This window comes from Neoarius graeffei, chromosome 6 (assembly GCF_027579695.1).
Source record: "Neoarius graeffei isolate fNeoGra1 chromosome 6, fNeoGra1.pri, whole genome shotgun sequence".
In the NCBI taxonomy this organism is placed as follows: domain Eukaryota; kingdom Metazoa; phylum Chordata; class Actinopteri; order Siluriformes; family Ariidae; genus Neoarius; species Neoarius graeffei.
The window spans coordinates 51,703,613-51,990,915 of record NC_083574.1 but is presented as its reverse complement, the minus strand read 5'-3'; the positions used below and the strand labels follow the sequence as shown (position 1 = coordinate 51,990,915).

General features: G+C 42.5%; 9 protein-coding genes across 10 annotated transcripts; 6 read left to right on the top strand and 3 right to left on the bottom strand.

Moving 5' to 3' along the window:
- Positions 1 to 30,096: 30,096 nt before the first annotated feature.
- On the bottom strand, positions 30,097 to 30,893 carry LOC132888295 (glutamic acid-rich protein-like). Its single transcript, XM_060924366.1, has 2 exons — positions 30,575 to 30,893; positions 30,097 to 30,298 (listed from the first exon to the last, which is right to left on the bottom strand). The coding sequence occupies exons 1-2, from the start codon at positions 30,823 to 30,825 to the stop codon at positions 30,097 to 30,099; spliced, it is 453 nt and encodes a 150-aa protein (XP_060780349.1). The 5' UTR covers positions 30,826 to 30,893.
- A 35,420-nt stretch (positions 30,894 to 66,313) lies between these two features.
- bbs2 (Bardet-Biedl syndrome 2) lies at positions 66,314 to 110,020 on the bottom strand. Its single transcript, XM_060923813.1, has 18 exons — positions 109,935 to 110,020; positions 104,202 to 104,346; positions 103,897 to 104,124; positions 103,623 to 103,748; positions 103,456 to 103,518; positions 100,021 to 100,098; positions 99,747 to 99,851; positions 99,541 to 99,627; positions 99,310 to 99,445; positions 92,588 to 92,727; positions 85,363 to 85,501; positions 85,003 to 85,174; positions 82,590 to 82,719; positions 69,409 to 69,528; positions 69,145 to 69,282; positions 67,942 to 68,054; positions 67,234 to 67,382; positions 66,314 to 66,769 (listed from the first exon to the last, which is right to left on the bottom strand). Exons 2-18 carry the CDS (start codon positions 104,316 to 104,318, stop codon positions 66,663 to 66,665), a joined length of 2,148 nt encoding a protein of 715 aa, XP_060779796.1. The 5' UTR covers positions 104,319 to 104,346; positions 109,935 to 110,020; the 3' UTR covers positions 66,314 to 66,662.
- Positions 110,021 to 113,584: 3,564 nt separating this feature from the next.
- Positions 113,585 to 119,597, top strand: LOC132887969 (sterile alpha motif domain-containing protein 3-like). The gene is made up of 12 exons (XM_060923812.1): positions 113,585 to 113,606; positions 114,362 to 114,448; positions 117,052 to 117,181; positions 117,275 to 117,322; positions 117,437 to 117,604; positions 117,717 to 117,804; positions 117,896 to 118,048; positions 118,149 to 118,214; positions 118,321 to 118,530; positions 118,642 to 118,795; positions 118,914 to 118,993; positions 119,095 to 119,597. The coding sequence occupies exons 2-12, from the start codon at positions 114,367 to 114,369 to the stop codon at positions 119,377 to 119,379; spliced, it is 1,464 nt and encodes a 487-aa protein (XP_060779795.1). The 5' UTR covers positions 113,585 to 113,606; positions 114,362 to 114,366; the 3' UTR covers positions 119,380 to 119,597.
- A 392-nt stretch (positions 119,598 to 119,989) lies between these two features.
- LOC132887968 (uncharacterized) lies at positions 119,990 to 124,734 on the top strand. The gene is made up of 2 exons (XM_060923811.1): positions 119,990 to 120,159; positions 122,331 to 124,734. Exon 2 carries the CDS (start codon positions 122,400 to 122,402, stop codon positions 124,563 to 124,565), a length of 2,166 nt encoding a protein of 721 aa, XP_060779794.1. The 5' UTR covers positions 119,990 to 120,159; positions 122,331 to 122,399; the 3' UTR covers positions 124,566 to 124,734.
- Positions 121,343 to 129,595, top strand: LOC132888294 (actin-binding protein WASF2-like). Its single transcript, XM_060924365.1, has 12 exons — positions 121,343 to 122,355; positions 124,728 to 124,919; positions 125,035 to 125,125; positions 125,672 to 125,781; positions 126,035 to 126,145; positions 126,307 to 126,363; positions 126,457 to 126,525; positions 126,782 to 126,943; positions 127,866 to 127,922; positions 128,334 to 128,557; positions 129,180 to 129,339; positions 129,450 to 129,595. Exons 2-12 carry the CDS (start codon positions 124,730 to 124,732, stop codon positions 129,593 to 129,595), a joined length of 1,377 nt encoding a protein of 458 aa, XP_060780348.1. The 5' UTR covers positions 121,343 to 122,355; positions 124,728 to 124,729.
- Positions 129,596 to 130,708: 1,113 nt separating this feature from the next.
- Positions 130,709 to 132,085, top strand: mt2 (metallothionein 2). The gene is made up of 3 exons (XM_060922952.1): positions 130,709 to 130,819; positions 130,903 to 131,040; positions 131,791 to 132,085. Exons 1-3 carry the CDS (start codon positions 130,795 to 130,797, stop codon positions 131,862 to 131,864), a joined length of 237 nt encoding a protein of 78 aa, XP_060778935.1. The 5' UTR covers positions 130,709 to 130,794; the 3' UTR covers positions 131,865 to 132,085.
- A 4,630-nt stretch (positions 132,086 to 136,715) lies between these two features.
- Positions 136,716 to 227,335, top strand: nup93 (nucleoporin 93). Of its 2 annotated transcripts, XM_060923809.1 has the most exons (22): positions 136,716 to 136,855; positions 161,171 to 161,359; positions 167,480 to 167,597; positions 200,637 to 200,699; positions 202,251 to 202,379; positions 207,021 to 207,095; positions 208,180 to 208,272; positions 208,451 to 208,590; positions 211,607 to 211,739; positions 211,935 to 212,092; positions 212,191 to 212,356; positions 214,999 to 215,092; positions 217,107 to 217,298; positions 218,497 to 218,623; positions 218,966 to 219,038; positions 219,141 to 219,185; positions 219,494 to 219,610; positions 219,703 to 219,821; positions 222,146 to 222,263; positions 222,349 to 222,432; positions 222,522 to 222,650; positions 227,062 to 227,335. In XM_060923809.1, exons 2-22 carry the CDS (start codon positions 161,181 to 161,183, stop codon positions 227,170 to 227,172), a joined length of 2,463 nt encoding a protein of 820 aa, XP_060779792.1. In that variant the 5' UTR covers positions 136,716 to 136,855; positions 161,171 to 161,180; the 3' UTR covers positions 227,173 to 227,335. The 2 variants fall into 2 exon arrangements, with proteins under 2 accessions (XP_060779792.1, XP_060779793.1); XM_060923810.1 differs by lacking the exons at positions 136,716 to 136,855; positions 161,171 to 161,359; positions 167,480 to 167,597 and adding an exon at positions 197,722 to 197,934.
- Positions 227,336 to 242,819: 15,484 nt separating this feature from the next.
- Positions 242,820 to 266,525, top strand: LOC132888293 (solute carrier family 12 member 3-like). Its single transcript, XM_060924364.1, is given in 18 exon segments — positions 242,820 to 242,824; positions 254,699 to 254,990; positions 255,091 to 255,175; positions 255,178 to 255,197; positions 255,518 to 255,593; positions 256,339 to 256,434; positions 256,537 to 256,676; positions 257,138 to 257,239; positions 257,323 to 257,434; positions 260,294 to 260,428; positions 260,689 to 260,751; positions 261,233 to 261,279; positions 261,281 to 261,385; positions 263,847 to 263,976; positions 265,502 to 265,550; positions 265,552 to 265,595; positions 266,157 to 266,294; positions 266,515 to 266,525. Coding segments are annotated over 18 exon segments (1,650 nt in total).
- A 189-nt stretch (positions 266,526 to 266,714) lies between these two features.
- LOC132888292 (Bardet-Biedl syndrome 2 protein homolog) lies at positions 266,715 to 271,821 on the bottom strand. Its single transcript, XM_060924363.1, has 5 exons — positions 271,618 to 271,821; positions 267,527 to 267,604; positions 267,253 to 267,357; positions 267,047 to 267,133; positions 266,715 to 266,951 (listed from the first exon to the last, which is right to left on the bottom strand). Exons 1-5 carry the CDS (start codon positions 271,819 to 271,821, stop codon positions 266,715 to 266,717), a joined length of 711 nt encoding a protein of 236 aa, XP_060780346.1.
- Between the last annotated feature and the right edge of the window lie 15,482 nt (positions 271,822 to 287,303).

The window sequence follows — 287,303 nt, the reverse complement described above, 5'->3', positions numbered from 1 at the left end:
CAAGGCAGCTACATTGAAACAGAAAAGGGCTTTGAAGGAGCAGGAGCTACAGCTCAAAGCTGAAAAGGAAGAGTTGGAGTTACAAGCAGAGCTCACTGCGGCAGATGCAAAATTAGCTGTGTTAAGAAAATATGAAGGCTCAGATGTGTCAAGCGGCTCTAAAGGCAGTAGAGTGGATTCACTGACGGCTACTCAGAGACAACATGTCAGCCACAATAGGAGCAGTGGGGCTAGTAATGTATCTCAGCATAGCCATAGTGGTGGAATACCTGCCAATGCAGCGCCTGTTGCATGACAAGTGCCTGTTACTTCAAAGGGCAATTCTGCAAACACAGATAACCTGGCTTCTGTCATGCAACGCCAAAATGAGATAACTGAGAGTCTAATAAAGCAACAAAAGATATCTACATTGCCATTGCCGAATATTCCAGTTTTTAAAGGAGATCCAATGGAATACCATCTATTCATGAGAGCTTTCAAGCATCGCATAGAAAGCAAGACTGAAAACAGCAAAGATCGGCTTTATTATTTGGAACAGCACACAAGTGGTCAGCCTAATAGCTTAGTGCGCAGCTGTTTTCATATGGACCCTGAACGGGGCTACCCTGAAGCCAAGAAATTATTAAAGGAGCGCTTCGGTGACAAATATAAGATCTTGATGGCATACCTGGACAAGGCTTTAAATTGGCCTACTATCAAGTCAGACGACGCTAAGGCACTTGAAGCATATGCTCTGTTTCTGATCAACTGTAACAATGCAATGTCGGATCTAGAGTACTTGGATGAGATGGAGAATGCCGCGAACATGCGCACAGTTATCTCCCAGCTCCCATACAGGCTGAGGGAGAAATTCAGGAGTGTCGCCATTGACATTCAGAAGAAAGATCGGCGAACAAAGTTCCAAGCCGTGGTGTCATTTGTAACCAAACAGGCTGAAATGGCAGCACACCCTGTGTTTGGTGAAATCTCAGGTCAAACAAAGCGCCAACCTGAAAAATCAGCTGGCAAGAAAACCATCATAACGCTAGCCACTGAAGCTAAAGAGCAGAAAGTAGTGAAAGATGTTGCTGGTGCCGAGAACAAGAAAGCTAAAGAGAAGAAACCAAACATGAACATGGCTTTCGTGAAACCGTGCATCTTCTGTCAGGGAGAGCATACCATGGAACAGTGCAAGAAACTTCAAAAAAAGCTGCACAAAGAAAAATTGGAATTCCTTAAAAGTAAAGGACTCTGCTTCAGCTGTCTTATAGGAGGACACATGAGCAGTGCCTGTGAAGAAAAGAAGAGCTGTGAGATGTGTTCAGCTAAACACCCTACACTGTTACACATAAAGCAGACCCCTAAAGACATACCAAAAGAAGACACTTCAAGGGAGGAACCAAAAGAGGAGTCTTTACAGGAAGAACAAACTGTGGTCAGTGGATTCGTGGATGCAGGGAAAACTTGCTCTTAGATGGGGGCCGGGGGTGCAGGAACCGTCCTCGCCATCGTTCCGGTGAGAGTGAAGGCAAAGAAAGGCAACAAGGTGCTGACTTGTTATGTGTTCCTGGATCCAGGGAGCAACGCCTCCTTTTGCACTAACAAGCTAGCCAACAACCTTAACCTGCAAGGAAAAATGTGAACGTCCTACTTACTACTATGGGAGACCAAAAGACCGTCTCGTGCAAGGTGTTGCCAGACCTAGAAATCAGCAGTCTGGAGGGGGATGACTTTGTCGGGCTCACTGGTGTGTTTACGCAAAGGGCCATACCTGCTAGTCAGGAGAATATCCCAACCCAAGAGGATGTGGATAGGTGGCCACACTTACGAGGTGTACGAATTCCATTGATCAAGGCGGATATCGATCTTCTAATTGGGACTGATGTCGCAAAAGCTTTAGAGCCAGAAGAGGTAATCCGCAGCGTGAAAGATGGACCGTATGCAGTACGTACAGTCTTGGGATGGACAGTGAACGGGCAGCTGCATGAGAACATCGGAAGCTGGTCAAAGGACGGATACCCACAGATTCAAATGAATCGGATATCGGTGGCTCGACTTGAAGAATTGTGGACCCAGCAATTCAAGTATGATTTTCCCAAGAATGCTCAAGGAGAGCAGCTTGAGATGGCAAAAGAAGATCAACTGTTTATGGACAGAGTCACCACATCCACAAAACTGGTCGACGGTCACTACTCTATCGGACTGCCATTGAGGAACAAAGATGTGAAAATGCCTAACAATAGAGCAATGACGGAGCAACGAGCACTCAACATGAAAGAAGCTTCAGAGAAACCAGACGTTCCGAGAGGAATACGTCAGCTTCATGAACCAGGTCATAACCAAGGGATACGCCATCAAGGTCCCAGACGAAGAGCTTAACAGGAGTGATGGAAAGGTGTGGTTTATTCCACATCATGCTGTCTACCACCCCAAGAAGCATAAACTTCGAGTGGTATTCGACTGCGGCGCTTCATATCAGGGAACCACACTCAATGAGCAACTACTGCAAGGGCCTGACATGACAAGCAGTCTGGTTGGAGTCTTAACACGATTTCATCAGGAGCCAATCACAGTTATGGCAGATGTGGAGGCCATGTTCCACCAGGTCAAGGTCCCATCTGAAGACACAGACCTTCTCAGGTTTTTATGGTGGCCTGACGGGGATATCTCAAAGGAGCTGCAGGAGTACAGAATGGAGGTACACTTGTTCGGAGCCACCTCTTCACCCAGCTGTGCGAACTATGCGCTGAGAAGATGTACCGAGGACAACAGGAGTACTTTTGATGCAGCAGCTGTGGAGACAGTGTTGAACAATTTTTACGTCGACGATTGTCTAAAGTCAGTTAACTCAGAACAGGAAGCGATCAAGCTACTCCACGACTTGACGGCCATCTGTCAAACAGGAGGCTTTACACTGACAACATGGACGACCAACAGTCGAAACGTGTTGTTAACCATTCTGCTTGAGGACCGAGCAACAGAAGTCAAAGATCTTGATCTCAACCAGGACTCACTCGCCATCAAGAGAGCCTTGGGAGTACAATGGTGCATCCGGTCAGATCATTTCAAGTTTCAGGTGAACATCGAGCAGAAGCCTTTTACCAGGAGAGGAATCCTGTCTACAATGAGCTCTGTCTATGACCCACTAGGAATGTTGTCACCAGTCATACTACCTGCTAGAAACATCTTGCAAGAATTGTGTAGACTAAGAACAGCCTGGGATGACACTGTGCCAGAACACCTCGCACAACAATGGACCAAGTGGACTGAAGAACTCCAACAGCTCACTGACTTTCGAGTAACACGATGCTTTAAGCCACCTGAATTTGGCAAAACTGTGCAAGCTCAACTGCATCACTTTTGCGACGCATGTGAAATAGGCTATGGTACTGTCACGTACTTAGTCCAGAAGAATAGCAGCAACCAAGTACACTGTTCATTTGTCTTGGGGAAGGCGAGGGTCGCCCCTCTGAAACCAACTAACATCCCGCGGTTGGAGCTGACAGCGGCTGCCTTAGCTGTGAAGGTGGATGTCATGCTGAAGAAAGAGCTTCAGTTGCCGCTATCAGATTCCAAGTTTTGGACAGACAGTACTGCCGTACTCAAGTACATAGCCAATGAGAACATCAGATTTAAAACATTTGTGGCAAACAGGATTGCCATAATTCTGCAAGCATCAAAAGTGCATCAATGGAACTATGTCAACACTCAGTTGAATCCTGCCGATTATGCCTCGAGGGGTCAAAGGGTGAACGCCTTCATGAGGAATGACGTCTGGATTGCTGGTCCCAGCTTCCTCAGTAAACCAGAAAGGGAGTGGCCAGACAAACCCAATCACCTAGAAGAGCTCACGGCTGAGGACCCTGAGGTGAAGAAAGGTGTGCTGGTTATCGCTACCACAGTAGAAAGCACTGATGCAATGCAGCAGCTAATCCAATACTACTCTTCATGGATACGTCTCAAGAAGGCTGTGGCGTGGTTCACGTGACTCAAGCAAACCCTGGTGAACCTGTCTAGGAAGAGAAAAGAGTTGAAAGGATTGTGCAGGGATGAACAACAGCTGAACAAAGAGATGTTGAGCTACAAAAAGGGTCTCAAACATACTTACCTGACTGTGGATGACCTGCAAAAAGCAGAGATCGCTATTATTAGCCATTGTCAAAATGATAACTTCCAAGAGGAGATATCTGCTCTTCGGAGAAAGGACTCCATTAAGAAGAGTAGTCGAATCTTCAGACTCAATCCGCAACTTGAAGAGGGAATCCTTCACGTTGGAGGGAGGCTCAGTCGAGCATCCATGCCAGCCGAAGCCAAGCATCCGATGATCATCCCTAAGAACCATCACGTGGCGGACTTGATTCTCCAGGATGCACACGAGTGTTTAGGACACAGTGGACGTAATCATGTCTTGTCTCACACACACCAAAGGTACTGGATCATTGACGCTCCCTCATCAATCAGAAGAATGCTGTCTCGGTGTATTACTTGTCGAAAACAACATGGTGCATCAGGCACACAAATGATGGCAGACCTACCAAGAAACAGAGTTCTACCAAATGAACCACCCTTTACCAGAACTGGTGTGGATCTATTCGGGCCATTCAGCGTCAAGTGGGGAAGAGTGTCTGTAAAAAGATATGGGGTGATATTCACCTGCCTTGCATGTCGTGCGGTCCACATAGAAATGGCAATATCATTGGAGACCGACTCCTTTATTCAAGCTCTGCGGCGCTTCATTGCGAGAAGGGGTCAAGTGAAGGAAATGAGATCCGACAAAGGGACCAACTTCGTTGGAGCCGACCACGAGCTGAGAAAGGCAATAAAGGCGTGGAATACTTCACAAATCGAGAACAGCTTGCTCCAACGTGACATCACTTGGTTATTCAATCCACCATCTGGATCCCACCACGGAGGGGTGTGGGAAAGAATCATCCGCTCCATCAGGAAGATCATGGATGCCACTTTGAGAGAACAAAGCTTGGACGAGGAAGGTCTTCAAACGTTCTTCTGTGAATGTGAAGCCATCTTGAATAGTAGGCCTATCACTACGCCTTCTAATGACATTAATGACTTGGAAGCCCTTACCCCACAGTACTTACTCTTGCTCAAGACTAACCCCAACCTACCACCGGGTGTCTTTGATAAGGATGATACGCACGCACGCAAGAGATGGAGGCAAGTCCAATACATGAGTGATCTGTTCTGGAAACGCTGGACCAAAGAATATCTGCCTCAACTCCAGAAAAGACAGAAATGAAACAATCCAACGCGCAACTTCATCCCGGGAGATATAGTCTTGATCGTCGACAAATCAGCCCCTAGAGGATCATGGCTAATGGGAAGAATCGTGAAGACTGTGGAGGACGAACATGTAGTCGTCCGCAAGGTTCGAGTCAAGACGAAGATGAATGAACTTGAGCGGCCGATCACCAAACTCTGCCTGCTTCAAGAAGCAGAATGAAAAGGACTGTTAAGTACATTCAATGTTGTAATTGTTTCTAGGATAGAAAGCAATTAGGGGCCGGGTATGTAGCGGCCAAAGTAGAATTCATATAGATGTGAATTACAATTTATGTTAAAAAGGTATAAATAATTTCATTTGAGTGTGTAATTTCATATAAGTAGTTTATTTCATGATTAAGATGATGAATAATATGTGGCAAGGTTAGAAGAATTAGAATTCATATGTTAAGAATTAGAACTCTCACGCTTCTTAAGAATTAGAATTAGAATTCATTCAGCTATATAAGAACGGTCTCACGCTTCCCAGTGGAGATCTCGAGAAGCCGTGGAAGCGAACAGTTTTTCTTACCTGACTCTCTGACTCACCAACTCTCTGTATCTTAGAACCTTTGTAATTGTTAAACGAGGATTAAAGTTCAACTTTCAAGACGTTTCAAGTGGATTTATTGCAAGGCACACGGACACTGAGAGTGGAAACAGTTACTTTGGGACAGAGACTTCGTCAGCGTAAGCTATAGCACTTTTCTCAAGGTCTCACTACGAACGAGCCTCTACACTAGGTGATCACTTCATACCTGCAGAAAGATTAAGACCAGATTAAAGTGTATAACTGCTACAACAACAGTAAGCCTGCACAGCCCATGTTCTGTTCTGTGCATGTATTGCCCTGCGCTCATCTCACACTGTTGTGGATTTGTGCTTTATGTCGTCCGTATCAGGGTTTTTCCTAGAAAAATTTAGTATGAGGGCGCTCACCATGGCGAGGGAGCGAAGCGACCGGGGGGGGTCCATCCCCCCCTCCGCTGTGCGAAGCCTTTGAAAAATTGAGGCTACAATGGGACATTCTAAGGCTATCTGAGAGGGAAATTGTAACAAATTGTTTGTCAACATTGAATAAGAAAGAAGTAATCTTCTTCTGCCCCAGACAGTCTTTGGCTTTCTTCCATTTCGTGCCGCAGGATGACATCTTTAAATGCCCAAGTGTCAACAAAAACAACTCGCGAACTACTTCTGTCAAAAGCTCCGGTGCCAGTGGGTGAAAGGTCATTCAGTCTCGAGAAATCTCGCTCTACAAGTCAGCTGACCTTGTATGTAACCCATGTCAAATCTCGCGAGAGCAGCCGCGACAAGTAAACAACATGGCGCCTCAGTCTGGAAAACGCCAATTCAGATTGTTTTTGCACCGTCTGGCGGTGTATCTACTATGATTGGAATATTTTTGGAGTAATTATAACGTATTTGATGATCAGACACATTGTCACGTGGTGTTGCTGGGGTGTCTTCATGGAGAAAAGATCGTTTTGAGAAAGATTGCATGTTGTGCAGTAGCATATAAGTGCATGGCCTAAGTGTGACTTGGGGTTCAATCGGCATTTCGGTAAGAGGGCGCAGCACCCCTGTGCCCCGGTTTAGACGAAAGCCTGTGTATGTACTGGTCCGTGTTACACTATGGTCCTGAAGAAATGAAATTTCGCTCCACTGTATGCAAGTTACATAGAGGAATGTCAATAAAAACCCACCACGTGGGGCGGCACAGTGGTGTAGTGGTTAGCGCTGTCGCCTCACAGCAAGAAGGTCCTGGGTTCGAGCCCAGTGGCCAAAGGAGGCCTTTCTGTGTGGAGTTTGCATGTTCTCCCCGTGTCTGCGTGGGTTTCGTCTGGGTGCTCCAGTTTCCCCCACAGTCCAAAGACATGCGGTTAGGTTAATATGGGACAGACTTGGGCTAAGGTGCCCTTCCAACTGCTCCCTGGGCGCTGTTAGCATGGCTGCCCACTGCTCTGGGTATGTGTGTGTGTTCACTGCTTCAGATGGGTTAAATGCAGAGAGGAATTTCACAAGTGTGTGATGAATAAAGTTGTGCTTTCTTTATTTATTTATTTTTGAACTGGATGCAGTTCAGGAAAATTTAACCAGCTCCAAAAAGATTACATTTAGTACAAAAAGATATTACAAGTTATTTCAAGAGATTTTACACATTTCAAAGCAGCTTGAGGAATTAGCGATCGTATGGCTTTGGAAGTAACATCGCCATGCAGATTTTCTGCACTCAGTGCTGATCTAAGAAGAAGAAGCCTTTATTTGTCACATGCACACTCAAGCAGAGTGAAATTCATCCTCTGCATTTAACCCATCTGAAGCAGTGAACACACGTGCGCACACACACCCAGAGCAGTGGGCAGCCACACTACAGCGCCCGGGGAGCAGTCAGGGGTTCGGTACCTTGCTCAAGGGCACTTCAACCCATGGCTACCCCATGTTAACCTAACCGCATGTCTTTGGACTGTGGGGGAAACCGGAGCACCTGGAGGAAACCCACGCAGACACGGGGAGAACATGCAAACTCCGCACAGAAAGGCCCTCGCCAGCCACGGGGCTCGAACCCAGGACCTTCTTGCTGTGAGGCGACAGCGCTAACCACGACACCACTGTCTACATGATGACTGCATACATCTTATAAACAGAATGTGGACCTGGTTTGTTGAAATTTGAAAATTTTGGAGCCAAATCTTCCTGAGTGACAAACCCTTATAGGCAAATGGACAAAATAAAAAAAAAACCTAATCACTGTCATGTGATATTGAAATAAGGTGAATAAAACCCTGAACTCACGCTTTGACATCGGCCATGTCCTGCGAGATCCGTGTGAGGGTGCGAGAGCGCAGTCTCTCTGCAGCCTGCTGGATCTCCTGAAGATTGCGTTCGACGTGTGGCAGCTCGGACACGGCCTCGGTCTCCGCTGCTCAGCCTGCTGCAGCAGTTCCCCGAAGCCCTCGGTATCCATGTCCAAGCACCTGAGACAGACAAAAGGTTCCAGAGCTTATAAGCATGCGTGTAGCTGTTTACATCTTCACAGTCTGTCTTTCCACATTCCGTGAGTGACAATAACTAGTATAAATGCAGAGAGCGAGCACGTGGAGTACTACTTTAGTACAATTTAGTGGGAGTGGCAGTATTATTAAGTCTGAATCTGGATGATGATTTACTGTATATAGTGCAATAAGAACATTTATTGAACAGGATATGAATAAATTTGTTCTTCTCTACAGGGTTTGATGTGTAAACTCTCATTTGCAGGACCATTTTACCTAAAATATATACAGGGTGTTTCAAAAAATTTGATATTTCACAACCTAATAACTTTGCCAACTCTCATTCAATTGACCTCAAATTTTAAAAGGGACCCGAAGGCAAATTTTTTCTTTATTATCAAAATTCTATTTCTCGTTTTATAAAAATGTAAGAATGCATTTCTGACAGCTATTTTGTCGCTGCTATCGCAAGTTATGAGTGTTTGAAATATGCTGTGTGATATAGCAGTCCATACGTAAATGAGATTCGCTGAGACCTGTGCAAGACATCGTAGGATGGAAGTAAAACGTACAGTGGAAATCAAAGTGACCAACATCTGCCAACGTTGTCAAAAGACGTGCGCGCCCTCCTTTAAATGCTGACGTAATCAAGCCGGAAGTTTTCCCTGTGTCCGAAATCGCCCCCTACTCACTATATAGTGTGGACACCATTTTGTAGCGCTGTCCGAAACCTTAGCAAGGGTTATGTGGGAAATGCGCTCAGTATAATATGTATTTATCACAAAAATATACGCATGTATTTATTATTTTGAAAACCCACCAGCTGCCGGATCTGGCACGTTTTAATTGCGCAACAGTAATGACGTTAATCCCAGCGTGACGGACTAGTCCTGATCCTGTCGTCTTTCCAACTCTTCTCTACTCCACGTTGGTTCGAAGTCGTATGGAATAATCTCCATCACTGATGAAGCGGGCAAATCTCGAAATTAACCTAAATTGGAATGATATGGCGATCTGGCTGCTGTGTAAAAAGCTTTCAAAATGGCGGCGCTGACACTTCACGTTTGAAGTCTTGCACAAGTCTCGTGAGGATCGCACGGATAAGCGACACCTGCCGTGGACCAAACGAACTACATTCAACGTGGCTACAAACCGAAAAGGCCGATAAGTGTAATGCAATATGCCAATATGAGTCACGATACAAGGTTAATAAAACCGAAAATGTAATTGAATAACACGTGAATTAAGAAATAAAGCAAGTTTAAAAATGACTTCAGTTCCCCAAAGTCATTTTTATGACTTCCACATGTGGAAACAGGTCAAAATTTTATGCTTAATGGTTTTTGTTTTTATCTTTTTAGGTATAGAAATGCCATTCACTGGAAAAGAAAAGGCGTGTGTGTTAAAGTAAGCTCGAACACAGTTTAACAAGACGGTGCAGCGTGCATTTATGAGAGAATTCTCTAAAAATGCACCAACTGCAATGCAGATTTGGACACAGCATGAAAAGTTTAAAGAGGAAGGCTGTCTGTGTCTCAGGCGGCACGAATATTGAAAATTTGTTAAATCGTTCATAGAATCCACATACCTTTGAATTTCTCGTTCAGATTTTGAGGAATAAATATTATATTACTCAATATTAAGCCTGTTCAGTTTCATTTGCCTAGACTATATAGTTTCTGGGATATTTACATCTCATCTCATCTCATTATCTGTAGCCGCTTTATCCTGTTCTACAGGGTCGCAGGCAAGCTGGAGCCTATCCCAGCTGACTACGGGCGAAAGGCAGGGTACATCCTGGACAAGTCGCCAGGTCATCACAGGGCTGACACATAGACAACCATTCACACTCACATTCACACCTACGGTCAATTTAGAGTCACCAGTTAACCTAACCTGCATGTCTTTGGACTGTGGGGGAAACCGGAGCACCCGGAGGAAACCCACGCGGACACGGGGAGAACATGCAAACTCCGCACAGAAAGGCCCTCGCCGGCCACGGGGCTCGAACCCGGACCTTCTTGCTGTGAGGCGACAGCGCTAACCACTATACCACCGTGCCGCCTATTTACACCTCAAATAATATCAATTTTTTTTAAACACCCTGTATATTGTATTCAGGAAAATCCGGTTATTTCAGGACAAAAAAGTTCATATCCTTTGAATTTGTGTAAACGTACATCTCAGGAAACAAAGTAATGTGACCCCTGATTGATTGCCAATGATACGATTCGAAGCCAATGAGTTACTGCAACTTTAGACATGGATTATGCGGTGAAGATTCAAGAGCTCATTTCAAACGTATGCACAAATGTCATGAAAATGCTGTGAAATTAGGATGGATGACTTAATTAGGATGGGTGATTTAATTATGATGGATGGATGGACGGATGATTTAATTATGACAAAAGAAATGCCGCCATACGAGTTGTCTCAGTTTGTGCCTGTAGTAGCCGACATGCTGCAATAGCTGAGCTACTTTACTGGAAATTTTAGTACATGCTATGCTTAGGAAGTGCTCTTTCACCATTTAGTCATCATTTAGACATTTTAAGATCTGTGTGACATTTCCTTTTTTGGAGTTTTGTGGGGTGTCAAATGCATGTGAACACAAAAAATATATATCTGCGTTACAGAAATGTGTAAATCTGACAGGAATATTTATGAAAACATGAAAAAGACTAAGAAAGAATTAGGGTTGGCCAACACAGGACTAAGAGAGAGAGAGAGAGAGAGAGAGAGATTGCTTCAGAGTGTCTTAATATCAGAAACTGAGCTGGTGAGATAAAATGTGCAAGATAACTTGTGTAGCGATAATAAACAGGATTTTTTTTCTTCTAAATTTCTCCAGTCCCAAAGCAGAACAGATCATGTCAGAGCTCATTGATACTACGGGATTTAATAATTTACCACCAAGGCCTGTTTAATACCAGGTTTTGGTACCCATCCCAACCATCATCAGTATATAATAGACAGAGGAGAGAGCAGGGAGACGAGGGACAAGTTTTCAGATTTTGTAGATTGTGTGAAATTCCTCGCAGGCAGCGTCACATTCATACTCTCATTAGAGAGTGTTTACTATACCCTCTTACCCAGCCCTCTCAATATATTTCTGAGAAAGGGGCAAGTAAGAAAGAGTACACAGAGGTTAAGCGTAAGCTGAGCGGAGGCTGCGTTAGCCGCCGCCGTGATGTATAAAAAAAGAGGGGGGTCCAGGGGTCCTCCCCCGGAAATTTTTTTTTTTTTAAGATTTTTTTTGGGCTTTTTTCACCTTTATTGGATAGGACAGTGTAGAGACAGGAAATGAGCAGGAGAGAGAGACGGGGTGGGATCAGGAAATGACCTCAGATCGGAATCAAACCCGGTGTCACGGTCTGAATTTACCACCAGTCTGAATTTACCAGGTAAATTGTAGCAGCCACGGTCTAACCTTACCACAGTATAAATTTATCAACTTGGTTTAATTGGGCCTAGTCTGAATTTACCAGCCTAATATGAGATTTATGTTCATGTTCATACTTGAATTATTTACACTTTATCTTGATGAATATTGATTTGTTTAAGTAAGACTCCTCATGATTATAATAATTTAGTTACTCTCTCAAATTTACCAACTTGGTATAAGTAGACTGCTGTCATTGGGCCTAGTCAGAATTTACCAGCCCAATATGATCGGAGATTTATGATCATACTTGATCCACAAATAAATTATTTTCACTTTATATTGATGAATATTGATTTGTTTGAGTGAGACTCATCATGATTATAATATAGTTATTCTGTCAAATTTACCAACCTGGTATAATTAGACTGCTGTCATTGGACCTAGTCAGAATTCACCAGCCCAGTATGATATGGGATTTACGTCACTGGAGTGCTTTCCAGTTTGTAGGAAGAAGGTAAGTTGGGTCATCCTTCTTTTGAAAATGGCGAATCGCTGGTCTCGTGCCTCTTTGGACTGTGTGTTTTGCTGATCTTCATTTTGTGACTGGGAAACGACTGTTTCCTCATCCATATTCAACAGCTTGTCTACTGATAATCAAATCTCACAATTGTAATCACAATTCGTGTTCTATTAGTCCACAAATGTGTTGAAATGCGCGGTACAAAATAGCAGCAAGAAATGGTAAATTTAGACTTCCCGGAAGTTGACCGGGGAAAAAAAAAAGAAAGAAAAAAATATATATACATTATATATATATATATATATATATATATATATATATATATATATATATACACACACCTCGGTCTGCGCATGCACATGGTAAATTTATACCAGCGCACGATCAGACCATGACACCGGGTCCCCGGATTTATGGTATGACGCCTTATCCACCTGAGCCACGACGCCCCAACATACCTGTCAACCCTCCCGTTTTTCCCGGGAAATCCCTTATTTTGACTTATTTCCCGCTGTCTTCCCGTTTTTTTATTTTCCCGAAAATATCCCGTATTTTCACATTATATAAAAGTCCCGTATTTTCACAATATAAAAAAGTTGGTAGGTCCAGAATTCATGACGCGCCTCTGACAGGAGTTTACAGCAGGAAGTCGGGCCATGAATTCACGTCCACGCCCTCTCCAGTACAGCAGGTGGCAGTCTAGTAATTATACATTGATTTTAATTGCATGTCTGTGAAGAAGACTGTCAGAACCATAGTGCTAGTCTGACCCATAGATTTACATAGAAGACTAGATTCCTCACCGCGTATTCCAGAACGTCCGCACAGGGCGGCCATCTTACCACAGACAAAGGGTATGAAGACTTGGGGCCAATTTATGCTGACAACCCAGTCCTCGCAGACGGCATCGCAGATGGCATCTGCGAAGCCCCCCCCTTCGCAGACGCTCTGCGCGCACCTCCCAAAATTTGTGACCACCGCAGACAGCCTCACAGACAGCGTCGCAGACAAGAGGGCTCTGATTGGTCCACTCTACATCCGCTGTACACGCACTTCCGCTTCCCTACTTCCCCGGTTTGGTTTGGCTTCACGACCGCCATTTTTAAAAACACGAGCGAAGATGAAGCAGCACGAAGAGCGGTTGATCGAGGAAGTGAGGAAGTACGTACATCTATACGACTCCAGTTCTAGTCATTATAAGGACAGCGCATTATAAGGACAGCGGTGTTGAATGACCTGTTGCTCAGTAACCGGAAGATAACCACTCCACTAACCACACCCACCAACTACTCCTAGCGATTTCGCGACTTCGCGCCCCCTTGCGTTGTGGCGGTGAATAACATCGCGCATGCCTATACACGCCTATACTCCCCGCTCAACGATAAATTACAACTGTCTGCGAAAAGCTATCTGCGAAAGCCTTGTTGCAAGAGCATGCAGAGGCCTTTACGCAATCACAGCCCAGCACTCACACTATGATTTACAGGAAATCAAAGTACTGACTTTGATGACAAGATGATGTGTGTGTCTGTGTGTGTTTTAATTGTAGATGTTTATATCAGTATGTTTAGTTTTATTTTAACTGCACATTGGAGCCTAGTCAAATGAAATTTCAATCTTCTGTGCTAACATATATTGACTTTGACATGATAATCAGCTTTGAATGTTCTTTTTGTAAATGTAAAGATATCTTTTTATCCTTGGAAGTATAACCACATGTGATTAATTAAATGCTTTTTTTGTCACAAACTACCATGAGTCGCTGTCACTGTTTTATACTATTACTTACTCGGGCAGTGCATTTGTTATTATGCTATGATGCGACTTTACATTTGTTATTATGCTATGATGCGAGTGCATTAGGTTTTTGAGGTGGATGAAGTATTTCTGAAGTTTCAGAAGTGAGTAAGCTGTTTATTTAACTTTAGCTTCCCCGACGGCCCTATCACATGTAAAAATATCTCATCTCATCTCATTATCTCTAGCCGCTTTATCCTGTTCTACAGGGTCGCAGGCAAGCTGGAGCCTATCCCAGCTGACTACGGGCGAAAGGCGGGGTACACCCTGGACAAGTCGCCAGGTCATCACAGGGCTGACACATAGACACAGACAACCATTCACACTCACATTCACACCTACGGTCAATTTAGAGCCACCAGTTAACCTAACCTGCATGTCTTTGGACTGTGGGGGAAACCGGAGCACCCCGAGGAAACCCACGTGGACACAGGGAGAACATGCAAACTCCGCACAGAAAGGCCCTCGCCGGCCACGGGGCTCGAACCCGGACCTTCTTGCTGTGAGGCGACAGCACTAACCACTACACCACCGTGCCGCCCTATGTAAAAATATTTTCACTAAAAATTGGAAATAAATTGTATGGTTATTTGTCCTAAGGCCGCAGTTATCCATAAGTATGCAGTGTTAGGCTTCTCACAGCATAGGAATTTCAGCATGCATCCTGTCTTACAGTCTGTAGTATACTGAAATATTTTCGCCAAGCTATGCGTATTTTTTTAAAACATAAAATGATTATTCATCATAAATACATACTTCCGTTTGTTTGTTTTTTATATAACAAACCAAACCGTTTGAATATCGATTGAAATTTGAGGAAGTTACGGTCATCTGAAAAGTACATATCGCTACCAACACAATGTAATGGGTAAGCCAGCTGTCTGAGGTAAGATGGCCGCCATGTGCGGACGTTCGACTTCGTTGATGGGCAACGGGGACGAGGCATCTAGGCTTCTATGTAAATCTATGGTCTGACCAAGGTCACTGCTCGGAAGTCGGAACTTCTCACAAAACTAAAAGATGGTCGTAATTGTTTCCTCAGGGAGCGAGTTTCAGTAGACGGCGAGACTAGAGACATGAATAAAGAAAGGAGCGAGGCAAAACCAAAAAAGGTGTATTGCCGCTACTTGCCCAAATGGCAGGACGAATTTAATTTTGTGAAGAAAAGTCAGTTCGATTACCGACTTTCCGAAATTTTCCCTTATTTTGAGTTAAAAATCTGGGAAATATCCCTTTTTTTTCAAACCTCAAAGTTGACAGGTATGCGCCCCAACCAAGGAAATTTTTGAAAATGTAGATGTTAAATGGTGAATTCTGAGTGATCCTAAATGCAAAATGTTATTTTTATGAAGTATAAATTATGAAGTAAAAACTTATGAATTTCAATTCTTTGAAAAACCACTGTGAGTAGCCGGCAATGGAGCGTTTGTAGGCGGCAAAATCGGCGGTTGCCGGCAGTTATTGAGAAGACTGAGATAAGCCGCTTCTATTGACCATCGAGTACCCGGTATTATATTCTATCTGGTTTGGCTGCCGAAGAATCAAGTCCGACCTTGGACGACACATAGCCCATTTTCTGAGTGGGTTCCCAGTCTGGATTGTTTCTATCGTATAATTTTGCTGGCGCTCCTAGAAGCGAAATGGTAATACACGTGTTAAAATTATAACAACGACCGAGTGAACCACGACAAGAGAACGCTCATTTTATAACAATTCTAGCAACACGAAATAAAATTCTTCCATGATATTATTGAGAAAGCTTTTGAAATCTCACCTGAGATAAAATGATTACTGCCAAGGCCGGATTAACTATATGGGCCTGCGGCACAGTGCCCAGGGGCACCAACCACTCACAGCCAGTGGGGGGGGCACCACATGACAGAAACTTTAAAAATATTTTTCGTGAATGTTTGTACACTTATAATGGTTATACACTTGACATTGTTAAATAGTCATATATAATTCATTATGAACACTAATTTCATAAGAACAACAACAATAATCATAATTCTGAGCAAGAGTGGCCTATGTGACCATTAACCCCCCTTTCCTCAACCTGTCAGTTGAGCCAGTCCACCTACGGTGAAACGGATCAATTTTTTAAAAACCGCGGTAGAAATGAAAAATGGACAGACATCAATTGAGTGGTTGTGCGAAGAGAAAATTAAAAAAAAGAGAGAGACTCCAGGCGTGTAGCTGCAATTAAAAATGTTCCAGTGTTGGATCGTTTTTTTATAAAAACATCAACAACTGCTGTCACTACCAGCGCTGAAGCCGAAGCTAGTGAAATCAGCGATGCTAGTGAGGGAGATGGCCCTGCTAGCACTAGCCGGGGAGATGCTACAACCACAGCCAGTGTTAGCTGAGGGGTCGGCGACGACGAGGATCCCCTTGAGACATACAAATATATGCTGCTCATTTTTGAATAAGACATTTCAATATGCCTACATGCATATCGTTGGTTGTTTTCAGTGAATTTGATGGGCTGATGTAGCCTACTTAATAAATTTTCAATGAGGAAGAATGACCTTGTTTATGTGTACTATTGTTTATGTATATGCTACTATTTTTGACAGCAAAGGGCAAGGTTTATGAGTGTGTGCAGGAGGTTACTGAACGCGTGCGCGCAGGGTGTGTGTGTGGGGGGGGCACTTGAGGTATAGTGCCCAGGGGCACCGCATTGGCTTAATACGGCACTGATTACTGCAAACACGAGCTGTTTTGGTTTTAGCCTCTGTTAGATCAGCCCTGCCAGTGTTGTTCAGCTGTGCTCGTATCCTCTCCGTACTAAGCTTCAGAGTTTCCTCACCCTCTTTCCGAATCACGGACGCAATTCTAAAAAATCGGAACGTGCCACGGTCACGAGTACTGCTGTGACCACAACCATATACAGCACAAAGATATGGCATAGTAGTCTGGCTAATGCGACTTCAAAGCTCTACGAGCTATTGGTCTGGCCAAGACATGCACGTGCACACATAGGGCTTTAGGGGTGCTTGAGCCCCTGCTCTTTTTGCCTCGAATTAAATGTCGCCCTTTTAAAATAATAATAATAATAATAATAATAATAAACTAGACCGGACAATTCCCCCGGGGAAATTGTGAGAGGATGCAGTGCGCGAAGCAATTCGGTCACGCGTGTTCGCTGGCCGTGAATGTGTGACTTGCTATGAAGCTACAATGCCGCACTGTCCCTTTTAAAAATAAAATAAATTCTAAGAAGAGTGTTTGTAGTTTGTATGTACGAACAGAAGTGTTCCTAATAAAGTGGGCGGCTAAAGTGAAGTGTCATGCCGACCGAGGCTGTTTTTTTTTCACAAAAAAAAGAAATTTACAAAATTCTTTCACAGTGAGCACTAGAAGGGTCTCTTGAATAAACTGATGTAATTTTTTGTCTGTAGTGTTAAAAATGAGGACACTAGAGCGAGTTAAAAATGAGTGACTTTTCCGTCACGTTTATAATGGGTGTCAATGAGGCCTCTCAGCTGCCCTGTCCTCAGTTTGAGGCTTGTCATTCAAAAACTGTAAATCCTATCGTTTAGGTAGACACATTGTGTGAATCAGGACAAGTTTTACTACTACTTTTGAGAAAATCATGTCTGTAGAGTGAAATTTGTGGCTGAAAACAGTTCAAGCGAGAAAGTTTGAGCTTTTTTTTCAGCCTCTCTCCACTCTAAGCTAACGAGCTTCACTGGTGTGTAACGCAATAGACACCCATTCAAAAGCCGGATTTTCTCCCGGAACCCACATGGCGTTTGAGCCGGGACTGATCCGAAAGTGTAGAACCTAGCAGAAAAGGTGAATGCCAGATCCACAGAGGAGAAGTTTTCCTACGTTTTAGAGTTTGAATCACGTCTCTAGGCGAAAGCATGCCAGAGCAGCGGATGTTTGAAAAAGTGCTTTTTTTCAGTTAATTCCATAGAAATGAATGGGGTGTTTTTGGGACAAGTGTGACTACTACTTTTGAGAAAATTGTCTGTAGTGTGAAATTTGTGGCTGAAAACACAGTTTAAGTTTGAAATTTTGAGCATGATTTGTGTGTGTGTGCTTGAGACAGTAGCCCCAGTCGGCATGGCGACAGGCCTGAACAGGAAAGTTAAGACACACACACAAGATTTTGTCAGGTGTCTGCTGTTTTTTGCGAAGGAGAAGGCCTCGAACAATGACAAATAACTTGACAACGAAAGCAGCTATTCACAAAATTCTTTCACAGTGAGTGCTAGAAGGGTCTCCTGAATAAACTGATGTAATTTTTTGTCTGTAGTGTTAAAAATGAGGACAGTAGAGCGAGTTAAAAATGAGTGACTTTTCTCTCACGTTTATAATGGGTGTCAATGAGCTAAGACACACAAGGTCTTGAGTTTTCTGCTGTGTTTTACTAAGGACCAGGCCTCGAACAATGACAAATAACTTGACCACGAAAGCAGCTATTCGCAAAATTCTTTCACAGTGAGCGCTAGAAGGGTCTCCTGAATAAACTGATGTAATTTTTTGTCTGTAGTGTTAAAAATGAGGACACTAGAGCGAGTTAAAAATGAGTGACTTTTCTGTCCGGTTTATAATGGGTGTCAATGAGGCCTTTCGGCTGCCCTCTTCTCAGTTTGAGGCTTCTCATTCAAAAACTGTAAATCCTATCGTTTAGGTAGACACATTGTGTGAATCAGGACAAGTTTTACTACTACTTTTGAGAAAATCATGTCTGTAGAGTGAAATTTGTGGCTGAAAGCACAGTTTAAGCGAGAAAGTTTGAGCTTTTTTTTCAAGCTGTCTACACTCTAAGTTAACGAGCTTCACTGGTGTGTAACGCAATAGACACCCATTCAAAAGCCGGATTTTCTCCCGGAACCCACATGGCGTTTGAGCCGGGACTGATCCGAAAGTGTAGAACCTAGCAGAAAAGGTGAATGCCAGATCCACAGAGGAGAAGTTTTCCTACGTTTTAGAGTTTGAATCACGTCTCTAGGCGAAAGCATGCCAGAGCAGCGGATGTTTGAAAAAGTGCTTTTTTTCAGTTAATTCCATAGAAATGAATGGGGTGTTTTTGGGACAAGTGTGACTACTACTTTTGAGAAAATTGTCTGTAGTGTGAAATTTGTGGCTGAAAACACAGTTTAAGTTTGAAATTTTGAGCATGATTTGTGTGTGTGTGCTTGAGACAGTAGCCCCAGTCGGCATGGCGACAGGCCTGAACAGGAAAGTTAAGACACACACACAAGATTTTGTCAGGTGTCTGCTGTTTTTTGCGAAGGAGAAGGCCTCGAACAATGACAAATAACTTGACAACGAAAGCAGCTATTCACAAAATTCTTTCACAGTGAGCGCTAGAAGGGTCTCCTGAATAAACTGATGTAATTTTTTGTCTGTAGTGTTAAAAATGAGGACAGTAGAGCGAGTTAAAAATGAGTGACTTTTCTCTCACGTTTATAATGGGTGTCAATGAGCTAAGACACACAAGGTCTTGAGTTTTCTGCTGTGTTTTACTAAGGACCAGGCCTCGAACAATGACAAATAACTCGACCACGAAAGCAGCTATTCGCAAAATTCTTTCACAGTGAGCGCTAGAAGGGTCTCCTGAATAAACTGATGTAATTTTTTGTCTGTAGTGTTAAAAATGAGGACACTAGAGCGAGTTAAAAATGAGTGACTTTTCTGTCCGGTTTATAATGGGTGTCAATGAGGCCTTTCGGCTGCCCTCTTCTCAGTTTGAGGCTTCTCATTCAAAAACTGTAAATCCTATCATTTAGGTAGACACATTGTGTGAATCAGGACAAGTTTTACTACTACTTTTGAGAAAATCATGTCTGTAGAGTGAAATTTGTGGCTGAAAGCACAGTTTAAGCGAGAAAGTTTGAGCTTTTTTTTCAAGCTGTCTACACTCTAAGTTAACGAGCTTCACTGGTGTGTAACGCAATAGACACCCATTCAAAAGCCGGATTTTCTCCCGGAACCCACATGGCGTTTGAGCCGGGACTGATCCGAAAGTGTAGAACCTAGCAGAAAAGTTGAATGCCAGATCCACAGAGGAGAAGTTTTCCTACGTTTTAGAGTTTGAATCACGTCTCTAGGTGAAAGCATGCCAGAGCAGCGGATGTTTGAAAAAGTGCCTTTTTTTCAATTAATTCCATAGAAATGAATGGGGGTTTTTTGGGCGATTTTTTCGCGACGTAGTCGCGAAAAAATCTTATTCTGTAGAGAAAAGTAATAGCATAGCGAGTCCGATCGAGCCGCACGTTTTGATATATTGTTTGTCTGTGTGCGACGTACGGTTATTGAGTTATTCGAAATCGAAATTTGCGTAGGAATAATAAATATAAGAAGAAGAAGAAGAAACATGTAGAAGAACTGCATCCTAATAATACAGTCCTGTTAGAAGTTTAAAACAACAGCGGTACAAAAACTCCACGGCAATCTACCAGTGTTCCTGTAATCAGGGCTGGCTGCGCACGCTGACCTGCTGCTTCTCTGTCCATTGCTGCTGCGCTCGCGTGCGGCCAGAGAGGGGGCGCGCGCGGCCGGAGACGGGGCGCGCGCGGCCGGAGAGAGGGGGCGCAGTGTACATGCAAGTATCATATATCGCCGGGAAGCTTACATTCTCCTCTTGTATAGTCGTCGACCTCTTCCACAACGTGCTCAAATCTTATTTGTTCAAAGTTCAGGTTTCACTGTTCAATGTTAAATCTTTAACAATAAAAAAGCCTAATAATGCACCAGTGTTTTATTGCTTTGCATGTCTTCCAAGCCTATGATAATGTGAGTGACAATTTTGCTGACACAAAAGAAATGGCAATTGCATATCACTTTCACCAACACAGGACACATAGCTAAGTACTTACCTTCCTATTAGTACGTTAATTTTAATTCTACATTTCCATATTTTGGAAAGGACCGGGAAAAAAAAATCATGCACTTGCTGCCCTTTTTCTGACTTTCAGCCCCTGCCCCTCTATAATCCTGTGCACGTCCCTGTCCAAGAGTAAGTAGTTTTAGCTGGGGTTTGGGTTTTTTCTTCCTTTAGTTGTGTCTTGGGTTAGTCAATGACCTCTCTTTCTGTGTTTTAGCTGGGTCGTGCAGCTGTGGTGACTCGTGCAGCTGTGGTGGATCATGCAGCTCTGGTGGATCATGCAGCTGCGGTGAGTCATGCAGCTGTGATAAGTCATGCAGCTGTGGTGATTCCTGTAAATGCACCAATTCCCAGTGTGCATCCAAAAAGAAAGGTAAGTTCTTCTTAAACTCTTCAATGAAACTACATGGTGCTGTAGTGTAGCCTTTCTCAACTGGGATGCCGGCTTCATTAGGGGTGCTGTCAAATTATATATTCTAACATTGAAATAAAATGAAAGTTACACTAATGCAGATCATCGCTGTCTCATGCATCATCAAAGTTTGTCTCATGGCCCCCTTTCCCATGTTACAATGTCACTGCCGGGGTCAGTGTGACTGCATATATTTTATATGGGGGTGCCTTGAGAATTTTGCATACTTCTGAAGGGTGCCGTGACTGAAAAAAGGTTGAGAAACACTGGTGTAGTGGTTAGCATGGTCACCTTACAGCAAGAAGGTCCTGGGTTCGAACCCAGCAGCTGGCGAGGGCCTTTCTGTGTGGGTTTCCCCTACAGTCCAAAGACATGCTGTTAGGTTAATGTGGGGTGGCCTTGGGCTGAAGTGCCCTTGAGCAAGGTACTTAACCCCTGGGCGCTCTAGTGTGGCTGCCCACTGCTGTGTGTGTTCACTGCTTCAGATGGGTTAAATGCAGAAGATGAATTTCACTGTGCTTGAAATGTGCATGTGACAAACGTTTCTTCTTTGAAAGGATAACTTGCTTTAATCCTCATGGAACCCAGCTTCCATGACTGTTTTCTCGCAATGGCTTTATTTCCTAATAATGAAATCCTACCTCAATGACCTTCTCAAGTTTATATTGTTATTGACCAGAAATCCTATCTGACCAGCTCTCCTTTCTTTCTCTCTCCTCTCAGGCTGCTGTGCTACTGGCTGCAGTAAATGCACATCTGGATGTGCGTGTCCAAAGGCACATGGGGACCACAAGTAGTCACTGAAAACAACACTCTTCCTACTGTGTAAACTTGTCTCTGTATTCTTTGGAATTTCAGTAAATTGAATCCGTGCCATCTGTTCATGATAGTGATCCTCTGTCAAATTTTTTTTTTTTTTTGCTTTGATTTTTTTACTAATGATTTCATCTCCTTTTCTCTGTAGAAGACCCCCTTTTTTTTCTTTTTTTCCCTTCTTACTCAAATGTGTTGAGTGGAATCTTGTCATTGTTTTGACACATGTAGATTACATATTTAATTATGAAAGTTAATAAATCATAAATTAAATCACTTGTACAGAGTTGTGTTTTTTTTTTAAGATTTTATCCTACCTTTTGACATTAAACTTGAGACCCAGTACAAGGCAGAAAAGAATTTCACTCAGTGAACCCATGAATACTTGGTGGGTGGTTTGTGTGATGTTTTTTTTTTTTTTGTGTGTGTGTGTGTGTGTGTGTGTGTGTGTGTGTGTGTGTGTGTGTGTGTGTGTGTGTGTGCAAAAGTAATGTTCTAAGCAACTTGCAACAATGAGCTTCTTTTTAAAGCTGCATTCACATCTCATGAGCGTGTTCCGGCCAGCCCACAGCTTGGTACAGGACCAGGTTGTTTGGGCTGTATTTGGGCATGGGGAGACCCCCACAAAGCATTCAAGTATTCATCTTTGCTGCAAAGAGGAAATTTGTAGGAAAATGTACCTCAAAATGACTATCACACACAAACATGTTCCTAAACTTGTATCACTGGGCTCTTTAGGTTATTGTGAGCTTCCAGTTTTGTCTAATTTGATGCACTGATGTGTCATTAGGTGACTGGAATCTGGACAAGTTTTTTTTTTTTTTTTTCAAATCTCCTAGTAAAACATATTTTTTGCATGTTATTCTACTTAAATGTCTCCACTTGGCTGTGGACGCCTGCCCATCGCCCTGCTATCTGCCTTACAAAGTTGGAAGTGTGCACACAATTGCTTTCTCACCAGATATCACTACCTAACCTCCACTAATGCTTCTGTGGTTAAATAGGCAAATCTCTAGAGCTACACTCTAAAATCTAGTGGAAAGCCTTCTCAGATATATCGAGGCTCGTATAACAGCAAAGCAGGTACTAGATCTGGAATGGAATATTCAAGTACATATGAACCTTTAGTCATATTGTGTACATCAGTTCCAGATTGCCAAATTAAAGGGAAAAACCGTGTGGCTTTGTTTTGCTGGGGACAGCTCGTTAGTTTATTTAGCCTGGAAGAGGTTTGGGTCACAGCAGTGTTCCAGTTCATTCCAAAGGTGGGGTTGAAGTCAGGACTCTGTACAGGCTATTAGATTTCCTCCACTACAATCCTGGTAAACCATATCTTCATGGTTCTGGCTTTGTACACAGGGCCATTGTCATGTTGGAACATGTTTGGGGCCCAGAATTTAGTGAAGGGAAATTGTGATGCTCTAAAACATACAAGGACATTCTGAACAATTGTGAGCTTCCAGCTTTGGGGCCACAGTTTGGTGAAGGTTAGTGTTTGTTAATATTTAATAATCTTTCTGCAATGTGATATTGTTTGTTAGTTCAATGTTACTATTAATTAAAAGATTTCTGTCCTAACACAGATGGTGTCTGTACAAAAGTTCTTTGAGTTTTATTGGTGCATTACCGCCACCAACTGGCATGGAGTTTGGGTCTCATCTCGTCTCGTTATCTCATCTCATCTCATTATCTCTAGCCGCTTTATCCTTCTACAGGGTCGCAGGCAAGCTGGAGCCTATCCCAGCTAACTACGGGCGAAAGGCGGGGTACACCCTGGACAAGTCGCCAGGTCATCACAGGGCTGACACATAGACACAGACAACCATTCACACTCACACTCACACCTACGGTCAATTTAGAGTCACCAGTTAACCTAACCTGCATGTCTTTGGACTGTGGGGGAAACCAGAGCACCCGGAGGAAACCCACGCGGACAACATGCAAACTCCACACAGAAAGGCCCTCGCCGGCCACGGGGCTCGAACCCGGACCTTCTTGCTGTGAGGCAACAGTGCTAACCACTACACCGCTGTGCCACCCCAAGTCTGAGTCTTGATGTTATTATCTCCTCTCTCCTATTCCTTGTCACGTTACTACTTTCTCCCACTTTCCTTTGAATTTTATAAAACCATCTGCCCTTCCTCTCTTCCTCCCATTGTTCCTGCCATGTCTCCCTCATTGTTTGATGATACTCTTGATTTCTGTTTTGCTTATATTTCTTAAAAAATCAATACTGTTTTTATTTGTGGCTTCTTTCGTAACTTTGTCAGACACTTTATTCCTTGTGTTCCCTACATGTGATCATTCCCATAAGAATGTTACTGTTAACCCCATCATCTGAATTCTGTATCGTGTTTGCTGTATCTCTGTCATGATATATGCTCTGCTGTCTGAATGGCTGAGCTGTAAACTAGATAATACTGAACTTGAATGGTTGTTTTGCAAGCCCGGAAATGGGAGGGTTGCGACAGGAAGGGCATCCAGTATAAAACTATGCTCCAATTAATATATATGGATCAGTAGGGGGGCGGCGCGGTGGTGTAGTGGTTAGTACGGTCGCCTCACAGCAAGAAGGTCCTGGGTTCGAGCCCAGAGGCCGGCGAGGGCCTTTCTGTGTGGAGTTTGCATGTTGTCTGCGTGGGTTTCCTCCGGTTTCCCCCCACAGTCCAAAGACATGCAGGTTAAGCTACTTGGTGACTCTAAATTGACCATGAGTGTGAATGGTTGTTTGTCTCTGTGTTAGCCCTGTGATAACCTGGCGACTTGTCTACAAGCAGCTACAGGGCAGCACGGTGGTGTAGTGGTTAGTGCTGTCGCCTCACAGCAAGAAGGTCCGGGTTCGAGCCCCGTGGCCGGCGAGGGCCTTTCTGTGCGGAGTTTGCATGTTCTCCCCGTGTCCGCGTGGGTTTCCTCTGGGTGCTCTGGTTTCCCCCACAGTCCAAAGACATGCAGGTTAGGTTAACTGGTGACTCTAAATTGACCGTAGGTGTGAATGTGAGTGTGAATGGTTGTCTGTGTCTATGTGTCAGCCCTGTGATGACCTGGCGACTTGTCCAGAGTGTACCCCACCTTTTGCCCGTAGTCAGCTGGGAAAGGCTCCAGCTTGCCTGCGACCCTGTAGAACAGGATAAAGCGGCTACAGATAATGAGATGAGATTATGGTTTTAAATAAAGTTATTTTGAAAGCGAGGCGCGTCAGAGCGATCGGTGTGAATGAGCCAATCAGCGGCGGCGGTGTACAGAACCCGGGAGTGAAACTGGAGGAATGTTAATGTACAACCCCGATTCCAAAAAAGTTGGGACAAAGTACAAATTGTAAATAAAAACGGAATGCAATGATGTGGAAGTTTCAAAATTCCATATTTTATTCGGAATAGAACATAGATGACATATCAAATGTTTAAACTGAGAAAATGTATCATTTAAAGAGAAAAATTAGGTGATTTTTAAATTTCATGACAACAACACATCTCAAAAAAGTTGGGACAAGGCCATGTTTACCACTGTGAGACATCCCCTTTTCTCTTTACAACAGTCTGTAAACATCTGGGGACTGAGGAGACAAGTTGCTCAAGTTTAGGGATAGGAATGTTAACCCATTCTTGTCTAATGTAGGATTCTAGTTGCTCAACTGTCTTAGGTCTTTTTTGTCATATCTTCCATTTTATGATGCGCCAAATGTTTTCTATGGGTGAAAGATCTGGACTGCAGGCTGGCCAGTTCAGTACCCGGACCCTTCTTCTACGCAGCCATGATGCTGTAATTGATGCAGGATGTGGTTTGGCATTGTCATGTTGGAAAATGCAAGGTCTTCCCTGAAAGAGACGTTGTCTGGATGGGAGCATATGTTGCTCTAGAACCTGGATATACCTTTCAGCATTGATGGTGTCTTTCCAGATGTGTAAGCTGCCCATGCCGCACGCACTAATGCAACCCCATACCATCAGAGATGCAGGCTTCTGAACTGAGCGCTGATAACAACTTGGGTCGTCCTTCTCCTCTTTAGTCCGAATGACACGGCGTCCCTGATTTCCATAAAGAACTTCAAATTTTGATTCGTCTGACCACAGAACAGTTTTCCACTTTGCCACAGTCCATTTTTAAATGAGTCTTGGCCCAGAGAAGACGTCTGCACTTCTGGATCATGGTTAGATACGGCTTCTTCTTTGAACTGTAGAGTTTTAGCTGGCAACAGCGGATGGCACGGTGAATTGTGTTCACAGATAATGTTCTCTGGAAATATTCCTGAGCCCATTTTGTGATTTCCAATACAGAAGCATGCCTGTATGTGATGCAGTGCCGTCTAAGGGCCCGAAGATCACGGGCACCCAGTATGGTTTTCCGGCCTTGACCCTTACGCACAGAGATTCTTCCAGATTCTCTATGGGTGGTAAAAGAGAGCAACTGGACTTGCTTGAAGATTCTTGAAGACGTTTCACCTCTCATCCGAAAGGCTTCTTCAGTTCTGTCTGACTGGTAGGGAGTATCAGGTATTTATCCTCTCATGGATGAAAAGCTCATCTAAGGTGTCGTTGAGTCATCCTGTTGGTGTGGGTCACTGGGGGCTGAATGTGAATGGCCTCGAGAGTCGTTAGGGTGATCAATGGATTGACGGTTAAGGTGATCAATGGAATGCTGATTCTCTCTGTCCTCCTGTGAGCCACTGAAAACAGCTGGGTTTTGGAGTGCATTCAGTTGTCTGGGAAGTGTGCCAAGGACTGCATTGTAGGTGGCTGATAAATTATGTCTTAGACCCCCACCTCTGTTCAGTGATGGCCGTTCCAGGTTGACAAAAATGGCTTCTTTAACCCCTCACTCATACCAACGATCCTCTCTGGCTAAAATGCGTACGTTGGAATCCTGAAATGAGTGTCCTTTGTTGTTAAGATGAAGGTAGACAGCAGAGTCCTGGCCTGAGGAACTGGCTCTCCACACACACGGACCAGTACCTACTCTTCGATTCTCACCACCCACTGGAACACAAATTGGGGGTCATTAGGACCTTGCAACACAGGGCTCAGAACATCCCTACAACGGTAGAGGGAAAAGAGAAGGAGCAGAATCACATCAGGAAAGCACTTCAGAACTGTGGGTATCCCAACTGGTCTTTCTTCAAGAGCAGGAAAAGGAACATAATGGACAAGGAGGATAACAGGAACAAACGCAAGAACATTGTCATTCCCTACATTTCTGGTCTATCAGAGAAACTCAGGAGGATCTTCTACAAACACAACATTCCGGTAAGTTTCAGACCCAGTAACACCCTGAAGCAGAAATTGGTCCACCCTAAGGACAGAATACCCAGACACAAACAAGACAATGTGGTGTATGCAATTCAGTGCAGTGAGCAATGCACAGACTCGTATATTGGTGAAACCAAGCAACCGCTTCACAGGCGTATGGCTCAACACAGGAGAGCCAGTTCCTCAGGCCAGGACTCTGCTGTCTACCTTCATCTTAACAACAAAGGACACTCATTTCAGGATTCCAACGTACGCATTTTAGCCAGAGAGGATCGTTGGTATGAGCGAGGAGTTAAAGAAGCCATTTTTGTCAACCTGGAACGGCCATCACTGAACAGAGGTGGGGGTCTAAGACATAATTTATCAGCCACCTACAATGCAGTCCTTGGCACACTTCCCAGACAACTGAATGCACACCAAAACCCAGCTGTTTTCAGTCACTACGTTTACATGCACATAGAGAGAATCGAATTTCTGCCGTTGCTCGACTGAAATCGAAGTTCAAAATGCCATGTATACACCTTAATTCGGCTGAAATTGAACCGAACTTGATTTCTCGGAATCGAGCTACACGACCTAGTTTATGCGATTTCTGCCAAGCTATTTTGCGCATGTATACCCTATCGAGCTAGTTGTCGAGCTACTTCCGGAAGTGACGAGTGACGAGACCACAAGCGGGAAACACAACAGTCTCGGTCGGCATGACAACGAATCATGACAACGGCATGAATCTTTTCTTTTTGTGGCATTGTTTGCACTGTTAAAATTTAGCTCACTTACTGTATCACCAAATACATCTGTACAGCTGTTGCATAGCTGTGAATTGTGTACATAAACAAGTCATTGTATTTGTGTGTGTGTGTGTGTGTGTGTGTATATATGTCCAACATCTGAAGAATGTCAATAAAAACAAAACAATTGAACTTTTTGTGTGTTTATTAAGACATAAGTTAAATTGTAAGCAAAAAATATATATATTTTTTTGTAAGCAAAAAATGGACTTTAGAAAAATATTATTGTGCAAAATAAGTTGTCTTACAAAACAGTGGTCTGCGCCGGACAGTTTGTAGCCATACAGTCTGTTAGAGCAAGCCTAACAACTTGAACACGGAACCTAGTTTTGCCAGATTGGGGGTTTTAAGTGCATTTTAGTGGATTTGAACATGTTTTGGGCTGGAAAACATCAGCAGTATCTGGCAACACTATAGCTCTTCTTCATGACGACAACCGGAAGTGTACCAACACGATGGGGCGTGTAGCGCCACGTGTGGCTCGGGTGCACAATGCACCTTGCACAATAGCCCGATTTCACTTGTGCATGTAGGATTGGATTTCTCTGGCACCCCTGCTGGGACCCTTTGCTCGATTACCAACAGCAGCTCAATTTGGACGTGCATGTAAACATAGTCAGTGACTCACAGGAGGACAGAGAGAATCAGCATTCCATTGATCACCTTAACGGTCAATCCATTGATCACCCTAACGACTCTCGAGGCCATTCACATTCAGCCCCCAGTGACCCACACCAACAGGATGATTCAACGACACCTTAGATGAGCTTTTCATCCATGAGAGGATAAATACCTGATACTCCCTACCAGTCAGACAGAACTGAAGAAGCCTTTCGGATGAGAGGTGAAACGTCTTCAAGAATCTTCAAGCAAGTCCAGTTGCTCTCTTTTACCACCCATAGTTACTATGACCTGGATGACTGAGAATATTCACAGACATGTTTCCAGATTCTCTGAATCTTTTGATATTATGCACTGTAGATGATGATATGTTCAAACTCTTTGCAATTTTACACTGTCGAACTCCTTTCTGATATTGCTCCACTATTTGTCAGTGCAGAATTAGGGGGATTGGTGATCCTCTTCCCATCTTTACTTCTGAGAGCCGCTGCCACTCCAAGATGCTCTTTTTATACTCAGTCATGTTAATGACCTATTGCCAGTTGACCTAATGAGTTGCAATTTGGTCCTCCAGCTGTTCCTTTTTTGTACCTTTAACGGGTGATTCTCTTTTTGCGGCAACATTTCAGGTTTGTAAAGTTGGGGAAAAAAATACTAGTGGAATATATTTTTTCATATTGTTTTTCAATATTGACATGTTTAACTATAAGAAATGCATAAAGGTCAAGCTCAGGGATGAATATAGTAATAATTACAGGTAGTTTTATTAAATGTTGTTGCTGAAAGTGTTCCACCCTGTTAGGGACATTGACCTATAAATTGCATATAGTTCAATATAGTAATATTGATGAATAAGAACATTTTCATAGTAATAATTTGTCCTTTTTGATCCCATAATAGGATTTAGTTTTAATCTATAAAAAGTTATTTGATAATAAAACAGTATATGGGTGTATCCTATATGAAATGACTTTTTTGAACATCCCTTTTACTGATATCACTGAACAAACTGTCATCTCTTCAAACCTACATATATAGGTGCATTTAATATTCCTAACCTTCCAATGTAGCACAAACATATTAACAAGATTTAGTGATTATGTCAAAATATTTAAAAAAAAAACATTTAACTTAACAGGGTGGAATGGAACATAACACGGTGGAATGGAACATAACAGGGTGGAAGCAGTGTTTCAGTATTTAAAATCATACAACAACACCTATTTCACACAATACTTATTTTTTATTTAGTTATGTAATCCTTAAAAGATGTAAATAAAAGTTTGAGGAACAAACATTTAAAAGTTATCAATGAAAAACACAAATCATCACATATTTCATTTCATCTGCGGTATGGCATACGTTTCAATTTAGCCATTATAACAATAATAAAAACAACAACATTTAGCTATTATAGCTATTTAGCTATTATAGCTATTATAGCTATTATGATTCAGTTTTGCCAGAGGGGACTGATGTGGTTTGGACTGGCTTCGTTGCCATCTCTTTCGGTATTTCTCCTTTTTTGACTTTTCTTTTTTTAGGAGGGCTTTAAGCTTTTCAATTTCTCTTTCCAGCCTTTTTTTATTGCGGCTTCTCTGCCAGTTCCCCAACTTTCTTTGCCTATAACAGAAAAATAAAAGACACAATTAATATGCAATTGTATGTCAAGAAAGAGGAGAAGTTCCCTTGACTTTTAGCAAAGAAATATACTATACTAAACTATTCCTTGGAAGGCTGTAATAACCGTAATACTTAAGTATTAAATTAGTATACTCTCTAGTACAGTGCATGGTCTGAAGTATACTTGATATAGGCTACTTAAGTGTACTTAATACTTAGGCCTAAGTATACTACTATTTGCTAAGGGGAACAATATCCTTATACAAAAATTCAAACCTGGAATGTTCAGGTGAAGCATGAGTATTAGTTGGGGGTGAGGTGTCTGTTGCAGTATCAGGAGTAGGATCACCGGTGGTATCGGGTGGTATTGCTGCTCTGGCTTTCTCCCTGGCTTTTGCCTCTCTCTTTCTCTCCCTCCACTTTTTTCTCTGAGCCCGCTTCTCTCTCTCTGTCATATCTGATATTCCTTTCTTTCTTCCTGATGCCTTGTCTTGCTTCCACTTCTCTCTTTCTTTCTGCAGGTACATTGCTCTTCTCTCTGGGTCAGCATCTTGCTTGGCCCTGTATCACCATTGCATCTCAGCTGCACTCAGTGGTGGTGCCATTTCCTAACCAATACATGAATTTCAATTTTCTATTGTATTAGTCTGTATGAAACCATATTAAATATAAACACTATTTTAGCACAGGAACAGGCCTGCAGGCATACACACAGAGGTATACTATGGCACAAAAATAATGTTGGCCATCTTGAAAGCACTGGCTTCCAAAATGGAATCAGTTTATGCCTAAATAAGAGTGTTCGCAAACAAAACCTTAAAGGTGCACTGTGTAATATTTTTAGTAGATTATTTCTGAAATTCATGCTGCCCCATTCACAAATGTTACATTTTTCATGAATAGTTACAACCACCATCAAATTGTAAATTCATTATGACTGGGTACTCTGGCCACAATGTTACACAGTGCATCTTTAATTTAAAATAATACTATAATAATAACATTATTTAATATACGTAATATGTAATATGCATATAATATACTTATACTTTAATATAATATATTACATTTTACAACAGATGTAATTATAAAAAAATAACAATAAAAGTTATAAATATATAAAAACAAAACAACAATAAAAACAACAATATAATACTAATAATAATAATAATAATAATAATAATAATAAGTATTATTATTATTATTATTATTATTATTAACAACAACAATAGAATCAATGTCGATAACAATAATAACAATAACAATAGTAATAATGACAATAATAATAATAATAATAATAATAATAATAATAATATAATTTAAATATTTCCACCCTGGAAGATTCCCATTCCCCCCTGTTAGGCTCATAGTTCTAACGGGGGAACCCGACAGGGTGGAAAATTTTTCGCTAATCTCATGCTAGCTCCTTAATAGATGAAAAATTAGCTATCTGACCTTCAGTAGATTAACACTACTTTAATAACTAAATTGAATATTAAAAAAAAAAAAAAAACTGAATTAACATTCCACTTAAGTTAGCTTAACAGGGGGGAACTTTAAGCTTGACCCATAAGGGAGTAACATGTTTAAGATAAAAAATAGTGAGGAGAGAGTCTTAGTAGAAGCTTACCTCAGTTTCCACAGTTTGAAAATGCCTCCAAAATGATGTCACTTCCTGTAAATGGCTTGTATGGAATTGTAGTTTTTTATTACATCGCAATGACACTCATTCTAACAGGGGGGAAAATTACTACTGAGACATGTAAAGTAGGATTAAAATAGTATATAAGAAATAGAACTTTACCATATTAAATTACATGATTTAATAAAACTTAGTTTGGTCTATTCAACTGTGAAAGAGTTTTTTATATAAATATATTTTTTTATGTCATTCTACTAGATGATGTTGATTACCTGGCACTGTGGGACACAGTAAAATTAAGTGCGTGTGATACCAAAAAGGTGTGTAAAATATGAAATAATATTTTAAATGCATTTGAATTGCATATAATGTTTGGCAAACACTTGACACATCATTGATTTACCTTATTTTTTAATATTTGGCACAGTTTGGGCAAAAATCAGGGCAAGTAAAACATGCGGACATGAAATGTTGCCCCAAAAAGAGAATCACCCTAACTTTTCCAGCCTCTTATTGCCCCTGTCCCAACTTTTTTGAAATGTGTTGCTGTCATGAAATTTCAAATGAGCCAATATTTGGCATGAAATTTCAAAATGTCTCACTTTCGACATTTGATATGTTGTCTATGTTCTATTGTGAATACAATATCAGTTTTTGAGATTTGTAAATTATTGCATTCCGTTTTTATTTACAATTTGTACTTTGTCCCAACTTTTTTGGAATCAGGGTTGTAGTGTTTCTTGTTATAAACTGTCAAAACGACTCCTTTGAGTGTTCTATCAGTACTGTACAGCTTCAGGACATACAGCGGTGAGTGAAACCATTCACTATGAGTTTCTGCTGACACTCGGAGTGAGCGATTTGTTCCCGGACACTTTTATTCCTGGTTGTGAGCTGAAACGTGCTACTGGCTAACTGCTCTGCTAACCTGTGTGTGTGTGTGTAGTTAGCTAAAGAGCCCGGCTCTTCATTCATACATTGTTAGTGTTTACAGTATTCACCCTGGTTTTAGTTCATATTTTGACAATATTATAAATAAATCCGTTTCCATAAAATCCACATTAGCCACATAAGGCAGCCCTGTAGCGAGCTAACAGTGTTTAGCTGTAGATGCATCGTGAGGAATCAGGTCAGTGAGACTGAAGTGCTTCTCAAGTTTCAAGTCAAGTTTATTTCTATAGCGCTTTTAACAATAAACATTGTCGCAAAGCAGCTTTACAGAATTTGAACGACTTAAAACACGAGCTAATTTTATCCCGAATCTATCCCCAATGAGCAGCCTGTGGCGACGGTGGCAAGGAAAAACTCCCTCAGACATACTTGCCAACTTTTCAAAATTCTCATGGGGGAGAAGGACTGTCAGTTGGCCGAGGGTCTGATGTGCGGTTGAAATGATAAAACCAGTGGATCCCAGTTAATCGCAAACCATTTGAAATGTATACAGTTAAAGAGGTTTTGAATTGTTGATCTTGTTCTATCAGTTACTCTAGGTTATGGGAGTCATGTATCAGGCATGAGAGAGCTCAGAGTGAAACATCTGAAATAATCTCATCTCATTATCTCTAGCCGCTTTATCCTGTTCTACAGGGTCGCAGGCAAGCTGGAGCCTATCCCAGCTGACTACGGGCGAAAGGCGGGGTACACCCTGGACAAGTCGCCAGGTCATCACAGGGCTGACACATAGACACAGACAACCATTCACACTCACATTCACACCTACGGTCAATTTAGAGTCACCAGTTAACCTAACCTGCATGTCTTTGGACTGTGGGGGAAACCGGAGCACCCGGAGGAAACCCACGCGGACACGGGGAGAACATGCAAACTCCGCACAGAAAGGCCCTCGCCGGCCACGGGGCTCGAACCCGGACCGTCTTGTTGTGAGGCGACAGTGCTAACCACTACAAAATAGTAACAACTCAGTTAAATAAATACTGCACTGTCTTAGTACTACTAAAATGCATCTCTCTCTCTAAACACTTTCCAACGGAATTTTTAAAAAGCACGAGAAATCCTATCCAAATCCTATCGGAATGCATCAAAGGAATTCGCTCATTTGCAAACTTTGATTGAAAGTTTTCAAACAAAATGTAAAAATGGCACTATAGATACTACCATACTATCGAAATATACTCCACAAAGAAATTCACTCGAATGCAAAATTTTAGTCCTACCATAATACACTCACTAGTAATCTTTCACTTAAAACCTCAAAACTCTATCAAAATCAATCACTTTCCAGATAATTCACTTGTAAACTTTCAAACATAAATTAAAAATAGCACTAAGACACTACCACACTATTCAAATACACTCACCAAACAAATTCGATAGTTACAGCCACCCGACCCAGCGTTAAAAATTTTCCAACTGAAATAAATTCGCGAGACCCAGATGTAAACATACAGACTTCTAAACGTTGACCTGTGCGGTCAGTGAATAGCTTACCTTGCAAAATGCGTTGGTCTGGCTGGTCGAACATTTGCTCATCCATGGAAATTCATTCCCCCATGCAACCTGGTATTTGCATTCATATTTTTGCTGTTTGGTATTGGGTTTAGTGGCCATGATGAATGACTGCTTGTAAAAAATGTCAGACAGCCTGGGTGAATCCTACATTACGGAAGTGACTGTCGTTCTGTTCGTTGATTGGTTAAAAATCAATTGACATCAGCAGTGTTTCTCATACGATTCTGATTGGACATAATCGGGAGTATTTTTAACTTGGCGGTAGGGATTTCCCCAAACCGGGAGATTATCCAGTTTTTAACAAATACGATCGGGAGACGGAGGCTAAAATCAGGAGCCTCCTGCCGAAATCGGGAGGGTTGGCAAGTATGCTCAGACGACATGAGGAAGAAACCTCAAGAGGAACCAGACTCAAAAGGGAACCCATCTGTTAGGGTTTTGCTGGGATTCGAACCTGGTTCGTTGGTGTGATAATCCAGCAAACCCCCACTAGGCCACCAGGGGGATGACTCAAATGCAGAGGCGTGAGGCGGAAGTAGAAAAAGAATCAAAAGGTTTATTTAAACTATATACACTATATACAGGGCAAAACAAAAGACAAAAAAAAAACCAAAGAGTATAATCCAAAAGAAAAGCAAAGTGCAAAAATACAAAAGCTAAGAAGATCAAAAAACACAGTACAAAGGAAACTGGAGATAAACATAACAGCACAAAGACTCCGTGACAAGAGGACTGAACTCAGGGGTATAAATAGACAAACTAATTAAGGACACAGGTGAAGATAATTAGGCAATTAACACAAACTCAAAACACAGGAACAGTGGCGGCCTCTAGAGGCCAAAATGAACACGACATGAAAAGGAAATAACAGCGGCCTCTAGAGGCCAAAACAGTCCTAGTCCTAACAGGACCCCCCCCTCTAGGAGCGTCTCCTGACGTTCCCAGGGCGATCCGGATGGGCCGAATGGAAGTCCCGACATAGTTCTTTATCAAGGACATCCCGAGCAGGAACCCAGCAGCGCTCCTCAGGACCATAGCCCTCCCAGTCCACCAGATATTGCAACCCGCCGCGGACCCGGCGGGAGTCAAGCAGGCGATTCACAGTGAACACAGTCTGCCCCTGGAAGATGCGGGGGGGTGGGGGGTTCCTAGGGGCAGGGGCATACGTAGACGTCAGTACGGGCCGTAACAGGGAAACATGGAAAGTGGGGTTGATCCTCAGAGTCCGGGGCAACTGGAGCCGGTAGGAGACAGGGTTCACCCTGCGCACCACCTTGAAGGGGCCAATGTAGTGAGGAGCAAGCTTGCGGTTCTCCACCCGCAGTGGAAGGTCCTTAGTGGACAGCCAAACACGCTGCCCAGGGCGGAAAGCGTGTGCAGGTCTTCTATGGCGGTTGGCCTGAGTCTGGTTGGTTCTGGAGGTCTGTATGAGGGTCTTCCTGACCTTGCTCCAGGTCTTGCGACACCGTCTCACATATTGGTTGACCGAGGGCACCCCCGCGTCCTCCTCCTGGTCCGGGAACAGAGGTGGCTGGAACCCGAATTGGCACTGGAATGGCGACAGCTTGGTGGCCGATGACTGCAGGGTGTTGTGGGCGTACTCCGCCCATGGCAGCCAGGTGCTCCACGATGTCGGGTTATCCATAGCCAGGCCTCGCAGGGTGGTTTCCAGGTCCTGGTTGAGCCTCTCCGTCTGACCATTGGACTGTGGGTGAAACCCAGAGGAGAGGCTGGCAGTGGCTCCGATGACCTTGCAGAACCCGTGCCACACTCGGGAGGAGAACTGGGGCCCTCGGTCTGAGACGATGTCCTGTGGAAGACCAAAGACTCGGAAGACATGATTAAACAAAAGTTTCGCAGTTTCAAGAGCAGAGGGGAGTTTGCACAGTGGTATGAAGCGGCAGGCCTTGGAGAATCTGTCAACTAAGACCAAAATGACCGTGTTACCTTGTGACTCAGGGAGACCCGTGATAAAGTCGACTGCCACGTGGGACCAGGGACGCCGGGGAATGGTCAGAGGATGCAGGAGACCCTGGGGACGCTGTCGTGGGTTCTTGGTTCTGGTGCAAACCTCACAGGACAGGACAAATGACCTTACTTCCTTTTCCATGTTAGGCCACCAGAAGCGTCTTTTCAGGAAGTCCAGGGTCCTCCGAGCTCCCGGGTGGGCGGTGAGAGGGGAAGAGTGACCCCACTGGAGAACCTTGGCCCGGGCTTGATGTGGGACGTACAAGAGGCCTGGTGGCCCCGTCCCAGGACCGGGGTCCTGGCGTTGGGCTCGTCGGACAGCCTCCTCAATACCCCAGCGGACAGGGGCCACAATCCGGGACACAGGGATAATAGGCCCGACTTCATTCTCCCTGTTAGTGGCAGAGAACAGTCTGGACAGTGCGTCAGGTTTGGTGTTCTTGGAGCCGGGGCGGTATGAGAGGGTGAAGTCAAACCGACTGAAAAACAGGGCCCACCTAGCCTGTCGAGGGTTCAGTCTCTTGGCTTGCTGGAGGTACTCCAGGTTCTTGTGGTCAGTCCAAACCAGGAATGGATGTTGTGCTCCCTCCAGCCAGTGCCTCCACTCCTCAAGGGCCAGTTTGACCGCTAGCAGTTCTCGATCCCCCACATCGTACCGGGACTCAGCAGGACTCAGGCGGTGGGAGAAGTAAGCGCAGGGGTGCAGCTTTCCTTCCGAACGTTGAGAGAGCACCGCGCCGACACCACTGTCCGAGGCGTCCACCTCCACGATGAATGGTTGGGAGGTGTCCGGGAGAACCAGAATGGGTGCCGTGCAGAAGCGGTCCTTGAGGTCTTTGAACGCCTTTTCTGCCTGAGGAGACCAGCCATAAGATCCACCTGTCCCTTTGGTGAGGTCTGACATGGGTGCTGCCACAGAACTGAAGTTCCTGATGAACTTGCGGTAGAAGTTAGCGAATCCTAAGAACCGCTGAACCTCCTTAACGGACTTGGGAGTAGGCCAATCCCGGACGGCCAGGGTCTTGGCAGGGTCCATTTGGAGTTGGCCTGTCCGTACAATAAATCCCAGAAAGGAGACCTCGGGAACATGAAATTCGCATTTCTGGGCCTTGGCGAACAGATTGTTCTGTAGCAGCCTCTGGAGAACCTGGCGGACATGGTGGCGGTGCTCCTGCACGGTCTTGGAAAAGATAAGGATGTCGTCGAGGTAGACAAAAACGTATAGGTTAATCATGTCCCTTAAGACGTCGTTGATTAGGGCCTGAAAAACAGCTGGTGCGTTGGTGAGTCCGAAGGGCATCACCTGGTATTCGTAGTGCCCAGACGGGGTGTTAAAGGCAGTCTTCCACTCGTCTCCCTGTCGGATACGGATGAGGTGGTATGCGTTCCGTAGGTCCAACTTGGTGAAGACGGTGGCGCCTTGGAGCAGGTCGAAAGCTGTGGACATCAGCGGAAGGGGATATCGGTTGCGCACAGTGATCTTATTCAGGCCCCTGTAATCAATACATGGTCGGAGCCCCCCATCCTTCTTGCCGACAAAGAAGAAGCCGGCTCCAGCAGGTGAAGTGGAGGGTCGAATAAACCCAGAGACCAGGGAATCTTTGAGGTATTCCTCCATGGCCTTGCGTTCTGGCTGAGAGAGTGAAAACAGTCTGCCACGAGGAGGGGTAGTCCCAGGGAGCAAGTCGATGGCACAGTCGTAGGCCCGGTGCGGAGGAAGAACAGCGGCCCTGCTCTTGCTGAATACCTCCTTGAGATCCCAGTACTCTGTGGGAACTTGAGATAACTCGGTGAGATCAGGGGGCTCGGCAGGAGACACAGGAGAGCTAGAGAGCAGACAAGAGGCATGGCATGCAGGGCCCCATTCCACAACCTGGCTTGTTACCCAGTCTATGCGAGGGTTGTGGCGAGTAAGCCAAGGAAGGCCTAGAATAACTGGGAACTCAGGTGAAGGAATCAGGTGCAGGGATATTTCTTCCTTGTGACCTTGAGACTGGAGGAAAACTGGAGAAGTAACTTGGGTGACTCTTCCATCACCTAACGCTTGGCCATCGAGGGCAGACACAGACAGTGGGACTTCAAGAGGTGCAGTCGGAATATTGATGCTTTGGGCGAAGTGAATATCCATAAAGTTCCCAGCCGCCCCTGAGTCTATCAAAGCTTGACAAGAGTGGACAGACTCACCCCAGGAGATGGAGACCGGGATGTAGATTCCTTGGCCAGGGAGTCCGGGAGAGAGGGTAGGCCCCGTCACAACCCTCCCTCGGCTGGACGGGGCGGTCCTTTTCCCAAGAGTTCGGGACATGATGCTCGGAAGTGACCAGGCTTGCCACAGTAGATGCAGCACTTGTCCCTCCTTCTGCGCTCCCTCTCAGATGCGGAGAGGCGAGTACGACCCACTTGCATGGGTTCTGGACAGTCACTGAAGGAGGTAGATGGTCTCCAGGTAGAGGTAGGGAGGCTGGGGGGGCTCAAGGCTTGGTGGCGTTCTCTCATCCTGTTGTCCAGACGAATAGCATGTGAGATGAGGGTTTCGAGGTCACTTGGGCATCCAATAGAGGCCAGACCGTCCTTGATGGGGTCAGACAGACCATGGTGGAAGGCTGACACCAGGGCAGTCTCGTTCCATCCACTTACTGCTGCGAGTGTTCGGAACGAGATGGCGTAATCTGCGACGCTTCCTCCTTGCCAGATGGACATGAGCTTTCGGGCTGCGTCGGTACTGATGTCTGCCTGATCGAAGACCCGAAGCATCTCTTCAGAAAACAGCTGGAAATCAAAGCACTCAGGTCCCTGTCTTTGCCAGATAGCAGTAGCCCAGGCTCGCGCCTTACCAGCTAATAAGGTGATCACAAAGGCAATCTTGCGGCGATCCGTAGTGTAGGTGGTAGGCTGAAGCTCAAAGGTGAGTTGACACTGGGTAAGGAACTCTCGGCACTCACTGTGCTTGCCGTCATACCTCTGTGGTGCAGGAAGGCTGGGTTCGCGAGGTGAAGAAGGCAGCATTGCAGGAGGCACTGGAGCAGGAGTGGGAGCTGGAGCAGGAGTGGGAGCTGGATCAGGAGCAGGAACTGGATCAGGAGCAGGAACTGGATCAGGAGCAGGAACTGGATCAGGAGCAGGAGATGCAGGCAGAGATGTCAGCTGTGCCAGGGTTTTCCCAATTTGCTGAAGCAGTTCCTCGTGGCGAGCGAGGGCCTCACGTTGGCTGGTGAGCGTACGTCCATGAGCGTCCATGGTCGCTCCGAAGCATGTCAAAGCTGCCATAATTCCCTGAAGGTTGGCCGGGTAGACAGTTGAAGCAGCCTCTGCTGAGTCGGTCATGACGGAGTCTTTCTGTTAGGGTTTTGCTGGGATTCGAACCTGGTTCGTTGGTGTGATAATCCAGCAAACCCCCACTAGGCCACCAGGGGGATGACTCAAATGCAGAGGCGTGAGGCGGAAGTAGAAAAAGAATCAAAAGGTTTATTTAAACTATATACACTATATACAGGGCAAAACAAAAGACAAAAAAAAAACCAAAGAGTATAATCCAAAAGAAAAGCAAAGTGCAAAAATACAAAAGCTAAGAAGATCAAAAAACACAGTACAAAGGAAACTGGAGATAAACATAACAGCACAAAGACTCCGTGACAAGAGGACTGAACTCAGGGGTATAAATAGACAAACTAATTAAGGACACAGGTGAAGATAATTAGGCAATTAACACAAACTCAAAACACAGGAACAGTGGCGGCCTCTAGAGGCCAAAATGAACACGACATGAAAAGGAAATAACAGCGGCCTCTAGAGGCCAAAACAGTCCTAGTCCTAACACCATCCTCATTTGGGCAACAACAGACAGCATGACTGTAACATTAACAGTTTTAACATGAAGTCAGTTTCGTTGATGTTATAAACTCTTCATTGATGGTAACTTGAGTGCAAAACTGTTCATGGCAACTGCAGTCCTAAAGTTAGCAAGTCAACTGTAGTCCTCAGCCATAAAAGCATTACTGTAAGTGTCCAGAGCGTCTTCCAAGTGTGACTTTCAACTGTCCGTATGGGGCCGTCCTCTACAGGTTCTCTGTTTAAACTCAACTTTTACTGTAATGTGTGTACAATATGGTCATGAGCAGGGACACGGTGGAGTTCCTGCGCCACAGCTGATTATCTTCTAATTCTTTTGGCTGCTCCCGATTAGGGGTCTCCACAGCGGATCTTTCGTCTCCATTGCTCCCTGTCTTCCACATCCTTCTTTCATGTCCTCTCTCACCACATCCATGTATCTCATTTTTCAAGGTCAAGGGTTTTTTTTATTTGCCATTTGTGCATAAACCAACAGTTCAGACACATTGGAATTTTTATGCAGGGCTCTCTGTCAACAGATTAGAAGATAAAAACACTATAATAAAAATAGAAAATATAGAAACACTACAATACGTGGGGGGGGTGGGGAGGAAAAAATTTATATGCTCAAAATTTTAAATACAAGTATTAAACAGAAGAAGAGGGCAAATGTTAAATAACATTAATAAAATAAAAGGCTAGTCCTGAGTGCTGTTCCTGGATTATTAAAAGAGGGGAACGTTATATGGAAATATTGCACATTTTGGGAGGGGAATAAAAGTTATGTGGGGATATTGCACATTTATCAAAGCGTATATGTCACATAATCCTGTTTCACAGATAATAGTGTATCACATATTGCATATGACAAGTGAAGTGAGGTAGTAATGGTTATTGTTGCGCTTATTCAATAATTTTGTTTTGCCATCAGTCTGACTGTGGCAGGGAAGAAGCTGTTGAAGAACCGTGTTCTATGAGTGATGATGCTGTCCGATCTGCTGTGTCTCAGGTTGTACGTGCAGTGTTTGTGTCTGAGCAGAGAGTGAGCTGGGTGGAGTGAGTCTGTGATGATTCCCTCTGCTCTTTTCCGACAGCGCTGCAAATATGGTACATAGAGTCCATGGAGGGAAGTTCTGCCCCTATGATCCTCTCTGCAGTCTTTATGACTCTTTGCAGAGCCTTCCTCTCTGCCTGTGTGGTGTTACCGTACCAGACAGTGATGCCTGCGGTGAGGATGCTCTCTATCAGTCCTCTGTAGGCCAGAGAGTGCCTGGCAGCTCCATGTGCCTGGCAACTCCATCCTCAACATTCTCCTTCCAACATGCTCTGCATCTCTTCTCAGGATGTGCCCATACCATCTCAGTCCCATCTCTCTTAGCTTAATTCCCAAGCTCTCCACATGTGCTGTCCCTCTGATGTGCTCGTTCTTTATCCTGTCCAACCTCGTCACTCTCATCGCAAACCTTAACATCCTCAACTCCACCACCTCCAACTTTGCCTCCTGTCTCTTCGTTAAGGGTACGGTCTCCAATCCATACATCACAGCTGGCCTCACTACTGTCTTATACATCTTACCTTTCACTTTTGCTGGGACTTTCCTATCACAAATGACTCCCGAAATCCTTCTCCAACTGCTCCACCCTGCCTGCGCTCTCTTTCTCGCCTCACTATCGCAGCCCCTGTTTTCCTGCACAGTTGACCCCAGGTACTTGAATTCACCAAAATTCTTTACATCTACCCCTTGCATCTTTACGACACTCTCATCCCCATTCTCATTGGTGCACATGTATTCTGTTTTGCTCCTGATCACCTTCATTCCTCTTCGTTCCAATGCATCCCTCCATCTCTCCAAACCCAGCTCAACCTCCTTTCTACTTTCATCACATCACGACATCATCCGCAAACATCATGTTCCATGGTGACGCTTGCCCTGCTTCGTCCGTCAAGCTATCCATCACTATGGCAAACAAGAAAGGACTCATAGCAGATCCTTGATGGAGTCCCACCTTCACCTTGAACCATTCAGTCGTTCCAACTGCACACCTCACTGCTGTTTCATTGTTTAAAGCAGAACATTGTTTAAAAAAAAAAAAGTTACTTATTTGTTTCCTGGGGTGGGCAATATGATGAGAATCCCGTCTCATGACACTTGAAAGCATTTCTGTCATCCACAATATGTATTATGATTTGTTGGTTTGTTAACAAACAACATTGAAAAAAAGTAATCTAGTGCTGCTTTTAAGAAACAAAACACTAGGATTTTTAAAACAATTTTATTTAACATCTGTGGAAACACATTTAACACAAATTAATGGAATCAATTAAAATGTGTAAAAGGAAAAAGAACATTTTTACAAATTTTAAAGGTTGGAATAAAACATCTAATCAGCTGCTTTCAGTCAGAGTTTGTAACTCTGTTTGTACAAATACTGATGATATCTGTAGAGCGGAGAGCAGGGAGACTTGGGACAGTTAGTATTCCCATAAATTAATTTAAATCAGTCAGGTTTTAGATGACATCAGAAGTTAGCTGTTGCCCCTTAGAGGAACCTACTTCCTTTGGAGACACGAAGCTGGACACTGCAGTAAGGTCTGTGTAGTTCAATATTTTTATTAACCAAAATTTGTATTTTCTACTTCAGTCCACTTCCATCCTGTGGTGTAATGTATGTTGGTGAATTTACGATTTGTTAGGAATTAGTGTGTAGCCTAGAGTTCCCAAATATCCTCGACTTGCAAGTGACGTCAAAGCAAAATAGAAACCCGGATGTCGGCCATGTTGGTGGAGATACAAATGCGGGGTCAAGTGACGAATCCATACAAAACATAGTCACGCATGCGCAACACTCTTTGTTTTTCCACTGCTTTAAGCGTTCTTTTAGCTATGCCATTAGCCTGGGCCCGCCCATCCTAAGCGTGACGCAACACGAGGGCCTGTTGCGAGCTTAGTCTGGCCAGGCAAGCTATCTACAGCTCTTCCAAGCTCCGGAAAAATCGGGAACCAATCAACTTTGAGCATCTCCAACGGCCCTGGGTAGAGGCGTGTTCAACATAGACATCCTATTACGTAGACGGAGCATCCAATGTAAATTCTAAAAGCGCTGACGAGACGCGGGGCCGCCATCTTGGAGTGGTGATACGCTGCACTCAGTGTAATGCGCTGGCAGTGCTGGCTCGCATTTTTTTGTCATACACAGCAGCACACACACACACATCATTAACCTTATCATTTTAATGGCTAAATATCACATACACAGAGGTAAATTCCTGGGCAGCAAGCCATCATTCTGTGCCTTTCAGAATGAAATGAGCCAATATGTGTATTCTATACTGTGTTCCCCCAATTTGAAAGCTAATAGGACTATCAATGCTTGCGCTGAACTCTATATATTTTTAACTTGCCTGTAAATCTGTAACCCCCTGATAGCAATTACAATTTTATTAATGTGCTTATTTATAATTACTAGTAATGACATTGATCTTTTTTGTTACTGTGTAATGTACTGCCAATTCTCATCTCATTATCTCTAGCCGCTTTATCCTGTTCTACAGGGTCGCAGGCAAGCTGGAGCCTATCCCAGCTGACTACGGGCGAAAGGCGGGGTACACCCTGGACAAGTCGCCAGGTCATCACAGGGCTGACACATAGACACAGACAACCATTCACACTCACATTCACACCTACGGTCAATTTAGAGTCACCAGTTAACCTAACCTGCATGTCTTTGGACTGTGGGGGAAACCGGAGCACCCGGAGGAAACCCACGCGGACACGGGGAGAACATGCAAACTCCACACAGAAAGGCCCTCGCCGGCCACAGGGCTCGAACCCAGATCTTCTTGCTGTGAGGCGACAGCGCTAACCACTACACCACCGTGCCGCCCTGTACTGCCAAATGATTTTTCTTTAATAAAAAAAAAAAAATTGTCATACATGTAGCTATGATAAAGGATAGCGGCGGGGTTATTATTCATAGTTGGCTTCACGTTAATAGAATATCCTGATATTAAGTGAACAGACGTCGGAGATTGTTGAAGTTGAGGAAACGGTGATTAATATCCTACAAAAAATGTGTGAATACTAAATACATTAGATATAAACAGCTTAACGTTTTTCTATCGGCTACAACCACCAATCTGTTGCAATGGATAGGGTAAATTCAGGTAAAGTGGGACACTTTTTTAAATAAAATGCAGTTTTAACAATCTAAATCCATTATAATGATTCAAATGTGTGTATGTTTTCTTTAAATAGATTGTTAAGAACATATCAAAGGGGAAATTAATCTAGTCAGTGAATTTATAAGAGCCTTTTACATCCTTCAACACAATCTGACCCCCCTTCAGCAAAACTGATGTATTCAGGTTGAGTGGGGCACTTTGTTTGGTATGTAGGACAATGTGTGATGACCATATATTGACCAGAAACATTTTTTTTTTGTTTTAAAGCATATCAAAACATTTATTTATAACAAATTAATGTAAAACATAAAAAATATAACAATGTAGTAAATGAATAAACTAGTAAATAAATAAAAAAGGTAGTATATGAATAAACATTTAATAACAATATATATAATATTAGCATACAACATTAAAACAGGGCGGCATGGTGGTGTAGTGGTTAGCGCTGTCGCCTCACAGCAAGAAGGTCCTGGGTTCGAGCCCCGGGGCCGGCGAGGGCCTTTCTGTGTGGAGTTTGCATGTTCTCCCCGTGTCCGCGTGGGTTTCCTCCGGGTGCTCCGGTTTCCCCCACAGTCCAAAGACATGCAGGTTAGGTTAACTGGTGACTCTAAATTGACCGTAGGTGTGAATGTGAGTGTGAATGGTTGTCTGTGTCTATGTGTCAGCCCTGTGATGACCTGGCGACTTGTCCAGGGTGTACCCCGCCTTTCGCCCATAGTCAGCTGGGATAGGCTCCAGCTTGCCTGCGACCCTGTAGAAGGATAAAGCGGCTAGAGATAATGAGATGAGAATGAGAACATTAAAACATGACTCGTGAAACCACTTATCACACTTACAGCAGGCCACCCATTCCTCCATTGCCTTTCGGTCACTTGCATCCCCCATACACCCCCTTGCAGACAGTATAATAATAATAGGATGACTATGATCTCGCACTTATCTCACCACTCCAAGATGGCGACCGTATTTCTCGCGTCAGAACAGCCAATGCTCCGTCTACGTAATGATACAGGGATGTGATTTTTCCGCGAATTCGCGGAATTCCGCTTTTTCACCTCAAAACTTGAAAAAAAAATGTTTCCAATTTTTCCCTCAAATCCACATTCGTATCCTATTCGTTCCGACTTTGAAAGATGGCAGCCTCGGATTTGCATCTTTACGCCTCGATCACGGAGGCTGCCATCTTTCAACTCTTTGTTTGAAGCGAGCGCATTCATTGGTTGTTACAGAGCGATGGGCCAATCATGTACCTCGTTTCATCTCATTGACGTAATTACGTCATTTACGCAATTACGTCATTGAGATGAAACAAGGTACGTGATTGGCCCATCGCTCTGTAACAACCAATGAACGCGCTTGTTAGATAGCTGTACGTAAGCTCGCTTCAAACAGAGTTGAAAGATGGCAGCCTCCGTGATCGAGCGTAAAGATGCAAATCGAGTTGAAGAAATCGACAGAATAGTGAAAAACAAGTTCCGCTGGGAATGGTTGGAGAAAGAGGTTGCTACAGACGTTGGACATGAGACTGTGAGACATTTGTTCAGCGATTTTGTTCTTTGGGGAGAGGGCAGAGGTCTCTGGCTGTCAAGTTTGGGGACACTGGGACCTCCCCTGCCCGAGCTACGAGCGTCCAAAGTCGGGCTGGAGCTCGGGATAGAAACGAAACCTAAGCGGAGCGCCGCGGCTCGCCTCAGGGCGAATTACGTCCCAAGGCGCGGGGCTAGCGAGCCCTGCCGCGCTGGTTCTTTGGGGTGTGTGTGTGAGTGAGAGAGAGTGAGAGTGTGTGCGTGTGTGAGTGAGTGAGTGTGTGAGAGTGAGAGAGAGAGTGTGTGTGTGAGAGTGCACGCGAGCAAGTGAAAGAGTGCGCGCGCGAGAGAGAGAGCGCACGAGAGAGAGAGAGCGCGCGCGCGCGCGAGCGAGAGTGTGTGTGTCAGAGTTGCATGTTGACCATTAAATTGGCTTGAATTTGTTAATCATGACAAGTTTTTTCTTGTGTGTTTGCTTGCCATTTTAGTACAATTTTTAAGTCAGAAAACCCCAAAACCCAGGAGCTTTGGGGGGCTTCCCCCCTTGTCCCCCCACCAGGGTGCTGCCCTGGACCAGCTGGGGGCCTGCGGCCCCCAGACCCCCGGCTAAAATTTTCAGATAATTTCACCAGCCCCAAATCACATCCCTGAATAATAGGATGTCTATGGGCGCGACGACCCGTCCCCCCCGCTGTTTCCTGTCACACCCCTTCCCGTTTACCTGTGGCCGGTAAGCACGCTTGTTTTGAACTCTCTGTTACTCTGGCTAACTTTTGTTTGTTTTAATTGTAACCGACTCTGGTTGCTTTTCAGTGCATCCACTGTTTGGCTTTCCTCTGGTCTTGTCCAGCTGTGCATTTTGTGTGCAGTGATTTCCGAATGTTCTCTTGGCGTCTGTATTAAGTGCAGATGACCCATGGAATTCTGTGAGCCTCGCTGGGACTAGGCGAGAAGTTTTGGATCGTGTGGTATGTGCCCCTCTCCTTGAATTCCTACTACTCTGAGTTTATTAAACGTGGTGTTAATTGAGTATTTTGCGTGCTCTTTAGGTGTTGCCGGTTTTGGTCCGGGTTTGCTGCTGTTCTTGCCAACGCGTTTCTATCGAGTGCTGCTTTTTCTGATTGGTGCAGCTGCCCGCATGAGGAGGGCTGCGAAACCACCAACCACTACAGCACTTTAACATTAGTTTTAATCTTTGTAGTGTGTCTGCTTGTGTGTCTGACCATCATTCATCTATAATCAGTGTGCGTGTATGTGTGCTTGGAGTGTGGTGTGAGGGATATTTTCTTTTCTGTTAAATAGACCCCTTCGCAGTAAACGTCATTCATACGTAAGAGGAAATTGCGCGCGCAGCCTGGACCCAAAAAAGACTCAGCGACGGTAGAGACGAGAAGAAATATTTGGAAGAAATGCCTACACTGGCGTAACGCAAGTACTTGGGGCCCCCCTGGAGCTACTAAAAGTGTGCCCCCCCCCCAAGGCCACCCTGCCATGGCCTCCTCTCTCTCTCTCTCTCTCTCTCTCTCTCTCTGTATATCTCTCTTTTGATTGCTGAAAAGTGTGAAAAAAGTGCCAGGTATTGAGGTATTTCACCTGACGTCACAGGGTCACGTGACGCCCCGGTGTCCGCCATTTTGAACGTCAAGCTACATACTAACGCTGCAGACAGAGAGGGAGAACCAGCTTGAAAAAAAACGTGTTACAGACACCTAGAATAGATTAATTTGTCAGTAAGCACTCTATAAATAACCATGGCGTTTGCTTGTTGTACTGTGGGCTGCCACAACAGACAGGGACAGCGTGCAGGACGCTCCTTTTACCGGTTTCTAGTGATGGGAATTTCGGCTCTTTTTCGGGAGCCGGTTCTTTTGGCTCTTCTTACTATAAGGAGCCGGCTCTTTCGGCTCCCAAACGGCTCCTGAGATTTTATTTTTGATTTAATTGCTGCAATTAACTAGTTAATTAATTACATTATTATTTATATTTTATCAATAGGATGTTTTCCATTTTATTTTTTAGTTTTTGTAGCCATTGTAAAGCTTTGTAAAGTATAGCAGTGTAACAATGTTCTAGCTATAGAAATAAAACTTACTTACCAATTAATAAATTATTTTCTCACAAACATAATGCAAAACTGTGTTATATTACCAATATAAAATACACAGCTGATTTTCCCCTCCTCAGGTGCCTCACAGACTCCTCTCCCCTGCGCTCCACAGCTTTAAGCATTACACCAATTTTCGTATTTTCGCAGCTGTGAATGACATCAACCCTCCCAACCAAAAAAAGTAGGCGTACACCATGCTACTTTTTTTCCTTTGAATGGTAATAGACAACACAAAGACGCAATCGGACAGCAACTTTTTTTGTGAAAGTCTCTCTCTCTCTCTGAGGCACCTAAGGACAAAAAACTAATTCGGCTCCCCAACTCGGCTCCCACCGAAGAGCCGGCTCCCGTCGTTCACTTCAAAGAGCCGGCTCTTTGAACCGGGTCGTTCGCGACCGACACATCACTACCGGTTTCCTACTGACCCAGACAAGAGGGCCAAATGGATTGCAGCTGTGAAGAGACAGGATTGGGAGCCAACAGAGTACTCCAGACTTTGCAGTGATCATTTCATTTCAGGTTAGTTTATCAGTTAACGCAATTTTGATAAAATATATAGCAAAAAGTAAATGGGTCAGTGTTTGTTAACCCATCTGAGCAGTGAAGCAAGGCAGTGTTAATTTGTCTAGGGTTGCATGTAGCAGACATCAGACATAAAATGCAATAACAGAGGCTAGAAAGAAACGGGACACAGAAATAAATAAACAGGGCTCCATACCAAGGCTGGGTACAGTGTTTGTGATAAAAGACAGATCCAATTTAACACAAATCACAGCTTACTTTCTTGTTAAAATGTGCAAAGGTCTCCACCATCTCATACCGCCTTGCACTGAAGGACTTAAGCGTGCCGTCCAAAATGGCTGCGTCACGTGACTTGGTCACGTGGGTGAAATACCTCAATAGGACTGCCTAACCCATAGGCCTAGATGTTTTGTTAATTCATTCATATTCAGTACACCAGCAGAGTAGGCTATCCATTTATTACAAATAAATCCAACAATAAAAATGGTGTATGACGTGACAAAGCTCACAGTTCATACAGCTCAGTAAGCAGTAACGATAACAGTAACATTAATAATGATAATTACATAAGGTTCAATAAGGTTTAGGAAAATAAAAATGAAACTGTTTTAAAAGCCAGAGTATGGTTAAATAAAATACATCATAAGTTTAAGTAAAAGTTTGCATAAAGAATAAATCTGTCAAACACAGGGGTGCAAGCAACTAACATTTACTCACGTTACTGTTATGAGAAGTTTTATGAGTAATATAAAAATGAGTAATTTTAATTTTACTCAAGTAAATTTTGACCTAGGTATCTTATTCAATTACAATGGAACCAGGCCTGAAAAGGCCTACTGAGTAAAAATGAAATGCAGCACAATAATAAGACAATCTGGCGGAAATTAAAGAAAATTACGCTACCTTGTGTGCAGGGTTTTTTTTACTATTTTACATAACCAACCTATCTTGGATCAATGTGTTGGATGATGGCTGGTGGTCATGGAGAACAATTTTCAAGAAAAAGAAACATTGAATTATTGAGAAGAAAGATAATAAAAAGTAACTTTTATTCAAATCCCATTTTAAATCAGGTACTTTTTCACTCATTAGCCTCGTTTTAACTGCACTAGTCCCCCCATGGCCCTACCTGTTAGCGCATCATGAACTGGAGGATAAGGCCTAACTCTCCCAAAAACGGATGAAATTTTGGGCAGTGTGGATGTAAATTCTTCTTTTTTCTTTTTGATTTGCCGCTTTTGAGCACCACTTTTTTCTCTGGTACGCTTCATTGTTGTGTTTATTATTTTCATGTTTCATCGGACTTTTTCGTGCATTGAATCACATCGGGCGACGGGCCCCCCCTAGCGGTCGGCCCCCCCACCTGGCGGGGGCTGCGGGGGTATACTTTACGCCAGTGAATGCCTAGTTGTTGTGTTGTCGGGTGTCAGAATCGTAGCAGTGATGGGGTTAAAATGTACAGAATTCCAGCAGGATCTCACCCATTCCAAAAAAATCGCCGACAAGCCATCAAACGTGTAGACTGGGATGAAAGCACCATCAAAAATGTGCGGGTTTGCAGCGCCCACTTCATCACAGGTAAGATCAGGCTATTTATTAAATCTTTTTTTTATTCTTTCTAGTCTTTGTTTATTGATGTAGCAAAATACTTTGGTAACGTTTGTCTGATTAGCTGGGTCATAGTTACACAATGTAATGAATATTGTTAGCATGTTAACTTAGCTTTGCATGCAGTTTTGTTTGTAGGAGAGGTCTCGCTTGACTCAAGCAGTCCAGATTTTGTGCCATCATTATTTGTGTATGCCGAAAATCACAATTTTAAAGCAAGGATGGAAAGGTAAAATTGTGTGCCCTCACTCTAAATGCCAACTTACGTTGACTGCTCTAACCTAGCTCCCGCCCCGTTCAGTTTCATTTCTGCTCTCTGCCTCTCGCTTTTTACGCAGCTCTGATTTCTCTTAGCTGCACTCTTTACACTATCATTCCTTTCATGCCATTACCTCCTGCAAATTGCTGTTTAGTGTTGGGATTTGCTGTTGTAGCTAAAGCCACATTGCCATCACATCACTGGCATAATTTGATTAAAACAAAATGAATATGAATGTCCCATTGTTAATCAAGTTGTAGTCTCACTGTAACCAGAATGTTGATGGCAGGCTACTTTTGTAAATAGTTTTTTTTTTTTTTTGAGTTTGACATTTTTTGTAAATAGTATGACTGCCTTCAGGTATCAGAGGAAAATGAGGAGGGAACTTACTAACATCGTCCGTCCACTCTTTAATTAAATACGGATCCGGTAGGCGATGTCCACTTGTTAGAGTTAACTTATTTATGTAGCATTCTCAATCTTGTAACGACAATTGTTTTGCATAATCTAACAGCTCATAATGCCGGTCTATGGGCAGCGCCATTGTTTCTGAGTCCAGGCTGCGCGCGCATCCTGGCAACGGTCGGTTTGTTTACAAACATGTGAAGGGGTCTATTGGGTATTTTTGTTTATTTGCTTTAGTCCTGCTCAGGTTCCACCTGCTGGCAGGAGGCTCTTTTTCTATAGCTGCGGCTAGCCAGTGGGCTATCTTATTGGGCCTGATTTTGTTAATGCCTTTATTTTTTTATTTGTTTATTTGGTTTAATGCTCGCGAGAGCTTACTTTATGTGAATTTGTGTGTGGCTAGTAACCACGTCTGCCAACCTTTTCTGCCGTGGCAAGCAGCCTTTTGTTGCCAGCTGTATGCCAGTACTGGTGGGAGGCCATTGCAAGCTGTGGATCATCAGTGGTCCACGTAGTTCCCCTCCATGGTAGCCACGGGGTCTTAAAAGTCTTAGTCTTAAATTTAATATTCCAAAATTAAGGGCTTAAAAAGTCTTAAATTGCTTTGCCCAAGTCTTAATTTTTTAAAAAAAGGTCTTAAATTTACTCATACTATTCTACAATGTGAAAACGTGGGTTTTGCGTAACATCAGTGAATTTCTTGGAGTATGCGCAAAGAAAGAAACAATATTGATACATTTTCGCGCCGGCGCAATCATTGGAGTCCGTGGTGGAGAGGAGACTCCGCGAATCGCAGCATGGGGAAGTGTCATTTTAATCAGCAGTGGCTTTCAGATGAAAGATATCGTGATTGGGTGAGGGAGGTTCCTGGAAGCGACGTTGAAGCAAGATGCTGTGTTTGTTGAAAGACCTTCAAGTTGTCCACTATAGGTCATTTCACTTTAGAGTCTCACATGAAGAGCTCAAAGCGCATTGCATCTGCCTTCCACCGCCACCAGCCCATTGCTCAGTTCTGCACGGTTCAATCTCCGAATGCACCTGGAGTTGGCACTAGCACCACTGTCGAACGTCAGCAGCATCAGCCAAGCCAGACATCATCGGCAAGGCTAGCAACAACACAAGGGCCGAACAGTGGCATGATGGGTGTCGGTGGAACCCCAACACTTTGGGCAGAGGTGCTCCGGATTTTAAAAACAATTATGGAACACCACTCGTACAGCTCGAATGAGGGCATAAGCGAACTCTTTAAGGCTATGTTCCCAGATAGAGGTCTGAGCGGGTCGGATTTTTCAGTCCCGCTCCCGCCCGCATTGTGCAGTCCCACTCCCGCCCGCGCCCGCAAAGAATTATGATTTTCAGTCCCGCTCCCGCCCGCATCCACAAAAAAACTATGATTTTCAGTCCTGCTCCCGCCCGCACCTGCCATATTTTGTCCCGCTCCTGCCCGCAAATCCCGCATGACACAGACGTTTGCATTATTTCTCAGGAAAGTTCTTGTCTTGACACAGCATGATGGTGCCCCGCCCCCTACTTTGAGTGGATTTGAGCATAATATCTACAGCTCACGTTCGTTATTATTTACCTTGTTTCTGAAATCAGCATGTAGTGTCTCTAATAATAATAATAAGTGCTGTCAAGCAATTAAAATATTTAATCGCGAATTGCACATTTTTATCACATGAGAAACCACTGTAATTCTCTGATCAGCATAAAAAGTGAATGGGTTTGCTTTGTACCAATGGTGTTTTTTTTTTTTATTGCAAAGCAGAGCTAGCAAGAAGAGTGAAGTGATTTACTGCTTGAGTTAGTCTACAACTCTAATCAGAGAGACAGGTTACACAGTGATGGTAGGCTTGACTCAATGCTATCCCAGAAATCCTTCCTGTAATATGCAAATTTGGCCGCCTCTGATTGGACAGCCAAATTTGCATATTACAGGAAGGATTTCTGGGATAGCATTGAGTCAAGCCTACCGTCACTGTGTAACCTGTCTCTCTGATTAGAGCTGTAGACTAACGCAAGCAGTAAATCACTTCACTCATGGTTGTCTTGCTAGCTGGGTGTGAACTGCGAGTCATTAGAGTGATCAAAGGATTTCCCGTTAGGGTGATCAATGGCAAATTTAAGATGCCATTCCTCACGCATTCTGACTCTCTTTGCAAATTTAGGCATCTTAAAATGTTTTTATTAATGCCAAATAAAATATCCAGCACAAATTATATATGATAGACATAAATTAATAATTTATAAATTTTATTTCAAACACGTTTTTAGTTAGCGGGACTGCAGCTTATCACCGCTCCTGCCCGCGCCACATATGTGCACTCCCGCTCCCGCCCGCGTGCGCATATGTGCACTTCCGGTCCCGCCTGCGCCCGCAATGAGCTTTCAAAATTTGTCCTGCGCCGCACTGCTTTGCGGCGGGTCCCGCGGGACTCCCGCGGGAGTGCGGGGCTCTATTCCCAGACTCGGAAGTCTCTACAACATTCTTCTGTGGAAAAAAACAAAACGTCTTACATAACAAAATTCGGTCTTGCTTGTCTTGAATGTGAAGATTTGACAAGCAATGCACATAATGACTTAAGTATATAACTTTTATAATAAAAGCAGGGCTTTGAACCAGAATTTTTTTCCTATCGGTTCGTTCCGAACAGAAACAGAATTTTAACGTTTCCGGTTTTGGGTTCCACCATTAAATAGACGTTCCCGAACCGGTTAGAACAAAAAAATTTCGTTCCCGGAACGGTTAATTATGTTCCCTGTCAGCTGTTTAACAAATGGCTATAAAATTATGTCTCTGTCTCATCCAGCTTAAGCCAAATGTAGGCTAATTCTATTACAACCTTCATTAAATAAGACAAGAAATAATTCAAAACAATTATTATTATTTCAAATGTTGGCGATTTGGATTCTCAGTATGTCTTCCCATCTACACAAACAGAAAAAGTGCCAAAAATGAAAGATAATTCGTTTAGTGTGTTACCAAAGGCTAGTCAGGCCCTATAGAGGGCTACCGCATGACGTCACCGCGCCGTGAGATTTTGTTAGGCGCCATATTGGAAGACCAAGTACACATCTATGCAAGTACATACATACATAAAACAAACTACACCTGAAATGTAGCCAGGGCCGGTTCTGCCCTAATCTGGACCCGGGTGCAACATCGCACAAACCCCCCCCGCAAAAAAAAACAGTCTAAATCAGGACAACCATCACATAACTATAAACATTTTATATCAACTATTTTAACTAAATGGGCTATAATAAATAAGCCTGCAGGCAGCCACGGCGGGCTGCCTCAGAAAAGTAACCATTCAATGACACAACTGAAAGCCTGCAGCCACGGCGGGCTGCCTTAAAAAGTAACCATTTGTCCTACCTTAAAACTCGTTTTGCATTTTCTGCCACCTTTTTTGTATTTTCGACCCTCTGTTTATTTTCTTTCCTTTTCTGAAAACCCGATTTGTGTCCAGACATTTTGTTCTGCTACCAACGAACTAACTCGTCAGGTCTCGGTTCTCGAGCCCGCGATGATTCCCGTGGGAAGGGCAACAACTGATACATTTTTACAAACAGCCAATAGGGAGGTTGCATAGTTCAGGCTCTTCTTTGCTCAGACACTCAGTAATGCACTTACTCATTTATTATCACGTGGAGACATGATAGTAGTCCACCTTCCCACTCTCTCCATTCAATCAGTGAACGTCACACAGGAAGTGAACCCCAGTGGGTCATAGAAACTTGCGCAGGAGAAGAATGACTATTTGTAGGCTACAGAAACTTTGAGGAACGAAATAAAAACCGGTATTAACTGGTTACCATTATTTTTAATAAGCGTTTCTGTTCCGGAACATAAAAAATAATAAAGTTTCTGGTTTCGTTTCTGTTCCATGTGAAATAGAAAAAGTTCCTGGTTTTCGTTTTCGTTCCTTGAACTGGTTCAAAGCCCTGAATAAAAGTATTTTTACTTGAAACATTTGTCATTATTGGGAATTTGATCTGGTGTTCTACGACTGCATAATGGGTGCGATGTAGGTCTTAATTCTCATTTAAGTGGTCTTAAAAAGGTCTTAAATTTATGGTGGCCAAACCTGGGGAAACCCTGCCCTCCCTTAGTTTACATAGTGTGGTTGTGCATTTTAATTGGTTAGTTTGTTGTGATCAAGCTGTATGTTATTTCTTTGTTTGATTTTCTTTCTTCATACCTCCTTTCTGTTTATTTACTTTGCAGGTGCCAAGTGCCCAAGGCGGGGTGGCAGCTGATCCCTTAGGTGGTGGTGTTTTTCCTATTGTCCGTGTGTGTTCACGTGTGCCTGTGTGGAATTCTCCTTTTGCCATGTTTGATTTATTTCGATTTGGTTTGTAGTGAGTGTGACACGTGGGCTTGCATGGTGTGCCTCCTTGGATCCCTTCTCCATCTCTTGGTATCTTGCCCCCTGCTGGTAGGCCTCAGACCCGTTAACATTGATTTTTCCCTTATCCTTGCCCCACATACATGTCAGTCAAACCTTTGGATTGTGAGTGTGAATGAAAGTGATTGTTTGTGAAGTAAAGGAAAGAACTTTTATTTTTGTAAACATTGTAATAAAATAAAATGGCTTTTTTGTATTTTCATAACTTTGGTCTCTGGTGTCTTTAGTCAAACGAACCTTGCGTGTCAACATTGTGAAGTGTTTTCTTGTTAATATTCCTGGGGTGAAAGTCCCCTGGTGGCGTAGTTGGTAATTGCTCTTCTGCTTAAGGTCAAATTTAGTCAACACTTGCTTTTCTGCCCAAGGCCACACAAGGTTGATGGAAGTGTATGGTTCGCCAACCATAGTCCGTCAAAAGTTTGCAGAATGATTTGCAAGTCGAGACCAAATAAATGGTTTCTACCATTTAAGTGTTAACATAATTTTGATTAACCCTGTATGTGCTGGAGTTTCTTTTACCTTATTTTACAGGGACACATCAGTCATACCTACAGCAATAATGTCTCTTAAGGTCTTATATGTTTGGAAGAAGAAGAAACCTTTGTCACATGCACAGTGAAATTCATCCTCTGCATTTAACCCATCTGAAGCAGTGAAAACACACACACACACACACACACACACACACACAGCAGTGGGCAGCCATACTACAGGGCCCGGGGAGCAGTCAGGGGTTCGGTACCTTGCTCAAGGGCACTTCAGCCCAAGGCCACCCCATGTTAACCTAACTGCATGTCTTTGAAGAGTCAAATGCATGCTCAGTTTTGACCTTGTGGTCATTTCATTTAACTCTACTTTAGTTATTACACTGATTTTACTGGTTAATTTCAGAACTGCTTTTTTTTTTTAGCACTAACTAGGTTTTACTTTGTATACTTTCATTCACAAAAGATAAATATTCAAGTGGAAGTTTTTTTTGTAAACTAAAGTGCCTCCGACAGTATCCTTTGCCCATCAAAAATGTCCTCTCTGGAAAACATCCACCATATGATGAGGTTGTAAATGATTTTTAAGAAACTATTTGTCTCTTTTGAAGCAGAAGATTCTGTTGTTGCACAGTAAAAAAAAAACAGGACTTGGAACAGATGCGAGACACATTTGCAGCAGAGCTTCACGCGTGGTTGAAATGTGTGTCCCTAAAAGTGCCCTCTCTGGAAAACCACAAGGATTGTCACCTCTTCAGTTGTTATTACAGTTACCACCATGAACAAACACTGCTGCACAGTACTTGAAAATTTGTACTTAAAATCACATGTATTTCAACAGTTTTTCACTTTGTATCCCTTACTCTTCTGGACTGTAAGAAAGTGGGTCAATTTTAGAAATGCACGACTGTATATGCCGTCTTCTCACCACAATAACATGCACAGTATATGACCTGTAGCTCTGAAATTCTGCACAGTTAATTTCCATCTCAAAAGGTTTTTGGCAGCAGAGAAACACACACAAAAAGTTAAGGTTTCATTTATGGACTATTGTGGACCCGAAAAGTGCACCCTGATTGTGAAACAGCCCCTGAAAACTGTGGTTATCACTCATAGGACCAAATGTCGGAAGAGTAACAATTAAGTAATGATACAACATATCGTATCATTTTATTTGATATGACTCTCTCAATTCAACACATCTGCATATTAAACAGTACATTCAACAGACTGCATGGTGAAATAGGCTACTCATTGTAAAATAGCTCTTAAGTAATATAGGTGTAATAAACTCATCTCATCTCTAGCCGCTTTATCCTGTTCTACAGGGTCGCAGGCAAGCTGGAGCCTATTCCAGCTGACTACGGGAGAAAGGCAGGGTACACCCTGGACAAGTCGCCAGGTCGGTGTAATAAACTTTTAAGCTTAATTCCACTGAAATAAGGGTGACTATGGGAGTTTAAAAAATACGCTTCTCCTAATCACGCTATTTTTGGGTGTCTGGGGTAATATTTATATTAGTGCTGTCAAGCGATTAAAATATTTAATCGCGATTAATGTCGCGACTGTCATAGTTAACTCGCGATTAATCGCAATTTAATCGCACGTTTTTGTCACATGAAAAACCATTGTAATTCTCTTATCAGCATAAAAAAGTGAATGGGCTTGCTCACCGTTCGAACTACGGGGGTACACGGGGGATCCGAGATCCCTTGAAAACATGATTTGGGAAATGTTGGGGGGGTCTCTAAAATATTGGCAAAATGATGTTTATTGACAGAGCAATCATGTGCAATGGGAAGCATTTGCATATCCGAAGTGAGCACGCGATGGAGATCCGCGCTCTGAGACAAGCGCAAGCACCCCCCCAAGGGAAAAAAGGGACCCCCCGAAAATATCGGCATAGTTCGAACACTGGTTGTACCAATGTTTTTTTTTTATTGCAGAGCATAACACGTCTTGTCACAGCCACTGCAAAGTGGGGCTGGAGCCGCCGATGGGAAAACGAAACCTAAGCCAAGCACCGTGGCTCTTCGGGGGAGGGCAGAGGACTCTGGCTGTGCGGGGCGTGGCATCATGTCACAGAGCGTTAATCTCGCGATAAAAAAATTATCGCCGTTAAAATTGAGTCAAGTTAACGCATTAATAACGCGACATTTTTTACAGCACTAATTTATATATATAGCTCCTCTGCAGACAATGCATCACTTTACAAATTTTGGATGAACACAAATTAGACTGAGACGGCACAGTGGTGTAGTGGTTAGCACTGTCGCCTCACAGTAAGAAGGTTCTGGGTTCGAGTCCAGCAGCCAACGGGGGCCTTTCTGTATGGAGTTTGTATGTTCTGTCTGTGTGGGTTTCCCCTACAGTCCAAAGACATGCAGGTTAGGTTGATTGGTGGCTCTAAATTGACTGAGTGTGAATGGTTGGTTGTCTCTATGTGTCAGCCTAGAAACAAACTTGTCCAGGGTGTACCCTGCCTCTCGCCCATAGTCAGCTGGGATAGGTGACCCTGCACAGGATAAGCGGTTATGGATAACAGATGGATGGACAAATTAGACCAGGAATGCTCATTGCTGAGTCCCTTGTGCAGCACAACTGTACATGCAACTCACTGGGTGGCCCAACGTGAATCATTTTATATGTCCATAACCAAAGGTGTCTCCTGACTACTGTTTGGAAAGACACTAAAGACCTGTAAGAAATTTTAACTGCAATAGGAGTGGTGGTGCACCATTCTTCTCTGTATTGTTGCTTGCACAAACATGATTTGCATGGGAGAGTCATCAGAAGAAAACTTTATCTGTGACCCTTTCACAAAAATGAATATCTAATGTATGCAAAACAATATCTAAATATGTCAGAGACATTCTTGAACTGAAGTGCTGTGAGCTAAGGAAGTAAAAATGAAACTCTTTGGAAGCACTTACCAAAAAAAATGAGCATCATTTGATAAGAACCCTTTGCCAACTATTAAAGTGCATATTCTGGACCAATTTTGTTTTGTTTTTTTTAATATATGAAAGTATGTACATTTACACACTCATCCAGAAGGATAATTTTGCACAAGGCCATCTGTCTACAGCAGAAAAAAATAAAATAAAACGCGTCTGGAAAAATCCCAAGGGAGTCTGGAGCCAGGTTTGTGACGTCACCTGCGGAAGCCCCAGCAGGCTGTGAGAGCTTACACAGTTTCAGGCCAAGTTTACATTAGACCGTATCTGTCTCGTTTTCTTCGCGGATGCACTGTCCATTTACATTAAAACGCCTGGAAACGCCGGGAAACGGGAATCCGCCAGGGTCCACGTATTCAATCCAGATCGTGTCTGGTCCGGTGCTGTGTAAACATTGAGAATACGCGGATACGCTGTGCTGACCTCTAGCTGGCGTCGTCATTGGACAACGTCACTGTGACATCCACCTTCCTGATTCGCTGGCGTTGGTCATGTGACGTGACTGCTGAAAAACGGCGCGGACTTCCGCCTTGTATCACCTTTCATTAAAGAGTATAAAAGTATGAAAATACTGCAAATACTGATGCAAATACTGCCCATTGTGTAGTTATGATTGTCTTTAGGCTTGCCATCCTTCCACTTGCAGGTGGTAAGTGATATGCACTGAGATCACACACACAGCGGCTCAGTCCCGAATCACTGCTCGTGCACTATACTCGCGCGCTCTGTGAGCTGCGCAGGGCCAGAGTGCGCACCCTCCAGAGGGCACTCGCTGTTCAGGGCGGAGTGATTTGGAGCGCAGGATGCCTGCGGAGCCGAGCGTATCCGTGTATTGGTGTTGCTGTGTGCACGCAAATCGTGTATTGGTGTTGCTGTGTGCACGCTAATCGTTTTAAAAACATTAATCTGATGATCCGCTGATACGGTCTAATGTAAACCCCACCTCAGTGCACAGCCTGTGTAGACCAAGTTTAGCAGCTAGCGATTTTGCATTGAAATATGGAATTGTCACCTGAGCGCAATGTTACTTCACCTTTGGATGAAGAATATAATGAGATGTCAGAATTATTTCTTACCCTGGCAACAGTCAACTTGTGAATTGCCGATTTTCTTGGTCTTTTTCTCGGCTCTGCTTGGTCCTCGGCTTCGAGGGCCTCAGTGGATGCGGCGCTTCGCCTTCTGTCAGGGGAGACGAGCACTGCTGGCTCCTTTGGTGACGCTGACACAGACGGAGATGGTGTTGCTTTGGGCATTCTAACAGATGGAACTGCATCTTTTTTCAGATCAAGTTGCCTCACGAAGCCCAGGGCTTAATTTGAGCCGGAACATGACGGAACAAGATCCAGAACCTCCGTCGTCGGATCCGGCAGCTATTTTCATTTCATTCGGTGTTCCGGCAGCTATTTAAATGGATCAGATCACCTCCGTGACCATCACAAAGGGAAAAAAAAAATCAAACAATAAATTAAATAAATAAGTAAATAAAAATTTGTTTAGTGTTCGGTTTTGATTTTGATATCTGTTGTTGATTTCTCTCCTATGACATCCACAAAATCTATGCGAAAGGGGAAGAGGGAGGGAGGGAGGGGGGGGACATGGGGTGTATACTTCCGCTCAATAGAACACCGGGTTTTTTGTAGCCGTTAGCCGTTAATTATTCTCTTTTTTGGGCTTTTTCCACCTTTATTGGATAGGACAGTGTCGAGACAGGAAATGAGCAGGAGAAAAACAGGGAGGGCTCGGAAAATGACTGCAGGTCAGAATTGAACCCCGGATTTATGGTATGGCGCCTTATCCACCTGAGCCACGAAGTCCCACTGGCACTGCTTTTAAATACCTTATTTAATCCTTAAAATGAGTCATGTCACGCATGTCTTGTGTGATCTGATCTCCAATGGTGAAATAAACCAGTTGTGATATGAGTACAGTCTGTTATTTTAGAAGATAAATTTAATATATAATTTAATATATAGCCTAATAAAAAATATTTTAACATATAATATCACGACATATTACTGTCTGTAACTGTTCATCACGAAAGCGTTTTCTAAGATCATAATGTCCCCGCCTTTTTTTTTTTTTGAGTCGCCGGAACCACCCACCTCCTGCGTTCCGGAACCTCCCACTTCACAAATTAAGCACTGACGAAGCCCATTTCCCACTGCAAATAGTTTTCAAAGTCGTCGGGTCTTGTGAAGTGAGCACCGCAAATAATGCTGTAGTCTGTAGCATGTAGCCAATTTTTCCAGGTGCCTCGCATGAAGCGCTCCCATTTCTCTCTCATTGTCCGGTCTTTTGGAAAACGATGAGTACTAATCCCATCAAGATTGGTGTTGCTACACCCTCCTACGATACATCTGTTAACCATTTTAATAATTACGCAATAACGAAGAAATTTGCAGAAAACCACCAGGTCGTTTTCTCATAAACAAACCAGCGCTGACGTAGGATTCAGAGGGAGGCATCCCGCAGATGACGTCATGAAAATCAGTGTTTGCCGGGAAATCCAAATGCCAAGTTTTTTCAGAGGCGGACCAATTCGCCTCAAATGGCTTGATTTCAACTGAATTTTTCTGGTATTGCGCAAGGTAAAAAAAATTGCACAAAATGCAAAATGTGACAGATATTCGACCAAAGTTTAATATAAAATAAGAGAATTACATTGATCTTGCTCCTGAATTTACCCGTGATATGCACTTTAAGCATTGGGGGTGGATCTATTGTGTAGCAGCCAGGAACAATTGCACAGGTAGATAGAAGAATATATTTCAGTAAACACCAGCTAATTATGGAAGCAAATGCATCATAGTGAAAAACTGAAGCTGAAAAGAGTCTGACTTCTCTGACAGGATAATAATCCAAAAAACATGCTTCAAAATTCCTCATGAACTACTTCAAGAAATGCAAGCTTCAGTGGCACTCACAGTCCCCTGACATGAAAATATATGAAAAGCTGGCTATGAAATGCATTTGTAAGCGAAATGCATTTACTATGTTCCCATTCTGTGATTGTCTAACATCATTAACCTTAAACAACATTAAAATTAAAAGCAAAAACAAGAAGTTGTGCTATTTCTTCGGTTGTATCACAACAGACATCTGACTAGACATGGATTTGAGTGTACTAAAGTGGGATCATGATCATGAGCAGTATAGCTATGATGAGTGGGCCATTTGTTGTAGCAGCTCACTGTATTTCATTTTTACAGAGTGATAAAACCGTAATGTCTTAAAGGTAGACTGCCTTTCAGATTTTTCAAGTGTAGGTCATAAAAATACTTTTCCCTGACACCCAGTTATTTTTGTTTAGTGGACTGAAAGCTACTGAATTCGAATCACAGACTTCCAATTTTATTATTATTATTATTATTATTATTATTATTATTATTTTAAATAGAACAATTTGGGCCACATGGCCCAAAATTCTCTGCTATTTTTTCCTGCTTCACCATGACCCAATTCAAGATACTATGTCACACATCATGTGGTGGGCTTTCCCTGTTCACACAAGGCATTGTGGGAGACAAATTTGAAACAGGAGTGAAAAACGGTGGATGCGAGGGTGCGAATGAAACGTGAAAGACCGACTACAGTAACAGAAAGCGAGAAGAAAAGACGTTATGTTGCGAAGGAAAGGAAACGCAGGACCAAACTAATAAATATCGGCGGTCAACGAGCACCTCGGTGTGATCAGCTGTTCGTTTAGCGACAGAATGATGGAACTGTCAGTGCACGGTCAAGGTAAACCTGTAGATGGCAGTAATGCAATACTGTGGATACCAGCTGCTGTAAAACCCAAAAGAAGAAGAAGAAGGTAAACCTGAGCATGTGCACATGGACTTCCTCTGTCTGCTTGACTGCACAAAGCGAGCAATTTCATGCACATTATCTGCTACGGAATCCCCTCAAATTAAATAACCTCCCAGCCACAGAATGGCCTGGTTTTTTTTTTTAGATATTACAGAAATAAACATATCACAATGACCAAATTTCAAAGGGAACTAAATTTCACTGATTTTATGAAATCGAAAGGCTGTCTAGTTTTAAAGGTCTCCTCTTTGATGGTTTTTCCATAAAAATAAAAAAAAAGTCACTACATTTAATAACATGGGCGGCACGGTGGTGTAGTGGTTAGCACGGTCGCCTCACAGCAAGAAGGTCCAGGTTCGAGCCCCGTGGCCGGCGAGGGCCTTTCTGTGCGGAGTTTGCATGTTCTCCCCGTGTCCGCGTGGGTTTCCTCCGGGTGCTCCGGTTTCCCCCACAGTCCAAAGACATGCAGGTTAGGTTAACTGGTGACTCTAAATTGACCGTAGGTGTGAATGTGAGTGTGAATGGTTGTCTGTGTCTATGTGTCAGTCCTGTGATGACCTGGCGACGTCACTACATTTAATAACATGTGCGGCACGGTGGTGTAGTGGTTAGCACGGTCGCCTCACAGCAAGAAGGTCCGGGTTCAAGCCCAGCGGCCAGCGAGGGCCTTTCTGTATGGAGTTTGCATGTTCTCCCCGTGTCTGCGTGGGTTTCCGCCGGGTGCTCCGGTTTCCCCCACAGTCCAAAGACATGCAGTTAGATTAACGTGGGGCAGCCTTGGGCTGAGGTGCCCTTGAGCGAGGTACCTGACCCCTGACTGCTCCCCGGGCGCTCTGGTGTGGCTGCGCGTGTTCACTGCTTCAGATGGGTTAAATGCAGAGGATGAATTTCACTGTGCTTGAAGTGTGCATGTGACGAATAAAGGTTTCTTCTATCACACCCCATGCTGTCAGATGTGGTGGTGGTGCCCCCACTTTGGCCTTGAAAGTCTTCCTCATTATGAGATCAACACTCAGTGCGTTTACATGCACATAGAGAGAATCGAATTTCTGCCGTTGCTCAACTGAAATCGAAGTTCAAAATGCCATGTATCTTAATTCGGCTGAAATTGAACCAAACTTGATTTCTCGGAATCGAGCTACACAACCTAGATTATGCGATTTCTGCCGAGCTACTTAGTGCATGTAAACCCTATCGAGCTACGTAGTCGAGCTACTTACTTCAGCACTGCCCCTTCCGGAAGTGACAAGACCACAAGCGGGAAACACAACAGCCTCGGTCGGCATGACAACGGCATGAATCTTTTCTTTTTGTGGCGTTGTTTGCACTGTTAAAATTTAGCTCACTTACTGTATCACCAAATACATCTGTACAGCTGTTGCATAGCTGTGAATTGTGTACATAAACAAGTCACTGTATTTGTGTGTGCAGATGTCCAACATCTGAAGAATGTCAATAAAAACAAAACAATTGAACTTTTTGTGTGTTTATTAAGACATAAGTTAAATTGTAAGCAAAAAATGGACTTTAGAAAAATATTTTTTGTAAGCAAAAAATGGACTTTAGAAAAATATACAATTGTGCAAAATAAGTTGTCTTACAAAACAGTGTTCTGCGCAGGACAGTTTGTAGCCAGACAGTCTGTTAGAGCAAGCCTAACAGCTTGAGCACGGAGCTTGTGAACACAGAACTGCCAGTGTTGCCAGATTCGGCGGTTTTAAGTGCATTTTGGCGGATTTGAACATGTTTTGGGCTGGAAAACATCAGCAGTATCTGGCAACACTGCTGATAACTTTGTTTATACTCTTGAATAGCTCTTCTTCATGACGACAACCGGAAGTGTACCAACACGATGGGGCATGTAGCGCCACCTGTGGCTCGGGTGCACAATGTACCTCACACAATAGCTCGATTAACTTGTGTGCATGTAGGATTGGATTTCTCTGGCACCCCTGCTGGGACCCTTTGCTCGATTACCGACAGTAGCTCGATTTGGATGTGCATGTAAACGCATTGACTATGTGACACACTGGTACATTTACAGTCATTAATATAACTGTAATAGCATTTTTCCCCTGGACAGCATGGCACAACATGGCTGGACCCTGGATATTGAGGGTTAACTAATGGTAGTGAGCACGATCAATGAAATTCTACTTGAAATGCTAAGTTTGATTTTCTCTAATATGAAAGTAAAAAAGAACTGACATATGGCTTCTTGTTTTCACACACATTAAAAAAATAGACTTTGAAAATATAGTGTGTGTCGCTGCCAGGTGCTACCCTCACAGCTTTTGTCCATCGACATCCAGAGCCCACAACTGTCATGTTCATAAGGACTGAAACATGGGCTATCAGGTACTATTAATCAAAAACACAACAACAAAAAAAAGACTTGTTCCCACATCTTATATCATGTTTACCCACAGGGAGGTTGCCATATTTCCTCCCACACAACCACTGGTTTTACTGACATTGTCTCACTGAGAAGCGAGATATACTGTATTCACAAACCTTTAATAATCTTTCATCATTAGTTTATTGTTTATGCAAGATATTTTTAATTTATATATTTTAAAAATAATCACATCAGCTGAAAGGTGGGGTCAAATGGAATGACCTTTGCCTTTTTCCTCATTGTCTTTTTTTTCTCTTTCTGGGCCAAACATTTACTAGCAAAAAGATTTAAGGTAACACAAGTTGTCTCAGTTTAACTGTTTAAGTGTTTTCATTCAGAATTTTTTAACTTTTTTTTTTTAATGCATTTTAACACGTCTGGTAAAATAAGGGCCTCAAGAAATATTTCTCTCTGTGCATCAGTAGGCCTAGTTGGTGTAATGTGAATGAAATCTGATAAAAAAAAAAAAGTAGATCAGTATGGTCTTTTTATAATTAGTATTGATTTCTGATTGTGGCGGCACGGTGGTGTAGTGGTTAGCGCTGTCGCCTCACAGCAAGAAGGTCCGGGTTCGAGCCCAACGGCCGGCGAGGGCCTTTCTGTGTGGAGTTTGCATGTTCTCCCCGTGTCCGCGTGGGTTTCCTCCGGGTGCTCCGGTTTCCCCCACAGTCCAAAGACATGCAGGTTAGGTTAACTGGTGACTCTAAATTGACCGTAGGTGTGAATGTGAGTGTGAATGGTTGTCTGTGTCTATGTGTCAGCCCTGTGATGACCTGGCGACTTGTCCAGGGTGTACCCCACCTTTCACCCGTAGTCAGCTGGGATAGGCTCCAGCTTGACCCTGTACAGGATAAGCGGCTACGGATAATGGATGGATTTTTGATTGATTGATTTCCCACTGTATTCAAAGTAAAGAATAAAAATGCTTAATACGTGGTGCTATTAAAATATCTAAAAAAAATTTTTTTTAAACTCGATCGATAAACTGTTAAAATATGACATGCACTTACATTTCCATTTTAGTTTTTCAGCTATAGGGATTTCAGTTATAGGTTCCTATTTCGTGCTGCTGTTTGCGATTACACCCTAGATTTGTCCTAAATGGATGCAAACATCTGCACTCGATTGTATGTTGAATGCATCGAACACCGAAACAAGTTCAGTGATTTACAGCACCTCTGGGTTCCTCCCACAGTACGAAGACTGGCTACTCTAAATTGTCCATAGGTGTGAATGTGAGTGTAAATGGTTATTCGTCTCTGTGTTAGTCCGGCGATAGATTGGTATCCTGCCCAGGATGTACCCAACCTGAAGACAGCTGGGACTGGCTCTAGCTTCCCCTGCAACCCTAACGGATAGCGGTATAGATAACGGATGGATGACCTACAGCATGACAGCAGTAATAACACTTAGACAGAGCTGTGTGACAAGGGATGTTTTCAATAATTTAATCAAATTCATTTTTACTTATACACAATAAGAAGTGCCTATACACATCTATAAAAAATGTTTTCTTCATACTTCACTGTTCTTCGAACACAAAAACTCTTTCAGCTGCCACTTTCACAAGACCAAACTACTCCTCTACATACAACTGCTGCCACAATGAGGAAGCAGGCCTGGAGTAGATATTCTCACCTGCATGATTTTCTATGACCTTAACAGTAAGAGCTGAGGTTTCAGGACTCTCTCTATCCAGCACTGTTTCTGTCTCTCCCAAGGGCTGGGTCTTTAGCAAGAGCCCCATCCTGTACGTAATACGGGTGACCACCAAAGCGCTTCTTCATGAGGAAGCAGTCCCTGCACGCATGATCTTAAAAAGGGCATTTATGTTGTTGTTTTTGATGGCCTCCCTGCAGGCAGCGATGACCTGGTTCTTTGGTTTTCCCACTAAAAAAAAAAAAAAGCGCGAGATAAAAAGAAATGCTATATTTAAACATATCCTCATTTCAAATGAATATTTGTCATGTTACTGGGGAATCCTTCCATAAATGCTAAATAAGCAGAAACATCAGAAACCGAAAGCTTCAACATGTCAACAATTAGGTTTTCCTCTGTTAAATAACATGGTTTTTTAAAAACCTGTTTATTACGAGCCTCAGAATATACAGAACATCTAACAGTCCATGTGAATGAGGTGTTACTATGGAAACGACAGAAGTCATACATTAGTATAAATATATCATTTGAATTACAGCTGGAAATAGCTACTCTCAGACCTGCTATTAAAGAAAAACATCTTCTGACTAAGCAGATTTGAGAATTCAACAGCACTGTGGTATAATATATAATCAGCCTGCTGCTGTGTTTATAGAAGGAGTTCCACCATAAACCATTTTGAGTTCTGTACCTACCTCTCAGCCTGCTGGCTCTCTGAATGGCTTGGTTCACAGTGGTAAGGCGGCTCAACAGAGCATTGTGATTGTTGGAGCGGATTTTATATTCATTGATCAGATCTCGGTTGAGGTCGTATAGCTCGACGTAACGCTTCTTCATGGTCTTTCTGAAAGAGAAAGAGGCAGGGTGTATTTATGTGAAAAACAGGGAGACAGAATGAGACATGACAGCAGATATATTCTATATAACAAGCGGCAAAGTTTGTTTGTTTGATCGTCTTGAGCCAACATCGCCATTTCTTGACGGATTTTCACCGAATTTGGCAAGTAGGTCTGGGGATGACCTGGAATTTTGCAGATATAAATAAAATTCATGTACAGGCCCCAGGGAGGTCCCTGTGGGGCACCAACATCCACCCACCCCCTCCCTCAATGCCTTTCACGTTACATTTATCAACACAAACTCTTGACAGATCTTCACTAAACTTGGCACGTAGGTACAGGAGATAGCCACAATTTGGCAGAACTCAGAAATTCCATATTTGGGCCCCAGAGGGTCCCTGGTGGGCCCCTGGGTGGTGAATGTTTGGATTTTTGTTTGTCTTGGGTTAACGTATTGTATATCACATGCTAAAAAAATTATGTCCAAGCTTCACCCCCCCCCAACCCAGGCAACCTGCTAGTTTATAATATTATAAAGGTGAATGAGTGAGTGAAGCCACTTACAAGTCCCCCATGAGCCTGGCGTCTTCCGCCTGCACCAGCATGTTTCTGATGTGGCTGGAGTGATCCGCCATGGCTGCTGTCAACCTCTGATACACCGAGTGGAACTCGTCCACCTACCATCACAGTAATGCATATTAACATGGCTGTTCAGTATAAACTACTGTATAAACCCCAGTGCAGTGACTGCGGTGGTCCCTTCTATTTCACAAGACCGTCCTAATAGACTCCTTACAAAAAGATGCTTTAGGATCCCATCCAAGTGTTAAACTAGCTAGCTATCTTGATCATGTAGTTCATGCTATGTATGTTCATCCATCCATCCATCCATTATCTGTAACCACTTATCCTGTGCAGGGTCACGGACAAACTGGAGCCTATCCCAGTTGACTATGATGGAGAGGTGGGGTACATCCTGGACAAGTCACCAGGTCATCACAGGGCTGACACATAGAGGCAAACAACCATTCACACTCACATTTACACCTACGGTCAATTTAGAGCCACCAATTAGCCTAACCTGCATGTCTTTGGACTGTGGGGGAAACTGGAGCACCCGGAGGAAACCCACGCGGACACGGGGAGAACATGCAAACTCCACACAGAAAGGCCTTCATCGGCCACGGGGCTCGAACCCGGACCTTCTTGCTGTGAGGCGACAGCGCTAACCACTACACCACCGTGCCGCCTAGCTACATTTATTTAAAAATTAAATCATATAGCATGACAGCATTATTTAGCTATGTTTTTTAATCTCCCCACAATAAGGCAACCGTGTCACTCGGGAGCCCAGCAACCAGCGATATTTAACATCCTGGATATTCCATAACAATAAAAGTAACTATGAACAAAAAGTACAGCGTCATTCTTTCATAAATAAGACTGTTAGCACTGGCAAATTGCTGTGGTATATGACATGCTATAAATAATCTTTAAGGTGGTTAAAACCTCGCTGCATCACACCAACTCTATCGATAATTTTCCTTCAACAACACAGCCCATTGTATTATTCCTTATCAATCGATGCAGGTCATTTTAACCCATCAAAAGTATATACTGTATGTACCAGTGGAAGAACGAGTGTGGTAGCAGCACCACAGGAAATTCATACACAATTTATACTAAAAGGATGCAAGCATGAATATTATTCAGTGATTAAAAAAAATAAACTTGTCAAAATCAGTGGTAAAATACACTATTACTGACCTCTGTGAGAGTAACTCGAAGCTCCTCAAAGTAGGCAGGAAAATCAGCCTCTGCCTGCAAATCTTCAATGGCCAGAAAAGTAGCCAGTGATTGGACCAGATCTCCTGCCAAGTCTATGTCATCTGTATTTAATGTTATCTGAAAGAGCAATAGAGGTCCATTTGGAGGGGGAAAAAAAAGTGTTAGTTCTCAAGTTTTCTGTCTTGTAGCGCAATGGTCTACATTTAAGCTGTTGATAACACACATATTTGGTAACATACACACCTCACCACTGGCACTCATGCTAATAGACAGCAGTCCTTCTCCACGCAGTGCTGTGAATGTCATGTTTGGACTGTTAATGCCTTCAGGTAGTAGAAAGTTCTGGTTCAGCCACATGACAACCTGAATATAGATACAGAGACTGCTTTACCAATGGCAGGCAAGCACCGTTCAATCAAAAGGGAAGCCAGAACCAAAGAAGCTAGTGTTTGAATTCCATAAATACACCCAAGGGTACCACCAGAGGGCGTTATTGTACCAAATTACACTATACGAGATACTACACGTCTCTGTGTCGGCCCTGTGATGACCTGGCGACTTGTCCAGGGTGTACCCCGCCTTTCGCCCGTAGTCAGCTGGGATAGGCTCCAGCTTGCCTGCAACCCTGTAGAAGGATAAAGCGGCTAGAGATAATGAGATGAGATGAGACACTACACGTCTCTGTGTCGGCCCTGTGATGACCTGGCGATTTGTCCAGGGTGTACCCCGCCTTTTGGGATAGGCTCCAGCTTGCCTGCGACCCTGTAGAACAGGATAAAGCGGCTACAGATAACGAGATGAGATGAGACACTACACCTAATTAATGCTATGTATCAAATTACAGTAACTGTAATTAGCATGGCTGCACTAGACCCACAATCTTTCAATGTATACGCATCGTGACTTCTCAGACTTGACACCCAGGTAGTGGAATGAACTCCTCCTGGCTGTACGGGCATCTGAGAACTTGGCTATCTTCAAAGAAGAAAAAAAGCCTAAAAGACCCAATTATTCACGAAGTATTTCACTGAACATTGGCATATTCTGATTTGGTTGCTTTAGTAACTTCTTGTTATACTAACTCCTCTCTTTTAAAATTTTTTGGGGGGGGCTTTTTTCACCTTTATTGGATAGGACAGTGTAGAGACAGGAAATGAGCGGGAGAGAGACGGGGAGGGATCGGGAAATGACCTCGGGTCGGAATCGAACCCGGGTCCCCGGATTTTTATGGTATGGCGCCTGCTATACCGTTGTCTTAGAAATTCATCAGATATTCCAGCTAGATCAGATATTCCTTTTCTGCTGTGTTCCTCTTCTAATATTAAGACATCTTGTGACAATGTTCTTTGAGAGTCCTTAGAAAACATCAGCCCAAGTCATATTCATATGTTATATAAGGCAGGGGTTCTCAACCTTTTCTGCTGTAAGGCCCACCTATTCATACTTGTAACAAGTCGGGGCCCATTAAAAAGATCCCCGGTTATTTTGGCTCATCTGTTCTATTAGAATTTAATAATCTACTGTAAAGTGTATTAATGGAATGCAGCATCACTCCCTGTTACAGATGGAAGCCCAGGAATTAAATAAATGCAATAAAAAGTGTTTTTAATTGTAGGTATTGTATTTAAAACTGTATGGATGTGCCAGAAGCCAACATAAAACCCTACATGCAGGGAGTTCTCAGTCAAAAGGGATTAATGATCCAAAAGTGGAGTCTGGTCCAGTAACACAAGAACTTATTGCCATGTTTGTGTTCAGCAATCAAGCAAGTTATTAAAACCAAGAAGTACACTCAAAAGAAGTGGATATAGAAACCACTCAGTGGGATTAGATCCTTACACGGCAACAAAGGAAGATTTTTCCTATGAGTTGAAAAATTATCCATCCGTTGCGTTCCCAGACATCTCAGACTACCTGGTGCTGCAGACATCGTTCTACACGGACAAACAGATGAAAACCTGGAAGAGCATGGAGGTGTACAGCTTTTTATATGTGGCTGGGTTAAAGATCTGATGATCAAGATATTACGAGATAGACGGCAGTAGACGTCTCTAAGTGCAGGAAGAGTGTTTATTAGCAGGCATGATGTTTAAGTCAAGTTTATTTTTATAGCGCTTTTAACAATAGACATTGTCGCAAAGCAGCTTTCCAGAAAATTAAGGACTTTAAACAGGAGCTAATTTTATCCCCAAGTTATCCCCAGTGAGCAAGGAAAAACTCCTTCAGATGACATGAAGAAGAAACCTCGAAAGGAACCAGACTCAAAAGGGAACCCATCCTCATTTGGGTGATGACAGATAGTGTGATTATAAATAACTCGCTTCTATAACTGTGTCCTATATAGTCACATAGTATAACCATGTAACCAGGAAAATCATTATAGTTTTATCATGAAGTCTGTTTTGTCGAAGTTATAAACTGTTCATGACAACTGCAGTCCTAAAGTTAGCAAGTTGACCGTAGTCTTCAGACATACAGTGCCTTGAAAGAGTATTCATACCCCTTGAACTTTTTCACATTTTTCCACCTTACAACCACGAACTTAAAAGTTTTTTATTGAGATTTTATGTGATAGACCAACACAGAGTAGCACATAATTGTGAAGTGAAACAAAAATGATAAATGGTCTTCAAAATTTTAAACAAATAAAAATCTGAAAAATGTGGTGTGCATTAGTATTCAGCCCCCTGTACTCTGATACCTCTAAATACAATCCAGTGCAATCAATTGCCTTCAGAAGTCATCTAATTAGCTAATAGAGTCCTACTGTGTGTAATTTACTCTCAGCATAAATACACTTGTTCTGTGAAGGCCTCAGTGGTTTGTTAGAGAACACTGAAGAACAAACAGCATCAGGAAGACCAAAGAACTCACCAGACAGGTCAGGGATAAAGTTCTGGAGAAGTTTAAAGCAGGGTTAGGTTATAAAAAAATATCCCAAGCTCTGAACATCTCAGGAAGCACTGTTCAATCCATCATTCAAAAATGGAAAAAGTATGGCACAACTGCAAACCTACCAAGACATGGCCGTCCACCTAAACTGACAGAGCGAGCAAGGAGAGCACTGGCCAGAGAAGCAGCCAAGAGGCCCAAGATCACTCTGGAGGAGCTGCAGAAATCCACAGCTCAGGTGGGAGAATCTGTGCACAGGACAACTATAAGTCGTACACTCCACAAATCTGGCCTTTTTGGAAGAGTGGCAAGAAGAAAGCCATTGTTGAAAGACAGGCATAAGAAGTCCCGTTTGCAGTTTGCCAGAAGCCACGTAGGGGACACAGCAAACATGTGGAAGAAGGTGCTTTGGTCAGATGAGACCAAAGTTGAACTTTTTGGCCTAAATGCAAAGCACCATGTGTGGCGGAAAACTAACACTGCTCATCACCCTGTGTAACAGGGTTGAATGTGTTCCCTGAATTTCCCCATCTATGTTTGATTTCGCGTCCATTTTCCTTTAATTATTAACCCCGCCAACAGTAGTCGGAGGGGTTATTATTTTCACCTGCGTCAGTCTGTGTGTGTGTATCTGTCTGTCTGTCTGTGTGTCTGCAAGATATCTCAAGAACCAATGGATCGATTTGGACCAAATTTTGTACATGTGTTGCCAATCACCCAGGAAGGAAACCATTAAATTTTGGAGGTCAAAGGTCAAAGGTCAAGGTCATGGCAGAACTTCGAAATTTTCGCCCAATGTATTTTAATAGGGAAAAGGCGGGGTTTGCACTCGTTAGAGTGTCCCTGTCTAGTTCCTGTTGTAGTCTGTGGGGGGGGGGTTTCCCCATGCCGGGATCTTTTAAATTTGCTAGTGCCGTCAACTCTCCCTCTTTTACGACTGGCTTCAGGCAGAGGTATGTGGTATTTATGTGCACTGTTTTTTTAAATTTTGTTGTTTTCTTATTTGCTAGTTTGAGTTTTGTATATCTGTAACGTAGTAGCAATGTTAGTGCATTGTTTGCTGTATGCACGAGTGTAAGAATATAATCCTGAATACTCCTAAACCTACTCTTGTAAATGCGCGGCCCAAGGGTGACTGTCGTTTAGTGTAGCAGTTTAGGGTTTACTTTAGGCCAGCTACAATACAGTACGTGCTGCTCTGTACATTTTGCATTTCCACATGTTCTGTTCCCGTTTCATATCTTGATTTTGTCTATGTTTTTGTGTGAAACATTCTGTTGAACTGTGCATAACTCTTGTGTGACCTTGATACTGAGTGTGCAAAGCACATTCCGTAACTTTCCACTGCTGATACTCCCTACGCAGAGTATATAAAGCCCCGACGCGCAGCTGCGCATTAGGGCACGACTGAGAATAAACCAGATTGATTTAACTCGTGTGGTTTGCTCTCTTTTTGTCCTCGGAGTACTCCTTGTAACGCATCTGAACAGCACGCAGCACAATCCTAACAATTTGGTGACCCCGACGTGATACTCTCAATCAGGTAAGACATGTTTGATTGACTACCTGATTGGAAGTAGTTCCGTAGTGCCCTAAGGAGGGCTTTGTTTTCCCTGGTTCGAGTCCAGGAAGAGCGTGCTATAGAAATTTGTGTAGCGCCCTAAGGAGGGCTTGGTTTTCCCTGGTTCGAGTCCAGGAAGAGCGCGCTATAGAAATTTAGATAAATATCTGCTGTTTGTTTCTGTTCAGATCCGTTTGCTTTACTGTATGATGGGGGGCTCGTATCCTAAACCTGAGGTCACAGACACCCCGGCGGAATGGATGAATAAGTGTGGTTTAGGCTATTACGTTACGCCGTGGCTGGACAATTTGGCTGGGTGGACGGAGGCAAATCCTCAGATTCCATAGTATTCCCGTGATGGGACGTTTAATCCAGGCTTCCTTGCTTCAGCGCACCGTATGATTTACGAAAGAAATGGTTTGACATGAAGAAGGTATGGGATAAATCAAAGGGTGTTTACACCCCGAGACCTGTTTTAAAGGCTATTCCAAAACCAAAACTTTCTCAGTCAACCTCCCATGTAAAAGCGAGGGAGGAATAGTTACGTCCCACTCATTCCTCATCTCATATACATGTCCAGTAAATTTGTTAGCACATGATTTAATGTGCAAATTAGAAGTAAATCTCACATCCACTCCAGATGGACTAACTATTGAAGTAAGTGAAATGTGCGGTGTGCAGTATGGGTTTGGAAGCCCGCTGTATGTGTATGTCTGGCAGCTCTGTTCAGATCAGCTCGTACACTTGAACACCTCATCAGTTGACACAGATTATATGATGAGGAGCGTTTGCTCGAAATAGTCGATGTGTTGCAACCTAGAAATGACGTCGCTGTGAATATAAAGGAAGAAATAGCTCCGGCTCAGGAAGGTGGCCGTCCGCGTCAGCGCACCGTGTCGACATTTTTTTTTGGAGGGACACACCGAATGCTTTGCAGCTCCTGCGTGAGCAGTTAACTAGGTATTTCTCCGCCTGATGTTTTTGCTCTATCCAGTTCTGTGCTGCCACATAACATTCTGAACGCTGCTTGTACGTCCCAAGCTCCTCCCCCTGTTCTCTCTGCTCTTCCTAACACCCTGTGGGCGGATCATAAGGACGATGTGGGCTCTGTGAGCTGCTCTCCGTATGAAGCTGTTATTAAACACTCTACACCTGTTTATGTTAAACAATACCCTCTGTCTCCTAGTAAGCTCAATGGTATTGACAATATTCTAAAATCTCTTTTGCAGCAAGGTGTCGTGGTTCCTTGTGTCAGCCCGTATAACACCCCAGTGAACCCGGTCCCAAAACCGGATGGCACATGGCGCCTCACTCAAGACCTACGTAAAATAAATGAACTCATCGTTCCCGTGGCTCCAGTGGTCCCTGACGTTCCTTCTCTTATGTCTTCTATTCCGTGTGACCATGCTTATTTCTCTGTGATTGATTTGTGCTCTGCCTTTTTCAGTGTTCCTGTGGGCCATGAGACTCAGCCCCTGTTTGCTTTCACACACAGGGGAAGACAATACACGTGGACGCGGTTGCCACAGGGTTTCATTGACTCACCGGCGGTCTTCACTGCCGTATTGCGGGACGCGCTGGCTGATCTCTGTCTTCCCCGGGGCTCCACGGTGCTCCAGTACGCGGATGATCTCCTGGTAACGGCGGAGGATCAAGACGCTTGTGCTGCCGCCACATTGTCTCTCCTCACACTCCTGGCGCAGAAGGGTTTCAAGGTCTCCCGCACGAGGTTGCAGTTTTGCCTCACAACTGTTCGCTACTTGGGACATGACCTCTCTCAGGGTTCCAGGAGGCTTAGCCCGGAACGCGTTCAAGTCATTATGGACACTCAGGTACCTGCAACCAAGCACGCTCTCATGGCATTTCTGGGCCTCATCAATTACTGTCGTCAATGGATCCCTGACTGTTCAATCTATGACAAGTGTTTGCGTTCAGCTATAAGTCACTCAGATCCTTTGACTCAGCCCCTGGTCTGGACTGAAGACAGGCTAACAGCCTTCAAGGCTCTGAAGCAAGCTTTGTGCTCCGCCCCTGCTCTCGGGCTGCCGAACTATCGTTTGCCGTTTCACCTGTATGTGTGCAATCAGAGGGGGACCGCCTCTGGGGTGCTGGCTCAGGAGCACGGGGGGGGGGGCATGCGACCTTGCGCGTTTCTGTCTAAAACTCTTGACGCTGTGGCACAAGGGCTTCCTGGCTGTCTTAGGGCTGTTGCTGCGTGTGCTCTCATGGTCACGGACGCTGAAAAACTTGTTTTGTCGCATCCGCTCATTTTACACACTTCACATGACGTCGTGTACATTCTGCGGAATCTTAGCACTCAGCATTTGTCTGCTCAGCGTCGCTCTGGCTATGAGTTTATTCTTTTGGCCACAGAGCATCTCACTGTTAAGCCCTCCTCGTCGTTTGATTCTGTCGCCCACGCTCTTCAGCGTCTTCTTAACTCACAGGATGACGATGTTGCGTTTGACTCACATGACTGTCTTTCTAATATCGTTTTTGAGACTAGCATCCGCCCAGACTTACACTCCACCCCTCTTTCCACAGGCGATTCTCTTTTTGTAGATGGTTCCTGTTCCCGCCCTGCGGATGGTGTGTTCCTGTGTGGTTACTCTGTTTGTCGCCTCCCTGATGAAATTGTTGAAGCTCATTCTTTACCTTTTTCTTCTGCTCAGGCTGCGGAGCTCTATGCTTTGACTCGCGCGTGTATTTTGGCTCAAGACACAGACGTTACTATTTACACCGACTCACGCTACGCTTTCGGCGTGGCGCACGACTTCGGCCGCATTTGGGCGTCTCGGGGGTTTACGACAGTCGACGGTAAGCCCATTTCTCATTCTTCACCTGTTACTGATTTAATCACCGCCTGTCTCCTTCCGTGCACGTTGGCCATTGTTAAGACACGCGCGCACACAAGAGGGGACTCATTTGAAGTAAAGGGCAATTCATTCGCTGATCGACTCGCTAAAGCTGCAGCCGCATCCGGTGTCCTGCCTCCAGGCTTTAATTGCGCTTTAGTTTCTACTGATCGCATGGTTAGCGCTGTCTTACCTGACATAGATCTCATTTCTATCCAGGCCTCGGCCTCTGTGGCAGATACGCAGTTCTGGGACGCCCAGGGCGCGACAGAGAAGAGTGGCGTTTTGCTTGACGCACAGGGCCGTCTTTGTTTACCTCGTCACTGTACTCCCTTTCTCGTCCGCGAGTTCCATGGTCCCACTCATCGCGGCCGAAGAGGGGTAGTGGAAGATATGAACAGAACATTCTGCATCAATAATTTGCACACAGACGCACACAACATTCTGGACAAGTGTTTAACGTGCGCCCAGAATAATCTATCTAAACCAGGCGCGGTACATCAGCACCTTCCCATACCCGACACGCCTTTCCAAGAATGGCAGATCGACTTCACTCACATGCCAAAGCAGGGCCCGTTCAAATACCTTTTGGTCATGATTGACAAATTTTCACGGTGGATTGAGGCTTTCCCGTGTAGCAAAGAGAACGCCCGAACAGCAGTGAACAAACTTACACAGGAAATTATCCCACGTTACGGTCTTCCAGTAGGAATTGACTCTGATAAGGGAACGCCGTTCACCTCTAAGGTAACGCAGGAGCTATGTAAAGACCTCAAGATCAATTGGCGTTTTCATATCCCATACCATCCACAGTCCTCTGGCATTGTGGAGCGCGCGAATAGAACGATTAAGGGTAAGTTGCGTAAGGGTAAGTTGCGTAAGGCTATGCAAGACGCAGGCACGAAAAATTGGGTCCAAGTTTTACTGTTGGTCCTCGCTGATATGCGCATGACTGCTCAGGTCGCTCTCGACAATTTATCTCCGTACGAGCTCGTCATGGGACGCCCCTTTCCTGTCCCTTGGCGTAGAGGCATGCAGGTTATAGGAACGGGTGATCTTGAAGTACATCTCAGCGAGTACGCGGTAGGTCTCATGCGGGTGCTGGATGAGTATTGGGCGAGAGTAAATTCCAAAAAGCCTCCCATTCCAGAGGCACACACTCACCCCTTTGAGGTAGGGGACAGAGTTTTAGTAAAGAGATTCGCTAAACTAAACGCTCCCATGGAGGAGTCACCCTACAGTGGGCCCACCGATGTACTCGCTGTAACTCGCACGGCTGTGCTAACGGACCTTTTTCCACAGTGGATCCATGCCAGCAGAATAAAGAAGGCTCCAATGTAATAGAAATCTATATTGTTGATGCTTAACAGACTTTTGTGTTTCAGAAAGTTGCTGTGACAATAGCTGACGGCCTTTTCAGGGATCCCCTTCCAGCATCTGGAGCAATCCAGTTTCGGCTGATCTACAAAGAGGGGATGGTTGGTGAGTCTTGCAAAGTTCTGGGCTGAAGAGTCTGAAAAGCACGGGAGCCTGTGACATTTTTCGCCGTCTGCACCCTGTGAGCATTAGAGAACAAAGTCAGTGACCAGTATGACTTTCTTCATCATCGTGCTGATCTCAACGCTTGGGGCAGGGTTACCCGCACAAGCAATACACCGGGACCCAAGGGATAATGAGTTTTAGAAATATGTAAACTTCACTGTAAAAACATCAATGAATATGAGTAAACCCTGTTATGTGTGTTCTTTGTTACCCCATGACAGCAGCGATCCTTTTCCGGTCCGAATAGCCCCGTCTAACTACTCTGAGGTTAATATGATGATCTCGCACACAGGTTATGTCCCTGTGTCGGCCAAGACTGGGGTGTGAATAATACTCTGGGCTTGCGTCAGAGTATTAAAGAGGGGATTGTAAGAATATAATCCTGAATACTCCTAAACCTACTCTTGTAAATGCGCGGCCCAAGGGTGACTGTCGTTTAGTGTAGCAGTTTAGGGTTTACTTTAGGCCAGCTACAATACAGTACGTGCTGCTCTGTACATTTTGCATTTCCACATGTTCTGTTCCCGTTTCATATCTTGATTTTGTCTATGTTTTTGTGTGAAACATTCTGTTGAACTGTGCATAACTCTTGTGTGACCTTGATACTGAGTGTGCAAAGCACATTCCGTAACTTTCCACTGCTGATACTCCCTACGCAGAGTATATAAAGCCCCGACGCGCAGCTGCGCATTAGGGCACGACTGAGAATAAACCAGATTGATTTAACTCGTGTGGTTTGCTCTCTTTTTGTCCTCGGAGTACTCCTTGTAACGCATCTGAACAGCACGCAGCACAATCCTAACAACGAGTTTTGCTGTTTTATTTCTATGTGCATTAAATCAGTTTAGCACACTTGCTCACGTTGCAGTCAGCTAGCGAGGCTGGAGTGTAGCTCAATTGCTTCAGCTAGCAGTGTTATGAGTGTGGTACTGTCCACTGTATTTAATGTGGTTTACCTGGTTTGTTTGGCAGGAGTGTTACGCGTCTGGCTTGCTTCGGTGCCTGATTGTTTTATTTCTTTTCATATATCTCAGGTATGCCACTGGTTATGCATTTTTATTTATGCTTGTACAATGTATTATGCACTCTGCTCTTTTGCGACTGGCTTCAGGCGGAGGAGTGTTACGCGTCTGGCTTGCTTCGGTGCCTGATTGTTTTATTTCTTTTCATATATCTCAGAACAATAAAAACTCTAAAATCAGGTCGGGTGTGACGTTCTTCCTTCAAAATACACAACGCAGAGAGAACGTGGGGGAGGGGAGACGACCTCCGTTACACCTGCACACACCATCCCCACTGTGAAACATGGTGGTGGCAGCATCATGCTATGGGGATGCTTTTCTTCAGCAGGGACAGGGAAGCTGGTCAGAGTTGATGGGAAGAGGGATGGAGCTAAATACAGGGCAATCCTGGAAGAAAACCTGTTGGAGGCTGCAAAAGACTTGAGACTGGGAAGGAGATTCACCTTCCAGCAAGACAATGACCCTAAACATACAGCCAGAGCTACAATGGAATGGTTTAGATCAAAGAATATTCATGTGTTAGAATGGCCCAGTCAAAGTCCAGACCTAAATCCCATTGAGCATCTGTGGCAAGACTTGAAAATTGCTGTTCACAGACGCTCTCCATCCGATCTGGCTGAGCTTGAGCTATTTTGCAAAGAAGAATGGGCAAAAATTTCAGTGTCTAGATGTGCAAAGCTGGTAGAGACATACCACAAAAGACTTGCAGCTGTAATTGCAGCAAAAGGTGGCTCTACAAAGTATTGACGCAGGGGGGCTGAATACTGAATGCATTACTGTAAGTGTCCAGAGCTATCGTCCAAATGTTTTTTTTTTTACAAAAGCAAAACAGAAAGCAGAGTATTTAAACGGCGTTATAAACATGGCTAGAAACATATGTGACAATGATGATGCTTCGCAAAGTCTCTGTGAAAACAACTTCCGTATCTGTGTGTGCTGACTGTGCTCAAAACAGCGTCAGGTGTTTCCCATAACGACTGGGTCCCAAGCATGTGCACAATGCACTACGTGAGCACGCGCGGCCACTTGAGCTGCGCCGGACTTAAGCATGCAAAGGCGTGACAGTCAAGGGTTTACCTGCTGTGTGACCACAACTTTTAGCTCACGTGTATATCGCCATCAAAATGCCTCATTTTCATTGATAACCCATTGCAAAGCATCGCAAGCTGTAGTGTGACCGTAGCTTAATGAGGCGGATGTGTCGGATGCAACCCAGCAATTGTACCCTACAACGAGTAAAAAATTAGCTTCAACTTGGGGGAGAAAAAAAAAAATTTCACAGCCCACTAGATGGCGCTTCGCAACCTATTCCAGTGGTTGAGAAACACTGATATAAGGCATATGTTGTTGTAAAGTGAGTATTTGAAAGTTTCCTTATTGATCAGTTTCATCTGTGGTCTATCAGTACAATCAAAGTATATGTAGAGAGCAGGAAGCCATTTGGGATTCAACCTTTGGGAGTCCCTGGGCAGACAATCACTGTTACTCTAGAAACAGCTGTAAGTAAAGCGTGCATGAACATGCATGTCATGCTTGATATGGAGAAAAATGCTTGCATAGTCACAGCATGAAAAATTATGCTTTGGTGTTATTGGAGCAAAAGACCCTTAATTTCCTACACCACATCTGCTAGCTTTTAACAGTGATTTGAAATCTGTGTTTAAAAGGTCATTTTATCAATCCATTTTGGGCTGGCGGCTCTTTCCCCATTCAAACAGATAAGACCTTGGAATAATATGACTGGAAACAACTACCTGGGAACATTTCCAAGATGGCTGCCAAGTGAACAGACTTTACATTATAACGACTTTGCTTCAGGGCAGTGGCATAAAACACTAAACCAAGATTGGGGTTCAAGTCTGAACCTACAGTGGTGCTTGAAAGTTTGTGAACCCTTTAGAATTTTCTATATTTCTGCATAAATATGACCTAAAACAGCATCAGGTTTTCACACAAGTCCTAAAAGTAGATAACGAGAACCCAGTTGAACAAATGAGACAAAAATATTATACTTGGTCATTTATTTATTGAGGAAAATGATCCAATATTACATATCTGTGAGTGGCAAAAGTATGTGAACCTCTAGGATTAGCAGTTAATTTGAAAGTGAAATTAGAGTCAGGTGTTTTCAATCAATGGGATGACAATCAGGTGTGAGTGGGCACCCTGTTTTATTTAAAGAACAGGGATCTATCAAAGCCTGATCTTCACAACACATGTTTGTGGAAGTGTATCATGGCACAAACAAAGGAGATTTCTGAGGACCTCACAAAAAGCGTTGTTGATGCTCATCAGGCTGGAAAAGGTTACAAAACCATCTCTAAAGAGTTTGGACTCCACCAATCCACAGTCAGACAGATTGTGTACAAATGGAGGAAATTCAAGACCATTGTTACCCTCCCCAGGAGTGGTCGACCAACAAAGATCACTCCAAGAGCAAGGCATGTAATAGTCAGTGAGGTCACAAAGGACCCCAGGGTAACTTCTAAGCAACTGAAGGCCTCCCTCACATTGGCTAATGTTCATGAGTCCACCATCAGGAGAACACTGAACAACAATGGTGTGCATGGCAGGGTTGCAAGCAGGAAGCCACTGCTCTCCAAAAAGAACATTGCTGCTCGTCTGCAGTTTGCTAAAGATCACATGGACAAGCCAGAAGGCTATTGGAAAAATATTTTGTGGACGGATGAGACCAAAATAGAACTTTTTGATTTAAATGAGAAGCGTTATGTTTGGAGAAAGGAAAACACTGTATTCCAGCATAAGAACCTTATCCCATCTGTGAAACATGGTGGTGGTAGTATCATGGTTTGGGCCTGTTTTGCTGCATCTGGGCCAGGACGGCTTGCCATCATTGATGGAACAATGAATTCTGAATTATACCAGCGAACTCTAAAGGAAAATGTCAGGACATCTGTCCATGAACTGAATCTCAAGAGAAGGTGGGTCATGCAGCAAGACAACGACCTGAAGCACAAGTCGTTCTACCAAAGAATGGTTAAAGAAGAATAAAGTTAATGTTTTGAAATGGCCAAGTCAAAGTCCTGACCTTAATCCAATCGAAACGTTGTGGAAGGACCTGAAGCGTGCAGTTCATGTGACGAAACCTACCAACATCCCAGAGTTGAAGCTGTTCTGTACGGAGGAATGGGCTAAAATTCCTCCAAGCCGGTGTGCAGGACTGATCAACAGTTACCGGAAACGTTTAGTTGCAGTTATTGCTGCACAAGGGGGTCACACCCGATACTGAAAGCAAAGGTTCACATACTTTTGCCACTCACAGACATGTAATATTGGATTATTTTCCTCAATAAATAAATGACCAAGTCTAATATTTTTGTCTCATTTGTTTAATTGGGTTCTCTTTATCTACGTTTAGGACTTGTGCTGAAAATCCGATGATGTTTTAGGCCATATTTATGCAGAAATATAGAAAATTCTAAAGGGTTCACAAACTTTCAAGCACCACTGTATGAGCATTATAAAGACATCATAAGAAAAGAGCTCATTGATGGTCTTTTGTGTTTGCATCAATGTATATTTGTATGTTACCCTCTGTGGCCGGTCGTTGATACTGAATGCAACTCTGCCCTTGGGCTGGGGGGTTGAAGGATCAACATGAAGGTCGTACATGGAGAAGCGAGGCAGCTGACGAGTTATCTCAAACACGTGAAACTGCGTACTAAAAGGAGGGGACATAAGAAGCAAATTCTGTAACATTTCCTCTTCCAAATTCAGCACAAACTTATTAAATTGGGAATCTTTGTTACCAGTGAACAATATTTTTCTTCTATGAAGCTCAATACATAGACCAAGCTCTCCCAAATTACTCTGAATCAACATCATATCTTGTGTGCGTTAATTCAGCGCATCAATTTATAACCTCTGTGCTGCATCCATTGTTAATAATTAAATGAAAATGGTCTGTTAAATGTGCAGTGCTCTACAAAATACTGCAAGTTGCATTTGGTTTGGGCTCAATCCTCCTTGCAAACAGAATAAACAGATTAATATGAGAATAACATACTTAATTTTTTTCGCGGTCCGGTTTCCATCAAATTCCACGCTCTGATTGGCTGGCGAGCGGGTCCGTATCCTACGATACGGACCCCAGTTACGGACCTCTGGCGACTCGCTCGTTCACAACAACAAACATAGTAGCAATTTTTGTCAACATTTATTTTCGCATTTCTCAGGAGAATAGCATTAATTTTACAGCATGGATAGCGATAACGACAGTCTTCACAGTGAAAGCGAGTTTTACTACCCTGAGGAAGAAGAAATAAAAGAAAACATTTCAGGAGAAAGCTAAAAACCTCTAACTTGCTAACGCCGAGCAAAAACATGGCTGAATCCTGAATGACTCCTATTTGTATAAATAGGGGACTACATAGGCAGCAAAATTTAGGTTTTTTTCCTGCCATGGAAGTGCACTTGTATACCGAGGAGAAAGCAATTTGCATTACAGCCGTGAATGAGGATTCAAAATGGCGCCTCGGCTCGGTTTTCCCTTTCGGGCGCTCTCGTTTTCTGTTAGAATTTGGTAAAGAAAAAATAAATATATTATTTACCAGCTTAAGGTCGGTCCGTATGGTGAAATACCGTGACCTCGGCCTTGAATACTGACCTCGGCCCAGAGGGCCTCGCTCAGTACTTTCAAGACCTCAGTCATGGTATTTCACCATACGGACCGACCTTAAGCTGGTAAACAACATATATATGAACCTATAAGTGGGTTAATGGTGTCTGATGCATACCAGTTAGACGATTTTCTTGAAAGTATGTGGAATGGTAGACTCTTATCATTTCCTTTGTTTGGTTTATCCAGAGGATAATTCCTTGGCAGGTTTGTTAAATGTGATGGCAATTCAGTGAGTAGAGTATGGTATGATCCTTTTCTACAATGATGTATGACCCTCTCTGTTGTCAAAGCAAAGAAAGTGCATTACGGTCCTTTGTTTAAGAAACGTCATTAATAACTTATCAGTGAATGTTACCGCAATGTTGATCCTATTTGAAGAAAATTCCCAGGGTCCCCCCCCCTTTTTTTTCCCTCAAAAGCAGCAACATTCTAATGCACTTTTGACAGTGACTGTATTCTTATCAAAAGTACAAACACAACTGTCGAGTCAAACAGCTTCAAGCACCTGCCATTGAACTACATTATGCCTACAAACAAACAAGTCAAAAGTCTGGACATACCCTCTCATTCAATGTTTTTTCTTTATTTTTATTAATTAAAAGACACCATGTCTTAAAGTAATGATGGATGTCGTTTCTCTTTACTTATCTGAGCGGTTCTTGACATAATATGGATTACTACAGTTGTGGAATAGGGCTATTTACTGTATGTTTATTATTTACTATTTGATCTCAAACACATTAAGGAGGCAAGAAATTGCACTAATTAACTTTTGACGAGGCAGAGCTGTTAATTGAAAAGCATTCCAGGTGACTACCTCATGAAGCTGGTTAAGATAATGCCAATAGTGTGTAAAGCGTCATCAAGGTAAATGGTGGCTATGCTGAAGAATCTAAAATATGAAACATAATTTTGTTTACCACATTATTCCATACGTTATTTCATAGTTGTGATGTCTTCAGTATTGTTCTGCAATGTAGAAAATAGTCAAAATAGAGAAAAACCTATGAATGAGTAGGGGTGTACAAACTTTTGACTGGTACTGTACATATATATTGAAGGGATTATATTTATAGGTGTCCGTTTTGCCCTTACCAGTTTAGGAGCATTTTGTTTTGAAGTACAAGAATGGAAATATTAAAATTAAACAAATATAATTTTGATTCCACTTTGATCTATGCTGCTTTTCAATGTTGTCCATTTGGAAAAACCTAGTTGGTTTAGTTTAATGATTTACCATTTAGCCTTTTCTTTGCAATTTTACAATTTAGGTCCACAGACTGACTACATACTGATAGGGTTATCAACAGGAGAAAAATGTACCTTGTCCTTCCCCCCACAAAGGCCTTAATGTGCAGATCTACTGGAATGTCTTTAGGAGGAATTATGGGAACACAGATGCAGCCAGACAGGTTCTGAGCACTAGGGTGCACCACATGACTCTCCCCCTCAAAAATGCCCTCAGCAAAAATCAGCACAGCACGAATAACGGTCTCTAAAGGAAAAGAGAACGCAAGAACACAGGAAAAAAGAAAAACATGTGGGACCTAGGGAAATTATAAGGTAGAAGGAGTCAATGCAGGAAGTGAGAGTTGTGAATTATAAATGGATTGTCTAAATTTAGTCTGCTATGCAGTTACAGGCTTTTTTGAGGGTTTTGATGTGACTGGTAGTTGATCCTACCATTTGGTGTAGATATGCTGAGCTCTATGTGGGCTCTCTGGCTCTCAGTGGTTGCTCGCACACTCAAGGCTGTCTGGAGCTGAGTGTTGGCAGGAATGATACCCATCTGAGTATCCCCTTCGAAGGCACCAGGAACAGCCTACAGTGAGGAGAAATAAGTATTCGTTCAGGCACTTTTGTTTTTGTTATTTAATATACTTCATCCACTTCAAAATACGAACAAAAAGATGTGTATATTTTTTTCGCGGTCCGGTTTCCATCAAATCCAGCGCTCTGATTGGCTGGCGAGCGGGTCCGTATCCTATGGTACGGGCCCCAGTTACGGACCTCTGGTGACTCGCTCCTTCACAACAACAACAAACATAGTAGCAATTTTTGTCAACATTTATTTTCGCATTTCTCAGGAGAATAGCATTAATTTTACAGCATGGATAGCGATAACGACAGTCTTCACAGTGAAAGCGAGTTTTACTACCCTGAGGAAGAAGAAATAAAAGAAAACATTGCAGGAGAAAGCTAGAAACCTGTAACTTGCTGACGCCGAGCAAAAACATGGCTGAATCCTGAATGACTCAATTTTGTATAAATAGGGGACTACATAGGTGGCAAAATGTAGTTTATTTCCTGCCATGGAAATGCACTTGTATACCGAGGAGGAAGCCATTTGCATTACAGCCATGAATGAGGATTCAAAATAGCATTAATTTTACAGCATGTATAGTGATAACAACAGTCTTCACAGCAAAAGCGAATTTTACTACCCTGAGGAAGACAAAATAAAAGAAAATATTTCAGGAGAAAGCTAAAAACCTGTAACTTGCTAACGTCGAGCAAAAACATGGCTGAATCCTGAATGACTCAATTTTGTATAAATAGGGGAGTATAAAGGCGGCAAAATGTAGTTTTTTCCTGCCATGGAAGTGCACTTGTACACTGAGGAGGAAGCCATTTGTATTACAGCTGTGAATGAGGATTCAAAATGGCGGCTCGGCTCGGTTTTCCCTTTTGGGTGCTCTCGTTTTCTGTTAGAATTTGGTAAAGAAAAAAAATATTATTTACCAGCTTAAGGTCGGTCCGTCTGGTGAAATACTGTGACCTCGGCCTTGAATACTGACCTCAGCCCAGAGGGCCTCGGTCTGTACTTTCAAGACCTCGGTCACAGTGTTTCACGATACAGACCTTCCAGCTGGTAAATAACATATATGTATTCATGAGCACTAAAAGATGTGTTAACAAAAATTGATATGAAAAAAAACTATTTGGACACTATATTAAAATCTACATACATAAAGGCTACATGAAAATAAATCAGGTTCTAGATACACTGTCCGGCCAAGAAAAAAAAAAAGTATGCATACTAATGTTTTATTGGGCCACCTTTAGCTTTGATTACAGTGCTCATTTACTGGTGTCACTGTTTTGTTTTGTTTTTTTAAGATTTTTTTGGGGGGCTTTTTCCACCTTTATTGGATAGGACAGTGTAGAGACAGGAAATGAGCGGGAGAGAGAGATGGGGAGGGATCGGGAAATGACCTCGGGTCGGAATCGAACCCGGGTCCCCGGATTTATGGTATGGCGCCTTATCCACCTGGGCCATGATGCCCCCAAGCCACGACGCCCCCCGGTGTCACTGTTTTAACAAACTGATGCAACATCACAACATTTATTTCCATAAAGAGTTATATTAATTCTTTGCCGAGTTCTTGTATTGATGATGGGAGAGTCGAACCACTGCGTAAAGTCCTAAAAACTTTCAATGGGGTTAAGGTCAAGACTCTGTGGTGGCCAATTCATGTGTGAAAATGATTCCTCATGCTTCCTGAACCACTCTTTCACAATTTGAGCCTGAATTTTAAGCCCATGCCATCAGGAAGAAAAAAAAAAATCCATTGACTGGGTAACCTGGTCATTCAGTACATTCAGGTTGCCAGCTGACTTCATTTTATTGTTACAGAACACTGCTGAGCCTCGAACTGACCAACTGAAACAACTCCAGACCATAACACTGCCTCCAGAGGCTTGTACAGTGGTCACTATGCATGATGGATGCATCACTTCATGTGCCTCCCTTCTCACCCTGATGCGCCCATCGTTCTGGAATAGGGTAAATCTGGACTTATCACAGCACATAACCTTTCTCCATTGCTCCAGAGTCCAATATTTATGCTCCCTAGCAAATTGAAGCATAGGTCATAGTCTCAGAACAGGCCTAGTTAATTTCTGACAATCCAGAGCCAAGGCCAGAGAGCAGACAAACAGGCTAAACCGACTGTCTGCTAGCTGCAGAGTCGTCACTCAGGGTCCACTACAGAGAGTGTGTCTGTTCCCCAAGCTCAACAAAAAAATAGAAATACTCAGAGTTTGTTCCAGTAACCTAATCAATATAAAATTAGATCATACTGACTGTACAGCCGCTGCCAGCACCTTTGATCTAAAGGTGGGGCTATTAAATATGAGATCTCTTACATCTAAAGCGCTAATGGTTAATGAACTCATTACTGATCAGGAGTTTAATGTACTGTGTTTAACAGAAACATGGATTAAACCAAATGAATATATAGCATTAAATGAAGCGAGTCCTCCTGGATACAGTTACATACATCAGCCTCGTCTAACTGGCAGAGGAGGAGGCGTTGCGGTTATTTATAATGATTATCTAGGTGTAACACACAAACCTGGTTATAAATTTAATACATCTGAAGTTCTTCATACTCATATAACGTATGTAGCCTCGAAAAATAAGTCTACCCAGTTAATTCCGTAGCTTGTTTTTTACAGGCCCCCGGGGCCATATTCTGAGTTTCTTTCTGAATTTGCAGATTTTATCTCAGATCTGGTTATTTCCTTAGACAAAGCTTTAGTTGTCGGAGATTTTAATATTCACTTTCATAACCCAGAAGACCCTTTAAAAACAGCATTTGTGTCTATTTTAGATTCAATAGGAGTTAATCAGAATGTCATAGGACCGACCCATAATGGTGGTCACACCCTCGATCTAATACTAACATTCGGGTTAAACGTAGAAAATAGTCACACTTCCACAGTCTGAAGTTCTCTCAGATCATTATCTGATCTCATTAAAAATATGTCTGAGTAATAATATATGCACCTCACCACGCTACTGTATTAAACGTACATTCACGTCAACTACTGCACAGAGCTTTATAAATGATCTCCCAGAGTTATCAACTTTGATCGGGCCACTGTCAGCCCCTGCAGAACTTGATCAGGCAACTGGATGCTTAGAGTCAACGTTCCGCTATACTTTAGATAATATAGCTCCTCTTAAAAGGAAAATAATCAGAGACAAAAAATTAGCACCCTGGTATAATGATGACACTCGCACTTTAAAACAGACCACTCGAAAATTGGAATGTAAATGGTGTCAAACAAAATTGGTAGCGTTCAAATTAGTGTGGAAGGAGAGCTTCCTGATGTACAGAAAAGCTCTTAGTGCTGCTAGATCAACATATCTCTCCTCCCTAACAGAAGATAACACAAATAATCCTAGATTCCTATTTAATACTGTAGCAAAATTAACCAGGAATAAGTCCACTATAGACACATGCACACCTGCAGTATGTAATAGCAACGACTTCATGAATTTTTTTATGACAAAATTGATAATATCCGACAAAAAATTAAAACTACTAATTTAAGGTCAGACAATGTAAGAGACCCTGTAATTAACAATATAACTGTATCACATCAGCAATTAGAATGTTTTACTCCCCTTAGAGAAATTGAATTACTTTCATTAATCTCCGCATCAAAAGCCTCAACTTGTGGACTGGATCCCTTACCTACATGTCTATTCAAACAGATAATACCTGAAGTAATTGAACCACTTCTAAAAATAATAAATTCTTCTCTTAGGATCAGCTATGTACCCAAATCCTTTAAACTCGCAGTTATCAAACCCCTGATTAAAAAACCTGACCTTGATCCCTGTCAGCTGTCCAATTATTGGCCAATATCAAACCTCCCCTTTATCTCCAAGATCCTTGAAAAAGCAGTAGTTATGCTTATATTTATATAGGAATAACATCCATGAAATGTATCAGTCAGGATTTAGACCTCATCATAGCACAGAGACAGCTCTGGTTAAAGTAGTAAACAACCTACTGTTGGCGTCTGATCAGGGCTGTGTCTCGGTGCTTGTGTTGCTTGACCTTAGTGCAGCATTTGATACCATTGATCATTCCATTCTTCTGGATAGACTAGAAAATGTTATGGGAGTTAAGGGAACGGCCCTCTTTTGGCTCAGCTCTTATTTAACTGATCGCTATCAGTATGTTGATGTAAATGGTGATTTTTCAAGACATACTGAGGTAAAGTTTGGTGTTCCACAAGGTTCTGTCTTGGGTCCACTGCTTTTTTCTTTATGTTACCTCTGGGTGATATTATTTGTAAACATTGTATTAGTTTCCACTGTTATGCTGATGACACACAGTTGTATGTTTCTGCAAAACCTGGTGAGAGACACCAGCTTAACAGAATTGAGGAATGTGTGAAGGACATTAGACACTGGATGCTTATTAACTTCCTTCTGCTTAACTCTGACAAGACTGAAGTACTTGTACTCGGACCACATGCGGCTAGAAGTAAGTGTTCTGATTACACAGTAACTCTGGATGGCCTTTCTGTTTCTTCATGTGCAGCAGTAAAAGACCTCGGGGTGATTATTGACCCCAGTCTTTCATTCAAAACTCACATTGATAACATCACCCGGATAGCTTTCTTTCATCTCAGAAATATTGCTAAGATAAGAAATTTAATGTCACTACACGACGCAGAAAAACTAGTTCATGCCTTTGTTACCTCCAGGTTGGACTACTGTAATGCCTTACTGTCTGGATGTTCCAATAAGTGCATAAACAGGCTCCAGTTAGTTCAAAATGCAGCAGCAAGAGTCCTTACTAGAACTAGAAAATATGATCACATCACCCAGTCTTATCCACACTGCATTGGCTCCCAATCAAATTTCGTATTGTTTATAAAATACTACTACTGATCTTCAAAGCACTGAATGGTCTCGCACCACAGTACCTGAGCGAACTTCTGGTCCTTTATGACCCGCCACGCCTACTTAGATCAAAAGGTGCAGGCTATCTGCTGGTACCTCGTATAGTGAAGGCTACATCAGGGGGCAGAGCCTTCAGTTATGGAACAGCCCCCCAAGTAGTGTTCGAGAATCAGACACAGTCTCAGCTTTTAAGTCTAGGCTGAAAACATATCTGTTTAGTCAAGTCTTTTGTTAATGGTGTCTATCAGGTAAAGGAGAAGATCTGGAGGGTCCTCAGACATGGAGTGTTTTGGTAAACTGGGATGTATGGATGCTGTCAGTCCCCCACTCACTTGCTCACTTGAGTTTGTTGATGGTGTAGTGGCTGCTGCTTTATGTCCCGGGGCTCCCTCATGCCTGTATTACCTTCTGGCTCTCCCCTTTTAGTTATGCTGTCATAGTTAGTTTTGCCGGAGTCCCTGCTTGTACTCAGTGCAAAATGTATACTGTTCCTACTTATTCAGGTGACATTGGGCACACCGAACAACCTGTGGTTTCTCTCTCTCTCACCCCCCAATCTGTCCCTGAGTTACATGTCGGTCCTGGGATCGAGATGCTGACCTCTTCTGCTCCTTGGACCTGCCTGATCCATCCTGATGCCCTATGCCTGGTTGGAGTCTCATCACATCACTCCTGTGGAGGACGGCCCCATATGGACAGTTGAAAGTCACACTTGGAAGATGCTCTGGACACTTACAGTAATGCTTTTATGGCTGAGGACTACAGTTGACTTGCTAACTTTAGGACTGCAGTTGTCATGAACAGTTTTGCACTCAAGTTTCCATCAATGAAGAGTTTATAACATCAACGAAACTGACTTCATGTTAAAACTGTTAATATTATAGTCAGGCTGTCTGTTGTTGCCCAAATGAGGATGGGTTCCCTTTTGAGTCTGGTTCCTCTCGAGGTTTCTTCCTCATGTCGTCTGAGGGAGTTTTTCCTTGCCACTGTCGCCACAGGCTTGCTCATTGGGGATAGATTAGGGATAAAATTAGCTCATGTTTTAAGTCATTCAAATTCTGTAAAGCTGCTTTGCAACAATGTTTATTGTTAAAAGCGCTATACAAATAAACTTGACTTGGCTTTTTCTCCTGATTAGTTGCACAAACAAGTAGTTTTCTTATGGCCACACGGCTGTTTAATCCCAATCCTGTGAGTTCTCATCACATTGTGTGTGTGGAAACGCTCTTACTTTCACTATTAAACATAGCCGTAAGTTTGACTGTCAATTTTTTACGATTTGACTCCACCAAGCATTTAAGTGATCTCTGATCATGGTCAGTCAAGAGACCACATTTCTTCCGTGAAGTCAATGGTTCACCACTATCCTTCCTGGTTTTAATAATGAGACAGTTCTTAACCCAATTCCCATAATTTCAGCAATCTCCTTGTATTCTTTGCTTGACACAATAACAACATCTTTAGCACAACCAAGAGATACATCTTCTGACATGGTTGTTAAAGAAATGAGAAGCTACTCACTGCAGTAATTATGCAGTCAAAGGCTCTTAAGTGTTTGCTTATTTAAATTCAAATGGTGACTTTTTTGGCCATGCAGTGTATATTTATTTGCACATGTATGTTTGTATGTATGTATGTACACTATATTGCCAAAAGTATTCGCTCACCTGCCTTGACTCACATATGAGCTTAAGTGACATCCTATTCCTAATCCATAGGGTTCAATATGATGTCGGTCCACCTTTTGCAGCTAGAACAGCTTCAACTCTTCTGGAAAGGCTGTCCACAAGGTTTAGGAGTGCGTTTATGGGAATTTTTGACCATTCTTCCAGAAGCGCATTTGTGAGGTCACACACTGATGTTGGACGAGAAGGCCTGGCTCTCAGTCTCTGCTCTAATTCATCCCAAAGGTGTTCTATCGGGTTGAGGTCAGGACTCTGTGCAGGCCAGTCAAGTTCATCCACACCAGACTCTGTCATCCATGTCTTTATGGACCTTGCTTTGTGCACTGGTGCACAGTCATGTTGGAAGAGGAAGGGGCAGCTCCAAACTGTAAAAACAGTCTGCATGCCTAGGTGCTTGATTGTATACACCTGTGGCCATGGAAGTGATTGGAACACCTGATTCCGATAATTTGGATGGGTGAGCAAATACTTTTGGCAATATAGTGTATGCATGTATGTATGGATGTATGTGGACCTTGTTATTTTCTTCATAGTTCCGCAGCTCCAGTAACAGGTTCTGTTTGCGCTGGCTCAACTCTCTAACAAGGTCTTGTTCCACGCTTGCATCCATAAGATTCCCCTTCATCTCCTTGCTGGCTGGAAGGTAGCCTCGCACTACAAGACAACAGGCAAGTGAATATAAGCAGATGATGAAACACCATAGTCTGCATCATTCAGATACCACTACTTCAAACTCTATCAGGTAATTCCAGTATTAGGGATGTGATGTTTGAACTCTTACAGACTAACACAAGCTTAGCATCAATGAGTCAGGATATCTGACCCACGTGACCCCTCAGGGAGAGTAATCGTTAAAAGTAAGATTTTCACAGTCATTATACATGTACACCGATTTCTTCAACATACAACCTGGAGTGCTACAAGGAGACACCCTAGCTCCTTTCCTCTTCATCATCACCTTAGACTATGTACTAAGAACATTCGTAGACAAACACAGTAGCTAGGTTTCACACTCGCCAGAAGACAATCATGCAGATTTCCAGCAAAAACACTTCCTGACACAGATTACGCTGACAATTTAGCCCTCTCAGCAGATAACATCACCAATGCTACCACGCTCTTACACCAACTAGAAACCGCCGCCCAAGATGTTGGTCTATATGTCAATTCCTCAAAAATGAAATACATGTGTTTCAAACAACAAGGCTCAATGCAAACCCTAACAGGTGAATCCACTGAACATGTCAAATCGTTCTATTACTTTGGCAGTGAAATGGCGTACAGTAAAAAAAAAAAGACCTCAGCATTCGTACTGCTAAAGCTTGGACTGCCCTCAACAAAATGAATACTGTGTGGAAATCCAATCTTCCCAACCACCTAAAACGTAGCTTCTTCAGAGCAACCATTGAATCTGTATTGATGTACAGTGCCACAACCTGGACTCTAACAAAATCACTTGAGTCAAAGCTTGATGGGACATACACGCACATGCTACGAGCCAGGGGCGTGTTTAGCCTATTTTGGGGGGTGCTCAAGCACCCCCAAAAACGAGCTCAGCACCCCCTAGCTCAGCACCCTCAAAAACACTGCTTTTGGACATAATTTTCAGAAATAAGTGCCCTTGCGCACTGCGCAATGAATGTGTGCGCGGGCGTGTGCGTGTTCTTGAATTCACCTGTTACGTGATAGTTCTATGACCAGTAAAATACCTCTCCTCCTTGCGTCCCCTCTGACTGGGTTGCCTGTCTGCGCGAGTGCTTGCTACGACATGGTGGTTTTTTTAACTGGATTCCACGCCGATGAGGAACTCGAAGTAGCACCTGAGTATTACTGGCATAGCGAGATGTGAAGGTACGGACTGGAGTTAAGTAATTAACAATTACCACTGTTCAAAATGAATAGCTCCAACATTACAAATGCAGTAGTAGGTCTTGTTTAGTTAAAAATATAACGTAAATATTGTAAATGTGTAGATATCATAGTTTATTGGGTCAGCTTCTGTTAAAACATTGCATAAGTCTAGTCTTGTCTAGTCTTCTTGTCTAGTTAAGTCTAGTCTAAATGCAGAATAAACGTGGAAACACTGTCGTTCAAGCCAGGTGCCTCTGTCAGCTCTGGGGGCTAAGCACCCCCAAAGATCAGATGCTAGAATCGCCCCTGCTACGAGCCATATTAAACATCTCATGGCGTGACCACCCCACCAAAGCGCAGCTACAGTTGTGGTCAGAAGTTTAAATACAGTGACATGAATGTCCTCTTGGATATGAATGTCATGGCAATATTTGGGCTTTTAGTAATTTCTTTGAACTGTTCTTTTTCTGTGGCAGAATGTATAGCATACATCTTTAAAAATAAAACACTAGAATTTGGTGCACAAGTTTTAATTTTCTTTGGGTTTTCTGCAATCAACACAGGGTCAAAATTATACATACAAGGTCACAAATATACATACAGCACAGCTAATATTTGGGTAAAATATCTCTTCGCAAGATTCGCCTTGACCAAACATTTTTGTTTACCATGAACAAGCTTCTGGCAGAATTCTGGTTGGATATTTCATGACACTTCATGGTAGAATTGGTAGAGTTCAATTCAATTTTTTTCTTAGCATGCACTCAACTTATAAGCATGGTCCATATATTTTCAATAGGGTTGAAGTCAGGACTTGTTTTAAGCTTAATATTAGCCTGCTTTATCCTCCACAACCAGCTCTGATGCATGTTTGGGTTCATTGCCCTGTTGTAACTCCCAAGTAGTGTTCATGTTTCTGATGGTTTATGCTGAAGAATTCTGAGGTCATCCTCCTTCTTCATTATTCCATCCACTTTGTGCAATGAACCAGTTCCACTGGCAGCAAAACCACCCCAGAGCATGATGATCCTACCACCATCACCAGCTGGTACAGTGTTCCTCTGTACATAATGGTCTTTGTGGCCAAACAACTCAATCTTTGTCTTATCTGACCATACAGCTATCCTCCAGAAGGCTTTTTCTTTGTCCGTGTGGTCAGCTTCAAACTTGAAGGTGTCAATTTTGGAGCAGGTGCTATTTGTTGGATAGCAGCCTCTTAGTCCATGGTGATCTGAACTATAGACAGTGATCCATCAGCTTCCAGTTCATGGCAGGACTGTGCCATGGTGGTTCCCAGGTTGTTCCTGACCATCTGAACCAATTTCCTTTCAGCTGAGGGTGATGGTTTGGGTTTTCTTGAAGCAAAGTGGCTTGGCAAAGTGACTACACCTCACAATAACTTGGATATAATTATTTGAACTGATCTTGGAATTTGCAGTTGTTTAGAAATGGCTCCAAGAGACATTCCGGAGTTGTGCATATCTGCGATTCTCTTTCTCAGATCTGCACTGAGCTCCTTGGACTCTCTCATTTTACTGTGTGTTGGTCAATCCAATGAGTGCTGTAAACAAACCCTTTTTATGAAGGCACAGAGAAGCTACCAGCTGTAGTCAATGATCACGATCACTAACAGGAAGTTAAGAGACCTCGGCCTTGGCAAGATAAGAGACATTTTGGAAGCTTCAGCACCTCTGAATTAGTAATCTAAGTGAGCATATGCAAATTTTTAACCATGTATGTATAATTTTAACCCTGTGTTGATTTCAGAAAACCCAAAGAAAATTAAAACTTGTGCACCAAATTTTAGTCGTTTTTTTTAAATGAAAGACGTATACTGTACAATCATTCTGCCATTGTTATGACATTCATATCCAAGATGACATTCATGTCACTGTATGTAAACTTCTGACCACAACTGTACATGGAGATTTACCCCCTATATCAGAGATTCAGAGAGCGCAGATTGTGTTTCGCTGGGCACTGCTTAAGAGCTAAACAAGAACTTGCGAATGAATTGCTTCTTTGGACCCTCTGACGTGGCCATCTTCGTGTGGGTCGTCCCACGACAACATATATTGATCAACTCTGTTCAGACACTGGGTGCCAACCAACCAATCTCCCAGCAATGATGATGGATCGTGATGGATGGCGTTGGACGGGTCAAGTTTATCCGAGCTCGCTCGACCAATGATGATGATGATGATTATACAAGTTACAGCTATACAGCAGGTTTTTAATGTCATAAGACATCACATGAACAGGGTGTTTAAGGGATGACATTTTAAACTGTGGCAAGTCATGTAAATGCTGTGAATGTTAAAGTTCCTTGTACACTGTTCACAAAATGAGCTACAAATATTTTTTTGTTATATACAGCAATGAATCATGTATAATCTAAAAGAATGCTGCAAAAGATGGCAGCTTAGCAAGTGAAAATATCTTGAATCTAGTCAAATTTATCTACTATTTTCTATTATAAAATTACAATAAACCAAATATAAGATTACAGCTATTTATATAATGTTTAAAATTTTTAAGCTTTCAATGTTCTTGTTCTATTGGTAGATAATTGTGCTTCTTTCTAGAAATGAATGCTTAAAATTAGCAAAATAATCTTTTAAAAGAACATGGAAAATTAAAGCTTAAAAACTAAAATATTCTAATCTAGTAGTAGGTTTAATAATCTTACATCTAGTTTACTGTAATCTTTTAATTGGAAATGCTAGATCATTTTACCTATATTGAAAATATTTTTACTTGCCAAGATGTCATTGTTTGCAGTGAATTATATAAAACATTCCCTCCAACAGACTAAAACGAAATACTGCCTTCTTACTGATCCAAGGCGGTCTGGGCTCCCTCTTTAAACCAGCGCTAACTGAAACATGCTGTTTTGAGTCAAAGAGTATTTAATATTTGACAGCTGAATTATATGGGAGTGAAGAAATAAAGATTCGTTTATATGGACGGCAATGCTTCCTGGAAAATTATGCTTTCAGGCCCTTCTCTGATTACAACCACACCCCACGTATGGCTCAGGGCTGTGATTGCATTTCAGTGTTTCACTACTGCAACGCACTGACGAAAGTGATGTCAGCATTTAATCCTTAAAAGGAAATTCTCTGCCGACTGTTTTTGCCCACATCAGGTGCCATAAGGGCAATGCAGTGAAGGTTTTGCTTTTTAGTGCGGTATGTTTTCCGCATGTCCTTAATGAAAAGTAAGACCGTGTGTGCATTCTATTTCACTCTAGCGCCTTCTCCATAGATTTTCCTCATGCTAACAACTTTCCATGGTTTGGATATGCTATTGCTCTTTTACTGTGAATGTATGCATACAGGAATAGTTTAAGGATAACTACTCAGTCCAGTTTAAAAGGTACACATTAAATTATAGGCATTCAGCAGATGCTCTTTTCTAGAGCAATGTACAACAAGTACAAAACTCAGGTATAAAAAGTGCTAGACTTCTGGACAAGAAAGCTCTAGTGCCAGATTAACAGAATACACCTAGTGACAGAATAACACTAAGTGTAATATTCTGCTGAAGGAACAATAATCAGCAAACAGCCAAGGAAAACAAGCCAAGCCCTGTAGTGTCAAGCAGTACAAAACTTTAATTTGTGTAATGTTAAAATCTTCTTCTTCTTCTTCTTTCAGCTGCTCCCGTTAGCAGTCGCCACAGTGGATCTGTTCCGCATATTCGATTTGGCTAAGGTTTTTACACCGGATGCCCTTCCTGACACAACCCTCCCCGGTCTATCCGGTCTTGGGACTGGCACCAAGTATGTACCCAATTTGCATGTCTTTGGACTGTGGGGGAAACCGGAGCACACAGAGGAAACCCACACAGACACAGAGAGAACGTGCAAACTCCACACAGAAAGGCCCCTGTTGGCTGTGAGGTTCAAACCGGAAACCTTCTTACTGTAAGGCAACAGTGCTAACCACTGCACCACTTTTGTGTTATGTTAAAATATTTTAATATCGATTTCACTCTCGTCATATTTACTGGGTCAAAAATACACATTTTAGGTTAAATTGCATATATTAAGCATCAAAATAACCAGTGGGTCTCCAGAAGCGAACTTTGAACTCATGAGCTAAGCGACTTTGTGAATATTTTTTCAGTTTTGAGAGCTTGTTTGAAATGTTTATAAAGCGCTTTCTGCTTACTCTGCGAATATGGATGGAGAAAAGGGACAAATTAAATATTTCCTCATACCAGAAATATGGAAGGGAAAAGGGGCAAACTAGCATAGGGTTAAATGCAACAATAGGCATGCAATAGATTATAAATGTAGAACTGACACGTTTGCCTGTGTTTGTGATGCTGACGAGTTGCCATCACATTGTACAATATATTTAATATATATTTGGCGGCATGGTGGTGTAGTGGTTAGCGCTGTCGCCTCACAGCAAGAAGGTCCGGGTTCGAGCCCCGTGGCCGGCGAGGGCCTTTCTGTGCGGAGTTTGCATGTTCTCCCCGTGTCCGCGTGGGTTTCCTCCGGGTGCTCCGGTTTCCCCCACAGTCCAAAGACATGCAGGTTAGGTTAACTGGTGACTCTAAATTGACCGTAGGTGTGAATGTGAGTGTGAATGGTTGTCTGTGTCTATGTGTCAGCCCTGTGATGACCTGGCGACTTGTCCAGGGTGTACCCCGCCTTTCGCCCGTAGTCAGCTGGGATAGGCTCCAGCTTGCCTGCGACCCTGTAGAACAGGATAAAGCGGCTACAGATAATGAGAATGAATGAATGAGATATTTAACAGTTATTCCACGAAATTGAGTCGTACACGAGCTGATAGCTGACAAGGCGTGTAATGCTGAGTTGGCTATAAGCCATGTACGAGGAGATTGAATGGAATAACTTTTATTCTATCCACATTCACTGGATTTTGAGAAACCGAGCATTTTTATTTTTTGCAAATTTGATAAATAAAAGCTTTATACAAAACATCCGACAAAATAATTTCCACTTAGAATGTAAACAAACCGGCAAAATGACTCGCAATTTGTGAAAAATACTATAAATACTACTACTACTACTACTAAAAATAATAATAATAATAATAATAATAATAATATTGAAATTTTTATTTTTAAAAATGTTCTTACCATCAAATACTTTCATTTCATATTTTGTTGCATTTTTGTATTTCTGGGGTTTTGTTTTTGAGTAGAGTTTTTTTTCCATCTTCAGTTGGTTCAGCAACACGCTCTGGCATATTGTTTTTCTCTACTTACGGTATATGAGCTGATAGCCTAGTAGTAGAGTAGCCAATCAGAGTGCACAATTTGGATATGTGCTGCCATCTTGATTCTCATATCCAGTGAATGTGGATAGAATAATATTGGATATAATAGTCTTTGTAGTTGCTGTATCACCTTCTCCCTCCACAGAGGTGCAAATAAGCTGGACCTGTCCATCCATGCGATAGTCTCCTTCTACCACACCAGCCACTGATGAAGAAAAGTTGTCCTTGAAGATCACTTCACCAGTTCGGTCACTACGAGCATCAATCTAGACAATCATCAGAAAGAATATCTCGTAAAGAGGCAAAGAGTGACGAAGTAATGAAGTCAGATGCAAGTGTCTGGTCATAAAACAGTCCTCACCTTCCCATTAGACCAGCCAGTTATGAGTTCTACAACTCCATCACCATTGAGGTCAAAAGCATGGATGCTCATTGCATGATTTTTTGACTAGGAAAAGGGAAGAACACAAGCTAGTAGCATTATTTACCATTTTTTAAAAGACTCTTATAACTGTAACAAGTTGAATAGTGGATTTTAAAAATTTAACTCCATTACAAAAACAGTACTTTGATTCTCCAGTAGCGGGCGGTGCGGTCATATACTCCCACTGTTCCATTGGCCAAAGCATAGCCAAACCTGCTGCCATGCATGTGACACAGTGACGTTATAGTCTGAGAGGAACAGAACAAAAAGTCCCCAATAAACAAAGAGTTAGGATTTTTACACAATTCTCATCTCATTATCTCTAGCCACTTTATCCTGTTCTACAGGGTCGCAGGCAAGCTGGAGCCTATCAAAACATTATAATCAGCAATCAAATATTTATTTGTACGCAGTTACCTCATTCTCTGCCATCTCAAACACCAGCTCATCTTCTCTAAATACCCTGATATCAAAATCTTCCGATCCCACAAGAAGCTGCAAATAAGACATGCAGTTTTTGGGACACATAGAAACATATACCACACATGCATCATTGAATATGTTGGTAATGCTAAATAAATATCAACTATCAAGCACATGTGAAGACAAATATTTTTGCTTGTGTCATTTTGCTTCATTTTCTGTGACTGTATATTCCTAAGACAGACTTAGTTTAAGTAAATTATAAATCAATGTATAGGCTATAGTATAGTATAATTAGCAAATACCTCAGGGGTGGATAAATCAGTAGCCCGGGAGCCTGGGACAAGCAGATTTCATTTCTGGGCTATTAGGTTTAATTCACTGCTGTCTAGAGGACAAGTGGCTTCAACAACCAGAAAAAAAAAGAAAGAAAAAAAAAACGTTCTTCTTTCACAAAGATGCTCCCCCAAAAAGTTTTGATTTGGAATGTATGTTTCTCTAATGCACTTCACAGTGGTGCAACAAATAATCTCAAAGCTGTAACAAGAGTGCAAGCTACTTATTCCAAATCTTGCTGCTTGCTGAACTACACATAGAAACCGAGGCATGATATGACTGACAGATTAACTATTTTTAACTAGGTGGATTAATTAGCATGCATGATATTCTTTTCAGCATCAGGAATATGGAGATATGTGTAAACACTGACAAAATGTTTGCTCTTAACTATCTAACCTGACTGGTAGATGTTATTACGTTATACAACCCCGATTCCAAAAAAGTTGGGACAAAAGTACAAACTGGAAATAAAAACGTAATGCAATAATTTACAAATCTCAAAAACTGATATTGTATTCACAATAGAACACAGACAACATATCAAATGTCGAAAGTGAGACATTTTGAAATTTCATTCCAAATATTGGCTCATTTGAAATTTCCTGACAGCAACACATCTCAGAAAAGTTGGGACAGGGGCAATAAAAGGCTGGAAAAGTTAAAGGTACAAAAAAGGAACAGCTGGAGGACCAAATTGCAACTCATTAGGTCAATTGGCAAAAAATCATTAACATGACTGGGTATAAAAAGAGCATCTTGGAGTGTCAGCTGCTCTCAGAAGTAAAGATGGGAAGAGGATCACCAATCCCCCTAATTCTGCGCCGACAAATAGTGGAGCAATATCAGAAAGGAGTTCGACAGTGTAAAATTGCAAAGAGTTTGAACATATCATCATCATTTACAGTGCATAATATCATCAAAAGATTCAGAGAATCTGGAAGAATCTCTGTGCGTAAGGGTCAAGGCCGGAAAACCATACTGGGTGCCCGTGATCTTCGGGCCCTTAGACGGCACTGCATCACATACAGGCATGCTTCTGTATTGGAAATCACAAAATGGGCTCAGGAATATTTCCAGAGAACATTATCTGTGAACACAATTCACCGTGCCGTCCGCTGTTGCCAGCTAAAACTCTATAGTTCAAAGAAGAAGCCGTATCTAAACATGATCCAGAAGCGCAGATGTCTTCTCTGGGCCAAGGCTCATTTAAAATGGACTGTGGCAAAGTGGAAAACTGTTCTGTTGTCAGACGAATCAAAATTTGAAGTTCTTTATGGAAATCAGGGACACCGTGTCATTCAGACTAAAGAGGAGAAGGACGACCCAAGTTGTTATCAGCGCTCAGTTCAGAAGCCTGCATCTCTGATGGTATGGGGTTGCATTAGTGCGTGCGGCATGGGCAGCTTACACATCTGGAAAGACACCATCAATGCTGAAAGGTATATCCAGGTTCTAGAGCAACATGTGCTCCCATCCAGACGACGTCTCTTTCAGGGAAGACCTTGCATTTTCCAACATGACAATGCCAAACCACATACTGCATCAATTACAGCATCACGGCTGCGTAGAAGAAGGGTCCGGGTACTGAACTGGCCAGCCTGCAGTCCAGATCTTTCACCCATAGAAAACATTTGGCGCATCATAAAACGGAAGATATGACAAAAAAGACCTAAGACAGTTGAGCAACTAGAATCCTACATTAGACAAGAATGGGTTAACATTCCTATCCCTAAACTTGAGCAACTTGTCTCCTCAGTCCCCAGACGTTTACAGACTGTTGTAAAGAGAAAAGGGGATGTCTCACAGTGGGAAACATGGCCTTGTCCCAACTTTTTTGAGATGTGTTGTTGTCATGAAATTTAAAAATCACCTAATTTTTCTCTATAAATGATACATTTTCTCAGTTTAAACATTTGATATGTCATCTATGTTCTATTCTGAATAAAATATGGAATTTTGAAACTTCCACATCATTGCATTCCGTTTTTATTTACAATTTGTACTTTGTCCCAACTTTTTTGGAATCGGGGTTGTATTACACCCTATATAGTGGACGCATAGTATCCCACAATGCACCATGAAAAGTAGTGTACAACTGATGGTCACTAACCAAGCAATATCATGCATTGCGGTCGCTCTTAAAGAAAAAAAAGTGTGTTTGGGTGAATGGACGGACGAAGAAACACATTATAAACAGACATTCAAGTACAATTAAAATTAGTAAGAGAATAGAAAAAAGCTCAAATAGAATAAGACAGATAAAATACAAGAATAAAAGTTACAGTGCAGAGCGAGGAATTACTCAAAAGCGTCAAATTTGATTTAATAAAAGGCGGCGGCAAAGAAGAAAGTATTCAGCCTCAATTTAAAAGAACTGAAAGAAGTAGCAGACACAAAGTACTTTGTATTTATTAATGTGGGAAATACGCTCAGGGCGGCACGGTGGTGTAGTGGTTAGCACTGTTGCCTCACAGCAAGAAGGTCCGGGTTCGAGCCCCGTGGCCGGCGAGGGCCTTTCTGTCCGGAGTTTGCATGTTCTCCCCGTTGTCCGCGTGGGTTTCCTCCGGGTGCTCCGGTTTCCCCCACAGTCCAAAGACATGCAGCTTAGGTTAACTGGTGACTCTAAATTGACCGTAGGTGTGAATGCGAGTGTGAATGGTTGTCTGTGTCTATGTGTCAGCCCTGTGATGACCTGGCGACTTGTCCAGGGTGTACCCCGCCTCTCACCCATAGTCAGCTGGGATAGGCTCCAGCTTGCCTGCGACCCTGTAGAACAGGATAAGTGGCTACAGATAATGGATGGATGGATGGAAATACACTCAGTATAATATGTATCTATCACAAAATTACATGCATGTCTTTATTATTTTGAAAACCCACCTGACTGATCTGGCACGTTTTCATTGTGCGACAGTAATGACGTAAATAATGGCACGGCAGAGTAGTGTCCAGAAGTGTTTTCTCCATCTTACCAATGAGCTCACTATATAGTCCTCTATATAGTAATTCCCTAAATAGTGAGTCGGGAGTAGTGAATGATTGAGTGATTTCGGACACAGCCATTGTCTAAAGAGTCTGGCTAAACCTTACCTCATTCTTCCCATCACCAGTGAAATCACAGAGCACCATTGACCTCACATTATCGCCAGTCACCTTACAGACACAAACACATACAGCACTTTAAAAATCTTAATTCCTTTTCAGACATTTTTGAAAACAGCGAAAGAAAAAAAAAACTGCTCCACAAACTGTCTTACTGTCCAGAAGAGATCATTTCCCTCATAGTTGAAACCTTGAAGAGCACAGTTTCCTCCAACAACGGCAAGGGGAGACTGGATGTTCCCTAACTTTCCCAGAACAATGGCATTGGCCCCATCTGGCACCTGTAACACAAGTGACACCAGAGAGAGCTTATGGAATTGTTTATAAAGCGCTATTTTTAATATTATACTTCAATAATGCATTCAAGACTAAAAAAGGCATCGGTACTATTTAATCTCATTCAGCAATCAAAAATGGAAGACTGCTCACCTCCCTGTAGAATATGTCAGTATTATCATGTACATCATAAGCTAGCAGGTTGGTCTGGGAGCCCACCAGGAGTGTGTCCCCTGTCGTTCTAGGATCCAAAGTACCAGCTGCCAAACAGCTTACTGCCTGGTTAATATTAAGCAAGGTGATGTCGGAGTCTTGGGCACTCTGACTCAGTCGATGAGCTGCTTGCCTTTTCCCTCGAGTGTGAGGGTTATGGATGAATACCTAGCCAGATTGACAGGGATTTAGACGCTGGGTTTCAATATGAGAATTCTTTTCAGAAAAATTCATAGCAGCCTTACCTTGCCTGCTTGCGTTGCTGCGGTCAAACATGGATGAACACCATCAAATTTGCCCACAGTAACCATCCGTGGGTTAATCTTATGGTTCAGCTTTAGGGTGAAGATTGGGACCAACATGATGGCACAGTTTTGTGCTGGCTAGAGTCTAATACAGGTCAAATGTGATTAGAATTATTTGGTAATTTGGAGCAAATAGATCTCAATGTATAATCATTTGGAGTAAAAGTCATGTTTAAGCACGATAACAATCGGTTTATAAATCCTCCTGTCTTTCTAATTAAATAAACAGCTTAATGGGCATCTGTGGTTGCTGCCAAAACCCGTGACAGGGAATGGTACAGTATGTGACAGGGAATGGCATGAGACACATTATCGCTCGGGCAGTGACCTCCCTGCAATACGGACAAAAAGGCAAGGTCCGTCCCGTATGCCAGAGGATAGTGAGCTTCTTTTAGTGACGCTCCCACTCGAAGTGATTTGGCGTCCTACAACCCCAATTCCAAAAAAGTTGGGACAAAGTACAAATTGTAAATAAAAACGGAATGCAATAATTTACAAATCTCAAAAACTGATATTGTATTCACAATAGAACATAGACAACATATCAAATGTCGAAAGTGAGACATTTTGAAATTTCATGCCAAATATTGGCTCATTTGAAATTTCATGACAGCAACACATCTCAGAAAAGTTGGGACAGGGGCAATAAGAGGCTGGAAAAGTTAAAGGTACAAAAAAGGAACAGCTGGAGGACCAAATTGCAACTTATTAGGTCAATTGGCAATAGGTCATTAACATGACTGGGTATAAAAAGAGCATCTTGGAGTGGCAGCGGCTCTCAGAAGTAAAGATGGGAAGAGGATCACCAATCCCCCTAATTCTGCGCCGACAAATAGTGGAGCAATATCAGAAAGGAGTTCGACAGTGTAAAATTGCAAAGAGTTTGAACATATCATCATCTACAGTGCATAATATCATCAAAAGATTCAGAGAATCTGGAAGAATCTCTGTGCGTAAGGGTCAAGGCTGGAAAACCATACTGGGTGCCCGTGATCTTCGGGCCCTTAGACGGCACTGCATCACATACAGGCATGCTTCTGTATTGGAAATCACAAAATGGGCTCAGGAATATTTCCAGAGAACATTATCTGTGAACACAATTCACCGTGCCATCCGCCGTTGCCAGCTAAAACTCTATAGTTCAAAGAAGAAGCCGTATCTAAACATGATCCAGAAGCGCAGACGTCTTCTCTGGGCCAAGGCTCATTTAAAATGGACTGTGGCAAAGTGGAAAACTGTTCTGTGGTCAGACGAATCAAAATTTGAAGTTCTTTATGGAAATCAGGGACGCCGTGTCACTTGGACTAAAGAGGAGAAGGACGACCCAAGTTGTTATCAGCGCTCAGTTCAGAAGCCTGCATCTCTGATGGTATGGGGTTGCATTAGTGCGTGTGGCATGGGCAGCTTACGCATCTGGAAAGACACCATCAATGCTGAAAGGTATATCCAGGTTCTAGAGCAACACATGCTCCCAGCCAGACGACGTCTCTTTCAGGGAAGACCTTGCATTTTCCAACATGACAATGCCAAACCACATCCTGCATCAATTACAGCATCATGGCTGTGTAGAAGAAGGGTCCAGGTACTGAACTGGCCAGCCTGCAGTCCAGATCTTTCACCCATAGAAAACATTTGGCGCATCATAAAACGGAAGATACGACAAAAAAGACCCAAGACAGTTGAGCAACTAGAATCCTACATTAGACAAGAATGGGTTAGCATTTCTATCCCTAAACTTGGGCAACTTGTCTCCTCAGTCCCCAGATGTTTACAGACTGTTGTAAAGAGAAAAGGGGATGTCTCACAGTGGTAAACATGGCCTTGTCCCAACTTTTTTGAGATGTGGTGTTGTCATGAAATTTAAAATCACCTAATTTTTCTCTTTAAATGATACATTTTCTCAGTTTAAACATTTGATATGTCATCTATGTTCTATTCTGAATAAAATATGGAATTTTGAAACTTCCACATCATTGCATTCCGTTTTTATTTACAATTTGTACTTTGGCCCAACTTTTTTGGAATCGGGGTTGTATAAGGATTGGAATTACTAGTTCTCATATTGGGCCCAAGCACACGCAGTTCCCAAAATTACATTTTTATTTATTTTTCAATACTAAACTTATGTCATCATAAAATTATTTATGTAAAAGTAATTTTATTATATTAATTTCTCATTTTTTGAATAATTTTATCATGAAAGTTTGTATATTTGATACAATCTAGAAGCAGGTGTTTGACATTTTCTTTTATACCACAAGTTGTACATTGATTGGTGGTTATTTTTTTAAAGAAATTGTGTATCAATAAGTAGACATTTTCCAAATCTAAGTCTTGTAATTCTCCTTTGTTTGTTTCTTTTTTTGTCAGAATATGTGGTATGTATTGTAATATTTGGTTCAAGTTGGTAGAAGAATCTACCAGTTTGAGAATTATCCCATCTGTCTTGCCATATTGTAAAAATAACATCTTTGATATGTTTTGTCATATCAGAAGTGGTAAAAGGGTAATGAAATGTCATAATAGGTTTTATTTACTGATCTTTTGGCCAATCAGCCATTTCATTTCCTATAATAAATAACCACATGAGCTGGAATCCAACAAAAAACAACCTTACCACCCGTAAGATTAAACTGGTACATAAGATATCGGAAATCTAATAATTCTGTCATTATCTTCCTTTTGAAATTTTTTTGTAAGACAGACAAGGAATCAGAAAATATCACACTTTGAGAGAGTTGTTCATCAATAAGAAGTTCCAAAGCCTTTGTAATTGCTAGTAACTCAGCTCTAAAAACAGTACCACTTGAGATTTTATAATCTTTTTGAATGTTTAGGCTTGGAATTACAATGCCAGATGCACAATCGAGATCTTTTTTTGAACCATCAGTAGATATAGCATGGTTTTCCCCAAAGTGTTTTAGCATATCGGGCCCGATACGCTTGCTCTGCCTGCCGATACGCTTAGTCGCTTTAGTTAAAATCCGATACGCTTAGATTTATACCGATACGTGAAACTTCCTACCCACAAGTAACTAGATACACAGGAAAGCAAATAACAGATCCATTTACATATTGATTGATATTTGTGTTAAACAAGCGGTCTTTTTTTTCCAATGTTTGTGTTGATTCTGTCAAAGTAATATGTCCGCGTGGTATGATGTAAACAAACTAATCTGTTGGTTACGTCAAGATCACGTGTTCAAACCTTCCAATAAAAATACTGAAAGAAAACGTCAGACATCCTGGAATTTTCCGATTCATTATAAGCGATCTCATTGGCTGCCAATGTTGTCCCCCACCAGACAGAAAAAGCCGACTGATTTTAATCACAAAAGTTTGACCTCGTCTATTATCATTATGGCTTCGATCAAAGATTGGTTGACTAAACGTCAACAAACCCACGTGAGTGATGGCGCACAAAACCAGACAACTGTCACGACAACGAAAACGTCGTCAATTTTGATCACAGCGACTGGCTCAAAAAGCACTTGCTGGACAATTTGATCCACATCAGCATGGATGACAGTGAGATGGACTATGAGAGGGTTGCCCAACATTGGGCCAAGCAAAAGCCAAGGAGAATTAATCTGCTTTAAAGGAGCAGAAAACTTAATTCATTAGTTTGGGTTTGCAGAAGTATTATGTACTTATAAACACTCTCACAAAGTGAAGTTGTCCAAATGTGTCGAATATAGCATCATTTCAAATAATAATCATAAGCATTTTTGGCAGTGTGACGTCACTGGGATCCATTTAACAAAAGAAGGCTCCGGATTATTCTTTTGTTAAAGGCTCACAGTAACATCACGCTGCCAAATATGCTTATCGTTATTATTCAAAATTATGCTACATTTGACACTTATTAACAAAATCTCTTCATGAATGTGTTTATAAGTACATAATCTTTCTGCAAACTTGTATGTATGAATTAAGTTTTCTTTTCCTTTAAATATGTTTTAATCTTAATCTAGTCCATTTAATAAAGTGCCAAAATTTAAACTTTATAATATGCAGTTGCCTTACTTTTCTTTTCAGTGTACCTTAGTTATACATATATTATGGTAATTGCATCAGAAACATTCTAAATCATTACAGTTATAGTCATACAGCAACTTATTTTAAAGTGCATATGACGGGTAAATTCAGGAGCAAGATCAATGTAATTCTCCTATTTTATATTAAACTTTGGTCAAATATCTGTCACATTTTGCGCAATTTTTTTACCTTGCGCAATACCAGAAAAATTCAGTTGAAATCGAGCCATTTGAGGCGAATTGGTCCGCCTCTGAAAAAACTTGGCATTTGGATTTCCCGGCAAACATTGATTTTTGTGACGTCACGTGCGGGACGCCTCCCTCTGAATCCTATGTCAGCGCTGGTTTGTTTATGAGAAAACGACCTGGTGGTTTTCTGCAAATTTCTTCAACGTTATCACGTAATTATTAAAATGGTTAACAGATGTATCATAGGAGGGTGTAGCAACACCAATCTTGGTGGGATTAGTACTCATCGTTTCCCAAAAGACCGGACAATGAGAGAGAAATGGGAGCGCTTGGTCTACACAGGCTGTGCACTGAAACCGTGCAAAGCTCGCGCAGCCTGCTGGCGCTTCCGCAGGTGACGTCACGAATCTGGCTCCAGACTCCCTTGGGATTTTTCCAGACGCGTTTTGTTATTTTATTTTTTTCTGCTGTAGACAGATAGCCTTGTGCAAAATTACCCTTCTGGATGAGTGTGTAAAGGGACATACTTTCATATTAAAAAAAAATTAAAAAAATACGAAATTGGTCCAAAATATGCACTTTAAGGTGGCAGTTCTGAGGTTCAGATCCCTTTGTGATCAACAGGAGGTCATGAAGATCGATTCTCTTCATTGGATTGCATAAGATGGAGCAAACCGCTGTTCATATTTTCATGCACATTTTTGTTTCAACACTACTTGATCAGAGATAATTAAAGGATCCCTGCAGATTTTCAATCTATCATATACCTCAGTAATCTATAAAAAAAAAAAAAAAACAGTTTACTTGCATGTTGAACTTTAAGGTGAAATTTCAAATGTGTATACCTGTACATTAATCCTATTTAGGTCAGAAATCATTGAAACACTGGTAATTGATTGTATTTGAGTTGAATGTGTTCTAATGCCGACTGTAAACATGTAGCAACTACTATCCTCTTGTTTAGAGATTTTAGGGACTAAATCTAAGTCAACTTTTGGAGATTGTGATTCCCAGAATGGAAAAGGATCAACCAAAGGATTACAAGCCGGAACCAGAGGATAGTGAATTGTCCCGAGTTTCAGTAATCTTCGCCTGCTAACCTGCGGTTGCCTAGCAACACCGCACACTTGAGAACGCTTTTAACCTACTTCTGCTAGCATGCTAGATAACTAATTTTAGATATTTACGCTCGTTAAAAAACAACAACAACCACTGACATGCCTTGGTACATTGCTTCAAAATATATTGGAAAATACACTGCTGAGGCGAGTTATAACTAAATATCTGTTCTTAACTTGGCTAGCTATCTAGCCAGCACCTCAGGCTGCTAACTACAGATGGCTAACCAGTTGGAATAATCATAATATAATTAATTATTTTTATACTCTTGTATAAAAATAATTACATTCTTTGCTAAATTTTACAGAAAAGCGTCTAAACATCTTACCCAAATCCTTTATTTGCTGATAAAAAATAATTCGGGCTTAGTTATGCCTCTGACTAGCATGCTAAGTAGAGCAGCCTCCTAGTTCTTCTACGCATGCGCAAGATTTCTGACCCAGGAAAATCCAGTTGGAAAACAGTGTGGAGTGTCTTCACTATCCCTCATATCGATTACAAAACTAAATATTACACATAAATATGAACGCAGATATTATTCTGATATGTTACGGCTTGTGTGGGATATACTGTATCGAAATTAAACATCTCGCATCCAGGTTTTTACAACAGAGGCTGGTAAAGGAGTACATCACCTCCAGGCTCCCTCCCATATTCGACCCCTTCCAGTTTGCCTACTGGCCAAACCGCTCCACTGCTCTTCACCTGAGCCTTGCACAAGAAGAACACTCATGTGCGGATGCTGTTCCTGGACTTCAGTTCAGCATTTAATGCCATCATTCCACAGCAAACTGGGTCCCCTGGGCTTCAGTACCCCCATGTGCAACTGGCTGCTGCGAATTTCCTCACTGAAAGACTACGGTCAGTGCGGGTCAGACAGAACACCTCCAGTGTCCTCACCCTCAACACAGGCTCCCCTCAGGGCTGTGTCCTGAGCCCTCTGCTGTTCACTCTGAACAGTAACCACATTGTGAAGTTTGCCGACGACACAACAGTGGTGGGCCTCATCAGGGCTGACACACAGACACAGACAACCATTCACACTCACATTCACACCTACGGTCAATTTAGAGTCACCAGTTAACCTAACCTGCATGTCTTTGGACTGTGGGGGAAACCGGAGCACCCGGAGGAAACCCACACGGACACAGGGAGAACATGCAAACTCCACACAGAAAGGCCCTCGCTGGCCATGGGGCTCGAACCCAGAACCTTCTTTCTGTGAGGCGACAGCGCTAACCACTACACCAATTTTTGCTGCTGCATAATTTAATTTAATACACCATATTTAATTCTGTGCTGAGCCAAATTGCAACGAAATTTTGTTCGGTGTACACTTGTTACATACTGAATGACAATAAATGCTCCTAAAGTTAAATAGAATTTCTGGTGGGGGAAAAACTAAAAACAGATCTTTCAGTTGGTTTTAGCACTCCTAAACCCTAGAGTTTACCCCTTGAGTAAATTCTCATGGTAAAACATAATTTTATTCTAGTATTTTATTATGGAATGGTAATATCAAATAATATCAATATCGGGTGGCACAGTGGTTAGCGCTGTTGCCTCACAGCAAGAAGGTCCTGGGTTCGAGCCCCGTGGCCGGCGAGGGCCTTTCTGTGTGGAGTTTGCATGTTCTCCCCGTGTCCGCGTGGGTTTCCTCCGGGTGCTCTGGTTTCCCCCACAGTCCAAAGACATGCAGGTTAGGTTAACTGGTGACTCTAAATTGACCGTAGGTGTGAGTGTGAATGGTTGTCTGTGTCTATGTGTCAGCCCTGTGATGACCTGGCGACTTGTCCAGGGTGTACCCCGCCTTTCGCCCGTAGTCAGCTGGGATAGGCTCCAGCTTGCCTGCGACCCTGTAGAACAGGATAAAGCGGCTAGAGATAATGAGATGAGATGTTTCCCATCAGATGTCAAAGGTGCTAGGAGTAAATCTCAGTTCAAATTTCTAGTCAAAAAGTTTTTATTTGAAAGTCTTAACAGACAAGAATCTAGTTATTTTGTATTCTATTAATGTAAATTTTCTACTTTTAATGTATCTTTCTATTTACCTATTGTTAACTTTTTTTATTGATGCTATTGAACTAAGTCACGTGTATTTTTTAATATAATGGACCACAATGGAAATAAGTACATGCACTTTCTTGTCTATATATTATGTTTATTTGCACAAACATTTTAATATTGAATAAACAAATCAAATCACTCAGTTCTACTGTGGGGGCGAACAGTGGTCTCACTTGAGGAGACACTGCACTCAGTACACCATCGTCATGCTAGTTTTCCGAAAGCTGCATAAGGGACTCCCTCTCCTCTCCTCTTCACTGAGTGCACAACTCGCACTTTATTTGTTGTGTCTGCGCGCGGGGACGTGGCTGCGTGCACACACAGCGCGCGCGCGGCAGTTAGCGGAAGTGCCGTGTGCAGAGGGAGCACGTGGGAAAGCACTGACTGTCATTCTTCCAATTCATGATGACGAATTCTTTCAGAATTAAATTTATAATATTAGTTAAATGTATGTTTTGTCTGTGAATTAACTTAGCAAAGAAATATTTTGATCCGTTTACGTTTACATTTAAAAATAACACAACCTTCTTTAAATATTCCTAAAAAGAAAGATAAATAACCTAATAAATGTTATATATATATATATATATATATATATATATATATATATATATATATATATATATTTTATAGCCCATAAACTTTGATAATTTTGAAGAATAAGATCAAATTATATAAAGACATTAATATTTATTTATTTATTTATTTATTTATTGATTGATTGATTGATTTATAGGAGAAGTTTATCAATTGGGACGAAAGTCCTGTAGCTTCCACCTGTCACAAGTTTTAGTTTTAGAAATTTTATATAAATATTTAATATATATATTGAGTGATCAAAGCAAAACGGTAGTTACAAAGAAATTAAAATGAACCTCTTTTACAAAAACAATTAAACTTATTTAAATACATAACCTATTTGAATGAAGTTTATCTGAGTGTATATATATATATATATATATATATATATATATATATATATATATATATATATACTCTTTCTCAAAAGGCGTGTCTTTTCTCATTCTAATTTCTTGGAGATTAAATGAGATTAAGTAGAATGAGATTTTAAAAAAAATCTGGGATAGATAGGCTAGATCAATAAATAATCAATCAATGAATGAATCAATTGCTTTTAAAGTGTTTGTAGTTTATTCATGAATGAATGAAGAAGGGTTCAGTGAGTGATCAAAGCAAAACGGTAGTTACAAAGAAATTAAAATGAACCTCTTTTACAAAAACAATTAAACTTATTTAAATACATAACCTACTTGAATGAAGTTTATCTGATTATATTCTATCCATTTATGTTTTATCCGTTTATTTTTACGTCATTAAAAACGGACTTGTTTAAATATTGAACTTCCTAAACTATCGCAATTTAAGAAACATGTAATTAACTACTATCATAATCAACTGTCACCGTACAAACCTCATTAACTCTTTACTTGACTATCGAACCCTATTTTATAGCCCATAAACTTTGATAATTTTGAAGAATAAGATCAAATTATATAAAGACATTAATATTTATTTATTTATTTATTTATTTATTTATAGGAGAAGTTTATCAATTGGGACGAAAGTCCTGTAGCTTCCACCTGTCACAAGTTTTAGTTTTAGAAATTTTATCATTACCTGCTTATTGTTTTATTTTATTGTAACTGTATTTATATATATTAGCATGTATATAGTGGACCACTGGTGGCTTTTGGACGGCAAGCCGTCGGTGGTATGCCAGCCGTGGTCCGAAGTCGGGCCGCTGCCACTCTTAGAAAAAAAGGTTCTTGGGGGTGCTATATAGAACCCTGTGAGTTCAATTCAGGGAAAATGGAACCTTTTCCAGCGAAAGGTGCTATTTTAGGCACGTGAAGATTTATTTGATTTCCAAAGAACCTTTCCAACGGCAACCATTCACTTCAAGCGTTCATTGGTAAGTGACTACGATTTTTGTCCTTCCGTGTATTTTCTTTATAACACCAATGAAAAATACCTTAAGTGGTGCTTTCCCTTTAATAACGTGGTGTGTTTGTTTGAGCGTCAAGGGGTGTGTCGTGTGTGTAAATGTTGTACTCATTGGTTTTGAACGTCAAGGGGCGTTAACTTTGTCAACGTCAGCTCCGCAGATGTTAGCTTGTTAGCTAGCGGATATATAACTTTTGTTCACTGGCATTAAAAAGGCTACAGATGTCAACATTACTGGATACAACAGGGAGTATCATACATATTGTGTTTTATTTGTTTTCGTTGTGTGTATGAGCGTTTGTGAGGGCCAAGATGCCACATATATTTAAATCCATGTAATTTCCATAGTGTAATGGAATGTACAGATACACTTTATTGTTCTGCCACTGCCTGATGTCTAAAGTGCTGCTATATGAGACCTGCTCCATCAGTCAGTGAAAGTGAATGTAGCCTTTGAAAGTGAATGTACAAAAGTACCAAGAGAATTGTGTGTAATTGGCAATGTCAGGATGTCAGTTCGAAAACAGGTGGTGACAAAACAACAAAATGCTGTCTATAAATACTGCACCTTGAATTTATTTATTTATTTATTTATTTATTTATTTAACACCTACATTGCAATGATTTAAAGTGAGTACTTTTTTGACACCCTGTAGTGCTGTGAAGTACATTCAGAATTTTGAGCACTTTCACAATTTTGTGGTGTGTGTGTATTCTTTCTAGGAAACATGGTTGATGCGTGGTCCACCCATGAGGTCTGTCTGTGGCTGGAGCAGAATTCTTTAAGCGAGGCTAAACAGATCTTCTTTGGTAACACACCCAATTTTTTATGATAATGGAGCGTTTTTTTCGATGTGGATTTTGTAGTGTTGTGAAGTTCACTATCCCAAAATATCTCAGCCACTTGCAGCTCACGCACCAATACCAACCTGATTTCCAAGCACAATGTGTTGTTGAGGCATGCAGAAAAACGTACAAAAGTGTTGGAGCCTTGAGGATACACTTATACAGACACCACAGGAACTATGTGCAAACAAAAACTGTGCCTCATGAAGAAATCAATTCGGAACCTGAATCGGACTCTGATCTAGACCAAAATGTAGAAGACCAATCTACTATTGAAAATGACAGCGAGCAGGTGGATTTAAATACCTTGCTCTCAGGTCTTCAGAAGCATGTGGCACTTTTTATATTAAATCTTCAAGAGAAGCACCTCCTCCCCAAAATTACTCAAGACACAATTGTTGAAAATCTTCAATTTGTACTGCAATTTTTTCAGCAACATTACAATGATCTCATTAAGTTCCACTTGGATCAGTCGGGTTTCAGATTAAAAGACCATGAGGAATTGGACAATCTACTGTCAAATGAAACTGTTTTTGACCGTGCATTTGAGCATGTTAAATCTGAGTACAGATTAATACAGTTTAGTAGGGAGAATCTGGATTTTGTGGAGCCAATTCGCTATGTCCTTGATGTTAATAGCAGGGGAAAGGAAGACAGTTTCCAATATGTGCCACTGAATGATGTTTTAAAGGTTTTTTTGGAGAAAGAGGACATTTTTTATTCTTTTCAAAGAGGATGTGAGAAGGTTTCAAATGATTTTTTGGAAGATTTCACGGACGGTAGTTTTTTCCAAACTCCACCATTTTGTGGTGATCCAAGTATTCTGCGTATTCACCTATACACCGATGAATTTGAAGTTGTTAATCCATTAGGTGCTAAAAAAGCAATACATAAAGTAACGGCCTTTTACTTTACTATTGGAAATCTTGAACAAAAATACAAGTCCCAATTACGGCACATACATCTGTGTCTTTTGATTCGACATCAGCTCTTTCAGAAGTATCCTCATAAGGACATTTTACGTCCTCTCCTACTTGATCTGAAGGAGTTATTTACAAAGGGAATTGACATTTGTGTGGATGACAGACACCATGTTTTGAAGGGGGCTCTAGCAACTATTTCTGCTGACAATTTGTCTGCCCACTACTTAGCAGGATTCACATGCTGTTTTAACAGTGGCCGTGTGTGCAGATTTTGCATGACCGCATATAGCGACTTGAAGACCCATGTTAATGAAGAAGGAGTTCAAATTAGGTCTTCAGATGTCCACAAGTACCACCTAACTGCCCTTGAAGAAAACAGTCAGTTAACAAAACAGACCTATGGTGTAGTGAAGGAGTGTCCGTTCACTGAGCTGAACTACTTTGATGTCACACGACAATTTCCACCAGATTTAATGCATGATTTTTTAGAGGGTGTCATACCAATTGTTGTTTGTAAAGTCATCACTGCACTTCATCAGTTGAAAATTGTGACACTGAATGACATTAACTCAGAGCTGGAAGCATTCAAGATTGGGAAAAATGATAGAGGTAACATTCCACAGACACTACCGCAGAGTGTACTGAAACAGAAGTTAACTGGATCAGCAGCACAAAACCTGTGTTTATTCCGGATTCTACCACTCCTTATTGGCCATTATATTCCAGAAGGTGACACACACTGGGATATTTATCTCAAGTGCAGAGAAATAGGTGACATAATCCTCGCTCCCTGCGTCAGGAAAAGCACTATTCCTTTCCTCACTCTTCAAATTGGTGAATTTCTCTCCTCTTTCAAGACTGTTTTCCCAGAGACCTTCACCCCTAAATTGCACTATCTTATTCACTATCCTCGTCTGATGTTGGAATTTGGTCCACTGAAACAGCTGTGGTGCATGCGCTTTGAGGGTAAACATCAGTATTTTAAGAGGTTATCCCACAACACCAGCAACTTCAAAAATCTTTGTCACACCCTAGCTAAAAGACACCAGCTGCGCCAGTGTTGGGAATTGACATCCTTGGACATTCTCCGCCAGAGCTCATACACTGAAGGTGAACGTCAAGTCCCATTCGCTTCTCTTCCATTGGACATTCAGGAAGGTATTGCATTAAAGAGTGGTGTTGAAGACATACCAGCACATGAGAGAGTAGGAGTTGTTAGCACTCTACTGACCAACAACTGTACGTACAAAGAAGGTGACAACATCGTAATTGATGTGGTAGAGGAGGACATTCCCATCTTCATGAGATTAGCGAAGCTTAGTCAGTTCAGAAGTCTTTGGCTTATCTTTGGAAAATTACGTACCCCCAAGAATTTCAGTTGTCACTACCATGCCTTCTCTTTGGAGGAACAAAAGGAATGGGTTGTTGTTCATCCAGGGGATGAAAAAGATTATCATTCTCTGGATAGCTATATCATTGATGATAACATGTTCCTTCCACTTCATCATTGCGTGCAGAGGTAAAATCCTGCCTAAAAGTGGATTTACAATTTAAAAATCGATTTGTTAAAAATTATATAGGTAGGCCTACTGTATGACTATCCCCTTATTGGAAATGCATTGTTTGTAATTCTTATATCAACAGAACAACAGATTGATGGGGAAACACTACTGGGACTAACAGAGCGGATGGTAGAAAAACTGTTTCCCATCATGAAACACCAGGTCTTGTTTTTGAAAGAGTTGGAGAAGTTGCGCAGCACATCATCAGCACAGTAATTACCAAATTACATTACTTGTCAGCATTAAATGGATAATTTCTTGCCATGAATGCTGTTACACCAAATTGTTGTCTTTCCTGTCTATAGAAAATCCAATCCAACATGTGACACACTACCTGTAGAGTCAAATACTCAGTAAGTCTACAGCACTTCAGTGTTATCTTACTTAAATGCCTCCGCCCTTCTGAGAAAATGTTTTATGACAAAAGGAAAAAGACTAATGGTATCTGTCTCTATTTATGTTTGTAGTCAACAAGCTCATGTGTCATGGCCAGCACTGTATACCCTGCCTGTTATGCCACCAGAGCTACAGGAAGCTCTACACAGAAAAGATCCATCTTTCAAAAAAAAGGATAAATCACACTTGAGAGCATTGTTAATACAAGTTCTATTTGACCACATAACAACGTACACATGGTATTGTTAGCCTTGATCTATACTCACGTTCTCATTATTTGGTTTTAGTAGGAATGTTGGAATAGTCAGAATGGGTTTAATTTAAGAACACTTTTATTCTGTGAATTTTCAGGTACCCTAACCATAAAAAATACACCGATGTTCTCGGATGTCTGATCACCAGATTTCCCTTTTTGAGAGACCACAGCAGCACTGGATATGTAAGTTCTTTCTTACCCTTTTTTAAAACTTTCTTTATGTCAAACACAGCATATCTAGTTCAGTTACTTAACTATATGTCAACATGTACAGGATACCTTGCTGGAGTGCTTAAGGAACAAGTTTAAAAAGGAAAGGTCTCCCTTGGTGAACTTCCCAAAAGTTATGGAGATGAAGAGGAAGTTTGGGACAAAGAAACAGCGAAGTGTAGACCATGAGTCTCTGGAGGACTCACCTGCATATCAGGTACTAACATCAGGGTCTGCTTTTCAGCTTGCTGGTCAGTGTGGTCATTGTTTACCAGTGCAGTTCAGAAATTTGACCATTATCTAAACACTAATTTCAGAGGGCAAAGAGACGCAGGACAGAAGCAATCCAGGCATGTTGGGGGAGCTTGGATCCAACACAAGAGGTGCACAAAATATGAGTGATTTAAACACTGCTCATTGCTCACATGATTCCTGTACATTGCATGAGTCCTGTATATTGCACATTACTCACTTGTGGATGTTTTTTAGATTGTAGTGGAACTTGAGAGTGTTGGGGAGGATGACCTGAGTTTTCAGGAACATCTAAATGCGATTAATAATGAGCTACGCCGGCGACAGCCAGATCTAACACAAATCATGGATAGGATGAAGCGCACTCTTTATAAAAGGGTTGAAGTCACGGCCAAGCCAACAGGCGAAGTCATGCAGATGTTCCCCTTTTTTCAGATTCCCGAACTGGTGAGAAGCGAATTTTAAATACTGTAAAAGACAGTCTGGTCAAACTGACAACCTTAAACAACCTCACTCTCTCTCAAAATGCGTGTGTGTGTTTGTTGCTTTGTTCTCTAGTTGCATTATGAAATGAGGCTGCGGTTCGGTCAGGACATGGAGCTAAATCTCCAGAATGCCCTCACAACAATCACGGCAAACATCATCAGGGCGGCTCAGCAGGGGAACCACAAGGAACAACTGACCACCTGGCTGACAGAGGCCACCACAGATGGTATGGCACCAGCTGATTTTTTTTTTTTTTTTTTTTTTTCCTTCTTCCCCACTCACACCTTCAATTACCTCTATAAAACTATGGTTTTATGAAAACAAGGTTTCTTTTGACATTTTAGATCATCTGAAGAGTGCTGCCATCCTCATCCTGCCAGAGCTCTTCAAAGAAAGATCAAAGTTTTTCTACTGCTTGGATGAGGTATGTAGTCTTTCTGTAATTAATTTGCCCCTCTTGCTTTTGTCACGACATCCAAAATTCTATCAGGACATTACATACACTTTTTGTTTTCATTCATACAGGAGCCATGCAGCCCGTTTCCAGTCATGGTCATCGACAATGCTGTGAATCCCCTCCTATGCTCCAACAATGTCTCGATCAAGATGGATGGAGTCACTGTCACAAGTGGGGAGATGGACATCCCTCATGCACTCCAATGTCTTTTGGAAATTTATTTTATTTTTGGTGTGGAGTACCCAAAGCAAATCCGACACACCTTGAGTTTTGTGGAACATTATTTTTTTAAAATTCAAAATACCCCAGTTTCTATTCCTGTCCTCAAACTCTATAACCAAATTTGTTCATGATTATTTTTAGTTTGCATGATTTTACGTCTTCACAATAAACATGAAGACCTTAACAATAATACCTAATAAATTAAAACCTTGAATGTTTCGGAGGTGTGTATTTGAATATGTATGTGTATGAGCGCTGTTTTCTTTAGTTTAGTAGTGAGTTTGTATTTGTTCCTTTCTCTATTTTAACTTTAAAATGTTTGAACTTTGGAGTGTATTTCACTTTTTTTAACAATACAGTTGGTCTTAAAAACCACCTCTCTGTTCCTTTCTTTAATATGATTTTACAGCTTAAAGATTTGCCTTCTAATTGGATATTTTATGTAAAATAATAGCTGCAGTGTTATACATTTTACATTTATAATGTGATGATAAAATATTAAATGTAGTTGCAATACAATAACAATATGAATAATCATCACAATCATTATCATAATAAGCAGCCTTTTAAGGGTGCCTTTTTAGCACCCTTTTTTTAAATAACAAAGAACCATTTAGGGTTCTTTTTATTGAACCCTCTTAAATGGTTCTATATAGACCCTTTTGAGGGTGTCATATATGTACCAAGCTATAGAACCCTTAAAGGTTCCATTTGGAACCTTTTGTTTTAATAGTGTAGCACAAATCACAGCTCGGGGCGTGAGTGGCTTTTGGTTGGCGCCCCGCGATGGTGCGCGAGGATTCGAATCCACTGCGCAAGACAGTGGCGGCTCGCCATCCTTGGACCGCTGAAGGACCGCTACCCATAGACGACAACGGACGGAAGAACCAGCCACAACTTAATAGGACTAGGTAAGTACACCATCTTCTTATCTCTTCTAAAATTATCATATACAAAAACTATAGTAAACGTAATGCTAGCCTACACTTCAAAACTTCGTGAACTGTTGTGGTATGACGTTTCTGACAGCAAGACAGAGACAAACTCATTCATTAGGACTCGTTCAGAAAACGGACGTGATGGCTTACCATAGTTTGACATAATTAGCCAACGAAGGATAAATAAAGTAGCCTACATATCACCCTCGTATATGCACCTGGGGTGAAGTGTTTTTATTCACATATGAGAAAGGGGGGAAATTACTTTGGCTATCCGAAAGTGTACTCGCCTGTATTAAGACACCCTCTGCCCCTTGGCTGTGCCTAGAAATTCTATCCACGAAACTTTACTTAATTACACTAAACTTCACCTCAATAATGGTAACCTCTACCTCAGTAACTCTCCTTTACCTCAGTAAGGCTAAACTTTACCTCATTATTGCTAACCTTTATGAAATAACACTTTTTTTGCCTCAGTAACACTAACATTTACCTCAGTAATGCTGTGTTATCTTAATGCTAACTTTTATTTAATAACACTAATTTTTACCTCAGTAACACTAACCTTTACTCAATAACACCATTTACCTCAGTAATGCTAAGTGTTATCTTAATGCTAACCTTTATTTAATAACACTAATTTTTACCTCAGTAACACTAACCTTTACTCAATAACACCAACATTTACCTCAGTAATGCTAAGTGTTATCTTAATAATGCTAACCTTTATTTAATAACACTAACTTTTACCTCAGTAACACTAACCTTTACTCAATAACACCAACATTTACCTCAGTAATGCTAAGTGTTATCTTAATAATGCTAACCTTTATTTAATAACACTAACTTTTACCTCAGTAACACTAACCTTTACTCAATAACACCAACATTTACCTCAGTAATGCTAAGTGTTATCTTAATAATGCTAACCTTTATTTAATAACACTAATTTTTACCTCAGTAACACTAACCTTTACTCAATAACACCAACATTTACCTCAGTAATGCTAAGTGTTATCTTAATAATGCTAACCTTTATTTAATAACACTAATTTTTACCTCAGTAACACTAACCTTTACTCAATAACACCAACATTTACCTCAGTAATGCTAAGTGTTATCTTAATAATGCTAACCTTTATTTAATAACACTAATTTTTACCTCAGTAACACTAACCTTTACTCAATAACACCAACATTTACCTCAGTAACGCTAATCTCTAATTTATTAACACTAAACTTACTAATTCTTCATTACCCTAACTGACAATCAGTTTTGCATGTAGATTGATGTAGCCTTTGCTAGGCAAACCTGTCCGACTTTTTAAAAATGAAGGCAACTTTATTGGTTAATAGATGACAGATGGGGTTTAACATTTGTCCTGTGACAAAAAAAAAAGTTTCAGGTCAGCACAGCAACTTTCCTCGCCTTGGCTGTCCATGGTTGTTAGCCTAGCTATCATAGCTATCGCCCCGATATTGTTTTGTTTCTGGAGTTCATGTCTGCATCCGCTGGTGTTTTGAGGCAGCTACTGCAACTGATGTGTAGACAACATCGGGGTTCCCGCGGGGTCTTAAAAACCCTTAAAACATTGAATTGAAGCGTTTGGAAATGATACAAATGCCAGCCAGTGTCAGTGTATTGCCAGCAGTGATTTGTTCTACAGGCTACTAGACGTGAACGAGTATAAAATTATAAAGAAGGAAGAACAGGACTAGGCATGTAAACCTGTTCACTTTACCACAGAAATTTTAAGGAATAATAGGGCTGTGACTTTACTCACTCCTTACACCAACTCTTCTTCAATGTCGTGCACCGAAATATCACAGTATCACAGTATCAATATTTCAGGTAGGCCTTCTTCTACCGGCAGTTATGCAGTAAGCTGTAACCAAAACACGACATATGTATTTGACAGAATTTAAAATATACGCCACTCAACATGATCCCAAATGCTGATTCACATATTTAATGTTTATGAACATAGTAAAAAGAAACGTATAAAAAACATTTTGTGAACCTAGGTGATGAGAGAGAGAGAGAGTGTGTGTGAGAGAGAGAGAGAGAGAGAGAGAGAGAGAGAATGTTGATGCAGCTTTGTAATAAGACAGATGGTGATATGTTGTCTCTTTTCCCTTTACAGGTCACCAAGAGTACAAGTCTGTAAGGTAATTTGGGGTAATTTAAGGTAATAGGCAACACTTGTGGCGCAATGTCTAGTTACTGGAGTAAGAGAAGAAGGATTGCTAAAGGCGTTGAATCAGACTTACTGAGTATAGGCCTAACTTCTTCAGCAGAGTGTGGGGGGGAAGGGGTGTCATATGAAGTGACTGAGGTCCAATTTACTCATGGGGGCAGTGGGGTAGAACCCCTACCAGGACATAGTGCCCATTCAGGACAGAGCAGTGGTGGAGTTAGTGAGCAGGTCCATTCAGGACAGAGCAGTGGTGGAGTGAGTGAGCAGGTCCATTCAGGACAGAGCAGTGGTGGAGTGAGTGAGCAGGTCCATTCAGGACAGAGCAGTGGTGGAGTGAGTGAGCAGGTCCATTCAGGACAGAGCAGTGGTGGAGTGAGTGAGGATGAACAGTCCAGTGAACATGCACATGACAGTGATGGCAGTGAGGAAATCTGTTCTTCAGGCGAAGACACACGAAGTCACCTTGCTCAATGGGCAGTTAGGAGAAGGATAAGCCATGCTGCTTTGGCAGATTTATTATCTTTTCTCTCTGGAAAATTGCATGGCTTGCCAAAAAATCCTAGAACGTTACTAAAAACAAAAACCACGTATCATGTTAAAAATATTTCAGGCGGTAGCTACTATCATTTTGGCTTCGATCATGGCATTTCCTCTCATCTTGCTAACAAAAAAACTCCTTTGACTTGCCCGTCTTTAACAATCCAAGTGAACATAGATGGCCTGCCCCTCTATAAAAGCTCAAATGCACAGTTCTGGCCTATTTTAGGGCTCATTGAGTGTTTTGAGAATCGGGTACAGACAAACAGGGAGCCATTTGTTATCGGGATCTACTTTGGAAATCAGAAACCTACAACACTAGAGTTTCTAGATGAGTTTGTCAGTGACGCACGTGTTCTTGAGAGAGATGGCTTTTTTTACCAGGGTGCTTCTATCGCTATAGCATTGTCAGCAGTGGTCTGTGACGCGCCTGCACGGGCATTTATCCGAAGGTCAAAGGGACACACTGGGTTCTACAGTTGTCACAAATGCCATCAAAAGGGAGTGACATACCAAGGAAGAATGACCTTTCCACAATCAGATGCACCACCTAGACTGGACAGCGAAACATTTGATGAGTTTAGTGATGAGCAGCATTTCACAGGATTTAGTCCATTCAATCTTTTGTCAGTTGGAATAGTCACACAGTTTCCTCATGACTATATGCATGTGGTGTGCTTAGGGGTAGTGCGGAAACTGTTATACTTCTGGATGAGGAAGCCATTGCACACTCGAGTAGGTACAGCTGTCGTGCAGGAGGTGTCAACTACGCTTTTGGGTTATCGCTCATATTTCCCCATTGAATTCAACCGGAAGCCCCGAACTCTTACTGATTTTGAGAGGTGGAAAGCTACTGAGCTTCGCTCATTCCTGCTATACACTGGGCCAGCTTGCTTAAAGGGCAGAGTACCAGCAGCAATTTACAACAACTTCATGTTGCTGTCTGTGGCCATGACTATTTTACTTAGTGTATCTTTAGTGGGAGATTATGCTGACTATGCACACAGTCTACTCTTGGCATTTGTGAAACACTGCAACCAACTGTATGGTAGGGAGTACATTGGGTACAATATGCATGCCTTACTCCACCTCAGTGAGGAAACAAAGACATATGGAGCGTTAGACAACATATCCTGCTTCCCTTTCAAAAATTTCCTCGGCCAGCTAAAAACAACGATCCGGAAACCCAACAAGCCCCTAGAGCAGGTCATTCGTCGCTTGTCTGAAAAAAGGTTTAAGTCCAGTGAGTGTCTAAGTATCGAGTCAGGCCTAACAATGGAACATTACAGTGGCCCTGTACCACCGCATCTTACTGCCATAAAACAATTTAAAAGAATGCATGTTCAGAGGGTCATCATTCAGGTCTCAACAAGTGACAGTTGTGTGGAGTTAGCGGGGGGAAGGATAGTGGTCATCGAAAACATCATAGTTGACAACAAGGCAGAAGTGCACATAGTGTTTAGGTCCTTCTCAAAGCTCTGCAACCTCTTTGACTACCCACTCGAGTCATCTGAAGTTGGCATCTACCATCTGTCTGCCCTGACACCTCAACTGCATCACACTCTAGCTGCACACATAGAGAGAAAATATGTCCTCCTTCCAGTTAAGGATGGCTTTGCTGGGCTACCAATGTTGCATCAGTAGGATTGCTGTTTTTTATGTTGGTGTAAGTGTTCAAATCACAATTTTGTTCAGGTGATATATTCAGGTTTCCCATCTCATTTAGGAAATGCTGTAGCTGTAGGAATTGATTATTAAGATGCCTTGGCAAGCCCACTTAAGTGTAACTATTTCTTCTTTCCACAGAAATGTATGTAGCCGTTTCCTTCCCCGCGGAGGGCTTGTTTTTTGTGGTGCCTGTTTCATGGCTCATAGAAGATAAATGTTACTGGCCTCCCTTTAAAACGCTGGACAAGGTAAAAAAGGCTGCCCTACAAAATGAAACCCCTGACCCCAACTGTTGGACACTTCATCCAGTTGAGGTGCTTAAAGTTAAAGGTAGGCTCGGTTGTATATTTAAATATCATAATGCAGCATTTTGATTTGGGAGAAAAGGAGACAATTCAAGTATTTGAATTTTGCTTGTTTGCTATTGTTGTTTTTTTTTATGTAGACACATACGAAAAGGCCCACGGCCACTACCTTAAAGCAAAAAGAGGAGAGAAGCTGGAGACAGATGAGGAGACCATGAAAAGAAAAAGAAAGTAAGATAATATTTGCATCATACTAGTCACTAATATATAAACGGAGGTAGATTGACTGAATTACATAGGCAGCATGTGATCTAGACAGGTTTGACACAATCTACCAAATAACTACTGAATTACTCACAAATATATCAAAATATGCATAAATACTAAGTCAACTCAATCAATACAACAATATTTAATTACTTTGGTCATTTATGCAAAGAAATACTGAATTCGCTTAGATGAGGTAACAAACTTCTCAAAGTGAGGTGAAGCTGAATCATGGCATCTGAGTAAGTAACCAACATGCAGGAGCCTCCTGTTCGATGTTCTACATCGACCTACATTGCTTGGCAGACATGAGGTCATATCCTGAAACTAGAAATATCAACATAAGGGTTCTTCAAGGTGAACTAAGGAAGTGGACTATATAAACCAGACTACTTGTCTGGTTTATATAGCCTTTTCTATATTTTTAACTAACCATAAATATTATTTGTACCAATGATATTGCCCTCAATGTCACATTCTTTAACATTTTGTAACTTGTGTAATCTCTAGGCCAAACATGAAATTCATCCAATCCAGTGATGAAGACGATGACCGTCCCTATTTCCCTCCGGCTCCAAAAATTCGGCGACTGCCAGAGAAAATTTCTGTACCAAATTCAGGTTAGTGATATCTCTGAAAAGAAATTCATTTTTCTTTTTTCATGGTCTCTGTTACTTTTCATTTTGTGTTGCCTTACATTTCATGCACCCACATTTGACACAGGCCTTCTGCATATCTTCCTTTGTTTATTTTTTATGTTGCATTTGGACAAAAGTGTCAGTTAAGTATAATGTCATACCATTGCATTAAGTGTAATCATAGCATTGTATCATCTCACTAAACACGCCTTTTCATTTCCAATCTATTCAACAGAGTTTACCAGTCAGGCACCACAGGTCCCAACCACCACCACCCTGCCTCTACCACCACCACCACAACTCCCACCTCTACCACCACTACCGCAGCGCCCACCCAGCCATGAAGGTAAATGGGTCAATGTCATTGTCAATGTCATTTATTGTGCTCTGATATCAGGTGGTACAACCACTGCTAATGCTCATAAATTAATTAGTAATTGGTAATTAATGTACTGCAATGAATATGCTTCTTAGATAACCATTTAAGTCTTAATCTCTTTCAAACAGTGTACAGTCAATCACACAGAACCCCTTCAGTCACCAGGACCAGTACTTACCCTGCAGGTAATATTGGCCACTGTGTACTTAGTACCATGATTTGGTCTTCTAATTACCATGAATACTTGTATATCATGTGTCTTTTCACTCTGTTTGCAGTGTTGTCCAACCAAGCAGCCAGTCCCCCGTTGGAAACCTCACATCTTTTTCTGACATCCAGCCATGGAGGTATACACATAATACATTGGCTATTGAAAGTCTACACCCCTGTTCAAATGCCAGGTGTTCATGATGTAAAAAAAAATGACAAAAAGAAACTATTTAACGTCATGACAACCTGGCACTTGAACAGGGGTATGTAAACTCATATGTGTACTTTATAAGTTGCTTTGGGTTTGGACAAAAGTTGCAGTAATAATCAATAATAATCATTGCCGTAATAATCTCACTAAACACGCCTTTTCATTTCCAATCTGTTCAACAGAGTTTACCAGTCAGGCACCACAGCTCCCCACCACCACCACCCTGCCTCTACCACCACCATCACCTCTACCACCACTACCACAGCTTCCAACGATTTCACCTCTGCCAGCACCACCACAGCTTCCATCGAAGTCACCTCTTTTTCGAACATCCAGCCATGGAGGTAAATACATAATACAGTGCCTATTGAAAATGTACACACCCCTGTTCAAATGCCAGGTGTTCATGATGTAAAAAAATGACAAAAAAGACAAACTATTTTATGTCATGAACCTGGCATTTGAACAGGGGTATGTAAACTTATCATACCCACTGTACACTGCGTTCCAAATTATTATGCAAATGACATTTTTCACTGGTTTTCCTAAATAAATAACTAGATGACAAGTCATCATAATTTTCAAGTCATCAACCGTTAGAGTACAAAGCAAATATTTTTGAACGAACCTTCCAATGATAACGGTATTTTTTTAAAAATTGAAAAACTGAAAATGCACTGTTCCAAATTATTATGCAAAGCAGAGTTTCAAAAGATGTTGTTCTTGTAAAGAACTGAAAATGGCCATTTATGAAATTTGAAGCATTAGCAGGTGATAATTACTGGAATCAAAACCTAGTTCAATCAAAAAATCTTACAGTTCAAGTTGCATTACTGGATGTGTAGCTGATTCAGAGCGCACACAGGTTTGTGCAGATAAAGGCACATTAAGAAAGGTTCTTCCAGATAAATACATCAGAACAAGAGAGTAAATGATAAAATACTATTACAAAGCAACAAACAAGTCACTTTTGAAGCTGCGAGTTGGAAGGTTCGTTCAAAAACATTTGCTTTGTACTCTAACGGTTGATGACTTGGAAAATTATGATGACTTGTCATTTAGTTATTTATTTTGGAAAACCAGTGAAAAATGTCATTTGCATAATAATTTGGAACGCAGTGTATGTTACTTTGTTCATTTTCTATTTTATAAGTTGCTTTGGACAAAAGTATCAGTTAAGTATAATGCCATAACATTGCATTCAGTGTAATCATAGCATTGCACCATCTCACTATTTACTAACCACATTTCCAATCTGTTCAACAGAGTTTACCAGTCAGGCACAGCATCATCCATCAAATCAGCAAATCAGCATCCAGCAAGGTAGAACTGAATTATCATTCATCTGGCACCAATATTAAAGGAGAAGCAGACTAACCCCTTAAGATACAGCCCCTGTTATAAATTAGCTGAATAGCTGTTACCAGAATGGCAATGACCAAGTCGTAATGTATTACTAAAGGCCCTATGCACTGTCATAGTGGTACTATGGCAGTAAAGTTTTTCTCAGTGGCCATTACAGCGTCCTTTTGGTGGAATGGCGTGTGTTAAGGGGCTATGAAAGTTTTGGTTTGTTTTTGTTTTGAGAAGGACACCATACATTCATCCTTGATTATGTCAATTTCAGTAACACAGGTGTTGATGTTGTTTGAAAGCTGTGTAAATGGAAACTAAGTATCTGAATTACTACATCTATACTTATACCATTTCTAATCTGTTGTCTTTGATTCATAGATTTTTGCAGACTTGTTCTGCAGCACCTCCGGACGATTGAGGAGGAGGTTAAGGAGGTTAAGCAGCAGGTGGCTGCAAATACGGCCATTCTGCAGAAGCTAGGGGGTGCTGGTGTGGCAGACCTTTGCCTCGTCCAGGAAACCAACATGCCCCTCAGTAACCTGGAGGAACTGGAGGAGCTGGAGAGGCAGCTTGGGTCTGACATTGACCTGAAAAACCAACTGGTAAGTCTGGATTTTAAAATGTTGCAATATGAATTTGAAGGCATACAAGTCTTAACCTGGCTCTCGTGATGAATGTTGCTCTGAGTTGCTCCACAAACATTTATCTGTAACTATGGCCGTAGTGCGCTTAGCCAAAGTTCCTGTCTTAAAATACCGTCTCTGGCTTAGCTCTCCAAATGTTTTATTAAAAATCCTTGCACATGATTGGAAAAAACACTTGTCTGACAATTAAAGCACTACTGTAACATTTCTGGAAATGAGTTCATTTTACACCTCTCCCTGAATTAAGTGATTTGTCGACAATGTTACATCTATGAAAGCCCTGCGAGCCGGATTGGTCAGGCTGCCTGGGTAAATCTGAAAATCCACCCAGATCCACGAGTAGCTCATAAAGCTGTGCGGAAACACACAGATCTGGCGAGAGCCAGGTGATCCCACTGATTGAGCATTGCTAAAATTGATCCCATTCCCAAGGGGAGCGATGTGTGCACAATAAATCATATATATGTTTCCAATTTTCAACATCATACCCACTGTATTTGAAGGTTACAGATGAACTATCAAACAGCTAAGATGTTTGACTGAATGTTATGCCATTGTAATTTTGGTCTTTGTATTCCAGGTGAACATACTTGCTGTTTTAGGGGGGAAAACCACCAAAGACGCGGTGAAGAGGATGTTGGGCCGTATTTTGAGGAAGTCCCTGGCGCTTCAAATAAATTGGACTGGTGCTGGAGGAAAGGTGGCGTTCAAGTCTTTACACCTGAAGAATGTGTTGCACAGTAAGCTAAAAAAAAAAACTTTTTTTTTTACATTTTGAATCATTATTGTGAAGTATTTACAACCCCTGGCAAAAGCATTTTTTTCTTACTTACTCCTTGTTTTACAACAGGAGCTGTTAGGAGAGTGGTGCACACAGCAACAGAAGAGGACCTGCAAAAAGAAGTTGCAAAGTACCTAAAGGGGGCGGCTGACCAAGAGGGAGGGAGAAAAGACAGGCAGAAAAAAGTGGGCAATGGGGAGATGGGGAATATTTGAACTAGTCATTTTATATTTATGTATTATATATTTATTATAAATTGTTCATATTTATTTATTTACTTACTTCAAACTGTAAAAACATAAAAAAAATATTGAACCTGGCTGATCTTTAAATGTGACGTTGTTAATTGTTATTTATTTGTTTGTTTATTTATTTATTTAAAACCGTAGACACATTGAAAAAACAAAAATGTATTGAACCTGGCTGGTCTTTAAATGTGATATTATAAATTATTAATTGTTATTTAGTTATTTATTTATTCATATAAAAACCGTTAACACATTAAAAATAAACAAAATGTATTGAACCTTATGTGTGGTCAGTCTGTGGGATAATATGTTTACATGTATACATTTATATTAATTTAGATCATAAATTGAATTCCATTTATATTCATTTTAATGCCTTGTTTGAATTATATGGCCATAATAAGGCTATTAAAAAAATGGTGGGTAACAATCGGTAAAAAGGCGGCCCTTTATCTGAAACCGCTTTTGAGCCGCCGGCGGACCGCCAAAGAACCGATGAGCAAAACGCCAGTGGGCCACTGGTGGGAGCCGCCGTTGGACCGACAACTCTGCCACTGGTGGGCCGCCAGTGGGCCACTGACCTATTGCTATCTGTGATTGCTAGGAGTTTAATTTATTGTAAATTGAATGTGAAATATATTTTAAAAATATTTTAAAAAATAATAAATCTGGGAGATCTGATTCGAAAAGGTTTGTGGTTTATTACTCGTGCATTTAGGAAGTGCCGTGTGCACTGAGTGACTTCAGCAAAAACACGAGCTTCTTCAAATATTGGATTTCCCACCTGCACGGATAAAATAGTTGTAAAGCAACTGAATCAAAAGGTTTTCACACTCACACACGACACAGTACAGCACTCTTATAACCCCTCACCAGGATAACAGGCTCAAGTGAGGTTTATTTCAGGAAACCCGAGTGAGATGTGCAGAAAGCGCAGTGTTTGCGCTCAGGCTGGATGGTGACGTCACTGTGGCGCTCAATGAGTGTGAGTCGGCTCGTGTGCACTGTGTTTGTGGGCGGAGCCGCTGCTTTTGCACGCGTCTTCGCAGCACGAGCGGGTTATAAATTCACCACCTGCACCTTCACCAGCACACTCAGCACTCACCTTCAGGAAGCGCGACATCTGTGAGGGTCAAAGCCTCTGAAAGAGCTCTCTGAAGACTATAATGGATCCCTGCGAGTGCTCCAAGAGTAAGTAGTTTTAGCTGGGTTTTTTTTCCCCTTCCTTTAGTTGTGTCTTGGGTTAGTCAATGACCTCTCTTTCTGTGTTTTAGCTGGGTCGTGCAGCTGTGGTGACTCGTGCAGCTGTGGTGGACAATGCAGCTGTGGTGAGTCATGCAGCTGTGATAAGTCATGCAGCTGTGGTGATTCCTGTAAATGCACCAACTCCCAGTGTGCATCCAAAAAGAAAGGTAAGTTCTTAAACTCTTCAATGAAACTACATGGTGCTGTAGTGTAGCCTTTCTCAACTGTCTGGCTTCATTAGGGGTGCTGTCAAATTATACATTCTAACATTGAAATAAATCAGTTACACTAATGCAGATCATCGCTGTCTCCTGCATCATCGAAGTTTGTCTCATGGCCCCCTTTCCCATGTCACAATGTCAGTGCCTGGGTCAGTGTGACTGCGTATATTTTATATGGGGGTGCCTTGAGAATTTTGCATACTTCTGAAGGGTGCCGTGACTGAAAAAAGGTTGAGAAACACTGGTGTAGTGGTTAGCACAGTCACCTTACAGCAAGAAGGTCCTGGGTTTGAACCCAGCAGCCGGTGAGGGCCTTTCTGTGGGTTTCCCCTGCAGTCCATAGACATGCAGTTAGGTTAACGTGGGGTGGCCTTGGGCTGAAGTGCCCTTGAGCAAGGTACTTAACCCCTGGGCGCTCTAGTGTGGCTGCCCACTGCTGTGTGTGTTCACTGCTTCAGCTGGGTTAAATGCAGAAGATGAATTTCACTGTGCTTGAAATGTGCATGTGACAAACGTTTCTTCTTTGAAAGGATAACTTGCTTTAATCCTCATGGAACCCAGCTTCCATGACTGTTTTCTCGCAATGGCTTTATTTCCTAATAATGAAATCCTACCTCAATGACCTTCTCAAGTTTATATTGTTATTGACCAGAAATCCTATCTGACCAGCTCTCCTTTCTTTCTCTCTCCTCTCAGGCTGCTGTGCTACTGGCTGCAGAAAATGCACATCTGGATGTGCGTGTCCAAAGGCACATGGGGACCACAAGTAGTCATTGAAACCAACACTTCCTGCTGTGTAAACTTGTCTCTGTATTCATTGAAATTTCAGTAAATTGAATCCGTGCCATCTGTTCATGGTAGTGATCCTCTGTCAAGTTTTTTTTTTTTTTTTTCCTTCTTACTCAAATGTGTTGAGTGGAACCTCTTTGTCATTGTTTTGACACATGTAGATTATATATTTATGAAAGTTAATAAATCACAAATTAAATCACTTGTACAGAGTTGTGTGGTTTTTTATATATATATATATATATATATATATATATATATATATATATATATATATATATATATATATATAAGATTTTATTCTACCTTTTGACATTTAAACTTGAGACCCAGTACAAGGCAGGAAAGAATTTCACTCAGTGAACCCATGAATACTTGGTGGGTGGTTTGTGTGATTATTTTTTTTTTGTGTGTGTGTGCAAAAGTAATGTTCTAAGCAACTTGCAACAATGAGTGTCTTTTTAAAGCTGCATTCACATCTCATGAGCGTGTTCCGGCCAGCCCACAGCTTGGTACAGGACCAGGTTGTTTGGGCTGTATTTGGGCATGGGGAGACCCCCACAAAGCATTCAAGTATTCATCTTTGCTGCAAAGAGGAAATTTGTGGGAAAATGTACCTCAAAATGACTGTCACACACAAACATGTTCCTAAACTTTTATCACTGGGGTCTTTAAGTTATTGTGAGCTTCTAGTTTTGTCTAATTTGATGCACTGATGTGTCATTAGGTGACTGGAATCTGGACAAGTGTTTTTTGTTTTGTTTTTTCAAGTCTCCTAGTAAACCTTTTTTTTTTTTTTGCATGTTATTCTCCTTAAATGTCTCCACTTGGCTGTGGACACCTGCCCATCGCACTGCTATCTGCCTTACAAAGTTGGAAGTGTGCACACAATTGCTTTCTCACCAGATATCACTACCTAACCTCCACTAATGCTTCTGTGGTTAAATGGGCAAATCTCTAGAGCTACACTCTAAAATCTAGTGGAAAGCCTTCTCAGATATATCGAGGTTCGTATAACAGCAAAGCAGGTACTAGATCTGGAATGGAATATTCAAGTACATATGAACCTTTAGTCATATTGTGTACATCAGTTCCAGATTGCCAAATTAAAGGGAAAACCGTGTGGCTTTGTTTTGCTGGGGACAGCTCGTTAGTTTATTTAGCCTGGAAGAGGTTTGGGTCACAGCAGTGTTCCAGTTCATTCCAAAGGTGGGGTTGAAGTCAGGACTCTGTACAGGCTATTAAATTTCCTCGACTACAATCCTGGCAAACCATATCTTCATGGTTCTGGCTTTGTACACAGGGCCATTGTCATGCTGGAACATGTTTGGGGCCCAGAATTTCAGTGAAGGGAAATTGTAATGCTCTAAAACATAAGGACATTCTGAACAATTGTGAGCTTCCAGCTTTGGGGCCACAGTTTGGTGAAAGTGTTTGTTAATATTTAATCTTTCTGCAATGTGATAGTTTGTTAGTTCAATGTTACTATTAAAAGATTTGTCCTAACGGTGTCTGTACAAAAGTTCTTTTATTGGTGCATTACTGCCACCAACTGGCATGGAGTGTGGGTCTCATCTCATTATCTCTAGCCGCTTCATCCTGTTCTACAGGGTCGCAGGCAAGCTGGAGCCTATCCCAGCTGACTACGGGCGAAAGGCGGGGTACACCCTGGACAAGTCGCCAGGTCATCACAGGGCTGACACATAGACACAGACACAACCATTCACACACACATTCACACCTACGGTCAATTTAGAGTCACCAGTTAACCTAACCTGCATGTCTTTGGACTGTGGGGGAAACCGGAGCACCCGGAGGAAACCCACGCGGACACGGGGAGAACATGCAAACTCCACACAGAAAGACCCTCGCCGGCCCCAGGGCTCGAACCCAGGACCTTCTTGCTGTGAGGCAACAGCGCTAACCACTACACCACCGCGCCGCCCCCAATGTAGACTATTAAAAATAAAAAAAAACCTCCCAACTCATATCCTCTCAAATTTGTTTTTCTTAAGAATTGAAAGAGAATGCTGAAGTATTCTTCTCTCACATTTCTTTGCAGGATATTTATTATATTAACATGCATTTTATTTTCCCTAAGTTTTATGTCTAAGTGCCTTCTTTCTGAGTCATAGTGTAATATAACATGCTCAGCAGTCTCTTCTTGTCCAGAGTACTCACAGTTGCCAGTATTATGTTTACCTGTTCTGTATAACGTATTGTTTAGTCCTGTATGTCCAAATCTGAGTCCATCCATCCATTCAGACAGCAGAGCATATATCATCCATCCATCCAGCTGTCCTACAGGGTCGCAGGCAAGCTGGAGCCTATCCCAGCTGACTATGGGCGAGAGGCGGGGTACACCCTGGACAAGTCGCCAGGTCATCGCAGGGCTGACACAGAGGCAAACAACCATTCACACTCATATTCACACCTACGGTCAATTTAGAGTCACCAGTTAACCTAACCTGCATGTCTTTGGACTGTGGGGGAAACCGGAGCACCCGGAGGAAACCTACACAGACATGGGGAGAACATGCAAACTCCACACAGAAAGGCCCTCGCCAGCCACTGGGCTCAAACCCAAGACCTTCTTTCTTGCTGTGAGGCGACAGTGCTAACCACTACACCACTGTGCTGCCCCAAGTCTGAGTCTTGATGGTATTATCTCCTCTCTCCTATTCCTTATTACGTTACTACTTTCTCCCACTTTCCTTTGAATTTTATAAAACCATCTGCCGTTCCTCTCTTCCTCCCATTGTTCCTGCAATGTCTCCCTCATTCTTTGTTTGATGATACTCTTGATTTCTGTTTTGCTTATATTTCTTAAAAAATCAATACTGTTTTTATTTGTGGCTTCTTTAGTAGCTTTGTCAGACATTTTATTCCTTGTGTTCCCTACATGTGATTATTCCCATAAGAATGTTACTCTTAACCCCATCATCTGAATTCTGTATCGTGTTTGCTGTATCTCTATCATGATATATGCTCTGCTGTCTGAATGGCTGAGCTGTAAACTAGATAATACTGAACTTGAATCTGAACAGATTACTACTCTCAGTGGTCTTGTGTCCTTTCTGGGTGGCACAGTGGTTAGCATTGTCACCTCACAGCAAGAAGGTTCTGGGTTCGAGCCCAGCGGCTGATGGGGGCCTTTCGGTGTAGAGTTTGCATGTTCTCCCTGTGTCTGTGTGGATTTGGTTTTCCCCACGGTCCAAAGGCATGCAGGTTAGGTTAAATGGCTACTCTAAATTGTCCATAAGTGTGTGTGTGTGTGTGTAAGAATGGTTGTTTCGCAAGCCCGGAAATGGGATGGTTGCGACAGGAAGGGCATCCAGCGTAAAACTATGCTCCAATTAATATATGTGGATCAGTAGGGGGGCGGCACGGTGGTGTAGTGGTTAGCGCTGTCGCCTCACAGCAAGAAGGTCCTGGGTTTGAGCCCAGCGGCCTGTGAGGGCCTTTCTGTGTGGAGTTTGCATGTTCTCTCCGTGTCTGCGTGGATTTCCTCCGGTTTCCCCCACAGTCCAAAGACATGCATGTTAGGCTACTTGGTGGCTCTAAATTGACCGTGAGTGTGAATGGTTGTTTGTCTCTGTGTCAGCCCTGTGATAACCTGGCGACTTGTCTACAAGCAGCTACAGGGCGGCACGGTGGTGTAGTGTGGTTAGCGCTGTCGCCTTGCAGCAAGAAGGTCCGGGTTCGAGCCCCGTGGCCGGCGAGGGCCTTTCTGTGCGGAGTTTGCATGTTCTCCCCGTGTCCGTGTGGGTTTCCTCCGGGTGCTCCGGTTTCCCCCACAGTCCAAAGACATGCAGTTAGGTTAACGTGGGGCGGCCTTAGTAGGCCTTGGCAAGGTACTTAACCCCTGACTGCTCCCCGGGTGCTCTAGTGTGCCTGCCCATTGCTCTGGGTGTGTGTGTGTGTTCACTGCTTCAGATGAGTTAAATGCAGAGGATGAATTTCATTGTGCTTGAAGTGTGCATGTGAGAAATAAAGGTTTCTTCTTTCTTAAGATAATGGATGGATAGTTCAGTCTGGTGGCATGGTGATGTAGTGGTTAGCACTGTTGCCTCACAGCAAGAAGGTTCTGGGTTCGATCCCAGTGGCCAATGGAGGCCTTTCTGCGTGGAGTTTGCATGTTCTCCCCATGTCTGCGTGGGTTTCGTCCGGTTTCCCCCACAGTACAAAGACATGCAGGTTCGGTTAATTGGTGGCTCTAAATTGACTGTAGATGTGAATGTGAGTGTGAATGGTTGTTTGTCTCTGTGTCAGCCCTGCGATGACCTGGCGACTTGTCTACAAGCAGCTACAGGGTGGCACAGTGGTGTAGTGGTTAGCGCTGCCGCCTCACAGCAAGAAGGTTCTGGGTTCGAGCCCCGTGGCCGGCGAGGGCCTTTCTGTGTGGAGTTTGCATGTTCTCCCCGTGTCCGCGTGGGTTTCCTCCGGGTGCTCCGGTTTCCCCCACAGTCCAAAGACATGCAGGTTAGGTTAACTGGCGACTCTAAATTGAGCGTAGGTGTGAATGTGAGTGTGAATGGTTGTCTGTGTCTATGTGTCAGCCCTGTGATGACCTGGCGACTTGTCCAGGGTGTACCCCGCCTTTCGCCCGTAGTCAGCTGGGATAGGCTCCAGCTTGCCTGCGACCCTGTAGAACAGGATAAAACGGCTAGAGATAATGGATGGATGGATCAGTAGGGTAGGGTAGGGTAGGGTAGGGGTCCCCCCCACACACACACACGAGTGAGTGGCCGTTTATCGTCTAATAAGTGTCTTTATTATGGTTTTAAATAAAGTTATTTTGAAAGCGAGGCGCGTCAGAGCGATCGGTGTGAATGAGCCAATCAGCGGCGGCGGTGTACAGAACCCGGGAGTGAAACTGCAGTAATGCTAATATAGTGTTTCTTGTTATAAACTGTCAAAACGACTCCTTTGAGTGTTCTATCAGTGCTGTACAGCTTCAGGACATACAGCGGTGAGTGAAACCATCCACTATGAGTTTCTGCTGACACTCGGAGTGAGCGATTTGTTCCCGGACACTTTTATTCCTGGTTGTGAGCTGAAACGTGCTACTGGCTAACTGCTCTGCTAACCTGTGTGTGTGTGTGTAGTTAGCTAAAGAGCCCGGCTCTTCATTCATACATTGTTAGTGTTTACAGTATTCACCCTGGTTTTAGTTCATATTTTGACAATATTATAAATAAATCCGTTTCCATAAAATCCACATTAGCCACATAAGGCAGCCCTGTAGCGAGCTAACAGTGTTTAGCTGTAGATGCATCGTGAGGAATCAGGTCAGTGAGACTGAAGTGCTTCTCAAGTTTCAAGTCAAGTTTATTTCTATAGCGCTTTTAACAATAAACATTGTCGCAAAGCAGCTTTACAGAATTTGAACGACTTAAAACACGAGCTGATTTTATCCCGAATCTATCCCCAATGAGCAGCCTGTGGCGACGGTGGCAAGGAAAAACTCCCTCAGACATACTTGCCAACTTTTCAAAATTCTCATGGGGGAGAAGGACTGTCAGTTGGCCGAGGGTCTGATGTGCGGTTGAAATGATAAAACCAGTGGATCCCAGTTAATCGCAAACCATTTGAAATGTATACAGTTAAAGAGGTTTTGAATTGTTGATCTTGTTCTATCAGTTACTCTAGGTTATGGGAGTCATGTATCAGGCATGAGAGAGCTCAGAGTGAAACATCTGAAATAATCTCATCTCATCATCTCTAGCCGCTTTATCCTGTTCTACAGGGTCGCAGGCAAGCTGGAGCCTATCCCAGCTGACTACGGGCGAAAGGCGGGGTACACCCTGGACAAGTCGCCAGGTCATCACAGGGCTGACACATAGACACAGACAACCATTCACACTCACATTCACACCTACGGTCAATTTAGAGTCACCAGTTAACCTAACCTGCATGTCTTTGGACTGTGGGGGAAACCGGAGCACCCGGAGGAAACCCACGCGGACACGGGGAGAACATGCAAACTCCGCACAGAAAGGCCCTCGCCGGCCACGGGGCTCGAACCCGGACCTTCTTGCTGTGAGGCGACAGTGCTAACCACTACAAAATAGTAACAACTCAGTTAAATAAATACTGCACTGTCTTAGTACTACTAAAACGCATCTCTCTCTCTAAACACTTTCCAACAGAATTTTTAAAAAGCACGAGAAATCCTATCGAAATCCTATCAGAATGCATCAAAGGAATTTGCTCATTTGCAAACTTTGACTGAAAGTTTTCAAACAAAATGTAAAAATGGCACTATAGATACTACCATACTATCAAAATATACTCCGCAAAGAAATTCACTCGAATGCAATATTTTAGTCCTACCATAATACACTCACTAGTAATCTTTCACTTAAAACCTCAAAACTCTATCAAAGTCAATCACTTTCCAGATAATTCACTTGTAAACTTTCAAACATAAATTCAAAATAGCACTAAGACACTACCACACTATTCAAATACACTCACCAAACAAATTCGATAGTTACAGCCACCCGACCCAGCGTTAAAAATTTTCCAACTGAAATAAATTTGCGAGACCCAGATGTAAACATACAGACTTCTAAACGTTGACCTGTGCGGTCAGTGAATCGCTTACCTTGCAGAATGCGTTGGTCTGGCTGGTTGAACATTTGCTCATCCATGGAAATTCATTCCCCCATGCAACCTGGTATTTGCATTCATATTTTTGCTGTTTGGTATTGGGTTTAGTGGCCACGATGAATGACTGCTTGTAAAAAAAAATGTCAGACAGCCTGGGCGAATCCTACATTACGGAAGTGACTGTCATTCTGTTCGTTGATTGGTTAAAAATCAGTTGACGTCAGCAGTGTTTCTCATACGATTCTGATTGGACATAATCGGGAGTATTTTTAACTTGGCGGTAGGGATTTCCCCAAACCGGGAGATTATCCAGTTTTTAACAAATACGATCGGGAGATGGAGGCTAAAATTGGGAGCCTCCCGCCGAAATCGGGAGGGTTGGCAAGTATGCTCAGACGACATGAGGAAAAAACCTCGAGAGGAACCAGACTCAAAAGGGAACCCATCCTCATTTGGGCAACAACAGACAGCATGACTGTAACATTAACAGTTTTAACATGAAGTCAGTTTCGTTGATGTTATAAACTCTTCATTGATGATAACTTGAGTGCAAAACTGTTCATGGCAACTGCAGTCCTAAAGTTAGCAAGTCAACTGTAGTCCTCAGCCATAAAAGCATTACTGTAATGCCGCTTTTCCACTACAAACGCGGCTGAGCCGTGCCGTGCTGAGTCGAGCTGAGCGGGGCTATTGAAGTTGCATTTCGACTACAACCGCGCTGAACCGTGCTGGCTGGAAGTGGGTGGACACATTGGGTGGAGTTAGCGAAAGTGGGTGGACGTCACGTGATGTCGTTAAGCAGCGCAAACAGTGACATCAGTGACAGTGGCGGAACAAGTCAGAGCCGGGCCGGGGGCGGGGCAAATGACCGGGCCCTTTATTAAAGCTTATCATAACATCATTTTAGGCTACAAAATGTCCGCAACTGCGGTGTTTACCAATTTCAACACTACCGGGTGCAACTATGTTATTTAGTACATCAAGTCCTTCAAACGAACATGTAACTCAGAAACAAAAAACATTAGGATACTGTACATGGCTCATAATAAAACATCAATAGCCTATACTGCGCACATTATTTGAAGGGCATACGAATGAGCGCTCAGAGGTTGCAACGGTGACAGGAAGAGTCAGAAATAAAAGGAGGGCGGTGCAAACCTCACTGAATGCACTGTGTTTACCAATTTCAACACTCCGGGGTGCAACTATGTTATTTTGTACATTAAGTCCTTCAAACGAACATGTAACTCAAACAAAAAAAACATTCGGCGACATACTGTACATGGCTCATAATAAAACATCAATAGCCTACTGCGCGCATTATTTGAAAGGCATACGACGAGCCTTGCGCTCCGCGAACTCGTCCACGATGCTCTGTATGTCACTGATTCAGTGATCTTTTCAGCGGTATCTCACGACCCGGATAGTAAACAATAAACATGGAGGACATGGAGTCGTTAGTGTTGCTGGTCTTGGTGCTGTGGCTTGTTGTCACCGACAACGCCAACAGATACTGGCAAGAGCGTATAGATGAGGCGAGGCGCATAAGGCTTCAGAAATTCTCGTAATTCATAATTATTCTTCTTCCGGGTTTGCGGTGTTTACAGATCCCAGCGTGCTCGCGGGGTGTGTGTGGGCATGTGAGGACACTCCTCCTCACCAATCAGTGCACAGGGGAGTGTCTGCTCACGCCCCCAACCTCACTCGGCACGGCTTGGCTCGCTTTAGCCCTACTCCAAAACAGTGCGAGTTTTAGGGGCTAAGCAGGGCTGAAGCGAGCTGAGTCGTGCTGGTTTTTGGTAGTCGAAACGCGAGCCGTGTCGGGCTGAAGTGAGCTGAAGCGAGCTGAAGTGAGCTGAAAAAGGGTAGTGGAAAAGGGCCATAAGTGTCCAGAGCATCTTCCAAGTGTGACTTTCAACTGTCCGTATGGGGCCGTCCTCTACAGGTTCTCTGTTTAAACTCAACTTTTACTGTAATGTGTGTACAATATGGTCGTGAGCAGGGACACGGTGGAGTTCCTGCGCCACAGCTGATTATCTTCTAATTCTTTTGGCTGCTCCCGATTAGGGGTCTCCACAGCGGATCTTTCGTCTCCATTGCTCCCTGTCTTCCACATCCTTCTCTACTACACCTGCCACTTTCATGTCCTCTCTCACCACATCCATGTATCTCATTTTTCAAGGTCAAGGGTTTTTTTATTTGCCATTTGTGCATAAACCAACAGTTCAGACACATTGGAATTTTTATGCAGGGCTCTCTGTCAACAGATTAGAAGATAAAAACACTATAATAAAAATAGAAAATATAGAAACACTATACAATATGTGGGGGGGTGGGGAGGAAAAAAGTTATATGCTCAAAATTTTAAATACAAGTATTAAACAGAAGGAGAGGGCAAATGTTAAATAACATTAATAAAATAAAAGGCTAGTCCTGAGTGCTGTTCCTGGATTATTAAAAGAGGGGAACGTTATATGGAAATATTGCACATTTTGGGAGGGGAATGAAAGTTATGTGGGGATATTGCACATTTATCAAAGCGTACATGTCACATAATCCTGTTTCACAGATAATAGTGTATCACATATTGCATATGACAAGTGAAGTGAGGTAGTAATGGTTATTGTTGCGCTTATTCAATAATTTTGTTTTGCCATCAGTCTGACTGTGGCAGGGAAGAAGCTGTTGAAGAACCGTGTTCTATGAGTGATGATGCTGTCCGATCTGCTGTGTCTCAGGTTGTACGTGCAGTGTTTGTGTCTGAGCAGAGAGTGAGCTGGGTGGAGTGAGTCTCTGATGATTCCCTCTGCTCTTTTCCGACAGCGCTGCACATATGGTACATAGAGTCCATGGAGGGAAGTTCTGCCCCTATGATCCTCTCTGCAGTCTTTATGACTCTTTGCAGAGCCTTCCTCTCTGCCTGTGTGGTGTTACCGTACCAGACAGTGATGCCTGTGGTGAGGATGCTCTCTATCAGTCCTCTGTAGGCCAGAGAGTGCCTGGCAGCTCCATGTGCCTGGCAGCTCCATCCTCAACATTCTCCTTCCAACATGCTCTGCATCTTTTCTCAGGATGTGCCCATACCATCTCAGTCTCATCTCTCTTAGCTTAATTCCCAAGCTCTCCACATGTGCTGTCCCTCTGATGTGCTCGTTCTTTATCCTGTCCAACCTCCCATCGCAAACCTTAACATCCTCAACTCCGCCACCTCCAACTTTGCCTCCTGTCTCTTCGTTAAGGGTACGGTCTCCAATCCATACATCACAGCTGGTCTCACTACTGTCTTATACATCTTACCTTTCACTTTTGCTGGGACTTTCCTATCACAAATGACTCCCGAAATCCTTCTCCAACTGCTCCACCCTGCCTGCGCTCTCTTTCTCGCCTCACTATCGCAGCCCCTGTTTTCCTGCACAGTTGACCCCAGGTACTTGAATTCACCAACTTTCTTTACATCTACCCCTTGCATCTTTACGACACTCTCATCCTCATTCTCATTGATGCACATGTATTGTTTTGCTACTGCTCACCTTCATTCCTCTTCGTTCCAATGCATCCCTCCATCTCTCCAAACCCAACTCAACCTCCTTTCTACTTTCACCACATATCACAATATCATCTGCAAACATCATGTTCCATGGTGACGCTTGCCCCGCTTCATCCGTCAAGCTATCCATCACTATCGCAAACAAGAAAGGACTCATAGCAGATCCTTGATGGAGTCCCACCTTCACCTTGAACCATTCAGTCATTCCAACTGCACACCTCACTGCTGTTTCATTGTTTAAAGCAGACCATTGTTTAAAAAAAAAAAAAGTTACTTATTTGTTTCCTCGGGTGGGCGATATGATGAGAATCCCGTCTCATGACACTTGAAAGCATTTCTGTCATCCACAATATGTATTATGATCGTGGCCGACGAGGGCCTTTCTGTGTGGAGTTTGCATGTTCTCCCCGTGTCCGCGTGGGTTTCCTCCGGGTGCTCCGGTTTCCCCCACAGTCCAAAGACATGCAGGTTAGGTTAACTGGTGACTCTAAATTGACCGTAGGTGTGAATGTGAGTGTGAATGGTTGTCTGTGTCTATGTGTCAGCCCTGTGATGACCTGGCGACTTGTCCAGGACGTGTACCCCGCCTTTCGCCCATAGTCAGCTGGGATACCGTAGGCTCCAGCTTGCCTGCGACCCTGTAGAACAGGATAAAGCGGCTAGAGATGATGAGATGAGATGTATTATGATTTGTTGGTTTGTTAACAAACAACATTGAAAAAAAAGTAATCTAGTGCTGCTTTTAAGAAACAAAACACTAGGATTTTTAAAACAATTTTATTTAACATCTGTGGAAACACATTTAACACAAATTAATGTAATCAATTTTAATAAAATGTGTAAAAGGAAAAAGAACATTTTTACAAATTTTAAAGGTTGGAATAAAACATCTAATCAGCTGCTTTCAGTCAGAGTTTGTAACTCTGTTTGTACAAATACTGATGATATCTGTAGAGCAGGGAGACTTGGGACAGTTTGTATTCCCATAAATTAAATCAGTCAGGTTTTAGATGACATCAGAAGTTAGCTGTTGCCCCTTAAGCTAGCCGCACACTACGCCGATTTTCAGTGTACCGAGCCAACTGAAGTCGCGAGTCAGGCGTAAAGACTAGTTTTCGATGGTACCGACTCATCTCACAGCCGATTCAAAAAACTAATCGGGAGCCAGACTGATCGGCGAGAGTCGCTAGCAATAGCCAATCATATCTTTCGCATATAACACGTGACATCATTAAACACAATTTCTAGCGCGAGAAATGCGTGTTGGTAGCACCTAATGCAGGTATATACTGTAATTCCATAGACTGAAGCTTTATCCATAGACACAGTGGGCTGGAAAGCCACTCTGCTCAAGTTGTGTGGCTGAATTCCAAATCGCTTTAACTCCCCTATATAAGTGCACTATTTAAGGTTGGAAATAATAGCTCATGCAGCCTAGATAGTGCGCTACATATTCCATGTTGTGTCATTTGTAATTCAGCCTGTAGCATCTTCAAGTGTAACAGTAACTATATCCAATAGCAAATCACAAAGCTATTAAGTTGTCACGTGATATTTAGCGGAATGTTTATGATGCTAGTCGGGGATATGTGCGTCGGCTCTGAAATGGGTCGGTTCGGTTCCGCGTGGATCGGCGTAGTGTGCGGCTAGCTTTAGAGGAACCTACTTCCTTTGGAGACACGAAGCTGGACACTGCAGTAAGGTCTGTGCAGTTCAATATTTTTATTAACCAAAATTTGTATTTTCTACTTCAGTCCACTTCCATCCTGTGGTGTAATGTATGTTGGTGAATTTGCGATTTGTTAGGAATTAGTGTGTAGCCTAGAGTTCCCAAATATCCTCGACTTGCAAGTGACGTCAAAGCAAAATAGAAACCCGGATGTCGGCCATGTTGGTGGAGATACAAATTTGGGGTCAAGTGATGAATCCATACAAAACATAGTCACGCATGCGCAACTCTCTTTGTTTTTCCACTGCTTTAAGCGTTCTTTTAGCTATGCCATAGCTTTGTGCTGTATACGGTTGTGGTCTATTGGTGGGACATGGCGATTCATTTCCGCCAGTTCGTTCATGTCGGTCAGTTCAGCAAAGAAATTCGTTCGTTCAGTTCGTTCACTCGTTCATTTTGATGACGTCACACCAAAGCGGCACAACAATGGCTGTCGTCCGAAGTTTAGTTCATCTTGAGTGAACGAGAGGCGGCAGAGGTGCCATCCACAATAGATTTTCATACATTACAATGTGCTTGAGAAAAAGGTGGAAGAAAAACATTATCCTAGCATTTAGATATGTGACCAAAAATTTCAAAACACTCATATGGCTGTTTTGAGGAAATAGTAAGATAGAGCTGGAAAAGACCTTCAAAATGACACCTAGCTCATAGGAATAGGTTCAATATTAAGGAAGTTATGGAAATTTAAAGATTCCTAAGTGGCATCCCTTTTGTTTCTATCAATTAACAGTAAAACAATAGAGCAAGCGTGTCCCAAATAGACGATTTCTGACTATGTTTCTATGCCATTAAAGGAAAAAGAAAATTTAAGTTAGTATTATGATAATTAACCCCTAATTAGAATCAGTAATTAGGGTAATTAGTCGGTTCATCTGAAATAAACACCGTGGGAAAAATCCTTCTTCGAGTCTGTGAAAACTTGGGTCTCCAAAATGCAATAAAAACAGATATTAGAGTACTAAAACACTGAAAATTGAAGGAAAATGCAATCAATATTATTATTAATTAGTAATCAATAATTAAAGCTATTAACCAATTACCTGTACATGTTCATGTAGTCTCACCTCTGCATCGTTCATGACAGTCCTTTTTCATCGATAATTATATTCCCGATAATTATAATTATATTGCAAAGAATGTCCTCTACATTTCTGTATCCTAATCCATGAATTATCATTATGTAACATTGTAAGCACTAGGCTTACATTGTGAGATCATCCATAATAAAGTCAGCTGCCAGAGAAGAAAAACTCATTTCATAGTCCACCTCATCATCGTCCACTGTTGTCCCAGAGACAGAGTATCCAACCTCGTACACTTTCCTCTTACCTCTTCCAACAACTTTCTTAATCCTCCCCTTGTACAAAACCAGCTCTCCCTCTTCATACCACAAATGTCCAATATCCCTCCCTATGGCCTTCCCACTTAGCAAATCAATCAAGTTCTCTTGCTTGTCCTCACTGAGCTGTGGAAACTCTTCTGGAATTAGACTGATGTCCATGGATTTTAGTCTCTTTTCCAATTTCTTTCTGGCTGCACTATCCCGTTCTTGGCCTTTGTCAGCCTGCCGCTTTGAAAGTTCAACCATCAGATCTTTCATCCTTTTTCTTCTTCTGATTCTCTGCTTCTTGCCAAAGCTTACAGCCATTTTCAATAGTCTACAACGCTTTCCCTCATCAAGAGAATCAAGATATTCAACAGTTCCATTCTTCTGAGCTCTAAGTTTGGATGAAATGTAGCAAAGTGTTGCTGCTGGTGCCTTTTTTTGTGCAGCACTAAACATGCCCATCATTTGCTCGCTATCTATATTATGTGAACGTGCTGACTTGGTCTCCTTCTGTAATTGTTCCGTAATGTCAATTTCTAAGTATTTCTTATATTGTTTTTGTAGAACATCAATGATAGCTTGGAGGCAATTCCTCATCATGTCGTCAAATACATCTTTATCCTTGGGAGACTCCCTCAACTGGAGAAGAGTTCCATCAGCCATGGACAAGTCATTTCCAAAAAAAATCCGTACATCGTGTCAAGGTGCCTCGAGGTTCGCGCTCCTGGTCTTTCAGTTCCGAAATGACAATCTTCACACAAGAAATACCATCAATGTGGTTAATTTCGGTAGCAGCTGATGTGTAGAATCGAGCCATCCAAGGCCCAGTCAACAACTTTCCTATTAAGCCAACAACCTGCATCTCGACATGAGCAGTTTCCAGTGAGAAGTCTGCTGCAATACTTGACCGTAGTCCACCACAAGAGGTCCCCTTCTGGAACAGTTCTGCAAAAAGTGAATGGTACTGCACTAGGGTGCCACAAATATGGAAAAATATATGGAGGCGATTGCCACGGTAACGGGGCAGCAGACCACGGGGTAAACCATTCGCTTCCAAAAAGATCACAAATCCCTTTGGATCGCCCTTACTGTTTTTATAACGCAGTTTGTTGATTTGTACGACCAGGTCACCAGCAAGACAATCTGACCCCAGAATCTTCTTTGGAATATTACCATTTCTTTCATACGTTTTCAATGAAGCCCGGACTTTTGTGGCCACTGAGTCTAGTGGATGCAGGTGGCAGTTAAGTTCTGTCAAGGTTTTATTCCATGCTGCATTCACTATCCTTATTGCTGCATGATTTGCCGCACAGCGATCTGTTAACGTATTGGTGACATTCTGAATTAGTTTACTTCTTGTTCCCTGAAAATCCTGTGATTCAAAATAGGAGTAAACATTAGCCAAATTATCAATAGAATCAGTGACATGAGTAGCATAGTCCTCAGCCGTTCCTCCGGGAAGTTCATCAATTGCAATGGAGTAACAACTTTCTTCGGTAGTGAAGTGAATCTCGTTAACATGAATGTGTTCTTGCGTTGTGGCATCAAAGCCTAAAGTGGAATCCTCACTGGAAAGCAAAGCCTCTGCTGCTTGGTATTCACTGATCACACCAAGTTCTCTCGCCATAGATTCTACTGTAGATCTATGCGGTATTGCTTCAAGTTTCACCTTGCAACGGCGAGCGAAGTTCTCTATTAACTTTGGGACACAATTTGTAGGCACTTGATTCACCAATGCATCAAATACCATCATCCTCATGTCTGCAGAGTAAGATTTCTGGTCAGACTTGGTTTCAAGAACACCCTCCATCAAATCATCAACTTTTTCCTCAAGAATACATTTTTCATTTTCCAAGTCATGAAGCTTTCCCACTAGATCTAGAATCATGCCTTCATCACTCTCTCCAGTTGGACTTGGCGATGAAAAGTCAAGTGCTTTTCTCCTGGCTTCCTTGTGGTACTTCTTCATTTTTTTGTTCTTTTTCTTCAGTGTACTAACACTTCCCCGGGCAGATCTAAGCTCATCGGCAAGATCACTACTATTAAGTTTTTCTTTGACCCGAACTAATTGAGCCTCTTTTCTTTTCAGTGTTTGGTTAAGTCTTTTAATTGATACTTTCTTATACTTCTTAGCACATGAAATCAAAGATGTATCACACCGAATGGTTTTCTGCATGTGCTCCATTTTCCCACGAAGGATAACCATATCCTTGCGAATTGATTTACACCTCGTGCATTTGGATAGCTGTCTGGTTTTTATTGGAGATGGAGCAGGTAGTTGCACAATCACACTTGGATTCACTGGCACCAGTAATTCCCTCCCATCAGACTGATCTGCACCTGATGATTGAGTCTCTGGAAGTACTGGTTGATATTGATTATCTGACTGAGGGGTTAAACAAAACAACTGCTGGCATATGGAACTAAATTTCCTGAACTGCTCTGCATTGGAGAGGCACTTGAATTTGCCCAATGTTTTATCAACGAGTTTCTTTATCTCAACCTTCAAGTGTGATGATAATCGACTGCGTTGCGTGGCGTCCATTGATGACTGATCAATTAATTCGTAAAGTTTTCTTTCTGTCATGGCCCGACTGCTCTTACATTCTAAGACAAACAAGAAGAGAACATGTCCATTTAAGAAGGAGGTACTCTGCGCAGGCAACTGAGCAAACACATCCAGGAGATGCTGCTTTGCAATCCCAGGTTTTTCCTCCGGACTACGAAACCATGTCTTTTTCTTTTTGGGAGGCATGCTGAATCAGAAAAAAATTAATTATAATAATTTATTTCACTTTGCATTAATGAAGTCTCATGACCAATTTGACATTTCAATGAATATACCGATTTTAACTACCAAAACCATTTCAATCAACAATGACATATGAGAAACGTGCAGTTTGTTTACAAAACAAACGAGATCAGCCAATGAGCGACTGGGAAAGTGATCACGTGACCTGAACTCGCATATTCAGCACCAGTGGACAGCTTGCAGAACATGTTCTAAATCTCTAATCATCGGGTCCCCTAGACCATGATCATTCAAAATATGCGAATTTATAATGTCTTTAGGTATTGATGAAGGATACTGGCCCAGTTTATTTGCAGTTTATCATATTTTAATTAGAGAAAATGCCGATGGAACATGGACAAATTTCCAACGATTTCAATATGGCAGACGGGGATGAGCATGAGGGGTATGCATTTTGAGGCTGACAGAAAACCAAGTTTTAACGAACCAATCACCATCAAACTTACTGACAAGAAAGATTAAACATAATACTAAGAGACCATCTACCTTTCAAATGTGTCCAAAATCGATAAATGGTAGTTTCACTTTGTTGAAATCGGACAAAATTTTCAATGCCTGATAAAGTGGAGAAATCTTCAATGGAAGCGAACAAGACTGCCTCTGGTCATCAACCGGGTACTAAACTACGTCATTAAATGGGAATCCCCGGATTTCCGTGCTTTTGACCAATCCGAAACGCGATTTCTTAGGGGATACCCATCGGCGCTCCTCAGAACGCGGTCACACTGGGAATGGAACAAAATGGCGGCCGCTAGATCGGAGATGTGCACGTACCTATAGCATTATCTGAAAAAGACTACATAAACAAAGCTCTGAAAGTTAATTAAATGTAGATGAGAATAAAGCTGTTTTTATGTTTATTATATTTATTTTAGTAGAGCCATGGTCTGCTGGCTATGCAGTTGTTCTCTCAAACCCATTAAGCAAAAAAAAAAAATTGCTTATTTAACAGCAACACTCATTTCAGAGAATAACATGCACCCCCCCCCCCCCCCCCCCCGCACCCAAGTTCATGTTAAAGACCAACGGAATATTCAACTCTCGTCCCAGCCGGGGCGAAGGGGGGGGAGACTTATTGTGATGGTAAAAGTTGTGATAAATCAAGTCACTGTAAAGTTAATCTGAAAAGGTAAATAAAGTTCTTGTAATTTTTATATGTATTCGTACTGCCTACATTGTTTGCATTGTTTCTTCTTGAACTGGTCTCAATTTTAAAACTCACAATTTACAATGACCAGTCAATTGTGTACTGTATCTGGCGCTAGCTCCGTCCAGTACTACTCTGTCAACAACGAGAGAGGTGGTGGTGTTGCTGAAAAAATGAATACAAATGCTAGTTCTGAATAAATAAGTAGTGGCAGCCCGCTGTATTTTATTCTCTCTCTTTTTAAGTAATTATGAAATTGTAATAGACATGCATGCCCCCCGCCCCCATAGTGGTGCGAACTTTCTGATAATGGTATCTCCCAGTAGGCAAGGGAAATAAAGTAAAGCCAACTACGATAGATGCAGACTGTTTCATGCAGTTGTTCAAACCCATTAAGTAACACCCATTTTGCTCATATTCAACAGCAACGCTCATTACAAAGAACAAACCACTTTATTACAAATTGCATTAACATTAAAAAAATGAACACAGTATGCCGCGATCTCCAGAGCCACGTTCTTCATTGTTTATCACAGTCATGGAAACCATTGCTATGCGCCCAGCCCAGTATGGCAGCAGGCAGGCTGGCTGCTGGCTGTTCGTTCGTTCGCGAACTGCTGAGCTCGTTCGCTGTGAACTGAAATGTATTGCTGAGTGAGAGCTCTAAATTGTAAACTAAAGACCTGGCATGTGTCAACGCTCTGATAATAGGGCTCAGATAGCCCTTAAAGAAGTAAAGTGGCGCTGCTCTGCACAGATCAAAATGCAAGTTGGACACCCTTCTGCTACTGAACAGATCCTGCTGATTCGCCAACGACCGAGATTCAGCGACCGCCCTGCTGCCAGCGAGCAGAGACTGCTGATTCGCGAACGACCGAGAACGAGAGGCAGCGCGAACTAGTTCTAGTCGTTCACTTCGAAGACTCGTTCAAAAAGAACGGTTCGTTCATGAACGACACACCACTATTGTGGTCACAGCAGTACTCGTGACCGTGGCACGTTCCGATTTGTTTTAGAATTGCGTCCGTGATTCGGAAAGAGGGTGAGGAAACTCGGGCTTAGTGCGGAGAGGAGACGAGCACGGCTGAACAACACTGGCAGGGCTGATCTAACAGAGGCTAAAACCAAACCAGCTCGTGTTTGCAGTAATCATTTTATCTCAGGTGAGATTCAAAAGCTTTCTCGATAATATCATGGAAGAATTTTATTTCGTGTTGCTAGAATTGTTATAAAATGAGCGTTCTCTTGTCGTGGTTCACTCGGTCGTTGTTATAATTTTAACACATGTATTACCATTTCGCTTCTAGGAGCGCCAGCAAAATTATACGATAGAAACAATCCAGACTGGGAACCCACTCAGAAAATGGGCTGTGTGCCGTCCAAGGTCGGACTTGATTCTTCGGCAGCCAAACCAGATAGAATATAATACCGGGTACTCGATGGTCAATTGAGGTATTTCACCTGATGTCACAGGGTCACGTGATGCCCCGGTGTCCGCCATTTTGGACGGCAAGCTACATACTAACGCTGCAGACAGAGAGGGAGAACCAGCTAGAAAAAAACGTGTTCCAGACACCTAGAATCGATTAATTTGTCAGTAAGCGGTCTATAAATAACTAGTGCCGCTTTTCCACTACCAACGCGGCTGAGCCGTGCCGTGCTGAGTCGGGCTGAGCGGGGCTGTTGGAATTGCATTTCGACTACAACCGCGCTGAACCGTGCTGGCTGGAAGTGGGTGGACACATTGGGTGGAGGTAGCGAAAGTGGGTGGACGTCAGGTGATGTCGTTAAGCGGCGCAAACAGTGACATCAGTGAGCTTTTAAGCGGTAGTCTCATAACCCGGATAGTAAACAATAAACATGGAGAACATGGAGTCGTTAGTGTTGCTGGTCTTGGTGCTGTGGCTTGTTGTCACCGACAACGCCAACAGATACTGGCAAGAGCGTAAAGATGAGGCGAGGCGCATAAGGCTTCATAATTCTCGTAATTCGTAATTCTCTTTCTTCCGGGTTTACGGTGTTTACAGATCCCAGCGTGCTCGCGGGGCGTGTGTGGGCATGTGAGGACACTCCTCCTCACCAATCAGTGCACAGGGGAATGTCTGCTCACGCCCCTAGCCTCACTCAGCTCGGTTTGGCTCGCTTCAGCCCCACTCCAAAACCGTGCGAGTTTTGGGTGCTAAGCAGGGCTGAAGCGAGCTGAGTCGTGCTGTTTTTAGATAGTCGAAACGCGAGCCGTGTCGGGCTGAAGCGAGCTGAAAAAGGGTGGTGGAAAAGGGCCATATGGTGTTTGCTTGTTGTGCTGTGGGCTGCCACAACAGACAGGGACAGTGTGCAGGACTCTCCTTTTACCGGTTTCCTACTGACCCAGACAAGAGGGCCAAATGGATTGCAGCTATGAAGAGACAGGATTGGGAGCCAACTTGCGCTTGTCTCAGAGCGCGGATCTTTTTTTTTTTTTTGTTTATATTGAAAGTATCAAGTCATTACAAAACAAGTAGATAAAGTGACATCAGACATAAAACGCAATAACAGAGGCTAGAAAGAAACGGGACAGAAATAAACAGGGAAATTACGTAAAAAGAAAGGGAGAAAAATAAAGAGTGCGGATCTCCAAACACATGAGAAGCCTATCTTACGCACATATCACGCGGACTCCACACCTCCACACACGCATCGCGTCTGAAGTCATAACTTATCAGGGGAAATAGTGTCTGCATTGGCATGTTAAAAAAACAACCTCGCGTCAACAATGATACCACACGCAAGAAAAAAGTCAGGCTACTCAACAACCAACCTGGCAGCAGCAGTCGTTGTCAAGTAAACATAACACTTCAGATATGCAAATGCTTCCCGTTACGCACGATTGCTATGTCAATAAACATCATTTTGCCAATATTTTAGAGACACCCCCACCCCCCCCCAACATTTCCCAAATCATGTTTTCAAGGGATCTCATGTCTGTTTCAGGGGATCTCGGATCCCCCGAGTAACAAGACAGTGTTGTGAACATAGCCTACCTTGTACCGTTTCAAACTGCTGGGGTCATCCTTCATCAAATTGTTGACTTCTGTCGACAACCTTGGCTCCATACCAAGGCTGGGTAGTGTTTATGATAAAAGACAGATCCAATTTAACACGAATTGCAGCTTACTTTCTTGTTAAAACGCACAAAGGTCTCCACCATCTCATACCGCCTTGCAGTGAAGGACTTAAGCGTGCCGTCCAAAATGGCGGTCTTGGTCACGTGAGTGAAATACCTCAATAGAAGCGGCTTATCTCAGTCTTCTCAATAACTGCCGGCAACCGGCGATTTTGCCGCCTACAAATGCTCCATTGCCGGCTACTCACAGTGGTTTTTCAAAGAATTGAAATTCATAAGTTTTTACTTCATAATTTATACTTCATAAAAATAAAATTTTGCATTCAGGATCACTCAATTCACCATTTAACATCTACATTTTCAAAATTTTCCTTGGAGGCCATTATTAAAAAATGTTCTGTTTCCGGTCCACCGGCCGGGTGAGTGCCGTTTGTGCGGGTGAAATTTTTTTTTAAACGCCGGTTTTTCGACATTTTTTTCGGGTTCGTAAATCTAAAATCGAACTTGACATTTCCGCATTCCCAGGGCTTTCCACTAAGGCTCATACTAGCCAGCCATGACAAATAAGTAGCCAGCCGGGGGGAGTAAACACAAAATAAACTCTTGTGCACGCAGTTCCCAGGGTTAAGTGTATTTTCCACAGACCATTTATTTATTCACTTTACTCAAATACAAAGTAAAATGGCAGTAAATCTTCTTTCTTTTCTTGCGTATTGCATCATGAGGCGTTCCTGGCTTGTAAATCTCTTATTTTCGGTGCATGACACATTCACGCAACTGAGCATGCGCCGAGTGCGCGCGCACACCGCATGTCAGGGCGCGGATGAGTTACTCTCCCTTGATCAACGGTTCAGTTTGACATTATTGTCAGTCCATTAGATAAACATTTAATTTTATTAAAATAGAAAATTAATATTTAGAGCCTGTGGGCTACGAAAATAGTCATTAAAGTAGCCGGCTGGACTTAATTGTGTAGCCGCAGCCGGTGCTTGTGGAAAGCCCTGTCGAATCAGCTCTGCGCACGCGCCGTGCGGCACAAAAAAAATGGCAGCCACCATGAAGGAAGGCGATCCGGAGTTTTCAAACATTTGCTTAAGTGTGAAATCGCAAAATGGTATTCTAGCGAACAACAACATAGTAAAGATTCAGAAAAACAAATCATTCAGTGATCATTTTAATAGTGTAATTTCATCCGAACTAGGCCTAACGCTCGATTTAGAACTACAAAAAGTCCGTGTGTCGGACATTTTAAGTACCTTTGTAAAAGTTTTGCAAATGTTGCAGTCAGCATTTAAAATGCTAACTTAAAGTTTTTGTACAAGTTTCAGTTGATTTAACTGTCATATTTTATTAAATGGGGGCGGCACGGTGGTGTAGTGGTTGGCGCTGTCGCCTCACAGCAAGAAGGTCCTGGGTTCGAGCCCCGGGGCCGGCGAGGGCCTTTCTGTGTGGAGTTTGCATGTTCTCCCCGTGTCCGCGTGGGTTTCCTCCGGGTGCTCCGGTTTCCCCCACAGTCCAAAGACATGCAGGTTAGGTTAACTGGTGACTCTAAATTGACCGTAGGTGTGAATGTGAGTGTGAATGGTTGTCTGTGTCTATGTGTCAGCCCTGTGATGACCTGGCGACTTGTCCAGGGTGTACCCCGCCTTTCACCCGTAGTCAGCTGGGATAGGCTCCAGCTTGCCTGCGACCCTGTAGAAGGATAAAGCGGCTAGAGATAATGAGATGAGATGAGATTTTATTAAATGTGTCTGCTTTTGTAATAAAAAAAGTACTGAAAGAAAAAGCAAACACAGCATTGCGATTTCTTATCCATCCATATATAATATTAAAAAAAAAAAAATCCCTCCCTCCCGACTGAAATTTTTTTTGCCCACCCGGTGGACAGGAAACAAATTTTATTATTTTTTTTAAGGATGGCCAGATGGGGCGTCATGGCTCAGGTGGATAAGGCGCCATACCATAAATCCGGGGACCCGGTGTCATGGTCTGATCGTGCGCTGGTATAAATTTACCATGCGCAGACCGATATATGTGTGTGTGTGTGTGTATATGTATGTATGTGTGTGTGTGTGTGTGTGTGTGTATATATATATATATATATATATATATATATATATATATATATATATATATATATATATATATATAAAATAATTATTTTTTTCTTCCCCGGTCAACTTCCGGGAAGTCTGAATTTACCATTTCTTGCTGCGATTTTGTACCGAGCATTTCAACACATTTGTGGACTAATAGAATGCGAATTGTGAGATTTGATTATCAGTAGACAAGCTGTTGAATATGGATGAGGAAACAGTTGTTTCCCAGTCACAAAATGAAGATCAGCAAAACACAGTCCAAAGAGGCACGAGACAAGCGATTCGCCATTTTCAAAAGAAGGATGACCCAACTTACCTTCTTCCTACAAACTGGAAAGCACTCCAGTGACGTAAATCCCATATCATACTGGGCTGGTGAATTCTGACTAGGTCCAATGACAGCAGTCTAATTATACCAGGTTGGTAAATTTGACAGAATAACTACCTATATTATAATCATGAAGAGTCTCACTCAAACAAATCAATATTCATCAAGATAAAGTGAAAATTTATTTGTGGATCAAGTATGATCATAAATCTCCTATCGTATTGGGCTGGTAAATTCTGACTAGGCCCAATGACAGCAGTCTAATTATACCAAGTTGGTAAATTTGAGAGAGTAACTAAACTATTATAATCATGAGGCGTCTTACTTAAACAAATCAATATTCATCAAGATAAAGTGTAAATAATTCAAGTATGAACATAAATCTCATATTAGGCTGGTAAATTCAGACTAGGCCCAATTATACCAAGTTGGTAAATTTATACTGTGGTAAGGTTAGACCGTGGCTGCTCCAGTTTAAATTTACCTGGTAAATTCAGACCGCGACACCGGGTTCGATTCCAATCCGAGGTCATTTCCCGATCCTTCACCATCTCTCTCTCCCGCTCATTTCCTGTCTCTACACTGTCCTATCCAATAAAGGTGAAAAAAGCCCAAAAAATATCTTTTAAAAAAAAAATTCTGGGGGAGGACCCCCCCTCTTTTTTTTATACATCGCGGCAGTGGCTAACGCAGCCTCCGCTCAGCTTACGCTTATTAACCTCTGCGTACTCTTTCTTACTTGCCCCTTTCTCAGAAATACTAGTGCATCTCAAAAAATTAGAATACCATGAAAGTTCTTTTTTTCATAATTTAATTAAAAAAGGTAAACTTTCATACATTCTATATTCATTACATGTAAAGTGAAATATTTAAAGCCTTTTTTGTTTTAATTTTGATGATTATGGCTTATAGCTCATGAAAATCAGAAATCCAGTATCTCAAATTATTAGAATATTCCCTAAGATCAATCAAAAAAAGGATTTTCAATACAGAAATGTCCAACTTCTGAAAAGTATATTCATTTATACACTCAATACTTGGTTGGGGCTCCTTTACCATGAATTACTGTATCAATGCGGTGTGGCATGGAGGTGATCAGTCTGTGGCACTGCTGAGGTGTTATTGAAGCCCAGGTTGCTTTGATAGTGGCCTTCAGCGTATCTGTATTTTTGGGTCGGGTGTTTCTCATCTTCCTCTTGACAATACCCCATAGATTCTCTATGGGGCTCAGGTCAGGCAAGTTGGCTGGCCAGTCAAACACAGTAATATCATGGTCAGCAAACCATTTGGTAGTAGTTTTGGTACTGTGGGTAGGTGCTAAGTCCTGCTGGGAAAGGAAATCAGCATCTCCAAAAAGCTCGTCAGCAGATGGAAGCATGAAGTGCTCTAAAATCTCCTGGTAGATGGCTGTGTTGACTTTGGACTTGATAAAATACAGTGGACCAACACCAGCAGATGACATGGCACCCGAAATCATCACAGACTGTGGAAACTTCACACTGGGCTTCAAACACCTTGGATTCTGTGCCTCTCCACTCTTCCTCCAGACTCTAGAACCGTGATTTCCAAATTAAATGCAAAATGTACTTTCATCTGAAAAGAGGACTTTGGACCACTGAGCAACAGTCCATTTCTTTCTCTCCTTAACCCAGATAAGACACTTCTGACATTGTCTCTGGCTCAGGAGTAGCTTGATATTAGGGATACGAAAGTTGTATCCCCTTTCTTGAAGATGTCTGTTCGTGATGGGTCTTGATACACTGACACCAGCCTCAGTCCACTCCTTGTGAAGCTCTCCCAAGTTCTTGAATCAACTTTTCTTGACGATCCTCTCAAGACTGCGGCCATCCCTGTTGCTTGTGCACCTTTTCCAGCCATCCTTTTCAGCAATAACCTTTTGTGGCTTACCCTCCTTGTGGAGGGCATCAGTGATCATCTTCTGGACAACAGTCAAGTAAGTCAGCAGTCTTCCCCATGATTGTGGTTGTGTGTACTGAACTAGACCGAGAGATACTGTGTTCATACTGTTTTACTCAAACTCGAAATGAAATATTCTAATATTTTGAGATGAGGTTTTTTGTTTTTGTACTGTATGCCATACTGATTAAAATTAAAATAGAAAAATGCTTGAAACATTTTAGTTTGTGTAATGAGTCTATAATATTCACTTTCTTAAATAACTGATGGAAAATATTGAACTTTTTCACAATATTCTAATTTTTTGAGATGCACTAGTATATTGAGAGGGCTGGGTAAGAGGGTCTAGTAAACACTCTTGAGTATGAATGTGACGCTGCCTGCAAGGAATTTCACACAGTCTGAAAACTTGTCCCTCATCTCCCTGCTCTCTCCTCTGTCTATCATATACTGATGATGGTTGGGATGGGTACCAAAACCTGGTATTAAACAGGCCTTGGTGGTAAATTATTAAATCCTGTAGTATCAATGAGCTCTGACATGATCTGTTCTGCTGTGGGACTGGAGACATTTAGAAGAAAAAAAAATCCTGTTTATTATCGCTACACAAGTTATCTTGCACATTTTTTCTCACCAGCTCAGTTTCTGATATTAAGACACTCTGAAGCAATCTCTCTCTCTCTCTCTCTCTCTCTCTCTGTCTCTGTCCTGTGTTGGCCAACCCTAATTCTTTCTTAGTCTTTTTCATGTTTTCATAAATATTCCTGTCAGATTTACACATTTCTGTAATACAGATATATATTTTTTGTGTTCACATGCATTTGACACCCCACAAAACTCCAAAAAAGGAAATCTCACACAGATCTTAAAATGTCTAAATGATGACTAAATGGTGAAAGAGCACTTCCTAAGCATAGCATGTACTAAAGTTTCCAGTAAAGTAGCTCAGCTATTGCAGCATGTCGGCTACTACAGGCACAAACTGAGACGGCGGCATTTATTTTGTCATAATTAAATCGTCCATCCATCCTAATTTCACAGCATTTTCATGACATTTGTGCATACGTTTGAAATGAGCTCTTGAATCTTCACCGCATAATCCATGTCTAAAGTTGCAGTAACTCATTGGCTTCGAATCGTATCATTGGCAATCAATCAGGGGTCACATTACTTTGTTTCCTGAGATGTACGTTTACACAAATTCAAAGCTCTTGTCGGATATGAACTTTTTTGTCCTGAAATAACCGGATTTTCCTGAATACAATATACAGCGTGTTTAAAAAAATTTGATGTTATTTGAGATGTAAATATCCCAGAAACTATATAGTCTAGGCCAGGGGTTTTCAAAGTGTGGGAGAGTCAGCCCCCCCGAGAGCAAATAAACAACAGCCCCCCTACAATTTTTGTTGTTGCTAAACATAATGTTCCATTCGTATTTTTAAAAAAAAAAGGTTGTTGTACACGTTTTTTTTTTCTTTTACACATTTTAAACATCTGTGCTTTTTTTAAAACCTTTTACACATTTTAAACATCTTTTTTTTTTTTAAAACATCTTGTTCTACACATTTTAAACATCTCATAGCATCGTTAGCGAGCACCTCTTGGCAGACAACACACTGTGGCAGTGGAGCATGTTCAGATCCAGTCCATGAAAATCCAAACTTTAAATAATCGTGGTCATACTTCCTTCTTTTTTTTTTTTTTTTTTTGCTTGGCCCAGACTCTGTCTCCTCACTCACTGTAGCTTTAGGTACTAAAAATCGATCCATTTTGTCTCTGGCAAAGGCTAGCTGAAGTTCACTAAATGTCCGCAATAGTAACTTATTCTGGTTTATTGACTGCCCTTGACTGTTGTTTATTTGAACCTGTGTGTGTGTGTGTGTGTGATATATATATATATATATATATATATATATATATATATATATATATATATATATATAAATATATATATATATATAAATAAATAATGAGTGTTTAGTCTATAGTATGATTTGCACGGGATGAGTATTACCTATGGACCTCTGGTAATTCGCAGTTACCCCCGCACCTCTGTGTTATTGTGTGGTGCATTCGGATGGGATAAGCAAAAGTCTGTAATTCACTGAATTTACAGACATTGTGACCGGATGTGTCGTAAGTTCACAGCATCCTGTTTCGTCTTGTAGACAGTAGAGATGGGATTTATGGCTCTTTGATGGGATCCGCATCTTTGTGATCCGTTCTTTGAAAAGAGCCGTTCAAAAGACTGGCTCATTTGGCTCTTTTTAAATATTTATTCAGTTTTAAGAAGACAGCGTCTAAAGAAGCCAGATCCCTCTGCTTAGACAGTGACATCAATATTTCTGGACATACCTTTTATATAAAGCAACCTAGACTTACATTATTGTAACCCCTAAACGCTCATAAATAACCATTAAAAAACAATGAGGGCTTCAATGAATGTCCATGCAGAACGGCTTTTCTGTAAAAAAAAAAAAAAAAGAACCCACTCAAGAACATAGTTATCAAGAACGCAAGAATATTTTATAGAAACACTTGTTTTACAAAAATATTTAAGTCTGAGATACAAAATAGATACAACTACAATAAATATAACACAAGAACTAGTTATCACACAAGAACATTTTAATAGAAAAAAACAAACTTTCTATATTAATATTGAAATTGTAACAAAAATAGATACAACTAAACAGTCAGATAAATAGATAAAGTTATAACAAGAACACAAGATTATTTTAATAGGAAAAAACAAACTTAATGCAAAAAATATATTAGAAAAATAGATACAACTAGACAAACAGATAAATAAATAAAATGCACAAAAATAGAACAAACAAAATGACGATAGAATAAATTAAATGAACGTCCGTGCAAAGTAGTTTTCCCACAATATTATCATTAATATCACACGACAACATTATAAACTATATACAAAACAATTTGAACTATTAGGCAAACAGATAAAACTTGAATAAATAAAAGGCAAATGCTGTTTAGCCTACTTCTTGTCCTTGGGCAAAAGCTTTTTCATCTGAAACACAGTACAGAAAAAGAACGACAGAAAGAACGGCTCCCCCAGCTCGAGACTCGGTTCTCATCGTTCATGCCTAGGAGCCGTTCAAAAGAATCGGTTCGTTCGCGAATGTCACAACACTAGTAGACAGGAGTTCAAAATGCTTATCTGGTTCAAATACGGGATAGGCCTACTACCACTTGCCCCTGAAATGCTGTTTATCAAAATTTCGCCCGTATCCTCCATTATTCACTCCAGAAAAGTACAAGAGACGCGCGTTTAATAATTACAAACACAGACATGCGCATTCACACGGGACTTGTATTACCACTGGACGTCTGTGTTTTGCCGAAACACAGTAGGTAATTCGCGGCGGAATTATTACTTGGCAAATTACGGACATGGCGCATTCGCACGGGACTAAGAACTCAGACATTCTCTGCAATTATTCCGAATTACCAGAGGTCCACAGGTAATACTTATCCCGTGCGAATAGGGCTTTTGTGTAGTTCTTATCTAGTGTTTTTACTTAGTGTTTATACTGTTTATTTATACTGTTTATATTGTTTGTCTGAGTGTTTAGTCTATGTCTAGTTCCTATCTAGTGTTTATACTGTTTATATTTGTTTGTTTTTTCAATTATTTTATTTTTATTTATTGCATTGCCTGTTTGCACCGTGGGTCAGAGAGGACTGAAATTTCATCTGTGCTGTATGTCGAGCATGTATAGCATATTTGACAATAAAGTTGACTTGACTTTTTTTATTTTTCCTGATGTTGCGCCCCCCCTGAAGAACTCTGGCGCCCTCTAGGGGAGGCGCGCCCCACACTTTGAAAAGCCCTGGTCTAGGCAAATGAAACCGAACAGGCTTAATGTTGAGCAATATAAGATTTATTCTTCAAAATCTGAATGAGAAATTCAAAGGTATGTGGATTCTATGAACGATTTCACAAATTTTCAATATTCGTGCCGCCTGAGACACAGACAGCCTTCCTCTTTAAACTTTTCATGCTGTGTCCAAATCTGCATTGCAGTTGGTGCATTTTTAGAGAATTCTCTCATAAATGCACGCTGCACCGTCTTGTTAAACTGTGTTCGAGCGTACTCTAACACACACACGCCTTTTCTTTTCCAGTGAATGGCATTTCTATACCTAAAAAGATAAAAACAAAAACCATTAAGCATAAAATTTTGACCTGTTTCCACATGTGGAAGTCATAAAAATGACTTTGGGGAACTGGAGTCATTTTTAAACTTGCTTTATTTCTTAACGTGTTATTCAATTACATTTTCGGTTTTATTAACCTTATATCGTGACTCGTATTGGCATATTGCATTACACTTATCGGCCTTTTCGGTTTGTAGCCACGTTGAACGTAGTTCGTTTGGTCCACGGCAGGTGTCGCTTATCCGTGCGATCCTCACGAGACTTGTGCGAGACTTCAAACGTGAAGTGTCAGCTTCATAATACTGACATAATAATACTGCCACTCCCACTAAATTGCACTAAAGTAGTACTCCACGTGCTTGCGCTCTGCATTTATACTAGTTATTGTCACTTACGGAATGTGGAAAGACAGACTGTGAAGATGTAAACAGCTACACGCATGCTTATAAGCTCTGGAACCTTTTGTCTGTCTCAGGTGCTTGGACATGGATACCGAGGGCTTCGGGGAACTGCTGCAGCAGGCCGAGCAGCTGGCAGCGGAGACCGAGGCCGTGTCTGAGCTGCCACACGTCGAACGCAATCTTCAGGAGATCCAACAGGCTGGAGAGAGACTGCGCTCTCGCACCCTCACACGGACCTCCCAGGACACGGCCGATGTCAAAGCGTGAGTTCAGGGTTTTATTCACCTTATTTTCATATCACATGACTCATTAGATTTTTTTTTATTTATTTTTTTTTATTTTGTCCATTTGCCCATAAGGGTTTGTCACTCAGGAAGATTTGGCTCCAAAATTTTCAAATTTCGACAAACCAGGTCCACATTCTGTTTATAAGATGTATGCAGTCATCATTTAGACGGTGGTGTAGTGGTTAGCGCTGTCGCCTCACAGCAAGAAGGTTCTGGGTTCGAGCCCAGCAGCCGGCAAGGGCTTTTCTGTGCGGAGTTTGCGTGTTCTCCCCGTGTCTGCGTGGGTTTCCTCCGGGTGCTCCGGTTTCCCCCACAGTCCAAAGACATGCGGTTAGGTTAACATGGGGTAGCCATGGGTTGAAGTGCCCTTGAGCAAGGTACCGAACCCCTGACTGCTCCCCGGGCGCTGTAGTGTGGCTGCCCACTGCTCTGGGTGTGTGTGCGCACGTGTGTTCACTGCTTCAGATGGGTTAAATGCAGAGGATGAATTTCACTCTGCTTGAGTGTGCATGTGACAAAGGCTTCTTCTTCTTAGATCAGCACTGAGTGCAGAAAATCTGCATGGCGATGTTACTTTCAAAGCCATACGATCGCTAATTCCTCAAGCTGCTTTGAAATGTGTAAAATCTCATGAGAACTTGTAATATCTTTTTGTACTAAATGTAATCTTTTTGGAGCTGGTTAAATTTTCCTGAACTGCATCCAGTTCAAAAATAAAGAAAGAAAGAAAGCACAACTTTATTCATCACACACTTGTGAAGTTCCTCTTTGCATTTAACCCATCTGAAGCAGTGAACACACACACATACCCAGAGCAGTGGGCAGCCATGCTAACAGCGCCCGGGGAGCAGCTGGGAGTTAGGTGCCTCGCTCAAGGGCACCTCAGCCCAAGGCCGTCCCATATTAACCTAACCGCATGTCTTTGGACTGTGGGGGAAACCGGAGCACCTGGAGGAAACCCACGCAGACACGGGGAGAACATGCAAACTCCACACAGAAAGGCCTCCTTTGGCCACTGGGCTCGAACCCAGAACCTTCTTGCTGTGAGGCGACAGCGCTAACCACTACACCACTGTGCCGCCCCACATGGTGGGTTTTTATTGACATTCCTCTATGTAACTTGCATACAGTGGAGCGAAATTTCATTTCTTCAGGACTATAGTGTAACACAGACCAGTACATACAGACAACATAAAGCACAAATCCACAACAGCGTGAGATGAGCGCAGGGCGAGACATGCACAGAGCAGAACATGGGCTGTGCAGGCTTACTGTTATTGTAGCAGTTATACACTTTAATCTGGTCTTAATCTTTCTGCAGGGAGGAAGTGATCACCTAGCCTACTCTCTGAAATTGCACAATTATTCCTGGTGGCCAGATCAACTTAAAGTGCATATTCTGGACCAAATTCGTTTTTTTTTTTTTTTTAAATATATGAAAGTATGTCCCTTTACACACTCATCCAGAAGGGTAATTTTGCACAAGGCCATCTGTCTACAGCAGAAAAAAATAAAATAACAAAACGCATCTGGAAAAATCCCAAGGGAGTCTGGAGCCATATTCGTGACGTTACCTGCGGAAGCGCCAGCAGGCTGCGCGAGCTTTGCACGGTTTCAGTGCACAGCCTGTGTAGACCAAGTTTAGCAGTTAGCGATTTTGCATTGAAATATGGAATTGTTACCTGAGCGCAATGTGGGAAACGATGAGTACTAATCCCATCATGATTGGTGTTGCTACACCCTCCTACGATCCATCTGTTAACCATTTTAATAATTACGCGATAACATTGAAGAAATTTGCAGAAAACCACAGGTCGTTTCCTCATAAACAAACCAGCGCTGACGTAGGATTCAGAGGGAGGCGTCCCGCACGTGACGTCACGAAAATCAGTGTTTGCCGGGAAATTCAAATGCCAAGTTTTTTCAGAGGCGGACCAATTCGCCTCAAATGGCTTGATTTCAACTGAATTTTTCTGGTATTGCGCAAGGTAAAAAAAAATGTCACAAAATGTGACAGATATTTGACCAAAGTTTAATATAAAATAGGAGAATTACATTGATCTTGCTCCTGAATTTACCCGTGATCTGCACTTTAATCTGACTAGAAATAGAAAGTTACAGCACGGGTCAAACACACGAAGTTCTGCAAGAAATCAGTGATGCCTTGATTTATAATTTTGTGCCAGGTTGTCACAGTGTTGTAACTAGGGCTGTCAATCAATTAAAAATATTTAATCACGTATTTCATGAGTTGCATGAGTCCATAGTTAGCTCATGATTAATCGCAAATTAATCACTTTTTTAAAATCTGTTATAAATGCATCTTAAAGGGACACTTTTCAAGTTTTTGGGGAGTGGGAGGGGACGAGTATACTTACTTTATGCAAATGTATGTGTCCAGGTCAGGAAGGATAAGGCTGGACACAAGAAAAAATAATTTTTGTTGGTATTTTATTCCCTCACTACGTTTTTAAATAAATAAATAGTGTTAACTTTTATAATTTTGAGGGTTTAGCACAATTCAGTGTGAACAAAAGAATCTAGAGTGGCAGCGACAATTATCGACACCTTAATGATGTTTTGGCCATTGCAAAAGTAGAAAACACTTTCAGTACGTAAATTGTGCATGAATAATTACTCAAACTCCCACGGGGAGGGAAGAGAGTTGATTCCCGATTACTTAGCATATTAATCACGTAACCCTGTTCCATAGTTAGACACCTTTTGTCCGCAGTTATCGACATCCAGATGATTGATTATTTAAAAAAAAAAAAAGTACATGGTATTAAGTTAACAAAACATTAGTTTTTATTTAAAATTTGTTTTACATAGACTTGTACAAAATATCTTTTATATAAACATATGGATGTCGTTGCTTACGTAAAGGAGGAAGTAATTCTAATGTTTGTAAACAAATGAACTGAATGTTTAACCTGTGTCATAAAGTCTTTTTGTTCCACTTTCTAAGCATTTTCGTAGATCACTTTCTGTCAATGATTTGTTGTTTGTATTGATTTCTAGTTTTGTAGTTTACCAATAAATGTCAACAGGTAACTGACATTGTAACCACATGAACATCCAGGTCAAAGGTCGCATGCCATTCCTCGAACCAAAATATAAAATGTCTGCTGATATTGTAATATATAATATAAAATGTGTTATTTACCAGCTGGGAGGTCCGTATGGTGAAATACCGTGACCGAGGTCTTGAAAGTACTGACTGAGGCCCTTTGGGCTGAGGTCACGGTATTTCACCATACAAACTGACCTTAAGCTGGTAAATAATATATTTATTTTTATCTTTACCAAATTCTAACAGAAAACGAGAGCGCCCGAAAGGGAAAACCGAGCCGAGCCGCCATTTTGAATCCTCATTCACGGCTGTAATGCAAATGGCTTCCTCCTCGGTATACAAGTGCACTTCCATGGCAGGAAAAAACTACATTTTGCCGCCTATGTAGTCCCCTATTTATACAAAATTGAGTCATTCAGGATTCAGCCATGTTTTTGCTCGGCGTTAGCAACAGTTAGAGGTTTTTAGCTTTCTCCTGAAATGTTTTCTTTTATTTCTTCTTCCTCAGGGTAGTAAAACTCGCTTTCGCTGTGAACACTGTCGTTATCGCTATCCATGCTGTAAAATTAATGCTATTCTCCTGAGAAATGCTGGCAAAAATTTATAAGATTTTTGATAATCTTATAAATAAATCTTATAAAAAAAAAAGATAAATGTTGACAAAAATTGGTTTTATGTTTGTTGTTGTGAACGAGCGAGTCGACAGAGGTCTGTAACCGGGGTCCGTACCGTAGGATACAGACCCGCTTGCCAGCCAATCAGAGCGCAGGATTTGAACCGCGAAAAAAATAAATAGTAGATATTTACAACAAACTGCCCCCCAATTTTTTTTTTTGAATAGAAAAATCTGAATATTTCAAGAGGTTTTTTATATATATATATATATATATATATATATATATATATATATATATATATATATATATATATATATAAAAATGTGTGTGTGTGTGTGTGTGTATAAAATGCTAGGAATTTAATTCTGGTTGAATTCTATTTATTGCAATCAGATTCCAAGTACTCAACAAACATTCCATTCTGTTATGAATCAGAAAAAAGTTATAAATCACAGCACTTTTATTTTTTTTAAAGTACTTCATCTACTTCAACAATGTTGCACAAAGATCGATCCATAACAGTTGTAAATGTCACTGAATTCCACAGGGTGTCGATAATGGTGGACACTGGTGAAATGTGAAAACTGTCAATACTCTGCATTAAAAAACCTTTACATGCCACAGTATTAACCTTTCAGGAAAACTCCCTCTCCTGTAAATTCATGTAAGTGATAAACTAATGAGGAAAATTATTTCACGTTTTTGTTGTCGGCCATTAATATACTGAATGTTTGAAGTACATCAGGAACCTAAACTCATGCGTGTATACACTGTGTGCACAATTATTAGGCAAGTTGTATTCCTGATGATTAATTTTATCGTTGAACAAATACAGTGCTCTCAGTCAATCCAAATTGTTAATAAACCTAAAACCAGAATGATTAACAAAGGAAAGGGGAGTTTAGGCCTTCTCAGGGGAATATACAAGTGTGCAGAATTATTAGGCAACATTTAGTGTGCAGAATTATTATGCAACTAAATGAAAAGCTTAAAGTTTCCCATCTCACTTGTTTATTTTAATTTTCAGTGTAACAAATAAACAACTCAGAATTAACAAACACTTATAGCATTTCAAAAATATTCAGTGACCAATATAGCCACCCTTCTTTTCAATAACTGCCATGAGCCTTCCATCCAGTCTGTTAGTTTTTTGATTTGTTGACGATCAACTTTTTGTGCAGGAGCAACCATGGCCTCCCAAATGCTATTCAGAGTGGTGTATTGTCTTCCCTCGCTGTAAATCTCATGCTTAAGAAGGGGCCACAAGTACTCAATAGGGTTTAAGTCAGGTGAGGAAGGGGGCCATGTCATTACTTTGTCATCTTTAAGGCCTTTGCGGGCTCGCCAAGCAGTGGAGTACTTGGGTGCATGTGATGGTGCATTGTTCTGCATAACAATCATGGCCTTGAATGATGCAGACTTCTTCCCATACCACTGCTTGAAGAATGTATCTTTTAGAAACTGGCAGTAGGTTTGGGAGTTGATGTTAAGTCCATCTTCAACCTGAAATGGTCAAACTAGCTCATCCTTAATAATAGCAGCCCATGCCATTACCCCTCCACCACCTTGCTGGTGTCTGAGTCAAAGTGCCCTGTGTCCATTAGTTATCCAGCTATGGACCCATCCATCTGGTCTATCCAGAGTCACTCTCATTTCATCCGTCCATAAAACCTTTGGAAAATCTGTCTTCAGATATTTCTTGGCCCAATCTTGACATTTCAACTTGTGAGTCTTGTTCAGTGGTGGTCGTGTTTCAGCCTTCCTTACCTTGGCCATGTCTCTGAGCACCGAACACCTTGTCCTTCTGGACACTCCAGGTCGGTTGCAGTTCTAGAATATTGTGGCACTGGAGGATAATGGGTTCCTGGTAGCTTCATGTTTAATCCTTCTCAAGTCTTTTGCGGTTAATTTATGTCTTTTCTTCTCCACACATTTTTTGCGACCCTGTTGACTATTTGCAACAAAACGTTTGATTGTTCTGTGCTCACATTTCTATAGCTTAGCTATTTCAAGAGTGCTGCATCCCTCTGATAGGCATTTTATAATTTGTCTTTTCAGTGTCTGTTAAATCTCTTTTTTTGGCCCATTTTGCCTGAGATAAAGAAGCTGCCTAATAATTTTGCACACCTTAATATAGGGTATTAATTACTTTAGGTCACACCCTCCCTCATTACACAAATAAATACCACCTGAGAATGCTTAAATCCAATTAGCATTCAAGTGTATCTAGCTTGTGGTTGGAAAACATGCATAGAAATAATGGTAGGGTCAGAGTACTCACTTGCCTAATAATTGTGCACACAGTGTAATCATTTAACTCCCTGCACTGACTGGAAATGACCCTGGCTTTGATGCAATCGGGTATTAATATACTTTTTTTTTTTTTCCCCCTTCCTCTCTCACCAGCTCAATTCTCCTGGGATCCAGAGGACTCGACATCTTTCACATCTCCCAGCGCCTGGAGAGCCTGAGCGCAGCCACAACCTTTGAGCCACTGGAACCAGTGAAAGACGCAGACATTCAGGTGAGGCAAATGTGAGGTGAGGTGTTGTAATATTGTAAATGTTACTTGTGTCTTGTGTAAGCTTTGTCGTCACTGAGAGCCTGGATGTAGGACAATTACCTCTAATGACCGATATGGAGAGAGTATTGGTCTTTAAAATATGTATACACACGTAACTATGATCTTGTAATGAAATAGAAGATTAAGTATTTACAATATTTAATAAGCAGAATAACTGGGTGTTTCTTCAAGTCCGGGCACTTTTGGCCCTGTCAACTTTTAAGAAATGAATACTCTCAAAACACACTTAACATTCTTCCCAGTTTTATTAATTTTCCTGGTAGCAAAGTATGATAATGGGCACATTGGCGTGACGGAGGAATATTTTTTTTTTTCCTCCACCATTTTTCTCAAGCATTATTAAAAAAAAAAAGTCATTTCCACCACATCTCAATCTACGTCCATTATTTGGAGATTAGAGGTGTGACGATTAATCGATCCCTGATCGATCGATCCATTTCAATCTGTGATTCAAAAATCAATGAAAATGTAACGAATCACGATTCACTGACGACTCGCTAACAATACCTAATTTAATCCCGATAACAAATTTCAACAAACTGCATAATTTTGATCTTAAAAATTCGGTATCCGGGGCTGTACGTGGGTGCAGCCATCTTTGTCGTTGCTATAGCAATCTCGCAAGATCACGCGCCGCTTTGCGAACAACATGGCGGACGACTCGGAATTCCTGAAGCCACCGGCTTTTAAAAGCCCGGTTTGGCGGCGTTTCTTACAATCTCTGTGCCTGTGTACTCTCTGGACAATGAATGTTGTATCTCAAGAGGTGGTATTCACTTTAACACAAGTGACTGTATTTTTGTGTTTTAAAAGATTGAGACAAAAGTCATGTGCTTTTTTTATTTCTTAGTGTTTTGCGGTTTGAAAATTAAAATGTGCTAAAAACGACTGAACTGTGATGCATTCATAGTTCCATTCCAAGTCAATGGAGTGACTGGAGTCTGAATAAAGACTATAAAGGCAACACTACTGTTTGTTTGTTTGTTTTTATTGCTGTACACTTCTAGGCTGACAGTTAACAGAATCTTGACCGTGATTTGCATCAGTTACAAAATGGAGGGGAAAATGTGAATCGTGATTCGAATCGAATCGGAAGGTTAAAATTGTGAATTGAATCGTGAAAAAACTGAATCGTCACACCTGTTTCTATTCATTAGAAACATCATTTATTAAGTTTTGAAAATTTTAGACTTTTTTCAAGCTTGTGTCTAGTGTACAAGATCCTACATGGTCTGGCCCCAGCTTGTCTTTTGGAGTTTGTCTGTTATCGTCCTGCTAGTTCCATATGATCCTCCAGAATAGCCTCTGTCCATGACTGTAACATACCTTTTTATTGCACAACTTTTGGACAATCTTCTTTTTCTTTTAAAGCCACTACACAGTGGAATGCACTATCAGGGATTTAAAGAACTGTCTCTCCATCAGGAGCTTCAAATCACAACTGAAATGTTTCCTAAAAAACAGTCAAAACTGTAATCACTGATTCATGGTGCTGACAGAATGTGTTTATGTTGGATGCGGGTGTGTGTGTGTGTGTGTGTGTGCGCGCGCGCGCGAGTTTGGGGTGTAGGGGGTTTGGACACTCGTGAGTAATTTGTTTACTGTATGAGTGGAGTTTGCTATTTGGGTGAGGTAGGAGGTCTGGATATTTATTTTGTATGTTTTTATGTATTGTTCTTATGTCTTGCTTGGGACTGCAGATGTAAATTAGCCTGAGGCTAACTCTGGTACAATGCATTAAATGGCAACATTTTATGTTTTAATTGTACATGGTCCCTTATAAAATAAACTGAATCTGAAAAACTATTGGAGATAATTATAACTAGAATAACTGTAACTATATAATAATTAATATATAATATATTAATAATTATAATATAAATTATAATATATTATAATAACTATATAATAATTATAACTAGATAATTATAACTCCTTATGTTTGTTTCAATCGCCATGCCTATGACTACCTAAGCATACCACATAACAAATCATATGACTTCATGAACTAAATGTACTATTACTCAGCATTGCAAAATGCCATGGGTTGTGTTTTCCATTATCGGAAATGAATTTTTTGTAGGTCCATAGTTATTGTTAAGGTCACTTGCATATTTTCTAGCACTAATGAAAAATGAATTCTTTATTTAGAAAACAGTTTGAAGTACAGTATGTGGAAAAGTCTGAGGTACCCGATGTGTTTTTTTTTTTTTTTTTTTAAATACATATGTGTTATTTACCAGCTGGGAGGTCTGTATCATGAAATACCGTGACCGAGGTCTTGAAAGTACTGACCGAAGCCATCTGGGCCAAGGTCAGTATTTAAGGCCGAGGTCACGGTATTTCACTATACGAACCGACCTTAAACTGGTAAATAATATATATATATTTTTTCTTTACCAAGTTCTAACAGAAAACGAGAGCGCCCGAAAGGGAAAACCGAGCCGAGCCGCCATTTTGAATCCTCATTCACGGCTGTAATGCAAATGGCTTTCTCCTCGGTATACAAGTGCACTTCCATGGCAGGAAAAAACTACATTTTGCCGCCTATGTAGTCCCCTATTTATACAAAATTGAGTCATTCAGGATTCAGCCATGTTTTTGCTTGGCGTTAGCAAGTTACAGGTTTTTAGCTTTCTCCTGAAATGTTTTCTTTTATTTCTTCTTCCTCAGGGTAGTAAAACTCGCTTTCACTGTGAACACTGTCGTTATCACTATCCATGCTGTAAAATTAATGCTATTCTCCTGAGAAATGCTGGCAAAAATTTATAAGATTTTTGATAATCTTATAAATAAACTTTTTATAAAAAAGATAAATGTTGACAAAAATTGCTACTATGTTTGTTGTTGTGAACGAGCGAGTCGCCAGAGGTCCATAACCGGGGTCCGTATCGTAGGATACGGACCCGCTCGCCAGCCAATCAGAGCGCAGGATTTGATGGAAACCGAACTGCGAAAACCCCCAACTTTTTTATGATTTCTACATTATCGAGTCAGTACAAAAACATTTGAGTTCTAAATGTTCGGTTTCCAGCACAAAATTAAATGTTACAGGAAAAAAGTTTGTATCTGAGCAGCATATTACACAAGAGACCACTTTTCAGATGAAAAATGAAACTATAATGAAGTCTACTGGGTTTTGGTGCAAAATTAAGAAGCAAGTGTGACAGTCAAAGTGTCCAAAAGAACTGTGGCTGGTTCTCGAAGATGCTCAGTAAAACTTATAAATTACATTTCTTTATAAAACTGCACTGATTGTACCTGAGACTAGTTTTTTTTTTTTTTTAATAAAGCAAGTGGTCTTCTCACACCAAATACATAGCTGGTTTTTCCAACATAAACCGTGAGCGGATCAGTGGGTGTGTCATTAGTTTGGAGAGGAAGCCGAGCACAGCAATGGAGAACGCAACAGAAAAGGATACACCTTCCAAAAAAAATTGGAATTAAAAGCAATATCTGCAATCACAGAACAAAAGCTTGCAGGTAATCAGGGCGCTCCTCTATCTCGCGTCTACTGTTTACTTCTGTTGTGCAGTATGCAACACCCTCCGTTTATGACACATCCTTGATTGCGATGGTTCTGCTCAAAACTGGTGTTTACTTCTGTTGTGCAGTATGCAACACCCTCCATTTATGACACATCCTTGATTGAGATGGTTTTGCTCAAAACTGGTGTTTACTTCTGTTGTGCAGTATGCAACACCCTCCATTTATGACACATCGTTGATTGCGATGGTTCTGCTCAAAACTGGTGAAAACATGGACTGGTTCTCTACCTGGCACCAAGATTCAAAGAATCCTGAATGGAACTGGTTGAAGAACCCATTCCCTGTTGGTCAAAAAAGGGGTATAAGCTGTCAATAATCCATTTGTATGCCTGTATTATTATGGTGATACACACTGAACTGACAAACTAGAACACAAAACACCATCGGTTAAGATAACAATGCCCACTGCATCCAGAATAAAGCTTTTATTGTAAACAAAACTTGCGACAGCACAACTTGTATGTGAAAAAAAGTGTTCATAGGAAACAGAATGAACACAAAACCATTCCAGGAAGCTCTGAATCAAGCAATACATTTCTTGTGGCTTTTTTTTTTGTACTTTTCAAGTATGTTGTCACTTCCACTACACGCAACCATCTGTTGCAACATATCACAGCCTACCAACATGAGCAATTATCAAAATGTCTTTATTGAGATGCAAATTAATTAGCATACGAGCAGCACATATTTACATCAAATATACACTCGCTAGCCACTTTATAGGAACACCCATTAACTGTAGAGAATATGGATGGTGTGCCTACGTTGCCTCCACTCTATAGAAACGAAGCTAAAATACCACCGATATGTCAAATTTGAGGCGAGAGTCTGCACACTAGAGATGAGAGCCAAAGTCAGGCACACCCACATAGGGCCCGCACCTCTCTCTCTCGATATACAGTGATAGAAATGATCACACGAATACTGGCACATTTCTCAAATTCTCTTGATTTATATCTATCCAGAAAGCTTAAATAGAAGATGATGAACTTTATTCATCACGCGCTTGTGAAAGTCCTTCCTGCATTTAAAGTGCACATCACGGGTAAATTCAGGAGCAAGATTAATGTAATTCTCCTATTTAAAAAATTCAGTTGAAATCAAGCCATTTGAGGCGAATTGGTCCGCCTCTGAAAAAACTTGGCATTTGGATTTCCCGGCAAACATTGATTTTCGTGACGTCATGTGCAGGACGCCTCCCTCTGAATCCTACGTCAGCGCTGGTTTGTTTGAGAAAACGACCTGGTGGTTTTCTGCAAATTTCTTCAACGTTATCACGTAATTATTAAAATGGTTAACAGATGTATCGTAGGAGGGTGTAGCAACACCAATCTTGATGGGATTAGTACTCATCGTTTCCCAAAAGACCGGACAATGAGAGAGAAATGGGAGCGCTTGGTCTACACAGGCTGTGCACTGAAACCGTGCAAAGCTCGCGCAGCCTGCTGGCGCTTCCGCAGATGACATCACGAATCTGGCTCCAGACTCCCTTGGGATTTTTCCAGACGCGTTTTATTTTATTTTTTTTCTGCTGTAGACAGATGGCCTTGTGCAAAATTACCCTTCTGGATGAGTGTGTAAAGGGACATACTTTCATATAACAAAACACAAAATTGGTCCAGAATATGCGCTTTAACCTGTCTGAAGCAGTGAACACACATACCCAGAGCAGTGGGCAGCCATGCTAACAGCACCCGGGGAGCAGCTGGGAGTTAGGTGCCTCGCTCAAGGGCACCTCAGCCCAAGGCCGTCCCATATTAACCTAACCGCATGTCTTTGGACTGTGGGGGAAACCGGAGCACCCGGAGGAAACCCACGCAGACATGGGGAGAACATGCAAACTCCGCACAGAAAGGCCCTGCCAGCTGCTTGGCTCAAACCCAGAACCTTCTTGCTGTGAGGCGACCGTGCTAACCACTACACCACCGTGCCACCCCATGAAATAGTTTCGACAAGAGAAATTCCATTCATATGGCTGCGTCTTGGAAGGACATTTATCACATGAACTGGAAATTTGCTGACCTGTTGATGTGAGTTAATAAGTCATTATTTGGGACACATGGCTATTCCGAGTGCACTGTGAATTAACTAGCCTAGTTCTAAAATGCATCCTAACATTATTGTGTTCACTGACGAAAAAAAAAAGGCTTTTGCAGAAATTTTGATAGCTGGCTGGATGTCGTTAATACTGAAATAATATAGCAATCAAGGGGGCTATATGGCAAAGTAGTTATCATTATTAAACTAGTCTTTTCCTATTAAACCTCTCCAATGTTTTAAATAGAAATGGCTAATAGTTTGTGTTGGTGCATGTGATCTGTGCCAGGACCAGGTCTTCCCAGGCAGTCTCCCGTCCAAGTACATTGGGCCGTGCCACTCTCAGTCTTTCGCTGATTACATGGCTAGGGTTACAGTGACGTGCCAGTCCTCTCAGAGTTTGACTTTGGCATCTGGATTGCAGCAGGTACCATTTTTAGGAAGGTATGCAAGTAGAACTCGTGACCTCCTGGTAGAGAGGCGGACACACTAACCACTAGGTCAAGTATTACATTAATGGCATTTAGCAGACGCTTTTATCCAGAGCGTCATACAACTTACCCAGAGCAGCCTGTGGAGCAGTTCAAGGGCACTTCAGCCATTCCTGCTGGTCCAGGGAATCGAACCAGCAACCTTTTGGCCCCAAAGCTGCTTCTCTAACCATTGGGCTTCCTAAATAAGTAATGTATGACTGTAAATTCTGTGGCTAAGTTAGCTGGCTGGCTGCAGCAGGTCTCTTCCGGCCGAGGCCGTCAGTCATGTCATTCCCAAGCAAAGTCACGCCTTCTTACAATATCATAGAATCGCATTTTTAAAAACAAATGTTTGGGAGAAAATAACATGCAGATATCAGCACAGGGAAAACGAACTGTTCATATTGGACACTGTTGATGGAAAGACTGTTTAGATGAGAAAAGTGACGTGGGGAAAAGGCTGTTTTGTCATTGAAACACATGGGGGTGGGCGGTGCTAAAAATTGTACGACAGTGAGCCAGCAGCAGTGCTAGACCTGTGTTGGCTTCCCTTTTTATCCCCCAGCATATAATACGGCGGGATATAACTATCGCTCTGTCCGTCTATCCATCCGTCTGTCTTTCTGTAAATATTTTAGTTTCCGGAGCATAACTCAAACTATTAGGATTTTTTTTCCCAGGAATCCTGACAGTTCTGTTAAAGGAACAGTCCACTGTACTTCCATAATGAAATATGTTCTTCTCTGAATTGAGACGAGTTGATCCGTACTAGACCCCGAAGCCGTTTGTTTTCAGGATAATGGCTGGCTGATGAAATTATTGGCTGGCTAGCTGACTCAGCCAAAACCTTAATGGCTGCTGCAGCCACCAAAATGTTTATGGCTACAAATGGCTGATACTGTTTCTTCACGCCTATGGTCTACGTTCAATTGATTATAAGATGCAGTGTACTGGTTACACAGATACATAGGCTGTTCCACAACACAGTTTGGTTAAAAAACTGATTGTACTACAACAAATGGTGTATTTATGATAGCATTTATTGATTATAAGTTATTTATTTATTACATTTATTATAAGTACTTAGATGTATTATTATTATCTCGCTCACTCACTCACACTCTCTCTCTCTCTCTCACACACACACACACACACACACACACACACACACACGGGTCATTTAACGTGAAATCATATGAATTATGAGATATTAAAATATAGTAGGCCCTAGTAGACTTTATTCTGTGCAGTGTACGGCGACGGATTCGCTCTAAATTATCTCCGACCGCCAAGTTCACTAATGTTCTGTCTGCCTTGCCTACCAGGCAAACAGAGCGGTCAGTATATTGCTAGCTGTGGTCAGACTGCAAAGTATGAATCATGAAAGAGTGTCTCTGAGGGAGTCACGCTTAATTAATGGACGTCACTGTGTGGCATATATCCGGGCGAACGGATCAAACAAATGGGGGGAATAAATAGCAAATTACCACAGGTCCCCTGGTCTCTTACTTCATTGTAAATATAAATCTAGCAAGATTGTAGTTCAATGCTAATAATAAGCTAATCTGGATTGTTCGAGGAAGGCATCTAGCTGTCTACTCTCACTAGCAATGACCAGTGAAGGACTGGCAGCTATCTTACTATGATGAAAGTAGAGTGGTGGAGTACTTTTTTTTTTTTTTATCAATCTCGAAGTATGTGAAACAAACAAACAAAAAAAATGCCTTTACACTTTCCCTCAGCAGCGGCAAAGAATGCAGCCATCTCGTCGATATCGGAGTCGATTGATGCTCTGGGTGGGTTCCCGGGTTCCCCAGTGTATCGTGGTAACGGTGTGAGGGGCGGGAAGCCAGACAGGTAGTCACAACGGCAAGCTTGTGGTGGCTCTCTGTGCTGTGATATCAGTTCTAAATCTCTACAGTGTATGCCTATACGTCTCTATTGTGTTACTACTAGTGTGTACAGTTGATCATGTTTGTGTCACTTTTCTTGTAGCTCATGATGTGGATAAACCCATTATTTGATGTACACAATTCTTAGTGGCTCAGCCAAATTTTATTAGATAGCGGCTCAAATTGGCTTACAAAATTATTGGCTGGCGGCGGCTCAAATTCTAAATGGCGGTTTTAGCGGCGCCTGGCGGCGGCTTCGGGGTCTAATCCGTACCTCTCCGAGCTTTGTGCGACCTCCCAGTCAGTCAGACGCGCTGTTACTCCTGTTAGCAATGTAGCTAGGCTCAGTATGGCCAATGGTATTTTTTGGGGCTGTAGTTAGATGCGACCAAACTCTTCCGCATTTTTCCTGTTTACATAGGTTTATATGACTAGTGACATGAAACAAAGTTCAGTTACACAAATTTAAACGTGGCGATTTTCTATGCTATGGAAAGTCCGCACTATAATGACAGGCGTACTAACACCTTCTGCGCGCTTCGACAGCGCATTGATACCACATTGAAAAAAAAAAACAGGAGTGAAGGTATCAATGCGCTGTCGAAGCGCGCAGAAGGTGTTAGTACGCCTGTCATAGTGCGGACTTTCCATAGCATAGAAAATCGCTACGTTTCAATTTGTGTAACTGAACTTTGTTTCATATCACTGGTCATATAAACCTATGTAAACAGGAAAAACGTGGAAGAGTTTGGTCGCATCTAACTACAGCCCCAAAAAATACCATTGGCCATACTGAGCCTAGCTACATTGCTAACAGGAGTAACAGTGCGTCTGACTGACTGGGAGGTCGCACAAAGCTCGGAGAGGTACGGAGCAGCTCGTCTCAATTCAGAGAAGAACATATTTCATTATGGAAGTACGGCGGACTGTTCCTTTAAGGGACTTGAGGAGCTGTGCCTTTTGACACTTTAGGATTTCTGTTTTTTTTTTTTTTTTAATTTTTTTTTTTTTTGTATTTCCATGGCAACCAGTTCAACTTATGATACCCCACTCTAAATTTTAATTTACTGGTTTTTGGGAGAGGACTTGCACTGGATGAGGATGGGCACCTGCAGGACCCCTCCCCTTGGCTCCTATTACAGAGCATTTGGACCTGAACAAACAGTTAAAAGAGTCATATTTAAGTCTTCACATTTATTTTAGACCAAGTTTTATAATGGAACTGCACTTTTTTTTTTTCCCCCCCTGCATTTTTTTTTTCTTTTGCATTTTCCCCCTCCCCAGTCCTTAAGGAGTGTGTGTGTGTGCTGAGGGGGGCTGAAGTATGTGGCTGTTTTAAAAGGGAACTGAAGTCATTTTTAAACTTGCTTTATTTCTTAATTAACATGTTGTTATTCAATTACGTTTTCGGTTTTATTAACCTTATATCGTGACTCGTATCGGTATATTATATTACGCTTATCGGCCTTTTTGATTTTTAGCCATGCTGAACGTAGTTCGTATGGTCAATGGCAGGCGTCGCTTATCCGCACGATTTTCACAAGATTTGTGTGAGACTTCAAACGTGAAGTGTCAGCGCCGCCATTTTGAAAGCTGTTTACACAGCGGCCAGATCGCCATATCATTCCAATTTAGATCAATTTTGAGATTTGCCCGCTTCATCAGTGATGGAGATTATTCCATATGACTTCGAACCGACGTGGAGTAGAGAAGAGTTGGAAAGACGACAGGATCAGGACTAGTCCGTCGCGCTGGTATTAACGTCATTACTGTTGCGCAATTAAAATGTGCCAGTTTAGGCGGCTGGTGGGTTTTCAAAATAATAAATACATGCGTATATTTATGTGATAAATACATATTATACTGAGCGCATTTCCCACATAACCCTTGCTAAGGTTTCGGACAGCGCTACAAAATGGTGTCCACACTATATAGTGAGTAGGGGGCGATTTCGGACACAGGGAAAACTTCCGGCTTGATTACGTCAGCATTCGAAGGAGGGCGCGCACGTCTTTTGACAACGTTGGCAGATGTTGGTCACCTTTGATTTCCGCTGTACGTTTTACTTCCATCCTACGATGTCTCGCACAGGTCTCAGCGAATCTCATTTACGTATGGACTGCTATATTACATAGCATATTTCAAACACTCATAACTTGCTATAGCAGTGACAAAATAGCTGTCAGAAATGCATTCCTATATTTACTAAAATGAGAAATAGAATTTCGATGATAATAAATTTGCCTTCAGTTCCCCTTTAAAGTGCATATTCTGGACCAATTTTGGTTTTTTTTTTTTAATGAAAGTATGTCCCTTTACACACTCATCCAGAAGGGTAATTTTGCACAAGGCCATCTGTCTACAGCAGAAAAAAATAACACGTCTGGAAAAATCCCAAGGGAGTCTGGAGCCAGATTCGTGACGTCACCTGCGGAAGCGCCAGCAGGCTGCGCGAGCTTTGCACGGTTTCAGTGCACAGCCTGTGTACACCAAGCGCTCCCATTTCTCTCTCATTGTCCGGTCTTTTGGAAAACGATGAGTACTAATCCCATCAAGATTGGTGTTGCTACACCCTCCTACGATACATCTGTTAACCATTTTAATAATTACGCGATAACGTTGAAATTTGCAGAAAACCACCAGGTCGTTTTCTCATAAACAAACCAGCGCTGACATGGGATTCAGAGGGAGGCGTCCCGCATGTGACGTCACAAAAGTCAATGTTTGCCGGGAAATCCAAATGCCAAGTTTTTTCCGAGGCGGACCAATTCGCCTCAAATGGCTTGATTTCAACTGAATTTTTCTGGTATTGCGCAAGGTAAAAATAATTGCACAAAATGTGACAGATATTTGACCAAAGTTTAATGTAAAATAAGAGAATTACATTGATCTTGCTCCTGAATTTACCCGTCATGTGCACTTTAAGTTTACTCCTGGTCCCACTGAGTAATGTATAGGAATAGGTGGGGTTAAGAATTGTACTGCAGCCAACCACTAGAGGGCCCCAGATATTTTGGCTTCACTTGTGAATCCCTGGTTCTGTTGATTTTCATGCCCAAAGGTGTCGAGGCTGCTGTAGGAATGACTGTTTATAACTGCTTTAAGTAAGTGATATCAGAAACTAACTTTCCTGTCCTACAGTTATAACTAAACTGATAAAATATGAGGGCGGCATGGTGGTGTAGTGGTTAGCGCTGTCGCCTCACAGCAAGAAGGTCCTGGGTTCGAGCCCAGCAGCTGGCGAGGGCCTTTCTGTGCGGAGTTTGCATGTTCTCCCCGTGTCCGCGTGGGTTTCCTCCGGGTGCTCCGGTTTCCCCCACAGTCCAAAGACATGCAGGTTAGGTTAACTGGTGACTCTAAATTGACCGTAGGTGTGAATGTGAGTGTGAATGGTTGTCTGTGTCTATGTGTCAGCCCTGTGATGACCTGGCGACTTGTCCAGGGTGTACCCCGCCTTTCGCCCGTAGTCAGCTGGGATAGGCTCCAGCTTGCCTGCGACCCTGTAGAACAGGATAAAGCGGCTAGAGATGATATGAGATGATAAAATGTGTGGTGTGTTTTAATAAATAACAGTTTTAATGTTGACAATGTGCTGTCATATTCTTTGTTTGCAGCCACGTAACCAAAACTGCTTGCATCACTGACCGCCGCCATGTTGGAGGATATATTAAATAAATAATTATACACACACAGTGGTAAGATGTACAGATTGGAAGGTAAAGAGGAGTTAGATTTAGAAGCTTGTAGTCATTTCTCAAATCTATTTTAAAAATGATCATTTTGACTGCTCCAAAAGATAGGTATTGAACACACTATATAACATATATTTTAGTTTTAAAAGAGCACTCACTGGGCGAGGAGGCTGCAGTATTTGAGGTAGTGGATTGTCATGAATCTTGTTCGATTGACTGTGATCATTTGGGAAGATTCTTCAATAATTTTGCATTTCTTTCTGTGCTCTGTAAGCCTTGCTACCACTTTTAGTACCATTTTTGATTTTGTTGTGGCCCATATTTTGTGTTGGAGCCCAGTCTGGATCTGTAAAACTGTAGAGATCAGCTGGTTTCCTTAATGGGGGGGAAAAAGCAAAATAAAAGCAGCGTCACGAAAAATTATATACAGCTGTTTTTAAAATGAAATGATCATCGAAGCCTTTTATTGTCGCGTCACACACTTGATGATCACGGCTTTTAACGTTTGACAGCGGCGAGTTTCTGCACAACCAGGCTATTAAACCATCCATCCATTATCTGTAGCCGCTTTATCCTGTTCTACAGGGTCGCAGGCAAGCTGGAGCCTATCCCAGCTGACTACGGGCGAAAGGCGGGGTACACCCTGGACAAGTCGCCAGGTCATCACAGGGCTGACACATAGACACAGACAACCATTCACACTCACATTCACACCTACGGTCAATTTAGAGTCACCAGTTAACCTAACCTGCATGTCTTTGGACTGTGGGGGAAACCGGAGCACCCGGAGGAAACCCACGCGGACACGGGGAGAACATGCAAACTCCACACAGAAAGGCCCTCGCCGGCCACGGACCTTCTTGCTATGAGGCGACAGCGCTAACCGCTACACCACCGTGCCGTCCTAAATGATCCAATATTTCTTATATATTGTGATCTTTCATTAATAACTAGTTCGTAACACTTACCGTTAATAAAATGTTCACTGCAGACTCATGTGGTCGCTCAGATCAGCCCAGTTTATGTTGGACATCTACGCTCCGTGGACAACTCCTTTTTTTTTTTTCCCCCCCCCCCTCCTTGCTGGAATTCTAAAAAACTTCTAAGTCCCCTTGTCTCAAATAGAGTTGTGCCCGCATCCAGTTACAGCACAAATAGTGGGCATAGGGAAGAAACAAAAGGAATTCTTGAGCGTAACAACCTCTCGAGCATATCTTCTAGAGCAGGGTTTCCCAAAGTGTGGTGCGCGCACCCCCGGGGGTGCACGAGCTGCCACTAGAGGGTGCGCAAGATAAAAAATGTAATGGCGATTTTTAACTCTTCTACGCCTTAACAGTTCTGCAGTAGTTTGTGGCTTCATTCATTCATTCGCGATGCTCAACTGGTTGAAATCGGCAAAACTAAATGCGCCACCACAAATCCAGGGATGAAGGAGGAGAAACCCCAACAGATAGGGAGGAATCGGGGGCAATTGGTGAGGAGGAGAGAAGAGAGGGAGACGGGATTGCAGCGGATATGCTCCTTAATTGTTGTATCTCTTTAAAATGCATATGTTCATAATTATCATTGCTATTTTTACTGTTATTATATGTTAACTTTTTTGCAAATTAAATTAACCTTGTAATGACAGGATTGTGTTGCTAGTGTTTTAAACACAGATGAAAATCATATATCTTCCCCATATCTGGCTGGTAGACTACATGCCTCGATGTGATCTCCCTTTGTAATGAATTTGCGTATTTACCGTGTTGCAACGTTTTAAAACTATTGCATTTCAATCATATTCTATCTAATTCAAATACGAGAGCGCATAATATGTTAATGTGATTCAATGTTCTCATACGAGCATGACGTGCTGCCTTTGTAAAGCCTAGGTCACAACCGGACGTACTATTTATTTATTTTTTTTGGCCGTGCGATTTTTGGCATTTCCCAAATCGCTGCCTTTTTTTTTTTTTTTTGCTCATGGAGAAAGACACGCGTTGGCCCTAAGTTTGTCTTGCAACCTGGAAAAAAACGTAAGCGCCTGTAGAGTTTGTTTGACATGACAAAGAACCTCTGCAGCCAGTCTACAGCTCGAAAATCAGCACGTCATACGCGCGCCCTCCGTGCGTTTCTTGCATTTTTTGCACGTAGACCGGCCGTAGGAGCACGTACAGCCGGTTGTGACCGAGGCTTAAGAAAGCTTTGGGGTTTTTTTTGTTTTTCCTCACTTTTGTGGTTTCCTGCAGGTGTGGCAAATGATGTTTATCATTTTAGCACAATTAAAGATGCTGCCTTTATAAGAAAGCGTGTGTTTTTTGAAACTGGGGAACTGGGGGTGCGTCAACCTGGTTGGAGTATAGAAGGGGGTGCGCGGCCAAAAAAAGTTTGGGAACCGCTGTTCTAGAGTAACTGTGTGCTGCGTGAGTTTGTCCTCCAACACGGCCCACTTCTGGTTCAAAGCCTCATGGATAATTAGCTATGACGTCACATGCAAACGAAGAATAAGAGGACAAAAACACTTTAGAGCATGCTGTTTTAGCAAAATAATACACTGGCCACCATTAGCGGTGTCTTACTATACAATGCTGAGATACCAAAGTAGGTGCATGTGTCATTTCTTTCCTCGTGTTTCAAGCCCTTGCCTTGTTGGTAAAGATGCCTGTCAATTTTAGCTCACTCCTCCACTGTGTGTGCGCAATTCAGTGAGTTTGTGGTGCCCATTTTGCCGTTTCATTTTCTGTTCCAAATAATCCCACACACTTTTTGTCTGGAATTGCAGTTCAGTCACAGTGACTCAGTGTTCCAGGATTCTTGTCGGACAAGTCATACACACATTTATTCCTGCACACCCTGCAGTGGTCATCCTGGTGCGTAGGAGTGTCGGCGTGGTGTTAAGTCTGACCATTAATGGACAGTTGAGTTTTCTGCTGAATAACGTTCACGCAGGTCGACAATAAGATGTTCTTGGTGGAGCTTCTTTATTATTTTTCGTATTAACGTGCAAGCTGTAGATCTGCTACACAATCTCAGATATCACACCTAATAATATAAATCCCTTTTGAAGCTGATTTTTTTTTTCCTTTCCTTGTTAAAGGCTTCTACAGTGTAGATCCTCTACCTATCCTTCATCCTTCACTGCTCATCTAATCTACTGTGTGTGCACCAGAGGGCGTTATAGAACCCAGCACTAGGGCGTAGCACTCGCTGCCTTGTTGATGAGCTTTTGAACATGCTTCTAGAGAACACGAGGGACTTAATGACGGTTAAAGCTTTCTGTCGAGATCTTAATCACTTATTTGGTATGTACTCTGTCTAACCAGTCGTGGTTTTTAACATAATTATATAAACGAGCATTGCATGCTTTTCTTAGCAGGGACAACAGATGCGTGGAGTTCAGATATGAGGCTCATTACCTGGAAATTTGACTCATGGAATGACACAATGGTGACTGAACAGAGAGCATTAAATCATCTGGTGGAGATTTTGGTCACAGTCCATGGAGTATACAGTGCTGAGCGTAAATGAGTCCACCCCCTTTGAAAAGTAACATTTTAAACAATATCTCAACGAACACAAACAATTTCCAAAATGTTGACAAGACAAAGTTTAATATAACATCTGTTTAACTTATAACGGGAAAGTAAGGTTAATAATATAACTTAGATTACACATTTTTCAGTTTTACTCAAATTAGGGTGGTGCAAAAATGAGTACACCCCACAACAAAAACTACATCATCTAATACTTTGTATGGCCTCCATGATTTTTAATGACAGCACCAAGTCTTCTAGGCATGGAATGAACAAGTTGGCGACATTTTGCAACATCAATCTTTTTCCATTCTTCAACAATGACCTCTTTTAGTGACTGGATGCTGGATGGAGAGTGATGCTCAACTTGTCTCTTCAGAATTCCCCAAAGAAAATAATTTCTTTACACCACAAAGGTGAAGGCTACAAGATGATCAGCAAAGCTTTACTTATCAGTCAGAATACTGGAGCAAAAGTGGTACAAAAATTTAAGAAAGCTGGAACTGCAACCATCTCACAGAGACGTCCAGGTTGTCCACAGAAGTTAACACCTCGACAGGAGCGTCTTCTTATGAGAAGGGTTGAAGAAAATCGGCATGCAAGTTCACTGCAGTTATCTAAAGAAGTAGAAAGCCAAACTGGGGTGACTATTTCCCGTGACACAATACGGCGTACACTGCAGAGGAATGGCATGCATGGATGCCATCCACGGAAGTTGCCTCTCTTAAAGCCCAGGCACAAAAAAGCCCGCCTAGAGTTTGCCAGGGCCCATGCTGACAAAGATGAAGACTACTGGGACTTTATACTCTGGAGTGATGGGACCAAGATAAACGTTTTTGGAACTGATGGCTTCAAAACTGTATGGTGTCGCAAAGGTGAGGAATACAAAGAAAAATGCATGGTGCCTACAGTGAAACATGGTGGTGGCAGTGTCCTTATGTGGGGCTGCATGAGTGCTGCTGGTGTCGGGGAGCTGCATTTCATTGATGGCATCATGAATTCACAGATGTATTGCTCTATACTGAAAGAGAAGATGCTACCATCACTCCGTGCCCTTGGTCGTTGTGCACTTTTCCAACATGACTAAACACACATCTAAGGCCACTGTTGGATTTCTGAAGAAGAACAGGGTGAAAGTGATTCAGTGGCCAAGTACAGTGGTGCTTGAAAGTTTGTGAACCCTTTAGAATTTTCTATATTTCTGCATAAATATGGCCTAAAACATCATCAGATTTTCACACAAGTCCTAAAAGTAGATAAAGTGAACCCAGTTAAACAAATGAGACAAAAATATTATACTTGGTCATTTTATTTATTGAGGGAAATGATCCAGTATTACATATCTGTGAGTGGCAAAAGTATGTGAACCTTTGCTTTCAGTATCTGGTGTGACCCCCTTGTGCAGCAATAACTGCAACTAAGCGTTTGCGGTAACTGTTGATCAGTCCTGCACACCGACTTGGAGGAATTTTAGCCCGTTCCTCCGTACGGAACAGCTTCAACTCTGGGATGTTGGTGGGTTTCCTCACATGAACTGCTTGCTTCAGGTCCTTCCACAACATTTCCATTGGATTAAGGTCAGGACTTTGACTTGGCCATTCCAAAACATTAACTTTTTATTCTTCTTTAACCATTCTTTGGTAGAACGACTTGTGTGCTTAGGGTCGTTGTCTTGCTGCATGACCCACCTTCTCTTGAGATTCAGTTCATGGACAGATGTCCTGACATTTTCCTTTAGAATTTGCTGGTATAATTCAGAATTCATCGTTCCATCAATGATGGCAAGCCGTCCTGGCCCAGATGCAGCAAAACAGGCCCAAACCATGATACTACCACCACCATGTTTCACATATGGGATAAGGTTCTTATGCTGGAATGCAATGTTTTCCTTTCTCCAAACATAACGCTTCTCATTTAAACCAAAAAGTTCTATTTTGGTCTCATCCGTCCACAAAATATTTTTCCAATAGCCTTCTGGCTTGTCTATGTGATCTTTAGCAAACTGCAGACGAGCAGCAATGTTCTTTTTGGAGAGCAGTGGCTTTCTCCTTGCAACCCTGCCATGCACAACATTGTTGTTCAGTGTTCTCCTGATGGTGGACTCATGAACATTAGCCAGTGTGAGGGAGGCCTTCAGTTGCTTAGAAGTTACCCTGGGGTCCTTTGTGACCTCGCCGACTATTACACGCCTTGCTCTTGGAGTGATCTTTGTTGGTCGACCACTCCTGTGGAGGGTAACAACGGTCTTGAATTTCCTCCATTTGTACACAATCTGTCTGACTGTGGATTGGTGGAGTCCAAACTCTTTAGAGATGGTTTTGTAACCTTTTCCAGCCTGATGAGCATCAACAACGCTTTTTGTGAGGTCCTCAGAAATCTCCTTTGTTCATGCCATGATGCACTTCCACAAACATGTGTTGTGAAGATCAGGCTTTGATAGATCCCTGTTCTTTAAATAAAACAGGGTGCCCACTCACACCTGATTGTCATCCCATTGATTGAAAACACCTGACTCTAATTTCACCTTCAAATTAACTGCTAATCCTAGAGGTTCACATACTTTTGCCACTCACAGATATGTAATATTGGATCATTTTCCTCAATAAATAAATGACCAAGTATAATATTTTTGTCTCATTTGTTTAACTGGGTTCTTTTTATCTACTTTTAGGACTTGTGTGAAAATCTGATGATGTTTTAGGTCATATTTATGCAGAAATATAGAAAATTCTAAAGGGTTCACAAACTTTCAAGCACCACTGTATGTCTCCTGATCTGAACCCAGTCGAACACCTATGGGGAATTCTGAAGAGACAAGTTGAGCATCACTCTCCATCCAGCATCCAGTCACTAAAAGAGGTCATTGTTGAAGAATGGAAAAAGTTTGATGTTGCAAAATGTCGCCAACTTGTTCATTCCATGCCTAGAAGACTTGGTGCCGTCATTAAAAATCATGGAGGCCATACAAAGTACTAGATGTAGTAGTTTTTGTTGGGGGGTGTACTCATTTTTGCACCACCCTAATTTGAGTAAAACTGAAAAAATGTGTAATCTAAGTTATATTATTAACCTTACTTTCACGTTACAAGTTAAACAGATGTTATATTAAACTTTGTCTTGTCAACGTTTTGGAAATTGTTTGTGTTCGTTGAGATATTGTTTAAAATGTTCCTTTTCAAAGGGGGTGGACTCATTTACGCTCAGCACTGTATCATAAGCTGATGAAGAATTCTAGGATATTCGACGAATCTCATTCATTTAAATTTATTTTACAAAGGTTCGGATGATGCTTGGATGTCCGGGTTAGTCAAGATTGGAGCTCTGGGAGTTAAGTAGGTGAAATACAGCAACGTTGGAACAATGTTTTCCTCCTTCAACATGCTTTCATTCTCCTCCTTCTGCACAAATCATTGAAAAGGTTGAATTATTAGCATTTCACAGTTTAGATTTGCCTGTTGGGCCATTCTGCCGACGCTGTAAAAGTGTGGAATTCAGGTCATACTGATTTGCTGCTGTAAAAATGCTCAAGAGTGCCTTCGCTGTCCTGCTTTTCTTTGTAATGAGCTCCTGAGTGTTCGCTATCTAGCTGGTCTTATTCTGGGATCAGACCACACACATTCAGCCCGATTTTGACACGATTTTGTCATGGCTGACAGGTTTCCAGCGTCGGAGCCAGACATGAACATTGGGAAAGCCAAATGTGCCTTGTAGTGTGGCGTAACCGGAGAACAGTCATGTGTTGTCCAGTGACACCCAGACAAAAAGTCTCGCATGTCAGAATTGTATTGTATTTTCTCACCAGGTTTGACAACTCCCACAGCGTGTTCCTTGATGTTCCTTTTGTATCCGTGATTGATATTTTCTTAACCCTCCTCCCCAACGACACGCAAGGACGCGACCGATGATTAGTCAGGGTCAGATTTGTAGTATTGCCAGTCTCCTGGCCTAAACATGGCAAGAATTTATGGTACAATGATAACTAATCTGACATGGTGACCATCATGAAAGGCAAAATATTATGTAGTCTGATTCTGGCATTAGCTCCTCTCTCTCTCTCTCTCTCTCTCTCTCTCTCTCTCTCTCTCTCTCTCTCTCTCTCTCTCTCGCGCACACACTCTCTAATATATGTATACATGTTATTCCATGAAATCGAGTCATACATGAGTTGATGGCTGACGAGGTGTGTAGCACCGGCTGGCAAACCGACTTACTCAAATATTTTTATTGACTTTTACATGCATCACATCACGTATACATACGTGCTCATACATTGTAAATTTTTCAGAGTGATTTAACATAAACATCCCTCCTCTCCCACTAGCCACACCTACAAGCCATGATGCCATGATTCCTAAGGAGTATTATTCCTGGAGTGTTGTAGGGAACTGCTGGAAGTCAAGTATTGAGTCGCAAGATAAATAATAATAAAAGTAAAAAAAAGTAAATAAACACACAAACGGGACGAATAGATAAAAATAAATAAAGGTAAATAATTAGGAGGCGGCAAATTTAGACAATAACTGATACAGATACTATAACTGACAGGGAAAGGAAAGAGGGGCAGATATCTCAATCCAACTTAAAGGGCTGATGACACGAACATGCAATTTCTTAAACTATACAACATGGCAAACGTTACATTTCTGTTATAATTACGTGAAAAGAAGCTGTTGTTACGCAAATATCCAACTTTTAATTGCACAGCGCAAGAAAACTGGGTCCGTGGCTCGCGGCCATGTTGTGACGTCAGCGGAAGAACGCGCTGCGGTTCACTGGCTGTTCTACTCAATGGAAATGGCGCATGAAAACTCTCTAGTGCTAGCTCTTCCTCTTCTGGGAGTCTAGAATTGTGTTGATCTCTTCCGAATAGAATCTGATAGCCTACCCTCTTTACCCTTTGCCTCTCGTTGCTAGGCGGCAGTTACATGAAAGCCGCAAGCTTTCACAAGCAAATACATGACTGATATCACGCCGACTTTATGATTACATTTATGATTATCATGTAGAATCTATAGCTCTACGTACCTTTATCTTATGTCATTTCACAACACATGTTCTGACAGGAGGACTGTCTTTGGAGGAGTCGCCGGAATACTGTAGGCAGTGTTGCCAGATACTGTTCAAAACCCACCAAAATGCACTTGAAACCGCCCAACTGGGCGGTGTTGGTAACTTGCCAGTGCCCCCTATAACGATCCCACAATTCCTTTCGCGCTCCACCCGGATGTGACGTAAAGTGGAACTGCTTTAACTGTATCGAGAGCGCCTCGATTCGTCCTCTCGTGTTCTGGCTACTGGAGTGGTCGGACGGACTGTTGGCACACTCGCCTACAGTGTTGAGACTAACCGCTATTGTCTGAGAACAGCCTGTTAAAATTAGTTTCGGCCGAACTTTTGAACGACCCGCTAAGTTTCACTGATGGAGTGGTTTTGATTCTAAACCTTTGCAAAGTTTAACTACAGTTAAGTAGTTTTCCACGCTAAGAGGCATTTGCGGACAGCTTCGCTCCTCTCAGCCTTTTTCTCGTCGACGCATCACCGGAGGTTTCTCCCGAAGCACCGTGGGCCAGCTAGGCCTTCATCTCCCTGCTTCGTTAGCCGCGGTTGGACGCAACTCGCCGCTAACCTCCTCTCCTCGGACCGCGACCCTCAGCGCGGACATCGGAGAACAAACTTCCATCGCATTGAGTAGGCACTTGGGCAAATTTTAATTTGTAGCTTATTCAGATGGTTGTTAGGGTCATGTTTAAGCTTTGAGCTGTTTAGCATACCTGCTCAGACACGGAAGGTGTTTGTTTTTTTTGTTTTGGTTCTGTTTTTTTTCTTTGAACTTGTTAGACAGGGTATCTTGCATGATATCTTTCCTTAACTCCATTGCTAGTTTCCCTATCTGATTAGCAGCGCAGCGACAAGTTTGTTATTTTAAGCTCCGAGGCTGGACCGCTACAAGGCCTAGTTCTCTCCATCCAACACCTATTACACACCCACACACCCACCCACCCTCTCTCTCGCGTTGAGTTCTTTGCCTAGATAGTCTGTTGGAAATTAAGTACAGTGTTTGGATCCAGCTGTAACGTGGTCAGATTCTCCTTAGCAACTTATTGCTAGCTACCTCAGGGTGATACGCTAGCTGGTAGGCTTGTGTTCTCGACTAGGCCTGCAGGCGCCATATTGCCCGATGCCATTTTGGTACCTCCCTCATTGACTTACCTGTGATACGACACCTAGGCACTGACCGCCATTTTGTTTAAGCATTGCCAGAGTGGCTAGTCGTTAGCATCTGCCCACAGATACATACACACACGCACGTATCGGCTTGCCCTAGTCTCTCTCTCACACACCTACACACACGCGCGCGCACACACAAGGGATTCTCTTTTCCTGTCTCTTTCTCTCTCTCTTCCCCTCAAATCTATGGTCCAGGTGTAATTGTTCCATTGTTTTGTCTTGTTATTACCTTTGCCCGACGTTGAATGTATTTTGTGAGATTATTATTAGTGAGTAGTAGACAAATAAAAGCTAATCAAATTGAATTACATTTTACTTGTTCCTGTTGTTTATTGTAACCATTCACGGTGAGTAAGATTAATAATTTAAGATTTTGAGACTGATCTTTATTTATAAATTGATTAATTCAATTATCAATTATTACATAATTTATAATTTAATTAATCCCAATTCAACCTACATTAAAGTGGTGCCCCGTGTGAGGCATAGTTTAATGACCTTGTGAATTTCTCAACAATAACTTGTAAACTGCTGTATACCCAGATGGCCCTTTTCCACTACCCTTTTTCAGCTCGCTTCAGCTCACTTCGGCCCGACACGGCTCGCGTTTCGACTACCAAAAACCAGCACGACTCAGCTCGCTTCAGCCCTGCTTAGCCCCTAAAACTCGCACCGTTTTGGAGTGGGGCTGAAGCGAGCCGAGCCGAGTGAGGCTGGGGGCGTGAGCAGACACTCCCCTGTGCACTGATTGGTGAGGAGGCGTGTCCTCACATGCTCACACACGCCCCGCGAGCGCGCTGGGATCTGTAAACACCGTAAACCCGGAAGAAGAATTACAAATTACGAGAATTTCTGAAGCCTTATGCGCCTCGCCTCATCTATACGCTCTTGCCAGTATCTGTTGGTGTTGTCGGTGACAACAAGCCACAGCACCAAGACCAGCAACACTAACGACTCCATGTCCTCCATGTTTATTGTTTACTATCCGGGTCGTGAGACTACCGCTTAAAAGATCACTGTTTGCACTGCTTAACGACATCACCTGACGTCCACCCACTTTCGCTAACTCCACCCAATGTGTCCACCCACTTCCAGCCAGCACGGTTCAGCGCGGTTGTAGTCGAAATGCAACTCCAACAGCCCCGCTCAGCCCGACTCAGCACGGCACGGCTCAGCCCAACTCAGCCGCGTTTGTAGTGGAAAAGCGGCAAAAGACAACTGCCAAGGTATAACACAGGTGACTTTAATGGTGAATCATTAACAGTGTGTTAATCACAGAACTGAAATTCAGCTGTCAACCACAGTTAGCTGATCAACTGGTTTAATTGATTAGTACATTAGAGTAATATCTAACCCAAGTACTTAATTAATATTATTAATAATCATTATTGTTAACTAAAATTATTAATTGAGCTAATTAATACAAGTGAAACATTAGTGAAAAACAAAGTAGCTAAGAAACCACAAATCAATTATTTAGCAACTTGGATTAAATTAAATTCTAACCTAATCAACACCTAGTATTAATTTCCTTTAAGTTAATACATTTCAAACAAAATGTCGCATTCCCCATCAAGTGAGTCAGAAGGGCCCCTCCTCTCTCTCTTCGACGTTGTAGGCGATTTAGGCCAAGTCCCGGAGGATAGGAGAAATTACTTCTGTGATCTGGACCAAAAGGCTCGCTTTGATGAAATACACATAGCCGTTAGGGAACTTAAGGAGCGTACTATGACTCTCCCAGAGGGGCTACCCAAATTGTTCATGATCTACTATAAGGAAATGGAACATGTGTGTGTATGACCCTCGAACAAGAGAAAAGAACACTAAAACGACAACTTGCCGAAGCTCAAAGGAGAGCAGAAAGCGCGGAGAGTAGCCTCGTGGGCCTGAGAGCCACACAAGATGAACTAAAGTGCGAAATAGAATGCCTCAGAGAAGAAGTGACGCAAGCACGTCGCTCAGGTGAGGGATCGACCAAACCCTCCCAAGAACAGAGTTCCGCTCTGGAGGAGGAAGAACCTGAGCTTAGAACGGTAGATCAGACACCGCACTCAAGCTCAACTCGCGTGAAAGCCGCGCGATCGCCACCTCGTGGCGCTGGGAGTTTTTACTTCACTCCCCACTACACCCCCTCGTGCTTCAATATCGCTGCAGCCTCTAGCCTGCAGAAAACGCCGCGCTACGTACCCTCAGACTCCTCTGACGGAGAGGCCGCCTACAAGCCGAAACGCAGACATAGGCGATATGAGAGCAGCTCAAGTAGCGAAGACAGTGAGGACCCCTACGGGTCAAAATCAAAACGCCTCGTCGCAGAACGCAAAACTAGGATCTGCCAAATCGACGTCCTTGTGAAAGACGCAGAGCGTTTTGAGCCGGAAAATCATAGACACCGAAGCGTTAATGATTATTTCCGGGAAATCGAACGTAGCCTCCTGGACCTGCCAGAGGCTACATCGCATGAAAACAACTTGCTCACAACTTGCGATACTCGATCATGCACGATTTTCGGGGGTACGATACGATATCGTTTACTCACTTGAAAATCAAAAATCCCATATGAGACACATTTCATGCATATCTCCCGGTTCTGTGGCAGGTTGTCATCAATTTTCACTTGATTTAAAGCATGTTTCATGCCAGAAATCGACGGAAATTCATGCTTGCAACCTGTTCCAACCAAAAACGTTTTTATTTACAAATGGCGCTTCCAGTTACTCAGGACATGCGCACTAGAAATTAGGCGCTCTGCTACAGACGCTGCAAGGCGCTAATTACGTCCCCCATGTCTCCATGGCCTCGTCTCGAGACTCATTGAATAATTTTGGCGCCAAACGTATTCGCGCCGTCTGCTTACAATACATTAAAGACATTGTTTAACTCGATATATCACGAGATATATATCGTACGATATCATGAGCAACTGATGGCAAACGAGCACAGCCCTAATAATATGATACATTTTTGGTATTTGATATGGCGAAATAGGACACAATGGAAAAATCAAGAACACATCAGAAAGATGAGAATAACGGCGGTGGTAAAAGAACAGCGACTGTACCGGCTGAAGGTTGCACGGGTCTCTGCTGCGGTGCACGAGCATCGGTACATCACTACCGCACCGGACGGAGCACGAGGCGGGGGCGGGGCAAAATGACTGGCCATAGATTCTATCAAAAGTTCGATCTAATTTGACCATGGTTGCAAAATATTGGCCAAAAATACGCAAACACTACGAAATATGAAAGTAAGATGAAAAAGAAACATTCTATTGCCTTATAGTGCAAGACTAAAACAAAATAAAACTGTCAAAACTCACCTTTTCAGTGATAATGTCTGAACAGATCACCCGCGTAACAGAAAGACCGCAAATGGAAGCACGATCAACTTCTAACTGCTGGAGTGGAAAATTCCATTCTACACATGCAGATTGTTAATGTGTGTCCTTCCCCGCACACAAATAACACGCTACGGTAAAAAATAGACCACAACTCGCTTTATAGCTCAGAAATTCATACAAGACCAGCTACCATCGTAACATATTCTGTAAGAAACATATTCTATACCTAACTTTCAGCTTTTGTTTTAAAAAACAAAATCGCAGCTTTATAATTAAATGTTTATATGGCGTAGTGAGTTTAAGTTCCTACTTTTGGTGAGGTAGTGACCTCGACCCTGAGGTTTTCCGTTTAGATCAAAACACACGATCGTATTGGTTTTGGGTCTGCGGAAAATGGAGTTACAATGGTGATCAAATATTTTGCATGATGTTTTATTACGGTTATGATTATTCTGTGAGCGCACCAATCCTTAGGTGTATAAAGTTACAACTTAAAATACAATTAGTGATAACTGTAGACTTTTCTGTGGACTACAACCTTTTTAAGGGAATGCCATGTAGTCAACCATTTATCATGTCCCAGATCAAGCCGCCATTTTTCCACAAATTTGCAGAATTTTTGCCAAATTCTGAATATTCACATCAAAGATTTAGTTTTATCTATATTATTTCTTTCATCATTTCATTTCAAATTAAAACCATCACCATTCAAAACTGTATAGTTTATTGACTGAGTATATTTAGTGGAGTACTCTTATGGGTTAATCAGTAGCCTGCATGCTAGTATATGTTCCATTTACAGTCAAACATTTTGATGTGCTCCAGGCTCAATTTTGATTAATCAAAAATCTGCGTAGTAGTACAGTCTGAAGATGCTCTTGCACATTTGGTGTCAATTGAACAAAAATTATGGGAGGATATAGGTTTAAGTTTTTAAATTTTTGAAGTGAGTGATGGATTGATAAGTTTAGATGTGTTCAATATTTTCTTATCTTCAGACATAATAGTGTAGGAGATGTTTCTTTACCTGCTTGATAGTTTTGACCGGGACTCCAGTCTTCCTCAGAAGAGTCATTAGTCCTTAAATTAAATTCATTATAGACATGAACTTAAAATCATTGTTTTATTTTATGGCCTCGGTGCCCTGGCTTTTGGCCTTCGTGCCCTCGGCATCAGCAGAGCGTTTGTTTTCCACACTTTGTCGACTGAAATCATACCTCCGATCCACAATGACGCCAAAGAGACTGAATGACTTGATGAACTGCCATATTCACCGTGACATTCTGGAACAAACTGACATGACAGCCATCGCAAAGGAGTTCGTGCAGGCCAATGACAGACGCAGGCAGGCCTTTGGGAAGTTTTAAGGGCAAGTCATTGGTTACTTCTATTAGCACCGCCGAGTGCACTGCTTCCTCTGTTTTCAATGTTTCTATACTGCATTGGTACTGATACAAGCAAGTTGTTTAAGTTGAGTTAGCTCACTACCGAGGTGCTTTTGTTGTGTACTGTTGGCTGTTTTAGCATTTCATTCTGCACAGTTATGTGCTGGCATGTTGTGGGCTAAAGTCATGACCGATGGATTAATCTATGTATCGCCTTCTGTGCTGTTGGCTGTTTTTATCCTCGTACTGGGGTGGGATGTCTGACCGCAGGTCTTGCCACCGCACCTTCAAACATTTTCTAGGGGAAACACTGTGTATGACTGTCATGAAGTCCATGTGTAACTTCATTTCCTTTGCTAGTAACGAATTTCTCAATCTTGGAAACGCTAACAAGATTTATCTTAAATGTACGACATTTCTTAAGTTTTTTGGAAGTACAGCATCTCCTTTTGCTCACAGTAAAAGTATCTGGCTGCTCTGAGTGCTGGATTCCACCATTTTTTCCCCCCCTTTCTTTCTGAGCAGACTGAGGCTACATCCACACGACAACAGCAACGAGATGTTATTTAAAAATATATCGCGTCCAAATGGGCAACAATCAGTAAAATATCAGGTCCATATGGCAACGCAACGCTTGCTGAAAACGATGCAATACACATGCCACACCTCTAGGGGCGCTGTAAGACGGTCCCTTCGGAGACACCAGAAGAATAGAAGTAAGGACGCATGCGCATAAACTATTATGCGCGAGACTTCATATTAGCCACAAAGTCAGAAAAATCTGTTCGTAAAATTACATTATAATGACCAAATACAATGAAAAGTATTTTTCCAGTCTCACCTGTGAAAGGTAATCCCATGTGATCTTGTTTGGATGGTAAGCCTGTTGGTACAGTTAAACACAGCTAATCTTTATTCTCCGCTTTGACCTTTCCAATATGGCGGCGAGGATGACGTATGATTCTACGCGGAAGGCGGCGTCTTTAATGGTTCGGAATAAATTGAATGCTACACGTTGATGGATTAATTTGCTCCTCTACGCCCTTTTTGAGGAATGTATTGTTGGACTTAAACCAACATCTGAAGAGGTGAGATCGCTCCTTTTTTTCCCTATTTTTGCTGGCGGGATTGACTCTGCCCTAAGGGCAGAGTCTCTCTCTCTCTCTCTCTCTCTCTCTCTCTCTCACTTTGCACCATTACACAATAAATATTCACAGTGAAAATATTTTGTAAGCGCGTTTCATGAATCAAGTTATAGGATTTGTTGACAACTCTCATCGAGTTCGTTACACTTCTACCTGGCGTGAAGCACATGTGGTTGTGACGTCATCGTAAACAAATCCGTTCTACGCATCCAGACGACTTCACAACGGCAACGTTGCCAGATCTTTCCACTCTGGAACCCGTTCTCAAAAAGATTGCGTTTTGGGCACCCAAAACGCCGGTGCCGTGTGGACGCCAGGCCTAAACGATAAGCAATTGTATCGGAGTCACCTGAATCCATTGCCGTGTGGACAGGGCCTGAGATGGTGGTGGAATGACTGGGCATTTGTCTATAAAAAGACTGACGGGAGGCCTCTGTAAACACAGACGAGCGCTCCGGCCCGAAACCGTATCTTTGAGAAAACGGGTTTTCGCAACCACGTCATACGCTTCTTTTAATGTCACTACTTGCATATCTATTTTATCATGTTCTACGTGTTTTCCAGATTAATAAATACACAACAAGGAACATGACTAGCTTTTTGTGTCCTGCTAACCGCTTAGTTTTGAGACTCGTTTTCATCCGTCCCATAGGATCTTGTCCTGTTATTTCCCGCAGGATCCCAGACAGTTGTCAGTCATGAGCTGCATGTTCACTATAAACGTGTAGATTTTTGCTAAGGGTCATCCTAGACATGCGTTTTATCGATGCAGTATGATCGAGACCGGTTTTGTCGACTCATCACATTAACGTATTGATCCCTCTGTGATCACATCCTGAAGGCTCAGTGTGCCTCCTCCCTCATCCAAGTCTGCATCTCCTTCCCTCCTTCCCTCCCTCCCTCGCTGCTTAGCCTAGATATTTCTGTGGTGGGGCCTGCCAGAGTGTTCCTCTTACTGGAAGTGCACTTAGCATCTGGCAGTAAAGCGTTCTCTCTTTCCCTCACTCTCTCACTGTGTCAGATTTTTTTTTTTTTCCCAGGGTGGACTGTGTGTCTTTGATCCACCAGCACTTATCTTGATTTGATTTGATGTCTCTCTCATAATGGCGTAATCATTTTTACCGTTTACAGTCATTTGAAAGCCTCTTATCTATGAAATATATTGAATGACACTGTACAGTGCCATGTTGAGGAAGTGTTAAGGATGTCGGATAGCTATACAGCTGTTGTGTGCGGTGTTTATGTTCTTTGTGCTGCTCTGTCTAAGGCTGCTGAGCTGCTCGCCTCAAGACAAATGGCCCTTTTCCACTACCCTTTTTCAGCTCGCTTCAGCTCACTTCAGCCCGACACGGCTCGCGTTTCGACTACCAAAAACCAGCACGACTCAGCTCGCTTCAGCCCTGCTTAGCCCCTAAAACTCGCACGGTTTTGGAGTGGGGCTGAAGCGAGCCAAAGCGAGCCAAGTGAGGCTGGGGGTGTGAGCAGACACTCCCCTGTCCACTGATTGGTGAGGAGGAGTGTCCTCTCACGCCCACACACGCCCCGCGAGCGCGCTGGGATCTGTAAACACCGCAAACCCGGAAGAAGGAGAATTACGAGAATTTCTGAAGCCTTATGCGCCTCGCCTCATCTATACGCTCTTGCCAGTATCTGTCCGCGTTGTCGGTGACAACAAGCCACAGCACCAAGACCAGCAACACTAACGACTCCATGTCCTCCATGTTTATTGTTTACTATCCGGGTCGTGAGACTACCGCTTAAAAGCTCACTGATGTCACTGTTTGCGCTGCTCAACGACATCACCTGACGTCCAGCCAGCACGGTTCAGCGCAGTTGTAGTCGAAATGCAACTCCAACAGCCCCGCTCAGCCCGGCACGGCTCAGCCCGACTCAGCCGCGTTTGTAGTGGAAAAGCGGCAAAAGAAAGCATACACCATTGATGAGGCGTGCTCTGTTAAATTCAGCGTCAAACTTTATTTTTACGTTTTATATTTCGGGATGAGAGAAGTGCGGTTGGAATCGGGCTGAGATCGATACGAATGCGATTACGTGCATGAACGTGCGTCGCCGTTGTCGGATACCGTAAAGAGACAAAGAAGGATGTAAGGCCGATGGCGATTTTTTTTTTTTTTTTTTTTTTTTGCTTTTCTGAGAAGCGTGGAGGTTGTGTGGCGCAGAATGAGCATGTAGCAGTATTTGATCGAGGAGTGGGATGTATGGAAAGACTTCTAGCTGTGGCATCAAGATGGCAGAATTGTGAAATACGTGACTCCCTTCCTACTCTCCTGTGTTCTGCTTCTCTTTCTTTCTGTCTCTGAGAGCAGCCCCTGTTGTCTGCTTACACACTGTGATAGACGCAGCTGCTCCAGCTCACGAGGGTGAAATAGCTGTACATGCGCTCGTTCCTGGCCCGGCCAGCCGCTCCAAAGCCACTGCACTCTTCTCATTAACTAAACATGACTCTTAAGAGGATTATTAGCCCAATTTCTGGACAGGATGTCGGAAGCCATCAGGAGAGGGGAGGGAAAAAAATCCATTACCATAATTGCGTTGCGCTAAGAGAGGGGGAGTGTGGGATTGGGTGGGGGGGGGTGTAGGACGGATGCAGAGATGTATAAAAAAGGAAGAAATGAGTGAGACTGAAAGAGGAGGATGGCAGGGATGCTGGAGGGAGGGGGAGCTGGGTGATGGAGAGCGGTAGACGGTTCAGGCTGAATTATCACTCCTCCTCGATATCCCCCCCTTGCCTATGCGCAAACTTGGTATAGTCCTCCTCCGACAATAAAGCAGCCCACAGGAACCCTGCTCGTGGCACATATCTGGGTTCAGACCAGTGGGCCGGCACGGGGTAGGAAGGCGCTCGTGGCAGACTAGTGTGTGCCAGCAGCGAGCCAGGTCAGAAAACGCCCCAGAATGGCGCTGACCAACTTCCTGAAGCTAGGGAAGAGGAAGGAGTGTGTCGGGTGCAGCCGCACACTGCTCCTGGCTATATGCACCTACACTGACAGGCTGAGGCACGGCGTGAGTAAGTATCTCCTACACATCCATACATGCTTGCACACTTGCACAAGTTCAGTACGAGCACCTACGATACAGAATCAAAGCACTCGCATCATGTAGATTGCACACCTTTCACCTTGTCTTGTAATGATAGCTTTGTAATGATAATGATGGTGAGAGTGAGAATGAGGAGGACGAAGGCTGGATGGCCACACAGGAAGTGGTGGCATTAGGGTGGGGTTCCTGTCTTGGTCATTGTTACGAAGTGTTAATGCCAGGACTACGGGATCTTCTTCCTCATTAAATGAAACCCTAGCAGATAAAGAGCATGATTGTATGGATGGATTATATCTCGGACTTTTTGCGAGTGAGCCATCTGCGAATATGTTTGCTGACTCAAAATATTTTTTGCTGCATGTCTGACAATGCTTTTACTTAAACATACGAGCTAAAGGGTGGCAGTGTGTGTGTGTGTGTGTGTGTGTGTGTGTGTGTGTGTGTGTGTGTGCAATCTGTATGCACTGCGTTCCACAGGAACGACACACAGTCTGCACATCCTATATTGCAAAGGTGCACGGAATGTTTGCGATCTAATTGTGTAGCATGTCTATGATCTAGATTATACCGAACATTCCAAAAAAAAAAAAATCTAAGTAGAGTCTTCTAGTGGTTACTCTGTCCTCCTTCCCCACCTACGTGCAGTTCTCTATACGAGTGCATGGCTGTCTGGGTGGGAACTGCTTGCTCTCTTTGTGTGCCACATGAAATTCCCTCGTAACGCACATTTTGAGAAATCTCCACAAGCCATACCTGCTGAAAACTCATGGTGCAATACGAGTCCTGATATTAACATTGCTTTATAAAACCAGCAAAAGAGATACGAGAGATCCAAATGGGCCTTTTACATCTTTAAGGTATAACCAAAGCCTAAATGTGTTTAAAAAAAAAAAAGACAGGCTTTTAGAGGGGCTGTTCCTTAGTGGAGGACGCTTATGGACAGTGGGTGGCGCTAGAGTCTCCCGTGATCTGGTGGAGGGCAAGGCCACGATGACTGAGCAAGAAATGGCTTGCCATAACCCAGCAGTGAGCGTCACGGCTCTTGTTTTAGGATGGAACGATTTGAGAAACGAACATGCTGTTATCCGCGTAAGCTCCGCCTCCACTCCTCATGTATCCGAGGCCACAGTAAATCAGTCCTCATTTGCAGCTGTCAATCAAAGGTATGGTTGTGTTGGTGAGCCTGGGGGATGGGGATCGGCTCGAGAAGTCAGAGGGTGGTGAGGGGGCAGGGTGACATAAGCTTCCTGAAGAGTCACGGGATGGAGAATGAATAGATGAGTTCATAAGGACGCCGATGGCCGTACGATGAGGTCAAAAACGGGTAAGGGGAAGGAAGTACTTATGGGGCAGCTGAGGATATGATAAAGGAAGCGCTAATACGATTAAAGTGGGGTGTGGCGTTTTGTAAGAAGGCATTATTCCATATATCAGCATGACTCAGACACCAGAGTGAGGCATCATGAGATTAGTATCTTGTGCTAAAAGCCTCGTGCGAGGAAAAACGTAGTGGGCGTCTCCAGGCTTCCTGAAGGCTTCCACCGCCGCACGGTGTCGCTGTTTTTGAAATGCTTCATGCTTCAGCCCCACCCAGCTGCATTCTGATGCTCTTTATCCTAACCTCTAAGCTGACCACTGCCAACTTCCCCTCAGATATGTGTACCCTGCTACCCCCAACCCCCACTGAGCATGTGTGTGCTGCAGATGGCTGTTCGGTGCCAGTGTGCAGCTCCGCACTGCGAGCGATTTGTGCTCGTTTCATCTGCGAAGTGTCCTCTCCTGTCTCCAGTCACAGCAGACAGGGTTTCACTGAAGTGAGCAAGCGAGAACGTACGTTCGGCGTCTTCACTGCATCACAGGATTCGCCATACAGGCAGTTGTTTGTCGTAAAGCCGCATGGTTTCCTGATAAATCTTTGCATTCGAGTTTCAAAGAGATTCTTCTTGTACTCTGATATCCTTGAGTCTCTTGGACCTGCCTTGCAACCATTGTGAGTTCCACTGATTACTCCGGTCCCTTTTTTTTTTTTTCCTCTCACAAATAAACTACTACTAATAATAATAATAATTGTAATCGTGACACTTTTAATGTATGGTGTACTGATAGACATAATATCCCCTACTCATCCGCTTGAGAATAAGCGTCGTGTGTCATTTTTAAACGATAAGATGTTTACGTAATAATCTTGATCAGAGCAGATGGAATTGGTTTACAGGTTCCAAAAAAAAGGCATCTCCCTAATCAAGCTCTTGCAAAGATCAGTTAGACCCCCTGTGGTTGGCTCGTCATACACGAACGCATGTAAAAGCAGGTTGTCAAGCTCTTCCAGAACCTTCTCAACCGAAGCTCTCGTGAAGTAACCGAAAGCTAGTCTGGCGCCACCATTTTGGAAGAATGGAATTACAGCGTGGTGAAGTACCGGGTCATTTCCAAGTTTATTTATTTATTATTTTTTTAAAGAGTGAGTGAGTGATTTTACTTAACAATGCCAATTCTTTGTCTTTTAACGTCGTTGTGGAAGATGTGACCGATTGTAGATGATCAAGGAAGGAGAGTGAGACAAAGAGAGAGGGCGTGTGCTCTGAAAGCTGAGAGGGGAAAAGTAGGTTCCAGCACATTTAACCTCCAGACCGTGTCTTTTTTTTTTTTTTTTTCTTTTTCTCTTTCCAGGGCTTTCTGAGGAATGAGAGAGAAAATGCACTGCTGTCTGCTATTGAGGAGTCTCGCCGCAGGGTAAGTCTCCACTTCACTTCGCCGTCAGTCACAAGTGAAGACACACAAACACAGGTTAATTACCCTCAGGTGAAGTGAAGGTGAAGTGATTCTGCCACTCACCTTCCCTGGCTCCGCCCTCCTGTCACAGACCAGTGCTTGACCACGCCCCCACTGCCACAGGCAAGCAGAAACGTGCACTTCTGGAGCAATGAGGAGACAGAGTTCATGCTCATTCAGCTTAAGGAGTTGAATATATTAAAATTCATGGACGGGAGAAAAACGCGCAATGGAGAACACGGAACTGATAACTTTTGTTTACACTCTTGAATAGCTCTTCATGACGACAACCAGAAGTGTACCAACACGATGGGGCGTGTTGCGCCACCTGTGGCTCGGGTGCACAATGCACCTCACACAATAGCCCGATTTCATTGTGTGCATGTAGGATTGGATTTCTCTGGCACCCTGCTGGGACCTTCAGCTCGATTACCGACAGCAGCTCGATTTGGATGTGCATGTAAACGTAGTCACTGTCTGTCTGTAATAGATAAGCATTGTTGCAAAAAAAAAAAAAGTAAAACTTTAGACATTTAGTTGCCATGAGCATGATGTCATTTTTGCAAAGCTGGTTTCTTTCTTAACATGTTGTTATAACGATGAGAGTGAGGGATTGATTCAGACAAGCTCAAGGTTTCATTTTTATCCCCCTGGCATATAATGCTGGAGAGGTATAGCTATCGCTCTGTCCGTCCATCTGTAAACCTTTTAGTTTCCGGAGCATAACTCAAACTATTCGGAATTTTTTCACGAAACCTGACAGTTATGTTAAGTGACTAGAGGAGTTGCGCCTTTTGACATTTCTGTGATTTTTTTTTTTCCTCTGTATTTCCATGGCAACCAATTCAACTTAGGAAAATCTGGAGTAGGGTTTCATGGGGGGGGAGATACGTCATCTCTTGATGACTCTTTTTGTTCCAGTTTCACACTATTGCATCTGACTGTATTTTAGTTAAAATCTGGCTAATTAAATCCTGCAGCATAGACCTTCCATGCATCTTTGGAGCTCGAGAGATTTTTTTTTTTTTCCCCTCCAATTGGTGGTAACATGCCACTTTGCAGAACAGCCCCAGCCCTACCCCCAACACACTCTGTTCCATAAAAGATTTTCTTTGCAGTTCAGAAGCCGTTTTAATTAGAGCGCTCGCAATTACCACACGTCGCTCCTTCGGGATTGCGTGAAATAGACGAAAAGGTCTATTCAATCAGTGTATGCTAAATCTGTAGCAGGCGTGAAGGCAGACCCAGTTAGTGGCACACTTCCATTAGGCAGGAGTTGCTGAGCTTTCTCAGGGTCTTTTTCTCTGGCCTGAATGGCGAAACGGACAAGGAAATGGCAGTCGTTGCAAGGCCGCGGCTGTCGGTATTTAGCGCACTGTAAATGCGCACGAGTCCAGGCTGCTCCCGTCTCCCTCTGCCAGCTATTTTTAATGCATCTCATGGTGGTGAACCTATTTCTTCAACAGAGCTTTTTAGTCTTTCTCATTCTCATGTTCGCCATCTCTTTTTCAGACCTTCCTGCTGGCGGAGGAGTATCATCGTGAGTCCATGTTGGTGCAGTGGGAGCAGGTGAAGCAGAGAGTGCTGCACACCCTGCTGGGAGCAGGCGAGGATGCACTGGACTTCAGCCAGGATGTAGAGGTCTATAAACACACACACGCACCAGTGTTCAGACAGTCACACACGCCGTCATCAGTTAAATGCTAATTTCAAACTGTATATAGCTTTTGCACACATTCATGGCATTAAGTCTGTAATAAAATGCACTGGAAATAGGATTCCTCCATTTAGGTTGTTCTGTTTACGGCTTGGTAGTACACTGTATGGGCAAAAGTTTATGGACACCTGACGGTCACGCCAATGTGTTTTTTGAGCATCCTATTCCAGATTTAGTCCCCTTTGCTGTTATAATAAACTCCACTCTTCTGGGAAGGCTTTCCACTAGATTTCAGAGTGTTCAATTTGCTCGTTCACCAGCAAGAGCATTAGTGACGTCAGGCAAGGAGGCCCGGGGCCATCCTTAAAAAAAAAAATCCGTTTCCTGTCCACCGGGTGAGCAAAAAAATTTTCGGGAGGGAGGGATTTTTTTTTTTTTGTAACTCGTTCTTTTTATTTGCTACAGACACAGTTTTTAATTCTGTCCAGCCAACCTGCATTAGTTCCGTAAACGCATTTTTTTGTTCGGTTCCGTTCTCATTTTGAATAGATCTGTTAGGTTCTCCTACAGATCTGTCAGGGTCATTAACAAAGTAGGTAATGAATTTCGCATAACAAAACTCAAAAGCTGTTTGTAACGTCTTGGATGGATCAAGCTCAAACGAATTCCAGTAACGGTTTGTGATGGTCCGGCACACGGACTTTTTGTAGTTCTAAATCGAGCGTTAGGCCTAGTTCGGATGAAATTACACTATTAAAATGATCACTGAATGATTTGTTTTTCTGAATCTTTACTATTTTGTTGTTCGCTAGAATACCATTTTGCGATTTCACACTTAAGCAAATGTTTGAAAACTCCGGCTCTCCTTCCTTCATGGTGGCTGCCATTTTTTTGTGCCGCACGGCGCGTGCGCAGAGCTGATTCGATACTATATTCTGCGCGGAATGCGTAAATGTCAAGTTCGAGTTTAGATTTACGAACCCGAAAAAAAAATGTCGAAAAACCGGCGTTAAAAAAAAAAAATTTCAACCGCACAAACGGCACTCAGCCGGCCGGTGGACCGGAAACAGAACGTTTTTTAATAATGGCCTGGGGTGCAGTCAGCCTGTGCAGGCTACTCAAGTTCTTCCTCTCTAACCTTACCAAACCGTATGTTCACAGACCTCGGTTTGTGCACATGAGCAGTGTCATGCTGGAGCATGTTTGGGCCTCTTAGTTCCAGGAAAGGGAAACTATAATACGACAGCATACAAAGACGTCATGTACAATCGTGCGCTTCCAACTTTGTGGGAATAGTTTGGGGAAAGCGATGGGTGTCTGCATACTTTTGACCGTAAATGTATGTCGGCAGCCTTCTGGTGTGTGGCCTGGATTCCTTCAAGTGTGGGCGGGAGTGGGATTGAAATAAGTCCCATGTGCACCTCTTGTTAGATTTCTACTGTCTGTGATGCTTTGAAGAACATTTGACTTCTAATGTTTGATTTCTCTTTCTACAGCTGTCAGAACGTACTGTTTGACTACTCGGCATGTTTTTGGCAATAACTAAGTATGATGATGAAAAAAAAGAATGGGGGGAATCCTTTTTTTTTTTCTTTTTTTAAAATCTGATATAGTTTTTGTCATTTTATTGGTTAAAAGTCTCTTGTGTTCCTCAGAAAAGGTCTAAATAAATACACGGAATTAAGTAGGGGTTGTTTTTTTTTGCTTTTTTTTTTTAAAGCTCATCTGGCCGACAGGTGATGAGCTTATGCCATCATGTGTTGTCTGTCGTCCATCTGGCGTCAAAAATCGTTTCTTCTCTCTCAGTTCTTCATCGATTTTTATTCTTTTCGGCAGGAAGGTAGGTCTGCCTGGGGTGCGTACAGTCTAGCTTCTACCTAAATTTGCATATTTGCAATTAATAATGAAGATATGGAGTAATTAAGCCCTAACGAGTAGTTTCTACACACATCGCTTCTTCTCCCTCATTTCTTCACCGATTTTGATTCTTTCTGGCATGAAGATCGGGGTACCTAGGGTGCATATAACTTATGCCCAGATTTGCTTAATTACAATTATTAATGAAGTTATGGACTAATTAAGCCTTAATAAGCAGTTCAACAAAAATCGCTTCTTCTCGGTCAGTTCCTCACCATTTTGGATTCTTTCTGGCGAATAGGTCGGTATTCCTAGGGTGGATATAGCTTCTGTATATACGGTAGCTTGCAACATTTATTGCGCAAGGTGGCCCACTTTAGATCGTTCCTTCTGGACTAGACGGGGCCGCCGGAGTGAGCTACGCCATCACTGACGGTCTCGTTTTTTTTCTTGCATGTATTTCTGTTGTACAGTAGAACCATTGTATTGCATTATATTATACCCTAAGCAGTGAACATGTGTAGAGGAAAAAGACACTATTTGGGATTTACCCCAACTACAGTATGTGTTACAAGCTTAAATAAATTTTCTAAAAACTCCTCTTGAAGACAAGTTGAAGGGTCTCAGGATCTCAGGTTGCCCAAGGAAAAAAAAAATTATTGAATATTTTTATCATCTCATTATCTCTAGCCGCTTTATCCTGTTCTACAGGGTCGCAGGCAAGCTGGAGCCTATCCCAGCTGACTACGGGCGAAAGGCGGGGTACACCCTGGACAAGTCGCCAGGTCATCACAGGGCTGACACATAGACACAGACAACCATTCACACTCACATTCACACCTACGGTCAATTTAGAGTCACCAGTTAACCTAACCTGCATGTCTTTGGGGGAAACTGTAGCACCCGGAGGAAACCCACGCGGACACGGGGAGAACATGCAAACTCCACACAGAAAGGCCTTCGCCGGCCACAGGGCTCGAACCCGGACCTTCTTGCTGTGAGGCGACAGCGCTAACCACTACACCACCATGCTGCCCCCTGAATATTTTTATTATTTATAATAATGACGTGATTAAACAAAAACAACACGATTTTTGCCTTCTACAGTTTGTTGCAAAGAGTAGTGCTGCTGCTAACATTTGCTCTTTCTATGTCCGTGTAAAGTTATAGGATCATTAGAATTCATGTGGAAATTTTAAATAATTAGACAGCCGTACAACCTTCTATACAAAGATACCCTTTTCCTCAAGTAGAATTTAAGTTTCAAGTCGAAGCTTTTTTTTTTTAATTGTCGGAGAAAAGCTACTTCTACGGTATGGTTTGTGCATGTATTCATATTATAAATTTAGCTATAAAAGGATGTCGTAATTTTTTCCAGTCTATAACATGAATGAGTCTAACAGTGATATGGCAGATTGCAGTATTTTACTGTACTCCTTGTTATTACTGTGCATACATACAGCGTGATTGTAAGTTGGGTGTGTCTGAATTAGAAGACGGGTTACTTGATGCCGTTGTGGCTCTGCAGTCCTGTATGCGTATCCGTGCCACTAAAAGGCAACGTTTTGACAGTTCACAGTGTCAGTAAAGAGTTGGTTTTAGATGCGCTTTGAAAACGGCGTACGTGACCACGTTGCTAAGACACCAGCATACGTTAATGGTTAGTCCAGATGGAATAAAATAGAACTAATATTAAAATGGTAAACTATTACCTGTCGGAAATCACATTTTAAAATAAAATTTTTAAAAATGACAAACTTTTTTTGTCCACAAACTGCTCCCTGTTCCTGATGTTTCCTGACGCCGTTTGAAATCGGCCGTTTTGACGACTAGCTGTTAACTGACGCACGGGTTATGAGGCGTGTAGGATACTGAAGGATACGTGTGTGTGTGCTGCGTTCAGAAACAAGGCAGAATAAAGTATTTCCGAAGGCAGCGTTCAGTGCAGGCATTTGATTTGGACGTGCTGCTTGCAAATGCGGCATGTTTTATGTTTCGGCCACACCCATCGAGGACTCCTAAAATGGCTGCCATTAGGGAGTCACAAAGTGGACACAATAATTCCAGTTACACCCTTGCTTTGACCTGGATAAAATCCTCACCTGCATTATTAATGTTGGTTAAATCATATTTAAAATTTCCATCACAGCGCACACACATCTTACCCTGTTTCATTTTCCTTTGAGGCTCTGTGTGCGTGTGTGTGTGCGCGTTTGTGTTTTTCTCCCACTTTAATTATTAATTAGCATTTCAATTTTCCATGTAAGGCCTGCTGTTCACTTCCTGTGCTAGAAGCATCCCCGATGCTCTCAGTCTGTTCCTTCTAGAACAGTACACTCCTTGTATAATCCTTTTATACTCCGAGATGTGTAATTCATCCAGACAAATTGCCACTCTTTTGAAGAAGTCAATTCTTGTTTGGCCTGAGGCGTATTTTTGTGTGCACATCAGCGCTGTTGAACATGTGCGCTCAAGCATGGATGATGTTCTCCACAGTGCATTTCATGCTGCATTGATCATTTTATTCATATGAAAACATATTAGACAGAGAGATAAGGCAGCGCTTGCACTTCTCATACCCTCTTTGCACAGGAGTGTGTACACACACACACACACACACACACACACACACACACACACACACACACACAGCCTCAAATATGTAGCACTTTAGAGTTGTCTCTGGTATGGAAGTCTACATATGAACAAATTAAACAGACCACCTAATTAACTTTTATTTCTTTAAATTCTCCCCTCCCTCCACACAGCCGAGTTTTATAAGTGAAGTAGGAGCTCCTGGACGCAGCGCTCTGGACAGTGTGGAGGTGGCTTATGGGCGACAGGTGAACACACTGCATATACACAATATTTACACACATTTAGACCATAATGCTTTTGAATTCTTAAATCTGAATGGGCATAAGTCGTTGGTTAATTTTCTATAACCGCATGGCTGTGGCTGTAGTTCTTGCTGAAATTCAAGTCACAGGTTTATATCATGTTATTGTTTCTATAACTGCAACTTGAATGGTGGGCGTGCAACATAAACAGATTAAAAACACGTAACTGTTGAAAGCAGGTTGTTTTTTTGTTTTTTTTAAACTGGAGTGTCAGACTTTCAGTTTTTGGATGCAAGAAAATTTTTTCAGGATTGAGGGCTTTTAGATTTCTCTCTGTCCCCCCTGAGGGAGTGACTCTTTATCTGGTAGAACATCCACAACATTGAATGCAAGTATAAATGGATAAAATGCACAGCGTGTCATTCTTTATTAAATAAAATATAGCAAACGTTGACTTCTCTTGTACCAGAGGAATGAAACCCTTCAGGATGTAGTTATTAATTCTCTTCAAGGTGGCTCGCAGCACACCACGTAGGTTTTTTATTATTTTCTTATTATTTTCTTATTATTTGTTGGGTTTTATTCCTTACCCACCTAGCTGTTATTTTCTCTGAACTCAACCTTTACTTTAAGACATTAATTTCAGCGGACGCGCCCACGTAAGCTCTCCTCCACCGACTGCTCGGACTATTTGACCAGACTCAGTCAGGTCATGTAATGCAAACCCGGCATGCTGATTGATCCAAAAGATTGATTGGCTGGTTAAGGGCATTGTGGGTAATCTCTCCGTCCCTGCACAAATGCGATATCTCTTTCCCGCTAAGCCTCTTTATTTTCCATCTCATCAATTTTTTTTTTTTTTTGAGACTTTTTATTTTCCACAGTCACCATGTGCCGCCATATCGCCTGTGGGGTCCTGTTTCTCATTTTTGTCCTTTTTTTCGATGACCTCCTAAACATTTTCATTGTTTTCCTGCTGTTTTTTATCGTCCATTACTTAACTGCAAGGTCATAGCCCAAGCTGGGAGGTGACCGTCCATGAGTGTGTGTGCGTGCGTGTATGTGAGCCCTCTTTTCTCTCCATCAGATCTACGTTTTCAATGAGAAGGTTGTAAACGGACACGTTCAGCCCAATCTGGGAGACTTGTGTGCATCAGTAGCTGACAGTCTGGATGATAAGGTGAGTGCTGGTCATAACTGTAGGTTATTATTTTTATTTTTTTGTAAACTGATTTTAAAAGACAGCCTCAGTCATTTACATCTTAAAGGTTTATTAGCTAGAAAAGTTTTTTTTTTTTTGTAGTTGTCAGATTGTTTCAATACTGTGTGTGTGTGTGTGTGTGTGTGTGTGTGTGTAGAATGTTTCTGACATGTGGCTGATGGTGAAGCAGATGACAGATGTGCTGCTGGTGCCAGCCAAAGACACACTGAAGAGTCGTGTCTCTGTGGAGATGCAGATGGCTTTTGTCAGACAGGCCCTGACTTTCCTGGAGAGCAGGTTAGAGAACAGAGTGGTGTGGGGGGAAAAGGGGGAGGGGTTCGTTGTCAGTTATACTCACACACGTGCATTTTCACTTGTGTATTTCGGTAAAACATTTCAAATTTTGTAATGTATTAAAATTCCGTAACCACATTTTTTTCACTCATAGATGGCTTTCTCATCTCATTATCTCTAGCCGCTTTATCCTGTTCTACAGGGTCGCAGGCAAGCTGGAGCCTATCCCAGCTGACTACGGGTGAAAGGCGGGGTACACCCTGGACAAGTCGCCAGGTCATCACAGGGCTGACACATAGACACAGACAACCATTCACACTCACATTCACACCTATGGTCAATTTAGAGTCACCAGTTAACCTAACCTGCATGTCTTTGGACTGTGGGGGAAACCGGAGCACCCGGAGGAAACCCACGCGGACACGGGGAGAACATGCAAACTCCACACAGAAAGGCCCTCGCCGGCCACGGGGCTCGAACCCGGACCTTCTTGCTGTGAGGCGACAGTGCTAACCACTACACCACCGTGCCGCCTCATAGATGGCTTTATCAATATATAAAACAGGCCTATGTTGTGGTTCTACCTTTATTAGAGAATTACAAGAAAGTTATGGACTGATCACGCACATGGGCTTTTCAGCTCAAAGTACAAGAGTATCGGGGATCAAACTAGTATTTTTTGGGGGGGGGACGATGACACCAGGGCATGAAATCTTCACTTATTTAGATCAGAGTCTGTGCAATAATGTGTGATGTATGTAAAGTACCCACAATATACACACTATACCTTGAAATATATGTAGCATTAAAATACTTCATAAAATTTTCTTAATTTTGCATGAATTTATTCATCATTGAGCTGTCCATTACAGTTTATAAAGGAATATACATTTTAGTTCCCTCAGCCCTGAAAGCTGAGCACATTCACTCCCATCAAATGATAGTGACATACGTGCATCACAGGAAGTTGCATCATCTAAATTTGAAGATCATCAGAAGAAGAAACTTGAGTTCTTTTATTCCCCCCCTTTACTTTCTATGATCTTGTGTTTTTCACCACTTTGAAATGACAAACTCTCCTCCCTGAAAGATAGATTATTAATTTAAAAATATTTATTTTAAGTGCATCCTTAGCATGTCCTGCTGCCATTAATTGTGGACACATTTTGTCTATTTGCTAATTCTATGCTTTAAAAAAAAATCCTGAACTTTGTTACTTTCAGTCCTGTTACTCATTAAATAGCAAAGATGCAGCCATTTTCAGCAAGGAAATCTTTGTTTGAGATGTATATAAAACATTTTTTTTAAGGAGATACGCAGAACCTTTATTTTTAAATACATTTCTGAGTGGATAGTATCTCCATCCTTGAGTCTTGTATGCAGCATAAATGGGAATTAAAAAAATATAAATTTTTGAGAGTTGAAATCGACCGCAAAGTTTGCATTGTTGTTGCCCCGCTGAGCCAGCCAGCCCTGAGTGCGTGACGTCACAGCGGGAACTGGATTTAAGGCCGAGGCCTTTGACGGCTATAGACCAAAGTGGTATAAATAAAACTTTATGGTGAAAGTAAGAAATCCCGTTACCGACTTGACCTAAGACTGATTTGACTTCACTGATTGTGGGTTGACTCTCATTAAAACAGGATAGGTGTTCTAACTTATGCAGCATACATGTACATGCATGCATCTTCACTGATAAACCGTAAAAGGCTAATTAAATAATCAGATGAACTGAGACAATCACATTCTGAAGCAAATTAAATTATCTTATACTGGTAACTTAAACACACAATACAAGTTACATGTATTAATCTAAATGCAGGTAAACAATGTGTTGGTTTTGGTGTTTTGTATCCAAATGAGAGTCGGAGCTTACCCGTCTGTGTTCTCACTTCTTGAAGGCCGACCTTGTGGCTGATTGTTTCAAAACAATCTGACTTTCAGTTGTTCGTTCAGTTCTCCATTCATTCGCTTCTTCCACATAAGGGCAAGATATTGCTGCTGAGGCAAGCGTATCCACCGGAGAAATCGGACGGCTGGTCCACTCATTCTCCATTTTCTCCATACTGAGTACTCCGCCATTACTGCTCGGCTCAGGCAATTACTAAAACCCGAGACGGAATGTCACCGGTTTTAGCAACAACCGCGGGGAGGTCACTGCCTGAGCGATATGTTCCATCCCAGGTTTTACCAACAACCCTCGGCTCACACTCCGGGAGAACTGGTGCAACTGAACTTGCTTTCCTTTTCTTGTCGTTTTCTTTTTCTTTAATTGTTGGTACTGCACCCTCTTTCAATATGGACTTATAGCCAACGCTCCTCAACAGATCAGAGGTCTTGTACGAGTCCTCAGTAAAATGTGCAGAGGAGAGACCACTTCGTAGGCGCCCAATGTGCCCGTGAACTTCTCGCAAAACGCGTCCAAATCTTTGCAGTTTGAACATTCTTGGGCCATGAATGCAACGTAAATCCACCTTCTGTTGTGTTGCTGCACCAGCCAGCAACACATCTACGTATCATGGCAATAAATTAGCTCAAAATGGAGGATCGGAGTTGCAGTCAGCTGTGTTTTAGTATAGCGGAAATGGCGATGAGACCGATAGACTTCCTGCGGTGACGTTACGGACGTCAAGGTCATTCACTCAGACCACTACCTATGTGAATCACTTTAATCGTAAAAATTACTATATTAGATTTATTATTAACGCTTAAAACTATTCCTGTGCCATTCTTGAGGTCTCAAGGCATTTATAACAAAAAGTGAGGCCATGGTTCTGCGTATCTGCTTTAAGTTTCAATGTAAAAATAATTTAGAAAATCCTCAATCATGTAGATTACTTTGTGCTTATATTTAGCATTATTAGACGGCAGTGATGCTCATTATAGATGTACAGTGTGTGGAAGTTTGTATGAGGGACTGGCCTAAAAAAACCTTACTTGAATACCACTGCTCGAAACATTTCAATACATTGTGGGAAGATAAAACTGTAACTCGTACATCCATAACCTCTTTTCACAGCTATAAGAAGTACACCATGATGACGGTGTTTGGGAACCTGCACCAGGCTCAGTTAGGTGGCGTGCCTGGCACTTATCAGCTTGTGCACAGCTTCCTCAACATCAAACTTCCCGGCCCGATGCCAGGCATGCAGGTACTTGCACCATCGCTGCATCACAACCCTCCACCTCACGCTAGTGTGTGCCTGTGTTCATCATAGATAACAGAGTGACTTGTTTTCTCAGCGTGAGCAAATAAGCCTCTTAGTTCAGACGTGTTTGAGAAAAGTGAGCAAGAAAAAGCAAGACTGAAAGACAAGCTTCCTGTATGTGTTTGTGTGTGGGAGCAGGATGGGGAGGTGGAGGGCCACCCGGTGTGGGCTGTGATCTATTATTGCCTGCGATGTGGAGACCTGGCAGCAGCCATGCAGGTGGTGAACAGAGCGCAGCACCAGCTGGGAGACTTTAAGACCTGGTTCCAGGAGTATATGAACAGCCCGGACCGCCGGTGAGATCACTTAAAAACACGGCCCACGTTCAAAGTCTTTTATCGTGTGTACACAAACATAATGTTTAAGCAACACGTATTGTCTGATGTTCGATCAGCCTGGCGCCAGCTACAGAGAATAAAGTGCGACTGCATTACCGGCGTGTGCTGCGCAATAGCGCCGATCCATACAAACGTGCCGTCTACTGCCTCATCGGCAAGTGCGACATCGCCGATAACCACGGAGAGGTGGCTGATAAAACAGAAGACTATCTGTGGCTCAAGGTAAAACTCCGACTCTTCCTCTGGCATGCTTCGGACTATAGCACTACACAGGTTATGTTCTATTGAGGGTTTATCATCAAGTGCTGCCTTCACAATCACGATGCTACACTCAGTGCGTTTACATGCACATAGAGAAAATCGAATTTCTGCCGTTGCTCGACTGAAATCGAAGTTCTGAATGCCATGGAAACACCTTAGCTCGGCTGAAATCGAACCGAACTGGATTTCTCGTAATCGAGCTACGCAACCTAGATTATGCGATTGTAGCCGAGCTACTTGGTGCATGTAACCCCTATCGAGCTACGTAGTCGAGCTACTTACTTCAGCACTGCCCCTTCCGGAAGTGACGAGACCACAAGCGGGAAGCACAACAGCCTCGGTCGGCATGACACTTCACCTTCGCAGCTACTTTATTAGGAACACTTGTGTCTGGGCATGTACGCACCCATTTCCAATTAGTTGGTAAGTTATTAGCATGTTAGCAGGCTAACAGTTAATATGTTTACCATTACAGATCAACTTCAACTTGGTGGCCATTTTATTAGGAACACTTCTGTTCGTACATACAAACACTCTTCTTGTGAACGCAGAACTGATAACTTTGTTTATACTCTTGAATAGCTCCTCTTCATGACGACAACCAGAAGTGTACCAACACGATGCGGTGTGTAGCGCCACCTGTGGCTCGGGTGCACAATGTACCTCACACAATAGCTCGATTTCCTTGTGTGCATGTAGGATTGGATTTCTCTGGCACCCCTGCTGGGACCCTTAGCTCAATTACCGACAGTAGCTCGATTTGGATGTGCATGTAAACGTACTGACTGAAATATGTAGCAATGTCTGAAAAAAAACAAGGCGATGCAAAGTTGGAAAGTATAATAACTACACAGAGTAAACATTAAAGAATATAAAATCCAACTCTGTTGTTCAGTAGTATTGATGATGGTGTAAAGTCTACTAATAGTCCTGAGCAGCAGTAAGAGCATGTAAAGTGAAATTTTATTTAGGATTTTGTTACGACCACCTTTTTTTTTACATTGCCTAAAAGAAGTTATTGTGCGAAATTTGGTTAAGATTGAACAATGTTTAGAGGTGCCACAAAGCCATTAAAGTTTTCACTCAAGACACAATATAAAATAATGTGGCTTATTAACTGTTTCATATTAATACAAACAATACAGTAATAACTTCCTGTGTTCAAAGTAACAATAGCTATTACTTGTCTGTGATTTTCTAAACCCTTCGGTATTCTGGTATCTTGTGGAGATAAAAGAACACACTAAGGACTTCCCGAGCAGAAGGAAGCTTTCTCCCAGACAGTTCCTTGGAAGTGGGACCAATTAACCAAACAGAATTGTCCTTTCTGGTTTTGTGCTTTGCACCACCGGTACTACTTGTATTACTGTTGCTAGCCATCTGAAAAACATAAAGAAAACCATTCACAACTTCATCAGCATATTACGATCAGTGCTCATTGTTTAAGAACCCCTTAGTGCATGAAAGTTAACCTTCTATCAGTCTATAAACTCTTCCTGCCTCTTCTTTTTCATAGAAGTGGCATATTCCCTCTAGAACTGTGACTTTCTGGGGGTTTGAGATCTTCTCTGCAACAGTCTACGCACCAACTAATGTTAATGGCTTAACCCGATTTGCAACCTCGTGTTGGCACCTCTAAATATTAACCAGTTTTTCTGAAATTTTGCTTGTTGCCTTCTTTTAACCTATGTAAAAAAAAAAAATCGTAGGGTGGTCGGAATGTTTTGGTGGTAAAAAATTTTTCCCATACATTTCGGGACCACCCTAGTGCAGGGGTTAGAGACAGAGGCGAAGCGGCCTTTTTTTAAAAAAAAAATAAATGTAACTGCTGAAAGCTGTTTATTTGAACATTTTTCTAGGGAGTTTATTTAACTATTCATTTGTTTTTATTCCTTTTTATTTATTTTTGTTAATCCTATTTGCAAATGCCAAAAATGGAATGGAAGATATTATTATTATTATTATTATTATTATTATTATTGTGTATTTTTTAAATAATATTGGCTGGCCTTTTTTTTTTTTGTGCTATATCAGATATATTCCATTAAGCTAGCATGATGTTGAATGAGTTGAGGATGAGTTCAGTATCATGCTAGCTGAATGGAATATATCTGATATACCACGAAAAAAAAAAGCTATTATACATTCGATGGAACAATTATAGATTTTACAAAAAGTTTGTTTACAAATTGTCACAGTCGCTCGTGTTATGTAATACGTAGGCCTATCTTATGGCATTTTCAGTTTACTGCGAGCACCGCCAGCGAACAAATGCTTCTGTGCACGCGCAGCAGAAAACTCTCATTGAATATTCGCATCGGCTCTGACGTGCGACGTCGTGTCGTCTTGACAACCATGCAAGATCATAAACCATATTCAACGCTCATTCTCCATTGGGTAGAATGGCGTGATACACGTAGGATAAGCGATATGCTAACAATATTGCATGTTGTCAAACCAAATGAATGAAACCTGCTAGAAGGGAATAGAACACGTTTTTCTTCCATCGAAAAAGTGTCCCGTATGTATAATAATGAATTATACTGGATGTCCGACTGCTGTAAACGTTAAGCAGTGGTTCTGCTCTGTCCTGCGTCCTGTAGCTGAGCCAGGTGTGTTTTGATGAAGATGGAAGCAGCTCCCCACAGGACAGACTCACTCTGGCCCACTTACAGAAGCAGCTCCTGGAGGACTACGGTGAGATGCAGGCCCACGATTCAGCTTCCCCAGATTTCCATCATACTGCAATTTATCATGTACATTTCCATACCTCTTCAGGCCAGCGGAGTTCATGAAACACTCTCTAAACATTAGACGCTCGAGTCAAAACAAGGCATCGAGGCAATCCATCACCGGCTGATGCTTTGCTTCACACCCCTCTTGAAGGAACTGATTCAGGAGGAGGAAATTTATTCTCCAGCAGTTAGCCTGTCCTAGATAAGCGCTCTCTGTCTCTCTCTCTTTTTGACTTAAAACTTCCTCTCGCTGCATTTTAAAAAGCGCTGCACTATATTTTCCCCCATCTGCCTGATGAGTCAAGCTTATCTCTCACGATGCCCCACCACTAGGCTGCATTAAACACTTGTGCTGATAAGGGCCGCTCCACTTCCAGCTGCAGCTCTTTTCACTGCTCTTTTTATAATCGGCAGCTCGATTCACAGCCTAAATGAGACGGGATTATTTCAGCTCATACGAATGGAAAGAAAGCAGCCTCTTTAAGAGCTTTACAGCCGTGGAGGATTTTTTTTTTTGGTGGAACTCATTACTTGCTTTAAGGAGCATTTATATTTCTTTAAGTTGCACATCCTCCTCTCTCTCTGTGTGTGAGATATATATATATATATATATATATATATATATATATATATATATATATATATATATATATATATAAAAAATAATATATTAGGGAGGTTGACCGAATCAACGTCAACCGGTTAAATTTTTTTTTTTTTTGGTTGTCGGTTAAAAAAAAAAAAAAATCAATCGTTTTGAAGCTGCCGATTTTGGAGCGGAGAACCTGGAATTCTGTGTTGTAAACGCTTGGGGCATGCCATGCGGTGTAAGGACGACAGGTGACAAATCAGAAACACCCATTCAGTCATGTCCCGCCCCAGTTGAAGACAGCTGCCACTCGGCAAAAGAAAAGTGTAGACACAGGCTTTTTAGCTTACAAATTACTATTGTGTTTTTTTTTTTTTTTTTTTAATTATTATTAGAAGGCACATCAAGTTTAGTCCTGCCTTGGCCAGTGCATTCTGAAAGTATGCTTCGGTCTGTAGCCAACAATGCATGTTATTGCAGATCATATCTCTCCACACAAACTAAAGGCGCGGATGCCGATTATTTTTTTTATTTTATTTATTTATTTTTTTTTAAGGGGGGGCGTTGGAGTGTCTGATTTATAATTTCAAAGTAAATTCTGTATATAAGCAAATGCCGTTACAGTCCATGAAACATAGGAAGTATAAGCATGAGAAGAAAGCAGTAAATCAGAAAGCTGCGCACATTTGCGCAGCTTTCGCGCAAACGTGCGCAGCTTTCTGATTTACTGTTTTCTTCTGTATATAAGCATTTGCTTATATACAGAATTTACTTTGATGAAATTATAATCAGACACTCCAACGCCCCCCCCCCCCCCCCCCCCCCCATTTAAAAAAAAAAAAAATCGGATCTGTGCAATTCAGCCGTGAAAAAGGCGGCATCCGCCAAAAGGCGCGCCGTTTGCATCCCTGTAATAATTCCAATTCTAGAATTTTAACCTCATAGGTTAACCGGCTAATGAGGCTCGGTGGTCGGTCAAGATTTTTTTTTTTTTAGTTTTCGCCATCCCTTAATAAATAAATAAATAATAATAAAAAAAATTTATATATATATATATATATATATATATAAAAGCATTTGAATTATATTTTCTTCACTGATGCACAGTGAAAAATTAGACCTTGTATCTGGATAACTTTTTTTTTTTTAAATTAAGATTAGATAACCTTTAAAATGTCGGGGCGTTGGTGCAGTGTCGTACATTATTTTAGAGCATACGCTCTTGATGCACTTTTCACTAAACCAGTGTAAATGACTTTATTCATGAAATGTTTCCAATCTGCACATTTGTGCAACATCATTGTGGGTTGTGTTGTGCATCAATACTGTTCCAGAAATGTTCTCAGCATATTGCAGTACTAATCACTGATGTACTTGTTCTCCACAGGCGAGTCTCATTTCTCAGCCAGTCAGCAGCCGTTCCTTTACTTCCAGGTGCTTTTTCTGACTGCGCAGTTCGAGGCAGCGATAGCGTTCCTCTTCCGTGTGGAGCGTCTACGCAGTCACGCTGTGCACGTGGCCCTCGCCCTCTACGAACTTAAACTGCTACTCAAATCATCAGGACAGAGCGCACAGCTATGTACGCTGGTGACAGATTTGTGCCAATACTGTAGCACAGTATATTTGGTATTGTGTTTTTTGCCTGTTCATATAAGTACATACAGTACCAGTACCAGTCAAAAGCTTGGACGCCTATTTCAAAAATTTTTTTTGCTTTATTTTTATTAATTAAAAGGCACGTCATGTCTTAAAGTAATGACGGATGTCGTTTCTCTTTACTTAGTTGAGCGCTTCTTGACTTATGGATTACTACAGTTGTGGAATAGGGCTATTTACTGTATTGTTTATTATTTACTATTTGATCTCAAACGCATTAAGAAGGCAAGAAATTGCACTAATTAACTTGACGAGGCAGAGCGGTTAATTGAAAAGCATTCCAGGTGACGACCTCATGAAGCTGGTTAAGATAACGCCAATAGTGTGCAAAGTGTCATCAAGGTAAACGCTGTCTACGCTGAAGAATCTAAAGTATGAAACTTTGTTTTGCTTTTTTTTTTTTAATTTACCACATAATTCCAAGCGTGTTCCATTATGTTATTTCATAGTTTAGATATATTCAGTATTTTATCAAATATCCAAAATTTTGACTTGTACTGTACATGTTTTATGAAAAAGATCAAAAGTTTATTTTATATAAAATGAATAAGCTTGATCCTGGCTTTAAATAATTTAAAAATAATAATAAACACGCCACCCGTTTACAAGCACTCCAGAGTGATGGAGGTCTGGTTTTCCAAGCAGCTTTTATGAGATTGTTCCAGAAAAACTTTTTTATGGAAGATAACTGAAAACGGTAAATGTGTTTAGCTACATTCCCAGAAGTATTTATATTTTTAGTAAAAATTATGCACTGAAGTGCAATTTTTAAACTAATTTATTGAGGTAATTTTTCCACATTGTAATTTTCCACTTTCTGTTTACGTTAATAATAATATTAGCATTACTATTACTGAGATTAGACCCAATCTAAGGGCCATATATAAATATTGAGAGTGCATAAATATAGTTTTATGTCCTCTGACTGACAGGAGTGTATAAATGGAGAAGGGGACTTTTTTGGTTGGAATGTGGCTTATGGTGTTTTGCATGCTACATCTTCAGTTTTCATTTCAAGAACAATGGAGTAAAACTTGCAGGAAGTACATGCGCTTTGTATTATTAACTGAATCTTTCTTGTATTATTGAGTGTTTATCGAGGATCCTGTTTATTCTCTCAGTGAGTCAGGAACCAGGAGATCCCCCCATGGTACGGCGACTAAACTTCATCCGCCTCCTCATGCTCTACACTCGTAAATTTGAGGCCACGGACCCACGAGAGGCTCTGCAGTACTTCTACTTCCTGCGGTATGTAAATCCCACTAAACCTGAACAAGCCCCTGCGAGCCTGACCTGAGAAAACATTTGATTTGAGCCTTTTCTGCTGAAATGCGATTGGTTTAACTAGAAATTGTTTCACCTTCAGTACAGGACTTGCTCTCTCTCTCTAAGAAGGGATGAATAATTCATGACCGGTTTTATGGGTCCACTCAGAATGTGCTCAGAGTTGTTTTTGTTTTTTTTAAAGTGAATAATTAAGCCATTTTCGCACACCTAGATGTTTCAAGTGTTTCTGAAGAGCACTTGTTTGACCCTTTTTATCATCATGTCCTTACTTGTTATAAGCAAGACTGTGTGTATATTTGGCAGGAATGAGAAAGACAACCAAGGAGAGAACATGTTCATGCGCTGTGTCAGTGAGCTGGTCATTGAGAGTCGTGAGGTAGGGGTGGGGTGCGGTGGGGCTACGCCTCCGAAATCACGGATGATTTGTTCTTTATTGCACCACTTCTCTGAATCCTTAATCTGCCTTTTCCTTTTATAGTTTGACATGCTTCTGGGAAGGCTGGAAAAAGACGGAAGCAGAAAGGTATGCCTCGAGGTTCTGTGCTCTGCCTTGTAGCGTTATATAACTAGCAGGGCGGCAAGAAGAACATTTTCAGCAATCATGCCTCTATTCAAAGCTTCTCCCGGAGCTTTATTTCAGCTCATTGTACTCCTTCTCATTCATTATTGTACCCATTCAACTCGACACAGGCTGTAAAAATGTTCTATTGTTTCAGCACTCGTGAAGTACAATGTCTCCTTTGTTCTTTTGCTGGTCAACATTTAAAAAATACAAGCACGCATCCTGAAATGCTGCCCGTCTCTAAAAAGGGATTGTTTGAATCCTTTCAGCCTGGCGTGATTGACAAGTTTGCCGGAGACACACTAGCCATCATCGCCAAAGTGGCCTCAGAGGCCGAGAACAAGGGCCTGTTTGAGGAAGCTGTCAAACTCTATGAGCTAGGCAAGGTTAGTGAAACCATGACACAGGAATTGCACTTGTATCAGCGTGTGTATAAGAACAAATTGCGTTTCTATATCTTGTTGCTTGCTTCTGATAGAACCCTGATAAAGTGCTGGAACTGATGAATAAGTTGCTGAGTCCAGTAATTGCCCAAGTCAGCGCACCACAGTCGAACAAAGAGAGACTCAAGAACATGGCGCTGGGTATCGCTGAACGGTATGTTATGTTTCTCCTCTCCGCGAACCTTGAAAACTGATTCATCACACGCTTGAAGGAAAAGTCCGCCCTGATGCACGTTAAATATGTTTATGCTGAAAGATTTGTGATGTGCCATTTGGTTGGTTGGTGCCGTATTTTCATTATTCTTGTGAGAAGTTAGCAATAATCTGCCATGCTGAGCTCACAGGGGGGCATTACTAGTATTAAGTTTAGTATTAATAAATTTTGCTGTTAATTCGAGGAGGGGGAAAGAAAGAGGACATGCTTTTTGGGTTTGTTTTTTTTCTTACTTGCCGTTTTCCAGCGACATTCAAAGTCGCGTTAATAGGGGTGTTCACACGGCACATATTTGCATCGATGTATTTTGTTGCGCCATATCTTACACCAGTGTAAATTTTGTGGAGCGTTCACACGTCACAAACCTGCTTACTAGAGAGAAGCGTGTTCGCACCGGTGCAGCCCCACTTGCGTTCGCACGGCAGTTTTTGCAGCCGTGCTATACGATAGTAATAATGCAGAAATGAAATATGCGCATGCGTGAAAATGTACTTCCTTTTCCCGGTTGTCATGGCATCATCAAGCGCTGAGAAAACAACGTGGATGAAGACACCAGTGTTGCCAGATACTGCTGACGTTTTCCAGCCCAAAATATGTTCAAATCTGCCAAAATGCACTTAAAACCGCCCAATGTGGCAACACTGGAAGACACGCAGTTCTGTTGTTGTTGATATTCGCCATTTTGGAAGCGCAAAATACCAGGATGCAGATTATGCAATGCCCGTATGTAATCAACTCTCCTCACGCGTAGCGAGTCTACCCCTGTAGCGTTCAGGCGTCCCATTTTATATCGGTGCTGCTCTGCAAACTAGCATTTACTCCGGAGTAAATTTCTTAAACCACCTCCCGAGCAGGGTTAGATTTGCACCGGTTTAAGCAGCTTTCAGGGGCGACACCGGTATAACTTTGTACCGTGTGAACGCTCTACCGGGGCAGCCCCGGTGCTACACCGGAGTAAAAGTTGCCGTGTGAACACCCCTAATGATCGATCCAACAGAGAAGTAGTAGGGACAACAACTGTCTACAAAAGACTCGGAGTTCCAGAATGCAGTGCAGGTGTTCAGGACGCAGTTGTGCTGAGTGACGGCAAAGACTCGGCTCTGCTAATTAAGTTATTCCACGAAATCAAGTCGTACATGAGCTGATAGCCGACGAGGCACGTAGTGCTGAGTTGGTGATAAGCCATGTACGACGAGATTGAGTGGAATAACTATTTAATTCTATCTACATTCACTGGATTTTGAGAAGCAGTATTTTTATCTTTTGCAAATTTAATAAATAAAAAACTTTATACAAAACGTCCGACCAAATAATTTCCGCTTAGAATGTAAACAAACCGGCGAAACGACAGGAGCAGTTTGTGAAAAATGCTTTAATTCTTGAAAAATAAAGAGATGTTCTTGCCATCAAATACTTTCATTCCATATTTTGTTGCTTTTTTGTATTTTTGGGGGTTTTGTTTTCGAGTAGTTTGTATTTCGTTGGTTCAGCAACACACTCCACCATTTTGTTTTTCTCTATTCATGGTATATGAGCTGATAGCCTAGTAGTAGAGTAGCCAATCAGAGCACACGATTGCTCATATCCAGTGAATATGGATAGAATAATTAATGATCTACTTTGAGGCTATTGACTGCAATATTAGAATGAAAGTTGAAGTTTTAGAACCTGATCCGTTTGAGCGAACAAAGTGTACAGATGTAAGAGAGCTGGACAGATTAAAGTACTAAAGCCCTGCGTCAGTGCTGTCTTTAGATAGAGATGAAAGTCCTTCCCACGCCACGTGGCGCATAGGGCGGCGCCGATCTCCATTTCCGTAGCCCTCGGCCTCTCGCCTATTACATAGCTAGGGTTACAGCGGGGGGACTAGTCCTCTGGTAACCGCGAGAGTAAAAAAAGTTGGCGGCACGGTGGTGTCTTGGTTAGCACTGTCGCCTTGCAGCAAGAAGGTTCTGGGTTCAAACCCAGATAGAGATGAAGCAAGGGCTAAATCCCACTGGCACCACTGTAGTCAAATGTCATTGTGGGTAATGTAGGAAACCGTTAACCAAAGTGAAAACAGACCATTGATGAAAGAAGTGGAGAGAAAAAAAATACAGATTAAATATTGACCTCTACTGAAGATCATATTAAATCTGAGTATGAATACGCAAAGGTGTTCAAGGCGGATTTTTCCTATAAGTCTCCTTCTCGCATATTGGATATGTTGCTCATTCTGTTAAGAGGCTTAGGTAGGCGGTGATGCTTTCATGATGTGGCTGTAGGTACCGCAATAATGGTATAGCTGGAGAGAAGTCTGTGGATGGTACCTTTTACTTGCTCCTGGACCTCATGACCTTCTTCGATGAATACCATGCGGGCCACATTGACCGTGCATATGACGTGAGTTAAGATATAGTCTGTTTTCAGAACTGCTCAATATGCCACTCGGTGTATTTTTATAAGTGTGCGTGTGTGTGTGTCTCAGGTAATGGAGAGGCTAAAGCTGGTTCCTTTGAGCCAAGACCAAGTAGAGGAGAGGGTAGCAGCGTTCAGGAACTTCAGTGATGAGGTAAGAGTGCTTATTATCACCACACTTTACTAATCTTTTGCACAAAATCCAGCTATCAGTTTAATAATGCTCATTCTCACTCCCTGCAGGTCAGACACAATTTATCCGAGGTGCTTCTTGCCACTATGAACATTCTGTTCACACAGTACAAGCGTCTGAAGGGCGTGACAGCAGGAACTCCGGGCAGACAACAGCGCACGTTAGAGGACCGAGACTCGGTGGGGAAAACCAGAATTGTTGGAAAAATTCCGAATTGCTTGAAAGCCGCAAGACCGATTTAGTTATTCCACTCTTGTTTTTAACTTTAACCTTGATTACTTTGAAACGTAATACTCACTGGCCATTTTAATAGGAACTTGTTCTTGATTCTAACATTCCTGTTCTTGGCTGCAGGAGTGGAACCCAATGTGGTCTCCTGCTGTTGTATGCTGAGATGCTTTTCTGCTCACCACGGCTGTAATGAGTTGCTATGAGTTACTATATCCTTCCTGACAGCTGAAACCAATCTGGCCATTTTCCTCTGACCTCTCGTCAACAAAGCGTTTCCACTCACAGAACTGTCGCTCACTCGATGTTTTTTGTTTTTCGCACCATTCTGTGTTGTGTGTGAAAACCCCAGGAGATCAGCAGTTTCTGAAATACTCAAACCAGTCCATCTGGCTCAAACCAACACCCATACTACAGTGAAAGAAAGTCACACTTCACTGTGAGCTCACAATTTTTGCCATTCTGATGTTTGAAGTGAACATTAACTGAAGCTCTTGATTTGTATCGGCATGATTTTATACATTGTGCTTTTGTCAAGGGATCGACTGATTAGAGAACTGCATAAACCAGCAGGTGGATGGGTGTAACTAATAAAGTGGCTGGTAAGTGTACGTCAAGTTTTTTTTTTTTTTTTTGAAACATTCTGACTTACTTATATTACGACAATCCTAAAAAGAGGTGTGTAACAGCCTAGAAAAACCCTTCCACTTAAAGTGCATATCACGGGTAAATTCAGGAGCAAGATCAATGTAATTCTCCTATTTTATGTTAAACTTTGGTCAAATATCTGTCACATTTTGTGCCATTTTTTTTTACCTTGCGCAATACCAGAAAAATTCAGTTGAAATCAAGCCATTTGAGGAGAATTGGTCCGCCTCTGAAAAAACTTGGCATTTGGATTTCCCGAGAAACATTGATTTTCGTGACGTCACGTGCGGGACGCCTCCCTCTGAATCCTACGTCAGCGCTGGTTTGTTTATGAGAAAACGACCTGGTGGTTTTCTGCAAATTTCTTCAACGTTATCGCGTAATTATTAAAATGGTTAACAGATGTATCGTAGGAGGGTGTAGCAACACCAATCTTGGTGGGATTAGTGTTCATGGTTTTCCAAAAGACCGGACAATGAGAGAGAAACGGGAGCGCTTGGTCTACACAGGCTGTGCACTGAAACTGTGTAAGCTCTCGCAGCCTGCTGGCGCTTCCGCAGGTGACGTCACGAATCTGGCTCCAGATTCCCTTGGGATTTTTCCAGACGCGTTTTATTATATTTTTGTCTGCTGTAGACAGATGGCCTTGTGCAAAATTACCCTTCTGGATGAGTGTGTAAAGGGACATGCTTTCATATAAAAAAAAAAAAGAAATTGCTCCAGAATATGCACTTTAAAGAGCCCTCATTTACCGCTGCATTTATAACTTGATCTACTCACTGAAAAACATGATTCCCAAACATTTGCAGTGGAAAACGAGTCATCACTTTACCCGCACCATCCACATCGATCTCGGTCTCATTTATTGTGATTTTGGTCATTTTAGCCATTTTAAAATACTCACCCGCCAATTTATTAGCAACACCACACACCCATGCTGTTTTATGCAGTTCTCTAATCAGCCGATCCCTTTACCGCAACATAATGCATAAAATCATGCAGATATACAAATCAAATGCTTCAGTTAATGTTCACTTCATACATCAGAATGGGAAAAAGTGTGATCTCAAAGTGTGACTTTCTTTCACTGTGGCCTGGGTGTTGGTGGAAGATGGACTGGTTTGAGTATTTCAGAAACTGCTGATGATCTGGGGTTTTCACACACAACAGTCTCGAGTTTACACAGAATGGTGCGAAAACAAAAAAAACGCTGAGTGGAAACATCTTGTTGATAAGAGAGCTCTGAGGAAAATGGCCAGATTGGTTTGAGGTGCCAGGAAGGATATAGTAACTCATAGTAGCTCTTTACAGCCGTGGTGAGCAGAAAAGCATCTCGGCATGCAACAGCAGACGACCACATTGGGTTCCACTCCTGCAGCCAAGATCTGGGCCCTGTACTACGAAGCGGGTTTTCTGGCTTACCAGGGTAACTTCGAGAGTAACTTGATCACGTGCAGCGTAACTTCCCGATTAACCCATACTACGAAAGTTGGCTATGTTCAAACCGAGGTATGCTGCCATGGCAACTTGCGCTGCATCTCAAACCTGCTCGTCTCAGGTTATGTTCTTGGTTAACCCGAGGTTTCCGATTAACCCCACACCCTTTTTAAACACCACCTCTCCACCGACATTTCCTCTAGAGACGATGCCAGCGTACCTGGATGACCCGTGCGATATCGGAGCGCAGATTAGAGATGGGATTTATGGCTCTTTGATGGGATCCGCATCTTTGTGATCCGTTCTTTGAAAAGAGCCGTTCAAAAGACTGGCTCATTTGTCTCTTTTTAAATATTTATTCAGTTTTAAGAAGACAGCGTCTAAAGAAGCCAGATCCCTCTGCTTAGACAGTGACATCAATATTTCTGGACATACCTTTTATATAAAGCAACCTAGACTTACATTATTGTAACCCCTAAACGCTCATAAATAACCATTAAAAAACAATGAGGGCTTCAATGAATGTCCATGCAGAACGGCTTTTCTGTAAAAAAAAAAAAAAAGAAGAACCCACTCAAGAACATAGTTACCAAGAACGCAAGAATATTTTATAGAAAAACACTTGTTTTACAAAAATATTTAAGTCTGAGATACAAAATAGATACAACTACAATAAATATCACACAAGAACATTTTAATAGAAAAAAACAAACTTTCTATATTAAAAATATTGAAATTGTAACAAAAATAGATGCAACTAACCAGTCAGATAAATAGATAAAGTTATAACAAGAACACAAGATTATTTTAATAGGAAAAAACAAACTATTAATGCAAAAAAATATATTAGAAAAATAGATACAACGAGACAAACAGATAAATAAATAAAATACACAAAAATAGAACAAACAAAATGACGATAGAATAAATTAAATGAACGTCCGTGCAAAGTAGTTTTCCCACAATATTATCATTAATATCACACAACAACATTATAAACTATATACAAAACAATTTGAACTATTAGGCAAACAGATAAAACTTGAATAAATAAAAGGCAAATGAATGCTTGCTTGCGCGCACACACCATTATGAATGATGTTTTTATATTTCATTTTCACCTGTTGCCAGGTGCGTTTGGCACTGCTGTTACCTCTGAAATGTTCACAGGACATACACCAACTTAGTCAAAGGGACTGAACAGTCAGTCATCCTAATTCATGTGACTCTGTGCACATATCAGCTTAAGTAGGCTACTCCATGAATTTACCATACCAAATTTTATTCAGGATTTTTCGGACATTAAACAAGCTATATATGACTGGGGCCACGTCGAAGGACCATTTTCTGTGACTTGTGATTGATCATGAAGCTTTCTCTCATCCTATACTTCTGTTCTGGAACATGTAGAAGGGAGAATGTACTTGCGCATTTACCCGATCGGCAATTCGTTGCCAACATGCTTGCCGCTCCTTATTGGCAGCCGCTGTGTTAGATTTTGCTCTTAATGTTGTTTTGAACTCCTCGTAGCTTTGCATTATGACAGCGCATTCTTCCTCCGTGAAGTACGGCGGCCGTGCCATTGTGAACAGTGGGGATTTGCGCTGATAACCTCCCCTTTAACGTGAACGCGCATTAACCCTGATTAGGTTAAACCAGGTTCAACAAATCAACTTCATAACTGGCGTCGTAGTACCGTTTAACCCCAAACAAGATAACCAGGTTTTGTCAACCCCGGTTTAGCGGGGGAACCCTGGGTTACTTCTGGGTAGGTTAACCTCCGTTCATAGTACAGGGCACAGGAATCTTAGACTCAAGAACAAGTTCCTATTAAAGTGTCCGGTGAGTGTATTGTCCAGTCCACAGTGTGTGACCTTTTTATTAAAGTGTGACATTTAATGTATAATAAAAGCACCCTGAGCTAGCAGGCTTTTAGACCTCTTTCAGCAGGTTGATTGTGTGTGGATTTTTATTTATTTATTTTTTCTTGGGATTTTTCATAATATTTTCACCGGTTTCCAGAAATCACTCTCGGTGGCATCTGTTTTTCTCAGAATACTATACGTAAAAGCGATAGTGCGGGAAACCACGAGTCTTTGGGTTCCGGGGGGAGTATGGTTGCAAAGCTGAAACTTAAAGGAATTGACGGAAGGGCACCACCAGGAGTGGAGCCTGCGGCTTAATTTGACTCAACATGCAGCAAACTGCTAGTAAAACATTACTCTACTCTAATGCTCTTCTATAATGCAGTGTGTCTTTGACATTTTACATGCACAGGTCCTGCGCAGCCAGGCCCGGGCACTGATCACTTTTGCTGGGATGATCCCGTACCGCATGGCCGGAGACACCAATGCCAGGCTGGTACAGATGGAAGTCCTGATGAACTGAGTGAAAGAAAGGAGAGAGACTGTCCCTGCAGTCTCTCTTTCTCTCAAACCTCCAACTCCCCACCCCAATCAGTTCTGTTTCGTCATGAATCGTACTTCATTGTACGCATTTTATATTTGTATTCTTTTTCATTATTTTGAAAAATAAAACCCATTTCAGTTTACTTTGTGTTTTTGGTTTCACTTTTTTCCCCCCTCACCATCTTTGTTTCATTTAAGTTCTGCTTTTTTTTTTTTTAAATCTTCTGTATAATTTTAAGCCATTTGGTTCATGCCATCATTTTTGAATGAAATAAGTTCTCAGTAATCTCATGCAGTTTTGTTTACAAATTCATCTAACCATAGCTGTTAACCAGTCTGAGAAATAACTGTCCGGATAACCATAACCATTTGCCCAAACATTTTCTACAGAATATTAGTACTTTTTTTTATAACGTGTAAGAGACCAAAAGTTCTGCTTTCCTATCCATGATGGTTAACCACAAACCACTTGTACAGAAGACTGGCTTTACCATTGCTTTAGGTTTGTATGTGGAGGTGTCTAAGGAGGTGGTGAAGTTTTCTATGAGACGTTCTAATTTTCTTTCCAGTCCCTTTGTGAGGGTCCAAGTAGTGCAGCCATATAACAGCACGGTTTCTACTGTTGCTTGAAAGAAATTGATCTTTAGCTTTTTGCTCAGGTTTGATTTCCATATTGTTTCGATCTTCGACATAGCCAGACATCCCAAGTCTCCCGGAAGTTCCGGGAGTCTCCCGTATATTGATAGCGGCTCCCTGATGCCCGCAAACTACATACAATCTCACGGAATCTAGAGCAAGCTTCATCCCGAACCTACTGACCAGTCAGTCAGTGCATAGAGCATGAAGAAGAGCAGCAGCTGCTGCAGCCATTTTCTGGAACCCAGGAAATTAATACATGGTACAAATCATTGGGTTTTTTTTTTAAACCGATTTGGTGTTCAACTTTCATTCACAGTTATGATAAAGCAGTGTCTCTTTGTAACTGTCATCTTTGTAAGCTCACTTGGTTGGCACAAGGCTAAATAATGGCAATAAATTACTTTCACTTTACAGTGCTGGAGCTGCAGGAGCAGGTGTTGCGCAACAGGCAGGAATTTGTGAGGATTCACCTCCAAAACTAAGTCGCTCATAAAACTACAACCTTTTCTGGTTCAAACAGAACCAATTAGGGCCATGTACACCCTTTCTATTTTGTGCTACAACGTTAAGTAGAGGTGTGTGTGTGTGTTGGGGGTCAGCGCGCAATTACCTTTTTTTTTTTTTAAACTAAAATCATCGTATGCCTGCAACCATAAAAGATTTTTTTTTCCCAAAACCTATTATCTTCTTGCTGTATCCCTTTACAGAGGGCTGATTTTAAGGAGAATTGAACCTGTTTGAAATTTTAAGGTAAAGTCCCTACAATAATCATGGAATTGGTGTGAAGGGAAAGGCCATTGCAAGATTAACATCTCATCTCATTATCTGTAGCCGCTTTATCCTGTTCTACAGGGTCGCAGGCAAGCTGGAGCCTATCCCAGCTGACTACGGGCGAAAGGTGGGGTACACCCTGGACAAGTCGCCAGGTCATCACAGGGCTGACACAGAGACACAGACAACCATTCACATTCACACCTACGGTCAATTTAGAGTCACCAGTTAACCTAACCTGCATGTCTTTGGACTGTGGGGGAAACCGGAGCACCCGGAGGAAACCCACGGGGAGAACATGCAAACTCCGCACAGAAAGGCCCTCGCCGGCCACAGGACTCGAACCTGGACCATCTTGCTGTGAGGCGACAGCGCTAACCACTACACCACTGTGCCGCCCCCCAAGATTAACTTATAATTTATAATTTAGTACTCTGTGATAAACTTCCCTGTGTATTTCTGAATCTTGTCATTACCTTTTTGTCCGCTGAAACACGTAATGTTCTATTACATCTAAAATCATGATTGTAATATCACATGAATGGATACGCCATCCTGTTATCTCTCTCAACTCATCGTTTTTTCTGTATTTATAGGATCTGAAAGAGATTCTCTCACTACATGAGCAAAATTTACACTGTTCAATTCATACTGTATCTTCAGGTACATCGTATCCATCTTCTGTCAAATATGTGATTTTCCGATGTGAAAATCAGCACTCTCCAACCACAAGACAAAGCAATTCTACAGAGATGCGAGAGCATTCTACGTCAGAAGCTTTCAAAAAATAAAGGGAAAAATTCCCAGTGAGAGATCAAATCTTGACGAATCTGTCAGTGGTCAATCCTGAGAATCATGATGATGTGAAACCAGAGCAGATTTTGACTTTGGCAGAGAGATTTCTAAATGTAATGAAGGCAGATGCCAGAGAACAGCTCCATTTAGAAGTCCTGGATTATGTCTCATCTACCCTGGAAGTACTGGTGCCAAATTATAAGAATTTACCAGTTGGTGAGTTCTGGGGAAAGCTGTCCAAAGTCACGTCTGTGAGCTCAGGGCAGCTGAGATTCAGGGAGCTCTGTCAGCTGATGAAGCTGCTATTGGTGCTGCCAAATTCTAACTGTGATGTGGAAAGGGCGTTTAGCATGGTGCGTCACATCAAGACAGAATTTAGGAGTCCGACGTCTCACCAAACACTTGTGAATCTGGTGTCTTGCAAGATTAACGAGTTTATTGACACAGAGTGTTATGAGGTGGAGATGTCTGGGAAAATTGCTCAAATCTGCAAAGGAAGCAGCCTCTAAATACAATGAAAGCTTGCAAAAGGAACAGGCATAGAACATAGGAAAGGAAAGAGCCCTTTAGGCCTAGGCCTACATGTACAATTGCATTCATTGTCATTCATGCAATTCATTCATTGTTCTGTTATATTCATCTGTGTTTCGGTATCCAAGTAAAGCAATGTTCTGTGGTGAAATATCTATCTATCCTGGTCATCCGTCCTTATTTATGGGGGGTGGAGTGTCCAGATTCAATCAGTAAGGAGCTTAATATATGGCACATTGTAGTTATCATAGTTTATGGGTTGGGGGCAGCTACAGTAAGTCCCCAAGTCAGGGTGTCGGCTATGAATCTGAGTGAATTCAGGTATTGTTAATCTCCAAAAGGCCACCCCAAAATCCACCAGAATGCAGGAAATCACATCAACCAAATCCAAAATTTTCTAGGGAAGTACCCCCATACCCCCCGGTAATGTATTTGTCCCCTCAAAAAAATATTCCCCAAAGGAAAGGAGGGGGAGCCCTCCCTGAAATGAATTTTGTCAGGTTGGGACATCTGCATAGCTGACCATGCTTTTGCAATACGGGTGTTAATATCCTTTTCACTTGTGTTCACCCAAGAGCCAAGATAAAGGAAATCATCCACTTGCTCCAATTCAAAACCATTCAGCATTCGTACGATGCTATCAGTCAGGTCGTAAGTCATGTACTTGGTTTTGTTTTCGTTTACATGTAGACCAATCTGTGCAGCACAGGTCTCAACTCTCAATAAGAACAGTTGGGCTTGCTCTATTGTTTCAGATACTAATGCTAAGTCATCTGCAAAATCTGTATCAGTAAGTACCACTGCTGGATGTCTCTTACTACATGCTTGTTGTAGCCTGAATCCAACGGATTCTGCTCCCCGGGCGCTCTAGTGTGGCTGCCCACTGCTCTGAGTGTGTGCGTGTGTTCAATGCTTCAGATGGGTTAAATGCGGAGGATGAATTTCACTGTGCTTGAAGTGTGCATGTGACGAATAAAGGTTTCTTCTTAATTTCTTGTAGCCATTCTCATCACATAGTCTAGAGGTATTATGAATAGAAAGGGTGCAAGAGCGTCACCTTGAAGTACTCCACCAAGAACTTCAAAGGACTTACAGTATGGGGCTTTTCCACTACCAACGCGGCTGAGTTGGGCTGAGCCGAGCGGTGCTGTTGGGGTTGCATTTCGACTACAACCGCGCTGAACCGTGCTGGCTGGAAGTGGGTGGACACATTGGGTGGAGTTAGCAAATGTTAGGGTCCACCCAGTCGGAAACGGTCAATCGGTCAACTTACTTCTCGGGACCCCCGCCCTCGTACCACCCAGACGTCTGGGACGGAACACCGCAAAAAAACAGCGAACCAGAGATCGGTTTCACTGCTGTTTAATCGCAGTATTCTCGCCAAAGATGAAATATCACAAACACCTTTTATAACAAATTATAATCTCTCTAAACGGCTATTGTGTCTGTCGAATGTGTGTGTTTGTATGTGACCTCAGAGAGGGGTGTGTGTGTGTCTATGGGAGGGTGTGAGTGAGTGACATCATTTTGACATCTGTGTCTATGTGTGTGAGAGCAGGTCACATTTTAATTACATCACTGTTCTGATGGTATGTTCAGACGTATGTGTGTGGTTGACTTGCGAGCAAGTGAGCAGCTTGATCTTGGGGCAGGTCAAATAATCATAACAGAAAAACATATTTCTGATCATATGACATGACAGCAAGGTACAAACATTGCTTACGCACATACGGAATCTTTCAACAAAGATATGTTATAAGAAAATAAGAACAAACTTAAACAAGGACAGTCATACGAAACATAAAGAATATGTCTGGCAAAACAAAGAAATGCTACTTCACCAGAGAAAGGTCAAACAGGATTCAGGATTAAACTCATGAAGTCTTAACATTAGAATCATAAGGTCTTAACAACCCTAAATTATATTCTGTAATTATAAAACTAACTTAAAACTATAAAACTAACTTAAATCATTGAATGCATCTTAGATCTAACTTTTAATTCCCAATACACGTTGGCTATGGTTGTGTGTGATATCAAAGGCCATTGTGAGTGTGTGTGATGATATCGCAGACCCTGTCGCCATTCAGACACATCTCATATCAAAAATACACATTTCATATCAAAATAAACAAAATGTTCCCAAACAATGTCCAGCCGAGACATAAGGTCATTTTAACTGACAGAAATTAATCCTTAATTTTGTCACAAATATATTACTGCCTTCTTGGTCAAGAATAATACTTATATAAACCTAACAATCCCCCCCTTTGATAATAGTATCACTATTATCAAATCCTAGGATCATATTTGATCATTATCACCTCATGATCATATATGTGATTACATCGAGAATTAATCTAGAGTTAATCTTTGCCCTTCTTGACGTATATTGGTGCTCAGAGGGCGGGCATGCCCGATCAGCCCTCGTCCCACCTCACCGGAGCTTAGAGAAACTCAAAACCTCTTAATTCGTCCCAAATACACGCTACTTCCTTCAGAGTAATTTGTTCTAAAACAGTGAGAGAAAATGAAATTAGAAGGCATATCGACCTATAGTGAGAACAGAGTCCTGTAAGAATACAGAGTTTCAGAGCATAGAGATGTGTAATAATAGTAGAAAACGGCATCAGATGACAGACATAACACATTCGTGTGGTGTGCGCTTGTGCAGTCCAGTAGATGTTGTCTCGAAGTCCAGCTCGAGCGGGTAACCCTGCTCCGAGCAATGAAGTGGTCCAGAAGGCTCGGGCGGGTAGCCCTGCCCCGAGCAACAATGAAGTCACGAAACCCGTGATGAGGACTGTCATGGTTGTAGTGAGGATGATTGGTCCCAAACAGGGCGCAAGAGCTCTTCCCCTCTTTGTTCACAACGTCTTGAGGATTCTCAGTCGAATCTGTGTAGAGCTCAGAAATAGAGAGACAGAGAGAGAGAACAGAGATTCTCGGGACACAGAAAAAAAAACGTTAGTAGCAAACTTGTCATTGTAACACAACTTTGTTATGGAGCCTTCTTCAATGGCGTGGCATGGATCCACTGTGGAAAAAGATCAGTTAAAACAGCAGTAAAAGTAATGGCGACTATGTCTGCAGGCCCACCATATCTAGGTTTTCCCAATTGTCCAAATCATTACTTTAAAAAGTCACACCAGCACTTGTCTCCCACATGAAAGGGGTGTGTGGTGGAGATAATATTGTACTATTGACCTTGGTACAAATTTTATGCAACTTATGTATAAGGGCTACAGAATACTCATCCACATGCATTTTCAAATCAGAGGTACCCGGAGCCAGAGTTCCCTTCTTCCAGGGGAGAGGGAAAGGTCTTCCAAAAATAATTTCTTGGTGTCATGCGAATTTCAGCCAGAATGAATTATGGATTACAGAACCAAACCTGTGTCCTGCATGACCTTAATTAATTTGTCTTTCAATGTTCGATTAGTACGTTCTACGATACCAGAGGATTGAGGAATGTGAAAACACCAGTTTAGTTTAGAGATACTTACAAAGGTTTTGTGTGACTTTTGAGGTAAAATGGGTACCCTTGTCTGAGTCTATGGCATTTGAAACCCCATAACTATAACAATAATTATTATTATTGATTTCTAGGTATTAAAACGAGTAACTACCTTCGTGTTCTCTCGAAAAAAAACCAACTTCTACCCATTTAGAGAATTTGTCCACAATCAAGATGACAAAAATCAAATGAGAAAGGAAGAGCGTATGTCTCATGCAGAATATCAGGCTGATATTGATTGAACACACACAATAACCACAGAGGTATGATAAATATCATAAATTATAAAACAAGAACCGTTTAGAACAAGAACCATCAACAAAGAGTACTTCCCCCATCCCTAGAGGGCTGGAGATCAGACCTGATACTAGTAGTATGTACGATTTTTAGACAGACAATATCAATGTCATCCCAAGTATCATCCCGAGAATTAAGCGTGCGAGAGCGCGACCTACATTATCAAAAGAGGATGTGACACGAATTTCGAGATTGTTAGTAGAACAGAGAATAGTCATATGTTAATTTAATTATCTATTAAATTACTGATAAATTAATTTAATGGGTCTGTAAATTTTGCAACACCTGTTTAACTTGATGTGACGAGTGCAAGATCAGTGGGTGAGACAAAACCAATTACCAATTTTTCCGCATCTAAAACCATCAAAGCACATGCGGAGACAGCCCCCAGACACGCAGGTAAGCCTTGAGCAACAATGTCTAATGTTTTGGATAAAAACGCACAATGATGCATTTCCCCCCCCTCATGCTCCCCAGAGGCTGTGCCTTGGTGTTCACAGGCATAGAGGTGGAAGGGCTTGAAGTGAGCAGGTAACCCAGGGGCGGAACAAAGGGTGCTTCTGAGGGAGTGATAAGCGACCACCATAGCGTCAGTCCAGGTCAAAGGATGTTGCAGTGGATCGTGATGAGAGATTGTGGAACGGAGAAGCTTGTTATATAAAGAGCAGTCAGGGATCCATTTTCTGACCCAGAAAAGACATCAGTGCATGTTTAGTTGCAGGGCGTTTTGTGTCTAGAATGACAGCCTTGAGAAAGTTCAAAAGTTCAAATACTTAAGTATCCATGCAATATTGCAGCTTGGTTCTGGAAACCTTAAAGCTCTTATGCGCCAGATGTTGGAGCAGGCGCAAGTGTCAGTGTCTTGGCAGATTTCTGGTGACTCAGCAGATACCAGAACACACAGACCATAGAGTCCTGAGGGAGGGAGAAGGTCACAGAGCGCGTTATGAATTACAGCTGGAAAAAAAAAACAGCAGGAGAGTCAAATGAAACCTTGAGTCCAAAACGCTATCTCCTCATGTGCGTGGAAAAAAGGCAGAACAGAGATCATTAATGGAAAAACAGCAATGAGGAGCAGGAACCTGTGACATTACAGAAGAAACAATCAATTCATTAATCTTACGTAAATCTTGTGTAAAATGCCAGGTGTATTGTACGAGCTGGTGCACGATCTCACCACGCCTTGCTCGAGAAGAGACTGTAGGATGACATCGATCCAGAGAGAGAGGTACTGCTTAACATAAACAGCATGCACATGAATATTGAATCATATTTTGTGTAGTTTCATGTCAATTTAAGTTCCAGGTTGCAGTGCAACAAAATGCAGAAAGGTTCAAGGACAATGAATACTTATACAAGCCAATGTATCATAATCATGATAATTTATGAAGTTTTTTTTAATGGTTAAATAAAGATAAACCCAAGTCTCCGATTTATAAACACCACTGGAAGGAAAAAATTTTTCCTTCTTTTTTTTTCTCAACATTCTTGAAGTAAACGTTTGTTAACTCTGTTTCTTGCTGAAAAAATTATGGTTAACTAAATACATTAAAAGCCTATCCATTCCATATCCTCTGTGGTTTTTAAAGGCAAAAGTATGGAGGTTTAAAACTCAGCAAACAGTTAATCAGAGCATTTCATATCAATAGTTCGAAATTAGGAGGAACATGGTTAAGCTTAGCCTCATAAGTAGCAATAAGTTTAAAGAAAGAAAAGGAGATATAAAACAGGGCAAATTGAAATGACAAACAATTTCACTGAATGTAATTTGAATAAAATTGAATAGCTGATAAGCACTTTTTGTTGGATTCGATATGTGACAGAGACTCAAAATACATTTTTAATTCAATTAACAGTATTAATGAGAATTGGTTGTCTTGGACATTTTGACTTTATGTATATGGAATTTACTTAGTAATATAAAGAGATTACTTATTAAATTTATTATTGTGAGAAAGTGCCAAAAATAATGATTTTCTCTGCCCATTGCAGATTTCTGTGGCTGTCCTTGCCTGCCATCCTTGCATGAGTTGTTTATATTATAGCTATCTGTAACAGTCTGGGAGCCCTTATCTCCCAGAAAGAGACAGACAGACTATAGAGACGGAACAATTATTCAAAATATATTTATATTAAATATTATGACGACGGGCGGCACGGTGGTGTAGTGGTTAGCGCTGTCGCCTCACAGCAAGAAGGTCCTGGGTTCGAGCCCCGGGGCCGGCGAGGGCCTTTCTGTGTGGAGTTTGCATGTTCTCCCCGTGTCCGCGTGGGTTTCCTCCGGGTGCTCCGGTTTCCCCCACAGTCCAAAGACATGCAGGTTAGGTTAACTGGTGACTCTAAATTGACCGTAGGTGTGAATGTGAGTGTGAATGGTTGTCTGTGTCTATGTGTCAGCCCTGTGATGACCTGGCGACTTGTCCAGGGTGTACCCCGCCTTTCGCCCGTAGTCAGCTGGGATAGGCTCCAGCTTGCCTGCGACCCTGTAGAACAGGATAAAGCGGCTAGAGATAATGAGATGAGATGAGATATTATGACGACAATTATTCAAAAAATGTCAAAAAATGAAGTAAAGAGCGGGTTAGCTCGCTGTTGAACTAATTTCATGCTTCCCAGACAAGTCCACATTTCGCTAAAACGCATTAGAAACAGGAGTATATAGGATATTTAAAGGTTAGAATTACATATGATTAATAACATAGCACTACACGATCAGTTTTAAAATGTTTTAGATCAACATTAAACATTAAACTTTTCGGCATTTCCATTCACACGTAGGGTAAATATATTTGATGCCTTTTATTATGCCTTTAAACAGGAAGTGGTATAATCAGGGATGTGATTTGGGGCTGGTGAAATTATCTGAAAATTTTAGCTGGGGGTCTGGGGGCCGCAGGGCCCCAGCTGGTCCAGGGCAGTGCCCTGGTGGGGGGACAAGGGAGGGCGAAGCCCCCTGAAGCTCCTGGGTTCTGGGGTTTTCTGACTTAAAAATTGTACTAAAATGGCAAGCAAACACACAAGAAAAAACTTGTCATGATTAACAAATTCAAGCCAATTTAATGGTCAACATGCAACTCTGAGCCCCTATAGTAAATTCAATGATTCTTAACTGACAAAAAGCCAAAACATGAAACCTAAAAATGTCATTCTAAATTAAATCATCTGCATTAGAATAAATAGAAAATTGTATCAGGAAAAACAATTTATACTTTCAATTACTGTAGAAGTTGAACATACCTAAATGTGCCTTTTCAAACAAACATGATGCAACATAAGAATTCATCCACCATTATTTATTAAACTCTATTGCTCCTGGTAGTCTCCCGGTTTGCTTCTTATGTATGGCAACTTCTAATATTTGATTAAGTTACTGCACACCCCGTTTAGACAGGGTAACAGGATTGACACAAAAAATTAGTCATGCATAGACTACTTACCAAAACTGAAATTTTTAAGTAAATATTCTCAGATTCAGTTCATTCTGCCATCCATATAAAAGGTGAGAATATGTAGATCCTTGGCAACAAATAATTTCAATAATAGCTTTTGGGAGCTTTTATTTTTGTTATGTGATTAATCACGGTAACAGAACTGACACAAACCTCTGGGACAGGTACAAAAATTAACAAAAAATCGAAAAATATGTTTTCTTAATGGCATTTTCAATTTGTGACATCATATGTCCATTGTGGTTTCCACAGTCTTGTCGTTGAACATGAAAAAGTTTCAATTCCCCCTTTGGGGACATCCTAAAATGCTTAACGTGAAAAAGCTTAACGTAGCTTAATGTTCCAAAACAATGATCAATCATCACCAAACTTCTCATGAACATCTCTTGTCATACACACTACGACCACACTAAATATCAAAACAGAAATCCAAATATTATGGACGTAGTCTGCGTTAAGCTTTTTCATTTACATAGGCGTCTATGGGGAGGAAAAAGCTTAACGTAGGTTAATGTCAGATAGCGGCGACCAATCAGTATCAAACTTCTCATGAACATCTCTACTCATACCGTCTCCCATCTCTATGAAAATCAAAGCCGAAATCCCATTTTTGTGGACGCAGTCAACATGAAACTTTTTTCTCTACATAGGCGCCCACTATAGAGAAAAAGCTTAACGTACTTTAATGTCAGAAAACATCCATCAATCATCGCCAAATTTCGCTCAGAAACCCCTTTTTACCTACACTGACAGCTGCCAAAAAAATCAAAGCCAAAGTCCTAATAGAATCCAAGATGTCAGCATTAAGCTATTTATCCATTGACGTCTATAGGCCAAGAAAGGAAAAGGCTTAACATGGCGTTATGTCCGAACACAGCGATCAATCATCACCAAACTTCTCGTGGACATTTCTAGTCATACACACTCGCATCACTCAAAAAAATCAAAAAACCAAAACCAAATATTATGGATGCAGTATACGTTAAGCATTTTCCTTTCCATTTGCGCCTACGAAAAGGAAAAAGCTTAACGTAGCCTACTTTAATATCAGAAAACATCTTCTGTAATCCTACGAAATTACACCCTAACCTACGTCTACTTCATTTATTTATTGTAGGTGTTTAATGCATTGTCACGGTATAACTTTTACTGCGACACAAAGGAAAAGATTGTGAAAGCAATCAACAGAAATTGTGAAAGCAATCAACAGGTTGGATATGCGCTTAAAGAACTTCATGAACGTTTTTTGATGTAGACAACCAATTGGATTTTTTTTCAAGTTTCTGTGGCTTAGTAACAGTTTCCCATTGGCTGTCACGCCAGTGGGGTGATGCGGGGTCTTTTAACGCGCCTCATTCGGACAATTTACCTCAGATGGTCAGATCGCTGTTCACATCGTCAGAGGAGAAGTTCAGAAGTCAGAAGTCGTCAAGTGTTTGGATAAAGGACTGGCACTGAGGTAAACATTTTTCTTTACATTTTTATAAACAAAGGTTTAAGTCACAATCACCCATAATGTTGGTTTAGATTAATCACAAAGCCAATTAGTCGTAGGCCTACAGCTAAATGAATTGGTTGTTTCTGATAGTTAAACTTAAAATTCTAATCTAGACATTTTTTACGGAATCATAGTATATATTTTATTGTAGCGACGGACTCTTGTTTTTGATAAAGGGATGAACTAAACTAAAATGTAAACGCTAATATCACCAGTTTATTCATACCCGCTCAAATTCATTACCGGTGGACCTTTGGGTGCCCACGTGAACAGGTTGCTGCTTTTTTTTTTTTTAAACTACTCAGCAGTAACAATCAGACACAGCTGGGGGGGGGGGGGGGGGGGGGGTTTGTACTGGGACCAGATGGTGTTACAGACTACTGTACAGATTGACACCTGACTACTGTAGATTTCTTTTGTCCTGTCATTATGTGTGTAGCCTAACTGTAACCGCAAACAAGTGGATTATTTCATTCAGTAACTATTTACATAAAAAAACAACTTTTTTTTCTCTTTCTGTCTTTACAGCTTTGTCAGATCTTTGTGAGGATAACCACAAGAAAAAGTATGTACATGTTGTGAACAGTTTACACACCAGCTTGTTCAGCTTGAACACATCAGACACTTGTAGTAGTCAGTGGAGGCAATTGCTAAACAATCCGCTGGCTTTGCACAGTTAAGGTGAAACCACCGTCTACAAAGTACACACAAAGTGTATTCATCGTTGTATGCAGCGTCACCCTTACATGTGGAGGAATAGCATACAGTCTCACTGTCAGTTGAGTTGATGGAGTTATACCCTCTCACTCTAACACACATGGCACTTGTTTCTGCGTCATATGTTTGCATTTTTCTTCTGTAGCACAACAACTTTTTTTGTGACAGGCCTGACCTTCCGTGTTGCACTTCCTTATACTTTTCAACAAGCGAGTGAACCCACAGTCTTGCCTTATGGCTGTCAACTGGCCCTAAGCGTGAGTTGCTAATTGCTGCACAGGCATATACAATGGCAAAAACACCACAGTCATACCCATTGCTTTGTTGTGGGGCATTTATGACATCAGTAACTGTCCAGTCAGTCGCCTGAAAGTCTTCTCCAGCTGCTGTATACATACATGCCACAACCTTTAGTAGTGTTGTACTGGCATTTTCTGTTGTTCTGAAGCTGTGGATTGAGTTGAAGACACGGACATCTTTTTCTCTGAACTCTGCTGCAGCAAGGAGCCAGTGTGAACCAGGCCCATTCACATCGGTGTTGAAGGGAATGAAGATGGTGTCAAAATTCAAAGCCTTTTGTGCTGCACACAGCTGTAAAACTGGGCCAAAGCTGGAAACTGCGGCCATTTGGTACACAAAGGTAGGCATGCAAAGAACAGAGTCTGACACCTTACAGTCACTAATGTAGCTTGCAATGGCCTGCTCAATAATTTCTCCCTCAAGCCAGGTCTTTGGAGCTAGACACTGGCTTCTGGGAGCTACTGTTGACCAATTTGGCTCATTGAGGTCTGTATGCATCCAAGGTCCAAAAGTGGCTATCTCCTGTAATGCTGCTGTTGCTTCTGGACCTGCTATATTGTCCTGCTGTAAGGAAGCATGTGTTTTGTCCTCTGTTTTAAGGCTAGAGGGAATTTTGGACTGCAGATTTGAAATGATAGAGTCTGGGGCTGGATTAACTGTATAATCAAAATCTTTTGTCCTGGGTTTGTTTCTTCCAGATTTTGTCTCTTTCTCTCTACCCCTTTTGCGCATCATTGAAAGGCTGTATGTCCGTTTGCTGTCTAAATGAAGCCCAATAGCCATTTCCACCGCCAGTACATGAAAACACTTCCCTGAGCTAGGACAGGAACATTTTGTGCCATTTGAGGTGTTGTGAACCACATGAACCGATTCATTTGATGGACTTTTGACAACAAATACTCCCGCAGATGAATCCAGGCTCACAAGGCCCATCTCTACCACCGTCTTTGCCAGAGAGTTCTGTGTTAATCGGCTGGCTGACGGTATGTCCATTCTGGATGGTTCCTGTTTGGTTTCAGACCTAACCCTTTCTATTATGCTCTCCAAAAGGTATAAACGAGGGCATCTTCACATCTTTGGGAGCAAGAGGCACCCCATGCTTCACTGTGTAATTGCCCAACCCCAATCTGGCTCTTTGAAATTCAAAAAGAAAGTAAGACTGCATGTAGTACAAAGACAGGACCATACAGTCAACAGGAAGTTCCCTCCAGTCATTTTGCGTTTTGATCATTTTGTTCATTGCCTCGCTTATGTTATTAGTGGGACTCTTGTTTTTGAAAGCTGCAAACTGTCAGGTGTAGAATGAAGCCACATTCTCACTTAAGTCCAAATTTAAATGCTGATCAAAGTAATTTAAAAAACCCTCTGACCACCCAAGCCTAAATTTGGCAATTTGAGCCTCAAATTTTTCTTTGCTGGCCGAATCTATCAGCATGTCTATTTGATCTTTGAGTACCTTTACATCGTCCTTTGTTCCCCCATGCTTTTCAACCCAATATTCGATGTCCCGCAACACATGATTCCTGCAGTAGACCAAACTGACATTGGGGAATGTCTTTTTCAAAGCTCCAACAATGCCCTTTTCCCTGTCTACTACCAGAGGCACTTTGCTTAGCTTCTTTGAGCCCATCCCAAGTTTTCCTAGGATGTCCTGTAGAAACATTTCATGATGCTGCATGAATTTCCATTCATGCAGCATAAATCCAACGGGAAACACTGGGTCATTGGTTAAGGCAGTGTTTCATTGCCACAACTGAAACGTAAAAGTCACCCATCTGAAAAGTAGTGTCATAACTTATTAGTTGTGGGTAGCTGTGAGCAACTGCCTCCTCCAAGTTGGCCCGTGCCAAATCTAGCATCTCGGGCATACCACCAAAAACCAGCAGGTCTGGAAAACTGGAAATGTGCCACACAAACCCTGGAAGTTGGTATGCCAATTCGTGGAGACCAAAAAGTTCATCACGACAGATGCGCTGACTATTTCGGTTGGCATACACAGTGTTTTGCACCTGTTTAAGGTTTCATGGACAATTTACAGGCATGTGTTGCACATTTTCATTGGAAGCTTCAGCTAAGGTTGATTGATAGGTTTTCGATGGGAATTGCCCATGATCTCTCTGAAGGATATTGGTGAATACCTGCTTTTTAGATGGAACGAAAACCCTCTCCGTTTTTGCATTCCCATGCTTCATTGGCACATACACTGTTTCATCCCCCAGGTAGTGCACTAAATACAAATTTGCTGCCAAATTATCGGGATCCATCAAAGTGTACACATGCTTTTTAAACATTGCTGACCCGTTGTTGTGCTTCAGTGTTCTGATGTGATAGTAGCGCTTCAGTACTTTCCCCCCGTATTTTTTTATATTGTGAAAATTTGACCCCTTTTGCTTCCAAATCATTTGGTCAAACCGAAAATCCATGCTAGAGCGTCCTTCTTTTAAACTTTTGTAAAGGTACACATCACCCCCCTTTGGCTCCAACGGTGGTTCGTGTAAAATGCTGTCTTTAAACTTTTCAGCATCGCTCAGAATGGTCTCTGCCTCTGCCAGGGTAAACTCTGTGTCTTTCTGCATGAAAGACATTTTACACCTTACCACTGTGACAAGGTAAATGATGAATCAAAATAAAAAATCTACTGTAATTGTAGACTCAGTGTTTTGTATTTTATGATGTGATGTGAAATAATAAAAGAAATATGAATTGAATATAAAGATATGTAATGTGTTTTTATTGTCCAATATGCAAATGTAATGTAATGATGTAAAAGGATGCAATAGACAATGTATGTATACACTGCCTACTACTCAAAATAGCCTTTAAAAAGACTGTTGATGAATAAAAAAAAATGTTCAATCAAAATAGCCTTTAAAAAGACTGTTGATGAATAAAAAAAAAGTTTGATCAAAATAGCCTTTAAAAAGACTGTTGATGAATAAAAAAAAATGTTCGATCAAAATAGCCTTTAAAAAGACTGTTGATGAATAAAAAAAAAGTTTGATCAAAATAGCCTTTAAAAAGACTGTTAATGAATAAAAAAAAATGTTCGATAGAAGGACACGGTCACTTCACGCACGATGAAGACAAGCTCCTGCAGTTTGTGAAAGGGACGAATGAGGTAAGTCTGTGCTGCCAGGCTGTCTTAAGTTCTCGCCAATTTCAAATGACAACATTTAATGTCATTGGACCATCAACATGTTTCTAATGTCTGTGGTTGGCCAAAGAACTGACCAATCGCTAAGCAGCGGCCTTTACCGTTGGTCTCTACGCTTTAACCCTTTAACCAGTAAAAGTGATTAGCTTAGTGGTTAGTAGCCTAGGCTAGCTTCATAATGCAATGTTATACCATCATGCATTGCAGTCGCGCTGAAAGAAACGGGGGGGGGGATTGCGGTGAATGGACGGAGGAAGAAACACATTATAAACAGATATTCAAGTACAATTTAAAAAAAAAAGAATAAAAAAAGCTAAAACAGAATTAGACATAAAAATACAAGTATTAAAAAAGTTACAGTTCATGAGAAGTTTGGTGATGATTGATCGTTGTTTTGGAACATTAAGCTGATATGGACCCTTTTCACGTGACGTCACGACAAACGCGGCCGCCATTTTGGACATGTACTACCAGTAGTTTACCACAGCCAGCATTGAGGAACGGCAGCAAAGAAAGTGTTTATTTTCAGCAAGACTTCCATCATGCCACTATATTGTTGTGCACCTGGATGTAGTAACCATCAACAAACAAGGCAAGGGTTATCATTTTATCGGATCCCGACGGAGAAGATGGATAGCGGCCATTAACAGATTGGCAGCCCTCGGCATACCAGCGCTTGTGTAGTGACCACTTTGTTGGAGGTAAGACGAATAAAATTAGCCAGAAAAGGCATTACATTGCTGTTAACATTCTGTGGCGGCGAGTGTGTAACCAAATAGGCTAAAATAACCCATTGTAACCTCTTTGTTCTTCTGTAGTAGCTATTAGCTAACGACATTAGCTAGCGTTGTGTTCCTTTGCTGTTGGTAGACTGTAGGACAGATCAGAGGCAGTGTCCTACAAACAGGGCCGTAACTACCATTGAGGACACCGAGGTCATGTCCTCTGCATTTTTTTTCCCCACGGTATTTTTTTTTTCACTCAGAAATGTGAAATTAATATATGATGAAAATCGTTCTGACTTTGATCGGTGGAAAATTCTAAATTCAGCTTGCATCCCCCTGTTCTCATTTGTTTGTCTAAAAATAAAGTCCACATAATCATTTTTAAACGAAGCTGAAATATCCGACATTGGAAACATTTCATATTAGTCAGCCTCGCGATAGTAGAAGCACCACGGGATATACAAGAGTTGAGAAGTGTTCTCATCAAGGTCCGACTCCGCAGCCAGTCAGTTTGTCAATTAGTCGTGGAATCTGAAAATTGACATAAGATGAAGAAGTCTACTACACTAAAACAAACCAAACTCAGCTCTGGAAAGTCAACAAGTGAGAGAAAAAGAAAGAGGGAAGAAGGTGAGTTAATTTTGCCAGTCTTATGTGCCGGAATGCTTATGATCATTAACAGTGCAATTTTAATTAGCATTTCAAGCAACAACAGTTGAAGCCGCTTAGCTAGATAGGATTTTCGTTTTCCAGGCGGCACAAACTCTTTTATTCTCTCTCTCGATTTGATTTGGTGCGTTTCAGATCAGAAAAGGCTGGACAGTCGTGACCTGTTGTTTATGAAGTTATTGGGTAGCTACTGACGAGACTTGAGCTATTTTGCTAACTTACCAGACTATAGGCTAACGTGAACACAAGACACTATTGTTTTGATCATTGGTTGTATTTTCGAACGGAAATGAAAACGGGTAGCAAACTTATTATGTTCACATTTTATTTACAACATGATGTACCACCTCTGACTGCTTTCTGTCAATCATGAAGAGCCCAGCCGCGTTCACAGCTCCTCCTCCGATCACCAGCTGGAGATGAGCCTCCTCTCGGGAAGTCTTGTCCCGCCCCTCTTATTGACTCCCATCTCCAGTGAGGCTCAGGCTCCGAATGTGGCGTTTTAGTCGGTTTTGTCCAATAACCGTCTAGTATTTTGCTATTGAAAAGGGCATATATTTTTTAAAAAGCAATTGAAGTCCATTCAGGCTTGGCTAGATTGCGTTGTCACTCACTCACACTCCATCACTCACTCACTCACTCACTCACTCACTCACTCACTCACGCACAAAATACTTTTGTGATCGTGCAATTTTGAATTTGTTAAAATAAACATGTTCACCTACATGAACCCCCTCCTTGAACTGCCACCTTATTGTGGTGGAGGGGTTTGTGTGCTTGAATGATCCTAGGAGCTATGTTGTCGGGGGCATTATGCCCCTGTCAGGGTTTCCCAAGGCAGACAGGTCCTAGGTGACAGGCCAGACTAAGAGCAGTTCACCAAAACCCCTATGGAGAAAAATCCGAGGACCGTGACGTCGCCCGGGATGACGCAGCCGGGGCCCCACCCTGGAGCCAGGCCCGGGGTTGGGGCTCGTATGCGAGCGCTTGGTGGCCGGGCCTTTGCCCATGGGGCCCGGCCGGGCTCAGCCCGAAGAGCTGACGTGGGCCCGACCTCCTGTGGGTTCACCACCCACAGAGGTAGCAGTAGGGGACTGGTGCAATGTGGATTGGGTGGCAGTCGAAGGCAGGGGCCTCGACGACCTGATCCCCGGACACAGCGGCTGGCTGTTGGGACATGGAATGTCACTTCGCTGGGGGGGAAAGAGCCTGAGCTTGTGCGGGAGGTTGAGAGGTACCGGCTAGAGATAGTCGGGCTCACCTCCACGCACAGCTTGGGCTCTGGAACCCAGCTCCTCGAGAGGGGCTGGACTCTCCACTTCTCTGGAGTCGCCCGTGGTGAGCGGCGGCGGGCTGGTGTGGGCTTGCTTATAGCTCCCCAGCTCAGCCGCCATGTGTTGGAGTTTACCCCAGTGAACGAGAGGGTCGCCTCGCTGCGCCTTCGGATTGGGGAGAGGGCTCTTGCTGTTGTTTGTGCCTATGGCCCAAATAGCAGTATAGAGTATCCGGCCTTCTTGGAGTCCCTGGGAGAGGTACTGAGGAGTGCTCAGACTGGGGACTCCATTGTGTTACTGGGGGACTTCAATGCTCACGTGGGAGATGACAGTGACACCTGGAGGGGCGTGGTTGGGAGGAACGGCCTCCCCGATCTGAACCCGAGTGGTGTTTTGTTATTGGACTTCTGTGCTAGTCACGGTTTGTCCATAACGAACACCATGTTCGAGCACAGGGGTGTCCATAAGTGCACGTGGCACCAGGACACCTTAGGTCGGAGGTCAATGATAGACTTTGTAGTCGTTTCATCTGATCTCCGGCCCTATGTCTTGGACACTCGGGTGAAGAGAGGGGCTGAGCTGTCAACTGATCACCACCTGGTGGTGAGTTGGATCCGCTGGCGGAGGAGGAAGCTGGACAGACCTGGCAGGCCCAAACGTATGGTGAGGGTCTGCTGGGAACGTCTGGCCGAGCACTCTGGCGGGGAGGTCTTTAACTCCCACCTCCGGGAGAGCTTTTCCCAGCTTCCGAGGGAGGCGGGGGACATTGAGTCTGAGTGGACCATGTTCTCTACCTCCATTGTGGACGCAGCTGTTCAGAGCTGTGGCCGCAAGGTCTCCGGTGCCTGTCGTGGCGGCAATCCCCGAACCCGGTGGTGGACACCAGAAGTAAGGGATGCCGTCAAGCTGAAGAAGGAGTCCTATCGGGCCATGTTAACCTCCAGGACTCCCGAGGCAGCTGACGGGTATCGGCAGGCCAGGCGTGCTGCAGCTCGGGCAGTTGCGGAGGCAAAAACTCGGAACTGGGAGGAGTTCGGGGAGGCCATGGAGAAGGACTATCGGTCGGCCTCGAAGAAATTCTGGCAAACCGTCCGGCGCCTCAGGAGGGGGAAGCAGTACTCTGCCAACACTGTTTACAGTGCGGGTGGGGAGCTGTTGACCTCGACTGGGGACATTGTCGGGCGGTGGAAGGAATACTTTGAGGATCTCCTCAATCCCACCGTCATGTCTTCCACTGAGGAGACTGAGGCTGATGACTCAGAGGTGGACTCGTCCATTACCCAAGCCGAAGTCACTGAGGTGGTTTGCAAGCTCCTCGGTGGCAAGGCACCGGGGGTGGATGAGATCCGCCCTGAGTATCTCAAGTCTCTGGATGTTGTGGGGCTGTCTTGGTTGACACGCCTCTGCAACATCGCGTGGCGGTCAGGGACAGTGCCTCTGGAGTGGCAGACTGGGGTGGTGGTCCCTCTTTTTAAGAAAGGGGACCGGAGAGTGTGCCCCAATTATAGGGGAATCACACTTCTCAGCCTCCCAGGGAAGGTTTACTCCAGGGTACTGGAGAGGAGAATTCGACCAATAGTCGAACCTCGGATCCAGGAGGAACAATGCGGTTTTCGTCCTGGTCGCGGAACACTGGACCAGCTCTATACCCTTCATAGGGTGCTCGAGGGTTCATGGGAGTTTGCCCAACCAGTCCACATGTGCTTTGTGGATCTGGAGAAGGCATTCGACCGTGTCCCCCGTAGTATTCTGTGGGGGGTGCTTCGGGAGTATGGGGTTCGGGGCTCTTTGCTAAGGGCTGTCCGGTCCCTGTACGAACGGAGCAGGAGTCTGGTTCGCATTGCCGGCAGTAAGTCAGACCTGTTCCCAGTGCATGTTGGACTCCGGCAGGGCTGCCCTTTGTCACCGGTTCTGTTCATAATTTTTATGGACAGAATTTCTAGGCGCAGCCAGGGGCCAGAAGGAATCCTATTTGGGAACCACAGGATTTCATCTCTGCTTTTTGCGGATGATGTTGTCCTGTTGGCTTCTTCAAACCAGGACCTTCAGCATGCACTGGGGCGGTTTGCAGTCGAGTGTGAAGCGGCTGGGATGAGAATCAGCACCTCCAAGTCCGAGGCCATGGTTCTCGACCGGAAAAGGGTGGCTTGCCCTCTCCAGGTTGGTGGAGAAGTTCTGCCTCAAGTGGAGGAGTTTAAGTATCTCGGGATCTTGTTCACGAGTGAGGGAAGGATGGAGCGTGAGATCGACAGGCGGATCGGTGCAGCCTCCGCAGTGATGCGGTCGCTTTACCGGTCCGTTGTGGTGAAGAAGGAGCTGAGCCAAAAGGCGAAGCTCTCAATTTACCGGTCGATCTACGTTCCGACTCTCACCTATGGTCATGAGCTTTGGGTAATGACCTAAAGGACAAGATCGCGGATACAAGCGGCCGAAATGAGTTTCCTTCGCAGGGTGGCTGGGCGCTCCCTTAGAGATAGGGTGAGAAGCACAGTCACTCGGGAGGAGCTCGGAGTAGAGCCGCTGCTGCTCCACATCGAGAGGAATCAGCTGAGGTGGCTCGGGCATCTTTTTCGGATGCCTCCTGGACGCCTCCCTGGGGAGGTGTTCCAGGCATGTCCCCCCGGGAGGAGGCCCCGGGGAAGACCCAGGACACGCTGGAGGGACTATGTCTCTCGGCTGGCCTGGGAACGCCTCGGTGTTCTTCCCGAGGAGCTGGCCGAGGTGTCTGGGGAAAGGGAAGTTTGGGCTTCCCTGCTTAGACTGCTGCCTCCGCGACCCGGTCCCGGATAAAGCGGAAGAAGACGAGACGAGCCGAGACGAGATGTTCACCTACATGTTCATCTTGTTGGGCTTGTGATTTTGACTCGTTTCCAAAATGTATGAAAAGTCACCATATTAGGACTTTTTTTTTTGGCAAATAAGATGTATCGCAATGTTTGACCTGAGTATTTGAAAAATCCTGGTTACGGCCCTGCCTACAAACAGCGCTTAATTTGAGGGGGAGCAAGCCAGAGCGCGCTCCGGAACCTCGGGCGTTGGCTCCGGCAGCTATTTACACTGGATCCAGTGATCCGACACCTCTCTTGACTATGTAACAAAAAAAAAAAAAAAACGATTGTCTTTAGGCTTGCCATCCTTCCACTTGCGAGTGGTAAGTGATCTGCGCTGGGATCACACACACAGCGGCTCAGTCCCGAATGGTGGCTCGTGCACTTCACTCGCGCGCTGTGTGAGCTGCGCAGGGCCGGAGTGCACACCCTCCAGAGGGCACTCGCTGTTCAGGGCGGAGTGATTTGGAGCACAGGATGCCTGCGGAGCCGAGCGTATCCGTGTATTGGTGTTGCTGTGTGCAGACGAATCGTGTATTGGTGTTGCTGTGTGCACACTAATCGCTTTTAAAAACGTTAATCTGATGATCCGCTGATACGGTCTAATGTAAACATGGGCTAAGTGTTCAAAACAAGAGGAACATGTATTTGTCTCTTAAATCCAGGCCGTTCCCTGTAATCTCTAACAGCGGTTGGAGAAAGTAATGGCAAATAGCGAGTGCACAAACCATAGAAGGTAACTGTACACAGCGCCAGGGCAGTGTGATGGTATGTCTACTTTTAGATTGTGTTAGCTTATCAATGAACACACTCGTCACTCGACGAGTTTCACGTCTTTACGACGGATACTTAAATGTGTGTTAGGTATTATTGTTGCAGTCTAAGCAGTCATTGTAGCAGCTCGATGAGCGAGAACCGAAAGGGTCTGTGCTAGACCCCGAAGCCGTTTGTTTTCAGGATAATGGCTGGCTGATGAAATTATTGGCTGGCTAGCTGACTCAGCCAAAACCTTAATGGCTGCTGCAGCCACCAAAATGTTTATGGCTACAAATGGCTGATACTGTTTCTTCACGCCTATGGTCTACGTTCAATTGATTATAAGATGCAGTGTACTGGTTACACAGATACATAGGCTATTTCCACAACACAGTTTGGTTAAAAAACTGATTGTACTACAACAAATGGTGTATTTATGATAGCATTTATTGATTATAAGTTATTTATTTATTACATTTATTTATTATAAGTACTTAGATGTATTATTATTCTCTCTCTCTCTCTCTCTCTCTCACACACACACACACACACGGGTCATTTAACGTGAAATCATATTTACCACAGGTCCCCTGGTCTCTTACTTCATTGTAAATATAAATCTAGCAAGATTGTAGTTCAATGCTAATAATAAGCTAGTCTGGATTGTTCGAGGAAGGCATCTAGCTATCTACTCTCACTAGCAATGACCAGTGAAGGACTGGCAGCTATCTTACTACGATGAAAGTAGAGTGGTGGAGTACTTTTTTATTTTTATCAAATCTCGAAGTATGTGAAACAAACAAACAAAAAAAATACCTTTACACTTTCCCTCAGCAGCGGCAAAGAATGCAGCCATCTCGTCGATATCGGAGTCGATTGATGCTCTGGGTGGGTTCCCGGGTTCCCCAGTGTATCGTGGTAACGGTGTGAGGGGCGGGAAGCCAGACAGGTAGTCACAACGGCAAGCTTGTGGTGGCTCTCTGTGCTGTGATATCAGTTCTAAATCTCTACAGTGTATGCCTATACGTCTCTATTGTGTTACTACTAGTGTGTACAGTTGATCATGTTTGTGTCACTTTTCTTGTAGCTCATGATGTGGATAAACCCATTATTTGATGTACACAATTCTTAGTGGCTCAGCCAAATTTTATTAGATAGCGGCTCAAATTGGCTTACAAAATTATTGGCTGGCGGCGGCTCAAATTCTAAATGGCGGTTTTAGCGGCGCCTGGCGGCGGCTTCGGGGTCTAGTCTGTGCCATAAACCGTTATTTCTGTACGGCATTGCTAATGTGTCGTTACTGTTGTTATTTCTCCCTCTGCTCGCCCTGTAAATGCCCTACGTCGCTGGATAGCGAAGGTGTTTTCTGCATCTCGCTCCTTTTTCTTGTATGTTCTCCGTTTGTCGCCTTCCTCGCATTCAAACCAATTCGAGCCGAAGTCCGCTACATGTCCAAAATGGTGGTCGCGTTTACGAAGGTCACGTGACTGAAAAGGGTCTCTAGTGGGCGCCTATGTAGAGAAAAAAGTTTCATGTTGACTGCGTCCACAAAAATGGGATTTCGGCATTGATTTTCATAGAGATGGGAGACGGTATGAGTAGAGATGTGCAGGAGAAGTTTGATACTGATTGGTCGCCGTTATCTGACATTAACCTACGTTAAGCTTTTTCCTCCCCATAGACGCCTATGTAAATGAAAAAGCTTAACGCAGACTACGTCCATAATATTTGGATTTCTGTTTTGATATTTAGTGTGGTCGTAGTGTGTATGACAAGAGATGTTCATGAGAAGTTTGGTGATGATTGATCATTGTTTTGGAACATAATCATGTCTGAAAAAAAGTCTCTTTTCAGTGGAACAGCCATTTTTGCTCATTTTCGACCCTAAGATTTGCTACAAAATGCACATTTATGAACCAAAGTAGTCAAATTTTGAAATGCAAGGTAGAACTGATAATGTTTTATCATATGAGACCATAAAACGGTTTTAGAAATCTCAAAATGTAAACAAAACACGTCCGGACAAAAAAAAAAAAACGCTTTCTGTGAAATTGACTCATATACAGAACTGTACAGTGTTCACTCACTTGAGGATTTTCATATGCAAGAATAAAAATCACTTTTTCACTAAACAACATTCACAAAAAAATGTGTTTGCAATTAATTGGGATCCACTGTTTTTATCATTTCAACCGCGCATCAGACCCTCGGCCAACTGAAAATGTCTTTCATGCACTTTTCTCCCTCATGAGAATTTTGAAAAGTTGGTAAGTATGTATTATTTGCACTAACATTTTAATATTGAATAAACAAATCAAAATTGTGTATAATTACCTTACATCCACGCTGTGGGAAAAGTTTTGAGTGAAAATTAAAACTAACTTGGAGTGAAAAAGGTGAAATAATGTGTGATGAAGTTGGCAGAGACTCTGAGGTAAAGTGAGAGGAGGCGGGAGGGGTCAAGCATCACTGCCGCCTCACAGACTCACTTTCAAAAAAAAAAAAACTCCCACCACTCCCCCTCTCTCTAGCTTTTGTTTTGTTTTCACTGAGTAACCATTTTGATTTGTAGACTAGAGCCGTGATTTAAACTGCTGTTTCTTCGGATGTAACTAAAACAAACTGAAATAAAAACCGCCCCTTCTTTTCTCCTCAGAAGGTTTAGCCTCTGATGCTAACCTTTTCGCCACAGCTTTCATACCGTGCGCATGCGCATCCAGGAAGCAACAGATGGCGCGAGGCCCCGTTGCCACGGCAACCTTCGTCACTCCGTCGCACGTGCAGTGACACCATCACCACTCACAGGCTTATTATGGGGAAAGAAATGAGCTGGGTTGTTTTTTCTTCTTCCCCATGTTTATTTACTTTAAAAACACACACACCAAACTGATGATCAGGTGCATCTTTACGCTCGATCACGGAGGCTGCCATCTTTCAACTCTTTGTTTGAAGCGAGCTTACGTACAGCTATCTAACAAGCGTGTTCATTGGTTGTTATAGAGCGATGGGCCAATCACGTACCTCGTTTCATCGCAATGACGGAATTACTGAAAGTCGGAATGAATAGGATATCTCATCTCATCTCATTATCTCTAGCCGCTTTATCCTTCTACAGGGTCGCAGGCAAGCTGGAGCCTATCCCAGCTGACCACGGGCGAAAGGCGGGGTACACCCTGGACAAGTCGCCAGGTCATCACAGGGCTGACACATAGACACAGACAACCATTCACACTCACATTCACACCTACGGTCAATTTAGAGTCACCAGTTAACCTAACCTGCATGTATTTGGACTGTGGGGGAAACCAGAGCACCCGGAGGAAACCCACACGGACACGGGGAGAACATGCAAACTCCACACAGAAAGGCCCTCACCGGCCCCGGGGCTCGAACCCAGGACCTTCTTGCTGTGAGGCGACAGCGCTAAGTCCCGAGATTAATTAGGGTAATTATTATGGGTTTAACATAAAAAGCGCGCTCTTCTCGTGACAGCTCCTTCACTTCACGAGGGTCACCTTCCCGTAAACAAATTACGAGGATAGCCTTCCCGTGTTTTTACACGAGGTTTAACCAATCTTCCCGTGGCTCTTCCACGAGGATCGCCAAAAAACATCCCGCAAACAAAAGTCTACGAGGATCCCCAAAATAAAAGCATCCCGTGCCTCTACACGAGGATTACAATAACATAACCAAAATAATAAACAACTGGGTTTTTCTTTTTCTATTACTACCAACCAGGCGGAAGTCTAACCAATCAAATTAATCAATTAAAATAATTTACTCACCTGATTGGGAGTAATCCCCGTACGGGCCACCAAATTGTTAGGGTCCACCCAGTCGGAAACGGTTAATCGGTCAACTTACTTCTCGGGACCCCCGCCCTCGTACCACCCAGACGTCTGGGACGGAACACCGCAAAAAAACAGCGAACCAGAGATCGGTTTCACTGCTGTTTAATCGCAGTATTCTCGCCAAAGATGAAATATCACAAACACCTTTTATAACAAATTATAATCTCTCTAAACAGCTATTGTGTCTGTCGAATGTGTGTGTTTGTATGTGACCTCAGAGAGGGGTGTGTGTGTGTCTATGGGAGGGTGTGAGTGAGTGACATCATTTTGACATCTGTGTCTATGTGTGTGTGAGCAGGTCACATTTTAATTACATCACTGTTCTGATGGTATGTTCAGATGTATGTGTGTGTGGTTGACTTGCGAGCAAGTGAGCAGCTTGATCTTGGGGCAGGTCAAATAATCATAACAGAATAACATATTTCTGATCATATGACATGATAGCAAGGTACAAACATTGCTTACGCACATACGGAATCTTTCAACAAAGATATGTTATAAGAAAATAAGAACAAACCTAAACAAGGACAGTCATACGAAACATAAACAAAGAATATGTCTGGCAAAACAAAGAAATGCTCCTTCACCAGAGAAAGGTCAAACAGGATTCAGGATTAAACTCATGAAGTCTTAACATTAGAATCATAAAGTCTTAACAACCCTAAATTATATTCTGTAATTATAAAACTAACTTAAAACTATAAAACTAACTTAAATCATTGAATGCATCTTAGATCTAACTTTTAATTCCCAATACACATTGGCTATGGTTGTGTGTGATATCAAAGGCCATTGTGAGTGTGTGTGATATCATCGCAGACCCTGTCGCCATTCAGACACATCTCATATCAAAAATACACATTTCATATCAAAATAAACAAAATGTTCCCAAACAATGTCTAGCCGAGACATAAGGTCATTTTAACTGACAGAAATTAATCCTTAATTTTGTCACAAATATATTACTGCCTTCTTGGTCAAGAATAATACTTATATAAACCTAACAGCGAAAGTGGGTGGACATCACGTGATGTCGTTAGGCGGCGCAAACAGTGACATCAGTGAGCTTTTAAGCGGTAGTCTCACGACCCGGATAGTAAACAATAAACATGGAGGACATGGAGTCGTTAGTGTTGCTGGTCTTGGTGCTGTGGCTTGTTGTCACCGACAACGCCAACAGATACTGGCAAGAGCGTATAGATGAGGCGAGGCACATAAGGCTTCAGAAAGAGAGGGAACTTCTTCAATTCCTTCTCAGTGAAGACGATGAGGACACAGACGATACGGACTGTGTACGAAATCTTCTTTGTCGTAATTCTTCTTCTTCCGGGTTTACGGTGTTTACAGATGGTGGTTTAAGATCCCAGCGTGCTCACGGGGCGTGTGTGGGCATGTGAGGACACTCCTCCTCACCAATCAGTGCACAGGGGAGTGTCTCCTCACGCCCCTAGCCCCACTCGGCTCGGTTGGGCTCACTTCAGCCCCACTCCAAAACCGTGCGAGTTTTGGGTGCTGAGTAAGGCTGAAGTGAGCTCAGTCGTGCTGCTCTGAGGTAGTCGAAACGCGAGCCGTGTTGGGCTGAAGTGAGCTGAAAAAGGGTAGTGGAAAAGGCCCATTAGTATCACCATCCAGAGAAAGAACTTTAGCAGAGGTATCTTTGTAAAGTACTTCAATTGCTCATACTACTTTCTTGGGGATTCCGTGTGTAATCAGGATATCCATAAGCTAATCTCAGAGGACATGATGAGATGATCAACCTCACTTCATTCAGAGGCCAATACTCTGCCTCTCCAGCACTCAATGGTGGAGACAACCGTCAGTACACTATAGAGGACAATGGTAGTCATGACCTAAATGGAGTGACCTCGTGTGGCTCTGCTGTGCTCTCTGGATATGATGCACTAGATTCTCTACCTAGTTATGACTTTTATGCCAACACAGAGGGTTTTGAGAGAATGAAAAAATTACAACCCTCTCTCTTTCAACTTCACTCCAACCAGGAGGTAGATGGTACTCGATCATGTTGGGTATGAATTTGTTAAAAGTGTATTTTCATGTGAGCTTTAACATGAGAAATAGTATTTATATAAGGTAATTTTAAAACACTTTCATCTTGTAGGATGATAGCTCCCACCTCTGTATGAGGAGATGAGTGGTAACAAAGAGAACCCTGATGATGAAGAGCCTGCAGAACCTCCTCCAGAGCCCACTCGCTCTGGGCGCAGGGGGTCATGGTAAGGGGTAATTAAAGCTCATCGACAGTGTAAAATATTCCTAATAAGAATCATAAGAATATTACTGTGCGTACTACATTATATGAAATTCCCATGCTGAGCATTGGGGTTGGAATAAATTGCAGTCTTTGCTGATGAGACTATAATTGAAAATTCTATTATCCTTGGCTTTTTGGATACTTTTGCATCAAACCAATTATTATGCATGTACTTAAATAGTGAAAACAGCCTTCATGAGCTCAAGATTGCTTGTACAGGAACAGAACCTGACTTTTAACAGTTGTCTTGTAACTTGGAACATCTGTGATTTTGTCCAGCAGATTCGCTGTATGCTCAACTTCTGGGGAGTGATTCTGTACCTGAGGCTTCCTTCGATCACATCTCAAGCTGGAATTGGTACATCAGCCATTTTTTTTTTTTTAATTCCAGCAACCCTGACTCAAGCTTAGTTTTGTAAGCAAATGGGTGCTATGATTGTATGAGTATTGGGTTAAAGTTAGGGCACTTAATTTCGAAAGTGATGTGTATGTGTAAGAACTATGACTGAATTATAAAACATCCAAATTATGTCCCTGAATCCTTTTTTTTTATTTCAAATTATAATTCTCAAATATATCAAAATAACCTGACTAAAAGTACATCAGGATCCATTACCTGTAGCCGCTTATCCTGTGCAGGGTCGCAGGCAAGCTGGAGCCTATCCCAGCTGACTACGGGCGAGAGGCGGGGTACACCCTGGACAAGTCGCCAGGTCATCGCAGGGCTGACACAGAGACACAGACAACCATTCACACTCACATTCACACCTACGGTCAATTTAGAGCCACCAGTTAACCTAACCTGCATGTCTTTGGACTGTGGGGGAAACCGGAGCACCTGGAGGAAACCCACGCGGACACGGGGAGAACATGCAAACTCCACACAGAAAGGCCCCTGTTGGCCACTGGGCTCGAACCCAGAACCTTCTTGCTGTGAGGCGAGTGCTAACCACTACACCACTGAACACAGCACCAGATTTTTCCAAAAAAAAAAAAAGAAAATATTTTATACTCTATTTCAAAGGGTATTCTGGTCTGTTCCATTTGGGACACTTATGTTGGTAACTTGTTTGAATATAAATGGAGTTTTTCTTGTTCCTAAGGTTTGACTTGGATTATTATCCTGCTTTCCTCCTGCATCACTGGGATCACTGGCCTCTCTACCTTTGCTGTTGCTACCAATGGCAAAGTCAAAGGAGGCAGGGCTTTTACTCATTTTACTCAGCATATCTCCATTATGTGGTAACACAATACAAACCTCTCCAGAAACTTTCATAATTTTCTCCTTAATTCTTCCCCAGGTGGCACTTATTTCCTGATCTCACGCAGTTTGGGTCCAGAGCTGGGAGGATCCACTGGACTGATGTTTGTGTTTGCTAATGCAGTGGCTGTAGCTATGCACACTGTAGGCTTTGCTGAGACTGTACAAGTGCTAATGCAGGTGGACTTAAAATATCGAATCACTGAGTTTCCTATTCCTGTTGGAACAATATTTGTGTTAAACTGTCCTTCCAATGGGGGTGGCACGGTGGTGTAGCGGTTAACACTGTGGCCTCACAGCAAGAAGGTCCTGGGTTCGAGCCCAGCGGCCGGCGAGGGCCTTTCTGTGTGGAGTTTGCATGTTCTCCCCGTGTCTGCTTGGGTTTCCTCCTGGTGCTCCAGTGTCCCCCAAAGACATGCAGGTTAGGCTAATTGGTGGCTCTAAATCGACTGTAGGTGTGAATGTGAGTGGTTGTTTGTGTCTGTGTCAGCTGTGTGATAACCTGGCAACTTGTCCAGGGTGTACCATAGTCAGCTGGGATAGGCTCCAGCTTGCCTGCGACCCTGTAGAACAGGATAAGCAGCTACAGATAATGGATGGATGGATGGATAGATGTCCTTCCAATGTTTATCCAATGTTAGGAGAATGGAACAAGCATTGTAGACCCCCTCAGTGACATCCGCATCATTGGTGTCACCTGTCAGCTGGCAATTTCTTTCGCTGGTATGAAGTGGGAGTCCAAGGTCTGTGTCAGAATGAAAGAGCATTATGCTTATGAATTTCTCAGCCTGACCTGAGCAAGCTGTATTGTTAATCAATTCATCAGGCCCAGGTTTTGTTCTTCTTGGTTATCATGGTTTCCTTCGCAAACTACATTGTTGGTGCCATCATCCCTGCCACTCCTCAGAAGCAAGCTAAAGGCTTCTTCAGCTACAGAGGTCAGGGTATGGCATGATTGTGGATTATATGATTTTTCTCAACACACACACACATACACAGTGGCATGCAAAAGTTTGGGCACCCTTACTGAAAATGTCTGTTACTGTGAATAGTTAAGTGAGCAGAAGATGAACTGATCACCAAAAGGCATAAAGGTAAAGACGACACATTTATTTTCAGCATTTTCTGCTAGATTTGTGTGTTATTTTTGTTTTGTACAATTGGAGAGTGAAAAAAGAAAAGGAATGCCATGCAAAAGTTTGGGCACCCCAATACATTTGAGTTCTCAGGTAACTTTTACCACGGTTCCAGACCTTAATTAGCTTATTGAGCTGTGGCTTGTTCAAATTCTTCGTTAGGAAAGGTCAGATGATGCAGATTTCAAAGCTGTATAAATTCTCTGACTCCTCAAACTTGTCTCTAAAATCAACAGCCATGGGCTCCTCTAAGCAACTCCCTCGCATTCTGAATAATAAAATATTTGATGCTCACAAAGCAAGAGAAGGCTACAAGAACATAAAGTGTTTTCAGGTAGCTGTTTCCTCAGACTGTAATATTATTAAGAAATGGCAGTTAACAGAAACAGTGGAGATCAAGGTGAGGTCTGGAAGATAAAGAAAACTTTCTGAAAGAACTGCTCGTTAGATTGCTAGAAAGGCAAATAACAAACCCTGTTTGACTGCAAAAGACCTTCAGAAAGATTTAGCAGACCCTGGAGTGGTGGTGCACTGTTCTACTATGCAGCGATACCTGAACAAATATGACCTTCATGGGAGAGTCATCAGAAGAAAACCTTTCCTGCGTCCTAGCCACAAATTTCAGGGTCTGAAGTTTGCAAATGAATATCTAAATAAGCCTGATGCATTTTGGAAATAAGTCCTGTGGACTGATGAAATCAAAATAGAACTTTTTGGCCACAATGTGCAAAGGTACGTTTGGAGAAAAAAGGGTGCCAAATTCTAGGAAAAGAACACCTCTCCAGCTCTGGGTGTGGATCGATCATGCTTTGGGGTTGCGTTGCAGCCAGTGGCACAGGGCACATTTCACTGGTCGAGGGAAGCATGGATTCAAATAAATACCAGCAAATTCTGGAAGCAAACATCACACCATCTGTAAAAAAGTTGAAGTTAAAAAGAGGATGGGTCCTACAATAAGACGATGATCCAAAACACACCTCAAAATCTACAATGGAATACCTCAAGAGGCACAAGCTGAAGGTTTTCCCCTGGGCCTCACAGTCCCCTGACCTAAACATCATTGAAAATCTGTGGATAGATCTCAAAAGAGCAGTGCATGCAAGACAGCCCAAGAAACTTGTAGAACTGGAAGCCTTTTGCAAGGACGAATGTGTGAAAATCCCCCAGGTAAGAACTGAAAGATTATTAGCTGGCTACAAAAAGTGTTTACAAGCTGTGATACTTGCCAAAGTGGGTGTTACTAGGTACTAACCATCCAGGGTGCCCAAACTTTTGCTTCGGGCCCTTGTCCTTTTTTGTCATTTTGAAAATGTAAAAGATGAAAATAAAAATTTTTTTTTAAGTTTTTGCTTATATAAAGGGAATGAGTCATCTTTAACTTTGTCTTGGAGATCATTTCATCTTCAACTTGCTTAACTGTTCACAGTAACAGCAATTTTGACCAGGGGTGCCCAAACATTTGCACACCACTGTGTGTGTGTGTGTGTGTGTGTATATATATATATATATATAGGCAGCACGGTGGTGTAGTGGTTAGCACTGTCGCCTCACAGCAAGAAGGTCCGGGTTCGAGCCCCGTGGCCGGCAAGGGCCTTTCTGTGCGGAGTTTGCATGTTCTCCCCGTGTCCGCGTGGGTTTCCTCCAGGTGCTCCAGTTTCCCCCACAGTCCAAAGACATCCAGGTTAGGTTAACTGGTGACTCTAAATTGACGTGTGAATGGTTGTCTGTGTGTCAGCCCTGTGATGACCTGGTGACTTGTCCAGGGTGTACCCCACCTTTCGCCCGTAGTCAGCTGGGATAGGCTCCAGCTTGCCTGCGACCCTGTAGAACAGGATAAAGCGGCTAGAGATGATGAGATTTTATATATTAGTGCTGTCAAGCGATTAAAATATTTAATCGCGATTAATGTCATGACTGTCATAGTTAACTCGCGATTAATCGCAATTTAATCACACACTTTTGTCACATGAAAAACCATTGTAAATTCTCTTATCAGCATAAAGTGAATGGGCTTGCTCACCGTTCGAACTACGGGGGTACTCGGGGGATCCGAGATCCCCTGAAACAGACATGAGATCCCTTGAAAACATGATTTGGGAAATGTTGGGGGGTCTCTAAAATATTGGCAAAATGATGTTTATTGACATAGCAATCGTGTGTAACGGGAAGCGTTTGCATATCCGAAGTGAGCGCACGATGGAGATCCGCGCTCTGAGACAAGCGCAAGCACCCCCCCAAGGGAAAAAAAAAGGGACCCCCCCCCCCCGAAAATATCGGCATAGTTCGAACACTGGTTGTACCAATGTCTTTTTTTTTTTTAATTGCAGAGCATAACGCGTCTTGTCACAGCCACTGCAAAGTGGGGCTGGAGCCGCTGATGGGAAAACGAAACCTAAGCCGAGCACCGTGGCTCTTCGGGGGAGGGCAGAGGACTCTGGCTGTGCAGGGCGTGGCATCATGTCACAGAGCGTTAATCTCGCGATAAAAAAATTATCGCCGTTAAAATTGAGTCAAGTTAACGTGTTAATAACGCGACATTTTTGACAGCACTTTTATTTCTATATATATATATATATATATATATATATATATATATATATATATATATATATATAAAAAAGTGCACATGTCTCACAGTGTGCTTTTGCTTGTGCCTACCAGTGGATATTTTTGCAGAAAACTTCGTGCCCAGCTGGCGCGGGCCAGAAGGCAGCTTCTTTGGCATATTCTCCATCTTCTTTCCCTCAGCCACAGGCATTCTTGCAGGAGCCAATATCTCTGGAGACCTGAAGGCAAGTTTAGCTATTTCAGTCACCCATTAATTCATTTGTTCATAAGTTATGCACTCCTTTATGCTGCATATGCTCCAGCTTGCCTGCGACCCTGTAGAACAGGATAAAGTGGCTACAGATAATGAGATGAGATGAGATATCTCACGAAATCCCTTTGACACACACATGTGTCTATTTCAATTGTTTTTCTGTATATGCTTGCATATTCTAACACATTCACACACAAACACACACATCCTCATAGGACCCCAATGTGGCTCATAGGACCCACAATGCTGGTCATTTTCTGGACCACCATATCTTATCTCATCATCTCTGCAACCATTGGTAAGCGGCAGCAGCATATATTTTGGAAAAATCATATAACTGTAGTTGTTGTTCTCGTTTGATCAACACTTATGCTTGTCACTAGACATTTAAGTGCATCAAGATTGTGCCTGGAGTGGTACAGTGACACAGTGGCTAGATTTCCCAACTCATAGCTCCAGGGTTGAGCCTGAGCTTGGGTTAAATCTGTGTGGAGATTTGCATGCTCTCCATGTCCACATGGGTTCCCTCTGGGCTCTCTGGGTTCCTCCCTCTACCTACAAACATGCTCATGGTTGGGAGGAAACTAGAGTGTATATGTGTGCATGCATGGTGCCCTGTGATGGATTGGTATTCGACCCAGGGTGTATTCCTTCTTTGAGCACAGTGCGACCCAGAGTAGGATAAAGCTGAAGATGAATGAATGAAAGAAAATATTTCCTGACTGTCAGCATTTTGAAATAAGGTTGTTTTCTTTTTGTTTGTTTTTCCCCTGTATCAGGCTCATGTGTAGTGCGTGATGCTTCTGGTAATCTCAGTGACACTCTTTATCACTGGATCTGATGGTGAGGACTGCCTGGGGACTGCCTGTAAATATGGCTGGAACTTTTGTGACTGCACTGCCAACAAGATCTGCACTTACGGTATGGCCTTAGCAATTATTACCAGGTAGCCATATGTATTTCAAGTCAAGTTTATTTGTATAGCGCTTTTAACAATCGACATTGTCGCAAAACAGCTTTACAGAATTTGAACGACTTAAAACATGAGCTAATTTTATCCCTAATCTATCCCCAATGAGCAATCCTGTGGCGACGGTGGCAAGGAAAAACTCCCTCAGACAACATGAGGAAGAAACCTCAAGAGGAACCAAACTCAAAAGGGAACCCATCCTCATTTGGGCAACAACAGACAGCATGACTATAACATTAACAGTTTTAACATGAAGTCAGTTTCGTTGATGTTATAAACTCTTCATTGATGGAAACTTGAGTGCAAAACTGTTCATGACAACTGCAGTCCTAAAGGTAGCAAGTCAACTGTAGTCCTCAGCCATAAAAACATTACTTTAAGTGTCCAGAGCATCTTCCAAGTGTGACTTTCAACTGTCCATATGGGGCCGTCCTCTACAGGAGTGACGCGATGAGACTCCAACCAGACACAGGGCACCAGGATGGATCAGGCAGGTCTGAGGAGCAGAAGAGGTCAGCATCTCGATCCCAGGACCGACATGTAACTCAGAGGGACAGATGGGGGGAGGGAGGGGAAGAGAGAGAAAACAGGTTGTTAGGTATGCCCAATGTCACCTGAATAAGCAGGAACAGTATACATATTGCACTGAGTACAAGCAGGGACTCCGACAAAACTAACTATGACAGCACAACTAAAAGGGGAGAGCCAGAAGGTAACACAGGCATGAGGGAGCCCCGGGACATAAAGCAGCAGCCACTACACCGTCAACAAACTCGAGTGAGCAAGCGAGTGGGGGACTGACTGCATCCATACTGTACATCCCAGTTTACCAAAACACTCCATGTCTGAGGACCCTCCAGATCTTCTCCTTTACCTCATAAACACCATTAACAAAAGACTTGACTAAACAGATATGTTTTCGCCCTAGACTTAAACGCTGAGACTGTGTCTGATTCCCGAACACTACTTGGAAGGCTGTTCCATAACTGTGGGGCTTTATGGACTTTAACTGTATTTAACAGTTATTCCATGAAATCGAGTCGTATATAAGCTGATAGCCGATGAGGTGTGTAGCACCAAGTTGGCTTTAAGCCATGCACACTGAGACTGAGTGGAATAACTGTTTTATTATAACCTCATTCACTGGATTTTGAGAAACAGAGCATTTTTTAAAATTTGATAAATAAAAACATTACACAAAACATCCGATAAAATCATTTCTGTTTAGAATGTAAACAAACCGGTGAAATGACCGTAGCAATTTGTGAAAAAAGCTTGTCAAATACTTTCATTCTGTATTTTGGTACTTTTTTTTTGTATTTTTGGGGTTTTGTTTTCAAGTAGAGTTTTTATTTCGTCCTCAGTTAGTTCAGCAACACGCTCTGCCATTTTGTTTGTTGCAATTCACGGCATATGAGTTGATAGCCCAGTAGTAAAGTAGCCAATTAGAGTATGCGATTGCTCATATCCAGTGAATGTGGATAGAATTATTAACGATCTACTTTGAGGCTATTGACTGCAATATTAGAATGAAAGTTGAAGCTTTAGAACCTGATCCGTTTGAGCATATAAAGTGTACAGATGTAAGAGAGCTGGACAGATTAAAGTACTAAAGCCCTGCGTCAGTTATTTCTTTAGATAGAGATGAAGCAAGAGCTAAATCCCACTGGCACCACTGTAGTCAAATGGCATAGGTAATGTAGGAAACCATTAACCAAAGTGAAAACAGACCATTGATGAAAGAAGTAGAAAAAAAATCATTACAGATTAAGAACAGATTCCTGTTCTTGGCTGCAGGAGTGGAACCCAGTGTGGTCTTCTACTGTTGCATGCTGAGATGCTTTTCTGCTCCACCATGGTTGTAAATAGTTACTATATCCTTCCTGGCAGCTCAAAACAATCTGGCCATTTTCCTCTGAGCTCTCTTATCGACAAGACGTTTCCACCCACAGAACTGTCGCTCACTCAGTGTGTATATATCTCATCTCATTATCTCTAGCTGCTTTATCCTTCTACAGGGTCGCAGGCAAGCTGGAGCCTATCCCAGCTGACTAGGGCGAAAGGCGGGGTACACCCTGGACAAGTCGCCAGGTCATCACAGGGCTGACACATAGACAACCATTCACACTCACATTCACACCTACGGTCAATTTAGAGTCACCAGTTAACCTAACCTGCATGTCTTTGGACTGTGGGGGAAACCGGAGCACCCGGAGGAAACCCACGCAGACACGGGGAGAACATGCAAACTCCACACAGAAAGGCCCTCGCCGGCCTTTCTCGAACCCGGACCTTCTTGCTGTGAGGCGACAGCGCTAACCACTACACCACTGTGCCGCCCTCTACGTGTAGTTCCAAGTGTAAATGTGATGTCTTATCAATGGAATCAAATTATAAATGTAGTAAACTTTGTCTTCATCTAGCATCTTTGCAAGGACAAGTTGTATCCAGGGATTGACTTTTTTTTTTTTGGAAAGGCCTACGGAAAGAACGATGAGCCATACAGAAGCTCTCTTTTAACGTACATCATTGCTGTCAGCTTCATTCTCATTGGTAAGCATAAATACTAAAATATTTCAGAAGCACTAGCTCCGTGGCAGCTCATCCATAGGTGCTTGTGGGGCAGAGCCCTCCTGTATACTTCTATCAGCTGTTCAATAAATGTTAAGCTTCATAAAGTCCTTCTTTACAACTCCATACATTTTAAAATTCTGTTGCCTCTTTTGAATGAATGATGTTTTTTTAATGCTGTTTGAAAGATATAAGCCATTGTTCCACTGATTTTGTCACCTTTCTTCATCTTTACCTTTCCTTCCTATATGTTGCGCAAATGTGGGACAGCATGCTCACTGCCCCATTTAGCCCTGTGGAGTTATTCCTGCAGGTGGCACGGTGGTGTAGTGGTTAGCACTGTCGCCTCACAGCAAGAAGGTTCTGGGTTCGAGCCCAGCGGCCAGCGAGGGCCTTTCTGTGTGGAGTTTGCATGTTCTTCCCGTGTCTGTGTGGGTTTCACTCCTCAAAGACATGCAGGTTAGGTTAATTAGTAGGTGTGAGTGTGAATGGTTGTTTGTCTCTGTGTCAGCCCTGCGATGACCTGGCAACTTGTCCAGGGCCTCTCGCCCATAGTCAGCTGGGATAGGCTTCAGCTTGCCTGTGACCCTGTAGAACAGGATAGATGGATGGAGTTATTCCTGCACCTACTGGTCAAAAACAGGAACTGCAACTAGTGCTAACAGAAACCCATTGGGGCAGGAATTACTCTGCCCAGTGCAGCAGACAGGACAAGTAATGATGGGATTGCTAGCATTGTGGTTTTTATGCCAAATTGGGATAGTTTAAAAATACTTCGTGGCCACCAAAATTTTGTTTTTATGCAAATAAATGGAAGAAAAGCAAAGGCAAAATGCAAGGGTGTGTCAGTACAGACACACTATGCAGTACAGTGTGTCTGTACTGCACAGGACTATTTTTTTATGTATATACATATTTATGATATACATATTACAAAAATTGGAAGAGGGAAAGGGGGATTATTTAGTGGATAATTTCTACACATTTAAAATGTGGGTTACTCTAAAAATTCACGAGATAGTAGCTTAAGTCGTATTTGACAGTCCATCCATCCATCCATCCATCCATCCATCCATCCATCCATATTCTGCCACTTGTCCAGGTTGTGGGGGTAGCAGCCTAAGCAGAGCTGCCCAGATTTCCCTCTCTCCTGCCACCTCCACCATCTCTTCCGGGGGAATACCGAAGCATTCCCAGGCCAGCTGAGAAATGTAATCTCTCCAGCGTGTCCTGGGTCTGCCCTGGGGTCTCCTCCCAGTGGGGCATGCCCAGAGAGCCTCCCCTGGGAGGCGTCCAGCGGGCATCCTAACAAGGTGCCCGAACCACCTCAACTGATTCCTTTTGATGTATTTGACAGCTTAAATTTGTTTGAGTCTATGTTGTTCTTCCCCACAAAATCTATGGTTACAAGCTGCTTCTGCACTAACTTCTGATTTACTACAATCTCTATGTGCACCTAAGAAATAAGTAAGATAGACTGACATTTCCCATCCAAAATACATTTTAGCTGAGCTGAATACTATTGCTCCTATCATCTCCAACTTTTCCCTGCACTCCAATCAACTTCAGCTGTTTCCATGCCTCCATCACCAGCTCTCCAGGTGAGAATGGAAACTTTTCATCTGCAATTCAATTTATTTATAAATAATAAAATGTGTAAAGAATAACACTAGTATGGTATCTTGGTGGATAATGGCTGAGGCTCCTTTCAATGCAGTCACATATATAGTCTCATCTCATCTCATTATCTCTAGCCGCTTTATCCTTCTACAGGGTCGCAGGCAAGCTGGAGCCTATCCCAGCTGACTACGGGCGACTTGTACACCCTGGACAAGTCGCCAGGTCATCACAGGGCTGACACATAGACACAGACAACCATTCACACCTACGGTCAATTGGTCACCAGTTAACCTAACCTGCATGTCTTTGGACTGTGGGGGAAACCGGAGCACCCGGAGGAAACCCACGCGGACACGGGGAGAACATGCAAACTCCACACAGAAAGGCCCTCGCCAGCCCCGGGGCTCGAACCCAGAACCTTCTTGCTGTGAGGCGACAGCGCTAACCACTACACCACCGTGCCGCCCCACATATATAGTAACTTAATAATTAACTCAACAATTGCAAGGCTAACATGTGTTATTTCCCATCTATGTGGACAGGTTGGCGTCCCTCATTTCGGTTTTACAGCAACTGGCCGTCTCTAGTGGGCGCTGTGGTGTCAGTGGTCATCATGTTCTTGCTTACCTGGTGGGCCTCTCTCATTGCCATTGGGATAGTGCTCTTCCTATTGGGATACAGTATATGCTCTACCAGAAGCCTTGTAAGGCAACCATGCATTCCAACCCATGATAAAAAAAAAAAAAATACTGATTACATGGTGTGACGACTTTGAGTGCTCACAGAAGCCGCGCTTAGAGGCGTGGTTTCATCTAATTAAGGTTTCATCTAATTAAGCCGCGCTTAGAGGCGTGGTTTCATCTAATTAAGGTCGCACCTGATTGGTTCCTGTTTAAAAAGGAACAGGTTGAGAGATTCTGGAGAGGCGTCTTCTGTTTGTTTTCTTTTGTTATGGCTTTGTTTGGTATTTGTCTTGATTTTTGCATATTACTGACGAACCTGTTATGTATATATGTTGTATATAGTTTTCTTTTTTCTAAGTAAATTCTTTAATTATTTTGGCAATTTCGTGTCCCGTGTCCTCCATTGTTTTGTTTTTGTTACGATCTGGAGCCAAATCGTAACACATCTTGATTCTCATATCCAGTGAATGTGGATAGAATAATATTGGATATAATAGTCTTTGTAGTTGCTGTATCACCTTCTCCCTCCACAGAGGTGCAAATAAGCTGGACCTGTCCATCCATGCGATAGTCTCCTTCTACCACACCAGCCACTGATGAAGAAAAGTTGTCCTTGAAGATCACTTCACCAGTTCGGTCACTACGAGCGTCAATCTAGACAATCATCAGAAAGAATATCTCGTAAAGAGGCAAAGAGTGACGAAGTAATGAAGTCAGATGCAAGTGTCTGGTCATAAAACAGTCCTCACCTTCCCATTAGACCAGCCAGTTATGAGTTCTACAACTCCATCACCATTGAGGTCAAAAGCATGGATGCTCATTGCATGATTTTTGGACTATGGAAAGAGAAGAACACAAGCTATTAGCATTATTTACCATTTTTTAAAAGACTCTTATAACTGTAACAAGTTGAATAGTGGATTTTAAAAATTTAACTCCATTACAAAAACAGTACTTTGATTCTCCAGTAGCGGGCGGTGCGGTCATATACTCCCACTGTTCCATTGGCCAAAGCATAGCCAAACCTGCTGCCATGCATGTGACACAGTGACGTTATAGTCTGAGAGGAACAGAACAAAAAGTCACCAATAAACAAAGAGTTAGGATTTTTACACAATTCTCATCTCATTATCTCTAGCCACTTTATCCTGTTCTACAGGGTCGCAGGCAAGCTGGAGCCTATCAAAACATTATAATCAGCAATCAAATATTTATTTGTACGCAGTTACCTCATTCTCTGCCATCTCAAACACCAGCTCATCTTCTCTAAATACCCTGATATCAAAATCTTCCGATCCCACAAGAAGCTGCAAATAAGACATGCAGTTTTTGGGACACATAGAAACATATACCACACATGCATCATTGAATATGTTGGTAATGCTAAATAAATATCAACTATCAAGCACATGTGAAGACAAATATTTTTGCTTGTGTCATTTTGCTTCATTTTCTGTGACTGTATATTCCTAAGACAGACTTAGTTTAAGTAAATTATAAATCAATGTATAGGCTATATACATTTATAGTATAATTAGCAAATACCTCAGGGGTGGATAAATCAGTAGCCCGGGAGCCTGGGACAAGCAGATTTCATTTCTGGGCTATTGGGTTTAATTCATTGCTGTCTAGAGGACAAGTGGCTTCAACAACCAGGAAAAAAAAGAAAAAAAAAAACGTTCTTCTTTCACAAAGATGCTCCCCCAAAAAGTTTTCATTTGGAATGTATGTTTCTCTAATGCACTTCACAGTGGTGCAACAAATAATCTCAAAGCTGTAACAAGAGTGCAAGCTACTTATTCCAAATCTTGCTGCTTGCTGAACTACACATAGCAACCGAGGCATGATATGACTGACAGATCAACTATTTTTAACTAGGTGGATTAATTAGCATGCATGATATTCTTTTCAGCATCAGGAATATGGAGATATATGTAAACACTGACAAAATGTTTACTTTTAACTATCTAACCTGATTGGTAGATGTTATTACGTTATACAACCCCGATTCCAAAGAAGTTGGGATAAAAGTACAAATTGTAAATAAAAACGGAATGCAATAATTTACAAATCTCAAAAACTGATATTGTATTCACAATAGAACATAGACAACATATCAAATGTCGAAAGTGAGACATTTTGAAATTTCATGCCAAATATTGGCTCATTTGAAATTTCCTGACAGCAACACATCTCAAAAAAGTTGGGACAGGGGCAATAAGAGGCTGGAAAAGTTAAAGGTACAAAAAAGGAACAGCTGGAGGACCAAATTGAAACTCATTAGGTCAATTGGCAATAGGTCATTAACATGACTGGGTATAAAAAAAAGCATCTTGGAGTGGCAGCTGCTCTCAGAAGTAAAGATGGGAAGAGGATCACCAATCCCCCTAATTCTGTGCTGACAAATAGTGAAGCAATATCAGAAAGGAGTTCGACAGTGTAAAATTGCAAAGAGTTTGAACATATCATCATCTACAGTGCATAATATCATCAAAAGATTCAGAGAATCTGGAAGAATCTCTGTGCGTAAGGGTCAAGGCCGGAAAACCATACTGGGTGCCCGTGATCTTCGGGCCCTTAGACAGCACTGCATCACATACAGGCATGCTTCTGTATTGGAAATCACAAAATGGGCTCAGGAATATTTCCAGAGAACATTATCTGTGAACACAATTCACCGTGCCATCCGCTGTTGCCAGCTAAAACTCTATAGTTCAAAGAAGAAGCCGTATCCAAACATGATCCAGAAGCGCAGACGTCTTCTCTGGGCCAAGGCTCATTTAAAATGGACTGTGCCAAAGTGGAAAACTGTCCTGTGGTCAGATGAATCAAAATTTGAAGTTCTTTATGGAAATCAGGGACGCCGTGTCATTCGGACTAAAGAGGAGAAGGACGGCCCAAGTTGTTATCAGCGCTCAGTTCAGAAGCCTGCATCTCTGATGGTATGGGGTTGCATTAGTGCGTGTGGCATGGGCAGCTTACACATCTGGAAAGACACCATCAATGCTGAAAGGTATATCCAGGTTCTAGAGCAACATATGCTCCCATCCAGATGACGTCTCTTTCAGGGATGACCTTGCATTTTCCAACATGACAATGCCAAACCACATACTGCATCAATTACAGCATCATGGCTGCGTAGAAGAAGGGTCCGGGTACTGAACTGGCCAGCCTGCAGTCCAGATCTTTCACCCATAGAAAACATTTGGCGCATCATAAAACGGAAGATATGACAAAAAAGACCTAAGACAGTTGAGCAACTAGAATCCTACATTAGACAAGAATGGGTTAACATTCCTATCCTTAAACTTGAGCAACTTGTCTCCTCAGTCCCCAGGATTGCATGTGCTGGCATCATTCTATGAAGCCTAGCGGTAAGTAATGTGTCAGTTACTGCCATGCAGTTCATATTTTATTGATGAGGATTGCTACCCCTCTGGATTTGGAATGAAAATTGGAATGGTACGAATGACCTATCCATCCTCCCCCGAGTCGAAAGTGATCAAAAGTACACAAATGCGTCTCCTGAAAAAAAGCTATCCCTACATTAAGTTTTTCCAGATGAAGTAATACATTTTTGCATTTAACAGGATGGTTTAGTGATTTTACATTCCAGCTTACAAAGGTTACATCACAACCAACTGATGCGCTTGAAAGGTGTAGGTCTGCCATGATCTTGTTTAAGAAAAAAAACATAAGAGGCATATGGAAATTTAGTGAATGAGGTTCACCAGTGCTGCAAGGACTCGTCAATAAAAGACAGAAAAAAAAGGATATTCAAGTAACCGTGGTACAATAGGTTCCCAACCCCCCTCATCTATTAGAACAAGGTAACTCCCAAACCCCATGCAAAGGTATCCACACATTTAAGTGCTTGTATGGGGTCCTAATGTACAAGACTCTGCTGTATACAGAACATAATTTAAGGCAAACTGAATAACAAGCTGCTATGCCTGAAAGGCATAGTTATACCAACCAGCCAGAGTTGCATGGCTAATTAAATGTAAATGTCATAAAAGAACAAAAATGAGAAACAAAGGACAGCCAGCATTGGGTGTTGCTGGCATTCATCTTATTACATTTTGATTCTTCTACAAGTAAATGACTGAACAAAAACAAACAGCCTAATAAGTGCTCCCCACACTTATCATCCTTTCTCTTAATTGAGTAGGTATTATTCATAAAAATGACGTCTCATCTCATTATCTCTAGCCACTTTATCCTGTTCTACAGGGTCGCAGGCAAGCTGGAGCCTATCCCAGCTGACTACGGGCGAAAGGCGGGGTACACCCTGGACAAGTCGCCAGGTCATCACAGGGCTGACACAGACAACCATTCACACTCACACCTACAGTCAATTTAGAATCACCAGTTAACCTAACCTGCATGTCTTGGACTGTGGGGAAAACCGGAGCACCCGGAGGAGACCCACGCGGACACAGGGAGAACATGCAAACTCCGCACAGAAAGGCCCTCGCTGGCCACGGGGCTCGAACCCAGACCTTCTTGCTGTGAGGCGACAGCGCTAACCACTACACCACCGTGCCGCCCATAAAAATGATGTATGAAAACCAAAATTAAACATTTACACAGCTGTAACTGTAAGCATAGTAAAGGGAGAAAAAAAACAATCAGTAGCTGGATGTGTGTTGTCCACATATCTTACTTTTTTTTTACATGAACAATAATGTAAATAGGCGGCATTAATAACGTTTGTAAACAGTGTAACCTACACTGTCTACTCATTGCACTGAACAGCATTAATAGAACTTTGAATTTAGGTATCTCTTACTTAAAACATAATTAGCCTTTTGGTGTGTCCTGCAAGATTTTGGTTCTCACATAAACCATGGAGTCTTCTGGGCTTTGAAATTGTCTCTCAGTTCCACTGTGCATGACACGGAGACATGCAGGGTAAGAAAGGCTATATCAAGCACTGTTCCATCCATGGAGTAGTCGCCTGACTTCACTAAAAGCAGACCTAGCTAGTGCAACAGCGGGAGGGAAATCTGGGAATATGGAGATGGAGGTTTCTTTGAAACGAAGAGGACCGGACTCGATGAAGAACCTCGACACAGTCCTGAAAATAATGTAATTTCATCACTATTACACGGGGTTTACCATCTGGTCTCCTTGCCTGGGGACCTCTGTGTGATCTGTCGACCAGGACATCTTTGTCCATGCCTAAAACTTATTTCAGGAATCTCGAAACATTGGTTGGAGTGCTTGAGCCCGGTGTTTCAGGAACATTTAATATTCAGATGTTACAGTGTCATAATTTTCCCTCCATGTCAAGACATTTTTCTTGTAGACTGGTTACCTCCATCTCGAGCTTGCCCACCTTGTTTTGCAGCAAAGTCACGTCGTCTGAGCACGATGATAGCCCACGTTCCATGTCCGATATGGTTGCTTTCATAGTTTCTACATCAGAGCAGACTGTTGTAGTGTTGTTTGCAACCTCTGATTTTACTGCTTGTAGTTCGGATTTTACGATCTCAAGTTTCTCAGCCAGCACAGTTTTCATCTCCGATCTAAGCAGAGTTGGCCATTTTTTAGAGAAGTGAGGGTTTCAACTTTCAAGGTTGCTACCTCCATATGTACACCCAGTTGCTGCTGAGGAGAACTGTCACCGCTCCTGCCGGATGTAACACTCAAGCTCGAGGCTTTGGGCCCAGTAGCGGAAGTTCCTCCGGTAAACTTAAACTTTCATAAATTGTTGGCCATTGACGCAACCATGTTAAAATAAAACTAATGAAAACTATAAATGACAAAATTTATACTTAAAGCAAATGTTTTGTAACCTTTTTTTGGGGGGGTATAAAGTGCCTAAAAAAACTATTCTGAACCGGATTTGAGCAGAGCTTGTCGAAAACAACCTACCACATTGTCTGCTCACTAGCGCGCCCCCCCCATGCTCACTCACTCACTCTTTCAGCTCCGCATACTCCTGAAGGGAGCATGGCACCTCTGCATATGGCTCTCCAGGTGGATCTATTCCTGGAAGCCTCCCAGGAGGTGGCAATGTTGAGGCCAGCAGCCTGCAGGTTGTCGCTCAGCTGGTCGGACCCTGTGCATCTGGGTCGGCCTCTGGGACGGGACCAGGTGGTGGGGGTCGGTTCCCTCAGTCGGGCAGCTGGTTCCAGGGGTGGCTCCACCCTGGCAATGTGGCCAAGGAGGCGGAGACGGGCTGAGCAGATCTTGTTGGACAGTGGAGGCTGGTTGGTGAGCTCATGCAGGGTGGCATTGGAAACGTGGTCATGCCACCTGATCCCCAAGATACTTCGTTGGTACTTGGTGTCGAAGGCATCCAGGCGGTGTTCCTGGGCAGCTGTTAGAGTCCAGGTCTCGGCTCCATACATGAGGATGGACAGCACGAGGCTGTTATACAGCCTGATATTAGTTTGGACCGAGAGTTTCCTATTGGACCATACGCTGTCAAGGCTTGCCATTGCAGAGGCGGCACGACCGATGAGGAGCTGGATGTCAGAGTCGCTCTTGCAGTTAAACGTTATCATGCCTCCGAGGTAGCAAAACCTATCGACAGCTTCAACGGGGTGGGAGTTAATCACCAGTCCTGCTTGGGGTGTCTCGTAGTCGCTGAGGCACTGGACCTTGGTTTTTTCCTAGCTGACCAACAGGCCAAGCAGTTGGGTTTCCATATCCATGGCCTGCAGGGCAAGTTGGAGAGCTTCCATGACTTCGGCCAGGATTGCCACATCATCTGCGTAATCCAGGTCTCTGATGGTAACATCACCAAAGCTAGCACCGCAGGCACACTGGGCCACAGTTCTCCCCATGACATAGTCGATGGCTGTGTTGAAGACTATCGGGGCCAAGACACAGCCCTGGCGGATGCCACTGTTGATGCTGAAGTTGTCCGACAGCAGCCCGTTTACTCTCACACAGGAGGTGGTGTTGGAGTAGAGGAGAGAGAGAAGGTTTAGCAGCTTGACCGGGACGCCAAGGATCTCGAGGATCTTCCAAAGGGCTGGTCTGTCCATGGAATTAAAGGCTTGTTTCAGGTCCACGTAGGCTGCATAGAGAGGTTCCCTGAACTCCCTTCTTTTCTCAGCCAGCAGTTGGAGGGTCAGGATTCTGTCCACTGTGGAGCGACCTGGTGTGAAGCTGCTCTGCTCCTTTCCCTGCTTGCGGATGAGAAGTGGGTGCAGTCTCATGAGGATGATGTTGGCAAACACCTTCCCTGGGACGCTAAGCAGGGTGATCCCTCTGTAGTTGCTGCAGAGGTCTTTGGGCCCCTTCTTCCAGAAGGGAAGGATGACACCTTGCAGCCAGTCTGCCAGGATGGTCTCATTACTCCAGATGGCGGTAAACAGTTGTTGGAGCTGACCTGCTACTACGGGTCCACCATGCAGCAGCAACTCTAGGGCGATTCTGTTGGCCCCTGCAGCCCAGTCAAGTTTGAGTATAAATGACAAAATTGCGTTGACCACTTCGGCTAGAGTGGGGGACCAGTCGGGACAGAATCGTCCTCCCTGGCTGAGGCAGCTAGTTCTTCCAGCTGGGGAGAGGGGGGTGGCACTGGACGGTTGAGCAAGCTCTGAAAATGCTCCCTCCATCGCACCATCTGTTGATCTGGAGTGTCTGGGATGGTTCCATCCATGGCTTTCACGCAGGTGGTAAGTGGTGATGTCTTCCCGGAGAGGGTCCTTAGGGTCCTGTAGAGGGAGCCTTGGTTGCCTCTACAGGCAGCCGCCTCTGCTTCTTCTTCTAGATTGTTGAGCCAGTTCAACTTGTCCTTGTGGAGCAGCTTGTTGCACTTGGCGTTAAGATGTCCGCACTCCCTGCAGTTTCCTGCCAATCTGGCTGTTCTTCTTGCCTCCACAACAATGAGAGTTTCCTCTGACAGGAAGTCCTTCCTCTTCTTTGTTCTCTTGTGCCAAAGCACCTTGGCTGCAGCAGTGGTGATGCTTTCCTTGAGGTCGTTCCAGAGCTTCTCTGGGTTGTCCTCATCTGGGTCTGTAGGCAGGGTGGCGAAGTGGTTGTGAAGGTCCAGCTGGAAGTGGGCTGCGACTTCAGGAGACTGCAGTTTGGAGACGTCGACCTTGCACCGTGCTTTGGTGGTGGGGTTCCTTTTCAGTCGAAGACAGACTGTCATGGCGAGCAGCCTGTGGTCGGAGTTTCCCAGCTTGGCACTGCAGTAGACACGGCAGTCTGTTGAGGTGTGCCAGCGTTGGCTGGTAAGGATGCGTTCCAGTTCTTTCCTTGTGTGGCCGTCATTGCTGATCCAGGTCATGCTGTGTATGAGCTTGTGCTGGAAGAAGGAGCGCTCTGTTCGTAGGCAAAAGTTGGAGCAGAACTCTAGGAGTCTCATGCCGTTGTTGTTGCAGGTGCCAGTTCCATGGGGGCCTAGGGCGCTCTCAAACCTGGCTCTATTGGGCCCAGTTGCAGCATTGAGGTCACCAAGGATCCAAACGATGTTGTATCTGGAGATGTCAGTCATAAGCAATGATAACTGGGTGAAAAACTCGTCCTTCTCCTCATCTGCTGCCATGTTGGTTGGAGCGTAGGCTACAATGACGGAAATTCTGCCGTGGCGTAGGTGGGCAAGGAGCAGTCTGTTGTTCACTGGTTTCCAGTGGACTAGTGCTTGGGAGGCAGGTGGAGCAAGTGCAACCCCTTGGCAATGTTGGCCGTCATCCCTGCTTGACCAAAGGAAGTTGTAGTTGTTTGCTACATGTGTGCCAGATCCAGGCTAGCGTACTTCTGTAAGACCTGCTACTGCGACGCTCAGGCATGCCAGTTCGTTGGCAACCAGCTCTGCTGATCCTTCCCTTTTCATGGACAGTACATTCCAAGTTGCAACTCTTATTGTTGCAGTTCCATTAGGCTTAACTCGTAGGTCCATCCGCTCCATGGTCGGGGTTCCATTGAGGTCAGTCCAGTTTGGGTTCCATATGCAAGGTTTCGTAGCAGGTTTGTTTTATGTGGGGGGTTGCTAACCCATCGCACAACCTCGGCTGGATTTATAGATCGGGGCTGAGGCGGTGCAGGTGCTATTAGCCAGCAGCAGCTCCCCTGGGAACCGTTCCACCATGGTTGAACCTGCTAGGAGTGGGGGGAGCCTTTCAGGCAAACCTGCTAGTTCTCCGCCCCACCCCCGATTGTATCGCAGCCCAGGGTCACTGCAGCAGCTGTTGCCTGGGGAAAACAGCTAGGAGGTTAGCACTCTGCCTTTAACCCCCCATGCGGTTCATATACATGTTATTTACCAGCTGGGAGGTCCATATGGTGAAATACCATGACCGAGGTCTTGAAAGTACTGACCGAGGCCCTCTGGGCCAAGGTCACGGTATTTCACCATATGGACCGACCTTAAGCTGGTAAATAGTATATTTAGTTTTTTCTTTACCAAATTCTAACAGAAAACGAGAATGCTCGAAAGGGAAAACCGAGGCGAGCCGCCATTTTGAATCCTCATTCACGGCTGTCATGCAAATGGCTTTATCCTCAGTATACAAGTGCACTTCCATGGCAGGAAAAAAACTACATTTTGCTGCCTATGTAGTCCCCTATTTATATAAAATTGAGTTACAGGTTTTTAGCTTTCTCCTGCAATGTTTTCTTTTATTTCTTCTTCCTCAGGGTAGTAAAGATCGCTTTCACTGTGAAGACTCTCGTTATCACCATCCATGATGTAAAATTAATGCTATTCTCCTGAGAAATGCGAAAATAAGTGTTGACAAAAATTGCTACTATGTTTGTTGTTGTTGTGAATGAGCGAGTCGCCAGAAGTCTGTATCCGGGATCCGTGTAGGATACGGACCCGCTCGCCAGCCAATCAGAGTGCAAGATTTGATGGAAACTGGACCGCGAAAAAAATAAACAATTATTTGCTGAAGATGAAGTGAATATCAGTGAAGAATAACAGAAATGAAGCTGAAGTTATTATTCAGCAATATTCACTGAGCCTGATAATTGTTTTAGTATAAATACACGTGTTTATGTAAAAAAAAATCGTTGTGGCAGTGGGGGCGTAGTCAAGTGTCGGTCTGTGAACGGAAGGCGGAGTCAGGGAAGGTAAGTGGCAGAATCACTGCACCTGATGATAGTTAACCTGTGTTTGTGTGTCTTCCCCAGTGACCATGCCCTATAAAAGGAGAGAGAGAGCAGAGGAAGGGAGCTCTCTCCCCAACCAGAAGACTTGTGTGTGTGTGTGTGTGTGTGTGTGTGTGTGTGTGTGTGTGTGCACGTGCGTGCATGCGTGCGTGCGTGCGTGCGTGGCTGGGATAGTATTTAAAAGCCGAAAAGCTGAAAATAAAAGGAGTTTTTGGAACTCAGTTCTGGCCTCTGTACTTCTGTGCTCCACCCACCCGCTCTGATCGCTACAGTGGTGCTGAAACCCGGGATCAGAGCACAGAGGAGAACAGCCCCATGGAGTCCTCCCCCTTCCAGGACCTGATCCATGCCCTCGCCACGGCCCAACAGAGCTAGCACCAGGGGCTGGTCGCTCTCCAGAAGGAGCAGGAGCAAAGGTTCGAGGCCCTGGTGCTGGCGCAGCAGGAAGATCGCCAGGCGTTCCGGCACCTACTCGCGTTGGCGGGGTCCACCACCTCCACCGCCGTGGGCCCTCCCCACCTCACCCTAATGAAGATGGGCCCGCATAATGACCCCGAGGCCTTCCTCACGCTCTTTGAGCAGGCAGCAGAGGCCTGGGGCTGGCCGGTGGAGCGGCGCGCCTCCTCCCCCTGCTAACGGGCGAGGCGCAGCTGGCCGCGGTACAGCTCCCCGCCGACAGCCGGCTGGCCTACGCCGACCTCCGCTGGGCCGTCCTCCAGCGTGTGGGGCGCACCCCGGAGCAACAACGACAGCGCTTCCGCACTCTGCCTGGAGGAAGTCGGCCGGCCGTTCGCGTTTGGCCAGCAACTCCAGGACGCCTGCCGGCGGTGGCTGAGGGCCGACAATCGCGACGCTGAGGGAATCGTCGATCTGGTGGTGCTGGAACAATTCATCGCCCGACTTCCCGAAGGAACAGCGGAGTGGGTCCAGTGCCATCGCCCGGCGTCGCTGGATCAGGCCATCGAGCTGGTGGAGGACCATTTGGTGGCTGTTCCGACGGCAGGACAGCATGTCTCCTCTTCTCCCCTCTCCTCTCTCTCTGATACCCCTTTTCCACCAAATCAGTTCCAGGGCTGGTTCAGGGCCAGTGCTGGTGCTGGTTCACAACTCGTTCAACTTGCGAGCCAGCTGAGAACCAGTTTGCTTTTCCATAGCTCGCGGTGCTAAGGGAAGCCACGTCATTACGTCGTTGTATACGTCAGTTACGTCAATGTATACGTCAGTTACGTCGCTGTATACGTCAGTTACGTTGCTACGTTTGCATAAACCTTGGCGCGAATATCGAAGCAAAAACAACACGGAAGAAGCAGCAGCAGCAACAACAACAATAATAATAATGGATGACTTCGCGTTTGTACAGCTGCTGCTTCTTGTCGCTTAAAAATGGTGATCTTTCGCGGTCTTGTTATTGTTGTTGGTCTTAACAACTCCGCCCCCCGCTGACGTAAGCGGTTCTTTCCTCTGGCCCAGCAGAGAGTTGGTGCTAGCCTGGAACCGGTTTTTCTGGCCCCAGAGCCAGTTCTTTGTCAGTGGAAACAGCAAACCCGGTTCCAAACTAAGCACTGGCCCCGAACCAGCCCTGGAACTGCCTTGGTGGAAAAGGGGCATCTCTCTCTCTCCCCCTCCCCTTTTGTTCCTCATCCTCGCCCCGTTCCCCCACCGCGGAGGCGGGGGCCGGCTCCACTCTCAGCATAAATACACTTGTTCTGTGAAGGCCTCAGTGGTTTGTTAGAGAACACTGAAGAACAAACAGCATCATGAAGACCAAGGAACTCACCAGACAGGTCAGGGATAAAGTTTTGGAGAAGTTTAAAGCAGGGTTAGGTTATAAAAAAATATCCCAAGCTCTGAACATCTCAGGAAGCACTGTTCAATCCATCATTCAAAAATGGAAAAAGTATGGCACAACTGCAAACCTACCAAGACATGGCTGTCCACCTAAACTGACAGAGTGAGCAAGGAGAGCACTGGTCAGAGAAGCAGCCAAGAGGCCCATGATCACTCTGGAGGAGCTGCAGAAATCCACAGCTCAGGTGGGAGAATCTGTGCACAGGACAACTATAAGTCATACACTCCACAAATCTGGCCTTTTTGGAAGAGTGGCAAGAAGAAAGCCACTGTTGAAAGACAGGCATAAGAAGTCCCGTTTGCAGTTTGCCAGAAGCCATGTAGGGGACACAGCAAACATGTGGAAGAAGGTGCTTTGGTCAGATGAGACCAAAGTTGAACTTTTTGGCTTAAATGCAAAGCGCTATGTGTGGTGGAAAACTAACACTGCTCATTACCCTGCACACACCATCCCCACTGTGAAACATGGTGGTGGCAGCATCATGCTATGGTGATGCTTTTCTTCAGCAGGAACAGGGAAGCTGGTCAGAGTTGATGGGAAGATGGATGGAGCTAAATACTTGGCAGTCCTGGAAGAAAACCTGTTGGAGGCTGCAAAAGACTTGAGACTGGGAAGGAGATTCACCTTCCAGCAAGACAATGACCCTAAACATACAGCCAGAGCTACAATGGAATGGTTTAAATAAAAGAATATTCATGTGTTAGAATGGCCCAGTCAAAATCCAGACCTAAATCCCATTGAGCATCTGTGGCACGACTTGAAAATTGCTGTTCACAGACGCTCTCCATCCAATCTGGCTGAGCTTGAGCTATTTTGCAAAGAAGAACGGGCAAAAATTTCAGTGTCTAGATGTGCAAAGCTGGTAGAGACATACCACAAAAGACTTGCAGCTGTAATTGCAGCAAAAGGTGGCTCTACAAAGTACTGACGCAGGGGGGCTGAATACTAATGCACATCACATTTTTCAGATTTTTATTTGTTTAAAATTTTGAAGACCATTTATCATTTTCGTTTCACTTCACAATTATGTGCTACTCTGTGTTGGTCCATCACATAAAATCTCAATAAAAAAAAGTTCGTGGTTGTAAGGTGGAAAAATGTGAAAAAGTTCAAGGGGTATGAATAATTTTTCAAAGCACTGTAAATCTTACATCTAGTGTAATTGGGTTGTATATGAAAAATCATTCATTTATCTTCAGTAGTTACTTTAACTAGATCAGGGTTATGTTGGGGCCCGAGCCCATCTGTGGAACAGTGGCTTTTGCATAACTAATCCACCTACTAACACGTTTTTGGGAGGCTGGAAGAAAATACAGAACCTGGAAGAAACACGGAAGTGGGGACAGTGTAACAGAAACGAATAGTATGAAACTATACTAACCCAAGATGAGGATAGGATTGGACCTGCCTGTGAAGTGGTAGCCCACTGTGCTACTGTGCCACGCTACAATGTAAACAATCACACATATATTCCCTGTGTCCGAAATCACTGACTACTCACTATATAGTGGACTATATAGTGAGTTTGCCATTTTGTAGTGCTGTCCGAATATATAGTGAGAATTATTACACCCTATATAGTGGACTCGTAGTATCCCACAATGCACCATGAAAAGTAGTGTACAACTGATGGTCACTAACCAAGCAATATCATGCATTGCGGTCGCTCTTAAAGAAAAAAAAAAGTGTGTTGGGGTGAATGGACGGACGAAGAAACACATTATAAACGGACATTCAAGTACAATTAAAATTAGCAAGAGAATAGAAAAAAGCTCAAATAGAATAAGACAGATAAAATACAAGACAATAAAATGTCTGTGAAGATTCTCAATCATCCAGGTCATAGTAAACTGTGGGTGGTAGAAAAGGGGCAACTGGACTTGTTTGAAGATTCTTGAAAACGTTTCACCTCTCATCCAAAAGGCTTCCTCAGTTCTGTCTGACTAATAGGGAGAATCAGATATTTATCCTCTCATGGATCAGAATCAGAATCAGAATTCTGATGACAAGCTCATCTAAGGTGTCGTTGAGGCATCATGTTGATATGGGTCACTGGAGGCTGGGTGTGAACGGCGAGTCATTAGGCGAGTCTGTCTCCCTATTAGTCAGACAGAACTGAGGAAGCCTTTTGGATGAGAGGTGAAACGTTTTCAAGAATCTTCAAGCAAGTCCAGTTGCCCCTTTTCTACCACCCACAGTTTACAAGAATAAAAGTTACAGTGCAGAGCGAGGAATTAATCAAAAGCGTCAAATTTGATTTAATAAAAGGCGGCGGCAAAGAAGAAAGTATTCAGCCTTGATTTAAAAGAACTGGAAGAAGTAGGGCGGCACGGTGGTGTAGTGGTTAGTGCTGTCGCCTCACAGCAAGAAGGTCCTGGGTTCGAGCCCCGGGGCCAGCGAGGGCCTTTCTGTGTGGAGTTTGCATGTTCTCCCCGTGTCCGCGTGGGTTTCCTCCGGGTGCTCCGGTTTCCCCCACAGTCCAAAGACATGCAGGTTAGGTTAACTGGTGACTCTAAATTGAGCGTAGGTGTGAATGTGAGTGTGAATGGTTGTCTGTGTCTATGTGTCAGCCCTGTGATGACCTGGCGACTTGTCCAGGGTGTACCCCGCCTTTCGCCCATAGTCAGCTGGGATAGGCTCCAGCTTGCCTGCGACCCTGTAGAAGGATAAAGCGGCTAGAGATAATGAGATGAGATGAGATGGAAGAAGTAGCAGACAGAAAGTACTTGTGGGAAATACGCTCAGGGCGGCACGGTGGTGTAGTGGTTAGCACTGTCGCCTCACAGCAAGAAGGTCCTGGGTTCAGCGAAGACCTTTCTGTGTGGAGTTTGCATGTAGAGGTCTGCGCGGGCCGGATTTTTCAGTCCCGCTCCCGCCCGCACCCGCATTGTGCAGTCCCGCTCCCGCCCGCTCCTGCAAAGAATTATGATTTTCAGTCCCGCTCCCGCCCGCGCCTGCCATATTTTGTCCCGCTCCCGCCCGCAAATCCCGCATGATGCAGACGTTTGCGTTATTTCTCAGGAAAGTTCTTGTCTTGACACAGCGTGATGGTGCCCCGCCCCCTACTTTGAGTGGATTTGAGCATAAATATCTACAGCTCACGTTCACGTTTGTTATTATTTACCTTGTTTCTGAATTCGGAATGTTGAAATGGCAACATGTAGACCTAATAATAATAATTATTTAAGTAGGCTAATCATTTAAGTATGCACTCTCCCGTGGTGCGTTTCCTATGAATAATTAGTGTGAAAGGAAAGATGGATCGCACTCTTGAACTTATTCTTTTAGTTACATTTCTTTTCAGTTGTTTTTAGCAGCAGAAGGAGACAAACGTTTCGGCTGTTGCCTTCGCCAGTGTCTCTAATAATAATAATAATAAGAAGAAGAAGAAGAAGAATAAAAAAAAGACAGGCGAGCACGTAATTCCAAGTGGAAATTTGGTATGTTTATTGTTCAGCCATACAAAACATTAGGCTAACCCAGTTTACATTTGTAAAGCAATTCTAACGAGAATATCCTATAGAATACCCTATAAGCATAGCATATATAAATGTTATAACAAAACACAGTCCTAGCCTACAACAACAAAAAAATCGACAGTATAGGCTACTGTAGCCATTATCGGGCTATGGTTGCACATTTCTAAAACTATTTGGGCTTGAGCCTCCGTGCAAGTGTTAAACTCAATATAACATAGCTGACCTTGTTTGAATATGAATAAGAAAAACGAGAAAATCAAACGCAGGTAAACGAAACGACTAAGCCTATTGCTTAGGCTATCGGGTTCTTTGAACAGCTATGGAGAAACAGCAAACTGTTCACTGTTGAGGGCTTCAACATACTGCGCCTTTCCTCCAGTATGCGACCACATATGCTGAACCATAGACATCCTACTATTACGTAGACGGAGCGTTGGCTGTTCTGACGCGAGAAATACGGTCGCCATCTTGGAGTGGTGAGATAAGCGCGAGATCATAGTCATCCTATTATTATTATACTGTCTGCAAGGGGGTGTATGGGGGATGCAAGTGACCGAAAGGCAATGGAGGAATGGGTGGCCTGCTGTAAGTGTGATAAGTGGTTTCACAAGTCATGTTTTAATGTTGTATGCTAATATTATATATATTGTTATTAAATGTTTATTCATATACTACCTTTTTTATTTATTTACTAGTTTATTCATTTACTAAATTGTTATATTTTTTATGTTTGACATTAATTTGTTATAAATAAATGTTTTGATATGCTTTAAAACAGAAAAAAAATGTTTGTGGTCAATATACGGTCATCACACATTGTCCTACATACCAAAACAAAGTGCCCCACTCAACCTGAATACATCAGCTTTGCTGAAGGGGGGTCAGATTGTGTTGAAGGATGTAAACAGGGGCGCAAGTACGTTTTTTGAACTGGGGGGGACAAAAAACTGGGGGGGACAAAGCTGCCAGCAAACCAACCCCAACCCCGATATGCCTGTCAAACTTGTTGTGGGTAACCATAGCAACCAAGCTCGAGCTCGCAACCTGTGCAGTCTGCGCAGCTCAACCAACCGAATATCAGTCTTTGTTTTGTTTTATGTGAGTTTTTGCAACTATGTATATACTGCTGTGCACCTCAATAAACCGAATGGTAATTAGTCTTTTGATTTTTCTGTGAGGTTTGCCTTATGCAAAGAAAGACAGCATAGACGTTTTTTCCTCCCTATAAGTGGGGGGGACCGAACGAGGTGAATTTAAATCTGGGTGGGACGAATCCCACCCGTCCCCCCCTCTATCTGTGCCCGTGATGTAAAAGGCTCTTATAAATTCACTGACTAGATTAATTTCCCCTTTGATATATTCTTAACAATCTATTTAAATAAAACATACACACATTTGAATCATTATAATGGATTTCGATTGTTAAAACCGCATTTTATTTAAAAAAGTGTCCCACTTTACCTGAATTTACCCTATCCATTGCAACAGATTGGTGGTTGTAGCCGATAGAAAAACGTTAAGCTGTTTATATCTAATGTATTTAGTATTCACACATTTTTTGTAGGATATTAATCACCATTTCCTCAACTTCAACAATCTCCGACGTCTGTTCACTTAATATCAGGATATTCTATTAACGTGAAGCCAACTATGAATAATAACCCCGCCGCTATCCTTTATCATAGCTACATGTATGACAGAAAAATGCGAGCCAGCACTGCCAGCGCATTACACTGAGTGCAGCGTATCACCACTCCAAGATGGCGGCCCCGCGTCTCGTCCGCGCTTTTAGAATTTACATTGGATGCTCCGTCTACGTAATAGGATGTCTATGGTCGTGCCTCCAGAGTTCTTCTTCTTCTTTGGAGTTTTACGGCAGCCGGCATCCAAATAGTTGCATTGCTGCCATCTACAGGATTGATGCCTACTTAAGGCCCAATTACACTATATCCTACTATATAGCCCAGTGTCCAATAAAAACTTTAAGAAAAATCGTCTTCCCTTTCCACTTGATCCTATTTCTAAAATGCTTTTCAACGTCACCTCTTCCAAACCAAGTCCAAGCAACTGTGTGAGCAGTTCCTGTCTTTGACTGTCATAATTTCTGCAAAAGAGTATGACATGATGAACTGTCTCAGGTTCCTGACAAGAACACAGACCATTCTGATGCTTTCCCAATAAAAACAAAGTGCTATTTAAAAATGTATGCCCAATTCTCAACCTTGCAAAAATAACTTCCTCCTTTCGATTACTCCCTCTTTTACAACCAACTGAGTCAGTTACTCTACTAGAAATTGAGAATAGATGCCTACCTTTTGTTTCTTGTTGCCAACTCTGTTGCCATTTTAAAATTGTTTCTTGCCACACAATACTTTTGCCCTCTGATTTTGATAACTTTATGTAACCCCCTTTTTTTTTTTTTTGGACAGGTGCTGATCACCCAGCACAGTAGGCTATAGGCTACTAAAGAGTTACCCTAAATCCCAATAAATAATGGCGCAACAGGGTCCTAAGTTCTCAGCGGTGGAGTGGTGAGCTGGCTGAGATTCCTGATACCATAAGGGTACAAGTATGAGTAGAGAGAGAGAATAATAAGCATAAATCTAATAAATGATAAATTTAACAGCGCGGTGCCTCCACTGCAAAAATACTACACTTACCTTTGAAGCTAGTGTATGGTGTATTTCCTCAGACTTTAAAATAACAGTAGCATGAGTGAAAGAACTAATAGCTAGTCTGCAGTGTGCATGTCAGAATGTTCAAATATAAACAACCAAATGAGCAGCCAATACACCCAAGATATAATTAAATAATAATGATTATATTTATTAATAAGCAATAATAATAATAATAATAATAATAATAATAATAATAATAATAGCAATAATAATAGCAATAATAATAATAGTATTTGACAATAAATGCTCCCAAAGAAGCATGCAATGTAATCACCAAGAAAATAGTAACACCGGCACAAGAAGAGCGGAAACAATTAGCCTACATAATAGAGATGTTACAGATAGCACATCAACAGTGTGTATACCAGCAGTACATAGTAAGAAAATAAAACTGGGTAAAGTATCAAAAGAAAAGAAGTGGACAAGAAAGAAAAACGCGCGCGCAGTTGGGGCCCGTTGGTGCACAGGTGGCAGCTCTGTGAACTGCAGACAGAACAGCAACCGCTGCAATGCCCTTCTAAAACGCTGGCTATCCAGGCGAGACCAGAGGAACGCGTGTGTGTGTGTGTGTGTCAGTGTAAGTGTGGGTTCGCGTTACTCACAATCCACCGGTCAAACCAGACGGATCAGGTTACAGATGTCGGTACAGTCACGCAGCAGATGCTCCTGAGCAGAGGGCTAGCTATTGCTGTGGGTTAGCTCGCTCGAATAAGATGCTGCTCACCCCAAACCCCTCGGTAGCGGGCTGGGTCCCAGACCCGACACAGTGAGTTCCCGGGACTGACGAAAGCGCTCCGGTGGGCACAGCACGGAGGGCAGATGTGTCCGCAGAAAAAAAAAAACAGCAAGATCACTCACTGGAGTGACACCGGAGTTTATGGCCACAAGCAGACCAAACTATAAAAAAAAAAACTGTCTGCAAAATAAGTGCTGAAATAGAGCTCACAAACAACGCGATCTCTCTCTGCTCGGCAGCAGGCGGGAACTCCGTGAGCTTCTCCCTCGCGAAGTGATGAAACATCTCAAAAAGCCCGCGAACTCGCGGGCATTAAACATATACCAATTACCATTGGCTGACATCAAAATTCAAATAAAACTACAACGAGCAAATAAGTCTGATTGGTCCGAATGCACAGAACGTCACAACACATCAGAACAGTGAAAATATTCCAAACCACAAGGCATTATGGTAAATGGAGTTAATTACACAGAAAATAGGGCAATCCAATATAGAGTATAAAATACAGTGTTATTTTAGAGGACCTTACATTTATATTTACATCTATGGACTCTCTTTGACAAGCTTTCTTGGCTAATTTATCCACTTTTTCATTAGATGTGACACCTACATGAGCTGGGACCCATATAAACGACACCTCTATCCCTCTTCTTTTCACCTCACTAATTATCAGTAAAATCTCATAAATGAGATCCTGTCTGCTTTTTGACGAACCTTTTCCAATGCAACTAATAGCTGACACAGAGTCACTACATATCAGTACTTTCTGTCTCTGTATCTGTTCAACCCACTGTATTGCCATTAGGATTGCATAGAGCTCCACAGTAAATACACTTTAAAAATCTGAGGTTCTTTTAAAAGCTTGAAAATTAAAACTCTGAACAAAAAAGGCTGACCTTGTAGCTCCTGTTTCTTGGTCTTTTGACCCATCAGTAAAAATTAATATATGGTTCTTATATCTTTCTCTTACATGACACTGAAATTCAAATGCCAAGTCTACCTCAGGATTTTCCATCTTAATTTCAAGCAACTTCAAGTCAATCTCTGGACCCTCCAATTGCCATACAGGAATTAAAGGCCACATTACTACTGAACAAAAGCTCTTATTAAGAATGTTCAATTCCTGTGCTACGATTTCTCCAGACCACCCAAAACTTGAGAGTCTTGCCACCTCCCTCTCCCATGATGGTTCAATTACACATTTTACCGCCTCCAGAGTTCAAAATCACTCCACCATAAATAGGCTGGCGACGCACGCCATTGGTTAAGGCTGCCCCAATTACTAAGGAGCACTTAACTCAGTGCGTCTCGCCACAATTGCAACCACTCTTCTTTGCTCCACTCTTCTTTTCACCCATGGCATACGTCTGTCTGCAGGAGAAAAATAATCCATTAGTGTTAACATAATTTTGACTAACCCTGTATATACTGGACCTAATTGCAGGAGTTAGTGTTATTCAAAAAGACAACTACGATTGTGAAAGAGTCCTCAGAAAAACTAACCTGTTTAGGTTTGTTTACAAGTTAATTTTTTTATTTAGAAAAAAAAGAAAAGAATCTAAGTCAGAAGTTAATTTTAAAGTTTGTATGCAATAATAAAAATGGGTTGGGTTTTTTTTCTGCCAGGATTTTGAAACCACATGATAATGAGTCATGTTTTCTTCTAACATCTTTTCCACACTTGTATGTGGGGTCCATGTGAAGAGGTTGAGCTGATGGGGTTAAAGGAGATACGCAGAACCTTTATTTTTAAATACATTTCTGAGTGGATAGAATCTCTGTCCTTGACTCTTGTATGCTGCATAAATGGGAATAAAAAATATATTTTTGAGAGTTAAAATCGACCGCAAAGTTGGCATTGGAGCTGCCCCACTGAGCCAGCCAGCCCTGAGTGCGTGACGTCACAGCGGTAACCGGTTTTAAAGGTCCCATGGCATGGTGGTTTGTTGATGCTTTAAACGGGCTCGTGGAGGCTTCCGGATGTTATATCCGCAGCCTTTCTCGAAATGAACCCTCAGCACGTAAATATAGCCTCCTGGGAGAAAGCCCCATTTCAGCACTTTTCCCAGTGCGTCGTTTTGCTAATGAGAAGCAGGAGGCGGGGAAGGGTAGAGGGTGGGGGCGGGCCATGGGGGAGGGGGAGGGGCTTGACCAAGCTGCGCACACACATACTCGCTGCTATCA

Coding starts and splice junctions, on each gene's coding strand:
- LOC132888292 (XM_060924363.1), bottom strand. CDS start 271,821: ATGAAAACTGTGCTGGCTGAGAAACTTGAGATCGTAAAATCCGAACTA. Junction 267,605..271,617: donor TGGGCAAGCTCGAGATGGAG/GTAACCAGTCTA, acceptor TCTTATTTGCAG/CTTCTTGTGGGATCGGAAGA. Junction 267,134..267,252: donor CCCGCTACTGGAGAATCAAA/GTACTGTTTTTG, acceptor CTCTTTCCATAG/TCCAAAAATCATGCAATGAG.
- nup93 (XM_060923809.1), top strand. CDS start 161,181: ATGGATACCGAGGGCTTCGGGGAACTGCTGCAGCAGGCCGAGCAGCTG. Junction 208,591..211,606: donor CTGACTTTCCTGGAGAGCAG/GTTAGAGAACAG, acceptor CTCTTTTCACAG/CTATAAGAAGTACACCATGA. Junction 222,651..227,061: donor CGTTAGAGGACCGAGACTCG/GTGGGGAAAACC, acceptor TTACATGCACAG/GTCCTGCGCAGCCAGGCCCG.
- LOC132887968 (XM_060923811.1), top strand. CDS start 122,400: ATGTCTAGTTACTGGAGTAAGAGAAGAAGGATTGCTAAAGGCGTTGAA.
- mt2 (XM_060922952.1), top strand. CDS start 130,795: ATGGATCCCTGCGAGTGCTCCAAGA. Junction 130,820..130,902: donor TCCCTGCGAGTGCTCCAAGA/GTAAGTAGTTTT, acceptor TCTGTGTTTTAG/CTGGGTCGTGCAGCTGTGGT. Junction 131,041..131,790: donor GTGTGCATCCAAAAAGAAAG/GTAAGTTCTTAA, acceptor CTCTCCTCTCAG/GCTGCTGTGCTACTGGCTGC.
- LOC132888294 (XM_060924365.1), top strand. CDS start 124,730: ATGTATGTAGCCGTTTCCTTCCCCGCGGAGGGCTTGTTTTTTGTGGTG. Junction 126,364..126,456: donor GACCAGTACTTACCCTGCAG/GTAATATTGGCC, acceptor CTCTGTTTGCAG/TGTTGTCCAACCAAGCAGCC. Junction 128,558..129,179: donor TTGACCTGAAAAACCAACTG/GTAAGTCTGGAT, acceptor TTTGTATTCCAG/GTGAACATACTTGCTGTTTT.
- bbs2 (XM_060923813.1), bottom strand. CDS start 104,318: ATGTTGGTCCCAATCTTCACCCTAAAGCTGAACCATAAGATTAACCCA. Junction 103,519..103,622: donor GAAATGATCTCTTCTGGACA/GTAAGACAGTTT, acceptor TGTGTCTGTAAG/GTGACTGGCGATAATGTGAG. Junction 82,720..85,002: donor TTTGTGGGGGGAAGGACAAG/GTACATTTTTCT, acceptor CCCTCCTTTTAG/TACGCAGTTTCACGTGTTTG.
- LOC132887969 (XM_060923812.1), top strand. CDS start 114,367: ATGGTTGATGCGTGGTCCACCCATGAGGTCTGTCTGTGGCTGGAGCAG. Junction 118,215..118,320: donor GCTTGGATCCAACACAAGAG/GTGCACAAAATA, acceptor GATGTTTTTTAG/ATTGTAGTGGAACTTGAGAG. Junction 118,994..119,094: donor TTTTCTACTGCTTGGATGAG/GTATGTAGTCTT, acceptor TCATTCATACAG/GAGCCATGCAGCCCGTTTCC.
- LOC132888295 (XM_060924366.1), bottom strand. CDS start 30,825: ATGTACCTGCAGAAAGAAAGAGAGAAGTGGAAGCAAGACAAGGCATCA. Junction 30,299..30,574: donor GCTTCACCTGAACATTCCAG/GTTTGAATTTTT, acceptor TTTCTGTTATAG/GCAAAGAAAGTTGGGGAACT.